The sequence below is a fragment of the Aythya ferina genome (genome assembly GCF_964211825.1).
Source record: "Aythya ferina genome assembly, chromosome: 18".
Classification (NCBI taxonomy): domain Eukaryota; kingdom Metazoa; phylum Chordata; class Aves; order Anseriformes; family Anatidae; genus Aythya; species Aythya ferina.
The window spans coordinates 816,790-1,060,582 of record NC_140317.1 but is presented as its reverse complement, the minus strand read 5'-3'; the positions used below and the strand labels follow the sequence as shown (position 1 = coordinate 1,060,582).

Here is a 243,793-nt window from a genome sequence, read left to right as displayed (position 1 = left end):
ATACAAAGCCTGTGGGCTACAGGGCATCAAGGATTGCTCTGTCTACGTTTATTACCCTGAAGCTAATCTGCAGCTGATTCTTAGTACAGAAACAAATGTAAATTTCTGTCTTCTCCCATAAGTTTTGGCATAAGCATCATGTCCTTGAAATTGCTTCATGCAGCCTGAAAGGCAGAGCCAGACAACTAACTAACAGTAGGTTGTGGCAGACTGGTCGTCCTGTGAGAAGTGCACAGAAGCATGGGATGGAGAGGCAGGCCTATGGGCATGTCACTGCACTCCTGCACGCCAGCAGGAGCTGATGTCCTGATTCTTTCTGCCTCTTTAATTGACCCTACCCATCACTTTCCCTCATTTTTTTTATAGGAGCCATGGCGTGTGTCAGGAGGGAAACTTTCAGAACTCTTTTTTTAAACTAATATGATGCTTAGGCAACTGTTAGTCTTTCACTGTCCTGCCTTGGTGACTGCAGGGTCCTCCATGGGGCCTTGAAGGACTTTCAGAGACGGAGCTGGCTTTGCCTGCTACTTGTGGGTTCGAGAATCCTGTTTTCCCAGGCCTGGGCTGCCCAGTTGCAGTTTCTGTCCCTTAGAGTTTTTTGTTTGTTTGTTTGTTTGTTTGTTTGTTTTTTTCTCAGTACTTCTCAGTCTTTCACTTCTACAAGGAACATCAGTGTTTCAATGGCAGAACAAATCCTTGCTGGCACCCCTTCTGTTCTGCAGAAAGGGCTGAACATAACATGGGAGCCAAAGGCAGCAGGAGGGAGTCCTTTCCTCTGTGCATGAGGAGTCATATCCTGTGTAGCTGAGAGACACAACTCCAAGCTCAAGTTGGTGGAGTGGAAAATAGGGTTGTTTTCTGTTCTGAGAGCTTCTCTGAAACCACAGAAATGGTGCACTACCATAAAAGTCCTTCCAGACCAAAAAAATGAGAGAGAACTAGAAAGAGTTGAAGGTGAGAGCTGCTGGCTTGCAGGCAGGGTCTGTCTGGGCAGGAACACCAATCCTGTGGTATGCAATTTTTGAGTGCTTGCTCTTCCAGGCCTTGTCCTGGAGCACAGCTCTGTTCCCCTCTGTTCTTCAGGGAACCAAGAGCTGTGCTGGTGCTCACAAGAGGAGGCTGAGCTGTTCAAGGAGCAGGTAGGGCACAGGCTCAGTCAGAGAAAGACAAAGCTGCACTGTCAAGAGCAGAGATATTGAGCAAAACTATTTGACCAGAAGAGATCACTGAAGGTGTGAACTCTTGGTACCTCTGGGAGGAGAGGTGGTGTTACAGAGGGTTAGCTAGCAGAAGCAGGTGTGCCTAGGCTGTTTGCTGGAGCAGTACCCTAGTGATGGTGGGAAGTGCTCAAGTTGGAGTGATCTCCTCTCACTCTCATCCTTCTCCTAAGCTGAATGCTCCTGTGCATGTGCTCGTACAGCACCCACCACAGTGGGCTCTGGAATCACACTTGGGCTAAGGTGTGGCCCTTAGCCTGCTGCCCTGAGCTCCAAGGGAGGTGTCCAAGCATCTGAACATGAGTGCCTACAGACAGTAGCTGCAGAATATACAGTGAAGGAAAGGGAATATGCTGGGGGACTTGAGACCCTTTCTCAGTGTATGTCCAGTACTACATCTGTATGAGATACAGTACAAACTCCTTTACCATGAGCTCATCATACCCAAATGCCCATTAGCCTGGAACGCAGTGCCTGGTCTGGAAAGGGGGAGCTCAAGTGTGGCAGAAGAAAGGTGAGGATGTGACTCCTTGCTCGTGGCTGCTCTGAGCACTGGGCTGAAGGACAAGGGTCCTTTTTGTGGGTCTCTCGTATGGGTTATCACCAGGACTATAGGTTTCGCTTGGCAGCTGAATTTGTTGGAGCTTGGTGCTATGAAGGTGAGTTTCTTGGGTTAGAAACTGGCTGGATAGCCGGGCCCAAAGAGTCGTGGTGAATGGAGCCAAGTCCAGTTGGAGGCCAGTCACTAGTGGCGTCCCCCAGGGCTCGGTGCTGGGGCCGGTCCTCTTTAATATCTTCATTGATGATCTGGACGAGGGCATCGAGTGCACCCTCAGTAAGTTCGCAGATGACACCAAGTTAGGTGCGTGTGTCGATCTGCTTGAGGGTAGGAAGGCTCTGCAGGAGGATCTGGATAGGCTGCACTGATGGGCTGAGGTCAACTGCATGAAGTTCAACAAGGCCAAGTGCCGGGTCCTGCACCTGGGGCACAATAACCCCAAGCAGAGCTGGGAGATGAGTGGTTGGAGAGCTGCCTGGCAGAGAAGGACCTGGGACTGATGGTTGATAGTCGGCTGAATATGAGCCAGCAGTGTGCTCAGGTGGCCAAGAAGGCCAACGGCAACCTGGCTTGCATAAGAAACAGTATGACCAGCAGGGCTAGGGAAGTGATCGTCCCCCTGTACTCGGCTCTGGTGAGGCCGCACCTCGAGTACTGTGTTCAGTTTTGGGCCCCTCACTACAAGAAGGACATTGAGATGCTTGAGCGGGTCCAGAGAAGGGCGACGAAGCTGGTGAGGGGCCTGGAGAACAAGTCCTACGAGGAGCGGCTGAGGGAGCTGGGCTTGTTCAGCCTGGAGAAGAGGAGGCTCAGGGGCGACCTTATCGCTCTCTATAGGTACCTCAAGGGAGGCTGTAGCGAGGTGGGGGTTGGTTTGTTCTCCCATGTGCCTGGTGACAGGACGAGGGGGAATGGGCTTAAGTTGAGCCAGGGGAGTTTTAGGTTAGATGTTAGGAAGAACTTCTTTACTGAAAGGGTTGTTAGGCATTGGAACAGGCTGCCCAGGGAAGTGGTGGAGTCACCATCCCTGGAAGTCTTCAAAAGACGTTTAGATGTAGAGCTTAGGGATATGGTTTAGTGGGGACTCCTAGCGTTAGGTCAGAGGTTGGACTCGATGATCTTGAGGTCTCTTCCAACCTAGAAATTCTGTGATTCTGTGATTCTTACCTTGGAGCCCTGGATGCCTCATGGATGGATGGATGGACAGGCAGTGGTAGAGTACAAGTCTGGCAGAGACCAAACTGTGAGCTTTACTCTGTGTGTGCCCACATTACACCCAGCCCCAGCTTGCTCATCCTTTAAAATATCAGTGGAAAAATCACATCTATTCAGAGCATCTGGCATCCGTAATGCCAGAGCTGATACCACCCCTGGCGGGGGCTGATGACAAAATATCTGAGGAATGAGAGGAGGCTTTCTTTGTCTGCCCAAGCCTAGATGTGTTCCTAGCTGCATGCAGAGCCAGTGGAGGAGCTGAGCTATGGAGTGTTACTTCAGCCACCTAGGTGAAGCTGGCTGTTTTTTTGATGACAAAGTACTGCCAGAACACTGCAGCATACTGCCATGTCTGTTAAGGCATAGCCAGGTTTTGAAGAGCTACAGAGACTGTGGCTTTAAATGTCAGCAAAGCTTGATGTTAGATTGTAGTCTGGGTTATGGGATGTCTTGTATGGAAAGGAACACTGGGAAGTCTCTAGTCTGACCTCTTGCTCAAAGCAGGAGCAGCTGTGGGTTAAGACCAGGTTACTCAGTATTTTAAACAGCTAGGTCTTGAAAAGCTCTAAGGGTGGAGACCATGCAACCTCTCTGGATGCATTAAAAAAAAAAAAAGAAAAAAAAAGAGAAAAAAAAAAGCTTTCCCAATAGAGCACCTTTTTCCCTTATATCCGGTCTTAACTTCTCTTTTCAACCAGAATTTCAACATGTGTTCTTCCACCATGAAGTAAGATGACTAAAATGAATGATCTGGCTCCATATTCTCAATAATCTCGTCTTTGGAAGGCTGCTGTTAGGTCCTCCTGAAGACTTTCTGCAGGCTGAACGAGCCCTGTTCCTTTAGCCTCTCCTCATATCATATGTGATGGCTGGTTACAGTGCCCTGACCATCTTGAACTTAGGTTCTTTTCCCCAAACTGCTCCCTGGCAAGTGAGTTCCCAGAACATGTCTTTTTTTGCATGGATTTTTTTTTTTTCCTTCCTTTCCTTCCTTCCTTTTTTCCAGAGCTTTGCACAAAGTCCTTGGTGAACTTCATACAGTGTTCCTGTCAGCCCATCCCTCCAGCTGGGTCCCTCTAGATGGCAGCCCTGACCTTGAGGGTGTCAGTTGCTCACCTCCCTGTGTTGTCAGCTGCAAACTATAATCAAATATGTTGTCTTTGTGAGGCCATTGATAAAGGTGTGAACAGGAAAGCTCCCAGGACTGACCCATGCAGTAACTGTGACCCATTATCAACTGCCCTCTGAATCTGCTTGTCCAGCCATTTTTTTTGCATCTACCCACCCAAACCATAGCCTCTTAGCTTGGACACAAGAATATTGTAGCGGATACTTTTGAAAGCTGAGGTTGGGCAGCCTCCACTGCTCTCCCCACATCCATAGATATGGTGGTCTTATTGTAAAAGGCCATCGTGATGGTCAGGCATGATTTACAGACATGTAAGCAACTGACCTTTCCAAGTCACCTTCTCTTTTATGTGCCCAGAAATGTGCTCCAAACACATTTCTGCGTCTTTTTCCCCCTTTTCATTTTTTTTTTCTTCTGCACTTAAGAAAGAAACCTGTTGGGAAAGCAAGGCCTTATCTTGACTTGTGTCTTGAGAGGATGCGGGAGCCACACTGGGCATCTGTCACAGGGCAAAATGCTAATAAGTTCTTATTTTTCTATACTGTCACATGTAATGCCAGTGTGAAAATACTATGTGTGCCTGCCATGATAGTAAAAAGATCTCAGTCCAAATTCAGTTTTGATCTTAAGCAGAACTGACTTGGATCAGATGGCCTGTGACAGGTGAATTCATCTGCTCCTTGTCTCTGAAACCACAAGAGCTGCAGCTGGCAAGTTTGCTTGTACCCAAAGCAGGCAAATGCAGCAGAGAGCATGAGGCTCCCTGGCCTGACCTGAGCAGCACCTGGACCTCAGGGTTCTTTTTGAAGACGTTTGTTTTGATCAGTATCTGTTGAACAGCCCTGCTCTCCACTGGTATCGTGCTTGAGCTTGAGCTGTGCCAGCAGTACAGATATGCTTTTGGATCTCATCTGCTACTGCTGCTGCTTCAGCCTGTGCCCTGTGCTTGGGCAGTGAGGACTACCTGTGTCACATGTTCACACAGAAGAGAATCACAGAATCATTAAGGTTAGAAAAGACCTCCAAACCATCTGGTACAACTATTCCCCTGCCACCAGCATTACCCACTAAACCATGTCCTTAAGCACCACATCCTTAAACACCCTCAGGGATGGTGACACCACCACCTCCCCGGGCAACCCATTCCAAGGCCTGAGTGCTCTTTGTGAGAAGAAATGTCTCCTAATTTCCAACCTGAACCTCTCCTGGTGCAACCTGAGGACATTCCCTCTAGTCCTATTGCTAGTTACCTGCAAGAAGAGGCCAACCCCCAGCTCCCCACACCTTCCTTTCGGGCAGTTGTAGAGAGCAATGAGGTCTCCCCTGAGCCTCCTCTGCTCCACACTAAACACTACTTCAAATGATGATTGTGTCTTTGTGTCTTTAACCACTTGTGACCAACCCCAACCAGAGCAGCCTGCTGTTCCCTAGATGGGCTTCCAGGGCAAGTGTTTCCCACAGTGCTGAGTTTACTGTCTGCCTCCATTACAAACTCCCTACTGGTGGAGTAATTCACGTGAGGGAGGAAAAATAGGTATTTTTGCTGTCTGGAAACAAAATAGTCCTTTTAGGCTCCAGATCCACATACTTCAGTCATCTTCCTTGACCATTAGATCCCCTTAAATGCTTCTTGATGGTGCCAGCACTCCTAAGCCACTCCAAAGCACAACCCAGCCAGCTTTACTCACAGGCAAGGAGCAAGGACGGTGAGAACGCACGGAAGGGGGCTGCAGAGCTCAGGACAGCTCTTCTGTGCCTGTCACAGTGGCTCCTTGCTTGGAAGCTGCCTTTGTGTACCAGGTCCCTCTCGCAGGGGGCTGTAATGCTTGGGCAGACAGGGAGAGAGCAAGGAGGTTGCAGCAGATGCAGCAGCCTTAAGTACAGTCTGGAGCAGAGTGTGCAGAGGGCTAAAAATGCTAGTGTGGGGCCAAGGGATGGGATGGACACCAGTGGGATGGATGGAAGATGGAGATGTGCAGCTGAGCTGGCACCTGGCCATGGGGCTGTCATTTTGCCACTATCTCCCCCACTGTGGCTGTTACATGTCCTCTGCCCCTCCAGGCTCTTCCCATCCCAAATGCTTTCCCTGACCGCCCCCCCCCTTCTGTAGAGCATTGTTGTCCTACTCATACAGGGGTTCAGCTGATGCTGCGCCAGCCTGCAGCAGTTCTTCGACCACCACATTTGTACTGGAGCAGGAGGAGTACAAGAAAGAAGTTCATTTACTTTGTGATGGAGCTGGCTGCTTGCATTGAGATTATAGAAATGGTGAGTTTCTTACGTATAAATCTAATCTGCAAAGGGCTTTTGGGAGTGCTTGCATGGTAAGTATTCAATACAATGTTTGTGAATCTTTTGGGTCTCCTTACTTCCTCCCTTCCTTTAAACATGCCCCTTGTGAATTCTTATTTACTTATGAGAAACATGCTCTGCCTTCTTAAAGAGATACTACTTTTATTTCTGTGTTCTGTCTTTCTTTCTTCCACATGATTCTGAACTGTCATTTCATTGTCTTATTTACCCCCACTGTCTTTTACCTTTGCATATTTGCTCCTTCTCAGGTTTTCCGATAAGTTTAACTCAAATGTTAAAAAGCCTCGTGTCTGCTTGGTTTAACTACCTTCTGGATAAAGAGAAGTCACTCTTATATTCCAAGAATTTACTAAAGAGTTTTGGCATTTTTTTTTCCCCAGCAAATATCTGGCTTGTTCAAAACACTGTTTATTGTAAATCTGGTGCTTTTGATTATCTTGCCAGTTACTCACAATAATCTTGCTTACTTGCTCATCCCAAGCTAATTATCTATAAAATGAACTCCAGTGCTTTAATTTTAGAATTCATTTCACTCTATATTCTTATTACTTGAATCATCTTGTTTTTAAATTTTTATTTTTTCATTTTTTAATTTGGCCCATGGGCATCCTTTCCATCCTGGAAGAGGAGTACATGTTTCCCAAGGCAACTGACACCTCTTTCAAGAACAAGCTCTATGACCAGCATCTGGGCAAGTCCAGCAATTTCCAGAAGCCCAAGCCTGCCAAAGGCAAGGTTGAGGACCACTTCTCCCTGGTACACTATGCTGGCACAGTGGAATATAACATCACTGGCTGGCTTGAGAAGAACAAGGACCCCCTGACTGAAACTGTCACTGGGTTATACCAGAAGTCTTCACTGAAAACATTGGCTTTACTGTCTGCCAACTATGCTGAACAGATGACTTCTGTCATAGACAAATGTTGAGTGATTTTGTGGCTCTTTTAAATATACATAACTAATACAGTTAAGTAAATAAAAATACCAGATCTACCCTTTCATTCATCTGTTCATTAGATCAAAAATGACCACTACTGGTGTTCCAGAGTATTGTTCATTTTTTTCCATCTTCATCTTATTTGCTAGCTCTTATGATTAGCTCCTGACCACCAAGGTTAATTTTAAGACAGGAGCAACATTTATCAATTGTATTCACTGTTAGAATCTATTTTCTTTACTGATGTTTATACAGGATTGTAGAATAGAATATTCACTAGAAAAGTAAGGATAAACTTCTGAATCTTCATTTTTCATTGGAATCAAATCATACTGAGGACATTTACAGTATGTTTTGAAGAGAAGATGCAAGATCTAATACAGAGACTGCAAACAATTTCTTTTTTTTTTTTCTCTTTTATTTTTTTTTTGTCAGGAAATCCTAAATAAGCAGATGTAGAACTTGCAAACAACTTATCCTGTTTTTGTGCATTGTATAATTCCTGATGAAACAAAGACTCCAGGTAATTCATAAAGTATAAATTAGAAAGACTAAGCTCCACACTGGAAAAATCAGTATACTCCCATGTTATTCTGTCACAGGCCTGATGTATCACCAGCTTGTTCTACACCAGCTGAGATGTAATGGTGTCCTGGAAGGCATTCAAACCTGCAGGAAAGGATTTCCTAATTAGAAAATATATTGGGATTTTAAAGAGAGATCTGTAATAACATCCTTTGTTTGCTTCAAGCCCCATTCATTTGAGTGAACAGTCTTCCTAAAAAGTCAATGATATGATATAACTCTTTAGGAAAACACTTTCAATATTTAACAATTATGGAAAGCATGAAGATATATCTAATAGCAGGGCCCATGCAAGCAGTGCCCACCCAAATGCCTTGTTGAAAACTGTATGCCAAGAGCTATTTTTACTTAATTTATATTCATGTGAATGTTTGGGCATTCTTTGCTTAAAATCTCAAATTTGACACAAGCACAGTTCAAAAAAAATATGGAGGATGGTCTATATCAAATCCTATATTTAAACATTACCTAATAGAAGTTTGAAGAATGTTGTTTAAATAATTTTAATGATAATAGTTTTACTGAAAGGAAATAATTGATACCACTTTTTTGATGAAATTACAAGCTTGATTGGCAAATGAATCTACATTAAAAAAACAGACCATCAGGACATCTAACTTAGTTCTTAGTTTTTACAAGGCTAACATTTCTACAGCACTTTAACCACATTGATTTATAGATTAAAAACAAAACAAAAACAACAAACAAAACCACTCAAAACACAATTTTAACTCAGGATCTGCTATGCAAGTAAGACATTTATAAAGGGTTGGTAAATTTAGGGCAACACAGCTGGGTGTCATCTTTTTGTTGTATATGAGCAAAAGCAAATGTAGCATCAGATCTCTAAGGACAAAAAAAGTACACCAAACTTCTAGCACCAGATGGGCTATCTTGGAAAGCAGGGACACTGGAAATGGCAGAGGTGGCATCTTGGAAACTAACTGAAGAAGATTTCTCAAGGCAGTGATGTGGCTAGGCAGATTTGTGCACGTGTAAACAGCAGCTTGCTGAAAAGAAAATAATGTAAAATGATCTCCCAACATAGGTTTAGAGAGTCCATTCCCAGATACTATGTCCAATTCTCATTTACATACTTCAGGAGGAATGTGCAAAGCTGGCTGTGGTTTAGAAAACAGCTACAGGATAAATGTGTACTCAAGTGCAGTGAGAGATTTAAATCAAACTATTTAACTCATTAAATTGTATGTTAATGGAATTTGTTAACAAACCTACAGAGAGGAATGTTTCTGAATAAGCAGAAAACTGTCATCCTGTTTTCGAAGAGACAGACTCAAAGCAGAAGCCCAAGCGTGGGTCATGAAAAAAGATTCTGTCAAGCTAGAAGTGAGGTATACCTTTCTTACAGTGAAGGTGAATAGTTTATTGGGGACAATTGCAAAGTCTGAAGTCTTCAAATAAGACTGAGATGCAATGAGAAAACATTCATTGTATTAAAAAATATGTCCAGCAATGACTGTTCTCTGTTCTTTGATTGCACGTGTTCTTCAAGGCAGGTCTGATAGGTGTCCTTTCCAGGACACATCTTTCCAGGGGATGTGAGATGATTGCCTAGGACAACTGATAACGTGCACAGGCTTTACACAGGCCATACCTCAGGAGACTTGAATTAAAAAGAATATTATACCAAAGATGTGTGTCTGCTGCAAGGTTTGGCTTTTCAATGTGTTTTCTTTCACAGTACTTGTAGATTGCTTGGCTTTTGGGGAGTCTGTCTTTTGCATCCAGTGCAACATCCATACATTCTCAAATGTTAAGCACTGGCTGTGGATGAAGCTATACTTCAAGATAAAACTCCTCTTAAAAAGTGTGGAAACTGAGAAGGAAATGGCCATGATGAAAGAAGAGTTCAATAAAACTGAAGAAGAATAGGCTAAATCGGAAACCAAGAAGAAAGAACGGAAAGAAAAAATGGTGACTGGAGTAGAAGAAAAAGGACCTGCAGCTGCATGTGCAGACTGTATGCAATTTAAAGCCATTTTTGACTCCACAAATTATATCAGTTTTGTTTGAGTGTTTAGGAAAAAGCTGAATGGAAATTCTCTTTCATATTTCAATTGCATAACAAGCAAATTATTCCTGCAAGTGTCAGTTCCAATGTGTGACAGTGATACGTATTTCTGTTTTCTCTAAAATGGAAAATGAAACTATGGCTGATGCTGAAGAAAGATGTGACCAGCTGACCAAAACAAATTTCCAGATGGAGGCAAGAATAACAGAGGTAATGGAAAAAATAGAGGATGAAGAGAGATAAATGATTATCTCACAGGCAGAAAGACAAAACTGGAGAACAAATGTTCTGAACTGAAGAAATTTATTGGTGATCTTGAGTTAACGTTGACCAAGGCTGAAAAGCAAAAGCTTGCCACAGAAAACAAGGTACTTTTTATTTCTGCTATTTGCATGTCTAATAATAGTTGCTCTTTCTATATTTAGGATGGAAAGGAGCAGTCTGCTTGAAGAATAACATGTTGTGCAAGGGAATATGTAAGCCTGGTGTTAAATTTGTCCACTTCAATTGTGCAGCAAAACTAACCTATAAGCATACAAAAATGCACTAAAATGAAAGTTCAGAATTGCTTTGTGACTTCAAAACAATTGATATATAAGCAAAGAGACTTTATAGTTTGACCACAGAATGCAATTAGTTGTCTCTTCAGAAGTCTCAAAACATGTTTATTGCTTTTGTGTCATCACTAGCCTGCATAAAAGCCAAAATTTTTAGTGACCTCTAAATATTTTGCCTTACAATAGGTTAAAATCTCACTGTAGAAATGACAGGTTTGGATGAAACTACTGTGAAATGACTAAAGAAGAAGACCCTGAAAGAAGCCCACCAGCAGGCACTGGATGACCTGTAAATTGAGGGGTAAAAAGTTCATATCGTCACTAAAGCCAGGATCAAGCTGGAGTGACAAATGTACCACATGAGAACGTTCAACACAAGGAGAAGGGGCAGATTCTTAAGTTGTTCCCTCAGCCATCTTTGTATTGTTTATGTTACAGGTTGAAGGGACTCTAGATAAGAAAAGAAGTTTGTATGGATCTTGAATGAGGAAATAGAATGCTTGAATGAGATTTAAACTAGCCCAGTAAATATTAGTAGATTTGGAGAATTATAACATTTAGTTCAAAAGATAAGGAAGTATGAGAAAAAAAGAATGCTAAATTTACTATTTGCTTTTAACTGGACATAATTTCTTTTTATTAAAAGAACATTTCCTTTACAGGAAAAACTTTGAATTTAGCCATATGCAAAACAAACAAACAAAACCAAAAACAAACAAAAAAAAAACAAAAACAAACAAACAAAAAAACAAAACAAAACAAGGAACAGCAGAATTCAGGTATTCAGTTGCAGAAGATCAGAGAATTACAGGCAAGAGACTTCATATAACTACTTCACCATTACTGTTTGTTTATTTGAATAGTAGTAACATGAATAATGTTTGGCCCCTGACTGAGTCACTGTAATTACCTTGATGTGTTGTAAGAATTTTCTCCATGCAAGAGAAAGTTGTTATCTATGGTTAGTATGGGCAGATCCATAGATCTCTTCCCATTGGTAATACTTTGCACGCAATAACAAAACTTTAAATTCAAAATGATTTTGGTTTGCTTATAGTTTCTAAAGCAACGGGCTAGGTATTATACTATGACAGTATTTTTATGAAGCATAATAATTTTTAAGCATTAAGCATTAATAAATTAAGCATTATTAGTTACCTTATTTACCCGGCATCGAGCCCACTTGAGGGAGCCTCCAGGACCCAGCAGCCCTCGCGAGGGAAGCTGACGAGGCGTAGGCGGAGCCAGCAGCGCCCCCGCCCCGGCCGTTCAAAAGCTGCCTCTAGGGAGCACGAGAGAAAACGGATCCTAGCCCAGGAGCTGGCTGGGTTCGTTGAGAGGGCTTTAAACTAGGTAAGAGATGGGACGGAGCTAAAACAAGGCTTGTTGGAGCTGTGCCAGGGGGAACAATGGCAAGGCCAGAGAAGAAGGCAATGGCCCAATTGAAGTGCATCTACATTAATGCACGCAGCATGGGTAACAAACAGGAGGAGCTGGAAGCCATCGTGCAGCAGGCAGGCTACGACTTGGTTGCCATCACGGAAATGTGGTGGGACCACTCTCATGACTGGAGTGCTGCAACGTCTGGCTATAGGCTATTCAGAAGAGACAGGCAGCACGAAAGGGGTGGTGTTGTGGATCTTTATATTAGAGAGTGTTTTTACACAAGAGTTATATAAAAAAGGATGGCCAGCAGGGCTAGGGAGGTAATCGTCCCCCTGCACTCAGCTCTGGTGAGGCTGCACCTCGAGTACTGTGTTCAGTTTTAGGTTGGATATGAGGAAGAACTTCTTTACTGAGAGGGTTGTTAGGCATTGGAACGGGCTGCCCAGGGAAGTGGTGGAGTCACCATCCCTGGAGGTCTTTAAAAAGACTTTTAGATGTAGTGCTTAGTGATATGGTTTAGTGGAGGACTTGTTGGAGTAGGTCATTTTGGAGGTCTCTTCCAACCTAGGTGATTCTGTGATCCTTGTTGATCTGTGATTTCTGAAACATCTTCATAGACAGCTAGGCCAAAGAACAGGGCATTGAGTGGGTTTATCATAACCCCTATCATGCACTAGGTTCTGGCAAAACTCAAACTATAAAATGGACTGTTAAAGACAACTCTAAGAGCAATGGGTGCTCAGACATTCAAACATTGGCATATACGTTCAGCAAAGGCCAGGTAGTTATTCAACTCTAGGGAAGATGCCAATTGAGCTGGTCCTGCCTAATCAAAATTGTTATGTACTGTAGAAGGGGATAAAGTCCCTGTAATGCAAGTAAAAAAACATGCTGGGAAAGACAGTATGGGTTATTTCTGCCTCGGGCAAAAGTAAACCCATCTGTGTACCTCAATGGGATTTGATATTGGTAAGAATAGCCGATGATTATAATTGTGTGATGTTAATTGTTATATTAAAATGTATGTCATCATTACTATGGTTATATGCCATGTCAATGGTATTACAATAAGAATTAAACAGATTAATAATGAATGAATTTTAATGGAACTGAGCAAAGTGCAGTAGTGATAGAGCTGGAGAAGTGCAGTGGTGATGGACCAGAAATAGCTTCAGTGTGCAACTATCCAGCACCACTCACCATCTCTCCAGCCCTGAAGGACTGTTATGACAGCTGGAGCCCAAAGTCACGGACTGAACAAACTCAACAGACACTTTAGAAGGATGGCCCATGGACTAAAGGAATGATATCTCTGTATATATCAAAAGACACGAAAGGCAGGTATTAATTAGGATGCATTGAAAACTGTGGAACCTGAACATCATGTAGATGGTATGTAATAAGGGGTAGATATTGTTCTAGTTTCAAGTAGGGTAGAGTTAATTCTCTTCCTAGTAGCTGTCATGGTGCTGTGTTTCAGATTTAGGAGGAGAATAATGCTGTTAATGCACTGATGTTTTAGTTGTTGCTGAGCAGTGCTTACACTAAGCCAAGAACTTTTCAGCTTCACATACTGCCCTTGAAGTGAGGAGGTTGAGGGTGCACAGGAAGCTGGGAGGGAACTCAACTAGGACAGCTGATGCCTATAGGGTTGTTCTATATGCCTAAGGGATGTTCTATAACATATGGCAGCATGCTGAACAATACAACTGGGGGAGGTTGGCTGGGGGGAATAATTCCTGGGGTCTGGTTTGCCATCAGTTAGCAGGTGGTGAGAAATTATGGTAATTAATTTAATTATTTTCCCTCCCTTTTCTGACTTACTAAACTGTTGTTATCTCAACCCGTAAGTTTTACCTTTCTTGTTTTCCTGATTCTCTCCTCCATCCCACTGGGGGTGGGGGAAGTGAGCAAAGGGATGTGTCACGCTTAGCTGCCTGTTGGCTTAAACCACAACACACATATACAGAACAAAATAGCTGAACAGACATTTCTCATTGGGAAACCACAAGCAGAATTATGGTGGCTGGTCCCACTGGGTAGAAAAGCTTCAAACTACTATTCAAATCTGGAGGATTTTGCTGCTAACATTACAGTTCCTTTGATAACTATTTCCAGTGTAACAAGCATATGAGACCATTAAAGTTCAAGTCCTCATCTGCTCAGAGCTGAAACACTGAGTAGCTCAGAAATGGGCTAACTTTATGAAGTGCTACACATAGAGTAGAAATACTAAACTTGTAATGCAACTGTATGTAGGCTGTAGGTTAACAGGCTGGACCAGTCTTGTTCTCCCATGCAGTGACATAGCAGTGAAACTAAGCATTAATATTGTAATTTTGTTTACATTGTATGTTTGACATATCATATCTGTTTGTACATTGATATATTTTCACCTTCATTTGACAAGGTAAGGAAATTCAAGCAAGAGTCATGGAAGAGGCCTGCCAAATATCTAAACTTAGAGGTCAAAATTGCTCAAACATGGTGATGACAGCGGTAAGACTTGAACCCGGATTTCTTCTTATGTTTAACTTACAAAGAAAATTACTCTCTTCTAAACACCAACATTTGGAACATCTTAAGTGGCATATATCTATTTTATTGATAGTGGTACAGAAGCAGAGTTGACAGAAAATGCTTGTGTCCATCAGCAAATGGAAGATTACTTCCTACCAGTATAAATCTAGCTCCTGCAAACCCACAACTGGAACGATACTTTGTGTAAGTTCCTTTTATCTGAGGGGATGCTCATAGAATTATAGAATCATAGAATCATTCAGGTTGGAAAAGACCTCTGAAATCATCTAGTCCAACATTTAACCTAGTACAGGTCCACCACTAAACCATGCTAATAAGTTTTACATCTACACATTTCTTGAAGACCTCCAGGGATGGCAGCCTGTTCCAATGCCATACAACCCTTTCAGTGAATAAATTTCTTCTAATATACAACCTAAACCTCCCCTGGTGCAATTTAAGGCCATTTCCTCTCATCTTATCACTTGGTGCTTGGGAGAAAATCCCAATCCTTACCTCGCTACAATCTCCTTTAAGGTAAATAAAAAATACAATATGGCCCACCATGAGCCTCCTTTTCTCCAGCCTAAACAACCCCAGTTCCCTCAGCCACTCCTCATAAACCTTGCTCTGTAGACCCTTCACCAGCTTCATTGCCCTTCTCTGGACAGGCTCCAGCACCTCAATGTCCTACAATGTCCTTGTAGTGAGGGGCCCAAAACTGAACACAGTACTCAAGGTGCGGCCTCACCAGAGCCGAGTGCAGAGGGACAACCACTTCCCTAGCCCTGCTGGCCATACTTTCTTATACAAGCCAGGATGCTGTTGGCCTTCTTAGCCACCTTAGCATACTGCTGGCTCATATTCATAGTTCTCCTTTTTGTGTTTATATATTTATACAAATATTTTCTGTTATCTTTAACAGCAGTTGCCATGTTGAGCTCCAGATGAGCTTTGGCCTTTCTAATTTTGTCCCTGCACAGCCTTGCAACATCCTTATAGACCTCCTTAGTGGCCCACCATCTTTTCCAAAGGTCATAAACCCTCTTTTTTTTCATAAGCTCTAGCCACAATTCTCTGTTCAGCCAGGCCAGTCTTCTTCTGCCCTGGCTTGGCTTTGGGAACATGGGGACACACCACTCCTGCGCCATTAAGATTTCCTTCCTGAGGAGTGCCAAGCCTTCCTGGACTCCTCTGCCCTTCAGAACTGCCTCCCAAGGGACTCTGCCAGCCAGTGTCCTGAACAGCTGAAATGAGTCCCTTTGTCTGACTTGATTCTTTCTGGGGTGCCATGTCACCGTAAGACTTGCTTTTCAAGACCCAGAATAGCATTCTAGGCAGAGGCATGGGGCACAGAATATGTCTTCAGCTATCTGGTGGTTATTTCCACCATTGTATACACATGGTGATTGATGTATCAGGTTTGTCGGAGTGTGATATAATCAATCTGTCAGGCATCCCTATATTTATATTTCAGACATCATCCTCCATATCAGGGGCTTTAACTGCTTGCTGTACATTTCACGATCATGAGTAACCTGTTCAATAGTGTCCATGGTCAATTCCACCCCTTTATCACAAACCCACCTATATGTTGCATCTCTTCCTTGGTGGCCTGAGGTGTCTTGGACCCATCAAACAATAAATAATTCATCCTTACATTGCCAGTCCAGATCTTGCTGAGCCACTTCAATCTTAGCAGCCTGATTCACCTGCTGGTTGTTTTGATGTTCTTCAGTGGCCTGACTCATGAGCGTGTACAAGGTGTACTTTTACAACCAGTTCTTTTGTCCCTCCTTGTCCACTACATCCATGCACCTTAGCAATGACTATGGTTGGCCCTGCCATCATAATCAATTATGCAAGTCACAGTATCATAAAATCATAGAAAGGTTTGTATGGTAAGGATTTAGTTCCAACAACCCTCTGTCCCCCTGTGAGATAACCTCAGGAGATAGTGAGTTGTATGCTTGTTGGGAGTAAGGGGTTAAAAGTGGAAGATTAGTGAGGAGGATGGGATCAAAATGGAAGACTGGTGAGGAGGATTGTAAATACACTCAAGTGACTCCCCAGCTGGGAATGTGTAAAGTCTAGTGAGTAGAAATGTAGAAAAGCGTATCAATTGTACCTACTTCTCTTTGTGCTCTGTGTGCTTGGCAATTACCATATCTGTGTATAGATAACATTGATGTTTGGTAGAGTCAGAGGCACCCTATTTTATGAGCTTGATCTCCTGCCCTTGGTACAGAGATCAAAGAAGCACAATGAAGAACACCGCATGGTGGAAAAAACTGCACCTGCTTGAACCCTTGATAAAAGCAGGTGTAAACAGAAGGCCAGTGATCTTGTAGTCTGGACTGAGCTTCACAGTACCTCTGTCCCCACTTGTGTGCTTCTGCCCGGGTGTTTCTTGGGGTCCCCCAGTTGATGAGGTAACAAGAATAAATCTACTCTGTGTTTTAGCTGCAAGTCTGTGGTTGTTCCTGCTGCCTGCCTGGGCTGACTCAAACAGTGCTCAATAACATCCGCACACACTGCTCCCTCAAAAAGGAAGTGCTTGTTCTTTCTTGGTCTTCTTCATGATGAGGTGAGTATCTTCAGCTTGTCTGAGAAACCTGTAACTTTGATAAAACTTCTCAGTCAGTCCAGCCATTCATTTCCTCCCAGACTGTCCCTGCATCATGACCCTTTCAAGACAGGCCTCCAGTTGGCAGTGACCGTCCACTGTTATGGGTCTGTGATTTTGGAAAATCAGGACTGAATCTGTCCCACCAGATGGGACAGATCTGGACATGTCACCCTTTCAGCTCTCAGGAGATTACTCATGTTTCAGCTACTGCTGTTTGGAAGCAAAACTTTCCCAGGAGACAGCCTGCGTCTTGTTCTCAGCTGATCACTGCAGTGTTTCAGGATGCAAATCAAAGTCCTGCTTTTGTTCTTAGGTCATGTTGATTAGCCTAGCGCACAGTGTCAAATGACTGGCTACACAGTACAATAACCGACTTCACAGAGCTATAGTAGAACAGCTGTAACTTGCTTAGGAGTAGCTGTGCAGCACCAACAGGAAATTGCTGACTCTTTACACAGTCTAGCAACCGTAATCAAGGGGCTGTCATTAACCATTCCAATGTATCTCAGTATCAGCTTGGATATGTCTTGTAAGTCTCTCAGCCTTCTTTTCTCCCTTTGGTTCCAAATTTGCTGATTGCTCTTGCCCCAGCTACATAGTCCATAATCTCCTGAGACCCTTTGCTATCTGCTCAAGCACAGTGGGCAGAGCACAGCATCCCTTGCAGTCCTAGGGGATGTGGGGATGTGGCTTTAGCTTTAGCACTATCCTTGCCCCACCAACTCCTTTCTGCCAGCAATAGAGCTCTCTCCCAGTTCAAAAAGTGGGGTTAACTTTATTTTGGTTTAATGCTTTGGCTCTGAGTCACCACAGGTTTTGCAGAATGGCAACTGGGAGACACCGGCTTTCCACTTGGTAGCCTTGAGTCACCAGGCTGATCATATCTGGACACTGGTGCCTGCACTGGCATAAAATGACGTACTTGTAGATCTGGTCTGGCTAAGTAGGAGCTGAGGGTCCTGGGAGCACAAGCACAGAACTGGGCTCATGGCCTGCTGGTGGCAATGTGGCTGTATGGAAAGTCTGTGGTCAGCTTTGTATAATGTCAACTTCATGCAATAAAAACAATGATTGAAAGTAAGGTGCAGCCACTGTCAGAAAACTTCACAGCTCAAGTTACTGCATGGAAGCTTGACCCATGCTGAACTGTGATGGTTCAGACCCACACAAATAGGAATACATCACTACTGGAAAGCCTCCAAGAAGCACACAAAGCTGTGTCTGACATCCCCACCATGCAGCCTGCCACCCTACCCCAACATGGAGATAGTTTTAACCAGTTGTTTGGGATCCTGGTTGAGTCTCCACCTGGTGACGTTACACTGTAGGAACCTGAGCTTCATCCTATGGCACCATGACAGGGGTGAAGCCTTTTTCTTTATTGCCAACCCGATCTTTAGGTTAGCAGTCCAGGACGGGCTGTTCACACCACACACACTTGTGATAGGCTGGGGAGAAGTTATGCTTCATGGTCATACTTGGCAAAGCCAGACTGCTGTGAGTTATAGGAGTCAGCTTAGCTGGTTAGGCTACTGGAAAAATAATTTACCTGTGAATGAATGGTTGTGCCTCTCATCTGTCAGATGAATCAACTCATGTCTTCACCTGTAGGAGTACAGGACATACCTGAGAATGTGGTCAGGAAACTGACTGTGACAAGGGGCAAGAGTGAGCATCAGATCCATCCCCTATGGGTGAAGGATTGCATTTAGTGGAAGCACTCTATAAACTACCTAACGCACATTCCCTCCCCTGACCACTTCTTCCTGACAGCTAACACTGCTGCTGTGCATCAGTCCAGCTGAATGTGAGTTCCTGAGGGAGATGGACTTGGCCAGCACAGGAAGACAGAAAACTTTTCTCTGGGGGTGTTTTTTCCCCAGACAGATCCATGTGCAGATCTGATTTTCATAAAGCATTGAAAATAAAATGAAGAAAAATGTGAATAATATGAAATGAAAATAATTAAGAATGAAAGAATTATATACCAGTAGAACAAAGAAGATGTTAAATGAAGGTGAATAAGCTGGGGAGGGAAGTTGCAATAGGTGGGAAGAGGAAAAGAGGCCTCAAACATCCATAATACCAGAGAACCACTCAGAAACAGACAGCTTCAGCAGACAAGAGATGAATATCGTCCTGGCTGCAAAGGATTTGTGTTTCACTTACACAAAGTTCCATGCCCCCTGTTCTCTCCCTAGCGCTCAGGGATGTGGTTGGAGATAAATCAGGCAGCGGAATGTCCTAAGCTCGGGGACAGGTGCACGCCCTCAGGGACAGCTTGCTGTAAGTGCAGCTGGGCAGTGCTGGTGGGACCGAGGTCCAGCCTCGTGTCCCCAGCAAATTCCCACAGCTCCCTCCTGGCCCCCATCTCCTGCACCCTCAGGCCCTGCAGCCTTGACAAGAGTCATTCGCAGAAGGGGCTTGCTCAGAGAGCTCTGGAGGTTGCCTGTGCCAGGAGGATCACTTTGTCATTTGTCTCCCTTCATCGGCAGTGTCAAAAGCTAAAAATAGCCGGCCCTTGCAAGACTCCTGCGTGAAGCCATGCCTGCTTGTGTAGATGATATGCTTCCACTAATAGCGCTTGAAGACATTCCTCAGCGGGTAGCTTGCCTTCTATATCTCACTGCGATGCGTTGCCATGTAGGAGCTGGACAACTGTGCTGTGTCCTAAGATGGCAGATGCTATTCTTATCCCAGAAAGGCCTGCTCCGGCACAGCTCCTTTGTCAGCTGAAATGTGAAAAATCAGAAACAGGCCTGAGTGTGCTCCCACTTGTAAGAGTATAAATCAAGAGTGACCCCTCTGAAGCCAGTGGAATGACAGTGAGTGAAACCAGTGCCTGGGTGCTCACTCTGCTCTCCTGGGACATGCTGTCCCATCGGGAACATGGCAGCTGCACGGGTGCTTCAGCGGTCTGGGGTGTGGGTAGGGACATCCCTTCCCTTGGACATCAACAAATGGAAGCAAAGCCTGCAGACCTGAAAGCTCACATTTTGCTCATCATCAAGATGACCCCAATTCATGAACCCCTTCCCTGGGTGAGGAAGGCAGAGCCAGGGCTTGTTCCAAGCTTCCTGCAGGGCCAGCAGCATTGCAGAAATTCACCTCCCCTCTCTCAGCATTATGGTGCAAGAATAGCACATGAACATACTCAGATCGAATATGAAATTGGGACCCCAGTACATTGTAATGTGAGTGGCTAGATGTGCCTTCATGCAGCTCTTGTCTCAGAACAAATTAATAACTGAAAAACAAGACAGAGAGGTAGTGAGAGTACTGAAGTGGGTTCAGAATTGGCTGGGGATTGCCGGGAGGAGTCTGGCAGGAAAAGACTGAGCTGGATGTGTGTGAAGAAAGCGGAATGAGTGAGAAGATGGTAGAGTATATGAGGACTGGAAGAAATGTCAACATCGACATCAGGTTTAGGGAAGAAGAGTCAGAAGAAATCTGTGGAAAAACTTGGTAAATGCTACAATCATAATCTGCACATATCCATCTAACTTGAAGTCCACATCAAAAGAGCTTTGTAAAGACTCACTTTAGTTTTGAATAAATTATTTAATTGTATTTGTTGTGTCAGTATGTTATTTTATTGTGAATGCTCATGGCACATCCAGGCTCATCACTCATACCCATACACCACACTGCAGTGCAGCCAGCACTTCTCAAACTTAGGAGCGCAGGCTATGTGGGGAGAATACAGTGAAAAGCCAAGTGCTTCCAGAGGGTTAAAGACTACAGTGACCACTGTTCCCAGATGGAATCTGGAAGCCCCCAAACACCACTGGCTCTTGGCCACTCCTGGCCTGCTCCCCAGGCAGGGAAGGTCCCAGGAGCTGCTTTTCTCTTTAGGGGCTAAGCATATGAGGCCCAAGTGGTCCAAGTTTTTGTGCTGCTCCTAGTACAATGGTCCACCTCACAGGTCACTGCATGAACGCAGCTTGTGGCTACCACCTGTGCATATTTGCTGTTGTTGTTGTTGTTTGGCTGGTTGTTTGTTATATTTTTTTTTTATCAGTTACAGAATATGTCAAGAAAAAAACAACAATCCCAGAGGTGGAAGAGGAGATGGGAGCAGAGGCTGAGCAACTCTGAGGAATGTCAGGAAGGAGGATGTAGGTACATAACAGGGAAAGGACTGACAGCCTCCACTATAAAGCCTGCTGGATTATCAGGATCAAAGTGGGACACTGGTGTGAGGGAAATGAAAAATGAATTTCTCACTGCTTTATAGAGAATAAGGGTCATTTTGCATTGGCACTCTATTTGTGGAGTCAGGCTGCTTGTCACCTGATAAGGGCTTGTACAAAGGTCTTGAGAAAAATATTGGTCACAGCCATAAAGAAATATCTCTCAGAGAAAAGCTTAAAATAAATGCAGCTGATGGGGTTATATAGATCTGGACTGCAGGAAATCTAGTGAGCGCAGCAGCAGTATTCCAGTTATAGCAGAGCAAATTGCTGAAAACATTTCTCTACAGACACCGTTCATCAGTAAAGCCATGTTCAGCTTCACACTGTTAGGAGCGCCGGGAGAGGAGTAAATCAACTAGCACCTGAGCCTTGCTGTTTGGGTTTCATGACAATACTCTTATACCTCCATCAGAGCAGACACCACTGCCACGCCATTCCAGAAGTTCCCTGAAGTAGCACAATATTGCTTGGAGAAATACAATTCAGCACACATTGAGGGTTTTGAATCAGGACACTAAGGGGCAAAATCCAGGCTTAGCAAATATATGAGACAGAGAGCAGTGCACAGTTTTGGGGTGGCTCTGCTCTTAGACGCTACAACCAAGATTACCTGGAAAGACTTCTCAGGGAGAAGCAGGCACTTTGAGGGACCTGAAAGACTTATTTGGAAGCAAGGCAACATACATCTGTATTGCTTGACAAAGCAGTAGTTGACTGAAGTTGGCACTGCACCTTGAGATTAAGTAGATTTGGCATATATTTTTTCAGGCCACAGTCCTCCCTGAGATGCAAAGTAATTTTCTCTTTTCCTTTGGGCTCAATGTTCAATTCTCCTTTGGGATGAACTCAAAACTTTTCAAGTACCTTGTGACAACCCACTTAGAGTAAAAGATCTGTCCCTAAAAGACTTCAGTGGGATGGGCACTCTCCTGTGGGATCTCCACAGGACAGGGAATGTAAGCACAGTTAGACCTCCCACATGCTGGTCTTCCACACTGGGCACCAGTACCCCGACACCCTGGCTGCTGGCTATGTGATGGCACATCACCATCACCGTCTGCTGCTGGAGCTGGTCTGATTTGGTCTTCAGAGGGAACAGGGACTTGTATGCTTCCCTCTGCATCTCAGATGGACGTAGAAAGCAATTAAAAAATATTTAGGCTGCCTACCCATGGATAAAATATGAGGCTGTTGACAAATTTCCTGGGGAAGCAAAAAGAACTTTTCTGCAACAGAGTAAGTTAGTATAGATAACACTGCTGGATTTTTTTTTTTTTTTCTGTGTATCCTACTGGTAACTGCCCTGCGGTGACTCTGCCAGTCAGAAGGTCCTATGGTGTGTCCCAACCTTGAAGACTCTAACGTTTAAAGGGAACAGGATTATATAAATTCCAGTACCAGTATATTTCCACTTAGAGCACTGAAACCTACTCAGAAGTGGGATTTGTTCATCTGTCACAGATGAGTGTCAGCATAGGAATATATCACTTCACGGATCCCTTTTTTAGGATACAGTTGTTGCTAGTGCTAATATTATGCACCTAATCCTGATTTTCCTTCCCTCCCCCTTTTGCCACTTGCTCTCTTTTTTCTCTGTCTTACCCAGAGGTCTCCTAGTCTGCCCACCCCACTCCCCTGCTCTGTAACAGGAGCCCCTCAGCTGCTTAGGTGGATGATAGAAAGGTCATCCTGAACGTCACCTCCTCGGCCAGCACCCACTACCCAGATATGTTCCACTAATGTTTGCTGGGAACACGAGAAGTATGAGTAATGCTGCAACTCTAATAGTCAAGAGCCGCTCATCTTCAAATAACAGATTTTACCTGTCTCTCCACTGCTCTGTTAGCTGTTTTGTGCCACTCCAGTCTCACTCACTGTCATTTTGCTGAAAGCCACATCTACATTAGCCTTGTATAGTCAGGCTAATATAGCCTATATGATGACTATACAGCCTGTAGCCAGGCTGTATAGTCATCAGTCATAAAAACCTTTTATGCAGCTGAAACCAAACATCAACATCTCTGTCCATACATTGTCTTTGAGCTGTGCATAGACCAAACCCTATAAAAATCTCTGAAAGGAGTACCAGGGTTAGGAGATAAGCATGCTACCAGATGGTGAATACAACCAGATGCTTAATACTGGCCACAAAGGACAAACAATGTTAGGAATGATTAGGATCAACTGAGAAAAAAGCAGAAATCATTTTCCTGGGCCAATAAACCACAGCCCACACTATCCACAATTCTGGCCTGTGCAATTAGAAAGATGATAAAATTGATGGGAGCCCTGGAGACAGGCTGTCCAGACTATGATGTTTCACTCTGGAAAAGGAACAGCCAGGTGGGAAGATGATATGTTTACATAAAATTATAAGTACATTAGAAAATGTGAAATTGGATTTTCACCAGTCCTATATACACTCATTCACAGAATGCCAGACAGAATGCTGCTCTAAGCTGATATGGCTGTCTATTTATTCTTAAATTTAAGAGACTGCTTCTGCATGATGCTGTCTTTCTGCTCTGGTTTTCCCATGACTGAGCAAGCCTTGCAGAGACACTCATTGTTATCAGATGGGACATATGGATGCTGTTTCACATCCTCTCAAACGGGCTGAGGCTTCTGTATAGCAGCCAACAAAACAAGTTATTTAGAAATAAGATTCTCTGGAGACGTAAGGAAAAGGAAGGAAGGAAGAAAGTAAAAGAAAAGCCTACTGTTTAAGAAAATCTTGCTGTAGTCATCAGTTTTATGAAGCAGGGGATAATAGTCACATAATGATACCAGCAAAGCTGTCTGTGGTGCCCTACTACAAGAATTAATACTGGAACAGTGGGTAGTGCTAAACAGCTGCTCCCAGAAACTACACTCACAGCTTTCCCCATCTACACTGCCAGCTGAAAGCCTGGAAAGCCAATAATCTTCCCACACTTCTCTGCTCCAGTTCAGCCACTTCCACTTCCTCTGCAGGAACAGGCTGGTGCTAATACCTCACATCTAAATTGATAAACAAAGATTACTCAAGTGCTGTTTTATCAGATAACAGGTAGCAATATGCAAGGGAGAAGACAACTTAAGACAACATTAGAAAAGGAAAAGACAGCTTGAGACAATGTCAGACAGCTTTTAATTAGGAAGCATCCTAGTGCTAAAGAATCTATCTAAGGGAGTTCTGTGAAACAAATGAAATTAAAGTGAAGCTGGTGTTTGTTCTGAATAGGTTTGCTGTGCAATCAGTTTCTTTCATACTGGTTACTAGTCAGGATGTTCTTCCTTTTGAGATTTTAAGAGAATATCTTTTAATTCCTATGAAAATAGGAGATGAGATGTAGCAGATGCACAAAAATCTTGGAATTTCTCAACATCAAGTCCCATTTGGTCCCTGTGAGAGGACTCTAACTTCAGAAGCAAGTCCAGACAAAGCTGCTTGCCACTGATTCTGTCACCTGTATGATGGCACCTAGAGACAGTTGGTAACATATCAAACATTGATGTATATATAAACATTGATAATATGTGTATAAATTCTATGTTGTGAGGCATGTTTTATGAGACTCTGGAGACCAGTCATCCAGCAAGCTGATTAGGCTGAAGCAGGGTAGAGTAATCATCAGTAAGTACCTAAAATGTTCAGTTGACTTAATTTCAACTTAGCTTTGTGATGTCTACATCACAGATGTCAAAAGTAGAATCCAGACTCTCCCAATCGAGAAACTCTCTCCCTGGCAGAAGCTGGTTGGAGATAACCTATTGAAGGTGTACAAGGAAATGTGACAGGACTGACCAAGCTGTGCAATGTCAATGAGAGCCACGGCTTTGCCTCATCCTCTTTCCTCTAATGCTCCTGTATGGATGTGTGCTCACTGTCTCCTTTCCCCAGAGTTCTGCAGACTGGTTGGTATTTCTGCGATGGAGGACAGGACACATCCTAGCATGGAGCATGTTGCTGAGTAAATGGTAAAATTCAGGGAACATTTCTTGGTGTTTTTACTGAGTTTGTTCCTGTTAAAAGATTTGCTGCTCAACTGGACATGAAGGATGGTGTGGGCAGGGCGTGGAAGGGTTTTAAAGAAATGACTAGAGCCATGTCTTGATGGCATCACTGCTTTTTCCAACACAAAAGTAACACTGGTGTCGCATATGAGACCTTTCTTCACATAGAACAGACAGGAGATGGGGACATAGGGAGATGTTTTCTACTGCCTTACTCCTGCAGCCAAAGAGGGAAGAGAATCCTTCTCCCAGTTGAACAACAGTGGTTGATAAATCATTCTAATTCATTCTTTCTCCTAGTGCCATAAGGTAAAAGGTTTTACACTGTGTTTCTGTAGAACCAATTGCAAGCCTCTGAGAGGCTGTGGAGGTTTTCTGAGATGATAAAGTAATCTACTTTGATCCCCTTGCCTCTGTGTTTGACTGCCTTCATATCAGATTATGTAACTCAACTGCATAGATCACATTACAGGTGGATAGTAGAACAGCAGTGAACTCAGTGGGTTTCCACATTTTTCAGTTAAATAGAGAATAGGAATATAGGAGGGAACTCCAAATCCCAATATCACTCTTGCTTCTGGAGATGATGATGCAAGACCTATAAGAAATGCACAAATATTCATCATGAAAGTTTTGCTTCTTTCATGTCCACTGTCCCTAGTGGGGGGCTGGGCAGAACCTCACTGATGTGACAATTTCCGAGTACTGCCTAATCTGAATTTAAAATTTTTGCTCAAATACAAGACAGAAGTTTTTAAGAAAAGTTGTCTTTGAAAGGTGGCTTGTTTTATATTTACATATCATCTGAAATTTACAGTGAGAGTTTAGATCTGCTGCCTTGCACAGAATCAGGTCAGTGTGATAAGAAGGTATCTGGATCAAACAAAGAAATCCATGCTGGGGTTAATCTTCCATACTTCAGTAAGTACTAGGTACTAGGTTTGCAATCTCCCTTCTATGGTCAATGGAGAGAAAAGAACTCCTCCAGAAGAAGCTAAGCTGAAGTAGGTTTCTTAACTGTCCTTTGGAGTTATCTGTTTTTCTCTTTTAACTATGAAGGTGGCCCAGGAGAGTATCTCAGAGCTAGTCATCACTCACTTTCATATGGTTACAGGTAGAAGAGGAATCCTATCACCCATGTGCACTCATCCACACGGATCTGCAGAGAGATGAAAGATTCATGCCCAATAGTTGACACCAGCAGAGCTGATGTTGACAAAGAGCTGAGGTTTTTTTTCAGACCTCAGGGAAAATCTTCATGACAAGACATGAAGCTGCAGATATCTGCCCAGCTTTGAGCTATTGTCCACTTGGATAAAGAGATAAAGACTGGATAAAGAGAGGGAACCGCTACATTAGAGCCACAGAAATACTGTTGTAAAGGGACATTTGGAGGGCTTTTATTCAGTCTCCCAATTCAAGATGTCTTGCTGATATCAGTCAGGTTAGCCATGGCTTTGATTAGCCACGCCTCAGGGACAGAGGCTCAGCCACCTCTCTTGGGTAGCCTGTGCCATTACAGCATTACCTAATAGTGAAGAATTTTCCTAATGACTTACTGGAGCTTCTCCAGATGTGATATGTGATCATCATCCCTTGTTACATTGTCTACTAATGAGAAAAGTTTGGAACATTGTACTTGTAACTTCCCCTCATGAAACTTAGACCTTTTTTCCTCAGATTAAATACCCTCAAAATCTCCTCACAGGACTAATTTTCTAGATCATCTTGGTAGCCTTCTGCTGCACCTTCTCCCATTAGTGTACAACCTTTTTGAACAGGAGAGCCCAGAAGTGGACAAACCATTTCAGATGACAACCCACCGGTACCAAGCAAGAGGGTTAATGGTTTCCTACAATCAGCTGAACATGCTTTTAACATCATCCAGTACTTTGTCATGTTTGCAGCAAGAGCACTCATTATTCTTCTGGGCATCCACCATAACTTCCAAGTCTTTTTTGACAAGGCTTCTGCTGAACTAGTCAGTTCCCAGCCTGTGCTGACACCTGGGGCTTATTCTTTTCCCAGACGTGAGCTTTGTACTTTTCTGCAATGATTTTCATAAGGTTTTTGTTGATCCAGTCTTAATGTTCTTTCTTAAAGTTTCATAATGTCCCTTTGGAATGAAGCTCTGTCATTTGTCATATCATCTACTCTGTCTTATTTAGTGTCATTCACAAATTTGGTGAAGTTGAATTTTGTGTCATCATGAGTGGGCTTCTTGAATTCCTCTCAGTCGAATATGTATTCTGCAGGGGAAAAAATCCTCAGGAAGACAGTGATCTGGTCTTTGTGAAATAGGCACGTGGGGAAAGTTGGTGGGAAAGAGGAGTCAAGTGAGACTGATTCAATAAGGTTAAAGTCAATGCAGCTAAAAAAAGCTGTAAATAGTTGAAGCTTGTGATACTGCAACGTTTTAATTTAGAAATTAAAATTTTACATATGTACCTGTCATACAGGTGTATTTGCATGTTTCCAGCTCGTAAGCTCAACTGCACTAAATGGGAGTGGAAGGGAGGTTCTCAGTAGCCAATGTTTGGCAGTATGTAGGTTCTTCCACATCCTCACTCCAGTCTAGTTGCCCATCTAAAAGGCATCTTCTCACTCTTTGTCTCTCAGCAGCCACTGAGCTCAGGAGAAGAAAATAACATATCTTAAGGGCTGGCAGAAAGTGAGGCAGCTGCCTGATCTCCATCTCAAGAGGGATCTATTTTCAGTACGCCTGAATCCTCTCTCCTCCATGGAAAATGTCAGCACACTAGTGCCTTGCCCACATCACGTTGCTGTGCAGAACAGTCTGAATCCAGAGATTGCTTTCAGGTTGCCTCTTCTCTTTTGACTGTGCTGTGGTTTGCTTCTGGTCGCAGAAGAGTCTTGCGCTGCAGAGATGGAAACAGGATTGACAGAAAATTAATGACTGGCAGGCAACTTTGCATTCTTCCTTTTGCATCATGACACTCACACAAGTGTTTTCTTATTCAGACAATTTAAAATGCTTGTTCTTCTAGAGGTGTTGTTAGAATAACCTTGAAATTTAGTTTGCGAAGCAATGCATTATTAATGCTGAATACTGTCAGGCCCCTGCACCCCTGCTGGTCTAAGCTACAAGGATTATCTTTGTATTATGGTGTAGCTGACAGAACAGTAAGCAGACACACCTGGTATCAGCTATAATGGCTGCTTCATGGTGAAGGTAGAACTATTTAATGTGAAATACATATGCTTTAGCTGAACTCAGTATGCAAAGAGTTCTCAGCATGAGAGCTACATCTCTGTACACAAGATCTTGGGGAATTTTCATAGGGTTATAGAATGGTTTGGGTTGGAAGGGACCTTAAGGATCACCCAGTTCCAATCCCTCTGCCATGTGGTGTTTTTACCTTGCTAGGCTGCTGAACTCCACCAGAACTGCTCTCTCAATCCCCCTCCTCAGAAAAGGATGGGAAGAAGAAAAGGACAAAAATAATTTAACTAAAGAGAAAAACAAACAAACAAAACTACAAACAAACCAAGAAAAGGCTGTGTGGAAGCACAGAGGAAAGAAATTACTCTCTACTTCCCACCAATGAGTGATGCTTGACCACATCCTCAAAGCTGGGCCTCAACTCATGTAGCCGTTGTTTGAGAGGACAGACATTTTCACAATGAGAGCCCACCCCTCCCCGCTCCTTCCTTTTTCCACCTTTCATTGCTGTGTGGCATCATATGGTAGGGAATATCCCTTTGGTTGGTGATGTTCCTTCCTCACCTCTTGTCCATCCCTAGCCTGCTGGCTTTTGGGGGGCTGGAGGGAGTCCTGATGCTGTGCCAACATTGCCAACATTGCCAACAGGCACAACACTGGTGTGATACCAATGCTGTTCGAGCTACATATGCAGAGCGCAACACAGTATGGGCTGCTGCAGGGAAAGTTAACTCCATCCCAGCCAGACCCAGTACAGGTGGCCATCCACTAGATCAGCTTGCCCAAGGCCTCATCCAATGTTGTCTTGAACACCTCCAGTGATGTAGCATCCACAACGTCTCTGACAGCCTGTTCCAGTGCCTTAACACCCTCTGAGCAAAGAATTTTCTCTAACATCTAACCTAAATCTCCCCTCTTTTCATTTAAAACCATTCCCCCTTAGAATCATAGAGTCATATAATACCCGGAGTTGGAAGGGACCCATAAGGATCATTAAGTCCAACTCCAGGCACCACACAGGTCTACCCAGAATTTTAGACCATGTCACTAAGTGCACAGTCCAAATGCTTCTTAAACTCCAACAGGCTTGGTGCAGTGACTACTTCCCTGGGGAGCCTGTTCCAGTGTGCAACCACCCTCTTGGTGAAGAATCTCTTCCTGATGTCTAGCCTAACCTCCCCTGCCTCAGCTTGACACAATTCCCTCGGGTCCTATTGCTGGTCACTAGAGAATAGATAGGCACCTGCCCCTCCACTCCCCCTTGTGAGGAAGCTGTAGACTGCAGTGAGGTCTCCTTTCAGCCTCCTCTTTTCGAGGCTGAACAGGCCAAGTGACCTCTGCCACTCCTCATACACCTTCTCCTCTAGTCCCTTCACCATCTTTGTGTAGCCCTTGTCCTATTATTACCTGTCTGAGAAAAATTTGCTCTCCATCTTTATTATAAGCCCTCTCTAAGTATGGAAAGGCTGCAATGAGGTCTCTCCAGAGCCTTCTCTTCTTTAGGCTGAACAGACCCAGCTCTCAGCCTTTCTTCATAGGAGAGGTACTCCAGCCCCTTGATCATCTTTGTGGCCCTCCTCTGGACCTGCTCTAACAGCCCCACATCCTTCTTGTGCTGGGGTCCCCAGACCTGATTGCCAGATTCCAAGTGGGGCCTCACAAGGGCAGAGCAGAGGGGGACAATCACCTCCCTCCCCTGCTGGCCACTCATCCTTTGATGCAGCCCAGGATGCTTCTGGGCTGCAAGAACACTCTGCTGGCATATGTCAAGCTTTTATTTCACCAGAACTCCCAAGTCCTTCTCTGCAGGTGTGGTCTCAGTGAGTTCTTCCAGTCTGTAGTCATGTCTGGGATTGCCCCAGCCCACATGCAACACCTTGCACTTGGACTTGTTGAACCTCATTCAGTTTAGTGGGCCCACTTCTCGGGCTTGTTCAGGTCCCTTTGGATGGCATTCCTTCCTTCTGTTGTGTCGACTGTACCACTCAGCTTGGTGTCATCTGCAAACTTACTGAGGGTTCACTCGATCCCACTATGTCATTGACAAAGATATTAAACAGTACCGGTCTCAAGACAGACCCCTGAGGGACACCACACATCACTGGCCTCCACCTGGACATGGAGCCATTGACCCACACTCTGGGTGTGGCCTTCAAGCCAATTCACTGAATGGTCCACCCTTCAAATCCATCTCCCTCTATCTGGAGATCACATGTGGGACCATGTAAAAGGCCTTACAGAAGTTCAGTAATATGACATCAATTTTGCTAGATTTCAGTAAACCTTCAGAGTCTTGATTGATATGAATCCCCTTTCAGGGTATGGCTCACTCCAAGATATTAAACAAAGCCCACATGACCATAACCACATTATGCTAAATTTGGCTTTATACTAGTACTGAGATATTAATGAAGTGTTATTAATGTGGATATACGTTAATGCTTGTGATAGGTACAAAAATCAGATTACGAATCTATGGTAAGAACAGTTTCTGCATCTCTGAGCAGATGTCAGTATACATAGCTGCACTGTAGATTTGTATATGCACACAGAAGTGTTCTGCTAAAGGAGGACCTCAAACACCTGATACAGAGTTAGGTGGGTAAGTAACTCCTGCAATTCTTCTATGCTCTGAGCAATCTGGTAGCATTGCCATTCCTTGTAGGATGAGACTGCCTGCAGTTTTCTGAGTTCTCCTTTGAAGGCTTATGTTTTTCATCTACAGGTAATCTTCAAGAACTCTTTTTATGCCATATGTGCCTGACAGTCAGTTGCTTTCCTTCCCTTGACCAGTGCCTACGGTTGGTTGAGCTCTGGACTTTTGAGGCAAATTCCCATTCTCCTCAACCAGAGATGGTGTCATTTACCCCTTTATGATAACAGGTTTCAAGACTCTTCATGAGATGTTGTCCTCTGTGTCAATGTACGTTGTGTAGAATAACCCAGACCTTCCAAACTCTTGTGTAAATACTGTATCATTCTGCTGTCTGCAAGGTTCCTTGGTAAAGAGATATTCTCTCTTGGAAGTTACCTCCTTAATAGCTCTAACACATGCTAAGGAAATTGTTTGACTTTGGCTTCTGTCAGTAAATCAAGCTCTTCATTACCAAAGGCATGGCTTCACTTAACTAAGTGGATGTTAAGTTGATCCTGTTGCTCCATCTGCACAGAACCAGTTCCTGCAGACAATTCTTAGGACTGTTTAAGAAATGGTAAAACACTGAAAACTTCAGCAAATACATAAAGACAAACAGGTTGGAAGTAAATTTGAAGAGCTATTGGGAATTCACCTTTGTCGATTCACCATCGGTGCACTCAGACAATGCAAACTATGATAATACCTTAACCAAAGAGTGGCTTCATTCCTGTTATCTTTAGATCAGAAAGGATGTGACTTCATCCTTTTAGGTGTGGTAGAACTATGCAGTAGTTTGCTTGAAAGATCCATACTTACATGACCAAAAGTTAGAGGAGGTACTGCTTGAAGATATTTTAGTACAAATATGTGAACTGACTGTCATTCAAAGATGTGTTCCCTTGTCTTCAAGAACTGATGTCTACATGAATGTTTATCTCCCTCTTCCTTGTCACTTCTACCTCAGAGTCCCAGAGGAGTCCTGAAGTCTTTCTGATTCTGCAGTTGCTCAGGCCCATTTAACATAAAGTGTTCTCTATACTATTTATGTATGTGCACAAATAGGTACTACTTAGTTAAAAAACAGGGGTCAATACTGGGTCCAACCATGCAGATGAAGGATGGAGTCTTTCACCTGGGGAGAAACATCCCCAGGCGAGTGTACATACTGGGGACTGAACAGCTGGAAAGTGGAAAGCAGCTTTGCAAAAAAGGACCTGGGAGTCTTGGTGGACAACCAGCTTGAGCATGAGCCAGCAACATGCCCTTTCCACAAAGAAGGAGGATGGTCATCTGGTTTGCATAAGAAGTGTCACAGAAGGTTGAGGGAGGTGATCCTTCCCCTCTACTCATCACTGGTGAGGCCACACCTGGACTGTTGTGTGCAGTTCTGGGCTCTCCACTACAAGAGACTACATGGACATACTGCAGAGAATCCAATTAAGGGCCAGAAAGATTATGAAGGTACTGGAGGATCTCAGCAATGAGGAAAGGCTGAGAGATGTGGACTGTTCAGCCTTGAAAAGAAAAGGCTTGGAGAGTATCTTACAATGTATAAATATATGAACAAAGGATGTAGAGAAGAGAAAACCAGGCTTTCTCCAGTGGTGCCCAGTGACAGGGACAATGGGGACAAAATGAAATGCGGGAGGCTCCATCTGAACATCAGGAGAATCTTTTTGATTGTTAGGGTGACTCAGCAATGGAACAGGTTTCCCGGAGAAGCTGTGGAGTCTCCATCCTTGGGGATATTCAAAAGCCATCTAGACAAGACTGTCTCCTTCATTTCCATGCCCTGGTTCATAACCATTTTCTGAGATTTGGACCACTATCACAAAAGGCTTTAGGTTTCTAAATATGCGTTATAGGGATGTAGGGACACCAAATTCAATGTACAAATCACTGCGGAGTGACTATCAACAACTGAATATGCGTGCATTTGCTAGCTGCTTCCTCCTCAAGCCAGGCCTTCCCTTGGCTGACTTCACACCTACAGCTGCCTGGCTGTGTGCCTCACTCCTGCCAGCTGGGTCCACAACTTGGGCAACCCAACAGGAAAAACACAGAAGAGCTGTACTGAAGAGACTGGATTTGTCATTGGCAACTGGAAATTCAACATTTTCTGTCCCCAGAATCAGGCATCTAGCCTAAGACACTCAGCTGCTCTCAAACAGATCCTGGAGACACAGGCACATCCTGAGGATGGACACTTTGTCCCAGCATGACAGCACTGCATAAAACAGGTTTGCTACCTACTGCTGAGAGCAGGGCCTCATAGGAAAGCAACAGCAGCTACTAGTACTTCACCTGCTGCTGCCACGGGATGCTGCCTTGACAGTGCAGATGTTACAGCTTTCCTGGAAATGGAAGACTGGAGCTCCCACCTCAACCTGAGGGGAGCAAGCCCCCAGCTCTCCCTGGGTGAGGCTTCTTAGCCATCTCTGCTCCTCCCAGACCTTGCTCTTTGCATGAGGTCTTCTGAACTCTGTGCTCTGAGCTGCCAAGACCCTCCTGTCCCCTCCTAGGCCATGACCTATAACCACTGTGTTGTTGGGCACCAATTGGAAACCCAGCACCCTGGCTTGGACTGGGTTTGGGCTCCAGGCTTGGGCTCAGATGCCCAAAATGTGAGTGCTACAGTGCAGAACCTTCCTTGGAAAAGGCCTTCATGCACAGAGCAGTGCCTGATGCTGGGTGTTCCATCAGATCCCATGAATCATTTTTCTAACCTTGTCCCATATTACCCACTGACATCTTTTAATGACCAAAGTGCCAATGACCAGGAGAAAAGTTTGTTGAAATCTGACAATGCTGAAATCTTTAAAGCAGCTTACATGACAACGCCAATTTCCTATATCAGTCACTTTCCAGGACTTCCAGCAAATCTCTCTTTCCCACACTATCAGCACTCAAGGGGCATGTCTGCCAACACCAGTACTCTAGTATAGGTAACACTTTTTTTTTGGACTGTGTGAATGTGTGGAAGCCATATATAATGAGATGGGAATGCTGGACTAAGGATGTATCAGGCACAGAGCATCTGGGACTGCATGCTGAGGTGAAATATGTGTGTATGTGTCTAATTATTTCTATAGGTGTGACTGACTAGAGGGATTTTTCTGTCAATTGTAGGTAGGAAAAAAGCTGTGGAGGCCTTTTGCTAGATCAGAGTTATTTTTCCTTGGGTTATAGGCAGGTAACACCTGGATAAGCTTAAAGGTTTTTGGCAAAAGAATGGAGCATCTCTTGCTCACTGGCACTGACCTAATTGCACCAGAAGTCTCAGGAGGCTGTAACTTCTCCTACAGTACAAGTTGGTGCATAAAGTCACAAAAACATTTCTTGGATAGTCTCTCAAATTTTACAATCTGAAGCATGTACAGAGGCACAAATGCACACGACCCAGTGTGTGTTCTTCCTGATACTTCTGAAGCTGCCTCACATCTCTCTCAGAGACACTAGCCTAAAAACCTGATTAGGACCAAGTCTCTCACTACTGTGGCTTGTGGCTGAACATGCTGCCGTATTTTTAACCCTTGTAACCAGTTCTATGCCTGCACTTCTGCCTTCAGGATTTTACCATCACAACTGCCAAAGCTTTTGAAAATGCTAATTTATCTTTTAACATCCTGTTTTATCTATTGTATTGCTGGGTTAGCTGCAGCACACACATACCAAGCAATCCTCTCTGGGTCATACACTGAGTCGGTGGGAAAGTCAGCAATAAGTCCTGCATCCAAGTTCTCTAAGTGCTTTGACTAGTCCAGATTCCCTCCTTAACACCCTTGTCAGATTGTTTATAGAAGATGTATTCATATAGTCAGTAAGACATCAAAATATTCTAATTATATCTAGTCATGTCAAATGACAATTATGCCCTTAGTTCAGTTTGCCAGACAATGCTTTACCAAAGAAGGTTTGCCAAAAATTTTTTGACCGAAGAAAGAGTAGGCATCTGTAGCATCTGCAAATGAGATCGTATATAATCTCCCTGCAGCAAGTCTGCCCTGTCTTCGCGGAAAGCTTGAAGGTAAGTGTATGGGGTCTGCAGGCTTGAAGGAAGGAGATGGTGCCCTTATGTACCACAGCATTCTTTGTGCCTCCAGTGCTCATTTCCATGAGTGGACTCATTTTCTCAGCTCAAGTTTTAAATCTGCTTTCAAGACATCTGCACATTTTCACTCTGGAATTATGTGCAGCATCAAGCAGGGAATTGCCTTTTGTGTTTTGCAGTACTGACCAGCTGCCAGGGTGCAAGACACCCACCTGGTGTTACAAGAGGTAAGAATTTGATTTATTAATTCTTAGAGGGCAGAGAAAGATCTTTTTGGGTGGGATTTCTGTATGGCTGCATGAATGGTCACTGTTTCACCCTATATTCAAAACCAGAATGATTACAGTAGGCAGGTGGTGGGGTACCCACAGCTGGTAAGGTTTTCAAGTGGCCATGTTTGAATCCTCTGGCAACTGATGTAAGACCAGAAAATTCCCATGGGGGTATTCTTCACCTTACTTAACTGACCAAACAGGGAGTGAGGCGTGCTGGCTTCACATCATTTTTGTGGCAGCAATAGAACAGTACCAAGATGAACAAAGGTGGAAAAAGTGCAAAACTGTACATCCTACCTCAGAAAGTATGAATTAATACATCATCTGAGCATACAGAGATTCTAACCATCTTTGCAAAATGCAAGGCTCTCTCAGGTACCCATTTTCTTTATCCAGACAAAAAAAAAAAAAAAAAAGAAAAAAAAAAAAGAAGAAAAAAGAGACTTCTTAACTGTTGAACAGATGAAATAAATTTCACTAATGTAGCTAGAGAATTTTCAATTGCAGTTGGCTAGTTGGCTAACTTAGCTATCCACATCTTTAACAAGGCATCTAAAGACATACTTTTATTTTCTAAAATTTGGAGAACTCACCTGCTCCTGGATGTTTTTTTAAGGAAGTGTTTATTTTGGGAGCTTCATACAAGCATAGCAATTCCAATTTCAGTGCTTGAATTTTGTTTCACTCAAGTCAGAACTTTGGGGCTGGGATTATTTAGATATTGTACTTAAGAATGACAAATGTATAAACAAATTAAATTATGGCAGAATATTAAAATATACAAGACTTGCCTTTTTCTTCTGTTGGCAACTTCAGTAGCAAAACTCATTAATTTCCCATGGCCTTCCTTTTACCATCCTAGTTAATAAGCAAATGCCCCATTGGTTCAATATTTTCCAGGACCGTAGGTCTCCTATACTGCAGCTTTTCAGAAAAGTTTATTCACATTTACTCTTTTCAACAAAATGTTCCACCTGTATTTTTACTTCTGATAGTGATGTCATTAAAACTTGCTAAGTAGCTTCCGTAGTTCTTACAGACATGATATTCTTAAAACGCCAAACTTTCAGTTGTGAAAGGTGATTAAATATTGCTCTACTAGAAGTCTGAAGACCTAAGCTACATCAATTATATCCTCATTTTCTAAGTAACCTAAAGATTAGGATCTTCAGTTAGGTCATTATAGTTGTTCCAAATATTAGATTGTGATGAGAAAACAAAGAACAGGATATAAAAGATTTCCCAATCTTACAGAATAGACATAAATAATCAATGCCATATTACTTCTAGCCATTAGAGTCTTCTGCTGACGTGTCTTCAGTAAAGCACAGACATGGCCTCTGCAGATGCGGAGATGGCTGTTTTTGGGGAGGCGGCTCCCTACCTCCGAAAGTCAGAAAAGGAAAGAATTGAGGCCCAGAACAAACCTTTTGATGCCAAGTCATCCGTCTTTGTGGCCCATCCCAAGGAATCCTTTGTAAAAGGGACAATCCAGAGCAGGGAAACAGGGAAGGTCACTGTGAAAACTGAAGGTGGAGAGGTAAGAGAAAATGAAACTTCAGATCAACATTTGATTCACACTGAGCTTCTAGCTGACATATGCAGACATATTCTTTCATTTCCTTGGCAGACTCTGACCGTGAAGGATGACCAAATCTTCTCCATGAACCCTCCCAAGTATGATAAAATTGAGGACATGGCCATGATGACCCACCTCCACGAACCCGCTGTGCTGTACAACCTCAAAGAGCGTTATGCAGCCTGGATGATCTACGTAAGTACCAGCAGCTCTCTTCCTTTGGGTAGCTGGAAGGCCTGCTGTGCCAGGCTGAACAGAAGCCCATGTGCTGTCTCCCTTCCTTGCAGACCTACTCGGGTCTCTTCTGTGTCACCGTCAACCCCTACAAGTGGCTGCCGGTGTACAACCCGGAGGTGGTGTTGGCCTACCGAGGCAAAAAGCGCCAGGAGGCCCCTCCACACATCTTCTCCATCTCTGACAATGCCTATCAGTTCATGCTGACTGGTGAGTGCTTGATCTCATTCAAAGCAATCTGAACCAAAAAGCCTCGTGGCTCTTACTGGAGCACAGGACAAGGCAGCTACAAATACCATGGAGCTAAGTGAGAGAAACTGAAAACTGCAAGCCAAACTGTACCAGAAACATGCATAAATTCAGCACTGTGTACTATTGTACCCTATTCTACACTTTCCCACCACAGACATAATACTGAGCTCATAATATCCTTCCCCCCCCTCCTTTTTTTTTTTTCTGTTTTTTTTTTTTTTTTTTTTTTTCAATGAGAGAACGGAAAGCATACAATCTTTGTATGCATACCATACAATATGGTATGTATGATTGTATGATACCATACAATCTTTCCTTTGAGCACAGGTAGTCAGTTTGATTTGATTCCTTGATGAGAACTGTGTGAAGGGCAAGTGCATATAGACTTTGTCTGAGGACCATGTACATCTGAGAGTTGTATGGGTCCAGCAGAGCTTATACTTACTACTGTTAGAAGGAAATTCAGTACTGTCTTCTAGAAGTTACTGCTTGGACTTTCTGGAGAAGCTCCAACTTACATTTACAGATTTACTTTTCAGTCAACTAACTCAGTTCTATTCAGAACAATGGCTAAAAACTTTCATTCTACCTCTTTCACAGACCGCGAGAATCAGTCAATCCTGATCACGTAAGTACACTTCCTGCTCAGGTCCCTGCAGGGCTACCCGGTCCCAGGAGACCTGCTTCCTGACCACACTCTCCCTGCTTCTCTATTTCATTTGGCAGTGGAGAATCTGGTGCAGGGAAGACTGTGAACACAAAGCGTGTCATCCAGTACTTTGCAACAATTGCAGCTAGTGGGGAGAAGAAGAAGGAGGAGCAGTCTGGCAAAATGCAGGTAAAATTATAGATAGGGGCTCAAATCAATGCTTTTCTCTGTTCCTCATTTTTGAAAAGTAATAACTAGGAATAATTATTGTCCTGTAGGGAACACTTGAGGATCAAATCATCAGCGCCAACCCACTGCTGGAGGCATTTGGAAATGCCAAGACTGTGAGGAATGACAACTCCTCGCGCTTTGTGAGTTGTAGCTTTGGACAAAATCCCTCCTAACAGTAGTGATGAGCCTAGCGACATTCTTACATAAAGAGATGTCAAAAGAATCCATCCAGGCTGAAGTGTTTCTTTTCCCCCTCAACAGGGCAAATTCATCAGAATCCACTTTGGGGCCACAGGCAAACTGGCTTCTGCTGACATTGAAACTTGTAAGTGACATCCTGGCACGATGACATCCCTTCCTAAATTCCTACTTCTTTGTGCTGTCTTGTGCCTATTACTTTCTACCTTCCTTACCAGATCTGCTGGAGAAGTCCAGAGTCACTTTCCAGCTCAAGGCAGAAAGAAGCTACCACATTTTTTATCAGGTCACCTCCAACAAGAAGCCAGAGCTAATTGGTAGGAGGCATCACTGAGCTTTTTTGGAGAAAGATCACTGAGCAACAATGAATTACACTATAGAAACAATGAAATTTAACCCATCATTATTTGTTTTCAGAAATGCTCCTTATCACCACCAACCCATATGACTACCCTTTTGTGAGTCAAGGTGAGATCACTGTTCCCAGCATTGATGACAAGGAGGAGTTGATGGCTACAGATGTAAGTAATTTATGAAACTGGTAAGCTGGTACAGGTCGTACATCATATAACAGGCAAATATTCCACTTTACTGATTCTATTACCAGAGTGCCATTGACATCTTGGGCTTCACTGCTGATGAGAAGACTGCCATCTACAAGCTGACAGGGGCTGTTATGCACTATGGCAACTTGAAGTTCAAGCAGAAACAGCGAGAGGAGCAGGCAGAGCCAGATGGCACAGAAGGTATTGTCAAACTCAGAAATTATAACTCTGAGCCACTCTGTATGTGAAAGACACAGAGTGATCTAAAATTAGATTTTAGGATTTCAAGGAAAACAGCAAGTAAGAAAAAAAAATCTTACTTCTCACAGTACATCATTTTCTCTGATGTATAATCTCTGGATTTATGTATCCTATAAAATGAAAAATTTTCAGTTTAAACTGCCTTCTAAACTGTGCCAGGAAGCTAGTAGCTGTGGATGCCTTTACTGTAACATTATTAGTCATATTTTTATTGAGAATGCCTTGCACTCATTGTGAAACAATAAAGATATTCAGCTCTAACAGGATGGAGGGCCATATTTTCATTCACCCTCACCTGTCTGATGTCCAGGGAACTCTGATGACAGAGGTGGATTTGATTCCTCTCTGTCAGAGCAAGAGCTAGAACCCATGCCTCCAGTTTTCTGAGCCTTCTCGTTTTAAAGAACTAGGCAGAAGTTGGGAAGTGCCATAGTCATGTCTGAAAAAGGATGAAAACCGATGAATTTTACAGAAGATCAGAAGTAGAAACCAAAGCTCAGAAAGGGTTGTAGATGCTGAATCCTAAAGAGTACAGATAAATCCTCTGTGTTCCACTCTAAATATTTGGGTGTTTTTTATCACCTTCTGAGTATAGCTCATTATCTTACTGAGGTCACTGCAACTTCTGAGCTACACACATACTAGAAATATTCAGATTAACAAGCTGCAGGCTTCAATTTTGTGCTAGGAATTTTTTGAAAAAAACTTCATTGCCTTTTGCATTCTTCAATGAAGACCTTCAAATGTAAGTTTTTCAGAAAAGTTCAACATGCATAATTATGACTTTGATGCTACACAGATTATATCTGTGACATTCTTTCAACATATTTCAAAGCATGGAAACCTGAACACTGCAGCCCTTAGAGATGCAAAATCTATATGACACAAAATTCTTCTTCTTTTTTTTTTTTTTTTTTTTTTCCTATCTATCTGCCATTTAGTTGCTGACAAGGCTGCCTATCTGATGGGCCTGAATTCAGCTGACATGCTGAAGGCATTGTGTTACCCTCGAGTCAAAGTTGGGAATGAATATGTGACCAAGGGTCAAACCGTGCAGCAGGTGAGAAACATGGTAACCCGGAACCATGCTTTGAATTAATATGCATTTGATTCTCCTCTGCTCTGTGTTGTAACTTCAGGCATTTACTTTTGTTTTAGGTTCACAATGCTGTAGGTGCTCTGGCAAAGGCTGTCTATGAGAGGATGTTCTTGTGGATGGTTATTCGTATCAACCAGCAGCTGGATACAAAGCAGCCCAGGCAGTACTTCATTGGTGTCTTGGACATTGCTGGCTTTGAGATCTTTGATGTGAGTAACAAAGATTTGGTAAGAGCTGCTTAGAGAGCTGCTTAGAAATGACAGCTGGGTGTTCTGACAACTCTCAGACATATTTTTAAAGAACACATATGATCAACACTTTCAACACTTTTTTTTTTTTTTTTTTTGTAGCTAATTGCTTTTTTTTTTTTTTTTTTTTTTGCCATGAAGTAAGAAATGACATTTGAAAGGACTTTTCTTATAACAATAGCCTCATTTTCAAGACGTGCAAGCTCAAAAGAGCAGAAAGGTCCAAGCAGAAAAATTTCTTAGTTTAAAAGATCAAGTTAAAGACTGTATAAAGCACATACATCATAATAGGCCTAACTTTGTATTTTTTTTTTCTGTAATTTGTTCTAAGATAATATAGGAAATACATTCTATTTTCACAGTTTTATCAAGGAGAAAAATATGATCATGAACAATGAATGTCATGCATTTCTCTATTTTGTTATGTAGATATAAAGCTGACTGAAGAAATGCTCAGTCACTATGAAACCAGAGTAACTGCATTCCTTATTTTTAAAGGGTAAAGTTTTGCAGTTACTTCTGCATCTTGCAGATATGGATCTTTCTCATTCTATTTCCAGTTCAACAGCTTTGAGCAGCTGTGCATCAACTTCACCAATGAGAAACTGCAGCAGTTCTTCAACCACCACATGTTTGTACTGGAGCAGGAGGAGTACAAGAAGGAAGGGATTGAATGGACATTCATTGACTTTGGGATGGACCTGGCTGCCTGCATTGAGCTCATTGAGAAGGTATGGGCATGGGAATATTATAATTACTTGGTCTAATTTTTCAAAGGGATCATTCATGTTCATGTCCAAATATTCAACTTTTGTTATTCAAGAATACTTAGCTGTTTAGTTTATTTTATCTGTCAAATGAGACTTTAAGGTGGTGTGGTGATGTCACAGAGCAGATTTGAACTGGTATTTTCTGAAGTGCAAAAAGATTGTTAAACTCCCAATAAAACTTTTCTTTTTTCTTTCTTTTTTTTTTTTTTTTTTTTTTTTTCCAAAACAGATAGAAACAGTTTCCAGTTAAAACTCTGCAGCTCACCTTTCAGCTCCAACTGACTTGTGCTCCTACAGCAAAATAGATATATCACTCGTAAAATAAACATAGAAGATGGAAATGCATCACTGATTACAAACAGTCACACTTAATGGGCATCCTTTGACTTAGAATAAGGAGGTATTCATATTGAGCATGGAATTTAACATTCATTGGCTGTCAGGATGATAAGAAATTATAATAATAGAACTGTGAGATCATTTAATCTAACTCCCTTAGTCAAAGCATCGTTAACTGGACAGGTTTCTCAGGACCATGTAAAGCTCGGTTTAGAATATTTCAGATGATACCGTAAGAATAGATACTCTGGGAAATCTGTTCCAACTGTTGACCACTCTCACAGTAAAAAAAAGCATTTATTACATTTAAATGGAATTTCCTGTAATTTGATTTGTGCCTGTGGCACCTTGTACTGTCACTGAGAACCACTGAAAAGAGACTGGCTTCATCTTCCTTCCCACCTCCCATTAAGTGTTTATACACGTTAGTAAGATCCTCCTGAGCTTTCTTTTCTCATGGCTGAACAGTCTCAGCTCTCTCAGCCTCTGTTTGTATGTCAGATATTCCAGTCTAAATATATTAGTGGCCCTTCAATGTGCTTACTCTAGTATGTCTATGCTTTTCTAGTACTTGGGAGCCCAGAACTGGACAAAGCACTTCAGATGTTTCTCAGCAGAGCTGAGTAGAGAGGAAGGATCACCTCCACCGACCTGCTGATAATATTCTTCTTAATGCAACACAGAATAGGTGCCTGTCCGTTCTGTAGGGGTGTACTGTATACTCATTTTGGTTCAATTACTTTTATGACATCTGTATATGTTTGTGTTCCTCTGAATAAGAAGGTAGTGTCCTGGTTATATAAAGAAACTTTTCAACACAAACTAAAGGAACTTCAATTTATCATTATGAATCATTTGGTGTAAAAAAGCCCACATAACTATCAATATGTTTAATTACATTTTCTAGCATAAAATGTGACTGAAAAACAACTTTTTCTGATGAACACTTATGTCTGTGTTCTGCTACTCTGACTAGATAAAGACCATAATTGCCCATAAAACTAAATAGCAATTTGTCTCTCCTGTGTGTTTCTTCCAGCCCATGGGCATCTTCTCCATCCTGGAAGAGGAGTGCATGTTCCCCAAAGCAACTGACACCTCTTTCAAGAACAAGCTCTATGACCAGCATCTGGGCAAGTCCAGCAATTTCCAGAAGCCCAAGCCTACCAAAGGCAAGGTTGAGGCCCACTTCTCCCTGATACACTATGCTGGCACAGTGGACTACAACATCACTGGCTGGCTTGAGAAGAACAAGGACCCCCTGAATGAAACTGTTATTGGGTTATACCAGAAGTCTTCACTGAAAACACTGGCCTTACTCTTTGCTAACTATGGTGGAGCAGAAGCAGGTCAGATCTATGAAAGTCATATTTTCACTGATGTACAGCTTAGAAAAAGGAATTGTAAGAGGCAATAACAAAAATATAAAATCTCTTTTATATATTTTTAATTTTTGCAGAGGCTAGTGCTGGTGCTGGCAAGAAAGGTGGCAAGAAGAAAGGTTCTTCATTCCAGACGGTCTCTGCTCTTTTCCGGGTGCAGTACAAAGTTCAATATTTTTTTCCTAATATAAGGCGGAAATTCATCACTTAAAATAACCTGTCTTTTTTGGCTTAGTTGTGTAAAAAAAAAAAAAAAAAAAAAGATGTTCTTGGGCCAGAGGAGCAAACCTACTGTAACTTATTTATGCTCTTTTCTATTGAATGCACAACATATGGCTGTGTCCACTTCTCCAGAAAACTTCTAAAATATACCTAGAAGACACAAATTTCCTTTAGATGTCCACCTCTGCTTCAGAACCTTTTATTACCCTTTAACAACATTGTTTCTGCCCAGAGGCCTGGAGGTGAGCTGGTTGCTCCGTTTGTATCTCTAGTATTCTTTCCATGATTCATGCATCAGTTATGATTGAAATAAACCTTGGGATATGATTTTTTAAGATGTGAGATACCTGGCAGTTTTTTCTCATAGCCAAGCTTTGCTGCCTGGCTGTTCTATACACTTCTGTCAGGTAATATGCTGAGTCTCTCCTGAGGCTATTTATTATGATATTCACTTATTATGATATTCACTTAGGGTTCTCTTCTTGATCCAGCCTAATTCGTCCTACATATCTGTTGTCATATGATTCTTGATTACCTGACATAGCCTCTAGCCAGTTCTCTGAAACATGACATGGACTTTGTGTATACAACCTAGGATAAATAATCATAGATCTAGGCTATGTTTGCAAGACTTTTGCCTTGCAAGTGGGAAATTATTGCCAGCACATATCATTCAAAAATAATGTAATAAGCCCGTGTTTAAGCTCGTAATACTTTAAGAAGTAAGAGTTGATCCTTGCTGCATTTAGGTTGCATTGCTCTTAGGTCTTCAGACTTTCTTAAAGTTTAGACGTGCTAAGGTTTGGACTACTTAATTTAGGTAGTCCGAAATGTCCTCTGGGGTTACCTACTCTAATCATAGACAATAATTATTTATTTATAAATAATTATACAGATATTAGTTACAGACCAGCCCTGGGATTCATCTTACCTTATTCTCATTTCACCTTACCTTACAAACAAAACATGAAACTGAGACACAAAATTCAGCCTGTTCCTTTTGCTTTTAGTGGAGAAAATAGGAAGGTTCTATGTAGTGTGAACCATATGACTCATCTTAAATGTCTACTGTAGTATGCTTCAAACTGCATCAGAGGAGTATCAGTATATCTCTCCTGGAATGTATAATGGAAGATGGATATAATTTCTAATGAAGGTATTTCACTAGAGTCAGTGAAATGTCATAAAACTGTATGTTTAAGAGTACAGAGTTCCTACAGACTAAACAGACAAACTTAATACCTTACGTTAATAGTAACAAAGGTACATGGAAAGTCAGAAAACTGGTGCAAGTGGCTTCAGTTCAGGATTCTGCAAGCTAATACTTGATAACACATTATTTCAGTACAGATTGCTTGATGCTTATAGTGGAAATTACATTTGCTGATATAAACTTTTGTTAATGACTCTCCCAGGAAAATCTAAACAAGCTGATGACAAATCTGAGAAGCACCCACCCCCATTTTGTACGCTGCATCATTCCAAATGAAACAAAAACACCTGGTAAGAGACTCACATACAGGAAGTCTTCAATATGGTGCTGATCTTCCCTGATGTATTACAGAATACAACATTCATTTGTGCTCTGAATTGTTAGGTGCCATGGAACATGAGCTGGTGCTGCATCAGCTTCGGTGTAACGGTGTGCTGGAAGGGATCAGAATTTGCAGGAAAGGATTTCCCAACAGAGTCCTGTATGCAGATTTTAAACAGAGGTCAGACTGCTTCCCCTTCCTGAATCATTTTGGCCATCTTAAGTAGCTTATGAAATTTAAAATTCACCTCTGGTGAATAGAACCTTCTCTAACATTTACATTTAGCAGTGGAGTTATGTTCTCTTTTTTTGTAGTGTATCAGTCAATTAGTCTCAACAGACCTCCTTATATTACCATTTTCTCCCCCAGATACAAAGTATTAAATGCAAGTGCTATTCCAGAGGGACAGTTCATTGACAGCAAGAAGGCTTGTGAGAAACTTCTTGGATCAATTGATATAGACCACACACAATATAAGTTTGGTCACACCAAGGTACCAAAACTGTTTATTTCAAGTACTGCATGTTTTTGTTTTGTATAGCTTAAGAGAGATATTTTAGAAAGCACGTGAAATCATCAAACACTGACGTGTTTAAAACACATCGACTAAATACTTTTTGACTCACCACTTCAATAAAACAGTGAAATTCATTGTCATAGGATGATTCTAATTCAGGGTTCCTAATTGAAGACAAAGTTGTAGAATAGAAGAATCAAGGATTAATAAAAACAAATGAATAAGATCTGGCTATTATAGTTCTTCAACTGCAGTAATATGACTGTAATAACCAGACCAGGATTCTTGAAGATATAATATAATGGATATAATGGATATAATATATCCATCACTGCCTACATTCTTTGTGGTTTTGCTTTTTCTCTAACTTCCCATATAATCTGCCACGGCAGACAGGATATGGGCTACTGTGAACAGCAAGCACATAGACTGTACCTATTTTTATGTTCTTCCCTAAGGTGTTCTTCAAAGCCGGGCTGATAGGCCTTTTGGAAGAGATGAGGGATGAGAAGCTGGCACAGCTCATTACTCGCACACAGGCCAGGTGCAGGGGCTTCCTAATGAGAGTGGAGTACCAGAAAATGGTGGAGAGGAGGTAAACATTTATTTAAATCAAGTTCAATGTATTTGGTATATTTTGTCATCTGTGCCTAAATTTTTAATATTTATTTCACTTACCATTCAGAGAGTCCATCTTCTGCATCCAGTACAACATTCGTGCATTCATGAATGTCAAGCACTGGCCCTGGATGAAGTTGTTCTTCAAAATCAAGCCCTTGCTGAAGAGTGCAGAATCTGAGAAGGAGATGGCCAACATGAAACAAGAGTTTGAGAAAACCAAGGAAGAACTTGCAAAGTCTGAGGCAAAGAGGAAGGAGCTCGAGGAGAAAATGGTGAAGCTTGTGCAGGAGAAAAATGATCTGCAGCTTCAAGTGCAGGCTGTGAGTAGGACTAGTGTGTCTCATTCTAACTTAACTGGGGCTACAAGGCTGATGTTTACAATTAAATTTTCAAAAAACACAAAACAAGTAAAAGTTAAATCAATTACTTTGTACTTCATTAAATGATGCTTTTAAAAACATAACTAGATACTGTCAGAAAGTTCAAGTAAGGGTATTCCATGATTGTATGTATATCATGTGTGAGACTTATCAAACAATCATAGAATCATAGCATATCCTGAGTTGAAAGGATCCACAAGGATCACAGAATCACCTAGGTTGGAAGAGACCTCCAAGATCACCTAGTCCAACCTCTGGCCTAACACTAAAAAGTTCTTCACTAAACCATATCACTAAGTTCAACATCTAAAAGTCTTTTAAAGACCTTCAAGGATGGTGACTCAGCCACTTCCCTGGGCAGCCCATTCCAATGCCTAACAACTCTATCAGTAAAGAAGTTCTTCTTAATATCCAACCTAAACCTCCCCTGATGAAACTTTAGCCCATTCCCCCTCGTCCTATCACCAGGCACGTGGGAGAATAGACTAATCCCCACCTCACTACAGCCTCCTTTAATGTATCTATAGAGCGTCATAAGGTTGCCCCTAAGCCTCCTCTTCTCCAGGCTGAACAAGCCCAGCTCCCTCAGCCGCTCCTCGTAAGCCGTTCTCCAGACCCCTCACCAGCTTTGTAACCCTTCTCTGGACTCGCTCGAGCACCTCCATGTCCTTCTTGTAGCAAGGGACCCAAAACTGAACACAGTACTCGAGGTGAGGCCTCACCAGAGCCGAGTACAGGGGGACAGTCACTTCCCTAGCCCTGCTGGCCACGCTGCTTCTTATACAAGCCAGGATGCTGTTGACCTTCTTGGCCACCTGAGCACACTGCTGGCTCATATTCAGCCAACTATCAGCCAAGGTCCTATCTACTATCAACTCCCAGGTCATTTTCTGCCAGTCAGCTTTCCAACCACTCATCTCCCAGCCTGTAGTGCTGCTTGGGGTTGTTGCACCCCAGATGTGCCCAGCACCGGCACTTGGCCTTGTTGAATTTCATATAGTTGATCTTCAAGTCCAACTGCTGGCTACACAAAGGATCACCCAAAAATAAAAGCCTATGTATGAGAGCATTGTCCAAGCACTTCTTGAACTCTAGCAGGCTCAGTGCTGTGCCCACTTCCCTGGGGAGCCTGTTCCAGTGCCTGACCGCTCTCTTGGAAAAGATTCTTTTCCTAATACTCAGTCTGCACCACCCTGGAATCAGGTTAATGCCATTCCCTCAGGTCTAATTGCTGGTCACCAAGGAAAAGAGATCAGCACCTCCCCTGCTGTTTCCTCTTGTGAGGAAGCTGCAAAAGGTTGCATCGAGAAAGATTTTGGTCTGCTACTTAAAACTCCTACAAGCACATACTTTCTGTTGGAACATAAAACAGATATTTAACCATAAAATAACTATTAAGATTCTAATTTTTTTAAGCTGAGAACCACAATATCACCCCAAAAGTCATATCCTGAAAAGAGTCCATTTTCACGATCAGGAAGCTGACGCTTTAGCTGATGCTGAGGAAAGGTGTGACCAGCTCATCAAAACCAAAATCCAGCTGGAAGCCAAAGTAAAGGAGGTGACTGAAAGGGCTGAGGATGAGGAGGAAATTAATGCTGAGCTGACAGCCAAGAAGAGGAAACTAGAGGATGAATGTTCAGAGCTGAAGAAAGACATTGATGACCTGGAGTTAACCTTGGCCAAGGTTGAGAAGGAAAAACATGCTACCGAAAACAAGGTAAGACTCAGAAGACATCACTCACACTCGAGAAAGAATTGTAGTCTGTTATACAGCATGAAGTTTTAAACTACATTTTTTATCTACGCTTGCTCCCTTCTTGTCAAAGGTGAAAAACCTCACAGAGGAGATGGCAGCTCTGGATGAGACCATTGTGAAGCTGACAAAAGAGAAGAAAGCCCTCCAAGAGGCCCACCAGCAGACACTGGATGACCTGCAGGCCGAAGAGGACAAAGTCAATACATTGACCAAAGCTAAAACCAAGCTGGAGCAGCAAGTGGATGATGTAAGCACATGTGCCTCCAGTGAGACAGGACAGGTATGGAGTTCAACCTGCCTGGCATTATTGGTGTTGTTGTGTTTAGCTGGAAGGGTCCCTGGAGCAAGAGAAGAAACTGCGCATGGACCTTGAAAGGGCTAAGAGGAAACTTGAGGGAGACCTGAAGCTGGCCCATGATAGCATAATGGATTTGGAAAATGATAAGCAGCAGCTGGATGAGAAACTGAAGAAGTAAGTGTGGCTGTGGAACACCTGAGTGCAGGTCAGGTGCGTTTATTAGGTAGTTTTATTCAGATGTTAAGAGTGTGATACTGTATGCTTTGTGCAAAGGAAAGACTTTGAAATCAGCCAGATCCAGAGCAAAATTGAAGATGAGCAACTTCTTGGCATGCAATTGCAGAAGAAGATCAAGGAGCTGCAGGCAAGTCTCTGGTCCTTCCCCTCCACCCTTCAGAAGGACATCAGTACAAGGAGGGCATGGGTGTGAAGGGTCTTGCATTTTCCCCAGGCCCGTATCGAGGAACTGGAGGAGGAAATTGAGGCAGAGCGAACCTCTCGGGCAAAAGCAGAGAAGCACCGTGCTGACCTCTCCAGGGAGCTGGAGGAGATCAGCGAGCGCCTGGAAGAAGCAGGTGGGGCTACAGCAGCTCAGGTTGAGATGAACAAGAAGCGTGAGGCAGAATTTCAGAAGATGCGCCGCGACCTCGAAGAGGCCACGCTGCAACACGAAGCCACAGCTGCCACCCTGCGGAAGAAGCACGCAGACAGCACAGCTGAGCTTGGGGAGCAGATCGACAACCTGCAACGAGTCAAGCAGAAGCTGGAGAAGGAGAAGAGTGAGCTGAAGATGGAGATAGATGACTTGGCCAGTAACATGGAGTCTGTCTCCAAAGCCAAGGTACTGAAATACTTTAATTAGTACTTTGTAAACTATGTAATACTTATTTTTATTTTTATACTTAAACATCACTGGGTTACAATACAACTTTTTTCTTCTAATCTAATATATACATCCTGGGTTTATGTGTATTGTCCATATATATGTAAACTTCATCTCCTGGCTACATTTTCTTGCTGTAAATATGGCAGAGTCCAGGTATTAACACATTTTTAAATGTATGTTTTCCAACTAGGCAAACCTGGAGAAGATGTGCCGCACTCTGGAAGACCAACTAAGTGAATTTAAAACAAAGGAAGAGCAGAATCAACGCATGATCAGTGATCTCAGTGCTCAAAGAGCTCGTCTACAGACAGAATCTGGTAAGGCAACAAATCTTTAGTTTGGAAATGGAAGAATCCTTTACATGTCTTTATTTCATTTCAAATTTATTTAATTTGGCCATTAAAAAATTTCTAAATACAAACTTTTCCAGGTGAATATGCACGCCAGGTTGAGGAGAAAGATGCTTTAATTTCTCAGCTTTCTAGAGGGAAACAGGCCTTCACCCAACAGATTGAGGAACTGAAGCGACAACTAGAGGAAGAGATAAAGGTGAAGACACTTCATGTATATTTATTTTATAAAGTTTATATATCATTGCTGTGTCAGTGCACACTCCTGGCTTCCTGCACTATATCAGTCTTCGGCTTGATATTTCCGTACACTGTGTAGATTACTATTTTCCTGGAAGATATTCCAGTGTTTAAATACCAGTATGAATATATTTCCCAGAATACAGTTACTCCTAATTGCAATACTTTTAACTCCAGGCCAAGAATGCCCTGGCCCATGGCTTGCAGTCTGCTCGCCACGACTGTGACTTGCTCCGGGAACAATATGAGGAGGAGCAGGAAGCCAAGGGTGAGCTGCAGCGTGCCCTGTCCAAAGCCAACAGCGAAGTGGCCCAGTGGAGAACCAAATATGAGACGGACGCTATTCAGCGCACAGAAGAGCTGGAGGAGGCCAAGTATGTGGTGACAGGATGCAAACAAGCAGGAGGGGCAATGAAAATTCAGAAGGGACCTTGGAAACAAAGACCAAGATATACAAAGAAATAAGTCATGGGGTTGCTTTAGGGAAGGATGACAGATGTGGTAAACTTTATCTACGGACCTTGTGGATTGGAGTCCACAGACTGCAAAATGACTAAGTGTGCAATTGTAAAGAGCATACTCATTCCTCTTTGATCACTAACTATGAGCTTTTTATCACCTCCCAGGAAGAAGCTGGCACAGCGCCTGCAGGATGCAGAGGAACACGTTGAAGCTGTCAACGCCAAATGTGCTTCCCTGGAAAAGACAAAGCAGAGGCTGCAGAACGAGGTGGAAGACCTGATGATTGACGTGGAGCGAGCAAATGCTGCCTGCGCAGCTCTGGACAAGAAGCAGAAGAACTTTGACAAGGTATTCTGGCCTCTGGCCCTGTGCTTCCTGGGCAGGGCATCTCCTCACAATCATCACATCCATACTCACACCCTGTTGCTCCTCAGATCCTGGCAGAGTGGAAGCAGAAGTACGAGGAAACACAGGCTGAGCTGGAAGCTTCCCAGAAGGAGTCTCGCTCTCTCAGCACGGAGCTGTTTAAGATGAAGAATGCCTATGAGGAGTCCCTGGACCACCTGGAAACGCTGAAGCGTGAGAACAAGAACTTGCAGCGTAAGTCCCTAGCCCTCTGCTGCTGGCCAGGCTTTCCCCCAAGCTTGTCTACCCACCACTCCACACGGGTGAGTGCCCGCAGTGATGAGAAGAGACCTGTCAGCCTGGTGCGTCAGGGCCTTTCCCTTTATGCCCTATGTCTGACCATGCCTTGTTTCACCCTTCCCTACAGAGGAGATTTCTGACCTCACGGAGCAGATTGCAGAGGGAGGAAAGGCGATCCACGAGCTGGAGAAAGTCAAGAAGCAGATTGAGCAGGAGAAATCTGAAATCCAGGCTGCCTTGGAGGAAGCTGAAGTATGTGCCCATAGTCACTGCTGTCCACACTAGAAACGTTAGCAGTGGGGAAATGTGGCTAAGTAGTGCATGGTCCCCCTTCTGTTCTAGCTGTGGAGCACATCCACACCAGGTTCTCTGAAAAATTCTGTAATTATCAAGCAAACAAGAAGTAGCTCTACCCATGTTATACATGTTTGTGACCATTTGTCCAGGCCTCCCTAGAACATGAAGAGGGGAAAATCCTGCGCCTCCAGCTGGAGCTCAACCAGGTCAAGTCTGAGATTGACAGGAAGATCGCAGAGAAAGATGAGGAAATTGACCAGCTGAAGAGAAATCACCTCAGAATTGTGGAGTCCTTGCAGAGCAGTCTGGATGCTGAGATCAGGAGCAGGAATGAAGCCCTGCGGCTGAAGAAGAAGATGGAGGGAGACCTGAATGAAATGGAGATCCAGCTGAGCCATGCCAACCGTGTGGCTGCAGAGGCACAAAAGAACCTGAGAAACACACAGGCAGTGCTCAAGGTCAATTCAGCAAAGCTACACATACAAGAAAGGCTTCTCTAACATTTTTGGCACCCTAGTGTGCTATGCTGCCTTGTCACTTCTCTTGCCTCTTTTACAGGATACCCAGATACATTTGGATGATGCACTCAGGACGCAGGAAGACCTGAAGGAGCAGGTGGCCATGGTGGAGCGCAGAGCAAACCTCTTGCAGGCTGAGATTGAGGAGCTGCGGGCAGCCCTGGAGCAGACAGAGCGGTCAAGGAAAGTGGCTGAGCAGGAGCTTCTGGATGCAAGCGAGCGTGTGCAGCTCCTCCATACCCAGGTAAGGGCTTGTTGCCCAAACCAGTTGTGTAGACACTTAGCACAGATGACTGTTATAGTAGTAGAGAGTGACGCAGGACAATGGTCTACAATGGCCTCTATACTGCTGTCCACAATGGAAACAGGGTCACAGCCCATCACCTAAGTGCACCACTGATATTTGGTAAACAATTCTCTAATAAAGAATTCCAAACACAGAATTTAAAGGTTGAAGAGAAAAGAGTTGGCTCAGGCTGTAGCTTTGGTATTTTAGGCCTCAGAATACAAGTCTTACAATCTCTGTTTGCACAGAACACCAGCTTGATCAACACCAAGAAGAAGCTGGAAACAGACATTGCCCAAATTCAGAGTGAAATGGAAGACACCATCCAGGAAGCCCGCAATGCTGAAGAGAAGGCCAAGAAGGCCATCACAGATGTGAGTTGGGGAACTCTCTCACTGAGGGTGATGGATGCATTCTTCCCAAAATATCTTTGGCCCCACCCTGGCTTTGCTGCTTTGCCTCTCCAGGCGGCCATGATGGCAGAAGAGCTGAAGAAGGAGCAGGACACCAGTGCCCACCTAGAGAGAATGAAGAAGAACCTGGACGTGACGGTGAAAGACCTGCAGCACCGTCTGGATGAGGCTGAGCAGCTGGCACTGAAGGGAGGCAAGAAGCAAATCCAGAAGCTGGAGGCCAGGGTGCGTAGGGCTGGTATTTGTGCACAAGGGAGCATGTCATGAAGGGAGCCACCTGGAAAGCTCCAAACATGAGCTTCTCATTGCAGGTGCGGGAGCTGGAAGGGGAGGTAGATGCTGAGCAGAAGCGCAGTGCTGAAGCCGTGAAGGGTGTGCGCAAGTACGAGAGGAGGGTGAAGGAGCTGACCTACCAGGTAAGGCAAGAGGCATCTTTGTGCTGACACACCCTTCTCATGGAAAGCCAAAGCATTTTTCCATGAACTCCAAGAACACATGTTTTCTGGTGGTGTGGGGAAACCAACTCTCTCTCTTTCCTTCTTACCAACCACTGTAGTCTGAGGAAGACCGCAAGAACATTCTCAGGCTCCAGGATCTGGTGGACAAGCTGCAGATGAAGGTGAAATCCTACAAGAGACAATCTGAGGAGGCTGTAAGTATTACTCTGAGTGATGGTAAGAGGATTAATTAAGGAAAAGCATATGGGAAACCTGGGAAGTCTACAGGTCAATAATGAAGGACTCCAAATATTCTCTGACATGTTTATATTTTTTTTGTAGTGTATAAGTACTAAAGGAATCAGATCAAATGAGGGAAATAAAAGGGCAAATGTATGCAGTATTTCTGGGGGCATTGAACAGATGTTATTTCTAAGAAAGAATTCTTACTAATAATACTACATGTACATTGATTAAAAATTTTCACAAAAAAAAATTATAAATAAGTATTTTTATGAAAGACACCTGGAACACTTTGCAATTCAGACATGTTTTTGTAATTATGTGGAAGGAAATGAACAGCCAAAACAGAACAACCACTAACCTGTGCTCCTCACCACCAACTCCCTCTCCCCACATAGGAGGAGCTGTCCAATGTCAACCTCTCCAAATTCCGCAAGATCCAGCACGAGCTTGAGGAAGCCGAGGAGCGGGCTGATATTGCAGAGTCTCAGGTCAACAAACTACGAGCGAAGAGCAGGGAGTTTCATAGGAGGATAGAAGAGGAAGAGTGAAGATGTCACGTGGCAGCAAAATGGCCTGAGGGGTGCACAAAATGTGAACCCTCTGTTGCTTTGTTTTGCAATGTATTTGTAACCATGTCAATGTCTAGAGAATAAAGACCGTAGATTAATTTGCACAGACACTATGAACAGTGGCTTCTTTGTTTTCTCTTCCTGAATAAGCTTAGGATTTTGGTGAATCAGCTACAGATGCTTTCAAGCTTCTAGCACTGCTCTTGCCCTCACATATTCTTGATGCTTCTCCTACCGTCCTTTCAGCACAGCTTACAGCCCACGTGAGTTGCAAGAGGGAGCAAAAAAAAAATCCCTTTCCTCTTTGCTCTGCCTGCTTTTGTTTCTGATCTTGGCAATCACAAATCCTAACCACCAGACTCTGAGTAAGCTATCAGATGTCACAGTGCATCACACTACAATGGGACAGACATTTCCTCAGCAGAGACAATTTTCAGCAGACACTGAAATTGTCACACTGTAATGACTCTTCCACGGTGCCTCTAAATTGTGCAATTTCTCTTACTCTAGATTTGCTCAGCTGCTGTCACCACCTGCTCATAGTTTCTCTGCAGTGTGGCAAAATGCTGAGCCCTGCCAGGGGCCAATCGGGTGGAAGGAGGCCTCCTCAGGGCTGATTTCCCTTACACTGTGTGGCAAGAATGCTCCTCCTCAGCATGTCACCTCAAAGGTCAGGCCGTGTGTGGCAAATCCACAGGCAAGGGAAAAGAAGAAAGCTGATGGCTGTAATTTTTCTTCCATTCAGACCCTGATCTGAATAGAAGAGGACCACTGGGCATGTACAGCTGCACGTACAGTCTCATGTGCTCTATCAGCCGTCTCAGCTGGAGCATTCTGAAGCGTTAGGCCTTGGCTGAAAAGGCACATGGAGGCTGCGATGGTACGTTAAAGGCATGCACACAGATGTCTGCCTAAACCAATGCTTTCACACAACTGACAGCTCTGTACTTCCCAGCAAATTCTGTCCCTTGTTTTCAGGAAGACCACACAACCCTGGAGGATTCTGTCAGAAGGCTCTGCAGGGCTGTACTGTGAATCAAAGACAGGTTAGTGGTAACTGAGGACTACTAAGTTAATTTGGTGATCCTTTAAGGAGTAGAAATTTGCACAATTGCACCCGCTGTTGCCACACTGCCCCTGTCTGAAGTGTTCGCAGCCCATTACCTTGACTGACTCCCGACTGCAGGAGCCCTTGGTGTGGACTGATGTAGAGTGGATGAGAAAGACATTAGCAGCAACTGAAGAGTGAGGTTCAGCTGACACTAAAGGGAAGCAAGAAGCCGATGCAGGAGCAGAGGACAGTGTATGTGTTGATGTTTCGCGAGGGTCCATGTGTTTCCACCTCTGTCTACTGTACAAGGGCTGCTGCTCAAAAGCAGAGGTGGATCCTCCATGGATCACTAAGCCTAAAAGGTGAGAAAGGATGGGGGTGAGGCTGGTGCTGTGGGCTGAAGGGATGGAAGCTGTGCAGAAAACGATTGTGCCCAAGCGGATAGCCCCTGAATGCTTTCAACCCTGATTGGCTTACAATATTTACAATGGAGAGCTTGCCACTGGAGCTCCTTAAGGGTGATGGGAAGTGATAAGGACTGAGACTGGCCTCTTGGTCCAAGCTTTAGAAGTCCATACAGGGGGTTCTGCCTCCAAGCAGGCACTCACACCACTGGGAAGTTTCAACCGACAGCTGTACGTCTGTGACAGCATTATCCAATGGATGGACGAATATCCACCCAACCTGGCTCCCAGGTGCAGCCTCACCAACACACCAGCTCTTGCAAGGAAGCCCAGCTTGCTTCCAGTGTCACTAGGGAGGACTGGTGAGCAGAACCTCTGCCACTGCTGTCACTACTGTCTGAGAGAGCAAGGGGAGATGGTTCTTTAGGTTTTCAGTCATTAGGACCTTAAGAAAGCTACCCAACACTTTGCAGAGTTGCCAGACTAGTTCTCCCTTCTCAAGGCGCTGCATAATTTTTCCCCGTGGCTTCCTAGCAGACTCCAATCTTTTTCATGCCTCCTCATCCTCTGCTGTCTTGCTCTGTGCCTGAGAGTGCCTGGCTCTGCCATCATGGATGGGGTCTCTGTGGTGAGCCTGGACTGTCCAAACCCATCTCAGCTCAGTGCTCCTCTTGTGTGGCTCTAGAATCCCTGTCCACACACACCTGCAGGCTTCTCCAAAGCTTCAGGTAGGGATGGGTAGAGTCTAGATGGCACACAACATCACATGAGCATTTCTGTTAGCTGTAATGGCAGGGCTAATCTGTACAAGCATAAAATTCTGAGACTCTTTGAAATCCTACTTTTCAGACCCTGCACTCTCCTTTGCTTTGCATTGGCTCCACTGTGGGAGCTCAAGGATGTGTCATGACATCAGAACAAAACAAGGTAGCCAGCAAAAGCCAGCCATAGGGAAGACAGCAGCCAAGAAGAAGAGTGAGCCGACTGATGACTCCTGGACACACTGGTAAGTGTGGCATCTGGAAAAGTTTCTTTGATGACTTGTACAAAAGAAAATGTTACAAGAGGTACTGATAGGAAAGGGCGAGCGATTCACTGAAGATGAAGCAACTCTCAGTTCACAACTGTGTCTGTTCTCTTCTGAGCTACCGTAACCTTCACTTACACAAAGTTCCATGCCCCCTGTTCTCTCCCTAGCGCTCAGGGATGTGGTTGGAGATAAATCAGGCAGCGGAATGTCCTAAGCTCGGGGACAGGTGCACGCCCTCAGGGACAGCTTGCTGTAAGTGCAGCTGGGCAGTGCTGGTGGGACCGAGGTCCAGCCTCGTGTCCCCAGCAAATTCCCACAGCTCCCTCCTGGCCCCCATCTCCTGCACCCTCAGGCCCTGCAGCCTTGACAAGAGTCATTCGCAGAAGGGGCTTGCTCAGAGAGCTCTGGAGGTTGCCTGAGCCAGGAGGATCACTTTGTCATTTGTCTCCCTTCATCGGCAGTGTCAAAAGCTAAAAATAGCCGGCCCTTGCAAGACTCCTGCGTGAAGCCATGCCTGCTTGTGTAGATGATATGCTTCCACTAATAGCGCTTGAAGACATTCCTCAGCGGGTAGCTTGCCTTCTATATCTCACTGCGATGCGTTGCCATGTAGGAGCTGGACAACTGTGCTGTGTCCTAAGATGGCAGATGCTATTCTTATCCCAGAAAGGCCTGCTCCGGCACAGCTCCTTTGTCAGCTGAAATGTGAAAAATCAGAAACAGGCCTGAGTGTGCTCCCACTTGTAAGAGTATAAATCAAGAGTGACCCCTCTGAAGCCAGTGGAATGACAGTGAGTGAAACCAGTGCCTGGGTGCTCACTCTGCTCTCCTGGGACATGCTGTCCCATCGGGAACATGGCAGCTGCACGGGTGCTTCAGCGGTCTGTTTGGGGTGTGGGTAGGGACATCCCTTCCCTTGGACATCAACAAATGAAAAGACGGTATGTAGCCCTGAAAGCGTACAATTTTACAACTGCCTCCCTCTGTGGCGAGGATGAAGCCAGAGGCAGGGCTTACTCCAACCTTCAGAAGCTTCCAGAAAGACTCTTCCCCTTGCTCAGACTGTGCTTTTGCAGCACTCACTGAGGGAAAGTAGCAGGGCTGCTCAACGGAGATCCTTCAAGGAATCCCATTGCAGTATGGGGACTGCAGAAGAACCTCTGGCCAAGTCAGTGGCCATAACATGCTGGTTATGGAGGCCCCACTCTGCCTGCAGCCTGCCTTCACTAGCTCTTTGGAGAGCTCAGGAAAGGAGGCATCCCAGTACAGTACAGTCGCCACGGGAAATCAATTAGAGGAAGTCAAGGCAGACATCAGTTGGGAGGGTGGCTGTGCCTGTCCCATTGCCATCTGGCCTGTTGCATGAAGGACACAGGCCCCATCAGCTTTCCCCTCAGCACTGGACTCCAGCAGCCTCCTGTCAGTCACAGGGAACTCAGACAGGCAACACCTGACCTCACCTATTTGTGCTCAGAGCAGAATTTGTGCTGAAGGCACGAATTGCCAGCGGGTGGCAGCATGGAGCCTCAGAGGTGGTCCTTCCACTGGGTGCCTTCCCTGCTATAAAACAGCAGCTAGGACTCGCTTAAAATGGCATGCATTTAAAGCTGGTGAAACTTGCTGACCTACGTGTTATTGCCAAACCCAACCAAATGGGATGAAATTTAACTAGTTAGGTCAACTTATCTAGTGTCTATCTATATTCTGCGTTCACTGGAACAGGTCAAAGGCAGGTGGAATGGGCCAAAGAAGGCCTAGAAATTTGTGGCTCATTAATGCTGATACAAAGGACCCTGGGCTGGCAGTAGCAGCCACTGGTCGCTGTGCAGGGCCTCGTTTGCATTGGGCCCTCTGCTGAGAAAGCCTCCATGTAAGTGCTCTGAAGTGTGTGACTGTCAAAAGGCCAACACAAAGCACCAATAGACCTGCCAACTCCAACACACACACCTGATAGCACAGTCTGAGGGCTGTGACTGTTGCACCTCTTTTGACAGCTGTGTTCTGGCTGGACCTTTAGAGTGCAGGCACCAGGGGAGGCTCAGGACTCTGGAGTGCCCCACTCATCTTAGGATGGACATGAGGATCTTACCTCCACAGGTGAGGATCTCTTAGACTCTTAGGCCACAAAGGGCAACAGAGAAAGCCCTTTGCAGCCTGAAGGGTAAGCAATCCAGGGGAGTTTTAGGTTAGATGTTAGGAAGAACTTCTTTACTGAAAGGGTTGTTAGGCATTGGAACAGGCTGCCCAGGGAAGTGGTGGAGTCACCATCCCTGGAAGCCTTCAGAAGACGTTTAGATGTAGAGCTTAGGGATATGGTTTAGTGGGGACTGTTAGCGTTAGGTCAGAGGTTGGACTCGATGATCTTGAGGTCTCTTCCAACCTAGAAATTCTGTGTGATTCTGTGTGATTCTGTGTGAATAATAAGCCAAGTGTTTCCCACGGTCTACCTTTAAGCTGACTCTAGGATCAAAATACACATCATCAAAGTAATTGTCCCGGTAGAAGTAAGTGACTGTGAACTCAACCAAAGCTGACCTGGACCTTCACTGTTCACACACAAAAGCAGAACAGGGCCCCAGCGGGAAAAGACATCCTGTCTCTCATCTCCCTCTTCTTCATCTTGCAGAGGAAGCCCAGTGAGGGGGGTTGAGAAGAATCGCGTATGAGGTTCCCCTTGCCCTCTGAGACCTGTGAGCAGGACCAGCTCCCTGGGAGACAGAGATGCTGTGAGAGGTAGGGTCAATCACTAACAGACACTGGAACCACAGGCTGTCTCTCCTCTAGCAAGTGGAACAATAGGAGAACATCAGTGGGGCAGAAACAGGTGCTGAGGACCTGACACCTAGGCTCAATGGGTTCCAGGGGCAGGGGTGGGGGTTCCAAGACCCGAATGCCAGTTTGAGGTGGGAGCATGGCAGAGGTGCCTGTCTTATTTAGGTGAGCTGTGCTTTGTGGTTTTGGCTGTGTGGATTCCTTCTCCAAGGAGGAGTTTTTTTGTCTCTGGCCCAGAATGGGACAGAAACAGGAGACCTGGTTACCTAGCATTTGGAGAAGACTTAGGTTTTAAATGATTTTTTGCCTCACTCTTCACCAGCAAATGACTAATATAGAGTATTAATATATAGTAACCGCACTGCTCAAATTGCAGAAGGCAAAAGACAGGGACTGGGAGAATGAAGACCTGCTCACTGAAGGAGATTACGTCTGACAGCATCTAAGGAACCTGAAGGTACACAAGTCCATGGGACCTTGTGATGTGCATACAAGGGTCCTGAGGGACTGGACAGATGAAGTTGCTAAGCATATTCATCATATTCAAGAAGTAATAGCAGCCTGTTGAAGTTGCCACTGACTGAAAAAGGGGAAACATAACTCCCTTTTTTAAAAAAGGGAATAAAGGAAGACCTGGGGAACTACAGGCTAGTCAGTTTCACCTTTGTGCCCAGTAACATCATGGAGCAAATCCTCCTGGAAACTGTGCTAAAGCACATGGAAAACAGAGAGGAGAGTGGTGACAGCCAATGTCACTTCACTAAGGGAAAATCATGCCTGACAAATTTGGTAGCTTTCTACAATGGAGTTATAGTATTCGTGAATAAGGCAAGAGCAAGTGATATCATCTACCTGGATTTGCTCAAGGCATTTGACACTGTCCTGCATGACATCCTTACTTCTAAATTGGAGAGACATGGGTTTGATGGATGGAGCACTCAGTGGGTAAGAAATTGGCTGGACGGTTGCACATAGAGAGTTTCAGTCAACCGTTTGTTGGCAGGTGGAGGGAGACCTGTGACAAGTGGCATTCTTTAGGTGTCTGTATTGAGACCAGCATTATTTAACATCTTTGTTGGTGACATAGACAGGGGGTCACCCTCAGCAAGTGACAGTGAGAACACCATCAGCAAGTCTGCTGATGACACCAAGTTGTGTGGTGTGGCTGACATGCTCGATGGCAATGATACCATACAGAGGGTCCGTGACAGGTGGGCTTTTGAAAACCTCATGAAGTTCAAGATGCCCGTGTAAAGTCCTGTACCTGGATCAGGACAAACCCAGGAACAAAAAGAGACTGAATGGAGAATGGATTGAGAGCAGCCCTGAGGTGAAAAACTTGAGGGTGTTGGTGGATGAAAAACTATACCCAAACTGGCAATATGTGCTTGCAGCCCAGAAAGCCAACCATATCCTGGGCTGCATCAAAGGAAGGGTTCAAGCGAAGTTATTCTCCCCCTCCAACTGCTCTCATGAGACTCCAGCTGGAGTATTGCACTCAGCTCTGGGACCCCCAAGAAAAGAAGGACATGGAGCTGTGGGAGCAAGTCCAGAGGAGGGCCATGAGGATGATCAGAGGACTGGAGCACCTCTTGTACAAAGACAGTCTGAGAGAGCTGGAGTTGTTCATCCTGGAGAAGAGAAGTCTTTAGGGAGACCTTATAGCATCCTTCCTGTACTGAAAGGAGGACTACAGAACAGATCTGGTCAGGGATTCTTTATCATGGAGTGTAGTGATAGGACAAGGGGCACTAGCTTTATTCTACAAGAGGAGAGATTTAGATTAGATATTAGGAAAACATTCTTCCCAGTGAGTAAAGTGAAGCACTGGAACAGGTTGCCCACAGAACCTGTGGATGACCCATATTTGGAGGTGTTCAAGGCCAGGTTTGATGGGGCTTTCAGCAATCTGATCTAGTGGGTTGCATCCAGGCTTATTGGGGCTGTGTGGGGATGGGTTGAACTAAGATGGTTTTTAAGGTCCCTTTCATCCCAAACTGTTCTATGATTTTATGATTACCTGATGTTATTACCTCAGATGGCTGTTACACTGTATACCTCAAGAAGAGTTTTAGAGCTTCTGTGAGAGGGGCATCTGAGCACTTTGGCAGGACAAAATGCAATCAGAACAGTTGGCTCTTCAAACTGGAGAAATTGTCTAAAATTTTAGGAAGGAAATTTACTAAATGGAAACAAATTGCTTTTGGGAGGACAACAGCAGACAGAGACATACATGCATTATTTCAGCTGAGCCAGGGAGAAAAGGAAGTGAGGGCAGAAGCTTATACACATCTATGAATGTCAAACAGTTGCAAAAATAGTATATCTCATTATATTAGTCTTTTAATTATATTAGTCTATCATATTAGTTATTATATTAGTCTAAGTACTGTTTCTATGGTGCTAGAAGTAAATGTTTGCTTTCCTCAGCAATGGGTTATCTTAGTGATTGTATATGATGCATTGCAAGAGCACTTTTGTAAAACTTTTCTGAGAGAGAAAATCTTTCCACCTTGTAGGGAGGAGAGGAGCTAGAATGACAAATATAAAGAGAACATGTATGAAGAGTTATAGACAGATGTTCATTGTTAAGAAATGAGAGATATGAAGACTGGGTATGGAAGTATGAAAATAATTTTCTCACATGGAAAAAAATATTTTTTTAAGGGACATAGGTGGTTCTATGGCCAAGACCATAACTTTTGTATTTGTAGTAAAGAGTATGTGGAGTAAAGATTTAGGAAACATTTGAATAAGCAATACTGTATATTAGTACAGAATATATTAACATGGTCTTCCATAATCTCCTTTAGCCTATGCTTTAAAGGATTAGACAAGCATCTCTCAAGGACTGTATAGATAACAAATGGTATATTATGAACTTTTATAGAAAAATAACAAGTAATTCAATAGCTTTCTTGCAACTGAAACTGTGATGATCCTCTTGTCTATTTTTATGCTTATATTTCATAGTTACTACTCCTGTCTAGAAGAATTGCTATAATTTCTGAGAAGGTGCATATGTCTGACTTTGCCTTGCAATACCCATCAAAATTTTGTAGAAGTGTTAATTTCTGAAATATTAATTTTATCTATAAAAAGCTTCTTTTTCCAGATAGAAAGAATTAACATTTTTGGGTTCTGTTTACTTGCTTACCTGAATAGTAAGGATAGTTTGGGGAGTACACTCTGAGGTATATAAAAACATCAACTTTCAAAATCAATAACTTAATCATTTACATTTAATTTAATAAAGACTGTAAATGTCCTTGAAAATGAGAACTCTTTGTTCTTTTTATGGACCTGTTAGGCTAATGTGTTTTTGGTTTTGTTTTCTTTCTTTCTTTTTTTTTTTCTTATCTTTTCAGAATATTTTATCTAGTAAAAATGAATCTCTGTAGTGGTGCCATATGTCAGTGTGCTAGTCTAAACAACAAACATCACATATAGATAGAACATGAGGGAAAAAAATCATATTCTCATGTTTTGTTTTTTGATGAACTAACAGTACTATTTGTGTAGGGGAGGCCATAAATTATGATAAATTATCAGGGTCCAAATAGCATACCAAGGCGAGGGAAACCAAGGGTTCCTTCCTCTTAGATACTTACTGCCATAACTGCAGAAGGATAGCCTTTTGTGTTGACATGCTATTTATGGAGTTGGGCTGCCTGTCAGTTGACAGCTGTTAACTGATGATGGGGAGAACACGGCTCCAAAATGGCCATAAAGGATGATCTCTGAGAGAAAGTTTAAAATAGATATAGTGCATATGTTCTGGCAGAGCTTCTGCCCCACTGCAGAGGACCTCTGATCTGTGAACTCCTGGGCTAGAAGGACGTGTTCCTCCTGAGTATGTAAGCACTATTCCAATAACAGTATTGAAACAGTATTGAAAGTTCTCTGTTTTTGAGGAAGAAACTTCCTGACAATTTGAGAAAAAAAAAAAATCAATTCAACAGCAGAATTCTCCTTGCATTTACCAACAAATACAACATGCACTCAGGAAAAAGGCCTACAAAAAGAAGTTGTTTCTTTCTCCCATTTCCCTTGAATTCAGAACTGTGCTTCTAAAAGTAGAGTTTCAAGAAAGATAGGACTATGAAAAACATATATACATGTATGTCAAGGTACTAAGAGGAAAAATCCAAGCTTAGCAAATACATGAGACAGAATGCAGTGCAGTGTTTTGGGATGGCTCTGCTCTTAGATCCTACAACCAAGAAGACTATCTGGAAAGACTTCTCAGGGAGAAGCAGGCACTTTGAGGGACCTGAAAGACTTATTTGGAAGCAAGGCAACATACACCTGTATTGCTTGACAAAGCAGTAGTTGACTGAAGTTGGCACTGCACCTTGAGATGAAGCAGATTTGGCATATATTTTTTCAGGCCACTATATGTTGCCTTACGCAAGATGCCTCTCCTTTCTGTGATTTGCTTATAAAGACAGAAAGTTGGGCTACATGGACTTTTGATATCATTAGTATCACTTATTTTATGTTGCCTGCAGGGGTTAATGTCATGCTCCTTCCCTTCTTTCCTTCCCCTTCCTTCCTCCTCTCTGATTCCTGCCACTTGCTGTTTCCATCACTTTTCTATCAAGTAGTCTCCCAGCCTGTGAACACCACTAACCTGCTCTGTAACAGGAGCCCCTCAGCTGCTTTGCTGATTTATGGAACGGGCACCCTGAATATAATTTTCTTTTCCAGAAAGTGCTGCCCAGATCTCTTCCACTAAAGTTAGCTGTGCAGACAAGAGGAATTTGAATAACAGTGCACCTGCAGTGTGTATCTGAAAGCTCTATTTCTAAGCCCATTCTCTAATCACTGGCTGTGTAGTTTACTTGCCTTTAATGTTTGGTTAACTCATTCTAGGAGTTTCCAAGAGTAGCACTCTGTCAGAAGCTACTTACCAACAAATCTGTCACCAGTGTGCCTCCTATGACAGACACATTCATCTTCCTTGACATGCAGTGAAGGTAAATCACAACTGCATTAGGAACTGCAGAAATTAGTTTCTAAGTAGAGCACAAGGGTGAGGGGATAACAAAGACATCACCATTCCTTCATAACCAGCCTGTGACTTCAGCCTGTCTTCACAACTGCTCATGTGTAAACAGAAATTTATGATTGTATTCACCATGGTAAAGAATGGGCAACACAGACTACTTTCAACATTTGGTTTTAAGTCTCATTCATTATGATCCTAAGTAACTCTTTGTGGGAAAGTATTTATTGCTTCCAGCAATTCTCTTACCCCATTTCTTCAGATGCATTTACCAGAAATGTTAGTTTAATGGCACATTTCCTACCCAGGCAACATCAAAAATATGGGCTAAGCATAATCTGCAGGGAACACTGAAAGCATGCAATTTAGGAGTTCTACACTGAATTGATAAATATCCTTTTAATATGGAAAATGTGCTCTTACCATCTCCAGGGTTGCGTCAAACCACAGGCAAGTGTAGGGATGAGACGTTTCTCTACAGGGCAGTGCTCTGACATTTCTGCTTGTCCTGTGCTAACATTCCTGTAAGATCTCATTTTACACTGAGGGCAGCAGAAATGCTGCTAGAGCAGAGCTTGGGCATTCTGTCATAACGTTCAGCAGGAGCTACAGAGCCAACTGATGTGTCTAGGAAAATCCTAGCATAATGACAGCATGCCCAACAACAACACTTGCAAGCTGGAAATCCTGCAAAGAGTTGTTGTTGTTGTTGTTGTTGTTGTTATTATTATTATTATTATTATTATTATTATTATTATTATTATTAAATCATGACCAAGACAGGGAACTTGTTAAGGAGTTGATTGGTGACAGCCAACATGGCTTCACTAAGGGCAGATCATGCCTGACAAATTTGGTGGCCTTCTACGATGGGATTAGAGCATTGGTGAATAGGGGAAGAGCAACTGATATCATATACCTGGATTTGTGCAAAGCATTTGACTCTGTCCTCCATGATATATTTGTAAGTTGGAGAGACATGGATTTGATGGATGGACCACTTGGTGGCTAAGCAATTGGCTGGATGATTACACTCAAAGAGTTGCAATCAACAGCTCAATGTCCAGGTGGAGATCTGTAATGACTTGTGCTCCTCAGAGGTCAGTATTGGGACTGGCATGATCTTAGTGACATGGACAGTGGGATTGAGTGCATTCTCAGCAACTTTGCCAATGACACCAAGTTATCTGGTGTAGCTGACATGCTGGAGGGAAGGGACACCATCAAGAGGGACCTGGGCAGGCTTGAGAGGTGGGCTGGTGTGAACCTCAAGAGGTTTAACAAGGCCAAGTGCAAGGTCCTGCATCTGGGCTGGAGATGCAGGACCCAAACACAAATGCAGGCTAGACAGAGAATGAACTGAAAGCAGCTTTGATGAGAAGGACCTGGGTGTGCTAGTTGATGAGAAGCTCAACATGAGCTCGCAGTGGGTGCTTGCAGCCCAGAAAGCCAACCATATCCTGGACTGCATCAAAGGACGCATGGCCAGCAGGGTGAAGGAGGTGATTTTCTCCATCTACTCTGTTCTTGTGAGACCCCACCTGGAGCACTGCGTTCAGCTTTGGAGCCCCCAGCACAAAAAGGACATGGGCATATTAGAACAAGTCCAGAAGAGGGTCACAAAGATGATCAAGGGGCTGGAGTACCTCTCCCGTGAAGAGAGGCTGAGAGAGCTGGGGTTGTTCTGTGTGGAGAAGAGAAGGCTCTTGGGAGACCTTAGGCTTTCCAGTACCTAAAGGGGGCTACAGGAAAGCTGGGCAGGGACTCTTTGTCAGTGAGTGTAGTGATATAGGTCAAGGAGAAATGACTTTAAACTAAAAGAGGCTAGGTTTAGATTAGATATAAGGAAGAAGTTCTTTACTGTGAGGGTGATAGGGCACTGGAACAGGTTGCCCAGAGAAGTTGTGGATGCCCCATGCCTGCAGGTGTTCAAGACTGAGCTGGATGAGGACCTGGGCAACCTGATCTAGTGGGTGGCAGCCCTGCCCTTGGCAGGGGGCTTGGAACTAGATGATCTTTAAGGTCCCTTCCAACACAAACCATTCTATGATTCTATGAACTTCAGAGTCCATTCTGGCTTCAGAAGCTTTTGAGGAACAATCCCAGATCAGCTGGGGAGAGTTACTTAAAATGCTAAATAAGCTGAATCAGGGATATGAAGCCTGGTTCAGGCTGAAGAAAGATTCAAAGGCATACAGTCTTGGGCAAAACCAGTGGCAGGATTTACATCAGCAGTCACATCCTAAAAGCAATGGATAAAGCTTCCTTTGCACTAAATGAGGAGCAGAAACTCAACTTTTCTGGTAGGTGAATTTTGGATGAAAAGACAAAGAAAGGAGGGGAAGAACTTGGAGGAAGTACCACAAGAAGGCTGACCCTATACAGAATGATATTGCCAATTTACCAGGGTAGTTTTTGGCTCCAAAAAGAGGGCAGGAGTCAAAAGGCTGCTGTTAGCTTTAGTAGCTGCAACACACCTGATGGATCAAGGATAAAGAAGAGTAAACCTGTGAAAATCCTGCCCAAGTTCAGCCCAGATGAGGACAAAATATCATGCTAATTTATCTGCATCATTCTTCCAGGTTTGTAAGCAGACACCCGGTTGACCTGACCTCTTCCTGAGTGCTCCTCACATGAAATAAGCCAGACATCCTCACTCATGGTAGAGAGCAGGCTGAAAATCTTCTGCTCTGCCATCTGCCTGAAGTAAGTGAGCTGGAATAATGTGGTGGCATTGTGAAGAGACAAGTACCTCAGGATGCATGGAGAGGTGTTATTTTGTGGGGGTTCATCAGTTTCTTTCACCCACACCCATTCAGTAGCAGAGACTTTTTCCTTTCTGGTTACTCCATGGGTCTTGCTCAAGTCAGAAGACCTTGAAGGAGCAACTTGGTCATCAGTGCTGAAGGGATTAATTGAAGCAGCTAGCTAGAGCTGCCAGCAGGGCATAAGCAACTGTAGGATGTGGATGTAAAGAAGGAAGACCTAGCTGGAGAAATTGGTGGAGGAAGAACTAAATGGATGGAAGAGCTCCTGGGAAAGAAGCAGCTAATGAGAATGGCCAAGGCAGCAGGAATGTAGAGCCCCTCCTTTCTCCCCTAGCACAGTCCTCAAATATGATGTACGTGACCCATATGCCCACACAGCCCCACTGCACACACAGCAACCTCTACACAATAATGCAGAAACTTAAGAGACAGGCTGAAAGTGATGGGTGCTGTTCTCATCCAGGTCTTCTCCACTCAGACGGTGGTGAGGCATTGGAACAGGTTGCCCAGAGAGGTTGTGGATGTCCCATCCCTGGAGGTGTTCAAGCCCAGGTTGGATGAGGCCCTGAGCAACCAGATCTAATAGGTGGCATCCCTGCCCTTGACAAGGGGTGTTGGAACTAGATGATCTTTAACATCCTTTCCAATCTAAGCCATTCTATGATTTTATGATTTTTTGCTAAATTCAAAGAAGGCCTTCTTGCATCCAGTGGGACATGTGCACAGTGGGTGGCAGAAAGGCCAGAAGAGAAGAGAGACAGAGTAAGTTTTTGGACACCTGTGTTTATGAAACAGATGTCTAGTCCTCTTCAGTACACCTAAGAGCATGGAAGACTTCCACACTGTACTCAGAGATTTTTCAGCGCCAAACAAGTTCACCACCCAGAACCATTCAAGTTTGGAAACACCTCAGGAAATCACTTCACATGATATAGGCAATCATGAATCCAGCTAGTGCTAGAGCTAGCTACCCAGGAAAATGGTAAGCATGAGACAGGAGGAATACCTCTCAGTGCACTTGCCTCTGTGGAAACTAGGACCAAGATTTCAGAGGCAAGTTAAGGGTGCTGAGCATGCACATCCCTTCTGTGCTGAGAAGAGTGATGAACACAGACTGACTTCCTGGGCAAATGCTTTATCCATGGGGCTAACAGGCAGAAGGTAGTTAATGTTGGGACTGACTTTTATAGACAAGGGATTCTCTGCTCTACTCTGAACTCATTATCCTTTGTGCTGGCTTTCACCCTTCCCACTTTGCAGGCATTCTCAAAAATAGCAGGAGGCTAATGCTAGAAGCTGAACCTAAACTCTAGAGTGCCATACATCTTGTGAGGCAATTTACTCTTTAGTTGGTACTGGGATGATTCAAAATCTCTGACAACCCAGGCTGTCTGTGTGTGGACTCAGTGGAGGCAGAAGCCTTGGGCTGACCACTCAGATGCTGTAGAAGAGGGAACTGTGATTCTTACAAACAATAAAACAATAGTTGACAGGTGCTCGATCTCCACATGTTAACAGAGTGGGAATAACATCAGACACCATTCCGTATTTCTGAGTGCACATCTCCTAGTAATACAGTCACTATCTTAGAACAGTTCTACTTGAAATCTTTTTGATAAGGGTATTTTGTGTGTGTGTGTGTGTGTATGTGTTATTTTGTTTTCCTGGAACAAGTGTAACTGGAACAAATGTAATTTTCTTCATAGTAGCTCATATGATGTTGTGTTTGGGATTTGTGGTGACAGACACTGTTGATAACAAACTGATGTTACAGCTCTTGCTGAACAGTGCCTGCACAGAGTCAAGGTCTTCCCTGTTCCTCACCATGCCCTGCCAGGTTGGAATGCACAGGAAGTTGGGACGAAACAGTCAGGACAACTGATCCCAACTGACCAAAAGGACATTCCATATCATATGATATCATATTCAGCAATAAAAGATGGGGGAAAGAAGGAGGAAAGGGGTAGGTTTGGAGTTATGGCATTTGTCTTCCCAAGTAACTGCTATACGTGATGGAGTCACAGAATCACAGAATCACAGAATCACCTCAAGAAACCTCAAGATCACCTAGGCCAACCTCTGACCTAACACTAACAAGTCCTCCACTAAACCATATCACTAAGTTCAACATCTAAACGTCTTTTAAAGACCTCCAGGGATGGTGACTCAACCACTTCCCTGGGCAGCCCATTCCAATGCCTAACAACCCTCTCAGTAAAGAAGTTCTTCTTAATATCCTACCTAAACCTCCCCTGATGCAACTTTAGCCCATTCCCCCTTGTCCTGTCACCAGGCACATGGGAGAATAGACCAACCCCCACCTCGCTGCAGCCTCCTTTAAGGTACCTGTAGAGAGCGATAAGGTCACGCCTGAGCCTCCTTTTCTCCAGGCTGAACAATCCCAGCTCCCTCAGCCGCTCCTCGTAAGACTTGTTCTCCAGACCCCTCACCAGCCTTGATGCCGTTCTGTGGACTCTCTTGAGCACCTCCATGTCCTTCTTGTAGCAAGGGGCCCAAAACTGAACACAGTACTCGAGGTGCGGCCTCACCAGAGCCGAGTACAGGGGGACGATCACTTCCCTAGCCCTGCTGGCCACACTGCTTCTTATACAAGCCAGGATGCTGTTGACCTTCTTGGCCACCTGAGCACACTGCTGGCTCATATTCAGCCAACTATCAACCAATACTCCCAGGTCATTTTCTGCCAGGCAGCTTTCCAACCACTCATCTCCCAGCCTGTAGCTCTGCTTGGGGTTATTGAGCCCCAAGTCCTGCTTTACTGGAAGTGGCTAAACATCTGCCTAATGATGGGAGGTAGTGAATGAATACCTTATTTGTCTTTTAACTTGCATGTGCAGTTTTTACTTTATCTGTTAAACTGTCTTGCTCTCAACACACATTTATCTTTCCAGTTTTCTCCCCCATCCCACTGGGGGAGTGAACAATCAACTGTGTGGCAATTAGCTGCCTACCAGGGTTTAAGTACAATAGTGAAGTAGCATAGGGGCTGCAAGGTGCTGTGGGAATAACAGCCTAAGGGATGCAATAACAACTGCTCAAACCCCTGTTAGGAACTGGAGGACAGCTGGGTTGCTTCTTGCTTGTGGCATAGCTGTGCTGATTGTGTGGATCTTTTCAGCTTTTCTTCCTATATTTGTTCTTATGAATGAGATATAGTGAAGGCTGCTGAGGGAGTTTGTGATCTACCACCCCTTGGAAGTGCAGATACTGAGCTAAGAAAAGCACTCATCCAGCTGTGTGGAACTGTGACAATCTAGTTGTACTACCTCAGAAAGTGGAAGCTCATTACACTGTTGCTATACAGAACCTGCATGTCTTTACTCTCACAAAGGCAGTACTTGGTCAAACTGGAGCTGTGTCAAGGCAGACACTTGCACTCCCATGGGATGTTTCCAATTGGAGCAGAAGCCAAGGACCTCTGAGCATTTTCTGTCTTTTAAAGTCTGACTAGCAGGAGATGAAAGGGGATCTATATTTAAAGAGTCATTAAAGGCTTTGCATAGGAGGCTTGCAGATCACTTGCAAGTGAGAAGACCAAGAAATTAATACCATTCACTAGTACAGGTGGGGTACCATGGTCACAGCTGCAGTCTGTGACCCTTAGGCACTCTTTGGCTCTCCTACTTCTCCTACATCAAGCTCCATTTGGACAAGAGCAAAATTTGTCACATCTCTTGCCAGGGAGAACTGCTGGTGACACGACTTTGAAGGGACAGGGTGAAATCAGTGCCATCTTCAGATTTCCTGTTAATTTCTGAAGTGAATGAATTCCCTCTGTCTTTGAAGTCAGGTGAAATATTTATACCCCTGGTGCTGATCAAGAAAAGCTTCATTAAAGAGTGTGGGAGACCCTGTGGGTCTCTCAGTGCAAAGGAAGAAACTAGTTATCTATTGAAAAGCATCCTCCATTTCTTGGGGAGACTTCATGGATCAGGATGTCCCTTTTTCCAGTCCTTGACTGGATGCCCACCTGGCTTGAATATATCTCCTCAAAATGTCCACTATGCAGATACTTTAGGATGGCTGCATGGCTAAAGAAATTTTGTGAAAGCACAGACTGCGTGATGGTGACCTTGATGCTGTGCTCCTTCAAAGACTTAGATGAGACCTCATCAATAGCTTCTTTTTTTTCTACTGGAATTAACCAGCTGCTAAGTTTAAATCTTACATCAAACATGCTGACTCCTAAGAAGACACCTTCTTGAACTTTTCTTGTTGATTCCCACATGGTCCATCTGGGTTGACTTTGCTTGCTTCTCTCTGAGCAGAAAAGAAGACCAATGGGTCTGAAGAGAAGGCCAGGCCAGTGACTTGCAGCCATGCATCTTCTCCTGTCATTGAAACTAGCCAGGCGGTCCTGCTCAGATTGGTTCAGGGTAGAAGGAGAAGAGGACCGAAACAGAAATCTATAGATGGTTTCATGATAAAGACATGGAGATACTGGATGTGGAATTTCCTTCTACAGATTACAAAACAGATTACAAGCTTAATGCTGTTGTTCTAAGAAGCAGAGCTGAAAGTAGTTTGCATTGGGCCACAAGCTCAGAAGTCTTTGATGTTGCTCCACCTTCGTGCTTAACCAGAGCTCATGAGTGCCTGTATCTTCTCAGCTCATACTCATTGAACACAAGGCAAGGCAATTCATATCATAGACAAAAGCTGGTGTTTCTAGAATAGCACAGTTGTGTTTGGTAAGGCCTCTGAGTGCCTGTGAGGAATGAGTTATTTTGGTGCTGAAAAATAACTGTTGTTAAAGATGTGTTTGGCTGTTTCTGCTGGATTTTAGCATGAAAAATGGGCCGAACAAAGTAGTTTCAATGAGAATTAGACCAATATTTGCTTTTTTATTTTTTTTTCCCTGCTGTGTGAATTTTCCTTTGCTTTTCAAGGAATTAGAGTTGCAAATTACTCTGTGCTCTAGGAAGAGCTGTGATGCAGTAGTGAAGGACTCATGGCCACAGTGAATGCCTTCTAGAGGAAATTCCCAGTACTGCATAGTGTACAGCCATTACAGCATCAGAAATCTGCTGTCCTGTGAAAATAGGATATGAGCAAGTGAGGGGCCCTGGAGCCAGTCAAACTTTGTGTGGCCGTAGTGAGGCTCTTGCTGCTGCCATGCTGGGTGGACTGTGACAAACTTGGGTTGTGTCTGAAATACAAGTGCCAAGGAACTACATGACAGGGAGAAAGGATGATCAGTGGCAGGTCCTTCATCTTCTGAAAGCCTGCACATGCCTGAGCTGCTGGATTGGGGTTGTGTTGCTCAAAATACTGAGGTATTGAGGGCTGGAGCACCCAGTGCAAGAGGTCAAGTGCACCTTGTGTGAACTTGACTGCCTGATGGGACAGGGTTTGAAGGTTCACAAGGAGACAAGAGAATGTGTTCAGAGAAGTGTTCTCCAGGTCTAGCTCTTACCTATTGAATAAATAAATAAATAAATAAATATATATATATAATATATATATATATAATAATATATATATATTATATATATAATATAATATATATTTTATATACATATAAAATGAAATTACAGATCAGAGAAGTACAAAAATAGATCTGTGCATGTCTATAGGTGCCATTTTTGAAGCTTAGCAAAACATTGCCTTGGGTTTGCTGAGCAGAAATTCTCTGAAGAAGGAGTTAAAAATAATAAAATACTTTCAAAGCCAACTAAAAGACAACATATATTCTGTTGATTTGTGTTTTTATTTGTCATTTAGCAATTACACAAACCTCCATTGTAATTGCTGCCTCTTTCAGCAGATCCCTCCCTTCCCAAAGACAGGTAATCTCTTGGCTGAGCTACACTTGAACAGAGGAAATGGTCGAGTTTTTTGTGGCCTATCTCACCAAAACCTGTGGAGATAAACTCATGTGATGTCTAGATACAGTAATTCAGATTACTGTGTAATTCCTATGCAAGAAGCTAGAATGCCTAATAGGTCTTGTCAGAAATTTGTCACTTGCGTAGGACTGATTATCTCTATAAATGAAAATAAATCTGAAGCCCATGGTGTGTAGACCAATGTTTTTTACCCCTATGGCTAAGATTTTTAAATCTATGGAAGGAAATTCTTCAAGATAGTTTGCCTGCCAGTATAATATAATATGATCTTTATCTTCCAGAAAGAACAACTGGAGGATACAGTAAAAAACAAAACAACAACAACAGAAAACCAATAGTTTTGGTATGGTTTCTCCTGAGAGTTCTCCTGAGCTTCCCACATTGTCCTCACACTCTTTTTCTATTTTCTGTCAATGCCCTTATCAGTTTCCGCTACCTCCAATTCTAGTTCAAAGGACAAGGGTTTTTCCATTTGAAACTGCTCTGCCAGCTAATTAACTATTTTTTGTGATCAACATTGACATAGATCTCAGTGCTGCAGTTCACAATTTTCCTTTCACACCATTGTTTATATCACTTATTAAAAACTTCAGGGGAGAAGCTGCAGATTTATACTTTATTTAGTTGGTATGGAATGGAAAGTAGACATTTGCTAAAAAGAAGAGACACAAGTGTTAGGCTGTGCTGATACAGCCAGACAATTCTGGTGGTCACTCACAAGCACTGAGTGCTGGATGCAAGACTGATGATATCACTTTTCTTAATGCCAGAGTTTGCACTCAGGACTAGATTTATTTAGCATTGAAGATGCTGTCTTAATAGTTAAATCTCCTTATCTACATACTTCAAAGGTCATACATCTGACCTTCAAAGAACCCAGCAAGTTTGAGAAGTATGACTTCCCTTTACAAATACAAATGAAGGACTGTCACCTTTTCCTGTGTCTATTATTCTTACTCGATATTACAGTGGTTCTGATTTGCCAAGTACAAACATCAGACTTCATTGTAGTTCCCTTGATTTCCCTATGAGCCCTTTTAATACCATAGGATTACACTCATCACCTGGCAGTCCTGTGATATCCAAATGGATTTTAAAGTAGGAGCTTCCACACCAAGTTTGGAAACATAACTTCATCTTTGAATTCCTCTAGATCTTTGGACATCTGCATCTGAGGAATAAGAAGGAAGGTCTTTGCAATGAAACTGCTAACCTGATGACAAGAGTGTGAGGGGTGAGTGAAGTTGGCTTCATCACAGGAAGAGGAATCACAGAATCACAGAATCACAGAATTTCTAGGTTGGAAAAGACCTCAAGATCATCGAGTCCAACCTCTGACCTAACACTAACAGTCCCGACTAAACCATATCCCTAAGCTCTACATCTAAACGTCTTTTAAAGACTTCCAGGGATGGTGACTCCACCACTTCCCTGGGCAGCCTGTTCCAATGCCTAACAACCCTTTCAGTAAAGAAGTTCTTCCTAAGATCCAACCTAAAACTCCCCTGGCGCAACTTAAGCCCATTCCCCCTCGTCCTGTCACCAGGCACATGGGAGAATAGACCAACCCCCACCTCGCTACAGCCTCCTTTAAGGTACCTGTAGAGAGCGATAAGGTCACGCCTGAGCCTCCTTTTCTCCAGGCTGAACGATCCCAGCTCCCTCAGCTGCTCCTCGTAGGACTTGTTGAAGGAGCTGCAAATAGAAGAAACTGCAAATACAATTTCCCCGAGGGAGAAGGGGAACATGGTCAGAATCATGGAGATATGGTGGTATAGTGTACACTATTGGAACATGGTCATGGGAGAGTACAGGCTATTTAGGAGGAATAGGCAGGGAAAATGAGGAAGGGGATTTATGCTTTATCTTAAGATACTCCTTGTTTATGCAGTGTTTCAAAGTTAAACTGTAGATGTGCATCAAGATGAGATAAAAATGAGTCATCTTGTAATGGGGTCTGTTATATACCACCTGATCAAGACAAAGTATTGGAAAAGGATGTCTGCAAACAACTAGCAGAAGTCTCCTCTTCCTTAGGCAGGATTTCAGCCATGTGGACATCTGCAGGGAGGGCAACAGCACTGGGTAAGCAAAGCTGGCAGTTCTAAGACTGTTCTAATGATAATAACCTAATGTAAATGATGGAGGGGCAATGCTGAGTTCTGGAAGCAGGGATAAACTACTGATGAATATGATCCCAGATGGCATTTCAGGCTGCAGCAAACACGTACTGACTTTGTGAAGGATCTAGTGGAAAGCTGGGGAGGTAAGCAGCAGAATTTAGTACTCTAGATTTCATAAGACTAGAATTCATCTTATTCACAAAATCACTAGTTAGAATATACTTGGAAGCAGCTGTGCTTGGGAGAGATGGCGAGTGTTGAAAAGAAAGCTAATGAGACCTCAGGAACACACCACCTTGTTCTCTGCAAAAAGACTAAGAATTTCATCCTAGCTTTGAACTTGCTGATGAACTAAGCTAAAAAGTATTCAAGAGGTGGAGACAAAGACTGCCAATAAAATAGTAATAAAAAAGCATTGCTTAGGTACTTAAAGACGTTAAGCATTAGAATTCTGCAGGAATGATGCACAAGGAAGCTCAGGGAAAATGTGTGTCTACCAATGAATGTGAGAGACGACCTAGCAGCAAGATGGTTTAGTGGGTAATATTGGTGGTAGGGGGATGGTTGGACTAGATTATCTTGGAGGTCTTTTACAACCTTAATGATTCCATGATTCTATGATTCTATGATACAGAAAGCACTTAAGTGTGCAGCACCTTTTCTGCATCAGTCTTCATAGACAAAGCTTCCACCCAGGCAACCACATCTTCCAAAAGTGTTTGAGAAGGTAAGGGATAACCAGCAGTGGGGAAGTCCGAGCTTACTACGTAGTGAAGCTGGAATTATTAAAAGAAGTTGGATGTATTCATATCTATAGGGCTGGGTGCAACTCATCAAAAAAAAATACAGAAGGAGTTCACCAGTGTAATTGTAATGCTTTTGTTCATTCTTTTTGAAAAACGATGACACAGAGGGAAGGTCCCATATGACTGGAAAAAAAATAGTATTATGTGGCTCTTTAAAAAAGACAAGAAGAACCAGTGAAACTATGATCTACTCAGTCTCACTTTCATTATTTGAAAGATCCAAAAATACACCCTCTTCATATTTATTCCTAAGCATTCTGGGAAGACCTTATATTGGTCTCCCAACAGGGGCCTACAAGGAAGATGGAGAGGGACTCTTTACTAGGAAATGTAGTGATATAGTACAAGGATTAACGGCTTTAAACTAAGAGGGAAAATTTAGAGTAGATGTTAGAAAGAAATTCCTCATGATGAGGGTGGTGAGGCACTGGAACAGGTTGCCCAGAGAAGCTGTGGATGTCCCATCCCTGGAAGAGTTCAAAGCCAGGTTGGATGGAGCATGAGCAGTCTGTTCTAGTGGGAGGTGTCTCTGCCCATGACAGGGGGTCGGAACTAGATGGTCTTTAAGTTCTCTTCCAACCCAAACCATTCTATGATTCTATGATTCTATGACTCTATGTGAAGGTTAAGAAGGTAACTGAGAATAGCTGTGTATTAGAATAGGGCAGGAAGTGCTCCAGGCACTGGAACTGAAGTTTCCCTGCAACTTGCAGAGAGGACCGTGGTGGAGCAGGCTGTGTCTCCTGCAGCTCATGGGTGCCATGGTGGAGCATATCTCCACACTGCAGCCCATGGAGAGGAGACCATGCAGGAGAAGGGGATCTGGGAAGAGCTGCTGCATATGGGGAACACATGTTGAAGCAGTTTGCCCCTGACGGAAGGACCCTGTGCTATAGACTTATATTGGAGCAGTTCTTGAAGTGCTGCTGGCTTTTGAAAGCCCATGATGGATCAGTAAGGGAAGGACGGCATCCCATGGGAGGGACCCCACATTGGAGCAGGGGCAGAGAGAGACTGTGAAGGAGCACCAGAGATAAAATATCATGGACTGACCACACCCCCCATTCCCCGTTGCCCTATGCTGCTTGGGTGGAGGAGCTGGAAGAGGATGGATGGGAGGAAAGTGTTTTTAGTTTGTTTTTTGTTTGTTTGTTTCTCACTGCTCTTGCTTGTTAGTAATAGTTAACTAACTTTGTTAATCTTCCTACCCTGAGTCTTTTTTGCCAATGACGATAATTGTAGAGTGATCTCCCTGTCTTTATCTCAACCCTTGAGCCCTTTTCATCATAGTTTTTCCCCCTTCCCTTTGAGAAGAGGGAGTGAGAAAGTGATTGTGGTGGAGTTCAGCTGCCCAGCAATGTAAAACCACTGCAATAACATAAAGAAGGATGTGTTTACATATGGGCGATCTGAAGAAGTGTAAGTGAAGACACTCTTTCCTAAAACTAGATAAATTATTCTCCTGGATTACCTACAAACCTTTTCCCATACCGTCAGGATTAAGCCAGACTGTTGCCATCTCTATAACTCTGGTATAGATAGTATTGTGCTGTTGGACTTTTTTTCTGTGGTCTTGAACATGCAAATATGCACATTTTCATGGGAGGCAGTGAAGGACTGAGGATTTATCAGAATGCACAGTAGTTGGAGCTTTGTGCTGAGTTCATACATGTGCTTGTGTGTACAAACATGGCTGTGTGGGAGATACTGTTTTGGGGAGTAACAGGTAGAGAAAGGCTTTGTGGATCTATGCAATTTCTGGTTTGACAAGAGGGGACTGGTTATTTATGTAGATGATAATAGGAGTATATATATAGCAGATGCAAGCAAAAGGTGTAAGAGAGTGAACAATGAGAAAGCAAAATTTCTCAGGGAATCTCTTTTTTAATGATGTACACAAAAGCATATATTATCTATACTTGTAAAAGTATATATTTTAAATTCAGTAAATAAAAAAACAGCTCAGGAATGTGTTCAAGAGCTCCATTTCAAAACAGAGTCTACTGTTACTTGGAACAGCTTCCTGGGCTGAGGCTTCCACCTTACTGTATTTCAAATTCTCTCAGCTATTGAAACTGTCCTATACAGAAACTGCAGCTGTAGTAATTTTTGACTTCCTGCTTTTTAGAACATAGTACTGCAAAGTATCTCTTAGAAAAATACTTACAGTTTTTTGACCTACTTTTCCTGTTACTCTCAATGCATCTGTTCCTGAAGTGTCATAGACATATTATTATCTCCACAGAATCACTGAAAAGTTGTGGTATAAACATACCAAGCAAACTGCCATGGGTCAAGCAGCAAACCATGGAGAAAGCCAGCAATAGAAACACTAAGTTCCTGCATCCAAGTTCTCTAAGTGCCTTGAGTAGTCTAGATTCTCTCCTTAACACACTTGATAAATTATTTATAGATGTATTCACATAGTCAGTAAGATATAAAAACATTCTAATTATATCATTCAAATCAAATGACAATTATGCCCGTAGTTTGCCAGACAATGCTTTGCCAAATAAGTTTTGCCAGAAATGTTTTGACCGAAGAAAGGGGGAGCATCTGCAGCATCTGCAGATGAGACACTATAAAATCTCTCACAGACAAGTCTGACCTGTCTCCACAGAAAGCTTCAAGGTAAGTGCACGCGTTTTGTGAGCTTGGAAAAAGAGGACAATGTCCTTTCAATATTCCATTCAGTTTCTCCTGCCTCTGGCAAACATTTGTGTGAGGCGCTGTACATGCGAACAAAAATGTTAAATAGAATTTCAATGCATGTCTATAACTTCAATCTATAATTTGTGTCTAAAACTCCTTGCCAAAATAAGAAACACCTGCCATTCCTATTTTACAGGATTGGACAGTTTCCAAGATACAAGCTATTCTCAAAGGGGAATGTACTGAATATTGAAATTCTACAGTACAGACTGAGACAGGATTTTTTCACAACTGCATGATTTTTTTATTGTAAATCCTCCTATATTTCTGTAAACTCTTGCTTAGGATAGACTGTTGAAACAGGGAATATCTAAAAAGTGAAGTTGCTTTTCATTTATAGCACATATTTCTAACAAGAAAGTGTTGTCTTGAAGATTCATCTCTTCTAATTAAGTACCAGAACAGATAGTGATTTTCTCTGTAGGTTTTTTTTTTTGAAGAACTCAAAATAGGTCAAAATTCACCAACCTGAGTTACCAAATTGTAGACAGTATTGAAGATATTCTATTTATTGCTAGGAGACTAAAGTCTCACTCGAGTGGGACTTAAGTACCTTTAAGTTCAAATCAAAGTAGATTTAAGAGGTTGTTGTACTAACTAAAGAGCAAGGAGTTTTCTCACTGACACAGATTCTATTTTTCCCACTGAGCGACAACCTTTTTTTCCCCACCAGTGTCCTCTGCTGACGTTCCTTTAGTAAACGTGCAGAAATGGCCTCTGCAGACTCAGAAATGGCTGTTTTTGGGGAGGCGGCTCCCTACCTCCGAAAGTCAGAAAAGGAAAGAATTGAGGCCCAGAACAAACCTTTTGATGCCAAGTCATCCGTCTTTGTGGCCCATCCCAAGGAATCCTTTGTAAAAGGGACAATCCAGAGCAGGGAAACAGGGAAGGTCACTGTGAAAACTGAAGGTGGAGAGGTAAGAGAAAATGAAACTTCAGATCAACATTTGATTCACACTGAGCTTCTAGCTGACATATGCAGACATATTCTTTCATTTCCTTGGCAGACTCTGACCGTGAAGGATGACCAAATCTTCTCCATGAACCCTCCCAAGTATGATAAAATTGAGGACATGGCCATGATGACCCACCTCCACGAACCCGCTGTGCTGTACAACCTCAAAGAGCGTTATGCAGCCTGGATGATCTACGTAAGTACCAGCAGCTCTCTTCCTTTGGGTAGCTGGAAGGCCTGCTGTGCCAGGCTGAACAGAAGCCCATGTGCTGTCTCCCTTCCTTGCAGACCTACTCGGGTCTCTTCTGTGTCACCGTCAACCCCTACAAGTGGCTGCCAGTGTACAACCCGGAGGTGGTGTTGGCCTACCGAGGCAAAAAGCGCCAGGAGGCCCCTCCACACATCTTCTCCATCTCTGACAATGCCTATCAGTTCATGCTGACTGGTGAGTGCTTGATCTCCTTTGACTTGCTCTTTCAATGATGTCTCAGTAGATGGAAATATAGGAATTATCTCTGGAAATCCTGTACAACACTTAAAATACCATATGTGAAATTAATGGAAGACTAAAGTGCTTGACTTTAACAATGTGTGTATGCTGTGTTCCCATTACAGTCAATAGAGACCTGGACCATGTAATGAATGTCATTCAGAAGGAGTAAATTAATCGGCAAGAAGACACCTAGTGTTTGGTCTAGACTTTACTGACTGTAGACCTATTGCTCATTATAGTTAAAAGTAAGCATCAGACAAGTAATGCTTTCAGAAAAACAATGTCAAAAGAAAACAAAAAGAATTAGTGTTCAAACAGAATAGATTTAAAAATAAAATAAATCTCTGTCTTCTTCTCTTATTTCCACCTCTTATTTTCTTTTCCCAGTATGTATATTGAAGTCAGTGATGTGCAGGATTTATATCTTATTTTCCTGTTCTTTTGTTGCAAACTGGAAAACAAATTATGAACAGCAAGATTAAAAATAAACTGTCTACCTATTAACTCAGAAATATATAATTTATGTACATATAGGAGTAAAAATAAAAGAGATGAAAAGTAGTGAAAAAACTTGGTTAGGTTTTACTGTTGTTTGTGAGGTCTCCAGATTTCCTCAGGAAGATTTTAGCTCCAGAAGAATTTAAATGTAATCAACCCTCAGTCTAAGTAATTTTGTCACATGTACTTATCTAATAAGAGAGAAATCAGATGGAAAGAGGATATCTTGAAAGGCTAAACAATATAAAAGTTACTCTGAAGTGGTGTCTTTACTGATCTTGTTTAGAATGCATGTAGTACTGCTGTATAGCGTTGCTACTTATCAGCTGGAATTCTCAGGGTTCTTCACTGCCTTCTGTCCTTACACCCTCTGGTGGAAACTGCAGTTCATATTTGTCTCATAGCTTTTGTGTTCTTTCTAATTCATGAACACCAGGAAAATCATTCTTAATTTCTGTCTTTTCACAGACCGTGAGAATCAGTCAATCCTGATCACGTAAGTACACTTCCTGCTCAGGTCCCTGCAGGGCTACCCGGTCCCAGGAGACCTGCTTCCTGACCACACTCTCCCTGCTTCTCTATTTCATTTGGCAGTGGAGAATCTGGTGCAGGGAAGACTGTGAACACAAAGCGTGTCATCCAGTACTTTGCAACAATTGCAGCTAGTGGGGAGAAGAAGAAGGAGGAGCAGTCTGGCAAAATGCAGGTAAAATTATAGATAGGGGCTCAAATCAATGCTTTTCTCTGTTCCTCATTTTTGAAAAGTAATAACTAGGAATAATTATTGTCCTGTAGGGAACACTTGAGGATCAAATCATCAGCGCCAACCCACTGCTGGAGGCATTTGGAAATGCCAAGACTGTGAGGAATGACAACTCCTCGCGCTTTGTGAGTTGTAGCTTTGGACAAAATCCCTTAGAATCCCAGCATGGTTGAGGTTGCAAGGGACCTCTGGAGGTCCAGGAGGCTTTTGAATATTTTTGAGGAGGGAGACTCCAGAACCTCTCTGGTAACCTGTCCAAATGCTCAGTCACCTACATAGTAAAGATGGAACCTCTTATGCTCAATTTTTTACTCATTATTTATTTATTTATTATTTATTACTTATTTACTATTGCATTTTGTCCTGTCATTAAGCAACACTGAAAAGAGCCCGACTTCTTTTCACTTTGCATTAAGGTGTTAATAGAGATTGATAAGATACCCCTGAGCCTTTTCTTTTCTAAACTAAGTAGGCCCAATTCTCTCTGCCATTCCTCACAGGAATGGTGCTCCAGTCCCTTAAAAATTTTGTAAAACTCTACCTTTCTTGTACAGGAGCAATGAAATACATCCAGGCTGAAATGGTTCTTTTTTTCTTTAACAGGGCAAATTCATCAGAATCCACTTTGGGGCCACAGGCAAACTGGCTTCTGCTGACATTGAAACTTGTAAGTGACATCCTGGCATGATCACATCCCTTCCTAAATTCCTACCTCTGTGTGCTGTCTCATTCCTAGCTCTTTCTTCCTGCTTTGCCAGATCTGCTGGAGAAGTCCAGAGTCACTTTCCAGCTCAAGGCAGAAAGAAGCTACCACATATTTTATCAGATCATGTCCAACAAGAAGCCAGAGCTAATTGGTAGGAAGATTACCTATATTTTTGCAGGAAGATCACTAAAAAACAACTCATCTTGTCTCCCAGATGACTGAAGTAAGCTTGTTTTTCCCTATTTCCTGCTTTCAGACATGCTCCTCATTACCACTAACCCATATGACTACCACTATGTGAGTCAAGGTGAGATCACTGTTCCCAGCATTGATGACCAGGAGGAACTGATGGCTACAGATGTAAGTAACATAAAAAACAGGTCGTGTTGTGGACAAGAGCCCTGGTGTACATGCACTTATTTTACTGTTTATATTACCAGAGTGCCATTGACATCTTGGGCTTCACTGCTGATGAAAAGACTGCCATCTACAAGTTGACGGGAGCTGTCATGCACTATGGCAACTTGAAGTTCAAGCAGAAACAGCGAGAGGAGCAGGCAGAGCCAGATGGCACAGAAGGTATCAGCAGATTCAACAAATTTTCCAAAAGATATTGTCATTGTCACTAAAAGAGGGCCTTAGGCAGATTTCAGGCTTTTAGTATGCAAAAGTAGAAACTAAAAAAAATCAATTATGTTCAATAGTTGTGTAACAGTTGAGACACCTACCTCATCTATCATCATACCTGCATTTTAATTTTGTGAGTACTTTAATAAAATAAAAGATCTGGTGCTCACTGCCTGGAAGCCAGGAGCCATGGATGTCAATTTCTGTAACATCATTAGTCATACTTTTTTCTTTTTTTTTGAATACACCTAGCAATCATTGCTATATTGTGGTACAGTGAAGTGATCCAGCTCTAACAAGGTGGGAGAATATGTTCCCATTCACCCTCACCTACTAGGAAAGAACGCTGATGTGATTTGTGTAGTTGATTCCTCTTAGGTACAGGAAGAGCTAAAATCCATTCCTTCAACTCCCTGAGTGATAATTCCTCTTGCTTCAGGACTAGAAAGCATGAAGCACCATAGTCATGTCTGAAAAAGGATGAAAGCAGTGAGTTAACCTTAATAACATTTGTAGAAACCAAAGCTCAAAATAGTTGTATACTCTCCATCCTAATGACAAAGACAATAGCTTCATGGCTTTGACAGATATTTTTGTGTACTCCTTAAAGTGAACACTGTTGTTATTTTTGAGACGATACCCCAAGAACAAAATTTTAGGCACTGTCCATCATCTATTTTTCCTCTCACTCTTTCTTTGCGTTTAGTTGCTGACAAGGCTGCATACCTGATGGGTCTGAACTCAGCAGACCTGCTCAAAGCACTCTGTTACCCCCGAGTTAAGGTTGGAAATGAATATGTGACCAAGGGTCAAACTGTGCAGCAGGTAAGAAGTGTGGTAATACATAACCATGTTTTGAATTAAGGTCCCTTTAATCCTCCTCTGTTCTATACTCCAAGCCTCTCTTTTTGCTTTAGGTGCAAAATTCAGTTGGTGCTCTAGCAAAGGCTGTCTATGAGAAGATGTTCTTGTGGATGGTTATTCGTATCAACCAGCAGCTGGATACAAAGCAGCCCCGGCAGTACTTCATTGGTGTCTTGGACATTGCTGGCTTTGAGATCTTTGATGTAAGGATGTTTTTCTAGCAGTTTCTTAATAGGACAGTTGAGAGTAAAGGGACTTCTGAGCCACAACTGAGAAAAGTTATTATCCTCCTACAATTACTCGCTGAAGTGAAATTCTCACCCCTTCCTCCCCCAGTAACCTTCTAATTACACTGAATTTGCTAAATTTGCTAAATGCAAAGTTTTTCCAACAAGAGAACAAAGGGAAACCAAACAGGAGGAGACCTTGTACTTAAACTATCACCCATAAAGAACACTTTGTATCCCTTCTTTTTTTTTTTTGCATTTGACAGTTCAACAGCTTTGAGCAGCTGTGCATCAACTTCACCAATGAGAAACTGCAGCAGTTCTTCAACCACCACATGTTTGTGCTGGAGCAGGAGGAATACAAGAAGGAAGGGATTGAATGGACATTCATTGACTTTGGGATGGACCTGGCTGCCTGTATTGAGCTGATTGAGAAGGTATCCTTCCTGCTCATGTGCATTAATGCTGGATCTTCCACGTTTTGTTTTGTTTTGTTTTGTTTTGTTTTTCAAATACATACCCTGTGGAAGTGGCAATAGGGTAGAAGTGTTTTTAAAGACCCCATTGAGATTTCAGAACTTTTCCTGAAAGTACTTCCAGATTACAAAATAAAGTTAAATAAATACGGTCGTGTAGCTACCAGTAAAGACATTCTATGGGGAATGTGGTATTTAGCAATCTTGTATTTACCATTTTTTCTGTAAGCAAAGACGTTTACAAAAATGCTGAAAAAAAGACAAGCCTTGCTTAATTTTCTCTGATTAAGGTCATGAAAAGCATAGAATCAACCTTCTCTGTTGACTCTACCCTCTTTTTAATCAAATGATGTCTTCTCTTCTCTTTCTTCCTCCTCTTTGTTGTAAAATGTTCCAGCCCATGGGCATCTTTTCCATTCTGGAAGAGGAGTGCATGTTCCCCAAGGCAACTGACACCTCTTTCAAGAACAAGCTCTATGACCAGCATCTGGGCAAGTCCAGCAATTTCCAGAAGCCCAAGCCTGCCAAAGGCAAGGCTGAGGCCCACTTCTCCCTGGTGCACTATGCTGGCACAGTGGACTACAACATCACTGGCTGGCTTGAGAAGAACAAGGACCCCCTGAATGAAACCGTCATTGGATTGTACCAGAAATCATCAGTGAAGACACTGGCCTTACTCTTTGCTAACTATGGTGGAGCAGATGCAGGTCAGTTCTGTAAATTCTGTATTTTAGTCACATTCAAAGGGAATTAAAGCAGAAAATACTAAACATTTAATGCTATTTATGTTCTGCACTCTCCATTATGTGGCATCCATATTTAACAGTATTTTTCTTTCATTTGCAGAGGCTGGTGGTGGTGGTAAGAAGGGTGGCAAGAAGAAGGGTTCTTCCTTCCAGACTGTTTCAGCTCTATTCCGGGTATAGTACTTTTTTCCTTATCTGTTTGTAATATGAAGAAAGGGAGAAAGGTAATATTAAATATGAAATGGCTACTTTTGTATTACTGTGAAGTTGATAACATTATTTGGAAATCTCATGACCTGTGTTTTAAGATCATTTTCTAATTTATCTTAAATCAATTGTGAATATGTTCTTCTCTAGAATAAGTATTCAGGTTTTAATTATAAAGAAAAATGATATATATATATTTTTAATATTTATTAATGTTTGGAATCATAGAATCATAGAATCATAGAATATCCTGAGTTGGAAGGGACCCTTAAGGATCATCAAGTCCAACTCTTGACACCGCACAGGTCTACCCAAAAGTTCAGACCATGTGCCTAAGTTCACAGTCCAATCTCTTCTTAAATTCAGACAGGCTCGGTGCAGTGACAACTTTCCTGGGGAGCCTGTTCCAGTGTGCAACCACCCTCTCTGTGAAGAACCCCCTCCTGACGTCCAGCCTAAATTTCCCCTGCCTCAGCTTAACCCCGTTCCCACGGGTCCTGTCACTATTGTTAATGGAGAAAAGGTCTCCTGCCTCTCGACAACCCCTTACGAGGAAGTTGTAGACTGTGATGAGGTCTCCCCTCAGCCTCCTCTTCTCCAGGCTGAACAGGCCCAGTGACCTCAGCCGTTCCTCGTACGTCTTCCCCTCAAGGCCTTTCACCATCTTCATAGCCCTCCTCTGGACACTTTCCAACAGTTTCATGTCCTTTTTATACTGTGGTGCCCAGAACTGCACACAGTACTCGAGGTGAGGCCGCACCAGCGCAGAGTAGAGCGGGACAATCACCTCCCTTGACCTACTAGCGATGCCGTGCTTGATGCACCCCAGGACACGATTGGCTCTCCTGGCTGCCAGGGCACATTGCTGGCTCATATTCAACTTGCTGTCTACCACGACCCCCAGATCCCTCTCTTCTAGGCTGCTCTCCAGCGTCTCATCGCCCAGTCTGTACATGCAGCCAGGGTTTCCCCGTCCCAGGTGCAGGACCCGGCACTTGCTCTTATTGAACTTCATGCGGTTGGTGATCGCCCAGCTCTCCAACCTGTCCAGATCCCTCTGTAAGGCCTTTACGCCCTCATTTGAGTCCACAACTCCTCCAAGTTTGGTGTCATCAGCAAACTTGCTCAAAATACCCTCTATTCCTACATCCAGATCGTTTATAAAAGTATTGAAAAGTACCGGCCCTAAAATGGAGCCTTGAGGGACCCCACTGGTGACCGCCCGCCAGCCTGACGCAGCCCCATTTACCATAACCCTTTAGGCCCTGCCCGTTATCCAATTGCTCACCCATCGTATGATGTTTTTATTTAGCTGAGAAGATAATAATAGATCTTTAGTTTTCTACCTTTTTTGGGTCAGTCTTCAGCTATAATTTTAGTATCCTTGCATTCCTATGAGCCTGGTATTTTGGTGAATTAAATGTCTCCTTAGAAGTATTCTCCAATAAGTTACTTGACTTATTTAAAAACCAAGCCAAACCATAACAAAACAGATTTTTACTCAAATAGATTCACTTTAGTAGGTAGAACATGAAAGACCTTTAAGCTACTTATTTTAGCATGGTGTTTCAGTCTTTAATAATCATATTCAATATCTACAAATAAAATAAATCTTTGATTTCTGTGGCTTTACCTAAGTGTTCTGAAACCTAGCTAATCTTGATAAGTTATAAACTTATTGCCATGTGTTTGATGCATTGAACACCAGACATTCAAACACACATTACTTACTGATCCCTCTAGGAGAACTTAAACAAGCTCATGACCAATCTACGGAGTACTCACCCACATTTTGTCCGCTGCATCATCCCAAATGAAACGAAAACACCTGGTAAGAAGCTCAAGTAAAAATAGATTTTCCTCTGAAATAGCTATTCTTCTCTGTGCTAAAAAATGGTATTCACTTGTGCAATTAATTTTTAGGTGCCATGGAGCATGAACTAGTACTGCACCAACTGCGGTGTAACGGTGTGCTGGAAGGGATCAGAATTTGCAGAAAAGGTTTCCCCAGCAGAGTCCTCTATGCAGACTTTAAACAGAGGTAAGAAGGCTCATTTTTCCTACTAATTTTATCTGTGCTGAGCACCTTGTACATCCAACCAATTAAAACTTACACTATGCAGTTCTTTATTTTTTTCAACAAGGAGACTAATGGAATGGATGTGTTTCCATAAACATCAGCTTTACTAGTATACATGCATACATGCTGTTTCATCCAAATGAAGGAGTGACAGCTCATTAGCATTAAAACAGTTTCTATAAAACTATCATTTCTTCCACAAAAATATCAAGGCATTCAATAAAAACAGTAGTCTGCTTGTTGAATACATCCTTATCTGTTTTTAATGCAGATACAAGGTGCTTAATGCCAGTGCCATCCCAGAGGGACAGTTCATTGATAGCAAGAAAGCTTCTGAGAAACTCCTTGCATCTATTGATGTGGATCACACCCAGTACAAATTTGGTCACACCAAGGTACAAACTCTTCCTGACTCAATCACTATGTGCCTATGCTTTGTTCTACCTGGCAGTGATGTGTTGCAACATTCCCTTTCTCAAGGTGTTCTTCAAAGCTGGGCTGCTGGGACTCCTGGAGGAGATGAGGGATGAGAAGCTGGCACAGCTCATCACTCGCACACAGGCCAGGTGCAGGGGCTTCCTGATGAGAGTGGAGTACCAGAGAATGGTGGAGAGGAGGTAGACATTGCTCATCTTCAGTTAGAGTCATTTTCCTGTGTGGGGAAAGTGTCATCAATCATCACATTCAAAATAATCTATGTACATTTTAATTACTCTTCAGGGAGTCCATCTTCTGCATCCAGTACAACATTCGTGCATTCATGAATGTCAAACACTGGCCCTGGATGAAGCTGTTCTTCAAAATCAAGCCCTTGCTGAAGAGTGCAGAATCTGAGAAGGAGATGGCCAACATGAAGGAAGAATTTGAGAAAACCAAGGAAGAACTTGCAAAGTCTGAGGCAAAGAGGAAGGAGTTGGAAGAGAAAATGGTGAAGCTTGTGCAGGAGAAAAATGATCTGCAGCTCCAAGTGCAGGCTGTGAGTTTATCAGCATTCGTTTATCGTTGAGAAAATGATTTTGTACATTCAGATTGTTCTTTACCAAGCAAAAGGTCAGATTATAGAAGAGCAAAATTCAGAAATGCAAAGTTGAAGAATCAGGTGTCTGCAAGTTATATAGTAAGCACCGCCAAAAGTCAGTGCAAAGAGAGGGAACATCAAATTGGAGTCAGTGCTTTTGCTTTCAGATGAATAAGACATCTACAGCTAGGGAACATGAAATACTCAGAGCAGAGTTATGCCTGAACCCTAAATTCCCCTGAGCAGGTGATTTCCCCTGGAAGCGTTCAAGGCCAGGTTGGCTTTGCGCAGCCTGGTCTAGGGGAAGGTGTCCCTTCCCATAGCAGGGGGTTGGAACTGGATGATATTTAAAGTCCTTTTCAACCCAAAATATTCTATGATTCTATGAGTTCTGCAGGGGCAAAACTATCTCCATAGCACCAAGGTGCAAAAGAATTCATTCTGGAGGGTAAATGCAAGCCAGAGTTTAAACTAGTGTAAATTCAGTTGCAGGAAAATACATCCACCATTTGCTTAATAACTAAAGGTTATCATTTACTCAGAAAGTGGGAAATACAAAAATTTTTCTAGGTTGAGAAGATATAGAAACACAGTTCCTGTTTCTGAAAAATAGTCACACCAAGCAGGGGTGTTTCTTCTTCCCTCCACTGTTAATTAAACAAAAGAGCTCTTTATGCTTTAGACTTAACTATTATGAATCAATTTCATAAATTAAATTTATAATGAAAAATAGATATATCTTTTGAACATTGCAGTGTTTTCAACTCTAACTTGGATTTTCTGGTATGGGTTGTATGGTAACTTATTTTGAACAGCACCCTGTAGACACACAACACTTCACAAAATAGAATGTTACTTAAAAATAATCACAAAAGTACTTGGTATTCAAGTATCACTTTAAAAATCATCTTAAATTACTCATTAGATCACACAGACTAGAAACTAAAAACAATAGACAGTACTTAATTACCCAGTTACTTGAGCATTCCATAGAAAACGGGAAACCTTTGTTACCTCTTTTATCCAGTATGTGAAGAAAAATAAATATCCCATTGTATTTTCTTATATTTTCCTATCATACTTATTTAGGAAAAAGCACATTCATGATATCAAAAAGCCCACCAGAGTAAGAAGATATAATGATTACCTGGTATTGGCATGTGTGAAACCATATATACTGAGGGAAGGTGAGAAATAGGTAGATGATATGCAATGGTGAGAGACCACTTGCAAAAGGAGCAGTCTTTATTATCTAAAATATTAAATTTAGAGAAAGAACCATCTTCATCCATTAAACTGTTCCTGAGACTATCAAAGCCCATATAATAAGGTGTTCAGCAGGATTCAGTTACAAAAGGGAAGGTATTGAATACTGCATTTCTGTAGAAAAATGTCTGTAACCCCTTTCTGTTCTTGGTAGGTGACAGTAAATTTCACACACCTATTACATTCAAGACATTTAGGAGAGGAAAAACAAAATTAGGAAGCCATATTATTTCCAGAGAGAAACAGTATAGCCCTTCCCAGAAAAAAAATCCTCTCAAGGTTAATGAGTTGCTTGATTGAAGGAAAATTTCAGTCTGCATTTTAACACATACTTTGAAAACTTCATAATATAAACCAAGAAAATCTGTCTCTTCCCATCAGGAAGCAGACAGCTTGGCTGATGCTGAGGAAAGGTGTGACCAGCTCATCAAAACCAAAATCCAGCTGGAAGCCAAAGTAAAGGAGGTGACTGAAAGGGCTGAGGATGAGGAGGAAATTAATGCTGAGCTGACAGCCAAGAAGAGGAAACTAGAGGATGAATGTTCAGAGCTGAAGAAAGACATTGATGACCTGGAGTTAACCTTGGCCAAGGTTGAGAAGGAAAAACATGCTACCGAAAACAAGGTAAGACTCAGAAGACATCACTCACACTCGAGAAAGAATTGTAGTCTGTTATACAGCATGAAGTTTTAAACTACATTTTTTATCTACGCTTGCTCCCTTCTTGTCAAAGGTGAAAAACCTCACAGAGGAGATGGCAGCTCTGGATGAGACCATTGTGAAGCTGACAAAAGAGAAGAAAGCCCTCCAAGAGGCCCACCAGCAGACACTGGATGACCTGCAGGCCGAAGAGGACAAAGTCAATACATTGACCAAAGCTAAAACCAAGCTGGAGCAGCAAGTGGATGATGTAAGCACATGTGCCTCCAGTGAGACAGGACAGGTATGGAGTTCAACCTGCCTGGCATTATTGGTGTTGTTGTGTTTAGCTGGAAGGGTCCCTGGAGCAAGAGAAGAAACTGCGCATGGACCTTGAAAGGGCTAAGAGGAAACTTGAGGGAGACCTGAAGCTGGCCCATGATAGCATAATGGATTTGGAAAATGATAAGCAGCAGCTGGATGAGAAACTGAAGAAGTAAGTGTGGCTGTGGAACACCTGAGTGCAGGTCAGGTGCATTTATTAGGTAGTTTTATTCAGATGTTAAGAGTGTGATACTGTATGCTTTGTGCAAAGGAAAGACTTTGAAATCAGCCAGATCCAGAGCAAAATTGAAGATGAGCAAGCCCTGGGTATGCAATTGCAGAAGAAGATCAAGGAGCTGCAGGCAAGTCTCTGGTCCTTCCCCTCCACCCTTCAGAAGGACATCAGTACAAGGAGGGCATGGGTGTGAAGGGTCTTGCATTTTCCCCAGGCCCGTATCGAGGAACTGGAGGAGGAAATTGAGGCAGAGCGAACCTCTCGGGCAAAAGCAGAGAAGCACCGTGCTGACCTCTCCAGGGAGCTGGAGGAGATCAGCGAGCGCCTGGAAGAAGCAGGTGGGGCTACGGCAGCTCAGATCGATATGAACAAGAAGCGTGAGGCAGAATTTCAGAAGATGCGCCGCGACCTCGAAGAGGCCACACTGCAGCACGAAGCCACAGCTGCCACCCTGCGGAAGAAGCACGCAGACAGCACAGCTGAGCTTGGTGAGCAGATCGACAACCTGCAACGAGTCAAGCAGAAGCTGGAGAAGGAGAAGAGTGAGCTGAAGATGGAGATAGATGACTTGGCCAGTAACATGGAGTCTGTCTCCAAAGCCAAGGTACAGAATTTCTGTAGGCATACTGACCTATGATACATGACCTGATTTTTTACTTTTCAGATTGCATTTTGCTGTCATACCCAGCAGTGTTGCTATTATTTGTAAGAACTGCATGCCAGAATGTAGCAATAGTTCTCTTTTCTTTACATGTTTTTTGCACCTAGGCAAACCTGGAGAAGATGTGCCGCACGCTGGAAGATCAGCTGAGTGAGATCAAGACAAAGGAGGAGGAGCATCAGCGCATGATTAATGACCTTAACACTCAAAGAGCTCGTCTTCAGACAGAAGCAGGTGAAGTAACCCCCACACTCCTATGGAATGTGAATAAATAAACAAATAAATAAAAATGAAACCAATGCTGCAAAGAAAAAGACATTTTATTCAGATTGGCCTATCCTCTCTAAGCTGTTATGCAGTGATATTAAGACACCTTGTTTTAGTGTTGCTTTTTAAATTATAGTCTATATGTAAACGTTCTCAGGGGAATATTCACGCCAGGTGGAAGAAAAAGATGCTTTAATATCTCAGCTATCAAGAGGCAAGCAGGCATTTACTCAACAGATTGAAGAACTAAAGAGACATCTAGAGGAAGAAATAAAGGTAGATACTTGCTGTAGTAAGGTAGATTTTTGATCCAGATCATGGTGGTTTTGTTTGTTTGTTTGTTTGATTTAGATATTTCTTGATCTTACAAAGAAACAGGATATCATGTTAATTTTCCAGATTACAAACTAGCTGGACAATCTTGACACTTTCCTCTCTAGTATGGGAAGAAAGGAAAGGAAGGCATAATGTCCAGCCTGGATACTGAGAAAGAAGGAACATCATTAGGACTTCACTAGGATTAACAATGATGTATAAGCAAGGCTGAGACATAGCTATGAAAACTGAGTTTCTAATCCTGTTTTTCTCAAATGCAGTATGATATTTATAACAGATTTTAAAGGATTCAATAATTCCCAGCACTATATTTGTCATTTGGAATTTACTCATCATATCTAGTGATGTAATATTCGAAATTCTGATAAATGAACCCTTAAGATCCTTTTCAATCTATATTTTACAAGTACCTTTTCTCATTGGGATGACTTTGACTTTTGAATTCAAACTGCATTCAGTAATTTTCCATTTATTACAATTACACTGTATCACAGGTATTCATTGTCCCAATCCAATTATCTTCACAGGCTAAGAATGCCCTGGCCCATGCCTTGCAATCTGCTCGTCACGACTGTGACTTGCTCCGGGAACAATATGAAGAGGAGCAGGAAGCCAAGGGTGAGCTGCAGCGTGCCCTGTCCAAAGCCAACAGTGAAGTGGCCCAGTGGAGAACCAAATATGAGACGGACGCTATTCAGCGCACAGAAGAGCTGGAGGAGGCCAAGTATGTGGTGACAGGATGCAAACAAGCAGGAGGGGCAATGAAAATTCAGAAGGGACCTTGGAAACAAAGACCAAGATATACAAAGAAATAAGTCATGGGGTTGCTTTAGGGAAGGATGACAGATGTGGTAAACTTTATCTACGGACCTTGTGGATTGGAGTCCACAGACTGCAAAATGACTAAGTGTGCAATTGTAAAGAACATACTCATTCCTCTTTGATCACTAACTATGAGCTTTTTATCACCTCCCAGGAAGAAGCTGGCACAGCGCCTGCAGGATGCAGAGGAACACGTTGAAGCTGTCAACGCCAAATGTGCTTCCCTGGAAAAGACAAAGCAGAGGCTGCAGAACGAGGTGGAAGACCTGATGATTGACGTGGAGCGAGCAAATGCTGCCTGCGCAGCTCTGGACAAGAAGCAGAAGAACTTTGACAAGGTATTCTGGCCTCTGGCCCTGTGCTTCCTGGGCAGGGCATCTCCTCACAATCATCACATCCATACTCACACCCTGTTGCTCCTCAGATCCTGGCAGAGTGGAAGCAGAAGTACGAGGAAACACAGGCTGAGCTGGAAGCTTCCCAGAAGGAGTCTCGCTCTCTCAGCACGGAGCTGTTTAAGATGAAGAATGCCTATGAGGAGTCCCTGGACCACCTGGAAACGCTGAAGCGTGAGAACAAGAACTTGCAGCGTAAGTCCCTAGCCCTCTGCTGCTGGCCAGGCTTTCCCCCAAGCTTGTCTACCCACCACTCCACACGGGTGAGTGCCCGCAGTGATGAGAAGAGACCTGTCAGCCTGGTGCGTCAGGGCCTTTCCCTTTATGCCCTATGTCTGACCATGCCTTGTTTCACCCTTCCCTACAGAGGAGATTTCTGACCTCACGGAGCAGATTGCAGAGGGAGGAAAGGCGATCCACGAGCTGGAGAAAGTCAAGAAGCAGATTGAGCAGGAGAAATCTGAAATCCAGGCTGCCTTGGAGGAAGCTGAAGTATGTGCCCATAGTCACTGCTGTCCACACTAGAAACGTTAGCAGTGGGGAAGTGTGGCTAAGTAGTGCATGGTCCCCCTTCTGTTCTAGCTGTGGAGCACATCCACACCAGGTTCTCTGAAAAATTCTGTAATTATCAAGCAAACAAGAAGTAGCTCTACCCATGTTATACATGTTTGTGACCATTTGTCCAGGCCTCCCTAGAACATGAAGAGGGGAAAATCCTGCGCCTCCAGCTGGAGCTCAACCAGGTCAAGTCTGAGATTGACAGGAAGATCGCAGAGAAAGATGAGGAAATTGACCAGCTGAAGAGAAATCACCTCAGAATTGTGGAGTCTTTGCAGAGCAGTCTGGATGCTGAGATCAGGAGCAGGAACGAAGCCCTGCGGCTGAAGAAGAAGATGGAGGGAGACCTGAATGAAATGGAGATCCAGCTGAGCCATGCCAACCGTGTGGCTGCAGAGGCACAAAAGAACCTGAGAAACACACAGGCAGTGCTCAAGGTCAATTCAGCAAAGCTACACATACAAGAAAGGCTTCTCTAACATTTTTGGCACCCTAGTGTGCTATGCTGCCTTGTCACTTCTCTTGCCTCTTTTACAGGATACCCAGATACATTTGGATGATGCACTCAGGACGCAGGAAGACCTGAAGGAGCAGGTGGCCATGGTGGAGCGCAGAGCAAACCTCTTGCAGGCTGAGATTGAGGAGCTGCGGGCAGCCCTGGAGCAGACAGAGCGGTCAAGGAAAGTGGCTGAGCAGGAGCTTCTGGATGCAAGCGAGCGTGTGCAGCTCCTCCATACCCAGGTAAGGGCTTGTTGCCCAAACCAGTTGTGTAGACACTTAGCACAGATGACTGTTATAGTAGTAGAGAGTGACGCAGGACAATGGTCTACAATGGCCTCTATACTGCTGTCCACAATGGAAACAGGGTCACAGCCCATCACCTAAGTGCACCACTGATATTTGGTAAACAATTCTCTAATAAAGAATTCCAAACACAGAATTTAAAGGTTGAAGAGAAAAGAGTTGGCTCAGGCTGTAGCTTTGGTATTTTAGGCCTCAGAATACAAGTCTTACAATCTCTGTTTGCACAGAACACCAGCTTGATCAACACCAAGAAGAAGCTGGAAACAGACATTGCCCAAATTCAGAGTGAAATGGAAGACACCATCCAGGAAGCCCGCAATGCTGAAGAGAAGGCCAAGAAGGCCATCACAGATGTGAGTTGGGGAACTCTCTCACTGAGGGTGATGGATGCATTCTTCCCAAAATATCTTTGGCCCCACCCTGGCTTTGCTGCTTTGCCTCTCCAGGCGGCCATGATGGCAGAAGAGCTGAAGAAGGAGCAGGACACCAGTGCCCACCTAGAGAGAATGAAGAAGAACCTGGACGTGACGGTGAAAGACCTGCAGCACCGTCTGGATGAGGCTGAGCAGCTGGCACTGAAGGGAGGCAAGAAGCAAATCCAGAAGCTGGAGGCCAGGGTGCGTAGGGCTGGTATTTGTGCACAAGGGAGCATGTCATGAAGGGAGCCACCTGGAAAGCTCCAAACATGAGCTTCTCATTGCAGGTGCGGGAGCTGGAAGGGGAGGTAGATGCTGAGCAGAAGCGCAGTGCTGAAGCCGTGAAGGGTGTGCGCAAGTACGAGAGGAGGGTGAAGGAGCTGACCTACCAGGTAAGGCAAGAGGCATCTTTGTGCTGACACACCCTTCTCATGGAAAGCCAAAGCATTTTTCCATGAACTCCAAGAACACATGTTTTCTGGTGGTGTGGGGAAACCAACTCTCTCTCTTTCCTTCTTACCAACCACTGTAGTCTGAGGAAGACCGCAAGAACATTCTCAGGCTCCAGGATCTGGTGGACAAGCTGCAGATGAAGGTGAAATCCTACAAGAGACAAGCTGAGGAGGCTGTAAGTATTGCTTGGAGAATGGCCATGCGCACCCTTCCATCGGAGCAGCACACTCATTGAGATGAGCACGAATACAAGGAAAGAGGCATGAAAGTAACTCCAAAGACATAACAGTCTTGACCATGTGGTTCTTTCCCGTGTCAGCAGGCCTCGCCTTCTTCTGGGCATGCTGCACTCAGGGATGAACCAAGGGTTATCCTGCCACCTGTTTGATTCAGGAAGTCAGACCGAAATTCCCAAGGGCCTCGTCCATTGACTGAGAAGCTCATGAATCTCTGACGCTGGTAACAGCACAGGGTTTCTGAGTCTTTCTCAACCTAATAAACCACATGGAAAATTGGGCACCGAGTAGTGGGAGAATAAGCACACAAAATGAGAAGACCACGTGACAAAATTGCTCCTCAAGAGTGACACGATACCGGTGCAGTTTGTCACAGTGAGGTCCTCAATAAGGGAGGATGATGAGGTCTTTGAGAGGGTTCTGGGTCAGCAGTGGTAGATAGGAGACGGGAGGCCTGTGCTTCACCACAGCCCTTCGAGGCCCAGGCACATGAGGAGTGAAACCCCTGCCCCAGGCTCCTCACCACCAAGTCCCTCTCCCCACACAGGAGGAGCTGTCCAATGTCAACCTCTCCAAATTCCGCAAGATCCAGCACGAGCTTGAGGAAGCCGAGGAGCGGGCTGACATTGCAGAGTCACAGGTCAACAAGCTCCGAGCAAAGAGCCGGGAGTTTCACGGCAAGAAGATAGAAGAGGAAGAGTGAAGATGTCACGTGGCAGCAAAGTGGCCTGAGGGGTGCACAAAATGTGAACCCTCTGTTGCTTTGTTTTGCAATGTATTTGTAACCATGTCAATGTCTAGAGAATAAAGACCGTAGATTAATTTGCACAGACACTATGAACAGTGGCTTCTTTGTTTTCTCTTCCTGAATAAGCTTAGGATTTTGGTGAATCAGCTACAGATGCTTTCAAGCTTCTAGCACTGCTCTTGCCCTCACATATTCTTGATGCTTCTCCTACCGTCCTTTCAGCACAGCTTACAGCCCACGTGAGTTGCAAGAGGGAGCGATCCCTTTCCTCTTTGCTCTGCCTGCTTTTGTTTCTGATCTTGGCAATCACAAATCCTAACCACCAGACTCTGAGTAAGCTATCAGATGTCACAGTGCATCACACTACAATGGGACAGACATTTCCTCAGCAGAGACAATTTTCAGCAGACACTGAAATTGTCACACTGTAATGACTCTTCCACGGTGCCTCTAAATTGTGCAATTTCTCTTACTCTAGATTTGCTCAGCTGCTGTCACCACCTGCTCATAGTTTCTCTGCAGTGTGGCAAAATGCTGAGCCCTGCCAGGGGCCAATCGGGTGGAAGGAGGCCTCCTCAGGGCTGATTTCCCTTACACTGTGTGGCAAGAATGCTCCTCCTCAGCATGTCACCTCAAAGGTCAGGCCGTGTGTGGCAAATCCACAGGCAAGGGAAAAGAAGAAAGCTGATGGCTGTATTCCTCCATTATTTCCTCAGATACCTGAAGCTCCCCTTCAGCCTAAATACATGCTAAGCTGGCAATGTTTTGGTCAATGTGAGTCAGAAGGGAAGGGGGAAATTGGCAAATAATTTTTCTTCCATTCAGACCCTGATCTGAATAGAAGAGGACCACTGGGCATGTACAGCTGCACGTACAGTCTCATGTGCTCTATCAGCCGTCTCAGCTGGAGCATTCTGAAGCATTAGGCCTTGGCTGAAAAGGCACATGGAGGTTGCGATGGTACGTTAAAGGCATGCACACAGATGTCTGCCTTTCACACAACTGACAGCTCTGTACTTCCCAGCAAATTCTGTCCCTTGTTTTCAGGAAGACCACACAACCCTGGAGGATTCTGTCAGAAGGCTCTGCAGGGCTGTACTGTGAATCAAAGACAGGTTAGTGGTAACTGAGGACTACTAAGTTAATTTGGTGATCCTTTAAGGAGTAGAAATTTGCACAATTGCACCCGCTGTTGCCACACTGCCCCTGTCTGAAGTGTTCGCAGCCCATTACCTTGACTGACTCCCGACTGCAGGAGCCCTTGGTGTGGACTGATGTAGAGTGGATGAGAAAGACATTAGCAGCAACTGAAGAGTGAGGTTCAGCTGACACTAAAGGGAAGCAAGAAGCCGATGCAGGAGCAGAGGACAGTGTATGTGTTGATGTTTCGCGAGGGTCCATGTGTTTCCACCTCTGTCTACTGTACAAGGGCTGCTGCTCAAAAGCAGAGGTGGATCCTCCATGGATCACTAAGCCTAAAAGGTGAGAAAGGATGGGGGTGAGGCTGGTGCTGTGGGCTGAAGGGATGGAAGCTGTGCAGAAAACGATTGTGCCCAAGCGGATAGCCCCTGAATGCTTTCAACCCTGATTGGCTTACAATATTTACAATGGAGAGCTTGCCACTGGAGCTCCTTAAGGGTGATGGGAAGTGATAAGGACTGAGACTGGCCTCTTGGTCCAAGCTTTAGAAGTCCATACAGGGGGTTCTGCCTCCAAGCAGGCACTCACACCACTGGGAAGTTTCAACCGACAGCTGTACGTCTGTGACAGCATTATCCAATGGATGGACGAATATCCACCCAACCTGGCTCCCAGGTGCAGCCTCACCAACACACCAGCTCTTGCAAGGAAGCCCAGCTTGCTTCCAGTGTCACTAGGGAGGACTGGTGAGCAGAACCTCTGCCACTGCTGTCACTACTGTCTGAGAGAGCAAGGGGAGATGGTTCTTTAGGTTTTCAGTCATTAGGACCTTAAGAAAGCTACCCAACACTTTGCAGAGTTGCCAGACTAGTTCTCCCTTCTCAAGGCGCTGCATAATTTTTCCCCGTGGCTTCCTAGCAGACTCCAATCTTTTTCATGCCTCCTCATCCTCTGCTGTCTTGCTCTGTGCCTGAGAGTGCCTGGCTCTGCCATCATGGATGGGGTCTCTGTGGTGAGCCTGGACTGTCCAAACCCATCTCAGCTCAGTGCTCCTCTTGTGTGGCTCTAGAATCCCTGTCCACACACACCTGCAGGCTTCTCCAAAGCTTCAGGTAGGGATGGGTAGAGTCTAGATGGCACACAACATCACATGAGCATTTCTGTTAGCTGTAATGGCAGGGCTAATCTGTACAAGCATAAAATTCTGAGACTCTTTGAAATCCTACTTTTCAGACCCTGCACTCTCCTTTGCTTTGCATTGGCTCCACTGTGGGAGCTCAAGGATGTGTCATGACATCAGAACAAAACAAGGTAGCCAGCAAAAGCCAGCCATAGGGAAGACAGCAGCCAAGAAGAAGAGTGAGCCGACTGATGACTCCTGGACACACTGGTAAGTGTGGCATCTGGAAAAGTTTCTTTGATGACTTGTACAAAAGAAAATGTTACAAGAGGTACTGATAGGAAAGGGCGAGCGATTCACTGAAGATGAAGCAACTCTCAGTTCACAACTGTGTCTGTTCTCTTCTGAGCTACCGTAACCTTCACTTACACAAAGTTCCATGCCCCCTGTTCTCTCCCTAGCGCTCAGGGATGTGGTTGGAGATAAATCAGGCAGCGGAATGTCCTAAGCTCGGGGACAGGTGCACGCCCTCAGGGACAGCTTGCTGTAAGTGCAGCTGGGCAGTGCTGGTGGGACCGAGGTCCAGCCTCGTGTCCCCAGCAAATTCCCACAGCTCCCTCCTGGCCCCCATCTCCTGCACCCTCAGGCCCTGCAGCCTTGACAAGAGTCATTCGCAGAAGGGGCTTGCTCAGAGAGCTCTGGAGGTTGCCTGTGCCAGGAGGATCACTTTGTCATTTGTCTCCCTTCATCGGCAGTGTCAAAAGCTAAAAATAGCCGGCCCTTGCAAGACTCCTGCGTGAAGCCATGCCTGCTTGTGTAGATGATATGCTTCCACTAATAGCGCTTGAAGACATTCCTCAGCGGGTAGCTTGCCTTCTATATCTCACTGCGATGCGTTGCCATGTAGGAGCTGGACAACTGTGCTGTGTCCTAAGATGGCAGATGCTATTCTTATCCCAGAAAGGCCTGCTCCGGCACAGCTCCTTTGTCAGCTGAAATGTGAAAAATCAGAAACAGGCCTGAGTGTGCTCCCACTTGTAAGAGTATAAATCAAGAGTGACCCCTCTGAAGCCAGTGGAATGACAGTGAGTGAAACCAGTGCCTGGGTGCTCACTCTGCTCTCCTGGGACATGCTGTCCCATCGGGAACATGGCAGCTGCACGGGTGCTTCAGCGGTCTGTTTGGGGTGTGGGTAGGGACATCCCTTCCCTTGGACATCAACAAATGAAAAGACGGTATGTAGCCCTGAAAGCGTACAATTTTACAACTGCCTCCCTCTGTGGCGAGGATGAAGCCAGAGGCAGGGCTTACTCCAACCTTCAGAAGCTTCCAGAAAGACTCTTCCCCTTGCTCAGACTGTGCTTTTGCAGCACTCACTGAGGGAAAGTAGCAGGGCTGCTCAACGGAGATCCTTCAAGGAATCCCATTGCAGTATGGGGACTGCAGAAGAACCTCTGGCCAAGTCAGTGGCCATAACATGCTGGTTATGGAGGCCCCACTCTGCCTGCAGCCTGCCTTCACTAGCTCTTTGGAGAGCTCAGGAAAGGAGGCATCCCAGTACAGCACAGTCGCCACGGGAAATCAATTAGAGGAAGTCAAGGCAGACATCAGTTGGGAGGGTGGCTGTGCCTGTCCCATTGCCATCTGGCCTGTTGCATGAAGGACACAGGCCCCATCAGCTTTCCCCTCAGCACTGGACTCCAGCAGCCTCCTGTCAGTCACAGGGAACTCAGACAGGCAACACCTGACCTCATCTATTTGTGCTCAGAGCAGAATTTGTGCTGAAGGCACGAATTGCCAGCGGGTGGCAGCATGGAGCCTCAGAGGTGGTCCTTCCACTGGGTGCCTTCCCTGCTATAAAACAGCAGCTAGGACTCGCTTAAAATGGCATGCATTTAAAGCTGGTGAAACTTGCTGACCTACGTGTTATTGCCAAACCCAACCAAATGGGATGAAATTTAACTAGTTAGGTCAACTTATCTAGTGTCTATCTATATTCTGCGTTCACTGGAACAGGTCAAAGGCAGGTGGAATGGGCCAAAGAAGGCCTAGAAATTTGTGGCTCATTAATGCTGATACAAAGGACCCTGGGCTGGCAGTAGCAGCCACTGGTCGCTGTGCAGGGCCTCGTTTGCATTGGGCCCTCTGCTGAGAAAGCCTCCATGTAAGTGCTCTGAAGTGTGTGACTGTCAAAAGGCCAACACAAAGCACCAATAGACCTGCCAACTCCAACACACACACCTGATAGCACAGTCTGAGGGCTGTGACTGTTGCACCTCTTTTGACAGCTGTGTTCTGGCTGGACCTTTAGAGTGCAGGCACCAGGGGAGGCTCAGGACTCTGGAGTGCCCCACTCATCTTAGGATGGACATGAGGATCTTACCTCCACAGGTGAGGATCTCTTAGACTCTTAGGCCACAAAGGGCAACAGAGAAAGCCCTTTGCAGCCTGAAGGGTAAGCAATCCAGGGGAGTTTTAGGTTAGATGTTAGGAAGAACTTCTTTACTGAAAGGGTTGTTAGGCATTGGAACAGGCTGCCCAGGGAAGTGGTGGAGTCACCATCCCTGGAAGCCTTCAGAAGACGTTTAGATGTAGAGCTTAGGGATATGGTTTAGTGGGGACTGTTAGCGTTAGGTCAGAGGTTGGACTCGATGATCTTGAGGTCTCTTCCAACCTAGAAATTCTGTGTGATTCTGTGTGATTCTGTGTGAATAATAAGCCAAGTGTTTCCCACGGTCTACCTTTAAGCTGACTCTAGGATCAAAATACACATCATCAAAGTAATTGTCCCGGTAGAAGTAAGTGACTGTGAACTCAACCAAAGCTGACCTGGACCTTCACTGTTCACACACAAAAGCAGAACAGGGCCCCAGCGGGAAAAGACATCCTGTCTCTCATCTCCCTCTTCTTCATCTTGCAGAGGAAGCCCAGTGAGGGGGGTTGAGAAGAATCGCGTATGAGGTTCCCCTTGCCCTCTGAGACCTGTGAGCAGGACCAGCTCCCTGGGAGACAGAGATGCTGTGAGAGGTAGGGTCAATCACTAACAGACACTGGAACCACAGGCTGTCTCTCCTCTAGCAAGTGGAACAATAGGAGAACATCAGTGGGGCAGAAACAGGTGCTGAGGACCTGACACCTAGGCTCAATGGGTTCCAGGGACAGGGGTGGGGGTTCCAAGACCCGAATGCCAGTTTGAGGTGGGAGCATGGCAGAGGTGCCTGTCTTATTTAGGTGAGCTGTGCTTTGTGGTTTTGGCTGTGTGGATTCCTTCTCCAAGGAGGAGTTTTTATGTCTCTGGCCCAGAATGGGACAGAAACAGGAGACCTGGTTACCTAGCATTTGGAGAAGACTTAGGTTTTAAATGATTTTTTGCCTCACTCTTCACCAGCAAATGACTAATATAGAGTATTAATATATAGTAACCGCACTGCTCAAATTGCAGAAGGCAAAAGACAGGGACTGGGAGAATGAAGACCTGCTCACTGAAGGAGATTACGTCTGACAGCATCTAAGGAACCTGAAGGTACACAAGTCCATGGGACCTTGTGATGTGCATACAAGGGTCCTGAGGGACTGGACAGATGAAGTTGCTAAGCATATTCATCATATTCAAGAAGTAATAGCAGCCTGTTGAAGTTGCCACTGACTGAAAAAGGGGAAACATAACTCCCTTTTTTAAAAAAGGGAATAAAGGAAGACCTGGGGAACTACAGGCTAGTCAGTTTCACCTTTGTGCCCAGTAACATCATGGAGCAAATCCTCCTTGAAACAACATGAGCTGCCATTTTCACCATACATTAATGATCTTGTTTACCTGTTTGATTACCTAAGATGGTTATTATAGTGCAGACTTTGTTAAGGGGTTGTGAACTTGTGTGAGAGGGGCATCTAAGCACTCTGGTAGAACAAAATGGTATCAGAATTAAAAGTAGCTCTGGTAAACTGTAGAATTTTTCCAAATTAAGAAGGAAATCTAATGAAGAGCAAAAAAGCACTTTGGAAGACGAGGCAGAGAAATGCATGTTTTATGGCTGCCAAACTATACGGGAAAGGAAGTGAAAATTGTAATATATCACAAGTTGGCATTTTATGACAGCTATAAAAAAGGGACATTTTGATATTTTTGAACATGTTCCTAGCTTTTTTCCTAGCATTTTTTTACATGTATTGGTGTTTGGGTGTTGTTATTAGAAACTGAGAAAGTTTCTACAATAGGAAACAATTCATATTTCAGCGTGTTGGATTGACATTTATGTGACATAATTGATAATTATGTGATTATATGAGAAAAACACTAGCTTTACATTGAAAAATATATTTTGAACAAAATAGAATCACAATAGCATTTACCTTAAATAAGAAATACCTTAAAAATATAATCTGCCTTACTTGAAAATTATCATATTTGGTAATAACTTAAACTCACATTACTCTTATATGATGTTTTATGTATTTTTTTTTAAATTTTATTTATTATTCTTGGGATCCTTAACATGCTCTATTTTTCAGTTTGAACTAAGCATCTCAGTCAAGGTGTGCTGTTCCTAAAGCCATCTTTAGATATATTATTCTTTTCCTATATATGGTTGTAGGACTAGGTGATCTTAAAAGCTCCCTCCCTTCAAACCCAAACCATTTGACAATTCTGTTATTTGTGATATTCTCCTGTGCTTGAATTACAGTGGTGGTTAATTAATGATCCAATTTATTACATTATTAGGGCAAAGGTAGAACACCAGGAAGAAACTAAGGATTTCTTTTTCTTGAATTGTGATTATCTGCTACGTGTCAAGGGTTGCTTTGCAATGATGCACTATTTTTAAAATCAAGCTGTCTGTCATCTGATCAGTACTAGTGCAAAGGTCCTGAGAAAAACCTTGGTCTGTAATGGCCATAAAGAAAGATCTCTCAGAGAAAAGCTTAAAATAGATGGAGCTGATGGGCTTATATAGAGCTTGTGTCATATATGGACTGCAGGAGATCTCCTGAGTGCAAAAGCAGCGTTCCGGTGATAGCAGAGCAAATGCTTGAAAATATTCCCCTTCAGACACTGTCAGTAAAGCCACATTTAACAGGTCACACTGTAAGCTCCTGTTAGGAACCTGAGGAGAGGAGGAAACCAACTAGCACCTGAGTCTTACTGTTAAGGTTTCACAACAGTGCTTTTACACCTCAAGCAGAGCAGGCACTACAACCACTTCATGCCAGTAGTTTCCTGAGGTCAGCACAGTACTTCTTGGAGAAATATAACGCAGTACACAAGGAGGGTTTGGAACTGAGGTACTAAGAGATAAAATGGAGGCTTAGCAAATATATGAGGCAGAGAGCAATGCAAGGTCATGGGACGGCTCTGAGGCCCTACAAGGCATCCTGCTCATAAATTATACTGGTCAACTGGAGGGGCTTGCCATGGATCTGAAGACATCGATTTGGAAGGGAACTGATATACACCTGTGCTGCCTAGCAAAGCAGTGAACAAGTGAAGTGTTCATTGCAACTTTAGCTGATTAGGTTAGTATTCAATTAAGCTAATGTTACATGAACACCAATACAATCTTTCATCTGTGAGAAGTATTGTGCTATGGATAAGTCTCCAAATTGAAAACAAGTTTTGAGAACCCTCTTTTTTTCAATGTAATTAATGAATATAGGAATAAGCAGTAGAAATCATCTCATGTGATAACAATACTGCATACTATTTCTGCTGTCATGAATACCTTGTTTAATGGTTTTTATGTTCAAAAGCCTTTCATTTTTTATAAAGAAAGCAGGTCATTTTTGGGGGTATATTCATAACATCCACTTACAGCAACAAGATGTTAGTTGTAAAAAATCTAAACAAGACTCCATAGTGTAACCTCTCTCTCTGCTTCTCTTACAGGTAACTTTCAGTTGACAAACAAACCAATTAATCAAGTGTCTGGTAATTTTAGTTTTTTTTTATTGCTATCCTCATTTTTGCTCCTTTCATTCCATTTTCCAACTTCTTTTGCCTTTTCCTTCCTTTTCCGTTGTCATCAGAGCCTGTCCACCCCAATCACCTGCTCTGTAACTGGAGCTGTTTGGCTGCTATGGCATCTGATGGAAAGGGCATTCTGAATGTCACCTTCTCGGCCAAGACCCACTGCCCAGATATCTTTCACTGACATTTGCTGTGGAGATAGGAGAAGTTTAAGTAACCATAGAAATTTGATGCATAATCAAGAGCTGTTCCTCTTCAAAATTAAGTTCCATGTCCTCCCTGTCTCTAGCTAATTTTGCCCTCTATCTTCCCTTTTCTTTGTAAGACTATTTTACACTGTTGGCAGCTACTTAGGTGTTATTAGAGGAAAGTAAAGAGATTCCTGGTTTTAAAGTCTACTGTCGAAACTTCTCAAATTGAAGTCACTTCCCTTTCCCCTGCTGTGAGGTCAAATAACAACTGTATCAAGCATTGCAGAAATTAGTCTCTTAACAAAGGAACAGGATTAGAAGATAGTAAAGCCATCTCAGCCCATTCCCATCTAACCTGAGGTACAAAGAAGTTCTCAACAGCAACAGATACAAAGGTTAGCTCACTTAACCCTAGGATGTATTTTGTCTTTGCCATAGCCAAGCCAATACCTGGCCCAAGGTGCCCTTCACATGACCAGATTAGTTATCCTTTCATTTGTTGAGCTCATCACTGGGTATTCTCTATAAATCTCTCCAGCTTCTTTCCTGCTCTATCCTTTCTAGCACTGCTTATCTGGAATGATAGTTAAAATCCCTGAAGGACGTCTTATCCAGATAAACCACAAACAATTACCCAGACTAGATAAGCTAAGTCATGAAAAGAGAAAGCCTTCATCATATTCCATTTAATTTGACACAGCACCCACCTTTCAATAGAATAAAGAGAACTTTTTATGTGGAAAGTGTCCTTACCATCTCCAGGCTCCAGAGTCCAGTGCCCAGCCACATCTTAGCAGAAGTGTTGGGATGAGAAGCTTTGCACCAGAGAATTAGTGTTCCGGCATTTCTCCTTGTCTCATGCCAGCATTCCTGAGAGGTCTTATTTTACTCTGGGGTATGAGGCTACACATTTGTTGTCAGTCTGTTCATTAAGGATCCACAGGCACAAAGGTCCCTCTTGGCATGTTCTATAAATATTAACAGCATAGTTGAGAACAGCATTTGCAAGCTGCAAATCCCATCAGGAATTTTCTTTAAGATTACTGTAAAAACTAACAGCAAACAGTAAAAAAAAACACTGAGCATCTTTCATTATTAACAGGAAACATGGGTGTTTTAGCCTTGCATTCTGTGAGCACTTCATCATTATGAGACAACCTATTTTGTTGCACGTTGACAGTTTCTTTAGCAGAAGACTTGCCGTATCCCATCACTCTCATCCCCAAGATTTACTCTGTGGGTGTTAAGTCGATTTCCTAAATCTATGTGTTAAACAACAGTTTTGGGCCCCTTGCTACAAGAAGGACATCGAGGTGCTTGAGCGGGTGCAGAGAAGGGCGACGAAGCTGGTGAGGGGCCTACGAGGAGCGGCTGAGGGAGCTGGGCTTGTTCAGCCTGGAGAAAAGGAGGCTCAGGGGTGACCTTATTGCTCTTTACAGATACCTTAAAGGAGGCTGTAGCGAGGTGGGGGTTGGTCTGTTCTCCCACGTGCCTGGTGACAGGACGAGGGGGAATGGGCTTAAGTTGCGCCAGGGGAGTTTTAGGTTGGATCTTAGGATCAAGGTGGATGACAGCTTTCCATACACACTCTGTACAGATATAATGCAGTTGGTGTAAATACAAGACCACAGAGATGGTGACAGCCCCGTAGGGAAGTATTGTGGACTGCATGTGCTCTGCAGAAAGCTTCTGGTATTAAACCTCTTGGGGAGGGAGTCTCAGAGGAACATACAAATGACAAAATGTTATGCAGAAAGCCAGTGGAAAATGACATTCCACAGAGAGACAGACTAGGCTTTGAGGAAAAGATCGGCTCCAGGGCAGGTGTGTTGTGCAGTGGAGCAGGGAATCAAGGCCACTCAAGGGAGCCGTCAGGACATGGCAGCCATCACGAGAGAGGCTGACGAGGCACAAGAAGAACCAGCAGCAGCAGCAGTGGCTGCGAGCCTTTTAAATTGGGCTTCGCCGCCATTTTGCAGTCACTCACCGAGGCAGCAGCCCCCCCGACTTTATAAAAGCAGTCCCTAGGGAGCACTGCAAACAGGCCTGCCTTGGTGTTTAGTGCAGGCAGTTGAAGTGGAGGATCCTCTCCTTCCCTTCTCTCCCCTCCTTTGGGAACTCTGCCTCTTACAACTTATAATTTCAAGAGAGGAAGCTACTGTAGAGAGTAATAGTGAGCCTGCTGGTTTGCCAGCGCTGCACCCTGGCAGAAGGCTATTGCCAAGAAAAGTGTGGAGACCCAGACAGAGACTCCACACAAATGTACAAGGAAGGCTGTTGCCAAGAAAAGTGTGGAGACCCAGACAGAGGTCCTATGCAAACATGCGAATGCGCAGGTCTCTGGCTGGAGTGAGTGCTACAGCCTGACAGGGTGACAGAAAACACCTGTGTCAGATGCAGCCAGGTGAATGATTTACTCGGCCTAGTGGTGACCTGAAGGAAGAGGTGGAGAGGCTGAGGATCATTAGGGAGTGTGAGAGGGAGATAGGTTGGTGGAGCCAGTCCCTAGCAGCCTTGAGGCTTAGGCAGCCAGCAGAGGTTCTGCAAGAAGCACATCACCACCTACCACCTTGTGAGCGGGTAATAGGAAGGGACCAGCAGGCAGACAGAGTTTCTGCTGCAGTGAACCCTCTCTCCTCTCCTCCCCTCTCCTCCCCTCCCCTCCCCTTAAAAATGATGGTGATGAACTGGGGGACAGGAGGCAATGGCAAAAGGTCCCTGCTTGGTGTTACAAGTGTAGCAGGTGCACCTGCCCAGTGGTTCCCCTGCCTCCCCAGCTGCCCCTGCAGAACAGATACACTGCTCTGTGAGGACAACTAGACACTGGTGAGGGTGATGATTCTTCCTACTTGGATGTACCAAAGTCTAATCAGACTACCCACTGCATTAAAACCTTCTCAGTAAAGAATAAAAGATGGGTCATTGTCATTGGTGACTTACTGCTGAAGGGAGCAGAAGGTCTGATATGCAGACCAGACCTGCTATACAGGGAGATCTGCTGCCTCCTGGGGTCCCAGGTTAAAGATGTAAAAAGGTTATAGCCTCGTTCGCTTATATGGCCCTTGGATTATTATCCTCTTTTGTTGTTTCAGGCAGTGATAAAATAGGAAGAACTTCTCTAAGGACTATGAAGAAGGACTTCAGAGCCTTGGGGCGACTGGTCGAGGGTTCAGGAGCACAAGTCATGTTCTCCTCTATCCCTCCAGTTATAGCAAATAATGATGGACTGGAAATGATGAGCCAGCGGAATAATACTTGGCTTTGAGCCTGGTGTCACTAGTGGGGGTTTGGATTTTTTGACCTTGCCTTGATTTACATGAGACCAGGCCTGCTGACAACAGACAGGAATAGCTTATTCCACTGGCAGAAAAGGGTTTTAGGACGGGAGTTGGCAAGGTTCACTGAGAGAGCTTTAAACTAGGTATGAAGGGGAGTGGGAGTGAAACCAGGAAGAAGTTACTAGAAAGGAGCATGAATGTAACATGCCAGTTCTTGCAGATGAGAAATATTCTAGCAAGACCTTGCAGTCTTATATCTTGGTGAAGGAAGAGGATGGCATAAGATTTTGCAGGAAGGACACAAGGGTTGGTGAGAGGTTCGTTACTGTGGAAACACCTGAGTATGGTCAAGAGAGTATTAGGGCTTCTCCCTCCCAAAAGGTGGCCCAGCTGAGGTGCATTTATACTAATGCACGCAGTATGGGTAACAAACAGAAGCTGGAAGCCACCGTACTAGTAGGAAACTATGATGTAGTTGCCATCACTGAAATCTGGTGGGATGATTCCCATGGCTGGCTACAGACAGTTCAGAAGGGATAGATGACGAAGGAGAGGAGAAGGAGTTAACCCTCTATGTTAGGAAGTGGGTAGATTGTGAAGAGCTATATCTGAGAAACAGCCATGACCAGGTTGATTGCTTGTCGGTGAAAATTAAGGATTGGTTCAGTAAAGTACATCTAGTGGTTGGTGTCTGCTGCAGGCCACCTGATTGGGGGAGTCTGTTGACGAGGCCTTCTTGCTTCAGCTGCAAGAACTGTTGTGCTCACAAGCTGTTGTCCTGATGGGGGTCTCAACCAGCTGGATATTTGCTGGGGTAGCGGCACGGTGGGTTCCAGACAATTCAGGAGATTCCTGGAGTCTGTTGAGGATAACTTCCTGTTCCAGGTAATAGACAGACTTACCTGAGGTGAAGCCTTACTAGACTTGGCACTCACCAATGCAGAAGAGAGCATTAGAGAGGTTAAGATTGGAGTCTGCCTGGGCTGTAGCGACCGTGCCCTGGTGAAGTTTGTGATCTTAAGGAATATGGGTCTGGCAAAAAGTAGAGTCAGAACCCTGAACTTCAGGAGAGCAAAATTCTATCTGCTCAAGGAATTACTGTCTGGGATCCTCTGGAAAACTGTCCTTAAGGGCATAGGAATGGAACAGAGCTGGCAGCTCTTTAAGGACACCCTTCTGAGAGCACAAGAGCTCTCCATCCCCCAGCAGAAGAAATTGAGCAGAGGAGGCAGGAGACTGGAATGGCCGAGCAAGGACCTGCAGCTTAAACTGAGGGAAAAGAGAGAAATGTACAGGAAGTGGAATCACGGTTGTGTAGCCTGGGAGAAATACAGGGGTGTTGTCCTGGTGTGTAGGGGCAGATCAGGAAAGCCAAAGCACAGATGGAGTTGAGCTTGGCAAGGGATGTGAAGAATAACAAGAAGGGGTTCTGCAGATACATAGGCAGGAGGAGACAGGCCAAGGAGAGTGTGCCCTCTCTGATAAACGAAACGGGAGAACTGGTGTCCTCAGACATGGAAAAAGCTGAGGTACTCAATAAGTGCTTTGCCCCAGTCTTCGCGGATGGTCAAGTTTCCTATGTCTGTCAGGACCCTGAACCTCGAGGAGAGGGCGAGAGGACCAGATTCCGTCCCACTGTGACAGTGGAAAAAGTCTGGGACCACCTAATGAAATTAGATGTGTATAAGTACATGGGGCCAGATGGTACACATCCCAGGATGCAGAAAGATGGCTGATGTGGTTGTCAAGCTGCTCTCCATCATATTTGAAAAATCATGGCTGTCAGGTGAAGTCTCCAGTGACTGGAAAAGGGGAAACATTACTCCCATTTTTAAGAAAGGGAGAAAGGAAGTCCTGGGGAACTACCTCACCTCTGTGCCTGGCAAGATCATGGAGCAGATCCTCCTGGAAGACATCTTAAGGCATGTATGAGATAAATAGGTTGTCTGAGGCAGCCATCATGGCTTCACCAGAGGCAGATGTTGCTTAATCAATCTGGTGGCCTTCTATGATGGAGTGACCGCATTGGTGGACAAAGGAAGGGTGATCGATATCATCTACCTGGACTTGAGCACAGCCTTTGATATGGTCCCTCACCACATTCTTCTCTCTAAATTGGAGAGATATGGATTTGAAGGATGGACTGTTAGGTGGATAAAGAATTGGTTGGCTGGTTGCAGCCAAAGGGTTGTGGTCAATGGTTCTATGTCTGGGTGGAGGCTGGTCACAAGTGGTGTCCCTCACGGGTCGCTCTTGGTACCAGTGCTCTTCAACATCTTTATCAGTGACATAGACAATGGAATTGAGTGCCCTCAGTAAGTTTGCAGATGACACCATGCTGAGTTGTGCAGTTGGTATAATAGAGGGAAGGGATGCCATCTAGAGGGACCTGGACAGTCTGGAGAAGTGGGCCCATGAAAACCTAATGAGGTTCAACAAGGACAAGTGCAAGGTGTTGCATTTTGGCTGGGCTGCATTAAAAAAGGGGTGGCCAGCAGGGAAAGGGAGGTGATTGTCCCTCTTTGCTCTTGTGAGACCCCACCTGGAATACTGCATGCAGGCCTGGGGTCCCCAGCATAAGAAGGATGTGGAGCTCTTGGAACAGGTTCAGAGGAGAGCCACTAAGATGGTCAGAGGGCTGGAGCACCTCTCCTGTGCAGAAAGGTTGAGGGAACTGGGCTCGTTTAGCTTGGAGAAGGCTCTGAGGAGACTTCATTGCAGCCTTATCTCTTTTCTCTGAATCAGTGAGATCAATCCTCTTATCAGTGTAATCAAGTAAGGTGCCAAGACAACTTCTTACCATTTGCAACTGCACGGACTGCACTTCATTCCCTCATGTTGTTCATACAGAATGCACTGCACACAGGTAAGAAGTCAGGAAGGAGAGCCAGGAGACCTGCATGGTTAAACAGGAAATTACTGGGCAAACTCAAGTGGAAGAGGAGAGTCTGTAGATGGTCAGCCTCACCTCCATCCCTAGTAAGGTGATGGAACAAATTATCCTTGGTGTTGTTTCTAGTCATATCAAGCATGAAAGGGTCATTAGGGGTAGTCAACATGGCTTCAGCAAGGGGAAGTCATGCTTGACCAACCTGATAGCCTTTTTTGAGGATATATCTGGGTGGATAGATGATGGCAAGGCAGTGGACGTGGTGTATCTTGATTTCAGTAAAGCCTTTGCCACCAAAGGTGGCAAAGGTTCCAGGGTGACAGAACACTGGAGCAGGTTGCCCGGGGGGGTTGTGGAGTCTCCTTCACTGGAAACATTCAAAACCCGCTTGGACGCATTCCTGTGTGACATGATTTAGGTGTTCTTGCTCTGGCAGGGGGACTGGACTAGATGATCTTTCAAGGTCCCTTTCAAAATCCCTAACATTCTGTGATTCTCTGTAATTCTGTGATTCTGTGAAGTGTGTGACTGCAGTACTCTTACAAATCAGCATGAAAGGGGACAGGATTTCATCGCAATTGTCATCTCCAAAGGACACTGCTCTTCTTGATATTTTTGCTTGTTGGTTCTGAAAGAGAATTGTTAAAGAGAAAAATGTTACTGAGAACCCTCCACTCCATTCTGAAATTAATGGTGCTGTAACCAATTTCCCTCTTGGATTTCTACAGTTGCTACAGCTGGGATTAGCTCAAGCCCTTTCCATTCCCCCAGTTTTTGCTGCATCACCTTCTAGGATGCAACACACTCATATTCCACAACCTGTCACTGATGGGATTTCCTTTACACAGCACTCACAGTGTTGTGTACCAGCCCTTCCCTTGTCCATGCTCAGGGTGGGACAGGCACATAGGCACTGTGTCTCTCCCAGCTGCACCAGTGCTCAGTTCATGCAGGGCCATGGTTTGTCACTAGAGCAGCACATCCACAGAGGCATTCCTGGTCCTTCTTGTGGCCCTGAGACCCTCACAAATCATGGTCAGGACATCAGACTCCCTGATTACTGGGTGAGGAGTAGCTGAAGTGACCTGTACAGGAGGGGCACTGCTTCCTGAGTAAGCACCTGAGCCTGTTCTTCAGGCCCAGGACAAGTGGACCACAAGAGAAGGTTTCCTACCTAACAGAAGCTGAGCTGCTCTGAGCTTTCTACAGCCTCTCAGGGCTCAATAGCAGGGTTTGTTAGCTGTGTCCTGTGAGAATTGTAGGCTTCATGCTGACAGGAAAATGAGTAGGTTACTTGGAGTAATGAAGGCTAACATGCATTTTATCTTCATCAGATGGCAGTAGGAATGTAGTTGTCTATACCTAATTTAACTGCAATGCATCTTGTTACCTACTCTGAATCTCATTCTACCTGCATCTTTCCGATGCCATGCTACTGTATAAAGAGTAAAATCTTGGAAGGCTAGATCCATATTCATCATCTAAGTACCACCAGTTTATATTGGAATCTGCTATGCTTTATTGTCATGAATGAATTATCTTAAAAACTGCAGTCAGCAAGGAATAAGTGCCGTAGCATCCAGTCTTCAGGAAAAGTTGCATGACAGAAATCAGGAGTCACAATTTTTTAGTACAAGGAACAATACTTAAATTTAGAAGTTTCTAACTTTTGGACATCCCTTTATGACTGAGATGAATCTGTAAACTTGGACTTCCTAATCTACTTCCCATTGAACTGTGTATAAAGCAAATCTCCACAAGGCATCTCAGAAATTCTTGGGCCTGAACTGGGAAACCTAGTGAAAAAGAGGAAGCTAATGAGACCACCAAAGGAATTAGATGATGATATAGAAGGTATTATTTGCTCAGAATTTCACTGCTGCGCTATTATGAAATAAGAAATGCAACCTGACAATTTATTCTCTACTGTACAGGAATTCACTAGCTGCCACAGAGCAACCTGTTTATAGTAAGTTTTAACTTGGTGAAGATGCAAAGATCTTCCAATCTGAATGTAAGATATCAGCAGTGTTCCTCTACAATCACTTCTTTCAAGTTGTAAAGTAGAATAGAAGGGTCCTATATAATGATGTGGGGCTTGTGATCACTCTTTTCCTGGGTTTATTTTGCGCAGGAGACTGACACATGAACAGGGGCCATGGAATTTCTTCTACTGATGATCTTATTGAAGCTAGTTGATAGTAGTATTGAAAACAGCATCACACTGCAGACAGTGAAATTTCATTCCATTGGAATATAATAAAGTCAAGTTTCCTTTTTCACAAGGCAAATCTAAAAGCAAAATTCATTGCAAGATTCTGCCTGGCTGTAGGCTGAAGATCTGTGTCTATGTGCATATTTTCACTTCAACTGATATGTTGCTAAGTATTCTCTGTCTCTGCTAACCTTAGAGCTTGATTGAGTAGAAGTCATATCTTAAGGGCTGGCAGAGATTGAGGCAGCTGCCTGATCTCTTCCTTAAGACAGTTCTATTTTCAGCATGCCTGAGTCTCTTTTCCTCCATGGGAAATGTCAGCACTACACTACCTCACCCATGACATATTACTTTGCAGGACATTCTGTTTCCAGGGGCTGCTCTAATTCCTCCTCTTCTCTTTTTAACCTATGCTGTGCTCTGTGTTTTGCATCCAGCTGAAGTAAAGTCCAGTCCTGCAGAGGCAGGAATGAGACTAGGAGAAAGTTAGTGTCTGGCAGGATTTCTTTCTCCCTTCCCTTCCCTTCCCTTCCCTTCCCTTCCCTTCCCTTCCCTTCCCTTCCCTTCCCTTCCCTTCCCTTCCCTTCCCTTCCCTTCCCTTCCCTTCCCTTCCCTTCCCTTCCCTTCCCTTCCCTTCCCTTCCCTTCCCTTCCCTTCCCTTCCCTTCCCTTCCCTTCCCTTCCCTTCCCTTCCCTTCCCTTCCCTTCCCTTCCCTTCCCTTCCCTTCCCTTCCCTTCCCTTCCCTTCCCTTCCCTTCCCTTCCCTTCCCTTCCCTTCCCTTCCCTTCCCTTCCCTTCCCTTCCCTTCCCTTCCCTTCCCTTCCCTTCCCTTCCCTTCCCCCAGTTCCTTTTACCAAGAACTGTCATTCAAATAGCTTCCCTTCATGAGGCTACCGTAAAAATTTATGAAACATTGAGAGGCAAATGCTGTGTAGCTCAGAAGGATTTTGTAAATGCTGATATGAGTGGCTAGATGATTAAACACTGCTATTCTTTCTGCAGGAGTTTCCTGTCCTACGGAACAGGGTCTTGAAAAGATAGGCTGCCTGCAAACTTTCATTAATTATCATTACTATTTAGAAGGAAACATTAAAGTATATATTTACAAATATTAATCATACAGACGTTCTCACAGGCATAGAAGCAGTGACCTTATAGATTTTTCCTCTTAGCCTCTTTTAGCCATATTTTCTTCTGATTTCTTTTCCTTTTCCAACACCTTCAAATCTAAATGGAAACACCTTCTAATCCAAATGGAAAGGTCTTTCCTTTCTAAACCTGCACTGGGAATTCGTGTTCATCTTGTGATCAATGTCAGACACCCTGTAACATCTGCCATTGCAATCAATCATTTTTTTCTTTCTTAAAATATAAGTCTTTTAATACCATATGTGGGAAACTATGGAATTCTTGGTAGATGAGGATTGGAAAATGTATTATTTTTTCGTACATGGTAGAAATTTTTAATTACCATTCACTAAAGCAGGACTTACAGAATTAACACTGGAATTCATTTTATTTGAACTTGGTGGTTTAATGCCAAGCATTGAAAAGTTGATTGTTCAATCCTTTTAACACCTGTGTTCTAGATGGGCCCAATAAATGATCTATCTATCTCCTTGATAACACAACCCAACAAACCAAAATCTGGGCATGTGCATTAAGTGTGGTTGTTAAGGACAGCTTAAAGACAGGCATGTTTTTGAAGAATTGTTGTTATTAATTTTTTTGGAAACAAACAAACATAGAAGTATACAAGCATATGATTAATTTTGCGAACTTTCAGGAATTTCACTAAATGTGATTCTATACCAAACTTTTAGCTAAACTCTCTTTTAAACTCTCAGTTATAAAGCAAAGCTTACATTCCACTTATTACTGTAACTGCACTGTGATCAACTTACTTTAGATGCACTTAGTAATTCCAGTAGTATTAGAGAACAGTAAAAAGAGATCATTTGAAAGTAAAGCTCCCATTTTACAATACCTTTTTCCTATTTCAGCAATAATATATAATTTTATGCATTCTGAAAATAAATAAATTGCATTTTATCCAATTGATTCCAAAGACTTCTGTTTTTTTCAGGGTCTATGGAAGATCATAAACACTTCACTCCAATAACTCTAGAAATCTGCTAATAAAAGTAACCCATTACCTGGATGTACATATCTAAACCAGCCCAGCTCTCATGCATGTTTTCCAGTGCTCTCATGTATGCAAGGTTCCTTTGTCTTTTAATGAGGTGATTGTAGACCTGGCTTGCCTGGGACAGTGGAGTTCACAACCTGTAGTCCCAGAGCAAGAACGTGAAATATTCACTTTTTTTAAATTTTTTTTTAATGGGGGTTGTCAGGAACACAGTATTTCTATTTAAAAAATTACGAAAACACAGATGAAAGGGCTGAACAATTTGCTCATATGTATTTATAATGTTAAATGCTTTTATACCACCCTGTAGTTGGTTAGTTCTTAGTTTTGTGGTGAAGTTATAGCCATCCAACTCAGTGTATGTACAACTTCTAGATCTCACCATAAGCTTAAACTGCTAATCAAATGGATTTTTTTTTTTTTTTTTTTGGTTGCAAATTATTAGTTGCAAATTTAGGTGCACACGATGTGAAATTTATACACTGAGCAAAATAGCAATTGTAATCCATGAGATCTCTGCTCACAAACAACTTCCATACCTGGAAATTCACATTTGTACAACGGTTATTCTAATACTGCTCAAGACCTTCCTGCTGACACTTTCCTGAGTGAGAAGGATCCTTCTACATGCCTCCTTTCTTCCCCAGTAATACTTACTAGACATTTTAGTGCAAGAAATTACATAAGAAAACTCATTTCAGCTGAGATGTCCTCCTCTGGCATACAGATAACCATTTTTAATTATAATTCTTTTGCTTCTTCTGTCTCCCATTTAGGTAAAACATGAACAATCCTGATCTCTTCATTCTATTTTAGTAAAAAATTCTTAGTGGAGTCCTCATAGCCATACTTCACACAGAAGAAGATTAAGCTTTCTGATGAAGAAGAAGCCCTAGTTCTTCTTTTCAAAAAATTTAGGAACCAAGCTGCATGCCTGCAAATTCTTATCTGTTTGGGAATGTTGATATACTATCTTAATTTAAGGCAAGCCTTTCTGAAATTCTTCTGCAAACTGAGGTAGGATGTGTTAATAATGGCATTAAATGGTCCAGGCTGCAGTTCTTACAGTAACAATCTGTCTCTCCAGGAGCACACTGAAGGTTTTAGGTCTGCTTACACTGAGCTCCAGGAGAAAGAGCCAAACAGCCTTAGCACTTCCAGTCTGAAAGCCTGGATTTTTAAACATGTCTGTACATTCTCTGTGTGGGCTATCCTGTTTACCCAAATAGGCCATGTTCCTTGCATGGTCCTTCCTTTTAGCCCTGTAGAGGTTCTAGTGCTAGTTATCTTACACTGTCTTTTGTACTTCAAAGCCCTGTTGACAGCTGTTCCAAAAACTCATTTTGCTGACTGTGTTATTCATACAATGGGAGAGGTATTGTGGAGATGGACAAGTAAGGAATCTCTTTCCATTTTAGGGTATATCTCACATAAGAGATAGTACCATTGCTTGCAACTAGAAGCACTTTCATAAAATTCTTTGGGTTTCTAAATGTGCCTTATAGGGATGTAGGGACACTAAATTCAATGTACAAATCACTGCTGAGTGGCTATCAACAACTGAAGATGTGTACATTTGCTAGCTGCTTCCTCTTCAAGCCAGGCCTTCCCTTGGCTGACTTCACACCTACTGCTGCCTGACTGTGTGCCTCACTCCTGCCAGCTGGGTCCACAACTTGGGCAACCCAACAGGAAAAACACAGAAGAGCTGTACTGAAGAGACTGGATTTGTCATTGGCAACTGGAAATTCAACATTTTCTGTCCCCAGAATCAGGCATCTAGCCTAAGACACTCAGCTGCTCTCAAACAGATCCTGGAGACACAGGCATATCCTGAGGATGGACACTTTGTCCCAGCATGACAGCACTGCATAAAACAGGTTTGCTACCTACTGCTGAGAGCAGGGCCTCATAGGAAAGCAACAGCAGCTACCAGTACTTCACCTGCTGCTGCCACGGGATGCTGCCTTGACAGTGCAGATGTTACAGCTTCCCTTGAAATGGAAGACTGGAGCTCCCACATCAACCTGAGGGAAGAAAATCCCTAGATCTCCCATCCTGGGAGAGCCCTCAGTCACCTCTGCTTCAGACCTTGTTCATTGTGCATGGTGTTCTGAACACTGTGCTCTGAGCTGCCAAGACCCTCCTGTCCCCTCCATGGCTAGGACCTATAACCAATGTGTTGTTGGGCACTGTGTGGCAACCCCGTGCCCCATTGACTCCACTATGGAAGTCTCTCAGAGCAATCCCTGCTGGCCCCAATCTTGGGAGAAAATTTGCACTTGGTCCTGCCAGAGGCAGGTGCCAGTCACCCTCAATGTCCAGTTCCTAAAGAGACAAGACTTCAGATGTATCCCTGTGCATGCCGTTTCACACCAGCTTACTCTGAGATCATCCTGGACAGGGTGTCACAATCATCCTCCCTATCCTGGATGAGTTCTGGGTTTGGGCTCCAGGCACCAAAAAAACAGGTGCTGCAGTGCAAGAGGCTCCTTGGAATAAGTTCATCATGCACAAGGCAGTGCCTGGTTCTAGATATTACATCAGATTCTATGCATCACTTTTCTAACTTTGTCCCTGTGTTTTCCACTGACCTCTTTTAATAACCAGAATGCCAACGACCAGGAGAAGAACATGTTTAGGCCTGAGACAATTCAAAACAGCTCAAGCAACAGCTGTTACATATTTCTTGTGGCTGAACCCTATAAATCAGGAATTTCATCTTTCTTTGTTCAGTAGAATATACTTTTTACTTTTACATTCATTTAGAGATGCTGTGATTTTTAGCTGTTAAAATTAGAAGACACCTTCTGATCTTCTGTTCTCATGTTATATAATAACTGCTACAATTCTCAACTCCTTTTTCATTACTAGGGACATAGATAATGTCTTTAGATATCTCACTTTTCAGAGAAATACAGCATCTTTATATATCCATCTGCATCTGTTTCCATGTTCAGACCTTGGAAATCATCTCAAAAGCTCTACACAAACTGTATTACAAGAGTTAATATAGTGTCCACAAAGTAATCTGAGCTATGGTAAGTTTTTGGCTTCCTGTTTTCAGGAAAAATACCTCGTTTCAGTAGTAATGAGTTTTATGAATTTTAGTTTCTGGCATAGTTACCTGTTGTTTTTCAAGTACTTCTATAAACCTCATAGCATCATATGGAGAAGATAAATGCTATTGCCTACATTGTATAGTTTGAATTGTTGCAGCACTATGTACCAAACAATGTCTTGGATGGATCAGATTGTCACCAGGAAATATGTCATCAGAATCCATAAGTCCTGTATTCAAGTTCCCCAAGTGCCTTAACTGATCAAGATTCCCTCCTTAATTCTCTTGTCAAATTATTTATAGTAGATATAGCCACATAGTTGGTAAGATATAAAAAATTTCTAATTATATCTGGTCAAATCAAATGACAATTATGTCTTTAGGTAAGTTTGCCAAACAATGCTTTGCCAAAGAAGGTTGGCCAAAAATGCTTTGACCGAAGAAAGAGGAAGAATCTAGAGCATCTGCATACCGGACCCTATAAAATCTCCTTGGGACTACTTCGCCCTGCCCTCACTGAAAGTTTCAAGGTAAGTGTCAGGGTTCTGTAGGACTGCAGAGACTGAGCAGTATCTCTTTATCTTGCATGTCTCATTGCATTTGGATTGCTTCTGATAACCATTTCCAGAAGGGGTTGCTTCTGTCAGCTGGAATTTTCAATCAATTTTCCATGGTATATTTCCAATTTAAAATTTCTCTCTGAAGTACAGTGGAACATAAGAAGTTACCAACTTGTTAATATGCTAGCAACCTATGACTAAGAACCTGTGAAGTCATGACATGCAACATCCTTACAGTGCCAAAATGTTCGGCTAATTAGCTTGACATAATTTTGCTATATTCACTCCCCATTTTCTACTTTCAAACCCAACACCAACAAGAAAAAAGACAGATTTGCTTTAGGTTTGTTTTTTCAATATACCAATTTTATAATGGCAACTAAACCACGTGCACTAATTGAAAAATCAATATTAAAAATTCTGTTCATGCTTAGAGGACTCAAGATATTTAGAAGCTGTCTCAGCCTTAAGTAGGATGCTGGTACTTAGATGTTCACATCAAAACTAGCTCTCATAAGCTGTTATTGAAATAAAAATGTTATTGAAATATTAATAGTTTAAATACCAGAAAGGTAGAAACTTTATGAGATTTCATCACTAGCACAGAAAACTATAGTCTAACTGATGGAAACTGTCTTCTTCTCCCCTCAGAGTCTTCTACTGACGTGCCTTCAATAACGTGCAGCCATGACCTCTCCAGATGCTGAGATGGCTGTCTTTGGGGAGGCAGCTCCCTACCTCCGAAAGTCAGAGAAGGAAAGGATTGAGGCCCAGAACAAGCCTTTTGATGCCAAGTCATCAGTCTTTGTGGCTCATCCTAAGGAATCCTTTGTAAAAGGGACAATCCAGAGCAGGGAATCAGGGAAGGTCACTGTCCAGACTGAAGCAGGAGAAGTGAGTGAAAAGCAACATTTGAGAACATCAAGTAATTAATTTCCATTCTAAGCTCTTAGCTAACATATATTAGTCTTTCTTCCTTGGCAGACTCTGACCGTGAAGGAAGATCAAATCTTCGCCATGAACCCTCCCAAGTATGATAAAATTGAGGACATGGCCATGATGACCCACCTCCACGAGCCCGCTGTGCTGTACAACCTCAAAGAGCGTTATGCAGCCTGGATGATCTATGTAAGTACCAGCAGCTCTCTTCCTTTGGGTAGCTGGAAGGCCTGCTGTGCCAGGCTGAGCAGAAGCCAACGTGCTGTCTCCCTTCCTCGCAGACCTACTCAGGTCTCTTCTGTGTCACTGTCAACCCCTACAAGTGGCTGCCGGTGTACAACCCGGAGGTGGTGTTGGCCTACCGAGGCAAAAAGCGCCAGGAGGCCCCTCCACACATCTTCTCCATCTCTGACAACGCCTATCAGTTTATGTTAAATGGTGAGTACTTGATCTCCCTCCAAATTATATTGTAGTAAGAAGTTCAGAACAAAAAAAAATATATATTTTTCCTGCAGATATATGTAAAATATTTCAACATATGAAGTTGTGTATGTATCATGTATGTAAGTTTAGTGAACTTGAATACCCATCTTTAAATGAGATCAATGGCACAGAGACCATACTGGGAGTGTTGTAGAGGGAAGTCTAGATATTTAGATTTGTAATTGCAGAGTAAAAAGTTTGATGGAAAACTGAACAAACAATGCTACAGCAGTGTTAGGGAGGTATCTTTACATAAAGTATAGAATCAAACATTACTAACATACTATCCATGTCAGGAAGTAAGAAAGTATCACTATAAATTGAAGTTCCAAATCCAAGTAAGTATACTATCAATGCTTTTTACTGCCTTAAAACCCCAAGTGGTAACGGTGATTGCCAGAGATGAAGGCAGTATTAGGGCCTGTAGTATTAAGAGGCAGAAGACAAATGGAAAATGGAAGATTGGTAGAATGATTGGCTAAGAAATGGCTTTTACCTCTTAAGATCTCAGGCTTACAATGGGTAATTCTTTGGTTCAGTGCACAGTAGGGCAGAAGGAAACAAAATGAACAGTAGGAATCATTTGGAAAAGAGCCAAAACAGCAGTAGTACCATGAGGTTCTGTGAAAAAGTGGAACATTCAGATCTCGAATAAAGTAGACAGTTCTAATTTTTCCATGTTAGAAAATGATATAGTAGAACTGGAGAAGGTTAACAAAAGAATGCTCAAAGACATGAAATAAATGAAATAAATTCTTTAAGAATAACAAGTAAGTAGATAAGGACATTGAAGACGGCAAAGAGAAAATGGAGGGTACATATGACAGAAATTTGTAAAATCAATAGTTGTATAGAAAGTAGGATAAGGATTTACTCTTCTGTTCTGTCTTGTAGTAAAGCAACTACAAAGCATCAAAACAAACTATCAGTTGAGATGTTTAGAAAAAGGCAAAGGGAATAAAAAATCACATAAAATATACTTAAGTTCTGGAAATTCTTTTTCAAAGAAAACATATGCCCTAAAGGTCTATGTTAATGAATAAAGTAAGAAGACGAATTCATGCAATGTCCATTTTAAACCATTACATAAAATTTTACCAAACATGGCTCAAGAAATCCTTAAACTCAGGAGGGCCTTTGGTCTGATCTGGGAAGGAGTTTGAGTTCCCAGAAAGTTTCTATTCATTTTAATTTACATTTTTTCAATCACTTTAATCATATTAACATTATCTATCTATATATTGTTTCGGTTTTTCTCATATACATAAACATCAATCATGATTTAAACAGAATCCTCTTAAAAAGAAGCCAGCATTTTTTATCCCAAACCCCTATCTCTATCAGTCCAAATCAGACATCATATTTTAATGGGGAGAACTTCAAAAAATCCTGAAAGTGCTAAATTTAAGTGGTAAGGTTAAGTGTTAATTTCCCAGGCCTTTTATCTGGGAATTGATTATCTAGTGTTCCTGCACCCTAAGGAAGCTCCAGTTACTTTCTCTCATAGATCTTGATTTCATTATAATTCAGAAGCACTGAGAAAACTCTCTGTCTTTTTGCAGACCGTGAAAATCAGTCCATCCTGATCACGTAAGTACACTTCTTGCTCAGTTCCCCACGGGGCTGCCCTGTTCCAGGGGACCTGCTGCCTGACTACACTCTTTCTGCTTCACTGTTTCATTTGGCAGGGGAGAATCTGGTGCAGGGAAGACTGTGAACACAAAGCGTGTCATCCAGTACTTTGCAACAATTGCAGCTAGTGGGGAGAAAAAGAAAGAGGAGCCTGGCAAAATGCAGGTACTGGCATACACTGGCAGTATACTGGCTTGAAACAATGTTTTCCTCTGTTACTCATTTTTGAAAAGTATAACTAAGTTTAACTAATAGTTATTATTATTCTGTAGGGAACTCTTGAGGATCAAATCATCAGCGCCAATCCACTGCTGGAGGCATTTGGAAATGCCAAGACTGTGAGGAACGACAACTCCTCGCGCTTTGTGAGTTGTAGCTTTGGACAAAATCCCTCCCTCCCATTACAAGACAAGTGATGCACCTAGTGGTATTCCACATAAGGAACTGTCAAAAGTATCCATCCAGGCTGAAGTGTTTCTTTTCCCCCTCAACAGGGCAAATTCATCAGAATTCACTTTGGGGCCACAGGCAAACTGGCTTCTGCTGACATTGAAACTTGTAAGTGACATCCTGGCATGATCACATCCCTTCCTAAATTCCTACCTCTGTGTGCTGTCTCATTCCTAGCTCTTTCTTCCTGCTTTGCCAGATCTGCTGGAGAAGTCCAGAGTCACTTTCCAGCTCAAGGCAGAAAGAAGCTACCACATATTTTATCAGGTTACCTCCAACAAGAAGCCAGAGCTGATTGGTAGGAAGGATCAATATATCTTTTTGGGGAAGATTGCTGAGCAGCTGTTCCCTCTACTATCTAGCTGAAAGAACTAAGCCTGTGTCCTTCTTCTTCCTGCTTTCAGACATGCTTCTCATTACCACCAACCCATATGATTTCCACTTTGTGAGTCAAGGTGAGGTCACTGTTCCCAGTATTGATGACCAGGAGGAGCTCATGGCTACAGATGTAAGTACTATAATGAAAATATTTTTAATTGTTAAATCTACTAGGCAATACCTTTACTTCACTGCTTTTACTACAGAGTGCCATTGACATCCTGGGCTTCACTGCTGATGAAAAGACTGCCATCTACAAGCTGACAGGGGCTGTCATGCACTATGGCAACTTGAAGTTCAAGCAGAAACAGCGAGAGGAGCAGGCAGAGCCAGATGGCACAGAAGGTCCCTAAGAACTGTTCTCCTAATTAAAAAAAAAAAAAAAAAAAAAAGGAAAGATACCTTTTTAAGAAGGAAAGATGCCTTTTAGTCAGGAGAAAAGCTATAACTCAATGAAGTGAAAAGTAAGGAATGCTTCATTTAGTGTCCATGAAACTGTGAAGCATATTCTTTGATCTCTGAACTATTTTATCGAATGACACTCCTTCCTTTCCATGGGCTAGGTTAATGCATTTTTACATTTTCCATTTAGCATACAGAGCTTTTTGACAAGTCTTTTCAAAATGCAGCTTTCATGTGTTCATAGAGGGGCTCTAGAATCATGCATCTATTGGCACACAGACTGTGGCCTATTCAAATATAAGTGCTCTTTTACAGTTTGACTAAACTGCCAAGTTGTATTCTTCATGTAGTTTTAAAGTTACAATTATCTGAAGTTTATAAGTTTATTAGTTTATAGTTATTTTAGTTTATAATCTTTGTGAAAATATTCAAGGATAATTTTTTTTACCAATAACTACTTTCAAAAGATACCATTAGCTTTCACGGCTTTCCTTCATGGGGTATATACTCCCTGTGATATTAGATGAAAAGATTTGCAGTTCAAGAATTTTAAACATTGGAGTAATTTCTGAGAGACTTCCCCATTTATAAAATTCCAGACATTATTAAATGATTTTTTTTTCTACATCTCCTGTCTTTTAGTTGCTGACAAGGCTGCCTACTTGATGGGCCTGAACTCAGCTGACTTGCTCAAAGCCCTGTGCTACCCCCGAGTCAAAGTTGGAAATGAATACGTGACCAAGGGTCAAACTGTGGAGCAGGTAAAACTATTGGTTATAGCTCAGAACATCTCTTTAGAGAGTTAATCTTTTTAAAACATTCTCTGTAAAGTAACATTTCCCCTTTGCTTTAGGTTCACAATGCTGTAGGTGCTCTAGCAAAGGCTGTCTATGAGAGGATGTTCTTGTGGATGGTTGTTCGCATCAACCAACAGCTGGATACAAAGCAACCCAGACAGTACTTCATTGGTGTCCTGGACATCGCTGGCTTTGAGATCTTTGATGTAAGGAACAAGAATCTCACAGCAGCTTCATAGTGGGGAAAATGTGTGTTAGCAAAATTCTAAAAGATTTTTTAAAAACAGTCAGAGACATAATACACTTGTGTTCTTTCTTTTTTAAAAAATACTATGATCAAGAGGTCTCACAGTTAAAGAAATTTTCAAACTTTTTGAAGAATTGGATCTTAATAGGAAAGCAACTACTAACTCAGCATGCAAGAATATTAAGCTTAAATAAAAAAGAAAAAGGAAAGAAATCTGTGACAAATTTACATGGGCCACAGGTGAGGAAATTATTGAAAGAGATTAGGAAATGCTTATGTAGTTACTGAAAGAACTACAAAAGCTTCCATACCAGAGGATGGAAACATCTACAGCCACCAAGTCAAGAGCATAAAAATATTTCAATAGCAAACTGAGACAGTCTTCATGATTGTCATGAGTAGAGTCTACTAATAAATTTGTTTTGATTGGAGAAATTGTTCTGAAAATGATTTACCAAAATATGCCTTAGAATTAAGAGATTCCAAAGAGATAAGGGATAATTATCATTGTTAAAGAATACATGTTGTATTCATAAAAGAAGGATAACAGAGAAAATATATGTTAATTATATATTAGAAGTCTCTTTTTATCTTCAGAATTAAAGTACAGTCCCACTGAAGGGTTATTGGGAGAACAAACAGGAAGGGGAACTTGTATTTGTATGAAGAGACATATGATGATGAATTAGAATTCCACAGGAAAAAGTCTTGTGACTGCTGCACCTTGAAAATGTTATATCCTTTTTTTTTGCATTTGGCAGTTCAACAGTTTTGAGCAGCTGTGCATCAACTTCACCAATGAGAAACTGCAGCAGTTCTTCAACCACCACATGTTTGTGCTGGAGCAGGAGGAATACAAGAAGGAAGGGATTGAATGGACATTCATTGACTTTGGGATGGACCTGGCTGCCTGTATTGAGCTGATTGAGAAGGTATCCTTCCTGCTCATGTGCATTAATGCTGGATCTTCCACGTTTTGTTTTGTTTTGTTTTGTTTTGTTTTTCAAATAAATACCCTGTGAAAGTGGCAATAGGGTAGAAGTGTTTTTAAAGACCCCATTGAGATTTCAGAACTTTTCCTGAAAGTACTTCCAGATTACAAAATAAAGTTAAATAAATACGGTCGTGTAGCTACCAGTAAAGACATTCTATGGGGAATGTGGTATTTAGCAATCTTGTATTTACCATTTTTTCTGTAAGCAAAGACGTTTACAAAAATGCTGAAAAAAAGACAAGCCTTGCTTAATTTTCTCTGATTAAGGTCATGAAAAGCATAGAATCAACCTTCTCTGTTGACTCTACCCTCTTTTTAGTCAAATGATGTCTTCTCTTCTCTTTCTTCCTCCTCTTTGTTGTAAAATGTTCCAGCCCATGGGCATCTTTTCCATTCTGGAAGAGGAGTGCATGTTCCCCAAGGCAACTGACACCTCTTTCAAGAACAAGCTCTATGACCAGCATCTGGGCAAGTCCAGCAATTTCCAGAAGCCCAAGCCTGCCAAAGGCAAGGTTGAGGCCCACTTCTCCCTGATACACTATGCTGGCACAGTGGACTACAACATCACTGGCTGGCTTGAGAAGAACAAGGACCCCCTGAATGAAACCGTCATTGGGTTGTACCAGAAATCATCAGTGAAGACACTGGCCTTACTCTTTGCTAACTATGGTGGAGCAGATGCAGGTCAGCTCTGTGAAATTCTTTTCAGCATGGGACAATTCTGAAGGGAAATAAAAAAGGAAAAAAATCTTTAAAGCCTTTTTTCTATTCTATAATTTGTAATACTCAACGTCAATATTTTCATAGTTTTCATTTTCTTTAATTTTCAGAGTCTGGTGGCAAAAAAGGCGGCAAGAAGAAGGGTTCCTCTTTCCAGACTGTCTCAGCTCTTTTCCGTGTAAGTACAGGTCTCTTCACTTTGTCTTTTTTTACTTGAAGAAAGAGAACTTAAAATGTGAAAAGTGAAGTTATACCCTCTTGAAGTGCTACAGCTGAAGAGATCCAGATCCACTTACTACTATAGATTCATTTATTTCCATTTAAATGATGAAGTGATTTTATTTTTTTTTTTTCCATTGTGGAATAATTTTCTGTCATTAAGATAACAAAATGGACTGAAAACTCTTTCAAAATATTTGTTGTGCAGTTCTTCTTTCATACATCTTTATTTGTAGGTTAATTTTGAAGTTGTGACATTGCATCTTCTTCCAGCAATTGCACAAAATTCAGAATGTTTTCCCAAATGGGAGTTTTAGATTTTTGAATATTTTCAGCACTGCTACCATGCAACATTTGTGAGTAATGGAATAGTTTTGAAAAACAGAGATGGTAATTTTAAGTTTGGCAGAGGGTAACTTTAAGTTTATTGCATATAAAAGCCTAACCAATATATTGATGCAGGAGAGCAGGCACAGGAGATTGTTCAAATGTGTTCAGAGCAATGAGCCTTACGGTATCAAATGAGGTATATCTCAGGTTTTGTAATAAATAAATTACGATGACAAAATAACAAAATTATTCATTTTAGTAGCAATGCCCAATAGTCAAAGACTAATGAAAGCTTTTGTGCATGAATATGGAAATTTTACAATCTATGATTAACTGCTTTCCATAGTTGAAATACCGGCAACTTCAGGGATGCAGATTCCTCATTTGTTGATTTAAACTTTACCTTGAAATTTCACAGGAGAATTTAAACAAGTTGATGACAAATCTACGTAGCACTCACCCCCATTTTGTACGCTGCATCATCCCAAATGAAACAAAAACACCTGGTAGGTGGATCCAACAGGGTGAAAACTTGAGCCACAGAAGCTCTTCTCCTTAGTAGCAAACAATAGGGTACTAACTAGTGGTGGTGTTTTTTAGGTGCTATGGAACATGAACTGGTGCTACACCAGCTGCGGTGTAATGGAGTGTTGGAAGGGATCAGGATTTGCAGGAAAGGATTCCCCAGCAGAGTCCTATATGCTGACTTCAAACAGAGGTAAGAGTAAAGGAGGAGCTGTTGACTTCCTCAATTGTAGAGAAGCCTTTAGAGACATCTTGACAGATTAGAATGCTGGACAATCAACAACCATATGAAATTTAACAAATTCAAGTGCCAGATTCTGCACCTGGGAAGGGAAAATCCTGGATATATGTACACACTGGTGGGGACAAGAGGCTGTAGAGCAGTCCCACTGAAAGGCATCTGGTGGTTTTGGCCAATGGCAAGTTGAATATGGTTCAATAGTGTGCCCTGGCATCCAGAAGGGCCAAATATCCTGGGGTGCCTCAGGCATGGTGTTGATAACCAGTCGAGGGAAGAGATTGTCCCACTCTACTCTGTGCTGAGGCAGCCTCACCTTGACTACTGTGTGCAGTTTTACGCATCACTATATAAGAAGGATATAAAACTGTTAGTGTCCAAAGGAGAGCTACAAATGTGGTGAAGGGTTTAGAGGGGAAGACATATGAGGAGCAGCTGAGGTCCCTCGGTTCATTCAGCCTGGAGAAGAGGAGACTAAACGGGGGACATCATTGCAGTCTGCAGCTTCCTTGTGAGGGGAATAGGGGAGTAGAGGGGCAGGTGCTGATCTCTTCTCTCTGGTAACAGCAACTGCATGGAGCTTTGACGGGAAGGTCAGGCTGTGTGTTCTTCCCATCGGTTCTTCCCATCGAGTGTCATCAGGCACTGGAACAGGCTCCCTAGGGGACTGGTCAGAGCACCAAGCCTGACGAATTCAATAAATATATGCACAATGATCTCAGACATAGAGTTTGATTTTTAGATAGTTCTGTGTGGAGCCAGGATTTGGACTCAATGATTCTTATGGGTCCCTTCCAGCTTGGAGTATTCTTGTTTGGTCTGGTCTGGTCTGCCTTACTGCCCAGTCTTTTCCTGTTCCATGCCTTCTATATCCCAAACTACTTTAAGTGCCATATTTAATACACCATTTAGTGCATACACTCTGTAATCAAATTTAACTATCACATTAGAGTAGTGTACTACTGGAAAATGATGAGGTAACTAAAAATAAGGTTTCCTTCACAAATCCGCTTCAAAATTTGAACAAAAATACATTTTTCTACCTAGTATGCACAGAGTGCCTCTAAAAGGATTTTTGATCTTCTATTGCTGGAAATGAGATTACTCCAGTTATATGGTCAGCTGTTGCTGAAAACTATCTGATGAGAGCTGTTACTAAGAATAGCCAGAGTATCCTAACATGCCTAAATATTACAATAAAGTACTGATAGGAAATTTAAACATGTTTCAGTATCAGTTCATGATGAGAAGTGCCACTATCAGTTAATGGATAAGAATCAGGATTCCCTTGGACTCTGAATTAACAGTATGGAAATGTCACTTACACTGTCCTGAAAGGGTGGATTTTCCCTAATACTCAACTGGAGAGTCAGCTATCGCTGAGAAGGCTGTGGGGTTTATTTGCAGTAGTGGTATTGACAATAGGTATTTCTTCATGTTGTGTTTTCTCCTACAGATACAGAGTGCTTAACATAAGCGCTATCCCAGAGGGACAGTTCATGGACAGCAAGAAGGCTTCAGAGAAGCTCCTTGGGTCCATCGATGTGGACCACACCCAGTACAGATTTGGTCACACCAAGGTAGAAACAAATCCTGAGCTCGAAGACTATGTACCTCTGCTACACATGACCTGAGACTGATGTGCTACAATGCTTCCTTTTTTTTTTTCAGGTGTTCTTCAAAGCTGGGCTAATAGGTCTTCTGGAGGAGATGAGAGATGAGAAGCTGGCAGAGATTATGACTAGGACACAGGCCAGATGCAGGGGCTTCCTGATGAGAGTGGAGTATCGGAAAATGGTGGAGAGGAGGTAGACATTTATCACAAATGTACCTTATTCACATGGTACTTCACTAAATTCGACATTGGAACAGGCTGCCCAGGGAAGTGGTGGAGTCACCATCCCTGGAGGTCTTTAAAAGACGTTTAGATGTAGAGCTTAGGGATATGGTTGAGTGGGGACTGTTAGCATTAGGTCAGAGGTTGGACTCGATGATCTTGAGGTCTCTTCCAACCTAGAAATTCTGTGATTCTGTAAATGGGTGTTAAATTAAAAATTTTGGTATGTTATTAACATAGGGGAATTTGTTACAGGGATGCCATCTTCTGCATCCAGTACAATGTTCGTGCATTCATGAATGTCAAGCACTGGCCCTGGATGAAGCTGTTCTTCAAAATCAAGCCATTGCTGAAGAGTGCAGAATCTGAGAAGGAGATGGCCAACATGAAACAAGAGTTTGAGAAAACCAAGGAAGAACTGGCAAAGTCTGAGGCAAAGAGGAAGGAGCTGGAGGAGAAAATGGTGACCCTGCTGCAAGAAAAAAATGACCTTCAGCTCCAAGTGCAGGCAGTGAGTGTCACCATTTATTTGTCCTCTTTTTTTTTTTTTAGATCTTCTTTTTGTTTGTTTGTTTGTTTTTCCAAGCAGAGACTTACGGGAAGCTGACTAAATTGCAATAGAAAAAAAGTCACACACTGAAAGTTACTCTAAAGTTGAGTAACTATGAACACTGCCAGGGGCTCAGCAAGTTACCTGTCAGTGAGGATAAGCGTAAGTGCCAAATGAGACTCAGCAGCCCTGCTGTCCTGCGGAAAGAGCCAAGTAGTGACTTTGTAAAGGCAACCCTGAGAAGGACCCAGTTTTCCTGAACACAGATACACTATAAGGCTAGATTACCTTCACATGCACAGATCCTTGGTGTTCAGCTTCAGTCAGGAACAGGCAGTTTCTTAACTCCAAGAAAAACACTACTTTCTTCACTGTATTATTCCCACAAATGGAAAAACCTTGGCTACCCAAATATGATGACGATCATGGTGAGTCAATTATAAACTAGAGGCTATTGAATACTGAGTCTGTGAGGGAAAACTGTTCCACATCTATGGCCTTGCTGAGAGTTGTCACTTTTCTGTGATGCTCAAGCGTGTATGAGGTATTCTCATAGCTACCACTTCTGCAAGCCATTTTAAAGAAAGAAAGAAAGAAAGAAAGAAAGAAAAAAAGGAATTAACATTAGTGTCAGATGGCCTCCACATTTTAACATGTGCCTACTTACAGACACACAACAGAAACTTCAAAACGTTATAACCCACAAAAATCTCTGTCTCCCCATCAGGAAGCAGACAGCTTGGCTGATGCCGAGGAAAGGTGTGACCAGCTCATCAAAACCAAAATCCAACTGGAAGCCAAAATTAAGGAGGTGACAGAACGGGCTGAGGATGAGGAAGAAATCAATGCTGAGCTGACAGCCAAGAAGAGGAAACTGGAGGATGAATGTTCAGAGCTGAAGAAAGATATTGATGACCTGGAGTTAACCTTGGCTAAAGTTGAGAAGGAAAAACATGCCACTGAAAACAAGGTACACACATGGAGAGTCACACAAAGGGAGAAGGGACCTCCCATATTAGGCTGGCATCCCTAGAAAGGGGCTAGGTTTGTAAGTTGACAAGAACATCGCAGCTGGACAGCTGTGAAGCTCAAATAAAAATCAAGCTCCTGGCTAAGCACATAAATGTAAGCTCCTGGCTAAGCACACAAATGAAAATGCCCCTACACAAGCTGTCAAGTCTTATACACGGTATTCTGGTGCTTGCTTACAACGTGCAGGTGAAAAACCTCACAGAGGAGATGGCAGCCCTGGATGAGACCATTGCCAAACTGACAAAAGAGAAGAAAGCCCTCCAAGAGGCCCACCAGCAGACACTAGATGACCTGCAGGTTGAGGAGGACAAGGTCAATACACTGACGAAAGCAAAAACCAAGCTGGAGCAGCAAGTGGATGATGTAAGCACAAACGTTACAGGATACTTCTGGAGATAAATGTGGCTGGCAGAATACTGATGCTCTTTTTCTGTTTAGCTGGAAGGGTCCCTGGAGCAAGAGAAGAAACTGCGCATGGACCTTGAAAGGGCTAAGAGGAAACTTGAGGGAGACCTGAAGCTGTCCCAAGATACCATAATGGATTTGGAAAATGATAAGCAGCAGCTGGATGAGAAACTGAAGAAGTAAGTGTGGTTGTGGGACACCTGAGTGCAGGTCAGGTGCATTTATTAGGTAGTTTTATTTGGATGTTAACGCTGTATTTCTGTATACTTTGTGCAAAGGAAAGACTTTGAAATCAGCCAGATCCAGAGCAAAATTGAAGATGAGCAAGCCCTGGGTATGCAATTGCAGAAGAAGATCAAGGAGCTGCAGGCAAGTCTCTGGTCCTTCCCCTCCACCCTTCAGGAGGACATCAGTACAAGGAGGGCATGGGTGTGAAGGGTCTTGCATTTTCCCCAGGCCCGTATCGAGGAACTGGAGGAGGAAATTGAGGCAGAGCGAACCTCTCGGGCAAAAGCAGAGAAGCACCGTGCTGACCTCTCCAGGGAGCTGGAGGAGATCAGCGAGCGCCTGGAAGAAGCAGGTGGGGCTACAGCAGCTCAGGTTGAGATGAACAAGAAGCGTGAGGCAGAATTTCAGAAGATGCGCCGCGACCTCGAAGAGGCCACGCTGCAGCACGAAGCCACAGCTGCCGCCCTGCGGAAGAAGCACGCAGACAGCACAGCTGAGCTTGGGGAGCAGATCGACAACTTGCAACGAGTCAAGCAGAAGCTGGAGAAGGAGAAGAGTGAGCTGAAGATGGAGATAGATGACTTGGCCAGTAACATGGAGTCTGTCTCCAAAGCCAAGGTAAAGAATTGCAGTAGAATTCACAGGGCCAAGGTACAGCACATAGCCTGAATCTACTAGTCACACTCTCCTATAGGAATCCTGCTGTGAGAATTAGACAGAGTCCAGGAGTTCATTTCCTCTCCTTCCTTGTTTTTGATACCTAGTCAAATCTGGAGAAGATGTGCCGCACTCTGGAAGACCAGCTGAGTGAGATTAAAACTAAGGAAGAGCAGAATCAGCGCATGATCAATGACCTCAATACTCAGAGAGCTCGTCTGCAGACAGAAACAGGTGAGACGTCCTCAGTCCTGAGGTGCAATGGCAGAACCTGCAAATCAGGAGGATACGCCATGGTGCAAAGCAAGAATTGGGCTAACTGCTCAAAGCAACCCCAGATTACAGGGCCAGATTACAGTGTTCTCCAGGGCTAAGTATTGGGGACGGCGTTGTTTAACATTTTGATCAACAGTCTTGGTTGAGGGGACTGAGTGCACGCTCAGTTATTTTGCAGACAGCACCAAGTTGGACAGGAATGTTGATCTGCTTGAGGATAGGAAGGCTCTGCAGAGCGATCTGGGTAGGCTAGATCAATGGGCTGCAACCAATTGTGTGGTATTCAACAAAGCTACGTGCCGGGTGCTGCATTTGGGTCACAACTACCAAGTGCAGCAATATAGGCTTGGGGAAGAGTGTCTGGAAAGCTGCTCAGCAGAAAAGGATCTGGGGGTGCTTGTCCACAGCTGGCTTACCATGAGCCAGCAGTGTGCCCAGATGGGCACCAATGTCATCCTGCCCTGTATCAGAAACAGTGTGGCCAGCAGGTCTAGGGAAGCAATTGTCCCTGTGTATTTGGCACTGGTGAGACCACACCTCAGATACTGTGTTCAGATTTGGGCCACTCGCTACAAAGAACATACTGAGCTCCTGGAAAATGTTTAGGGAAGAGCAAAGAAGCTGGTGAAGGGACTGGAAAACAAGACATGCAAGACATGTGAGGAGCAGCTGAGGGAACTGGGTTTGGTTAGTCTTGAGAAAAGAGGGATGAGGGGAGACCTCACGGCTTTCTACAACTACCTGAAAGTTGGTTGTAGCAACGTGGGTGCTGGTTTCTTTCCTCAGATGACAAGTGACAGGACATGAGGAAATAGCATCAAGTTGCATCAGGGGAGGTTTAGATTAGAAGACAGGAGGAATTTCTTTGTGGAAGGAGTGGTTAGGCACTGGAACAGGCTGCCTAGGGAAGTAGTAGAGTCTCCATTCCTGGAGGTGTTCAAGAGATGAATGGATGTGATGCTCAGAAAAATGTTTAGTAGTGAACTTGGTAGTATAGTGTTACAGCATGGTTGGACTTGCTGATCTGTTGGGTCTTTCTAAATGATTCTATGATTCTACTGTTAGTGTAACTTTATTTATTTGTGTATTTTCACTTGCCAGGTGAATATTCACGCCAGGTGGAAGAAAAGGATGCTTTGATTTCTCAGCTGTCTAGGGGCAAGCAGGGATTTACCCAACAGATTGAGGAACTGAAGAGACATCTAGAGGAAGAAATAAAGGTCTGGAAGTACCCTACTTCCTGCAAGCCACATCACCCAGAAATGCATGAGTTATACTCATCACAACATACAGAGAAGGAACCATAGTGATTTGGATGCTAGAGGAAGTCATCCACAAGCCCTTAATGAGATTCTGATGCCCTCCAAGACAGTATGGACACAGATCTGTAGGCACATTTACAGAAACAAGAGATCAGTGTCCCCTGGCCACCTTTCACTAACGCATCCTAATCCTCTAGCACTCGTTTATGAGGGATGCATCATCTCCCAGCTATACGTTTTTCTCATCAGAGTTTACCCGCCCTTTCCCTGGGGCAGTTCTCCTGTGCATGACAATTTAATCGTCAAGATTCATCTCAAGATGTGTGTCCAGGTTGCTAATCCCAGTGTCCCCACAGGCCAAGAATGCCCTAGCCCATGCCTTGCAATCTGCTCGCCACGACTGTGACTTGCTCCGGGAACAATATGAGGAGGAGCAGGAAGCCAAGGGTGAGCTGCAGCGTGCCCTGTCCAAAGCCAACAGTGAAGTAGCCCAGTGGAGAACCAAATATGAGACGGACGCTATTCAGCGCACGGAGGAGCTGGAGGAGGCCAAGTATGTGGGAAGTGGGATGTTGATTGGGTAGAGAAGACTGAGACTGGTAAGGGTATTTGGAAGGAGTCTTTGAAGATGGGTCAAGATAGGAATGGGATGAAGGCACCAATATACTCTCTTTGTGGTAGAGGGCAGAGAGGGAGAAAGATGAAAAGCGTGCTGTGGAAAAAGTTCAGACTGGAAGGACAACCTTACCCTTAGGGAGTTAGAAGAGCTAAGGCAGTCTGAATACTCAGTTGGTGCTAGGGCAGAGATGCGATAGGCCCTTTAGGTGGCATGCTGCCTTGGACAGAATAAATACTGTGGACAGCTCAAGGCACTAAGTCCCCTAAGCAGGCAAGTGCCCTCTTGTGAATCTTACAAAATTGGCTACCCTTTACTCTCTAACCTGAAGCTGTGATCATCTCCTCCCAGGAAGAAGCTGGCACAGCGCCTGCAGGATGCAGAGGAACACGTTGAAGCTGTCAACGCCAAATGTGCTTCCCTGGAAAAGACAAAGCAGAGGCTGCAGAACGAGGTGGAAGACCTGATGATTGATGTGGAGCGAACGAATGCTGCCTGCGCAGCTCTGGACAAGAAGCAGAAGAACTTTGACAAGGTATTCTGGCCTCTGGCCCTGTGCTTCCTGGGCAGGGCATCTCCTCACAATCATCACATCCATACTCACACCCTGTTGCTCCTCAGATCCTGGCAGAGTGGAAGCAGAAGTACGAGGAAACACAGGCTGAGCTGGAAGCTTCCCAGAAGGAGTCTCGCTCTCTCAGCACGGAGCTGTTTAAGATGAAGAATGCCTATGAGGAGTCCCTGGACCACCTGGAAACGCTGAAGCGTGAGAACAAGAACTTGCAGCGTAAGTCCCTAGCCCTCTGCTGCTGGCCAGGCTTTCCCCCAAGCTTGTCTACCCACCACTCCACACGGGTGAGTGCCCGCAGTGATGAGAAGAGACCTGTCAGCCTGGTGCGTCAGGGCCTTTCCCTTTATGCCCTATGTCTGACCATGCCTTGTTTCACCCTTCCCTACAGAGGAGATTTCTGACCTCACGGAGCAGATTGCAGAGGGAGGAAAGGCGATCCACGAGCTGGAGAAAGTCAAGAAGCAGATTGAGCAGGAGAAATCTGAAATCCAAGCATCCCTGGAGGAAGCTGAGGTACACAGTGCTAATGAATGGTGTCCAGACTGAAAGAATGGGAGCAGAAATCTGCAGATGTGGCAAGAAAGACAAACTGTATTTCATGCGGTATTGTATTAGAGATTACTTAGAAAGCAAGCCATAGTTTACTCACAGTTCCTACTAACTTGTCCAGGCCTCCCTAGAACACGAAGAGGGGAAAATCCTGCGCCTCCAGCTGGAGCTCAACCAGGTCAAGTCTGAGATTGACAGGAAGATCGCAGAGAAAGATGAGGAAATCGACCAGCTGAAGAGAAATCACCTCAGAATTGTGGAGTCCATGCAAAGCACCCTGGATGCTGAGATCAGGAGCAGGAACGAAGCCCTGCGGCTGAAGAAGAAGATGGAGGGAGACCTGAATGAAATGGAGATCCAGCTGAGCCATGCCAACCGTGTGGCTGCAGAGGCACAAAAGAACCTGAGAAACACACAGGCAGTGCTAAAGGTATAAAGCAAAGTATGTGCACGTAGGCATCTATCTTGCCTCATGTTACACCAACATTGTAATTGTACAAATAATTTATTAAAAGAGCAGGAAATGTCTCTGATGTCTCTGTCCAACAGTGCTGCAGTGATCAGCCACCTCATAATCTCTCTTTCCTCTCTTACAGGATACTCAAATACACTTGGACGATGCTCTCAGGACGCAGGAAGACCTGAAGGAACAGGTGGCCATGGTGGAGCGCAGAGCAAACCTCTTACAGGCTGAAGTTGAGGAGCTGCGGGCAGCCCTGGAGCAGACAGAGCGGTCAAGGAAAGTGGCTGAGCAGGAGCTTCTGGATGCAAGCGAGCGTGTGCAGCTCCTCCATACCCAGGTCAGATACTTTGCTGGATATGAATCCCGCCCACAGGAGATAACATAGAACGAGATTGCTATGTGTCTTGCTTGTTGCTATGCATCTTGCTGTGTACGTATTTGAAGAGCAAAGCTGTGACATGACCAGTCCAGCCAGGCACCCATGTCTGGTTTGCCGCTAGGGCTCTAAAGAGGACCTTTGAATTAAATACTTTCATAAACGTTACTCTCACTCTCAACTCTTGATGTGGAGGTGTTAGATCTGACAGTACAAATCCTATCCTTCCTGTTACACAGAACACCAGCTTGATCAACACCAAGAAGAAGCTGGAAACAGACATCGTGCAAATTCAGGGTGAAATGGAGGAGACAATCCAGGAAGCCCGCAATGCTGAAGAGAAGGCCAAGAAGGCCATCACAGATGTGAGTTGGGGAACTCTGTCACTGAGGATGGTGGATGTATCCTCCCCCAAAATATCTTTGGCCCCACCCTGGCTTTGCTGCTTTGCCTCTCCAGGCAGCCATGATGGCAGAGGAGCTGAAGAAGGAGCAGGACACCAGTGCCCACCTAGAGAGAATGAAGAAGAACCTGGACGTGACGGTGAAAGACCTGCAGCACCGTCTGGATGAGGCTGAGCAGCTGGCACTGAAGGGAGGCAAGAAGCAACTCCAGAAGCTGGAGGCCAGGGTGCGTAGGGCTGGTATTTGTGCACAAGGGAGCATGTCATGAAGGGAGCCACCTGGAAAGCTCCAAACATGAGCTTCTCATTGCAGGTGCGGGAGCTGGAAGGGGAGGTAGATGCTGAGCAGAAGCGCAGTGCTGAAGCCGTGAAGGGTGTGCGCAAGTACGAGAGGAGGGTGAAGGAGCTGACCTACCAGGTAAGGCAAGAGGCATCTTTGTGCTGACACACCCTTCTCACGGAAAGCCAAAGCATTTTTCCATGAACTCCAAGAACACATGTTTTCTGGTGGTGTGGGGAAACCAACTCTCTCTCTTTCCTTCTTACCAACCACTGTAGTCTGAGGAAGACCGCAAGAACATTCTCAGGCTCCAGGATCTGGTGGACAAGCTGCAGATGAAGGTGAAATCCTACAAGAGACAAGCTGAGGAGGCTGTAAGTATTGCTTGGAGAATGGCCATGCGCACCCTTCCATCGGAGCAGCACACTCATTGAGATGAGCACGAATACAAGGAAAGAGGCATGAAAGTAACTCCAAAGACATAACAGTCTTGACCATGTGGTTCTTTCCCGTGTCAGCAGGCCTCGCCTTCTTCTGGGCATGCTGCACTCAGGGATGAACCAAGGGTTATCCTGCCACCTGTTTGATTCAGGAAGTCAGACCAAAATTCCCAAGGGCCTCGTCCATTGACTGAGAAGCTCATGAATCTCTGACGCTGGTAACAGCACAGGGTTTCTGAGTCTTTCTCAACCTAATAAACCACATGGAAAATTGGGCACCGAGTAGTGGGAGAATAAGCACACAAAATGAGAAGACCACGTGACAAAATTGCTCCTCAAGAGTGACACGATACCGGTGCAGTTTGTCACAGTGAGGTCCTCAATAAGGGAGGATGATGAGGTCTTTGAGAGGGTTCTGGGTCAGCAGTGGTAGATGGGAGACGGGAGGCCTGTGCTTCACCACAGCCCTTCGAGGCCCAGGCACATGAGGAGTGAAACCCCTGCCCCAGGCTCCTCACCACCAAGTCCCTCTCCCCACACAGGAGGAGCTGTCCAATGTCAACCTCTCCAAATTCCGCAAGATCCAGCACGAGCTTGAGGAAGCCGAGGAGCGGGCTGACATTGCAGAGTCACAGGTCAACAAGCTCCGAGCAAAGAGCCGGGAGTTTCACGGCAAGAAGATAGAAGAGGAAGAGTGAAGATGTCACGTGGCAGCAAAGTGGCCTGAGGGGTGCACAAAATGTGAACCCTCTGTCACTTTTTCCATAACTGGGATTTGTAGCCCCCTGCATACATAGGGAATAAAGTCTGTAGATTACTTCACATGGTCACCATGAGCATTAGCTCTCATCTGCTTCTCTTTTTACTGGTTAGGTCTCTGTCATCATTTGTTTTTGGGCACAGCTTTGGTTATAGCCTCTGTATACCAACATCACGGTACAGCTTTCTGTCACCTGCTTCCCAATGGCTCATCCCTTCTATATCACTTAGTGACTGGGGCAAGATTGCAAGTGGCAATTCAAAGGCAGAGAAATCACAATAGTTGTTCCTCTATACTAGGAACTAATAGGAAGTGGCATTACGAGGTGTGCTACTCGTAATGCCACTCTCACCAGGTTCAGATCCGTCCCACGCACTGCTGCTCTGCTGACGAAACTCTGATGGAGAAGGTGTGTGGCAAATAAGAAGCATCTAAGGAAAACACCACCGACAGAGACTCTGACCATGCTCAAAGCTTTGGAATAGGAGCCTATAGAGGTAAAGCCCGAGTTTACCTAATGTGCAAGGCAGACAGCAGTGCAGGGTCATAGGATGGCTCTGTTCCAATACCCTCCAGGCATTCTGCAAGATAATGGCTAACTGGAGGCATTTCTCAGGGGGCTGAAGAACCTGATCTGGGCAGCAGGCGACATACATAGTGCTAGACATAGCGATAGCTAGCGATAGACATAGTGATGCTTGGCAAAGCAGTGATAAAAGTGCAGTGGCTTTTGCACCTTGAACTGGAAAGGACACAGGATACATTTTCCTCTATGCGACCTGCTTGGAGCTCAAACAATGTCGCCACCACTCTCAGGATAAACTCATGCCTTCCCAAATACAACCCACATGGATATAAAGATCAGTTCCTAGCAGACTTTAGTAGCATGAGCAGGGAATCTCAACAGGACAGGGTGTGCAAGCACCGTTAGATCCTCTAGCTGCTAGTCTCCCCCACTGGGCACCAGCACCCTAGCACCCTTATGGCTGGCTGCCTGGTGGGAAGTCATTCACTGTTTCCTGCTGGAGCTGGACTGCTTTACACAGATGATTTACCATTCAAGTGGGCAGGGGCTTGTACCCATCCTCATGGACCAGAGATGGATCGCATGCAGTAAGCTAAAGGAGCTTGCCCAAGTCAACTCTACTGTCTTGACATGAGCCAGCAGTGCGTGCCTGCAGCCCAGAAGCATGCTGTGTGCATCAACAGAAGAGTGGCCAGCAGGCTGAGGGAGGGAATTGTCCCCGTCCACTCTGCCCTTGTGAGGCCCCACTTGGAGTACTGTGTCCAGGTCTGGGGCTCCCAGCACAAGAAGGCTGTTAATCTGTTAGAACAGGTCCAGAGAAGGGCCACGAAGATGATCAAGGGGCTGGAACACCTCTCCTATGAAGAAACGCTGAGAGAGCTGGGGCTGTTCAGCCTGGAGAAGAGAAGGCTCTGGGGTGACCTCATTGCAGCTTTTCAGTACTTAAAGGGGACTTATGAAAAAGATGGAGAGTGACTCTGCACAAGTCAGACAATGACAGAACAAGGGAGACTGTTTTTAAACTAAAGAGCGGGGATTTAGATCAGAGGTTAGGAAGAAATTCTTTGCTCAGAGGGTGGTGAGTCACTGGAACAGGTTTCCCAGAGAGGTTGTGGATGCCCCATTGCTGGAGGTGTTTGAGACCAGGTTGGATGAGCAACCTGATCTAGTGGACAGGGTCACTGCCTATGGCAGGGGGGTTGGAACTAGGTGATCTTTGAGGTCCCTTCCAACCTGAGACATTCTATGATTCTATGGTTCTAAAAAGAGCTGTGTAAAACATCTTTGAAAAATATCTGGCCACAGCAAAAGTATACTCTGCAGTGTACCTATACCGCAGCCCTTTCTGGTACTTGGCAGATGCTCTCTAGAATCACATAGATGCTTTAAGCACTGAAGTTAAAGGTGTCAGTATTGCACCCTTCCTTAGCAGTCCAGCAGTCAGACAGAAAACTCAAGCCTGTATACAGCCACAGTGGCTGAGAATCTTTCTGATCACCACTCTTTTTCAGGAGTAAGATTTTTTTTTTCTTACTACTATTTTTTTTACTATTTTTTTTCCTTACTATTTTTTTTTCTTACTAATTAATTTATGACCTGCCTCCACCCCTCCTCTTACCACAGAGGCCTCTTCCCCTCCCCACCTCCTCTGTAACAGGAGCCTTCCATTTGCTTTGATGGGTAATGGAAAGAAAGGCTATTCAGAAGGTCACCTTCTCAGCCAAGACCTGCTACCCAACTACGATAGCTTCCAGTGACATTAGCTGAGAGCAAAAGAAGTGTCTGAGTGTGTAGCTTGGACACTCATTCAAGTGCAACCCATCTTCAAATGACAGGTCTGTTCTACCAGCCTCTCTGCTTACCTGTCTGATCAGGCAATCTGTTCCTTCTCCACTGAGATGCTCAGTGGTTTTCAGGTGGCAGGAAGCCATGGTAAGAAGGTCATTGCTGGAAAGAGAAGACACAAACAATACAAAGAGCTGCAAATCAAACTCCCTAAAGGAAAGATGCATTCACTTCCCTTTTGCCTTCTTGCAGCAAAGACCTGCAGAAATTGGTCTCTGGGTGGAGGAGCAGGATTAAGAGGTGGCAAAAGGCCATCCCTGTCTCTTCAGGGCTAGCGCGATACAGCTTTTGTCTTAACCAAATAACCCACAAATTGAATAGACATTAACCTACATGGCATAGAGATGTTATGCTAGGAGTGGAGCAAACACTCCTTGTATTTAATTTAACGTGACTCGATGCCCATCAGCAGAACAGACTTCTTAATGAGAAATGTGGCCATAGCATACTCAGGCTGCAAGGCTCAGCCATGTCTTAGCAGAGGGACAGCAAAGAGGACTTTTCCTCCAAAGGATTAGAGTGCCAGCGTTTCTGTTCAGCTATGTCAAGCATTTCTGAGAGCTCTCCTTTTACACAGAGGACAGCAGAAACATTGCTGAACACATGGGCATTCCCTGTCACATGGCCCATTGGGTCCGGTGACATCTCTCTCAGCACGCCTAATGAAATTATTGCAGCATAACTGACAACACCATTTTAAAGCTGCACTTCTTGCCACAGATGTTTTCAAACTCCGCTTGTCTCTGCTAATACTGGAAATGCTTTTGCTTCATTGCTAAGACCCTTGGCTTTTTGATAAGCAAACACAATCCCAACCCATTATGTGAATGGAAGTTTATAACGGATTTATTTTTTCACATATAAAGTGTTGTATAACCCCACCCATAAAAGACACCATCTTATTAGCCCCGTGGCAGAAAATTCACTGTGTGGAAAATTTTGTGTGGAAGGAAGGAGGGAGGGAGGGAAGGAAGGAAGGGAAGAAAGAAGGAAGGAGGGAGGGAGGGAGGGAGGGAAGGAAGGAAGGAAGGAAGGAAGGAAGGAAGGAAGGAAGGAAGGAAGGAAGGAAGGAAGGAAGGAAGGAAGGAAGGAAGGAAGGAAGGAAGGAAGGAAGGAAATGTGGATGCTTTGTTGACACACTGACCTCTTACCGCTGCTGTAGCTGCCACTTCAGCAACCAGCATTCTCCATCAAGTCTGTTTTGCTACATGGTAGCCTGAGGCCACTCTTCCATGTCGCAATATCCACAGGCAATTCACAGGGCACACTGATCTCTACAAGCATGTTCTGCTAATCCCAGCAGCATGGCTGATAACAACACTAGCATGCTGCAAATCCAACTGGGATTGCTTTTTCCAGTCTACCCGGTCTGCAGACTCTATCCCATGTTTCTGGGATTAGCAGAAGAGTAGTAGGTTTAACAGCATTCCACATAAGCATTTAAGAAACCACTGAGAAAGAGTTTGACTCCATTCTGGCCTCTGCAGTTTCTGGGGGTGGCTGATTCTTTTATCTGAGACGTGTTAAGGACTGAACTTAACAGGATGTGTAATAGATAAGTGAAACAATGGCTCCAGCAGCATCTGGGGTTCCCAGCCCAGATTGGCTGGGAACAGGTTCTGTGAGGCCCAGGACAGGTAAATGCTTTCTGCCAAGAATCAAAAGGTTAAGCTGAGACCTCGTATGAAGCAGGACTGAGGTCTAAAAGAATGTCAGCAGGCTGGTATGAATCAGTATCCCTCCTGCAGCATGCAGGACCAAGAGACACCTTCCTGGTCATCGACAGTCACAGGTTTCACTGTCAAAAGGAAGCACTGCATGACAAAAGAAATCAATGGGCAGGCCGGAAACATGGTTGAATTGTGTTTTGTAGTTTGCTGTTCCTGGGAACATGTCCAACAAAGTGACCAGCGTGCCAGAGTGGGAAGGAAATGTTACTCTTGTGTGCGGGTTTGTTGGCTTCTTTCAACCACACCCGTTCAGTAGCACAGACCTCTTCCTCTCTGGTTGCTCCATGGGTCTTGCCACAGTCAGTAGACTTTGAAGAAGCAACTCAGTCATCAGTGCTAAAGGGATTAATTGGAGCAGCTAGCTAGAGCTGCCAGCAGGGCATAAGCAGCTGGGGGACGTGGATGTCAAGAAGGAAGGCATAGCTGGAGGGATTGGTGGAGGAAAGAGTAAATAGCTGGAGGAGCTCCTGGGAAAGAAGCAGCTAATGAGAATGGCCAGGTTAGCAGGCGCAACTAGTTGATGTCAGTTTAGGCCATGCTGTCCAGTGTGGCTCAAGACAGCTGTGCAACCTCCATGAGCTGTGGCAAGATGTTCTATGGGAGGATGAAGAGACAGATAAAACTTCATGGAAGAAGAGGACTTTATGTTATCACCTGGCACTTCAGGATGGCTTAGGAAAGGTGGAATGGCTTATTGTATCATGTCCCCTTGAATACATCTCCTCAAAATATTTGTGAAGTCCATCGTTCAACTGCTTCATTATGGCCGCATGGTTAAAGGAATCTAATATCAGTAACAAAGGTACCTGCTGCTATAGTGAAGCATTGAGCACAGACTGTGTGGTGGTCACCTTGATGCTGTGCTCCTTCAGAGTCTTAGAGGGGAGCTCACCAACAGCTTCTTTTCTCTACTGGAATTCACCAGCTGCTAAGGTTAAATCTTACATCAAACATATTGACTCCTAAGAAGATGCCTTCTTGAACTTTCCTTGTTGATTTCCACATGGTCCAACTGGGTTGACTTTGCTTGCTTCTTTCCTGGCAGAAAAGAAGACCAATGGGTCTGAAGAGGAGGCCAGGCCAGTGACTTGCAGCCATGCATCTTCTGTCGTTGCAGCTAGCTAGGAGGTCCTGCTCAGATTGGTCCAGGGTAGAAGGAGCAGAGGACCTAAGCAGAAGACAGTGAGTGTGGAATTTCCTTCTAACTAGGCAGGTTGCAAGGTTGATGCTGCTGCTCTAAAAAGCAGAGCTGAGAGTGTGGTTGGCGTTGGGCCACAAACGCAACAGTCCTTGACAGTGCTCCATGCTTGTACTTCACTGGTGCTCACGAGTGTCTGCCTCAGTTCATGCTCACTGAACACAAGGCAAGGAAACTCATATCATAAGGACCTGCAGAAAGTGAGGTGGAATCTATTTCCAGCATGTGTGAATGCCCTCTCCTCTCTGGGGAATGCCAGCACAACGCCCACACAGTACTGCTGTGCAGGAATGTCTGTTTTCAGAGATTTCTCTCGTTCTGTCTCTTCTGGCTGTGCTGTGCTTTGCTTCTAGTCCCAGTGGGCTCCAGGCTCTGTAGCAATGAAAACAGAAATGACAGAAAGTTGGTGGCTGACCGGACCCTTTTGAACTGACAGAAAAGTAAGGAGGTGCATCTGGCACCACTTACCCCCTCAGAGGTGGGAGTAGCACTACGTGATGGAGAGGCTGTGTAGTTTTTGGCTAAGCTCACTGTACGAAAGTATTTTCAGCATGAAGACCAAACCACCATATGCAACAATCTGGAGAATTTTGCTTGGAGTATTTTTCATTCCAAGTCTGAAGGAAAGTCAGCTCCTTACCTCTCCCCTCAACTCCACCCATGGTCAGTTGGGCTCACAGTATTTATACAGGAATTGTCTTGGAATTATTGTCATCCTCTAACTTCTGCATGTGACTGGAAGTCAGAGATTGCCCAGAGAAGCTGGATTTCAGGTACACCCCTGAAGCGCGTTTCCCACTGACTGGCTCTGGTCTCCTCCATGGCAGAGTGCAATGTGTTTCCATCAGCGTCTCCATGACCTGTGCAGGGAGCCCCCAGGGATTGCTCTGGGCTTGAGCTCCTGGCTGGGGCCCTGGGCACCCAAAAGATGGGTGCTGCAGTGCCAGAGCCCTCCTTGGAACAAGTTCTTCAAGCACAGGACAGTGCCTGGTGCTGGCTATTGGATCATTTTTCTAACCTCGTCCCTGTGGCATTCACTGAGCTTCATGCACAGAGCTTTTAATAACCAAAATGCCAGTAACCAGAAGAAGAGCATGTTTAGATCTGACAGCATTTAAAGCAGCTCAAGTGACAGTGCCCTTTTCCTAGAACTAGATCAGTCACTCTCCAGGACTACCAGCAAATTATCTGGTGAAAAAGATTTTTTTTCTACTATACTTCCCCACACCTTTGCTGCAGCTTTGCTTTTCCTGCTCTTCTGCCTTATCTGTCACGTGCTGAATACCGCTTCACTCCTAGTCAGCTCTTTCCATGTCCTTCAGAAAGCTCAGAGGAACTGTGGCTATGTGTTAGGTTCAGGCAGCCATGAAGCTCTTTACATATTTTACTTAATTCATTAATTGCTCTTGTGTTAAATTCGGTCATAAATAAATAAATGTCCTTTGTTTTCTAAATAATTGTTGTGAAGAAGTGTTGCAGCCATGCACCTTTCTGAAAAGCATCAGCATTTTACAGGACTGCCAGACTGCCTACCACCTCACATGCTCTGATACAGGCAGCATTGTGTTGATAGCATTTTTTTTTTTTTTTTTTTTTTTGGCTGGAATGAATGTGTAAGTGTGCAAGATATTTGGGATAGGATGGGAATGCTGGACTGGTAATGTGTCAGATCACATAGGATCTCAGACTGTATGTATGTGATTGTGTGCAGAGTTGTGGTTGGGTGGAGGGGTTTGTTTTTTTTTGCTGTTGTAGGTAGTGAAAGCCTACATGGGCCACCATGGATTTCTTGGAATGGCTGAGGATATTGCTTGATGGATGTTGTCAATGGGTACAAACAAATATGGGACATAGGCATAAGGCTTTTGAAAATGATTCTTTGCATGTTTGTTTTTTTCATGTTTTGTCACATCTGTGTTATATCACTTTCCCCTTTAAAAAAGTGCAATTATTTAAAAGTTACATATTTCTCCATACTTAACTCTATAATTACACATCTTTTTCTGTATCTTTCTGTAGGACAGAGAGACAAAAATGCATTTGTTTTCTTTTTCTCGAGCTGCATCTCAAGATGTTTTGCCACATATTGTCACAGATTCCAGGAATGTCATATGTCAGTTTAGATAAACACATTGTGTTTCTCATTTGAAGTACCACTTGAAGATAGTAAATAAATTCAGTTAACAGGAACAATTTAGCCGTTTTCTACATACTGCTTTAGTGCTCTTAATATGTTTCTACTTTAGCCTCTGAACAGAACGTGTAAAAGATAGATGTTATCTGTATGGTGCAACTGAAAGAGTTGCAGCACAGGCATGGAAAAAATCTGCTTTGGGCCAAGGAGGAAAGCACTGGACATGTAGCAACAGAGTCTATAAGTCCTACATCCAAGTTCTCCAAGTGCCTTGACTAATCGAGATTCTCTTCTTAAGTCTCTTGTCAAATTATTTATAGTAGACACATTCACATCGTTGGTAAGATAAAAAACATTTCTAAATATATCTAGTCAAATCAAATGACAATTATACCCTTAGTTAAGTTTGCCAGACAATGCTTTGCCAAATAATGCTTGCCAAAAAATATTTTGACCGAAGAAAGAGGAGGAATCCAGGGCATCTGCATACCAGACTCTATAAAAGTGTGTTTGGAGCTCTCTGCTCTGTCTTCAAGGAAAGCTTCAAGGTAAGTATGCTGGGTCTAATAATTTGTTGAAATTACGTATCCCAAGTTGTATATTTAGCAGTATTTTTACTGCTGAAGCTGGTTTTGAATTTTTTCCAAATTCTTTCAAGGTATTTGTATATTCCATATCAGTATTAAAAAAAAAAAAAAAAAAAAAAAAAAAAAGGATAGCAATAAGAATGTTCCTTCAATGTATTTTGTACTTTAAAATATGACCTTGTACAATTTGTAGAACCTGGAAAGGTATTGTACTAGGTATTGTACTATCTGTACAATGTCACCAATGTCACAAGACAAAAATAATACTAATTTTTAAAAGCTTATTCCCTACTGTTAAAGGGTGGAAAAAATTTTCTCTTATGGGTTTAAATTATTAGACAGGAGGAAATTTAATTTTTCTAGGTGTTAGGAATTCTAGCATGTGCATAACATTAAAACATCAGGAATGGTATCCTTGCAAGCACAGAATGTTACTGATGCTATGTTTATTTTGTCCTGCAGGGTCCTCTACCAATCTGTCTTTAGTGAAGTACAGACATGACTTCTCCAGATGCTGAGATGGCTGCCTTTGGGGAGGCAGCTCCCTACCTCCGAAAGTCAGAAAAGGAAAGAATTGAGGCCCAGAACAAGCCTTTTGATGCCAAATCCTCAGTCTTTGTGGTACATCCAAAGGAATCTTTTGTGAAAGGAACTATCCAAAGCAGGGAATCTGGGAAGGTCACTGTTAAGTCCGAAGCAGGAGAAGTAAGTTAAAAGCAAGGGTTAAAAACTTAAAGTAATTACTGCTCTCAGCCCTTAGCTGACATACTTGGATCTCTTTTTTTTCCTCTGCCAGACTCTGACTGTGAAGGAAGATCAAATCTTCGCCATGAACCCTCCCAAGTATGATAAAATTGAGGACATGGCCATGATGACCCACCTCCACGAACCCGCTGTGCTGTACAACCTCAAAGAGCGTTATGCAGCCTGGATGATCTATGTAAGTACCAGCAGCTCTCTTCCTTTGGGTAGCTGGAAGGCCTGCTGTGCCAGGCTGAGCAGAAGCCAACGTGCTGTCTCCCTTCCTCTCAGACCTACTCGGGTCTCTTCTGTGTCACTGTCAACCCCTACAAGTGGCTGCCGGTGTACAACCCGGAGGTGGTGTTGGCCTACCGAGGCAAAAAGCGCCAGGAGGCCCCTCCACACATCTTCTCCATCTCTGACAACGCCTATCAGTTCATGTTGACTGGTGAGTCGCTTGGTTTACTTCAGACTCATTTGGCTGCAAATATTCTCAGAGACAGAAGTCTTTTCACTGCATAGTAGTTCAGTTTAAAGATGTTGGGAGGGTGTATATCCTCTTGTCACTGAAAATATTTTCCTTTACTGGACATCATCGGTGATTGTCTTTAATAATCTGGGTTAGAATTTATTGCCCAAGATACTTGGGAGGATAAACTTTCGAATTTCTGTTTTGCTCTTAGTTGAGAGGATTATTTGAATGGCTGGCTCTTCAGGACTGAAAATCAGGAGGATAGAGTTCTGTGATGGTTTTGGTGTCAAGGAATAGCAAATTCAAAATCAAAGGCAATGCTTCCTGTAATGCATTTATGAAATTTCAGGAACCACTCTTATTCAGGTGTTAGAGTGAACTCTATGGAGAAAATTGATACTTCCTCTCCCATTGCAGAAACCCATTCCTTTTCTTCCATTCAGTAGTATAAACTGAAAGAATAAGAAGGGTCGCGAACAGACTACTTCAAACTTTTTTAGCATTCTCTAAATCTCCAAACATTAAAGAAAGAACAGATTACTTAGAAAAATATTAACCAAATTAATTTACTAACCTGATTTCCTTTTATGATAAGATCACCCGTATGGTGGACCAAGGGAAACCAGCTGATGTGATTTTTTTGGACTTCAGCAAGGCTTTTGACACGGTTTCCCATAGGATCCTACTGGACAAAATGTCCACCATACAGCTAAATAAAAACATCATACGATGGGTGAGCAATTGGATAACGGGCAGGGCCCAAAGGGTTATGGTAAATGGGGCTGCGTCAGGCTGGCGGGCGGTCACCAGTGGGGTCCCTCAAGGCTCCATTTTAGGGCCGGTACTTTTCAATGTTTTTATGAACGATCTGGATGTAGGAATAGAAGGTATTTTGAGCAAGTTTGCTGATGACACCAAACTTGGAGGAGTTGTGGACTCGAATGAGGGTGGAAAGGCCTTGCAGAGGGATCTGGATAGGTTGGAGAGCTGGGCGATCACCAACCGCATGAAGTTCAATAAGAGCAAGTGCCGGGTCCTGCACCTGGGACGGGGAAACCCTGGCTGCACGTACAGACTGGGCGATGAGACGCTGGAGAGCAGCCTAGAAGAGAGGGATCTGGGGGTCGTGGTAGACAGCAAGTTGAATATGAGCCAGCAGTGTGCCCTGGCAGCCAGGAGGGCCAACCGTGTCCTGGGGTGCATCAAGCACGGCATCGCTAGTAGGTCAAGGGAGGTGATTGTCCCGCTCTACTCTGCGCTGGTGCGGCCTCACCTCAAGTACTGTGTGCAGTTCTGGACACCACAGTATAAAAAGGACATGAAACTGTTGGAAAGTGTCCAGAGGAGGGCTACGAAGATGGTGAAAGGCCTGGAGGGGAAGACGTACGAAGAACGGCTGAGGTCACTGGGCCTGTTCAGCCTGGAGAAGAGGAGGCTGAGGGGAGACCTCATCACAGTCTACAACTTCCTCGTAAGGGGGTGTCGAGAGGCAGGAGACCTTTTCTCCATTAACACCAGTGACAGGACCCGCGGGAACGGGGTTAAGCTGAGGCAGGGGAAATTTAGGCTTGACATCAGGAGGGGGTTCTTCACAGAGAGGGTGGTTGCACACTGGAACAGGCTCCCCAGGGAAGTGGTCACTGCACCGAGCCTGTCTGAATTTAAGAAGAGATTGGACTGTGAACTTAGTCACATGGTCTGAACTTTTGGGTAGATCTGTGCAGTGTCAAGAGTTGGACTTGATGATCCTTAAGGGTCCCTTCCAACTCAGGATATTCTATGATTCTATGAATTTAAGTAAGAGCCTACCAATAAGCTTGATTTTTGTAATAGGCAAATAGGCAGGAAATTCTAAACAAAGCAATTACTGGGCATGTACCAAGAAGAAACTGATGCATTTATTTTAAAGTGAATTCATGTCTCACAAAACCACTGTGTTTTTTTTTTTTTTTTTTTTTTTTTTTTTTTTTAACAAAACAGAGCAGGTGTAAGTAGCCTATCTGAATTTAACACAGATCTCCAGCTGACTCTATAAAGCAGCTGTTCACGGTCAGCATAAATTTTTATGCTTACTTTCACTTACATTCTATAGCAGCTATAAAATTGAGAATGTTCAACCAGATCTGGTTAAGAAAAAGAAACACATGTTTAAAATGTTTTGTTCCATTTTCACAGTGCAAAGTGTATAGCAGTGAAGTTCTAGTGGGATCTGTTCTGGAAGTTCTGTTGTCCAACATTTATTTAAATGATCTAGAAATGTGGAAACATCTAAGATGACAAGCTTTCTGATTTGACTAGGTCCTTCATCTTCTGTAAAGATGAAGTCCAACAGTAAAGAATTTCAGAAAAACTATATGAGATTCAATGATCAAGTTATCATTCAGGGATACAGCAAGAAAGTATGGTCAACAAGAATGTAAAATAATAGACATAGCAAAACAACCAATATTAAAGGTGTATAAAAGTGGGATTGTTGCTGACAACTACTACTTCTGTTTTAATATAACTTTGAAAGTTTTCACTCAGTGATCAATTATATATAAAATAACAAACTGAAAGGATTAAAGACCAAAACAGAAAACATCATTATGTCACAATGGTTACCCAAAGAATGTCTGCACATTGTGTACTGTATGTATTTCTGTCTTCCTTATCCAAACAAGAATACAGTAGAAATTGAATAGGTCAAAAAAAAAAAAAAAAAAAAAAAGGCATGGCAAGACATTTGCTCAGGTAATTCTAGACAGATGATTTGTGCTATTTCTCTACAAAATTATGTACAGCATAGAGCAGACAAATAGATGAGGAATCAGTACAGTAAAAACTAAGCTCACCACAGAACAATTTTATTTTTTTCCTTTGAACAGTAAGTGGATCAGAAATGGAGCAGACATGATACTAAAAATTAAAACAACATGAAAGCAACTGAGGAAGGGTTCAAGCTCAGGCAAATTCAGATGAAGCTCTTACAGAGAAATCTAGGTGTGGAAGTACTAAAATATCAACATTCCATTCAATACTTTGGGAGAGTATCCTAGGGAAAGATAAATAAATGATTAAGATGTTTTTGTGATTTTTTTTTATGTGACACTCAATAGGACACTGACAGGAAAAAAAAAATGGTGGGACCTTTCAATTGACTGGGATGGTCGTTCCTGTATTATTCAGTTTATGAGAAGTGCTTGTACTGGTTCATTTTAGCCTACACATCAAAGTTCAAACTTAATCAGTAAGTCTATCAAAATATTCCTTAGATTGAACTCCTTTTCCTAAAGACAAGTGAGCAGCTTGACATAATCAGAATATCCAGACAAAAAAGCATGTATACTACATATTACATGGATTTCAATGATGACACGTCAGATTCCATTTAGTACTACTGGGAACTTCAATGAATTCAGAAGGAATTAAGAGTGAAGAACTGCAGGTTTGGAAGAAGTTAGCTCTATACTGATTATGCAACTTTTAAAAGTCCCCCCAAAACTTTAATCTAGGATACTCACGATGAATACAAATAATGTCTTTGCTTCTGCCTCTTTCACAGACCGCGAGAATCAGTCCATCCTGATCACGTATGTACACTTCTTGCTCAGTTCTCCGTGGGGCTGCCCTGTACCAGGAGACCTGCTGCCTGACCACACACTCTCTGCTTCACTGTTTCATTTGGCAGTGGAGAATCTGGTGCAGGGAAGACTGTGAACACAAAGCGTGTCATCCAGTACTTTGCAACAATTGCAGCTAGTGGGGAGAAGAAGAAGGAGGATCAGTCTGGCAAAATGCAGGTAAAATAGGGGCTCAAATCAATGCTTTTCTCTGTTCCTCATTTTTGAAAAGTTATAACTAGGAATTATTATTGTCCTGTAGGGAACACTTGAGGATCAAATCATCAGTGCCAACCCACTGCTGGAGGCATTTGGAAATGCCAAGACTGTGAGGAATGACAACTCCTCGCGCTTTGTGAGTTGATGCTTCATACAAAATCCCTCCCTCCCATTACAAGACAAGTGATGCACCTAGTGGTATTACACGTTAAGAAGATGTCAATAGAATCCATCCAGGCTGAAGTGTTTCTTTTCCCCCTCAACAGGGCAAATTCATCAGAATCCATTTTGGGGCCACAGGCAAACTGGCTTCTGCTGACATTGAAACTTGTAAGTGACATCCTGGCATGATCACATCCCTTCCTAAATTCCTACCTCTGTGTGCTGTCTCATTCCTAGCTCTTTCTTCCTGCTTTGCCAGATCTGCTGGAGAAGTCCAGAGTTACTTTCCAGCTCAAGGCAGAAAGAAGCTACCACATATTTTATCAGATCACCTCCAACAAGAAGCCAGAGCTGATTGGTAGGAAGGATCAATATATCTTTTTGGGGAAGATTGCTGAGCAGCTGTTCCCTCTACTATCTAGCTGAAAGAACTAAGCCTGTGTCCTTCTTCTTCCTGCTTTCAGACATGCTTCTCATTACCACCAACCCATATGATTTCCACTTTGTGAGTCAAGGTGAGGTCACTGTTCCCAGTATTGATGACCAGGAGGAGCTCATGGCTACAGATGTGAGTAACATAGAAAAAAGATATCAGCTGTATATATCTTGCAGGGTGACTTACTCAAGACATATTTAATTTGACTGTTTCTACTACAGAGTGCCATTGACATCCTGGGTTTCACTGCTGATGAAAAGACTGCCATCTACAAGCTGACAGGGGCTGTCATGCACTATGGCAACTTGAAGTTCAAGCAGAAACAGCGAGAGGAGCAGGCAGAGCCAGATGGCACAGAAGGTACCAGAAAATTCAGCTAGTGAAAAATTAGGAAAAGCATCCTTGTTTGTTAGCTGTCTAATTGCAGAGGTGCATCCCCAGTCATGGGAAGTACCATTCTCTTATCCAACAGATACTTCTCCAAAGTACCCAGCCTGAAAATTGGTACTTTAGCACAGGGTCTCTCTCACTCAGTTAAACATTCGACCACTATGTCACCATGATGTACTAACAGATTTTTCACCAAATATACCATGTATTCTTTGCTGTGCAGAAATTCAGTTGTCACAGAACAGGAGAGGAAACAGGCTTTTGGAGTGCTTCTGGGAGCTTCTGGATCAAGCTGTTCCTACTCAAGCCATGCCTGTTCTTGCTTTCAAAAAAGTCCAGCATTTGTTTCCATAATCCTTCTTCCTTTCTAGACCTTCTCAGTAAAACCGGACCAATACTTTGCCATTTCTAGAAAAGTGAATATCAGAGCTGCTCACACTGACCAAATTCTAGCCATTGTCCAATGATAAATGCTTTTATCTCTCTCTCTTCCTCTTTAGTGGCTGACAAGGCTGCCTACCTGATGGGCCTGAACTCAGCTGACCTGCTCAAAGCCCTGTGTTACCCTCGAGTGAAGGTTGGGAATGAATTTGTGACAAAAGGTCAAACTGTCGAACAGGTAAATAAAGATGGCTTCAAAAAAGAACGAGCACTCTTCTGCTGCCCTCGAAGGTATGTCCAGTACTTTTTTCTCTGTTCTAGGTGAACAATGCAGTGGGTGCCTTGGCAAAAGCTGTCTATGAGAAGATGTTCTTGTGGATGGTTGTTCGCATCAACCAACAGCTGGATACCAAGCAACCCAGACAGTACTTCATTGGTGTCCTGGACATTGCCGGTTTTGAGATCTTTGATGTGAGTAACGAAGATCTGGCATCATAGTTATGGAAGGGACAGGAAGAGATCATGAGGTCTCAGAAACAGATTTCTTTTTGGAATAGTCAAGGAAAAGGAAGTGCTGTGGGAAACCCCACAGCATGTTTCCTGTGTTGTGAATGCAGTCCTGATACTAGGGCTTCTGTGTGATATCAAAGAAACTCCTGGAGTCTTGATTTGAGGGCAGAGAAATTCCTGGGTGGGACACTGAACAAGTGTCCATTCTGGAGGAGGTGAGAGAGCTGAGACACCTCCATGGTGCAGCAGCTAAGCTTATTGAAGGATCTGCTTTTGCGTAGCACAGTAAAAAGGAACTTTTCCCTGTAGACTGATTTGAATAACAATAATAAGAAGAAAGTCCTGCAAAGACACCTTATTTGTTTGTTTGTTTGTTTGTTTGTTTTACAATAGAAGTCCTGCTAAGGAAATGTATGCCGTTACATAATGGTTATGTGTAGTGTTTCTGGCAGAGTCCTTTGGGAGGCGGTTCTGAAGGGCAGAGGAGTCCAGGAAGGCTGGGCACTCTTCAAAAAGGAATCTTAATGGTGCAGGAGTGGTCTGTCCCCACGTGCCCAAAGACGAGCCGGCATGGAGGAAGACCGGCCTGGCTGAACAGAGAACTGTGGCTTGAGCTTAGGAGAAAAAAGAGGGTTTATAATCTTCGGAAAAGAGGGTGGTCCACTCAGGAGGACTATAAGGATGTTGCGAGGTTGTGCAGGGACAAAATTAGAAAGGCCAAAGCTCATCTGGAGCTCAATCTGGCTACTGTCATTAGAGACAACAAAAAATGTTTTTACAAATACATCAACGCAAAACGGAGGACTAAGGAGAATCTCCATCCTTTACTGGATGTGGGTGAAAACTTAGTGACAAAAGATGAGGAAAAGGCTGAGGAGCTTAATGCCTTCTTTGCCTCAGTCTCTAGCGGCAAAACCAGTTGTTCTCTGGATACCCAGTACCCTGAGCTTTGGAAGGGGATGGGGAGCAGAATGTGGCCCTCACTATCCATGAAGAAATGGATACTCACTATCCATGGTTAGCGACCTGCTACGGCACTTGGATATACACAAGTCGATGGGGCCAGGTGGGATCCACCCGAGGATACTGAGAGAACTGGCGGAGGAGCTGGCCAAGCTGCTTTCCATCATTTCCATCAACAATCCTGGCTATCGGGGGAGGTCCCAGTCAAGTGGCGGCTACCAAATGTGACACCCATCTACAAGAAGGGCCAGAGGGTAGACCCGGGGAACTACAGGCCTGTCAGTTTGACCTCAGTGCCAGGGAAGCTCATGGAGCAGATTATCTTGAGTGTCATCACCTGGCACTTGCAGGGCAACCAGGCAATCAGGCCCAGTCAGCATGGGATTATGAAAGGCAGGTCCTGCTTGACGAACCTGATCTTCTATGACAAACTGACACGCTTCGTGGATGAGGGAAAGGCTGTGGATGTGGTCTACCTTGATTTCAGTAAGGCTTTTGACACTGTTTCTCACAGCATTCTCCTCAAGAAACTGGCTGCTCATGGTTTGGACTGGCTTATGCTTCGTTGGGTTAAAAACTGGCTGGATAGCCGGGCCCAAAGAGTTGTGGTGAATGGAGTCAAATCCAGTTGGAGGCCGGTCACTAGTGGCGTTCCCCAGGGCTCGGTACTTCAGCCGGTCCACTTTAATATCTTTATCGATGATATGGATGAGGGGATCAAGTGCACCCTCAGTAAGTTTGCAGATGACACCAAGTTAGGTGCGTGTGTCGATCTGCTTGAGGGTAGGAAGGCTCTGCAGGAGGATCTGGATAGGCTGGACTGATGGGCTGAGGCCAGCTGTATGAAGTTCAAAGTGGCCAAGTGCCGGGTCCTGCACCTGGGGTGCAACAACCCCAAGCAGCACTACAGGTTGGGAGATGAGTGGTTGGAAAGCTTCCTGGTAGAGAAGGACTTGGGAGTATTGGTTGATAGTTGGCTGAACATGAGCCAGCAGTGTGCTCAGGTGGCCAAGAAGGCCAACAGCATCCTGGCTTGTATAAGAAGCAGTGTGACCAGCAGGTCTAGAGAAGTGATTGTCCCCCTGTACTCGTCTCTGGTGAGGCCGCACCTCGAGTACTGTGTTCAGTTTTGGGCCCCTTGCTACAAGAAAGACATGGAGGTGCTCAAGAGAGTCCAGAGAAGGGTGACAAAGCTGATGAGGGGTCTGGAGAACTAGTCTTATGAGCAGCAGCTGAGGGAGCTGGGCTTGTTCAGCCTGGAGAAGAGGAGCCTCAGGGGCGACCTTATTGCTCTCTATAGGTACCTTAAAGAAGGCTGTAGCGAGGTGGGGGTTGGTCTATTCTCCCATGTGCCTGGTGACAGGACGAGGGGGAATGGGCTAAAGTGGCACCAAGGGTGTTTTAGGTTGTGTATTAGGAAGAACTTCTTTACCGAAAGGGTTGTTAGGCATTGGAATGGGCTGCCCAGGGAAGTGGTTGAGTCACCGTCCATGGAAGCCTTTAAAAAACGTTTAGATGATATGGTTTAAATGACGCTTAGTGATATGGTTTAGTGGAGGACTTGTTAGTGTTAGGCCAGAGGTTGGACTAGGTGATCTTGAGGTCTCTTCCAACCTAGACAATTCTGTGATTCTGTACTGGGGAACTTCAAAAAGAATCAGTAGAACACTAACAAAACCCTGTGGTCATTGCTGCCCCTTGAGAACCTATGCAACTTTCCTTGCTTTGAACAGTTCAACAGCTTTGAGCAACTGTGCATCAATTTCACCAATGAGAAACTGCAGCAGTTCTTCAACCATCACATGTTCGTGCTGGAGCAGGAGGAGTATAAAAAGGAAGGAATCGAATGGGAATTCATTGACTTTGGGATGGACCTGGCTGCCTGCATTGAACTCATTGAAAAGGTACCTTTTCCACTCAAGTGTATGATATATTTTGGAATTTTGAGATGTTTCTGAGCCCGATTCAGATGGGAAAGAACTTGGGACCAGACAGTCAGTTTCAGTCAAACAAAGCATTTTGCAGTGAAATTTATCTTAGTGTGGAGCAGAGAAATTAGGAAGGCTAGATATAAATCTTTGTCTCCAGTCCTGCACCACCCTGTCTTCGGGTGTGGAAAAGGTAGACCATACTCCCACCAAAAGAATTCTTTGAAACAAGCTGGAGTCTGTCTCCTTTCCTTTTTCTCCTGAAAATTCAAAGCAGAACTCCACACACCATTTTGGGAAATAAGTGTTGCTTAGTCTGATTTCCCAAGACAACAGGCCTCTTGTAGCTATCTTCCCAATTATATTTCCGTCCAACCCTTCTCCCTCTGCCCATTCTAAACTGAAGTGGAGAGATATTCTTTCCAGTTTAGTGAAGACGGGCTGCTGGAAGACAAGGGCAGGCACAAATAAGCTTCCTGGCTGAGAACAACTCCCAGCCAACTTAGGCTCTTATCCAGACTGAGATGCTACCCACAACATACAGGTACTGCTGAACCTCACAGCATATCTCCACACTGATATAGATCTTTCTCTATTACCTCTTTTGCTGTCTTCCAGCCCATGGGCATCTTCTCCATCCTGGAAGAGGAGTGCATGTTCCCCAAAGCAACTGACACCTCTTTCAAGAACAAGCTCTATGACCAGCATCTGGGCAAGTCCAGCAATTTCCAGAAGCCCAAGCCTGCCAAAGGCAAGGCTGAGGCCCACTTCTCCCTGGTGCACTATGCTGGCACAGTGGACTACAACATCACTGGCTGGCTTGAGAAGAACAAGGACCCCCTGAATGAAACTGTCATTGGGTTGTACCAGAAATCATCAGTGAAGACACTGGCCTTACTCTTTGCTAACTATGGTGGAGCAGATGCAGGTCAGTTCTGTAAATTCTGTATTTTAGTCACATTCAAAGGGAATTAAAGCAGAAAATACTAAACATTTAATGCTATTTATGTTCTGCACTCTCCATTATGTGGCATCCATATTTAACAGTATTTTTCTTTCATTTGCAGAGGCTGGTGGTGGTGGTAAGAAGGGTGGCAAGAAGAAGGGTTCTTCTTTCCAGACAGTCTCAGCACTTTTCAGGGTAAGAGAAAAATACCTTACCTCACTATTGAAAACTAACAATGAAATGAAAGAGTAGTAAAAATGAAACAGTAGTGCTGTGACAAAACTGACTCTGTAATTCACTGAGCAGACTGATTTATATTTATTCAACAAAGTTTATACTTGCATTACCATGGTAATATCCAATCGATCAGAAAACTGTAAGTTTCAGTTTTTACACATATTTTATATAACATGCGTTACTCATATGCTAAATTTTACCCTATTATATCCCAGGAAAATTTGAACAAGCTGATGACAAATTTACGCAGCACTCACCCCCATTTTGTCCGTTGCATCATCCCAAATGAAACAAAAACTCCAGGTAAAGGGATCCAACAGTGGAAAAATTTGAGCCACAGAAGCTCTCTTCTGTGTCTCAAGTAGTAATCACAGTGTTTGTTAGGTGCCATGGAACATGAACTGGTGCTGCACCAGCTGCGGTGTAATGGTGTGTTAGAAGGAATCAGGATTTGCAGGAAAGGATTCCCCAGCAGAGTCCTGTATGCTGACTTCAAACAGAGGTAAGAGTGCTCCACCTGTTAATTCAGACCAATTGGAACAGCCTAAGGAATCTAACATACTCGAAACATTATACTTCAAAATGGAGCAAAGTAGAATCATAGAATTTTTTTACTGTGAATTTCTGAATGATATCACAATCTTGAGGAATAGGATTCTCTCAGATTTTGAATTAACAGTATGGAAATGTCACTTACACTGTCGTGAAAGAGTGGGCTGTCCCTAGTACATATTACCCAACTGGCCAGTCCGATGTAGCTGAGAAGGCTGTGGGATTCACAGTAGTGGTATTGGCAATAGCTGTTTCTTCATGTTTTCTCCTACAGATACAGAGTGCTTAATGCCAGTGCTATTCCAGAGGGACAGTTCATGGACAGCAAGAAGGCTTCAGAGAAGCTCCTTGGGTCCATCGATGTGGACCACACCCAGTACAGATTTGGTCACACCAAGGTAGAAACAAATCCTGAGCTCGAAGACTATGTACCTCTGCTACACATGACCTGAGACTGATGTGCTACAATGCTTCCTTTTTTTTTTCAGGTGTTCTTCAAAGCCGGGCTAATAGGTCTTCTGGAGGAGATGAGAGATGAGAAGCTGGCAGAGATTATGACCATGACGCAGGCCAGATGCAGGGGCTTCCTGATGAGAGTGGAGTATCGGAAAATGGTGGAGAGGAGGTAGACATTTATCACAAATGTACCTTATTCACAGGATACTGTATTGGGTTTATGTGACAAGGTTTTAGTAGTGGGTGGCTGTATGGGTTGACTCTGTGAGTAGAATCCAGAAGCTGTCCCATATTAGATTCCATGCTGAAGTAGGGGCAGAAAGAGACTGTGAAGGAGTAGTGGAGATGAAGCACTAGGGACTGACCGCTATTCCCTTTTCATGTGCGCCGCTCAGGGAAGGAAGTAGAAAATAGTGGATTGGTGGAAGATGATTGTATTTGCTTTTAGTTTCTCACTGCTGTTGTCTGTTTGTAATAGGTAATCAATGGGATTAATCTCTCAATCCTGAGTCTGTTAGGCCTATGGCAACAATTTTTTGAGTGATCTCCCTGTTCTTATCAAAACCCTTGGGCCCTTTTCATTGTATTTTCTCGCCTTCCCTTTTGAGGAGGGGGTGTGAGAGACTGGTGTGCTGCAGTGTGGTGTAAAAACACCACAGATACTTTAGTAAATGAGTCTAAATTCACAGCCTTTGGCTATGTTATTAACATAGGGATTTTATTTCAGGGACTCAATCTTTTGTATCCAGTACAATGTTCGCGCATTCATGAATGTCAAGCACTGGCCCTGGATGAAGCTGTTCTTCAAAATCAAGCCATTGCTGAAGAGTGCAGAATCTGAGAAGGAGATGGCCAACATGAAACAAGAGTTTGAGAAAACCAAGGAAGAACTGGCAAAGTCTGAGGCAAAGAGGAAGGAGCTGGAGGAGAAAATGGTGGCCCTGCTGCAAGAAAAAAATGACCTTCAGCTCCAAGTGCAGGCAGTGAGTGTCACCATTTATTTGTCCTCTTTTTTTTTTTTTTAGATCTTCTTTTTGTTTGTTTGTTTGTTTTTCCAAGCAGAGACTTACGGGAAGCTGACTAAATTGCAATAGAAAAAAAGTCACACACTGAAAGTTACTCTAAAGTTGAGTAACTATGAACACTGCCAGGGGCTCAGCAAGTTACCTGTCAGTGAGGATAAGCGTAAGTGCCAAATGAGACTCAGCAGCCCTGCTGTCCTGCGGAAAGAGCCAAGTAGTGACTTTGTAAAGGCAACCCTGAGAAGGACCCAGTTTTCCTGAACACAGATACACTATAAGGCTAGATTACCTTCACATGCACAGATCCTTGGTGTTCAGCTTCAGTCAGGAACAGGCAGTTTCTTAACTCCAAGAAAAACACTACTTTCTTCACTGTATTATTCCCACAAATGGAAAAACCTTGGCTACCCAAATATGATGACGATCATGGTGAGTCAATTATAAACTAGAGGCTATTGAATACTGAGTCTGTGAGGGAAAACTGTTCCACATCTATGGCCTTGCTGAGAGTTGTCACTTTTCTGTGATGCTCAAGCGTGTATGAGGTATTCTCATAGCTACCACTTCTGCAAGCCATTTTAAAGAAAGAAAGAAAGAAAGAAAGAAAGAAAAAAAGGAATTAACATTAGTGTCAGATGGCCTCCACATTTTAACATGTGCCTACTTACAGACACACAACAGAAACTTCAAAACGTTATAACCCACAAAAATCTCTGTCTCCCCATCAGGAAGCAGACAGCTTGGCTGATGCCGAGGAAAGGTGTGACCAGCTCATCAAAACCAAAATCCAACTGGAAGCCAAAATTAAGGAGGTGACAGAACGGGCTGAGGATGAGGAAGAAATCAATGCTGAGCTGACAGCCAAGAAGAGGAAACTGGAGGATGAATGTTCAGAGCTGAAGAAAGATATTGATGACCTGGAGTTAACCTTGGCTAAAGTTGAGAAGGAAAAACATGCCACTGAAAACAAGGTACACACATGGAGAGTCACACAAAGGGAGAAGGGACCTCCCATATTAGGCTGGCATCCCTAGAAAGGGGCTAGGTTTGTAAGTTGACAAGAACATCGCAGCTGGACAGCTGTGAAGCTCAAATAAAAATCAAGCTCCTGGCTAAGCACATAAATGTAAGCTCCTGGCTAAGCACACAAATGAAAATGCCCCTACACAAGCTGTCAAGTCTTATACACGGTATTCTGGTGCTTGCTTACAACGTGCAGGTGAAAAACCTCACAGAGGAGATGGCAGCCCTGGATGAGACCATTGCCAAACTGACAAAAGAGAAGAAAGCCCTCCAAGAGGCCCACCAGCAGACACTGGATGACCTGCAGGTTGAGGAGGACAAGGTCAATACACTGACGAAAGCAAAAACCAAGCTGGAGCAGCAAGTGGATGATGTAAGCACAAACGTTACAGGATACTTCTGGAGATAAATGTGGCTGGCAGAATACTGATGCTCTTTTTCTGTTTAGCTGGAAGGGTCCCTGGAGCAAGAGAAGAAACTGCGCATGGACCTTGAAAGGGCTAAGAGGAAACTTGAGGGAGACCTGAAGCTGTCCCAAGATACCATAATGGATTTGGAAAATGATAAGCAGCAGCTGGATGAGAAACTGAAGAAGTAAGTGTGGTTGTGGGACACCTGAGTGCAGGTCAGGTGCATTTATTAGGTAGTTTTATTTGGATGTTAACGCTGTATTTCTGTATACTTTGTGCAAAGGAAAGACTTTGAAATCAGCCAGATCCAGAGCAAAATTGAAGATGAGCAAGCCCTGGGTATGCAATTGCAGAAGAAGATCAAGGAGCTGCAGGCAAGTCTCTGGTCCTTCCCCTCCACCCTTCAGGAGGACATCAGTACAAGGAGGGCATGGGTGTGAAGGGTCTTGCATTTTCCCCAGGCCCGTATCGAGGAACTGGAGGAGGAAATTGAGGCAGAGCGAACCTCTCGGGCAAAAGCAGAGAAGCACCGTGCTGACCTCTCCAGGGAGCTGGAGGAGATCAGCGAGCGCCTGGAAGAAGCAGGTGGGGCTACAGCAGCTCAGGTTGAGATGAACAAGAAGCGTGAGGCAGAATTTCAGAAGATGCGCCGCGACCTCGAAGAGGCCACGCTGCAGCACGAAGCCACAGCTGCCGCCCTGCGGAAGAAGCACGCAGACAGCACAGCTGAGCTTGGGGAGCAGATCGACAACTTGCAACGAGTCAAGCAGAAGCTGGAGAAGGAGAAGAGTGAGCTGAAGATGGAGATAGATGACTTGGCCAGTAACATGGAGTCTGTCTCCAAAGCCAAGGTAAAGAATTGCAGTAGAATTCACAGGGCCAAGGTACAGCACATAGCCTGAATCTACTAGTCACACTCTCCTATAGGAATCCTGCTGTGAGAATTAGACAGAGTCCAGGAGTTCATTTCCTCTCCTTCCTTGTTTTTGATACCTAGTCAAATCTGGAGAAGATGTGCCGCACTCTGGAAGACCAGCTGAGTGAGATTAAAACTAAGGAAGAGCAGAATCAGCGCATGATCAATGACCTCAATACTCAGAGAGCTCGTCTGCAGACAGAAACAGGTGAGACGTCCTCAGTCCTGAGGTGCAATGGCAGAACCTGCAAATCAGGAGGATACGCCATGGTGCAAAGCAAGAATTGGGCTAACTGCTCAAAGCAACCCCAGATTACAGGGCCAGATTACAGTGTTCTCCAGGGCTAAGTATTGGGGACGGCGTTGTTTAACATTTTGATCAACAGTCTTGGTTGAGGGGACTGAGTGCACGCTCAGTTATTTTGCAGACAGCACCAAGTTGGACAGGAATGTTGATCTGCTTGAGGATAGGAAGGCTCTGCAGAGCGATCTGGGTAGGCTAGATCAATGGGCTGCAACCAATTGTGTGGTATTCAACAAAGCTACGTGCCGGGTGCTGCATTTGGGTCACAACTACCAAGTGCAGCAATATAGGCTTGGGGAAGAGTGTCTGGAAAGCTGCTCAGCAGAAAAGGATCTGGGGGTGCTTGTCCACAGCTGGCTTACCATGAGCCAGCAGTGTGCCCAGATGGGCACCAATGTCATCCTGCCCTGTATCAGAAACAGTGTGGCCAGCAGGTCTAGGGAAGCAATTGTCCCTGTGTATTTGGCACTGGTGAGACCACACCTCAGATACTGTGTTCAGATTTGGGCCACTCGCTACAAAGAACATACTGAGCTCCTGGAAAATGTTTAGGGAAGAGCAAAGAAGCTGGTGAAGGGACTGGAAAACAAGACATGCAAGACATGTGAGGAGCAGCTGAGGGAACTGGGTTTGGTTAGTCTTGAGAAAAGAGGGATGAGGGGAGACCTCACGGCTTTCTACAACTACCTGAAAGTTGGTTGTAGCAACGTGGGTGCTGGTTTCTTTCCTCAGATGACAAGTGACAGGACATGAGGAAATAGCATCAAGTTGCATCAGGGGAGGTTTAGATTAGAAGACAGGAGGAATTTCTTTGTGGAAGGAGTGGTTAGGCACTGGAACAGGCTGCCTAGGGAAGTAGTAGAGTCTCCATTCCTGGAGGTGTTCAAGAGATGAATGGATGTGATGCTCAGAAAAATGTTTAGTGGTGAACTTGGTAGTATAGTGTTACAGCATGGTTGGACTTGCTGATCTGTTGGGTCTTTCTAAATGATTCTATGATTCTACTGTTAGTGTAACTTTATTTATTTGTGTATTTTCACTTGCCAGGTGAATATTCACGCCAGGTGGAAGAAAAGGATGCTTTGATTTCTCAGCTGTCTAGGGGCAAGCAGGGATTTACCCAACAGATTGAGGAACTGAAGAGACATCTAGAGGAAGAAATAAAGGTCTGGAAGTACCCTACTTCCTGCAAGCCACATCACCCAGAAATGCATGAGTTATACTCATCACAACATACAGAGAAGGAACCATAGTGATTTGGATGCTAGAGGAAGTCATCCACAAGCCCTTAATGAGATTCTGATGCCCTCCAAGACAGTATGGACACAGATCTGTAGGCACATTTACAGAAACAAGAGATCAGTGTCCCCTGGCCACCTTTCACTAACGCATCCTAATCCTCTAGCACTCGTTTATGAGGGATGCATCATCTCCCAGCTATACGTTTTTCTCATCAGAGTTTACCCGCCCTTTCCCTGGGGCAGTTCTCCTGTGCATGACAATTTAATCGTCAAGATTCATCTCAAGATGTGTGTCCAGGTTGCTAATCCCAGTGTCCCCACAGGCCAAGAATGCCCTAGCCCATGCCTTGCAATCTGCTCGCCACGACTGTGACTTGCTCCGGGAACAATATGAGGAGGAGCAGGAAGCCAAGGGTGAGCTGCAGCGTGCCCTGTCCAAAGCCAACAGTGAAGTAGCCCAGTGGAGAACCAAATATGAGACGGACGCTATTCAGCGCACGGAGGAGCTGGAGGAGGCCAAGTATGTGGGAAGTGGGATGTTGATTGGGTAGAGAAGACTGAGACTGGTAAGGGTATTTGGAAGGAGTCTTTGAAGATGGGTCAAGATAGGAATGGGATGAAGGCACCAATATACTCTCTTTGTGGTAGAGGGCAGAGAGGGAGAAAGATGAAAAGCGTGCTGTGGAAAAAGTTCAGACTGGAAGGACAACCTTACCCTTAGGGAGTTAGAAGAGCTAAGGCAGTCTGAATACTCAGTTGGTGCTAGGGCAGAGATGCGATAGGCCCTTTAGGTGGCATGCTGCCTTGGACAGAATAAATACTGTGGACAGCTCAAGGCACTAAGTCCCCTAAGCAGGCAAGTGCCCTCTTGTGAATCTTACAAAATTGGCTACCCTTTACTCTCTAACCTGAAGCTGTGATCATCTCCTCCCAGGAAGAAGCTGGCACAGCGCCTGCAGGATGCAGAGGAACACGTTGAAGCTGTCAACGCCAAATGTGCTTCCCTGGAAAAGACAAAGCAGAGGCTGCAGAACGAGGTGGAAGACCTGATGATTGATGTGGAGCGAACGAATGCTGCCTGCGCAGCTCTGGACAAGAAGCAGAAGAACTTTGACAAGGTATTCTGGCCTCTGGCCCTGTGCTTCCTGGGCAGGGCATCTCCTCACAATCATCACATCCATACTCACACCCTGTTGCTCCTCAGATCCTGGCAGAGTGGAAGCAGAAGTACGAGGAAACACAGGCTGAGCTGGAAGCTTCCCAGAAGGAGTCTCGCTCTCTCAGCACGGAGCTGTTTAAGATGAAGAATGCCTATGAGGAGTCCCTGGACCACCTGGAAACGCTGAAGCGTGAGAACAAGAACTTGCAGCGTAAGTCCCTAGCCCTCTGCTGCTGGCCAGGCTTTCCCCCAAGCTTGTCTACCCACCACTCCACACGGGTGAGTGCCCGCAGTGATGAGAAGAGACCTGTCAGCCTGGTGCGTCAGGGCCTTTCCCTTTATGCCCTATGTCTGACCATGCCTTGTTTCACCCTTCCCTACAGAGGAGATTTCTGACCTCACGGAGCAGATTGCAGAGGGAGGAAAGGCGATCCACGAGCTGGAGAAAGTCAAGAAGCAGATTGAGCAGGAGAAATCTGAAATCCAAGCATCCCTGGAGGAAGCTGAGGTACACAGTGCTAATGAATGGTGTCCAGACTGAAAGAATGGGAGCAGAAATCTGCAGATGTGGCAAGAAAGACAAACTGTATTTCATGCGGTATTGTATTAGAGATTACTTAGAAAGCAAGCCATAGTTTACTCACAGTTCCTACTAACTTGTCCAGGCCTCCCTAGAACACGAAGAGGGGAAAATCCTGCGCCTCCAGCTGGAGCTCAACCAGGTCAAGTCTGAGATTGACAGGAAGATCGCAGAGAAAGATGAGGAAATCGACCAGCTGAAGAGAAATCACCTCAGAATTGTGGAGTCCATGCAAAGCACCCTGGATGCTGAGATCAGGAGCAGGAACGAAGCCCTGCGGCTGAAGAAGAAGATGGAGGGAGACCTGAATGAAATGGAGATCCAGCTGAGCCATGCCAACCGTGTGGCTGCAGAGGCACAAAAGAACCTGAGAAACACACAGGCAGTGCTAAAGGTATAAAGCAAAGTATGTGCACGTAGGCATCTATCTTGCCTCATGTTACACCAACATTGTAATTGTACAAATAATTTATTAAAAGAGCAGGAAATGTCTCTGATGTCTCTGTCCAACAGTGCTGCAGTGATCAGCCACCTCATAATCTCTCTTTCCTCTCTTACAGGATACTCAAATACACTTGGACGATGCTCTCAGGACGCAGGAAGACCTGAAGGAACAGGTGGCCATGGTGGAGCGCAGAGCAAACCTCTTACAGGCTGAAGTTGAGGAGCTGCGGGCAGCCCTGGAGCAGACAGAGCGGTCAAGGAAAGTGGCTGAGCAGGAGCTTCTGGATGCAAGCGAGCGTGTGCAGCTCCTCCATACCCAGGTCAGATACTTTGCTGGATATGAATCCCGCCCACAGGAGATAACATAGAACGAGATTGCTATGTGTCTTGCTTGTTGCTATGCATCTTGCTGTGTACGTATTTGAAGAGCAAAGCTGTGACATGACCAGTCCAGCCAGGCACCCATGTCTGGTTTGCCGCTAGGGCTCTAAAGAGGACCTTTGAATTAAATACTTTCATAAACGTTACTCTCACTCTCAACTCTTGATGTGGAGGTGTTAGATCTGACAGTACAAATCCTATCCTTCCTGTTACACAGAACACCAGCTTGATCAACACCAAGAAGAAGCTGGAAACAGACATCGTGCAAATTCAGGGTGAAATGGAGGAGACAATCCAGGAAGCCCGCAATGCTGAAGAGAAGGCCAAGAAGGCCATCACAGATGTGAGTTGGGGAACTCTGTCACTGAGGATGGTGGATGTATCCTCCCCCAAAATATCTTTGGCCCCACCCTGGCTTTGCTGCTTTGCCTCTCCAGGCAGCCATGATGGCAGAGGAGCTGAAGAAGGAGCAGGACACCAGTGCCCACCTAGAGAGAATGAAGAAGAACCTGGACGTGACGGTGAAAGACCTGCAGCACCGTCTGGATGAGGCTGAGCAGCTGGCACTGAAGGGAGGCAAGAAGCAACTCCAGAAGCTGGAGGCCAGGGTGCGTAGGGCTGGTATTTGTGCACAAGGGAGCATGTCATGAAGGGAGCCACCTGGAAAGCTCCAAACATGAGCTTCTCATTGCAGGTGCGGGAGCTGGAAGGGGAGGTAGATGCTGAGCAGAAGCGCAGTGCTGAAGCCGTGAAGGGTGTGCGCAAGTACGAGAGGAGGGTGAAGGAGCTGACCTACCAGGTAAGGCAAGAGGCATCTTTGTGCTGACACACCCTTCTCACGGAAAGCCAAAGCATTTTTCCATGAACTCCAAGAACACATGTTTTCTGGTGGTGTGGGGAAACCAACTCTCTCTCTTTCCTTCTTACCAACCACTGTAGTCTGAGGAAGACCGCAAGAACATTCTCAGGCTCCAGGATCTGGTGGACAAGCTGCAGATGAAGGTGAAATCCTACAAGAGACAAGCTGAGGAGGCTGTAAGTATTGCTTGGAGAATGGCCATGCGCACCCTTCCGTCGGAGCAGCACACTCATTGAGATGAGCACGAATACAAGGAAAGAGGCATGAAAGTAACTCCAAAGACATAACAGTCTTGACCATGTGGTTCTTTCCCGTGTCAGCAGGCCTCGCCTTCTTCTGGGCATGCTGCACTCAGGGATGAACCAAGGGTTATCCTGCCACCTGTTTGATTCAGGAAGTCAGACCAAAATTCCCAAGGGCCTCGTCCATTGACTGAGAAGCTCATGAATCTCTGACGCTGGTAACAGCACAGGGTTTCTGAGTCTTTCTCAACCTAATAAACCACATGGAAAATTGGGCACCGAGTAGTGGGAGAATAAGCACACAAAATGAGAAGACCACGTGACAAAATTGCTCCTCAAGAGTGACACGATACCGGTGCAGTTTGTCACAGTGAGGTCCTCAATAAGGGAGGATGATGAGGTCTTTGAGAGGGTTCTGGGTCAGCAGTGGTAGATAGGAGACGGGAGGCCTGTGCTTCACCACAGCCCTTCGAGGCCCAGGCACATGAGGAGTGAAACCCCTGCCCCAGGCTCCTCACCACCAAGTCCCTCTCCCCACACAGGAGGAGCTGTCCAATGTCAACCTCTCCAAATTCCGCAAGATCCAGCACGAGCTTGAGGAAGCCGAGGAGCGGGCTGACATTGCAGAGTCACAGGTCAACAAGCTCCGAGCAAAGAGCCGGGAGTTTCACGGCAAGAAGATAGAAGAGGAAGAGTGAAGATGTCACGTGGCAGCAAAGTGGCCTGAGGGGTGCACAAAATGTGAACCCTCTGTCACTTTTTCCATAACTGGGATTTGTAGCCCCCTGCATACATAGGGAATAAAGTCTGTAGATTACTTCACATGGTCACCATGAGCATTAGCTCTCATCTGCTTCTCTTTTTACTGGTTAGGTCTCTGTCATCATTTGTTTTTGGGCACAGCTTTGGTTATAGCCTCTGTATACCAACATCACGGTACAGCTTTCTGTCACCTGCTTCCCAATGGCTCATCCCTTCTATATCACTTAGTGACTGGGGCAAGATTGCAAGTGGCAATTCAAAGGCAGAGAAATCACAATAGTTGTTCCTCTATACTAGGAACTAATAGGAAGTGGCATTACGAGGTGTGCTACTCGTAATGCCACTCTCACCAGGTTCAGATCCGTCCCACGCACTGCTGCTCTGCTGACGAAACTCTGATGGAGAAGGTGTGTGGCAAATAAGAAGCATCTAAGGAAAACACCACCGACAGAGACTCTGACCATGCTCAAAGCTTTGGAATAGGAGCCTATAGAGGTAAAGCCCGAGTTTACCTAATGTGCAAGGCAGACAGCAGTGCAGGGTCATAGGATGGCTCTGTTCCAATACCCTCCAGGCATTCTGCAAGATAATGGCTAACTGGAGGCATTTCTCAGGGGGCTGAAGAACCTGATCTGGGCAGCAGGCGACATACATAGTGCTAGACATAGCGATAGCTAGCGATAGACATAGTGATGCTTGGCAAAGCAGTGATAAAAGTGCAGTGGCTTTTGCACCTTGAACTGGAAAGGACACAGGATACATTTTCCTCTATGCGACCTGCTTGGAGCTCAAACAATGTCGCCACCACTCTCAGGATAAACTCATGCCTTCCCAAATACAACCCACATGGATATAAAGATCAGTTCCTAGCAGACTTTAGTAGCATGAGCAGGGAATCTCAACAGGACAGGGTGTGCAAGCACCGTTAGATCCTCTAGCTGCTAGTCTCCCCCACTGGGCACCAGCACCCTAGCACCCTTATGGCTGGCTGCCTGGTGGGAAGTCATTCACTGTTTCCTGCTGGAGCTGGACTGCTTTACACAGATGATTTACCATTCAAGTGGGCAGGGGCTTGTACCCATCCTCATGGACCAGAGATGGATCGCATGCAGTAAGCTAAAGGAGCTTGCCCAAGTCAACTCTACTGTCTTGACATGAGCCAGCAGTGCGTGCCTGCAGCCCAGAAGCATGCTGTGTGCATCAACAGAAGAGTGGCCAGCAGGCTGAGGGAGGGAATTGTCCCCGTCCACTCTGCCCTTGTGAGGCCCCACTTGGAGTACTGTGTCCAGGTCTGGGGCTCCCAGCACAAGAAGGCTGTTAATCTGTTAGAACAGGTCCAGAGAAGGGCCACGAAGATGATCAAGGGGCTGGAACACCTCTCCTATGAAGAAACGCTGAGAGAGCTGGGGCTGTTCAGCCTGGAGAAGAGAAGGCTCTGGGGTGACCTCATTGCAGCTTTTCAGTACTTAAAGGGGACTTATGAAAAAGATGGAGAGTGACTCTGCACAAGTCAGACAATGACAGAACAAGGGAGACTGTTTTTAAACTAAAGAGCGGGGATTTAGATCAGAGGTTAGGAAGAAATTCTTTGCTCAGAGGGTGGTGAGTCACTGGAACAGGTTTCCCAGAGAGGTTGTGGATGCCCCATTGCTGGAGGTGTTTGAGACCAGGTTGGATGAGCAACCTGATCTAGTGGACAGGGTCACTGCCTATGGCAGGGGGGTTGGAACTAGGTGATCTTTGAGGTCCCTTCCAACCTGAGACATTCTATGATTCTATGGTTCTAAAAAGAGCTGTGTAAAACATCTTTGAAAAATATCTGGCCACAGCAAAAGTATACTCTGCAGTGTACCTATACCGCAGCCCTTTCTGGTACTTGGCAGATGCTCTCTAGAATCACATAGATGCTTTAAGCACTGAAGTTAAAGGTGTCAGTATTGCACCCTTCCTTAGCAGTCCAGCAGTCAGACAGAAAACTCAAGCCTGTATACAGCCACAGTGGCTGAGAATCTTTCTGATCACCACTCTTTTTCAGGAGTAAGATTTTTTTTTTTCTTACTACTATTTTTTTTACTATTTTTTTTCCTTACTATTTTTTTTTCTTACTAATTAATTTATGACCTGCCTCCACCCCTCCTCTTACCACAGAGGCCTCTTCCCCTCCCCACCTCCTCTGTAACAGGAGCCTTCCATTTGCTTTGATGGGTAATGGAAAGAAAGGCTATTCAGAAGGTCACCTTCTCAGCCAAGACCTGCTACCCAACTACGATAGCTTCCAGTGACATTAGCTGAGAGCAAAAGAAGTGTCTGAGTGTGTAGCTTGGACACTCATTCAAGTGCAACCCATCTTCAAATGACAGGTCTGTTCTACCAGCCTCTCTGCTTACCTGTCTGATCAGGCAATCTGTTCCTTCTCCACTGAGATGCTCAGTGGTTTTCAGGTGGCAGGAAGCCATGGTAAGAAGGTCATTGCTGGAAAGAGAAGACACAAACAATACAAAGAGCTGCAAATCAAACTCCCTAAAGGAAAGATGCATTCACTTCCCTTTTGCCTTCTTGCAGCAAAGACCTGCAGAAATTGGTCTCTGGGTGGAGGAGCAGGATTAAGAGGTGGCAAAAGGCCATCCCTGTCTCTTCAGGGCTAGCGCGATACAGCTTTTGTCTTAACCAAATAACCCACAAATTGAATAGACATTAACCTACATGGCATAGAGATGTTATGCTAGGAGTGGAGCAAACACTCCTTGTATTTAATTTAACGTGACTCGATGCCCATCAGCAGAACAGACTTCTTAATGAGAAATGTGGCCATAGCATACTCAGGCTGCAAGGCTCAGCCATGTCTTAGCAGAGGGACAGCAAAGAGGACTTTTCCTCCAAAGGATTAGAGTGCCAGCGTTTCTGTTCAGCTATGTCAAGCATTTCTGAGAGCTCTCCTTTTACACAGAGGACAGCAGAAACATTGCTGAACACATGGGCATTCCCTGTCACATGGCCCATTGGGTCCGGTGACATCTCTCTCAGCACGCCTAATGAAATTATTGCAGCATAACTGACAACACCATTTTAAAGCTGCACTTCTTGCCACAGATGTTTTCAAACTCCGCTTGTCTCTGCTAATACTGGAAATGCTTTTGCTTCATTGCTAAGACCCTTGGCTTTTTGATAAGCAAACACAATCCCAACCCATTATGTGAATGGAAGTTTATAACGGATTTATTTTTTCACATATAAAGTGTTGTATAACCCCACCCATAAAAGACACCATCTTATTAGCCCCGTGGCAGAAAATTCACTGTGTGGAAAATTTTGTGTGGAAGGAAGGAGGGAGGGAGGGAAGGAAGGAAGGGAAGAAAGAAGGAAGGAGGGAGGGAGGGAGGGAGGGAAGGAAGGAAGGAAGGAAGGAAGGAAGGAAGGAAGGAAGGAAGGAAGGAAGGAAGGAAGGAAGGAAGGAAGGAAGGAAGGAAGGAAGGAAGGAAGGAAGGAAATGTGGATGCTTTGTTGACACACTGACCTCTTACCGCTGCTGTAGCTGCCACTTCAGCAACCAGCATTCTCCATCAAGTCTGTTTTGCTACATGGTAGCCTGAGGCCACTCTTCCATGTCGCAATATCCACAGGCAATTCACAGGGCACACTGATCTCTACAAGCATGTTCTGCTAATCCCAGCAGCATGGCTGATAACAACACTAGCATGCTGCAAATCCAACTGGGATTGCTTTTTCCAGTCTACCCGGTCTGCAGACTCTATCCCATGTTTCTGGGATTAGCAGAAGAGTAGTAGGTTTAACAGCATTCCACATAAGCATTTAAGAAACCACTGAGAAAGAGTTTGACTCCATTCTGGCCTCTGCAGTTTCTGGGGGTGGCTGATTCTTTTATCTGAGACGTGTTAAGGACTGAACTTAACAGGATGTGTAATAGATAAGTGAAACAATGGCTCCAGCAGCATCTGGGGTTCCCAGCCCAGATTGGCTGGGAACAGGTTCTGTGAGGCCCAGGACAGGTAAATGCTTTCTGCCAAGAATCAAAAGGTTAAGCTGAGACCTCGTATGAAGCAGGACTGAGGTCTAAAAGAATGTCAGCAGGCTGGTATGAATCAGTATCCCTCCTGCAGCATGCAGGACCAAGAGACACCTTCCTGGTCATCGACAGTCACAGGTTTCACTGTCAAAAGGAAGCACTGCATGACAAAAGAAATCAATGGGCAGGCCGGAAACATGGTTGAATTGTGTTTTGTAGTTTGCTGTTCCTGGGAACATGTCCAACAAAGTGACCAGCGTGCCAGAGTGGGAAGGAAATGTTACTCTTGTGTGCGGGTTTGTTGGCTTCTTTCAACCACACCCGTTCAGTAGCACAGACCTCTTCCTCTCTGGTTGCTCCATGGGTCTTGCCACAGTCAGTAGACTTTGAAGAAGCAACTCAGTCATCAGTGCTAAAGGGATTAATTGGAGCAGCTAGCTAGAGCTGCCAGCAGGGCATAAGCAGCTGGGGGACGTGGATGTCAAGAAGGAAGGCATAGCTGGAGGGATTGGTGGAGGAAAGAGTAAATAGCTGGAGGAGCTCCTGGGAAAGAAGCAGCTAATGAGAATGGCCAGGTTAGCAGGCGCAACTAGTTGATGTCAGTTTAGGCCATGCTGTCCAGTGTGGCTCAAGACAGCTGTGCAACCTCCATGAGCTGTGGCAAGATGTTCTATGGGAGGATGAAGAGACAGATAAAACTTCATGGAAGAAGAGGACTTTATGTTATCACCTGGCACTTCAGGATGGCTTAGGAAAGGTGGAATGGCTTATTGTATCATGTCCCCTTGAATACATCTCCTCAAAATATTTGTGAAGTCCATCGTTCAACTGCTTCATTATGGCCGCATGGTTAAAGGAATCTAATATCAGTAACAAAGGTACCTGCTGCTATAGTGAAGCATTGAGCACAGACTGTGTGGTGGTCACCTTGATGCTGTGCTCCTTCAGAGTCTTAGAGGGGAGCTCACCAACAGCTTCTTTTCTCTACTGGAATTCACCAGCTGCTAAGGTTAAATCTTACATCAAACATATTGACTCCTAAGAAGATGCCTTCTTGAACTTTCCTTGTTGATTTCCACATGGTCCAACTGGGTTGACTTTGCTTGCTTCTTTCCTGGCAGAAAAGAAGACCAATGGGTCTGAAGAGGAGGCCAGGCCAGTGACTTGCAGCCATGCATCTTCTGTCGTTGCAGCTAGCTAGGAGGTCCTGCTCAGATTGGTCCAGGGTAGAAGGAGCAGAGGACCTAAGCAGAAGACAGTGAGTGTGGAATTTCCTTCTAACTAGGCAGGTTGCAAGGTTGATGCTGCTGCTCTAAAAAGCAGAGCTGAGAGTGTGGTTGGCGTTGGGCCACAAACGCAACAGTCCTTGACAGTGCTCCATGCTTGTACTTCACTGGTGCTCACGAGTGTCTGCCTCAGTTCATGCTCACTGAACACAAGGCAAGGAAACTCATATCATAAGGACCTGCAGAAAGTGAGGTGGAATCTATTTCCAGCATGTGTGAATGCCCTCTCCTCTCTGGGGAATGCCAGCACAACGCCCACACAGTACTGCTGTGCAGGAATGTCTGTTTTCAGAGATTTCTCTCGTTCTGTCTCTTCTGGCTGTGCTGTGCTTTGCTTCTAGTCCCAGTGGGCTCCAGGCTCTGTAGCAATGAAAACAGAAATGACAGAAAGTTGGTGGCTGACCGGACCCTTTTGAACTGACAGAAAAGTAAGGAGGTGCATCTGGCACCACTTACCCCCTCAGAGGTGGGAGTAGCACTACGTGATGGAGAGGCTGTGTAGTTTTTGGCTAAGCTCACTGTACGAAAGTATTTTCAGCATGAAGACCAAACCACCATATGCAACAATCTGGAGAATTTTGCTTGGAGTATTTTTCATTCCAAGTCTGAAGGAAAGTCAGCTCCTTACCTCTCCCCTCAACTCCACCCATGGTCAGTTGGGCTCACAGTATTTATACAGGAATTGTCTTGGAATTATTGTCATCCTCTAACTTCTGCATGTGAATGGAAGTCAGAGATTGCCCAGAGAAGCTGGATTTCAGGTACACCCCTGAAGCGCGTTTCCCACTGACTGGCTCTGGTCTCCTCCATGGCAGAGTGCAATGTGTTTCCATCAGCGTCTCCATGACCTGTGCAGGGAGCCCCCAGGGATTGCTCTGGGCTTGAGCTCCTGGCTGGGGCCCTGGGCACCCAAAAGATGGGTGCTGCAGTGCCAGAGCCCTCCTTGGAACAAGTTCTTCAAGCACAGGACAGTGCCTGGTGCTGGCTATTGGATCATTTTTCTAACCTCGTCCCTGTGGCATTCACTGAGCTTCATGCACAGAGCTTTTAATAACCAAAATGCCAGTAACCAGAAGAAGAGCATGTTTAGATCTGACAGCATTTAAAGCAGCTCAAGTGACAGTGCCCTTTTCCTAGAACTAGATCAGTCACTCTCCAGGACTACCAGCAAATTATCTGGTGAAAAAGATTTTTTTTCTACTATACTTCCCCACACCTTTGCTGCAGCTTTGCTTTTCCTGCTCTTCTGCCTTATCTGTCACGTGCTGAATACCGCTTCACTCCTAGTCAGCTCTTTCCATGTCCTTCAGAAAGCTCAGAGGAACTGTGGCTATGTGTTAGGTTCAGGCAGCCATGAAGCTCTTTACATATTTTACTTAATTCATTAATTGCTCTTGTGTTAAATTCGGTCATAAATAAATAAATGTCCTTTGTTTTCTAAATAATTGTTGTGAAGAAGTGTTGCAGCCATGCACCTTTCTGAAAAGCATCAGCATTTTACAGGACTGCCAGACTGCCTACCACCTCACATGCTCTGATACAGGCAGCATTGTGTTGATAGCATTTTTTTTTTTTTTTTTTTTTTTTGGCTGGAATGAATGTGTAAGTGTGCAAGATATTTGGGATAGGATGGGAATGCTGGACTGGTAATGTGTCAGATCACATAGGATCTCAGACTGTATGTATGTGATTGTGTGCAGAGTTGTGGTTGGGTGGAGGGGTTTGTTTTTTTTTGCTGTTGTAGGTAGTGAAAGCCTACATGGGCCACCATGGATTTCTTGGAATGGCTGAGGATATTGCTTGATGGATGTTGTCAATGGGTACAAACAAATATGGGACATAGGCATAAGGTTTTCAAGGCATGTGAACAATTCTTTTTAAATGAGCAGAAATGAAGTATATCACTGCATTTACGGAATATGCATATGTTTGTTGTTAGAGTTTTTTAATGGTCTATGTTACTTTTGCATTTTCCTCTCTCACGTCCTTTAGCATATCTTCAATAAAAGTGGAGAAACGTAAATAACTGACTATTAATGACTTCCCTATTAATAGAAGTTGCCATACAAATGTTAATAATTTATTTCAAATCAATTCTGTAAAAGCAGCTGTGAATGTTCTAGAACCAGAACTCTTTTGATATAAATTATTTTTCTTTTTCATCATTTTCTTTTTTTTTTTGTGTACATTGTACTGCAATTATTTATATTTGTTTTTGCTTAGACTATGTGAGTCTTTAGTATCATTTATGACTTACTACAAGAATAGCAAATGTTCCATTTGACTGTGGTTTTTGAGTATTTCAATTTTTGCACAACACCAAGTGGAGATTTACTCAAAGTGATACTTAACTTATTTTTATTGCTAAAGAGTCAGCTCTCGTGCTCTAAGCAGAAATTACATGCCCCAAATTGTATTTGCATACTGACTTGTTATTTTTTATGTTTTCTCTGTATCTAGTACTATTATGGTGGAATATCCTATTCCAGGAAATGTGTCTGTTTTTCCTCTTTTCCATATAACATACAATGAATTAGTGAATGGCATCCATAATTTGTCTATTGTAGAATTGTCTTTTCTGTTGCTGTAAGGGCTTTCCTTAAATTTGCATGACTGTGTATAGAAGATATGTTGTACTATTCCCATTTTACTTCTGAAATATTTGCAGTACAAAAAAGCCAAACAACCTGGCCTAGGTCATCAACAGAGACCTGCAGAGAGAGTGAAGGATCCTATAAAATCTAATATAAGTTCTTTAAGTTCTTTGACTCATCAAGAGTCCCTTACTAACAGCCCTGTCAGATTATTTATAGTAGATATATCCACAGGAATGGTAAGATAAAACATTTCTAAATATATCTTGTCAAATCAATTATGCTGTTAGTTACATTTGCCAGACAATGTTTTGCCAAAGAAGGTTTGCCAATTATATTTGACTGAAGGAAAAGGAAACATCCAGAGCATCTGCATACCAGACTCTATAAAAGTCTCTATGGAGTGCTGTGCCCAGTCTCGACAGAAAGTTTCAAGGTAAGTGTATGGCTCCTGTGAAATTCTGGACAAAGCCTATACTTCTTTATTCCATTTAACTTCCTGTAAGTCTTGGATACCTTGCTATGAGATACCATCTCTATTACTAGTGATTTTACCATAGGTTTGAAGCTTTTTTTCTCATCCGTTCATTCATTAGCTTTGGATATATTTTATCTGTGCAACACAAAAAGAGTTGAAATGTTTTGAAACAGCAGTGACTATCTTCCAGACTTTGCCATCAGAATTATCAACAAAATTTATCTGCTTTTAAAAACCAGGGAGTAATCAAACAACTTCAGATTTTGAGGAAACAGAGTAGGCAATCATGATATTTTTGGCTCTAATAGTGCAAGACGAATTGTCCATAGCAAATAAATTTTACACTGAAAAGCCACTATTTGCTATCAGACAAGGAAGTCTTTCAAAGACTTTGAGCTACTGCCTAAACCAACATCATAGACTTATTTCTTCTACAGTATCTGCAATAGCAAAATCCAAATTCATTATAATCTATGAAGAAAAATAACTCTATGTAAATGAACTACGATACCACAGCACTCTAAAACTGTTCTTTACTTTCTTTCATAGCTAGATGTTTAAGGGCTTAATTTTTTAATTTCTGAAAAGAATACGGGTGTTCTTAAACAAGAAAGGGAAGTTTAAATCTAACTATTGAGTTGTTTATACCTACTAAAATATTTGAAGGGATGGAAGTGTGAAAGATTTTCTTTCTTCTACAGAATGCTGTTTACTCACATACTCAATATATCTTCTTTTCTACAGAGTACTCTTCTGCCTGCCTCCTGTGTAAGTGCAGACATGGCTTCTCCAGATGCTGAGATGGCTGCCTTTGGGGAGGCAGCTCCCTACCTCCGAAAGTCAGAAAAGGAAAGAATTGAGGCCCAGAACAAGCCTTTCGATGCCAAGACATCAGTCTTTGTGGTACATCCAAAGGAATCTTTTGTAAAAGGAACAATCCAGAGCAAAGAATCAGGGAAAGTCACTGTCAAGACTGAAGGTGGAGAGGTGAGTGAAAAACAAGGCTGAAAGACACCATTTGATTCCCACTCTGGGCTGTAAGCTGACATACACTGATCTTTCATTTTCTTGGCAGACTCTGACCGTGAAGGAAGATCAAATCTTCTCCATGAACCCTCCCAAGTATGATAAAATTGAGGACATGGCCATGATGACCCACCTCCACGAACCTGCTGTGCTGTACAACCTCAAAGAGCGTTATGCAGCCTGGATGATCTACGTAAGTACCAGCAGCTCTCTTCCTTTGGGTAGCTGGAAGGCCTGCTGTGCCAGGCTGAGTAGAAGCCAACGTGCTGTCTCCCTTCCTCGCAGACCTACTCAGGTCTCTTCTGTGTCACTGTCAACCCCTACAAGTGGCTGCCGGTGTACAACCCAGAGGTGGTGTTGGCCTACCGAGGCAAAAAGCGCCAGGAGGCCCCTCCACACATCTTCTCCATCTCTGACAACGCCTATCAGTTCATGCTGACTGGTGAGAAAATGGCAATTTCTTTATGGAAATTTTTTGTTCTTTGTTGTTGTGGCTGTTTGTTTGTTGCTGTTTTGTTTTTGTTTGTTTTGTTTAGATTTTTTTTTTTTTTTAATCAGTCAGGGTAGAGAAGTAAACCTCTGCATGAATCTTTAATTAATTGTTATTTTAACATTTGTTGGTATTGTGCTTGGGACACAATACTCTCCTAACTTTTTTCTGAAGTCTAATTGATAGCATGTAATCAAGGCCACTGAAAAAAATAACACTGAAGACCAAGTAATGAGACAAATTGGGTCAGATAAAACAAATATTGTCCTCTATTCATTATCTGAATCTCATTTGCTTGTAGTATGGCATGACCCACAAATATGTTCTGACAATTTAAGCAATCTTTCTAAATAGTGTATTATAGATTAAGTTGTTGGTTTTTTTGGCCTCATGAAAACATAGATTAAAAAACCCAAACGCTCATTTCAAGTATTATTCTGATATTTATAGCTTATTGGGAAAGAACAGGAGCCAGGATCTCAGCAAAGTTGCACTTTCCAGAAACAATGATAAAGGTGTCTACAACTTCCTCGTAAGGGGGTGTCGAGAGGCAGGAGACCTTTTCTCCATTAACACCAGTGACAGGACCCGCGGGAACGGGGTTAAGCTGAGGCAGGGGAAATTTAGGCTGGACATCAGGAGGGGGTTCTTCACAGAGAGGGTGGTTGCACACTGGAACAGGCTCCCCAGGGAAGTGGTCACTGCACCGAGCCTGTCTGAATTTAAGAAGAGATTGGACTGTGCACTTAGTCACATGGTCTGAACTTTTGGGTAGATCTGTGCGGTGTCAAGAGTTGGACTTGATGATCCTTAAGGGTCCCTTCCAACTCAGGATATTCTATGATTCTATGATTCTATGATTCTAGGTGTTCATTTCCAATTAGCTGTTAGCTAATACTCCCATATCATGGATTTGGTTCTTCTCATGCATGAAGCTAACTTGACCAGAATGGACTAGAATCCTTGCAGTGAAACTGCAGTTCTCTGAAGAGAATCAAAGATTCATGAATCCACAGTAGTTTTATAAACTACTTTTAAAGAGGGATGTAACTAAACATCACAAAATAATAATTCTGACTGTACTAAATAAATCCCCTGAATAATGGGGGGGGGGGGGGGGGGGGGGAAAGAAAGATTTTTTTCCTCTCCTTTTCCACTTTTTAGCATTGTAACATGAATGACAAGTAATTCATCAATTGAATTCATGAATGGAATTCATGAATGACATGTAATTTAGCATTTTATTTCACACATGCTTTCTTCATTCTTCCTACTGGTTAGTGTCTTTAAAATAAGACTTGCAAAGACAGAAATAAACCAAGAATGAACAGAAATAATCTGAAACAAACAAACAAAAAAAAAACAGCCAAAATTATATAGAAATATTCTTCCCCCCTTTGGAAAGAATTAATTCCTTTGAATTCACCACTGAAAACAAAAAAGAAAATGAAAGGAAAGGAAAGGAAAGGAAAGGAAAGGAAAGGAAAGGAAAGGAAAGGAAAGGAAAGGAAAGGAAAGGAAAGGAAAGGAAAGGAAAGGAAAGGAAAGGAAAGGAAAGGAAAGGAAAGGGAAGGGAAGGGAAGGGAAGGGAAGGGAAGGGAAGGGAAGGGAAGGGAAGGGAAGGGAAGGGAAGGGAAGGGAAGGGAAGGGAAGGGAAGGGAAGGGAAGGGAAGGGAAGGGAAGGGAAGGGAAGGGAAGGGAAGGGAAGGGAAGGGAAGGGAAGGGAAGGGAAGGGAAGGGAAGGGAAGGGAAGGGAAGGGAAGGGAAGGGAAGGGAAGGGAAGGGAAGGGAAGGGAAGGGAAGGGAAGGGAAGGGAAGGGAAGGGTAAAGAGAAGAAAAGAGAAGAAAAGAGAAGAAAAGAGAAGAAAAGAGAAGAAAAGAGAAGAAAAGAGAAGAGAAGAAAAGAGAAGAGAAGAAAAGAGAAGAGAAGAAAAGAGAAGAGAAGAAAAGAAAAGAGAAGAAAAGAAAAGAGAAGAAAAGAAAAGAAAAGAGAAGAAAAGAAAAGAAAAGAAAAGAAAAGAAAAGAAAAGAAAAGAAAAGAAAAGAAAAGAAAAGAAAAGAAAAGAAAAGAAAAGTATAATTAAATCTCTACACTTTTAGAACTTAGAGGTTACTGAGGAAAGAGAAAAATGAAAAAAAAAAAAAAGGATTTTGGTAAGAGGGGAAACAGAATTCTTTTGATGCAGACATTTATTGACTTGAATTGCTTGGTACATGAAAGGGGAAGCTAATTTTGTTAAAGAGATGTGGAAAGAAATTTGAGAATCTTAGATTCTTACACTAAGGACTCCCTGGTGTATAAGCCTATAGTCATACTTTCTGGGAACTTCAAATGACACACAAATACTAGGTGATGTCTTTAAATTCTACAGGGAGTTGTTTCATACTAATATTTTGTTCCAATGTCTATAATACAGACTTCTCTGAGGAACAGAATTTCCTTAAGGGAACCTAACAGGAATACTTACAGCACTATTTATGTCATACTCAATCTAATATAAGAAAAAGTAAAATTTAGAAGAAGATATACCCAGTTTCACTGCCTCAAAAGAGAGTTTAAATGAATACCTAGGAGTTGAAAAAAGCATTGTAAAATTCAACAATGGAGAACAGAAGGTATTTATCTCCCTCAAGCTTCCTGTACATAGTACCTTAGATATCGAAGAGTACTATTTATATTTGTCTTACACTGTGAGTTCTGTATTACTAACAACATCTTTATTTCTGCCTCTTTCACAGACCGTGAGAATCAGTCCATCCTGATCACGTATGTACACACCTGCTAAGGTCAGTTTTGGGGCTGCCCTGTGCCAGGGGACATGCTGCCTGACCACACCCTCTTTGCTTCTCTGTTTGCTTTGACAGTGGAGAATCTGGTGCAGGGAAGACTGTGAACACAAAGCGTGTCATCCAGTACTTTGCAACAATTGCAGCTAGTGGGGAGAAGAAGAAGGAGGATCAGCCTGGAAAAATGCAGGTGAGTCAGGAAGAAAGACTGAACAATCAGCCTATAATTGCAAGTGAAACAAAACACTGAATATTTATTGTCCTGTAGGGAACGCTTGAGGATCAAATCATCAGTGCCAACCCACTGCTGGAGGCATTTGGAAATGCCAAGACTGTGAGGAATGACAACTCCTCGCGCTTTGTGAGTTGATGCTTCATACAAAATCCCTCCCTCCCATTACAAGACAAGTGATGCACCTAGTGGTATTACACGTTAAGAAGATGTCAATAGAATCCATCCAGGCTGAAGTGTTTCTTTTCCCCCTCAACAGGGCAAATTCATCAGAATCCATTTTGGGGCCACAGGCAAACTGGCTTCTGCTGACATTGAAACTTGTAAGTGACATCCTGGCATGATCACATCCCTTCCTAAATTCCTACCTCTGTGTGCTGTCTCATTCCTAGCTCTTTCTTCCTGCTTTGCCAGATCTGCTGGAGAAGTCCAGAGTCACTTTCCAGCTCAAGGCAGAAAGAAGCTACCACATATTTTATCAGATCATGTCCAACAAGAAGCCAGAGCTGATTGGTAGGAAGGATCAATATATCTTTTTGGGGAAGATTGCTGAGCAGCTGTTCCCTCTACTACCTAGCTGAAAGAATTAAGCCTGTGTCCTTCTTCTTCCTGCTTTCAGACATGCTTCTCATTACCACCAACCCATATGATTTCCACTATGTGAGTCAAGGTGAGGTCACTGTTCCCAGTATTGATGACCAGGAGGAGCTCATGGCTACAGATGTGAGTAACACAGAAAAAAGATATCAGCTGTATGTCTTGCAGGGTGACTTACTCAAGACATATTTAATTTGACTGTTTCTACTACAGAGTGCCATTGACATCCTGGGTTTCACTGCTGATGAAAAGACTGCCATCTACAAGCTGACAGGGGCTGTCATGCACTATGGCAACTTGAAGTTCAAGCAGAAACAGCGAGAGGAGCAGGCAGAGCCAGATGGCACAGAAGGTACCAGAAAATTCAGCTAGTGAAAAATTAGGAAAAGCATCCTTGTTTGTTAGCTGTCTAATTGCAGAGGTGCATCCCCAGTCATGGGAAGTACCATTCTCTTATCCAACAGATACTTCTCCAAAGTACCCAGCCTGAAAATTGGTACTTTAGCACAGGGTCTCTCTCACTCAGTTAAACATTCGACCACTATGTCACCATGATGTACTAACAGATTTTTCACCAAATATACCATGTATTCTTTGCTGTGCAGAAATTCAGTTGTCACAGAACAGGAGAGGAAACAGGCTTTTGGAGTGCTTCTGGGAGCTTCTGGATCAAGCTGTTCCTACTCAAGCCATGCCTGTTCTTGCTTTCAAAAAAGTCCAGCATTTGTTTCCATAATCCTTCTTCCTTTCTAGACCTTCTCAGTAAAACCGGACCAATACTTTGCCATTTCTAGAAAAGTGAATATCAGAGCTGCTCACACTGACCAAATTCTTGCCATTGTCCAATGATAAATGCTTTTATCTCTCTCTCTTCCTCTTTAGTGGCTGACAAGGCTGCCTACCTGATGGGCCTGAACTCAGCTGACCTGCTCAAAGCCCTGTGTTACCCTCGAGTGAAGGTTGGGAATGAATTTGTGACAAAAGGTCAAACTGTCGAACAGGTAAATAAAGATGGCTTCAAAAAAGAACGAGCACTCTTCTGCTGCCCTCGAAGGTATGTCCAGTACTTTTTTCTCTGTTCTAGGTGAACAATGCAGTGGGTGCCTTGGCAAAAGCTGTCTTTGAAAAGATGTTCTTGTGGATGGTTATTCGCATCAACCAACAGCTGGATACCAAGCAACCCAGACAGTACTTCATTGGTGTCCTGGACATTGCCGGTTTTGAGATCTTTGATGTGAGTAACGAAGATCTGGCATCATAGTTATGGAAGGGACAGGAAGAGATCATGAGGTCTCAGAAACAGATTTCTTTTTGGAATAGTCAAGGAAAAGGAAGTGCTGTGGGAAACCCCACAGCATGTTTCCTGTGTTGTGAATGCAGTCCTGATACTAGGGCTTCTGTGTGATATCAAAGAAACTCCTGGAGTCTTGATTTGAGGGCAGAGAAATTCCTGGGTGGGACACTGAACAAGTGTCCATTCTGGAGGAGGTGAGAGAGCTGAGACACCTCCATGGTGCAGCAGCTAAGCTTATTGAAGGATCTGCTTTTGCGTAGCACAGTAAAAAGGAACTTTTCCCTGTAGACTGATTTGAATAACAATAATAAGAAGAAAGTCCTGCAAAGACACCTTATTTGTTTGTTTGTTTGTTTGTTTGTTTTACAATAGAAGTCCTGCTAAGGAAATGTATGCCGTTACATAATGGTTATGTGTAGTGTTTCTGGCAGAGTCCTTTGGGAGGCGGTTCTGAAGGGCAGAGGAGTCCAGGAAGGCTGGGCACTCTTCAAAAAGGAATCTTAATGGTGCAGGAGTGGTCTGTCCCCACGTGCCCAAAGACGAGCCGGCATGGAGGAAGACCGGCCTGGCTGAACAGAGAACTGTGGCTTGAGCTTAGGAGAAAAAAGAGGGTTTATAATCTTCGGAAAAGAGGGTGGTCCACTCAGGAGGACTATAAGGATGTTGCGAGGTTGTGCAGGGACAAAATTAGAAAGGCCAAAGCTCATCTGGAGCTCAATCTGGCTACTGTCATTAGAGACAACAAAAAATGTTTTTACAAATACATCAACGCAAAACGGAGGACTAAGGAGAATCTCCATCCTTTACTGGATGTGGGTGAAAACTTAGTGACAAAAGATGAGGAAAAGGCTGAGGAGCTTAATGCCTTCTTTGCCTCAGTCTCTAGCGGCAAAACCAGTTGTTCTCTGGATACCCAGTACCCTGAGCTTTGGAAGGGGATGGGGAGCAGAATGTGGCCCTCACTATCCATGAAGAAATGGATACTCACTATCCATGGTTAGCGACCTGCTACGGCACTTGGATATACACAAGTCGATGGGGCCAGGTGGGATCCACCCGAGGATACTGAGAGAACTGGCGGAGGAGCTGGCCAAGCTGCTTTCCATCATTTCCATCAACAATCCTGGCTATCGGGGGAGGTCCCAGTCAAGTGGCGGCTACCAAATGTGACACCCATCTACAAGAAGGGCCAGAGGGTAGACCCGGGGAACTACAGGCCTGTCAGTTTGACCTCAGTGCCAGGGAAGCTCATGGAGCAGATTATCTTGAGTGTCATCACCTGGCACTTGCAGGGCAACCAGGCAATCAGGCCCAGTCAGCATGGGATTATGAAAGGCAGGTCCTGCTTGACGAACCTGATCTTCTATGACAAACTGACACGCTTCGTGGATGAGGGAAAGGCTGTGGATGTGGTCTACCTTGATTTCAGTAAGGCTTTTGACACTGTTTCTCACAGCATTCTCCTCAAGAAACTGGCTGCTCATGGTTTGGACTGGCTTATGCTTCGTTGGGTTAAAAACTGGCTGGATAGCCGGGCCCAAAGAGTTGTGGTGAATGGAGTCAAATCCAGTTGGAGGCCGGTCACTAGTGGCGTTCCCCAGGGCTCGGTACTTCAGCCGGTCCACTTTAATATCTTTATCGATGATATGGATGAGGGGATCAAGTGCACCCTCAGTAAGTTTGCAGATGACACCAAGTTAGGTGCGTGTGTCGATCTGCTTGAGGGTAGGAAGGCTCTGCAGGAGGATCTGGATAGGCTGGACTGATGGGCTGAGGCCAGCTGTATGAAGTTCAAAGTGGCCAAGTGCCGGGTCCTGCACCTGGGGTGCAACAACCCCAAGCAGCACTACAGGTTGGGAGATGAGTGGTTGGAAAGCTTCCTGGTAGAGAAGGACTTGGGAGTATTGGTTGATAGTTGGCTGAACATGAGCCAGCAGTGTGCTCAGGTGGCCAAGAAGGCCAACAGCATCCTGGCTTGTATAAGAAGCAGTGTGACCAGCAGGTCTAGAGAAGTGATTGTCCCCCTGTACTCGTCTCTGGTGAGGCCGCACCTCGAGTACTGTGTTCAGTTTTGGGCCCCTTGCTACAAGAAAGACATGGAGGTGCTCAAGAGAGTCCAGAGAAGGGTGACAAAGCTGATGAGGGGTCTGGAGAACTAGTCTTATGAGCAGCAGCTGAGGGAGCTGGGCTTGTTCAGCCTGGAGAAGAGGAGCCTCAGGGGCGACCTTATTGCTCTCTATAGGTACCTTAAAGAAGGCTGTAGCGAGGTGGGGGTTGGTCTATTCTCCCATGTGCCTGGTGACAGGACGAGGGGGAATGGGCTAAAGTGGCACCAAGGGTGTTTTAGGTTGTGTATTAGGAAGAACTTCTTTACCGAAAGGGTTGTTAGGCCCATTGGAATGGGCTGCCCAGGAAGTGGTTGAGTCACCGTCCATGGAAGCCTTTAAAAGACGTTTAGGTGATATGGTTTAAATGACGCTTAGTGATATGGTTTAGTGGAGGACTTGTTAGTGTTAGGCCAGAGGTTGGACTAGGTGATCTTGAGGTCTCTTCCAACCTAGACAATTCTGTGATTCTGTACTGGGGAACTTCAAAAAGAATCAGTAGAACACTAACAAAACCCTGTGGTCATTGCTGCCCCTTGAGAACCTATGCAACTTTCCTTGCTTTGAACAGTTCAACAGCTTTGAGCAACTGTGCATCAATTTCACCAATGAGAAACTGCAGCAGTTCTTCAACCATCACATGTTCGTGCTGGAGCAGGAGGAGTATAAAAAGGAAGGAATCGAATGGGAATTCATTGACTTTGGGATGGACCTGGCTGCCTGCATTGAACTCATTGAAAAGGTACCTTTTCCACTCAAGTGTATGATATATTTTGGAATTTTGAGATGTTTCTGAGCCCGATTCAGATGGGAAAGAACTTGGGACCAGACAGTCAGTTTCAGTCAAACAAAGCATTTTGCAGTGAAATTTATCTTAGTGTGGAGCAGAGAAATTAGGAAGGCTAGATATAAATCTTTGTCTCCAGTCCTGCACCACCCTGTCTTCGGGTGTGGAAAAGGTAGACCATACTCCCACCAAAAGAATTCTTTGAAACAAGCTGGAGTCTGTCTCCTTTCCTTTTTCTCCTGAAAATTCAAAGCAGAACTCCACACACCATTTTGGGAAATAAGTGTTGCTTAGTCTGATTTCCCAAGACAACAGGCCTCTTGTAGCTATCTTCCCAATTATATTTCCGTCCAACCCTTCTCCCTCTGCCCATTCTAAACTGAAGTGGAGAGATATTCTTTCCAGTTTAGTGAAGACGGGCTGCTGGAAGACAAGGGCAGGCACAAATAAGCTTCCTGGCTGAGAACCACTCCCAGCCAACTTAGACTCTTATCCAGACTGAGATGCTACCCACAACATACAGGTACTGCTGAACCTCACAGCATATCTCCACACTGATATAGATCTTTCTCTATTACCTCTTTTGCTGTCTTCCAGCCCATGGGCATCTTCTCCATCCTGGAAGAGGAGTGCATGTTCCCCAAAGCAACTGACACCTCTTTCAAGAACAAGCTCTATGACCAGCATCTGGGGAAGTCCAATAATTTCCAGAAGCCCAAGCCTGCCAAAGGCAAGGCCGAGGCCCACTTTTCACTTGTGCACTATGCTGGCACAGTGGACTACAACATCTCTGGCTGGCTTGAGAAGAACAAGGACCCCCTGAATGAAACTGTCATTGGGTTGTACCAGAAATCATCTCTGAAGACACTGGCCTTACTCTTTGCAGCCTATGGTGGTGAAGCTGGTAATCTCTCTACAGTTCATGTTTCATACTTTCATACTGAATATTGATGAACCTCTAAGGCAATATTCTGATTCTGACTTCAGATTAATTTTTATTTTTATTTTTTTTCCAATTTTGAAGAGGCTGCTGGTGGTGGTGGCAAGAAGGGTGGCAAGAAGAAGGGTTCTTCTTTCCAGACAGTCTCAGCTCTTTTCCGTGTAAGTACAGTATTTGTTCTCTGTCCGAAGAAAGAAAGCAATCTCATTATGAATCTGAAAGGTCTTTTTCAGTTTTGGTCTTGTCATGTTTGGCACTTCAGAAGCAAAACCTTAAAATGCCACGAAACCTCTACTATAATGTATGTCTGGTCTTCCTTTCATTTCTGGAGACAGAATGCTATGGTCACCCTCCTGGAACTCCTTAAGTAATTTCTTTAGTCCTTTTTCTCCAAAAAAAAGCTATTTATATTGCATCCTTCATTCTTTTCTTCTAACTGTCTGCCTTCATTTTTCTCTTATCTGCTCTTGGTTCTATAAAATTTGGAAAAGGGTGAAGTTCACCTACTTAGACTGAGAATGAATAATGAATGGGAGGAACTTCTTCAGTATCTCTGTAAGCATCAGAGAACTTTCCCACACTTATTTTTATTATATTATAAAATAAAAGATAATACATCAAGCATCAAAGGAAAAACTAAAAAAAAAAAAAAACTAAAAAATAAAAACAACAAAAAAAAGACAAGATTGTAAGATTCTAGGGCAATTATTAATTTCAATGGAAAAGTGAGTGGATTTTAAATTGCTTTCTAGTTAATGCATTCTGTGGGCAGATTTCAGTTATTTTCAAGGTTTCAACTTGGCTCAGGTTGATATATTTAGTGAGACTGAACTACTCCTAACACCATTATTTATTTAGGTCCCACAACTATTCATTTCCAATTAAAACAAACAAACAAACAAAACCTATTTATCCAAACAAACTAGCCCTGAATGATGTCCCTCGGGGGTCTGGAATGGGACCAGTGCCATTTAATGTCTTTTAGTAAAGACATAATGGAACTGAATGCACCCTCAGTGAGTTTGCAGATGACACCAAGCTGAGTGGTAGAGCTGACACAATAGAAAGAAGGGATGCTATTCAGAAGGATCTGGACAGGTTTGATAAGGGGGTCCACATTAACCTCATGAATTTTAAGAAGGATAGGTGAAAGGTCCTGTAACTGTGTCGAGGTAATCCCAAACATAAATACTGGCTGTGCTATGAGTGGACTGAGAGCAGCCCTGCAGAGGAGGACTAGGGGGTAATCATGGATAAAAAACTGAATATGAACCAGCAGTTGTGCTTTCAGTGCAGAAAGTTGATCATATCCTGGGCTGCATCAAAAGAAGTGTGCTCAGCAGTTCAGGGAATGTGATTCTCCCCCTGTATTCCACCCTTCTCAGACACCACCTGGAATACTGCATCCAGCTCTGGGTCCCCAGACACAGGAAAGATATGGACATGTTATAGCTACACCAGACGAGGGCCACAGAAATTGTTAGAGGCCTGCAACACTTCTGTGAATAGAAGATGAGAGGGTTGGGGTTGTTTTGCCTAGAGAAGAGAGGGCTTCAGGTACGCATTATTGCAGCCATTCAATAATTAATGTGAGCATATAAGATAGATGGAGGGAGAATTTTTACAAGGGCATGTAGAGGACAAGGAGTAATGGTTTTAAACAAAAAGAAAGATTTAGATTAAATGTAAGAAAGCAATTCTTTACTATGAATCATGGAATCATTGAATTATAGAATCATAGTATCATGATATAAAGCCAAGATGCCATTGACCTTCTTGGTCACCTGGGCTCACTGCAAGCTCATGTTCAGGTGAGCACCGACAAACACCCCTAGATCCTTTTCTTCTGCACAGCTTTCGAGCCACTCTCCCCTCGAGCCTGTAGCACTGCATGGGGTTGTTGCAACCAAAGTACAGGACTCAGCACTAAGCTAAGTTGAACCTCATCCCATTGGCCTCTGCCCATTGATCCAACCTGTCCAGGTCCCTCTGCATGGCCTTCCTACCCTCTGGCTGACTGACACTTCGTCCCAGCTTGGTGTTGTCTGCAAACTTACTGAGGGTGCACTCAATTCCCTCATCCAAATCATCAATATAGATGTTAAAGAGGATGGGCCTCAACACTGACCCCTGGGGAACACCACTGATGACCGGTCGCCAGCTGGATTTCACTCTGTTCACCACTATTCTTTGGGCCTGGCCATCCAGACAGTTTTTAGCCCAGCAAGAGATGTAGCTGTCCTAGCCCTCGACTCTCGACTTCCAGTTTCTCCAAGAGTATTTATTATTATTATTATTAGTAGTAGTATTAGTATTAGTATTAGTATTAGTATTAGTATTTCAAATATTTTATTCTTCACAAGTTGCATGGGGGTGGTGGGGCACTGCAACTGGTTGCCCAGAGAAGTTGTGGATACCTGACCCCTGGAATTGTTCACAGAAAGGTTGAATGGGGCTTTCAGCAGCCTGATCTAGTGAGAGATATCCCTGCCATGACAGGGGGTTGGAACTAGATAATCTTTAAGGTCCGTTCCAACCCAAAGCATTCAATGAATATTCTATGAAATCAGCTACCAAAACAAATAATAGTTAGGCTGAGCAAAGAGCCCTGATCATCAGTATCTATAAATTAAAATGTTCAATTATCTTTTGCAAGATATACTATCTGGAAGGAAAACTGTAAGATGGCAGCTGTGTACTTATATGAGGAGATTAAGAAAAAAATAATATTAAAAAATAATATTAATTATTATTCAATGAAGAAACTTTGAAACCAATAAAGCTGGGAGCTTTCAATTTCTGACTTTCCCTTTGGGAGTTCTATAAGGTGTTGTAGAGAAGACAGGTCTGCATCCAGAAACACTCAGTTTGATAAATACACTATTAAGCATGCAGCACTTACAATTAATAATAATTCATCTTATGATCTCACAGGAGAATTTAAACAAGCTAATGGCTAACCTGAGAAGCACTCACCCCCATTTTGTACGCTGCATCATTCCAAATGAAACAAAAACACCAGGTGAGGGGAACCCAACAGCAGGAAAATTTGAGCCAAAGGAGTTCTTCTCCTGTGTGTCAAACAGTAATTATGGTGTTTGTTAGGTGCCATGGAACATGAACTGGTGCTACACCAGCTGCGGTGTAATGGTGTGCTAGAAGGGATCAGGATTTGCAGGAAAGGATTCCCCAGCAGAGTCCTGTATGCTGATTTCAAACAGAGGTAAGAGTGCTCCACCTTTCTGCTCATTTGGACCAAGATACCCTAATGTATATGAAACAGTACACTTTATGTTGGTACTAAGTAGTAATATAGAAATGTTTCACTATCTGTTCATGATGATGTGATGATATTGCTGAGGTTTAGGTTTATCTTGAACTCTGAAATTACAGTAAAAGAAATCTCCATATCCTGTTCTGGAAACATGAACTACCTTCAGGAATTAGACTAATTCAGTAAGGCTGTGGTTTTCGATTGCAGTGGTGGTTTAAACCATGGTTATTTCTTCATGTTCTTGAGGATTATGATTCTCCCAGATTTTGAATTAACAGTATGGAAACGTCACTTACACTGTCCTGAAAGGGTGGGCTGTCCCTAGTACATATGGCCAGTCCGATGTAGCTGAGAAGGCTGTGGGGTTTATTTGCAGTGGTGGTATTGGCAATAGTTGTTTCTTCATGTTCTGTTTTCTCCTACAGGTATAGAGTGCTTAATGCCAGTGCTATTCCAGAGGGACAGTTCATGGACAGCAAGAAGGCTTCAGAGAAGCTCCTTGGGTCCATCGATGTGGACCACACTCAGTACAGATTTGGTCACACCAAGGTAGAAACAAGTCCTGTGCTCAAAGACTATGTACCTCCGCTACACATGACTGAGGTTTTAGAGATTGCTCCGGGCCAGGTCTAGGTAGGATAATAAGGGTCAGGCACTACCCAGTAATTCCTGGATGGATCCATAGCAATGAAAAAGGTCTAACATCAGTCTGCAGGTCATATTACAGTTGACATATTACAGGTTACCACAGCCAGGCAGAGGCATGGGTGAGTCTATGGCTGAATGGGAAACAAGTAGTTCTACAACATGGTTCAGGCAGGGACTGAAGGCGCCTAGAGCTGAGTTTTCAAGAAGTTCCTAGGCCCATGGGAATAGATTTGGGAGGAGAGCTTACATGAGGCTGGTCAAGGCCATTAAGGTCTCTTCCAGAATAAGGAATGCGTCTGTACCTCTGTTCTATCTAACCTGACAGTGATAGGTTGACAATTTCCTTTCTTAAGGTATTCTTCAAAGCTGGGTTGCTGGGACTCCTGGAGGAGATGAGAGATGATAAGCTGGCAGAAATCATCACACGCACGCAGGCCAGGTGCAGAGGTTTCCTAATGAGAGTGGAATATCGTAGAATGGTGGAAAGGAGGTAAATATTCCCATCTATTTAGTTTACTCTATTTAGTTTACTATTATTACTGTTAATAAATAACATGTAAAGAAATTCACGGTGGGGGTGACAGAGCAATGGAACAGGCTGCCCAGGGAGGCTGTGGAGTCTCCTTCTCTGCAGATATTCAAGGCTCATCTGGACTTCTACCTGGGCAATCTGCTCTAGGGAACCTGCTTTGGCAGGGGGGTTGAACCCAATGATCTCTTGAGGTCCCTTCCAATCCCTACAATTCCATGATATTGTGATTCTGTAAAATTAATTGAGTCTAAATTTGTAACACCCAAGGCATGTAATACCTATGCAAATTTTATATCAGGGAGTCCATCTTCTGCATCCAGTACAACGTTCGTGCATTCATGAATGTCAAGCACTGGCCCTGGATGAAGCTGTTCTTCAAAATCAAGCCATTGCTGAAGAGTGCAGAATCTGAGAAGGAGATGGCCAACATGAAAGAAGAGTTTGAGAAAACCAAGGAAGAGCTTGAAAAGTCTGAGGCAAAGAGGAAAGAACTGGAGGAGAAAATGGTGGCCCTGCTGCAAGAAAAAAATGACCTTCAGCTCCAAGTGCAGGCAGTGAGTGTCACTGTTTATTTGTTCCTGAGAAAAAACGTTATACAGACAGATATCATTTTTCACCCAAGAAGAGACTTACAGGAAGCTGACTAAATTACAATTGAAAAAAGTCACACATTCAAAGTTACTCTAAAGTTGAGTAACTGTGAACACTGTCAGGGGCACAACAAGTTCTCTGTCAGTCAGTGAGGATAACTTTAAGTGTTATAGGAGACTCAGCAGCCCTGCTGTCCTCAGAAAAGAGCCAAGTAGTGCTAGCCAACAGGTAATATGCAGCAGACACCTTTGTCTGACTTGAAAGGGAGGCATCTCCATGTGTTCAACTTTCAAAGCTGTCTGCCCATGTAACAGTCTAAAGGCAACACTTAGAAGGACCCACTTCACCTAAACACAGATACACTATAAGGCTAGATTACCTTCACACACACAGATCCTTGGTCTTCAACTTCAGTCAGGAACAAGCAGTTTCTTAACTCCAAGAAAAACACTACTTTCTTCACTGTATTATTCCCACAAATGGAAAAATCTTGGCTACCCAAATATGATGATGATCATGATGACTAAATTTAAAAAAAAAAGTAATAACTATTAAATACTAGGTCTTTGAGAGAAAAAGAAAACACAACAGAAATTTCAAAACGTTATAACCCTCAAAAATCTCTGTCTCCCCATCAGGAAGCAGACAGCTTGGCTGATGCCGAGGAAAGGTGTGACCAGCTCATCAAAACCAAAATCCAACTGGAAGCCAAAATTAAGGAGGTGACAGAACGGGCTGAGGATGAGGAAGAAATCAATGCTGAGCTGACAGCCAAGAAGAGGAAACTGGAGGATGAATGTTCAGAGCTGAAGAAAGATATTGATGACCTGGAGTTAACCTTGGCTAAAGTTGAGAAGGAAAAACATGCCACTGAAAACAAGGTACACACATGGAGAGTCACACAAAGGGAGAAGGGATAGATACCTCCCATATTAGGCTGGCATCCCCCTAGTTTGGGTTAACCTTCCTGGTTCTCTCCCTCCAAGATTCTTGCACACCCCCATCCTCCTTACTGGCAGTGAAGTATGAGAAGCTAAAAAGTCCTTGACTTGGTGCAAACACTGCCCAGAAACAACATAAACCAGTGTGTTATCAACATTATTCTCATCCTAGATCTGAAATACAACACCATAAGAGCTAGGAAATGAACGCTCTCCTGGCTGAAACCAGGACACTGCACCAGCAGTCAAGTTTTTGACTGAATATTAAATATTTTGTCCACTATATAGGTGAAAAACCTCACAGAGGAGATGGCATCCCTGGATGAGACCATTGCCAAACTGACAAAAGAGAAGAAAGCCCTCCAAGAGGCCCACCAGCAGACACTGGATGACCTGCAGGCCGAAGAGGACAAAGTCAATACATTGACCAAAGCTAAAACCAAGCTGGAGCAGCAAGTGGATGATGTAAGCACATGTGCCTCCAGCGAGACAGGACAGGTATGGAGTTCAACCTGCCTGGCATTAATGGTGTTGTTGTGTTTAGCTGGAAGGGTCCCTGGAGCAAGAGAAGAAACTGCGCATGGACCTTGAAAGGGCTAAGAGGAAACTTGAGGGAGACCTGAAGCTGTCCCATGATAGCATACTGGATTTGGAAAATGATAAGCAGCAGCTGGATGAGAAACTGAAGAAGTAAGTGTGGTTGTGAGACACCTGAGTGTGGGTCAGGTGCATTTATTAGGTAGTTTTATTTGGATGTTAACGCTGTGTTTCTGTATGCTTTGTGCAAAGGAAAGACTTTGAAATCAGCCAGATCCAGAGCAAAATTGAAGATGAGCAAGCCCTGGGTATGCAATTGCAGAAGAAGATCAAGGAGCTGCAGGCAAGACTCTGGTCCTTCCCTTCAGCCCTTCAGAAGGACATCTGAGGGCACGGGTATGAGGGGTCTTGCATTTTCCCCAGGCCCGTATCGAGGAACTGGAGGAGGAAATTGAGGCAGAGCGAACCTCTCGGGCAAAAGCAGAGAAGCACCGTGCTGACCTCTCCAGGGAGCTGGAGGAGATCAGCGAGCGCCTGGAAGAAGCAGGTGGGGCTACAGCAGCTCAGGTTGAGATGAACAAGAAGCGTGAGGCAGAATTTCAGAAGATGCGCCGCGACCTCGAAGAGGCCACGCTGCAGCACGAAGCCACAGCTGCCGCCCTGCGGAAGAAGCACGCAGACAGCACAGCTGAGCTTGGGGAGCAGATCGACAACCTGCAACGAGTCAAGCAGAAGCTGGAGAAGGAGAAGAGTGAGCTGAAGATGGAGATAGATGACTTGGCCAGTAACATGGAGTCTGTCTCCAAAGCCAAGGTAAAGAATTGCAGTAGAATTCACAGGGCCAAGGTACAGCACATAGCCTGAATCTACTAGTCACACTCTCCTATAGGAATCCTGCTGTGAGAATTAGACAGAGTCCAGGAGTTCATTTCCTCTCCTTCCTTGTTTTTGATACCTAGTCAAATCTGGAGAAGATGTGCCGCACTCTGGAAGACCAGCTGAGTGAGATTAAAACTAAGGAGGAGCAGAATCAGCGCATGATCAATGACCTCAATACTCAGAGAGCTCGTCTGCAGACAGAAACAGGTGAGACATCCTCAGTCCTGAGGTGCAATGGCAGAACCTGCAAATCAGGAGGATACGCCATGGTGCAAAGCAAGAATTGGGCTAACGGCTCAAAGCAACCAGGGCCAGATTACAGTGTTCTCCAGGGCTAAGTATTGGGGACGGCTTTGTTTAACATTTTGATCAACAGTCTTGGTTGAGGGGACTGAGTGCATGCTCAGTTATTTTGCAGACAGCACCAAGTTGGACAGGAATGTTGATCTGCTTGAGGATAGGAAGGCTCTGCAGAGCGATCTGGGTAGGCTAGATCAATGGGCTGCAACCAATTGTGTGGTATTCAACAAAGCTACGTGCCGGGTGCTGCATTTGGGTCACAACTACCAAGTGCAGCAATATAGGCTTGGGGAAGAGTGTCTGGAAAGCTGCTCAGCAGAAAAGGATCTGGGGATGCTTGTCCACAGCTGGCTTACCATGAGCCAGCAGTGTGCCCAGATGGGCACCAATGTCATCCTGCCCTGTATCAGAAACAGTGTGGCCAGCAGGTCTAGGGAAGCAATTGTCCCTGTGTATTTGGCACTGGTGAGACCACACCTCAGATACTGTGTTCAGATTTGGGCCACTCGCTACAAAGAACATACTGAGCTCCTGGAAAATGTTTAGGGAAGAGCAAAGAAGCTGGTGAAGGGACTGGAAAACAAGACATGCAAGACATGTGAGGAGCAGCTGAGGGAACTGGGTTTGGTTAGTCTTGAGAAAAGAGGGATGAGGGGAGACCTCACGGCTTTCTACAACTACCTGAAAGTTGGTTGTAGCAACGTGGGTGCTGGTTTCTTTCCTCAGATGACAAGTGACAGGACATGAGGAAATAGCATCAAGTTGCATCAGGGGAGGTTTAGATTAGAAGACAGGAGGAATTTCTTTGTGGAAGGAGTGGTTAGGCACTGGAACAGGCTGCCTAGGGAAGTAGTAGAGTCTCCATTCCTGGAGGTGTTCAAGAGATGAATGGATGTGATGCTCAGAAAAATGTTTAGTGGTGAACTTGGTAGTATAGTGTTACAGCATGGTTGGACTTGCTGATCTGTTGGGTCTTTCTAAATGATTCTATGATTCTACTGTTAGTGTAACTTTATTTATTTGTGTATTTTCACTTGCCAGGTGAATATTCACGCCAGGTGGAAGAAAAGGATGCTTTGATTTCTCAGCTGTCTAGGGGCAAGCAGGGATTTACCCAACAGATTGAGGAACTGAAGAGACATCTAGAGGAAGAAATAAAGGTCTGGAAGTACCCTACTTCCTGCAAGCCACATCACCCAGAAATGCATGAGTTATACTCATCACAACATACAGAGAAGGAACCATAGTGATTTGGATGCTAGAGGAAGTCATCCACAAGCCCTTAATGAGATTCTGATGCCCTCCAAGACAGTATGGACACAGATCTGTAGGCACATTTACAGAAACAAGAGATCAGTGTCCCCTGGCCACCTTTCACTAACGCATCCTAATCCTCTAGCACTCGTTTATGAGGGATGCATCATCTCCCAGCTATACGTTTTTCTCATCAGAGTTTACCCGCCCTTTCCCTGGGGCAGTTCTCCTGTGCATGACAATTTAATCGTCAAGATTCATCTCAAGATGTGCGTCCAGGTTGCTAATCCCAGTGTCCCCACAGGCCAAGAATGCCCTAGCCCACGCTGTGCAATCTGCTCGCCACGACTGTGACTTGCTCCGGGAACAATATGAGGAGGAGCAGGAAGCCAAGGGTGAGCTGCAGCGTGCCCTGTCCAAAGCCAACAGTGAAGTAGCCCAGTGGAGAACCAAATATGAGACGGACGCTATTCAGCGCACGGAGGAGCTGGAGGAGGCCAAGTATGTGGGAAGTGGGATGTTGATTGGGTAGAGAAGACTGAGACTGGTAAGGGTATTTGGAAGGAGTCTTTGAAGATGGGTCAAGATAGGAATGGGATGAAGGCACCAATATACTCTCTTTGTGGTAGAGGGCAGAGAGGGAGAAAGATGAAAAGCGTGCTGTGGAAAAAGTTCAGACTGGAAGGACAACCTTACCCTTAGGGAGTTAGAAGAGCTAAGGCAGTCTGAATACTCAGTTGGTGCTAGGGCAGAGATGCGATAGGCCCTTTAGGTGGCATGCTGCCTTGGACAGAATAAATACTGTGGACAGCTCAAGGCACTAAGTCCCCTAAGCAGGCAAGTGCCCTCTTGTGAATCTTACAAAATTGGCTACCCTTTACTCTCTAACCTGAAGCTGTGATCATCTCCTCCCAGGAAGAAGCTGGCACAGCGCCTGCAGGATGCAGAGGAACACGTTGAAGCTGTCAACGCCAAATGTGCTTCCCTGGAAAAGACAAAGCAGAGGCTGCAGAACGAGGTGGAAGACCTGATGATTGATGTGGAGCGAACGAATGCTGCCTGCGCAGCTCTGGACAAGAAGCAGAAGAACTTTGACAAGGTATTCTGGCCTCTGGCCCTGTGCTTCCTGGGCAGGGCATCTCCTCACAATCATCACATCCATACTCACACCCTGTTGCTCCTCAGATCCTGGCAGAGTGGAAGCAGAAGTACGAGGAAACACAGGCTGAGCTGGAAGCTTCCCAGAAGGAGTCTCGCTCTCTCAGCACGGAGCTGTTTAAGATGAAGAATGCCTATGAGGAGTCCCTGGACCACCTGGAAACGCTGAAGCGTGAGAACAAGAACTTGCAGCGTAAGTCCCTAGCCCTCTGCTGCTGGCCAGGCTTTCCCCCAAGCTTGTCTACCCACCACTCCACACGGGTGAGTGCCCGCAGTGATGAGAAGAGACCTGTCAGCCTGGTGCGTCAGGGCCTTTCCCTTTATGCCCTATGTCTGACCATGCCTTGTTTCACCCTTCCCTACAGAGGAGATTTCTGACCTCACGGAGCAGATTGCAGAGGGAGGAAAGGCGATCCACGAGCTGGAGAAAGTCAAGAAGCAGATTGAGCAGGAGAAATCTGAAATCCAAGCATCCCTGGAGGAAGCTGAGGTACACAGTGCTAATGAATGGTGTCCAGACTGAAAGAATGGGAGCAGAAATCTGCAGATGTGGCAAGAAAGACAAACTGTATTTCATGCGGTATTGTATTAGAGATTACTTAGAAAGCAAGCCATAGTTTACTCACAGTTCCTACTAACTTGTCCAGGCCTCCCTAGAACACGAAGAGGGGAAAATCCTGCGCCTCCAGCTGGAGCTCAACCAGGTCAAGTCTGAGATTGACAGGAAGATCGCAGAGAAAGATGAGGAAATCGACCAGCTGAAGAGAAATCACCTCAGAATTGTGGAGTCCATGCAAAGCACCCTGGATGCTGAGATCAGGAGCAGGAACGAAGCCCTGCGGCTGAAGAAGAAGATGGAGGGAGACCTGAATGAAATGGAGATCCAGCTGAGCCATGCCAACCGTGTGGCTGCAGAGGCACAAAAGAACCTGAGAAACACACAGGCAGTGCTAAAGGTATAAAGCAAAGTATGTGCACGTAGGCATCTATCTTGCCTCATGTTACACCAACATTGTAATTGTACAAATAATTTATTAAAAGAGCAGGAAATGTCTCTGATGTCTCTGTCCAACAGTGCTGCAGTGATCAGCCACCTCATAATCTCTCTTTCCTCTCTTACAGGATACTCAAATACACTTGGACGATGCTCTCAGGACGCAGGAAGACCTGAAGGAACAGGTGGCCATGGTGGAGCGCAGAGCAAACCTCTTACAGGCTGAAGTTGAGGAGCTGCGGGCAGCCCTGGAGCAGACAGAGCGGTCAAGGAAAGTGGCTGAGCAGGAGCTTCTGGATGCAAGCGAGCGTGTGCAGCTCCTCCATACCCAGGTCAGATACTTTGCTGGATATGAATCCCGCCCACAGGAGATAACATAGAACGAGATTGCTATGTGTCTTGCTTGTTGCTATGCATCTTGCTGTGTACGTATTTGAAGAGCAAAGCTGTGACATGACCAGTCCAGCCAGGCACCCATGTCTGGTTTGCCGCTAGGGCTCTAAAGAGGACCTTTGAATTAAATACTTTCATAAACGTTACTCTCACTCTCAACTCTTGATGTGGAGGTGTTAGATCTGACAGTACAAATCCTATCCTTCCTGTTACACAGAACACCAGCTTGATCAACACCAAGAAGAAGCTGGAAACAGACATCGTGCAAATTCAGGGTGAAATGGAGGAGACAATCCAGGAAGCCCGCAATGCTGAAGAGAAGGCCAAGAAGGCCATCACAGATGTGAGTTGGGGAACTCTGTCACTGAGGATGGTGGATGTATCCTCCCCCAAAATATCTTTGGCCCCACCCTGGCTTTGCTGCTTTGCCTCTCCAGGCAGCCATGATGGCAGAGGAGCTGAAGAAGGAGCAGGACACCAGTGCCCACCTAGAGAGAATGAAGAAGAACCTGGACGTGACGGTGAAAGACCTGCAGCACCGTCTGGATGAGGCTGAGCAGCTGGCACTGAAGGGAGGCAAGAAGCAACTCCAGAAGCTGGAGGCCAGGGTGCGTAGGGCTGGTATTTGTGCACAAGGGAGCATGTCATGAAGGGAGCCACCTGGAAAGCTCCAAACATGAGCTTCTCATTGCAGGTGCGGGAGCTGGAAGGGGAGGTAGATGCTGAGCAGAAGCGCAGTGCTGAAGCCGTGAAGGGTGTGCGCAAGTACGAGAGGAGGGTGAAGGAGCTGACCTACCAGGTAAGGCAAGAGGCATCTTTGTGCTGACACACCCTTCTCACGGAAAGCCAAAGCATTTTTCCATGAACTCCAAGAACACGTGTTTTCTGGTGGTGTGGGGAAACCAACTCTCTCTCTTTCCTTCTTACCAACCACTGTAGTCTGAGGAAGACCGCAAGAACATTCTCAGGCTCCAGGATCTGGTGGACAAGCTGCAGATGAAGGTGAAATCCTACAAGAGACAAGCTGAGGAGGCTGTAAGTATTGCTTGGAGAATGGCCATGCGCACCCTTCCGTCGGAGCAGCACACTCATTGAGATGAGCACGAATACAAGGAAAGAGGCATGAAAGTAACTCCAAAGACATAACAGTCTTGACCATGTGGTTCTTTCCCGTGTCAGCAGGCCTCGCCTTCTTCTGGGCATGCTGCACTCAGGGATGAACCAAGGGTTATCCTGCCACCTGTTTGATTCAGGAAGTCAGACCAAAATTCCCAAGGGCCTCGTCCATTGACTGAGAAGCTCATGAATCTCTGACGCTGGTAACAGCACAGGGTTTCTGAGTCTTTCTCAACCTAATAAACCACATGGAAAATTGGGCACCGAGTAGTGGGAGAATAAGCACACAAAATGAGAAGACCACGTGACAAAATTGCTCCTCAAGAGTGACACGATACCGGTGCAGTTTGTCACAGTGAGGTCCTCAATAAGGGAGGATGATGAGGTCTTTGAGAGGGTTCTGGGTCAGCAGTGGTAGATAGGAGACGGGAGGCCTGTGCTTCACCACAGCCCTTCGAGGCCCAGGCACATGAGGAGTGAAACCCCTGCCCCAGGCTCCTCACCACCAAGTCCCTCTCCCCACACAGGAGGAGCTGTCCAATGTCAACCTCTCCAAATTCCGCAAGATCCAGCACGAGCTTGAGGAAGCCGAGGAGCGGGCTGACATTGCAGAGTCACAGGTCAACAAGCTCCGAGCAAAGAGCCGGGAGTTTCACGGCAAGAAGATAGAAGAGGAAGAGTGAAGATGTCACGTGGCAGCAAAGTGGCCTGAGGGGTGCACAAAATGTGAACCCTCTGTCACTTTTTCCATAACTGGGATTTGTAGCCCCCTGCATACATAGGGAATAAAGTCTGTAGATTACTTCACATGGTCACCATGAGCATTAGCTCTCATCTGCTTCTCTTTTTACTGGTTAGGTCTCTGTCATCATTTGTTTTTGGGCACAGCTTTGGTTATAGCCTCTGTATACCAACATCACGGTACAGCTTTCTGTCACCTGCTTCCCAATGGCTCATCCCTTCTATATCACTTAGTGACTGGGGCAAGATTGCAAGTGGCAATTCAAAGGCAGAGAAATCACAATAGTAGTTCCTGATAGTTACTCCTTCCAGTTCGGCCTACTTACGGTTTAGTCCCAAACCTCTGGTGTTATGTTTGCCCATACAGCACCTCAATTGCCTTCCAGTTTTGCAGCAAGCAACATAACAGTTAACCTAGACAATGTCAGGTTTGAACTGCTCTTTTAGCTGGCCACTTTGGAAGGCAGATTTGTGGAGGGCTGATAATTGACAGAGTTTATGTTTTGTTGGGAAGCTGATATAAGGTGTTCTTTAGCCTCCAGTATGTTTGCTTCATTAATATGGTCAGATGGAGTTGGGGGACTGTAAAGACTGTTGTGCCCTTCCAAAGAGATGAACCCTGTTAAGTTCAAGTCCATCTTATATCGGGATCAGCACAGAACCCTTTGAAAGGGTAGATAAGCATGTGGATGGGTAGACCCATCCAATAAAACCCATGGGGATTCCCCTTTCAGCAAGATCTCCCAACAAAGGCTTTGACAGAGAGAGATAGCCATGGGATAAGAAGGAACCTTCTAACCTGTCTAAATAATCCCCAAAGACATAGAATGAAGGAAGAGTTCTCTGTGAGTGGTCTGTGCTGCCGAAGCTATCCATAAAGCAACATGAAGGGGTGCTGAGCAGGAAGGTGTGCAATGCTTCCTGATGAAATAATACCATTCCAAGCAGTTAGGGCAATGACTGTTGCCTAAGAACCCAGAGAAGGCTTTAATGGCACCAAACAGACAGACATTTAAAAATAGCGTACAAAATTCAGTACACTTAAAAAGAGGCACTTAGGGGAACATAACGCAGTGTCACATACAGAAGGGTGGACACTAAGCTGACAATTACTGGTCAGGAGTAAGGTCTTCCACATGTTCTGGATAACTGCATGACAACATCAGCTCACAGCTCAGCAGTCATAGCAAAAGACAAAATAAAAAGAGGCAAACTGATTTTGCAAGGAATTATGAGTGGGCACAACAGAGACAACGATCACTCCACTGCATTGTGATCAGAAGTATGATGACATTTTGAATACCATTCACGGTCTGATTCCTCCCATTTTTAAAAGGGCGCAGAGGGAACAGAAAACATTCCAAAGGCGGTGAAGACAACCAGATGCAAGGAACCGCTTCTATAGGAGGACCAATTAAGCAAACCCAGAGATTTAAAATCGGCAAGCAGACAACCAAGTGAGATACAAAACAGATGTACAAAGACGGCACCATGTAGAGAGACCTGAGAAGGATCAACATTTTATCTCACTCTGGAATTAAATATAATAACAGAGCATGGAGTGCTGACCATGGTGGAGAGTGTGTATGTCTCTTTGTAGGAATGTGTGTGGAAATCAGATGAAACTACCTGAAGGTAAGGTATTCTACAGTACAAAGATGTGTGGGTTCTTCACACAGTATGTGTATTGTGGGATTATTCTGGGTTGTGCCTGCGTGCACGAAAGGAGGGGTCTGGGGTGCCTGCGAGCACAGTGGGAGGGGTCCTGGGTTCCTGGGTGGGACGCTTTGACACTATATAAGATAATGTTACGCAGTAATAAATTGGCTTACGGCACAGAAAGCTGGTCGTTGTGTCCGTTTGTCCCGGGGCTTTCGGTCGGGTTATCCTACATATGGTGACCCCGACGTGATACGAACCCCGACGTGCAACTGGTTGGAGCGAGTTAGGCGCGGTTCATACGTGCTAGGTACGCGGGTGACCATGGGGCCTGGAGTCGATGAGGTGGTGAGTACTTTAAAATCCTTGGCCAAGGAAGTAGGAATAACTTTACAAAAGAAGGACATTCGGTCCCTCTTGTTTTGGGCGACACGCCGGAATCTGGCGGGGTCTCCTGTCCATTGCCTGAGACAGGCTACTTTAGAAGCAGTGGGACGGGATTTATGTGACAGCGCTTGCATCGGGAACAAAGAGGCGCAGACTTTATTACCGACCTATGGGTCGGTGCGAGCGGTTTTGGAAAAGGTAGCCAACGAGGCATGCCTGTGGGCTACTGTGCACCGTATGCTTTTGTCCAATGGGGACAGTGAGAATAAGCAGGCTCCTATGGAGCTGCCGATAAAAAACAATCTAAAGGAAGGGTCAGGGCAGGAGAAGGAGGAGGCTCGATCGGGGGATGAAAATAATGTGGAGCAGGAGAAAGAAGAGGGTGGGAAACCTTTTGTGGCCCCCCTGCGAGTTCGGTTGGATCGTGAAAGAATAGCAACATATAGTGCTCCTCAGGTGGAAGGGAGCACCATACATACTTCATCGGATGGGTCCTTTTGGGGGGTAAATAAGAAGGGCTCCCTTATTCTGTTCCCTGCCGGGGGTCCTGAAGGGGCAGGGGTGGCATCCAGGCAGGTGCCGGAGTTTTCAGGTTCCCTCTGGCCGCCGCTGTATGCAGCCTCCAGGGCGGGAGGGGGGGGAAGCGCGGGTGGAGCTTTTTTCGAAGAAGCCCCTACCATCGTCTGTGCGTCGCGTTCCCATTCCGTCGGGTGCTGCGTCCCAAAAGAGAGAACGAGTGGATAGTGAGAGTTCAACAGATGAGGAGTCTCAGGATCCTAGACAGGCTACCCCACGGCAGCTGATGCACATCCGCGAGGAGGTGCAAAAGGCAAGAGAAAAATGGACTATTAGCGCGCGAGAATGTCTTCTCTCGGGTTGTGAAATAACGCCAAGTCCTGTGCGGATAGGGTGCTATCCTGTTTTCGCGGGGTCTCAAGGACATCAGTGGCAGCCAGTAGATTATAAGATGCTGCAACAGTTAAAAAAGGCTGTACATGATGGGGGATTCTCTAGCCCACAGACACAGGTTTTGTTGGATGTGGTGGCCTTCCAAGGGCCCCTGATGTTTGATTGGCAGCAGGTTGCCCGAGCCTGCCTGACGGCAGCGCAGGTACCCATGTTTGAGTCTTTGCTAGAAGAGGAAGGTGAAGTGTTAATGGCGCGTGCATGGGTGAATCCCCAGGATCCTTTACATGGTATGCCTGGGGAAGCATTGTTGGGACGGGGGAGGTGGATTACTCCGCAGGAACAGCTGTTGCTGCCGCAGCCTGTGCTGATTGCCGCTGCTGATTTGGGCCGTAGAGCATTAGAGCAGATGAATGCTGTAGTCAGCCAGACTCCCAGTTATCTCCATATTCGGCAAAAACCTGAGGAACACTTTGGGCACTTTGCAGATAGAGTGCAGACAGCTGTGGCGAGCAGTAATTTACCACCGGAAGCGCAAGATGTTGTTTTGAGAGAATGCTTAAGAACGGGAGCTCTACCTGAGTTCAAGGCCGCTCTTGCAGCGCTTCCAGCTTCTGCAAGCGCAGGCGAGCTGATTGCTCGCAGATGTGCGTTTGGCAAGGCTCAGGAGATGCAGCCTCTTGCTGCTGCTCTCAGTGAGCAGATGGTTGGGGTCACATCTGCCCTCCAGGTGTTTGCTCTCCAGATTCATCCTGGAGGTTGTTTTCGTTGTGGACAGCGTGGTCACGTAGCTCATGATTGTTCCAAGAAAAGGGAACCTGTGATCGAAAACAGCCGTGTCCGTTGTTGGGTGTGTGGGCGATCTGGCCACCGTGCTCACGAGTGTTCACAACGAAAAGGGGAGGTAAAAGAGGAAAAGAGGGAGGGGCTGTCCGAAAACACTAGCACTGGGACGAAAAGGGACCCGCTGTCTCGGCCGCAAGTGTGGGTCCCAACCCCCATCGAGCAGGGGTGGACAAGTCCGCCGTCCAGTCTCAGGCCGGAAAACGATTGCATACCTTTGCATTCCGATGACACCAAGCGTTTTGCTCTAACCATTCCATCGTTGAACAATATGCAGCCAGCAGCCCGGTATGAATGGGTTGTCTTCCCTCAAGCGACTCCTGCTTGTCCTCGCCTTGTGCCCTGCAGTGTATGGGGGCTACTGGCAGGAGTATACTGTGGGCTACCGGACTGCTCCGCTGTTTCCAACGCCATACGCTTACAGCCTACGGTCTGCTGAGCCAGTACTCAATGGGACACTTCGTGGGTTGTTCCCGCCTGTTACTTGCCAGGGAAGGAAGCTGACTACCATCCGTATCAATGCCACCGTGCAGGCAGGTATCAATCTGACACATGAAATACACTTGTCATCGGACGGCACCACGCATGCGACGGAGGACGGAAAAGAAACCGTTCTACCAGTGGCACAATTGTGTGGCTCCATTGACGTTTGGGACAATGGGACAATAGCGGATGTGACCGTTCCGCTGTGGACAGTTAAGACCATGGTGTGCAATCAGTCGGTGGCCTGGTTGTGGGTGGGGCCACCAGGCCAAGCTCCTGCACTGGTGGGCTTTTTCCCTGGGGATGCTTGGACTGTAAATAGCCGTGTGACAGACCTTTATCAATTGGTCCGCGTCGCGCATGTTTTGAACTCTGTTCATTGGTGTTTACCTAACCCCTATTGGTTGCTCTGTTCTCAGGAACGTGCTTGGAAGGTGATTCCAGCTAACACGACACTTGGTTTGTGCTCTATGGGTCTGCTATTGTGGCCGCATCGCACTGCTAGCAGCCCTCGAGCAACCCGAGGAGTCTGTAAAATTCCGGTGTTGTTAAAAATGAGAGATAAAAGGTCAGTTCAGTACACACAGCAAGCAAGGAGCAATCAAGAGGAAAATTTAATGATAGGGTTAATTAGAGATTTCGCAAAAATGCAGAATGTGAGTCAAGTGACCACTTGTTTACCTATACCTAAATCCACAGGTGATTCTATACCCTGGGGTATAATCACATCACCGATACCCCAGATTGAGAAAAACAAAACAATCCAATGTAAATCGGAAAAAGTCATAGAGACAGAAAGGCTGGAAGGGTTTTATAGAGAGTGTCAGATTCGCCTTTATTCTGGGTGTCAAAAGGAACATGAGTATAACCAATCGGAATATAGCCAGCCAGACTAGTAGGAAAAAGATCTTAGTGAATTGTAAATCTTCGACTATACGAAGCATGGGACATTTTGTGTGGGCTGCCAGTGATGGAACTTGGATGACTCATTTAAGTTTGGATGGCCCAGTAAAACAAATTACTTTAGGATTGCCCACCCTTTGCCCGCTTTGGAAAAAATCTCCTCTCATAGAGAGAAGGACAAAAAGAGAAGTAAGTGAAGAAGTTGATGAGTGGCAGGAACCGTCCACTGGGATAAAAATAGGGTGGGTAGTAGAATCGTTGTTTGCCCTGATAGCCTCCTACCACAACAGGGAGCTGATATACAATTTGATGGGGCAAGTACATAGACTGGCCAACATAACCAAAAGGGAGTTTAAGGAATTAAATATACAGTTACAAGCCACAACAAGAATGACCCTGCAGAATAGATTGGCCCTGGATATGCTTCTGTTAAAGGAACATGGCGTCTGTGGATACCTTAAAGATAAGGTTGACCATTGTTGTATACACATTCCGAATGTAACTGCCAATGTAGAACATGACATATCCCAAATAGCCCAGGTAGAAGACAAAATAAAAGAAGGGCAGTGTGACGCAGAACAGAATTGGCTGGGGGCAACTCTCAAGGGGTTAGGCTTTCAGCTAGAAGGATGGCTTAAATCGCTCTTACAAACAATATTGCTACTGGTAATAGTATTCATTGTGATAGGGCTAGTATATGTATGTATTAAAGCAAAAATAGCTAGAAGCAGTATAATGAATTGCAGCATGCTGACCATTCTCACCAAAAATCATGAAGGGTTCCCGTTGCCACCGCTTGCTCCTGGGACGGATACTCATCCCTAAGTAATTATGATTAAATCACGCTTAGTGTAACGGGTTAAAGGGGGTACATTACTGCATAAAGAGGGGGGAGGTGTGGGATTATTCTGGGTTGTGCCTGCATGCACGAAAGGAGGGGTCTGGGGTGCCTGCGAGCACAGTGGGAGGGGTCCTGGGTTCCTGGGTGGGACGCTTTGACACTATATAAGATAATGTTACGAAGTAATAAATTGGCTTACGGCACAGAACGCTGGTCGTTGTGTCCGTTTGTCCCGGGGCTTTCGGTCAGGTTATCCTACATGTATAACCTATGAAACTCTCAGTTGTCCATGTATGCTGAAGGATTACATTGATTCAAAACAAACTTGTACATGCTAACAAAGTAGGACTTTAGCAGTAGTTACCAACTACACAGAAACCCTATCCATGTTACATTGGCTTAGAGCTATACAGGAAGACAGAGAGCACTCAAGGTGTAACAGCAGACATATTTTATCTTTTCTTGTAGACTCTACATAACTGCAGCAGAGCACAAACCTGTATGGGGGAAAGGGAGGGAGCATCCTCCACTCCAATTCTATCTGAGCTGCAGAAAATGAAGCTGCCAGTGAGAACAAGACCACCAAAGCAGAAAACCTAAGGGGCAGAGGGTGAACATGTGGTTTGGGAATTAAAAAGGGTTTTTCGGTTTGGTCTCATGTGTTTACATACCTGTGCTCTGCATAGCTAGTCCTCTGGATGTCCAGCACCTGGTTTAGGGCATGCCTTAAATGCCATAGTGAATTTGGGCTGTAGCTTTGACTGCAGTTGCCTTGGGCCTGGATTGTCTAGGAGGATAATGCAGTGACAGCCAACCATCATCTGCTTGGAGGTCAGTCATGACATGCAGACCATGGCTATGTCAAGTCCTGAGGTCACTGGTCTCCTAAAACTTTGTCTCCTTTTTCATCTACAGAATTTTCAAAGGTGAGCATGCTAGTGGAGCTCTTGAGGTCTCCTAGAAATTGCTGAGGGCTAACAGTGGGTCCTCAGTATGTATGTAGAAACCACTGTGAGAGCATGGGGTTTGCTTCCAAAGCAATACTCAGTCTGCTGGAAACTTTCAGCAAACAGATACATGTCTGTATGGCTAAGGCAGAATTATCCTAAGTGTTATCCATCTCCAAGATGTAAACTCACCAACATACTTTCTTCACAACATATACTCCTTTTTATCCTCTGCACTCATTCTCCACCACAGACCAGGACAGACTCGGTTTTCTGATACATTCTTTGCCATCTTTGCAATAAAGGCAACTGTATCCTGAGCTGTATAAAAAGAAATTTTGCAGCCCAGAAAGCCAACTGTATCCTGGACTACACCAAAAGAAGCTTGGCCGGAAGGTCGAGGGAGGTGATTCTCCCCCTCTGCTCATCTCTCATGAGACCCCACCTGGAGTACTGCATTCAGCTCTGGGGCCCCCAGCACAAGAAGGAAATGGAAGTATTTAAACAAGTCCAGAGGAGGGCCAAAAGGATGATCAATATTCTGGAGCACCTTTCTTATGAAAGCAGGCTGAGGGAGAGCATACTTAAGAAAGGGATAAAATCTGCTGCACAACAGCAGCTGGGTAAGGGAGGAGTGAGAAACAACTCTGCAGACACCAAGGTCAGTGAAGAAGGAGGGGAGAAGGTGCTCCAGGCATTGGGACAGAAGTTCCCCTGCAGCCTGTGGAGAGGCTGATGGTGGAGCAGGCTGTCCCTCTGCAGTCCATGGGGTACCACAGTGGAGTGTATCTTCATGCTGCAACCTATGACAGGTGGGTTGGAGTTACATGATCTTTAAGGTCCCTTCCAACTCAAACCATTCTATGATTCTATGATTCTATTAGCAGACAAGGTTTTTGTTTTGAATAAAAAATGCCATGCTGGCATTTCTGAAGACATAAAATTTGGTATAATCGGTATAATTTGAAGAAAAGCTTTAGGTCAGTCCAAAATGATTTTTTCAGGTACTAAACTGAAACATTTATTAATTGATGTTGATATAATATACAATATACAATACTATTTTTTGTCTGCTTTCCATTTGTCCAGTGACCGGAAAAATTATTGTGGTGGAATCAGATGAGCAGACTTGATAGCATTCATATCCAAAGCCATGGTATTATTTTATAAGGAGATTTTACACACCAAAGACTTGACAAAAATTTCTTTGTCATGTCAAAAGTATCAAAGACTTTACATGTTTGATTTGACACTTCCTTTGAATACAAGATGATTACTCTATAATAGAAATTTAAGTTTTCTGACTGACTATTTTTAAAAGTAAAATATTAAACTACATCAATGGTTAACATGTTGTACATGTTCAATGATATTGATATTTAATAGCAACTGTTTGACCTGTGTGTGCCACCAGGATGCATATGTCCAGCCAAAGGTCAAAAAATAAACATCATGTCCTAAATATTTTTTTAGATCTTGTGAATCTGGAATTGCTTCTTACTTATTTCAGTTAAATACCTCATTAATTCATGGAAATTAAATTATATTTCATTTCCCATATGTTTGTAGTTCAATACCATACCTTCAATATCAGAATCAGTCTGTATAAACACCCTGTGGAGTCAGACTGCCTATTTATCTAGTAGTAGTGCAAATGTCATTGACCTTTAAAAAAAAATAAAAATGGTCCATAATTAGCATAAAGAAACATCTCTGAGAGAAATTTCATACAAGTTCAGCTAGTTACTCCAGTAGAGCTGCATGGATTGCAAAGTCTCACAGAGCTATGATAACTTGTTCTACAGAAAGAAGCTTCTTCTCAGTGAATTCTGACAAGCCAAATTTATCAGTTCAGTTCTTCACAAGTCTGTCTGAACCCTGAAAGAAATTACCAGCTGAGAAAGATGATGTATTTTTCATGAAAGAGAGAAAGGAAGAAGTCCGTTAAAGCGTTTTATTCTACTCATCTGGGTAGCCCTTTGGAAAACAAGTGTACTGATGGGAATATATGATTCCACATATAGAAAGACCCGAGACTCAGGGTACTAGTAGGTGAAGTCCAAGGTTAACGTATACTCTTTGGCAGAGAGAGCACTCTGCAGAGCATTAAGACCCTCATTCTGTGGCAGATTTGCCCAGAAGCCGCTAGGGGTCACCCTGCTCCAGGAGGACATAGACCAGCTGGCGAAATCCCTGAGGGAGCAGCAAAGCATCACTGAGTTGACAGCATGGATGAAGAAGTCAAAGGTTACACCTGCATGCTTGTCAAAGCAGTGATTAAGTGTAATGGCCTTTATAGCTTTAGAAGGATAGGAAATATTCACTCAGAGTTCAGGCAAATTACAGTTTAGTTGTACTTTCCATTTATAGTGTCTGCGAGTCACACATCAGAGTAATGATAATCTCATGACACCTCTCCAATTTTGTGACAGATGGAGGGTCAGCTAAGGAACATGGCACCTAACATCTTTTCCTGAGTCATTTGCATCCTAATGTTAGTATCATACTATTAACCCTAATTTCCCTTACATCCACCTGCTTGTCCTTCTCTGACTTTCGGCCACCTGTTTTTCCTCTGCTTTCTGCACTTACTCAGAGAGTTCTAGGCCTTTTCACTGCTCTCAGCCATTCTGTAACTGGAGTCACTTGGCTGCTTAAATGTGTGAAGGAAAAGGTATTCTGAATGTCACCATCTTCATCTAAGAGTCACTTAGTATTTGCTGTGGAAATAGGACATGACTGAACTGTAAACTCTGATAGTATAGTACTGCTTGTTTTCAGTCACAAGCTGCATATTTAACCACCTCTTTTATGTCTAGTGACTGTTTCAGGACATTTTCAATTGACTAAGTTGCTTTTAGTCTATGTGAGAAACACAGAGTTATTACTGGAAAGAGAAGTCTTCAAGTGCATGCAAGTCCATTATCTAAATTCCCTATGTCAGGACATGGAATATTTGCTTCTCCTTTTATGCTGTAAGGCTGAATTACAAATGCACAAAGTGTTGCAAATACTTATTCTTGAAGAGCAGGATTAGGAAAGAGGATGGCCGTATCTGCTGCTGACTTATCTGAACTGCAGCACAAGCTAGTCATCATCTATAATATTCTAAGGAGATTTACATTTAGCTCCAGGCATTGCACCTTTCATTGATATATGTAGGTGAACTATTAGTTCCTAATATCCTAATTCCTGGAGAGTTAGTCCACATGTCACATTAACAATTGTGATTAATGATTTATCTAAAGAAATTAGTTCAAATTCTATCTTTTCAACTCCTTTCCTCTTCATCACATGAAGTCTTTATCAAGAACATTCGAATAGATCTTCTGTGAATACTTTTAGAAGGCAAGACAACGTATGAATCTCCATATTTAACAGACGTGTTCTACAGGGAATACAGAAAGCATTCTCTGTAATTAATTTAATGTGATCTAATACTTATCAAATCTAATAAATAAAGTGTATCCTTACCATTTCCAGGTCCTGTTCACAGCAACATGTTAGTCGAAGTGTAGCAATGAGGAGATTTGCTCTGAAGGATTAGTGTTCTGGCATTTCTGCTTATCATCTGCCAACATTCCTGGGAGTTCTCCTTTTACCCAGGGAACAGCAGAATGAGACTATGTTTTAGACATCATACCATATACTCTGATAGTTTACAGGCCACATTGATGTTCCCAAGCACATGCCCTTCTAATTGATAGTATGGCTGACAACAGAATTCACAAGTTGTACATCACAGAATAAATGCGTTTTTTGTTGTTGTTGTTGTTGTTGTTTTGTTTTGTTTTTTTGTTGTTGTTTTTTAAAAGGAGTGTACAAATCACCTAAAGAAAATGTATATTCTACCTCAAACCTTTTTTTTTGTTTGTTTTCTTTTGTTTTTAATATTAATTTTTTTTAAATGGAGATGATAATAGATTTCATTTTGTGGGTGAACTACCAGGTGCAGGAAGAACCAGTACTCAGCTGACTGATCTCTGAAATTTAATTCTGTTGTTTATCGGGAGTTGTGTTAAACTCGTTGTCCCATGTCAGCGATAAATATCAACAAAATTTCTGAAACACTTTTTTCAATACAATTTGTCAATAGTCTTAAAGCCAGCATTGAGAAATAGTAATTTCTAACTAGCCTGACAAGTCTGTTTTATAAATGGGATACTGTCACTTCGTTAATTTTTCTGCAGTCTGCTCAAAAGCTTTGCATCCCATACTTCTCAGATACTATAATTAGTGAGGAGCATTATATAAGTAGACATAAAGTTTAGTTGCAACATTTTGTATAGAGCTGCTCTCAAAATCACCTCAACGGAGTACACTCAAATGTCTTAAATGAGAATATCATTAACTTCTTACAGTTAGACCTAGCATAAGAAATGCCATATTTTGATCCTTTGAAAAGAACTTATGGATTGTCTTGCTGTTTTGTTTTTCTCTGAATTATAAATTTTTGCTGGCTTCCTTTGAACTGTTGGCAAACAGGTCTAGTGATATCTACAGCCTTCTTACTGCCTACATTTTTTACCCATGCCACAGTAAGCTGTTAAATTACTCATCCATAAAAGCTGTATGATGTAGCTATGAGGATTTTTAATCTCATCAATAATATTATTTATTATTTCAACCTCCCCTTCATGTCTCAAAGCTTTAAGTTTTCCCTTGAAATGGATGCATTCACATTTTTAAAATATAGTGTATTTTTACCCTATAAGTTTCACTTTTTGAAACTTATTGATCTTGGGCACATATTGGTCCAGATCAATTGTGTATTTTCTGTCATTACATAGCATTTGAACATATACAATAACTTGATGTACATAAGACTTAGGATTGGTTTCTCATAAATTCCATAAACTCCTATTGAGGTTTGTGGGTCTCTTTGACCTTTCCTCTTTTTGACTATACGGCTAATCAAATAGCAAAAATTCATTGGTGAACATAAAACAAAGAACAACCTCATATCACATTGTCTGCCTTCTTAGCTATTCTGCAGGTTATTGGATTAACTATTTGGGAAGGGCAACAGTACAGTTCCCCATCAGTAACTGGATACTCTCCTTTTCAAAAAGGAGTGTTCCAACTTCAGTACTACTTGAGCCATAGTTAATGGGATTTTTAACCTTTCTTATTTCAGTGTCTATTAGAGGAAGTTTTATGAGCGTATATCCTGCTTTCGGATATGTCCTTCTCTGTACAAAGACTTGGGCTCCTGATCCCTTTGTTAACAAAATATCTTGATACTGCCCTAGCTTTCAGGATGGATTTTAGATCATTCTTCTGAAAGACAGATCAGTACTTTTAGGAACCTTTCTTTACCAGTGGGCTAGCTAACTTATATGACAATCAAAGATATAGATGTACAGCTTATGAGCTTGCTTCAAAAATTGGTGGAGTGCCATTATTCCTGTATAATGGTCTTTAATTGGAATAGAAATATATGTAGAAACTGTTGTACTTATTTTTTTCCTTCTCCTCCCCCTTTTATATTCTTTTTAACAATCCTCTTATTAAGATTGTTGTATTTAAGAGAATTAAGGTTATTTTCCACTCTTTATAAAGATGAGGCTACTAATAGAAGAGTGTGAGACTCACTGCTACTCCAGTGTTGCTGTGCCCCTCTCTCTATAGCCTTCTAGCAGACCTTAACCTGACTGCAAGTGTAATAACCTCTACTAGAGATATTTTGGCAGTCTTAGACTACAAGTGAATGACAAGTATGTTTGGAAAGCACCACAGTCAGACTGGCTTGTAAGACACAAACCTTAGCATTTCTCATCTATTTTAAACACATTAAGCCAGTGTTGACACGTAGGAAGCTTGTTGGAAAGCAAATCAGTCACAGTAGAAGAGAGAGGAACATATCAAAATACATAGGACTCAAGAAGGCAAACAGTTTTGCCTAACGGAAAGTAAAACAGAGTAGAAAGGTGAGGAGCCCTTCAAAACAGGTAGGACAAGGAGGCAAAATAGCCTGTTCAGGAACCTCTAACTTCTTTTTGAGTAGAATCTAACCTATCATAAAAGGAGGAAACCATGTTTCCCAGTTTCTTGTGAGGAAACTATAGGCAGCAATGAGGTAACCTTTCAGTGTCATTGTCTCTAGACTGAACAATGAGAGTGACCTCAGCCACTACTCATACACCTTCCCCTCCAGCCCTTTCACCATCTGTGTAGCCCTCCTTCGGGTGCTCTGTAATAGTTTCGTATCCTTAATATAGTGCAGTGCCTAAAACTGTACACAGTACTCAAGTTGGGGATGCACTAGCCTGGAGTGGGACAATCACTTCCCTCAGCCAGCTAGTTATGCTGTGCTTGATGCACCCCAGGATACGGCTGGCCCTGTTGGCTGCCAGGGCACACTGTTGACTCATATCCAATTTGCTGTCAGCCAAACACCCAGATTTCTTTCCGTGGGGTTGCTCTCCAGCCTCTCGTCCCCCAGTCTGTACGTACATCCAGGATTGTCCTGTCCCAGGTGCAGAATCCAACACTTGCTCTTTACAATTTCATACCAGTGTTGATTGACAAGCCCTCTCAGCTGTCACAATTTCTCTTTAAGGCCTCTCTACCCTTGAGGGAGTCAACAGTTCCTCCTAATTTAGTGTCATCTGAAAACTTGGTATGCATTCGTGTCCTGCATCCAGGTAGTTTATGAAAACATTAAAGAGAACTGGCCCTAAAATGGAGCCCTGTAGAACCCCACTTGTGACTGACTGGCTGCCAACCTGACGTAACCCATGTGCATCTGCTTTCAGGTATTTATGGACATTGATAAGATCCCTCCTGAGCCTTTTCTTCTCCAGGCTGAAGAGGCCCATAAGTGCTTCACTTCTTCTCATAAGTGCTCCACTCATCTTGGTGGCCCTCTGCTGGACTCTTGCTCTATGTCCATGTCTGTCTTGTTCTGGGGGTCCAGAAATGGACACTGTACTCCAGGTGTGGTCTCACCAATGATGAGTAGATGTGAAGGATCACCTTTCTTGACCTGCTGGTGATACTTTGCCTAATGCAGCCAAGTATGCTATTAGATTTCTTAGCAGCAAGGGCACATAGCTGCTGCTATGTGCCCTTGGCGGCACTTCGCGCGGGCAGGGCGAGCGGGGGGCCCATCGTCGCTCTGTTGCAGCTGCCTCTCCCTTCGGTGCTTGTAACCTGCTTGCGTAGAACCTGACCATGGTATCAACCAGGCAGAAAACCGTGGCCTCCGCATCTCGTGTGGCATCTCCAGCCACAGTCACCAGTGTGGCTACTCAGACGGAGGGCTCGGGGAAACACGCAGCCATCCAGGTCCTGCACTGCAGAGTGTGCCCCAGCCTTCTGTCGGTCTCCGACAGCAGTGGTGGTATACCTCACGAGCCTGCCACAGCACAGGCGTCTCCTGTTATGCAGAAGACTGAGGTTCCCTCCTCCTGCCAGGCAGTGGGAGGAGACCTAGATCAAGGGGGGGAATGGAGGCAGGTGCCTATTCGGGGTGGTAGGCGAGCCCTCTCTCTGCCCACCTCACCTTCTCATCTACCCTTAAATAATCGATATGAAGGACTAGAACAAGACAATCTGAATGACAAAGTAGATAAAAACCCATCCCAGTTGGAGGGGGTGCCGAAGACAAGGCGACCTACACATCGCATTGCCACATCATCCTTCAAAAAAGAAAGAAGGGCTATTGTTATGGGGGGCTCCCTTCTGAAAGGGACAGAGGGACCGATATGCCGACCGGACCCAACCCGCAGAGAAGTCTGTTGCCTCCCTGGGGCTCGGGTGAGAGACTTTGCCAAGAAAGTCAAGCACCTGGTACAGCCCACTGACTACTACCCGCTACTGGTCTTTCAGGCTGGTAGCGATGAAGTAGCAACGAGAAGTCCGAAGGCGATCAAAAGAGACTTTAGGGATTTGGGGCGACTACTTAGAGGATCAGGGGCGCAGGTTGTGTTTGCCTCTGTCCTTCCGATAGGGGGGATCGAAGCTGAAAGGCGTGCTGTTCACATAAACTCGTGGCTTTGAGACTGGTGTGACCGGCAGAATTTTGGGTTCTTTGATCACGGGAAGGTCTATGCTACACTGGGCCTGATGGCACCGGATGGGATGCGCCTCTCTCGGAGAGGGGTAAGGATCTTTGGTCAGGAGTTGGCAGGGCTGATAGATAGGGCTTTAAACTAGAGTCAAAGGGGGAAGGGGCTAAAACCAGGCACGCCGGTGAAGACCTAAGGGATGGTACGCTAGAATCAGAGGGGCTGTGTGCCAGTGAGGTCCTTCGGTCAGATCCACAAGGTGCTGAGTGTAAGGAGACGCACCTGAAGTGCTTCTACACGAACTCACGCAGTATGAGGAATAAAATGGATGAGCTAGAAGTCCTGGCCCAGTCCCACAACTACGACATCATCAGCATAAGCGAAACCTGGTGGGATGAGTCCTGTGACTGGGGTGTTGCGATAGATGGTTACAGGCTCTTCAGGAGGGACAGGCAGGGTAGGCGAGGTGGTGGGGTGGCGATGTATGTGAAGCAGGGGCTGGACTGTGTGGAACTTCAGGTCAGCAATGGCAAAGTTGAAATGCCTCTGGGTAAGGATCAAGGGACGAACGAATAAAGGGGATGTCGTTGTGGGAGTCTATTACAGACCGCCTGGCCAGGACGATAGCGCCGATAAATTATTCTTTACAGAACTAAGAGAGGCCTCGAGATTAACTCCCCTTGTCCTTATGGGGGACTTCAACTTGCCAGACATTAACTGGGAGTGCCACACGGATGACACGAGCAAGTCCAGGAGGTTCATGAAGCACCTAGATGATAACTTCTTGGTGCAGGTGCTAACGGAGCCAACTAGGAGAGGTGCCCTCCTAGACCTGTTGCTAGAAAACAGAGAGGGTCTGGTGGGAGATGTGGTGATTGGTGGCCACCTCGGTCATAGCGACCATGAAGTGGTTGAGTTCAAAATTTACGGTGACAGAAGGAAAAGTGCCACCAAAACCTCATCCCTAGATATGGGGAAAGCGGACTTCAGGCTGCTCAGGGAACTAGTCAGCAAGGTCCCCTGGGAAACTGCTCTTGAAGGCCTCGATGTCCACCAGTGCTGGTCACTCTTTAAGCGATGCCTCCTAGAAGCACAAGATCAGGCAATTCCTAAATATCGCAAGTCAGGCAGGCGGGGCAGGAGGCTGGCGTGGCTGACCAGGAACATTCTAATGGAGATTAGGCGGAAACAGAGAGTGTTTCGCTACTGGAAGGAGGGCCAGGTGTCATGGAAAGAATACAGGGATGCTGTTCGTGTTTGTAGGGAGAAAGTTCGTGTGGCCAAAGCACACCTAGAGTTGAAGCTGGCTGTGTCTGTGAGAGAAAATAAAAAGGATTTTTTTAGATATGTGAATGGAAAAAGGAGAACTAAAGAATACATAGGACCGCTCCTTGATAGGGAAGGTCTCCTCACAGACAATGACATAGGCAAAGCAGAGATGCTTAACGCCTTCTTTGCCTCTGTCTTCAATGCCGATGATGGGCTTCGGGACCCAGGGTGCCCTGAGCTGGAGGACCGGGACGGTGGGGATGACAAACTCCCAACCAACCCTGAACGTGTGCAGGATTTGCTACTCCACCTGGATCCCTACAAGTCCATGGGTCCGGATGGGATTCATCCCCGGGTGCTGAAAGAGCTGGCAGACGTCATCGCGGAACCTCTCTCAATTATTTTTCAACGATCCTGGGAATTTTGAGAGGTCCCGGTAGACTGGAAGCTGGCAAATGTTGTGCCGATTTTCAAGAAGAGTCAGAAAGAAGACCCTAGCAATTACAGGCCTGTCAGTCTCACGTCAGTGCCTGGTAAAATCATGGAGAAGATGGTTCTCGAACTTATTGAGGCACACCTGGGGGACAAAGCAGTCATTGGTCCCAGACAGCATGGGTTTGTGAAGGGTAGGTCCTGCCTAACTAACCTGATTTCCTTTTATGATAAGATCACCCGTATGGTGGACCAAGGGAAACCAGCTGATGTGATTTTTTTGGACTTCAGCAAGGCTTTTGACACGGTTTCCCATAGGATCCTACTGGACAAAATGTCCACCATACAGCTAAATAAAAACATCATACGATGGGTGAGCAATTGGATAACGGGCAGGGCCCAAAGGGTTATGGTAAATGGGGCTGCGTCAGGCTGGCGGGCGGTCACCAGTGGGGTCCCTCAAGGCTCCATTTTAGGGCCGGTACTTTTCAATGTTTTTATGAACGATCTGGATGTAGGAATAGAAGGTATTTTGAGCAAGTTTGCTGATGACACCAAACTTGGAGGAGTTGTGGACTCGAATGAGGGTGGAAAGGCCTTGCAGAGGGATCTGGATAGGTTGGAGAGCTGGGCGATCACCAACCGCATGAAGTTCAATAAGAGCAAGTGCCGGGTCCTGCACCTGGGACGGGGAAACCCTGGCTGCACGTACAGACTGGGCGATGAGATGCTGGAGAGCAGCCTAGAAGAGAGGGATCTGGGGGTCGTGGTAGACAGCAAGTTGAATATGAGCCAGCAGTGTGCCCTGGCAGCCAGGAGGGCCAACCGTGTCCTGGGGTGCATCAAGCACGGCATCGCTAGTAGGTCAAGGGAGGTGATTGTCCCGCTCTACTCTGCGCTGGTGCGGCCTCACCTCAAGTACTGTGTGCAGTTCTGGACACCACAGTATAAAAAGGACATGAAACTGTTGGAAAGTGTCCAGAGGAGGGCTACGAAGATGGTGAAAGGCCTGGAGGGGAAGACGTACGAAGAACGGCTGAGGTCACTGGGCCTGTTCAGCCTGGAGAAGAGGAGGCTGAGGGGAGACCTCATCACAGTCTACAACTTCCTCGTAAGGGGGTGTCGAGAGGCAGGAGACCTTTTCTCCATTAACACCAGTGACAGGACCCGCGGGAACGGGGTTAAGCTGAGGCAGGGGAAATTTAGGCTTGACATCAGGAAGAGGTTCTTCACAGAGAGGGTGGTTGCACACTGGAACAGGCTCCCCAGGGAAGTGGTCACTGCACCGAGCCTGTCTGAATTTAAGAAGAGATTGGACTGTGAACTTAGTCACATAGTCTGAACTTTTGGGTAGACCTGTGCGGTGTCAAGAGTTGGACTTGATGATCCTTAAGGGTCCCTTCCAACTCAGGATATTCTATGATAGCTGGCTCATGTTAAGCTTGGTGCCCCTCAGGACTCCCTGGTCCTTTTTTTGCAGAGCTGCTTTCCTGCTGTGTGGCCTCCAGCATATCCTGATGCCTGGGGTTATTCCTGAGCTGATGCAGAACTTCTCATTTTCCTCTTGTTGAATTTCATGAGATTTTTGTCAGTTCATGTATGTTTGTGGCCATGGGGGTCAACAAGCCCCATGGTTGGTGATAACATCAGACTCTTAATGATGAGGCCATCAGGAATGTAAAGAGTTTAGAGGGAACAAAGAAGGGTGATTCAGGAGGCGTTAAGGCATGGAAGTTGCTGGGTGTTTGCCCTTGCTGGGCAAAGTTGTTTGACCAATGAATAGTTTGTGGAAAAGTACTGCTGTGGGGCAAATGGTATAAGAAGGGTGATGAAGTTATGCCCTCAGGGTAGGAGATGAAATTATGCCCTCAATAAGAGAGAGTTGAAGTTATGTAATCAATAAAGAAGTAGCAGTTACTGATCCTAATAGAACCCTGGTATCTGTGTGGTCATTATGCCACAAGCTCACCCCTCCAGACTTTCAAAGTCTCTCACTGTCTGCGTGCACGGCCCTCTGGTGAGTCACACACTCCCCCCAGTTTTGTGTCATTCACAATTTTACTGAGGGTGCACTCTACCCCATAGTCCAGATTGCAAATGAAGATGTTAAAATTTTACTTCATTGAAGCCCATACTTCAACAGCTTCTCTATTAAGATCTTATGTGGTTGCCATGGTAAGGGGCGTAGCCAATTAACTGTTATGGGTCTGGTCGGATTCATGGTACTGAACTATCATGGTCACAGATTCACCAACAACATAGCACGCCCTCACTCTAGTCATGTTCAATGAGACCTATCATGGCTAGGAACAATGCAATTAAGTGTAATACAGGTACACAGCCTGACTATTAATGTGTTAAAAGGCATAGAGCCTCTAGAGATTTCTAAGTTTCTGTGGAGACACATGGTATAACCAAGTGTTCAAATCTTACCCCATGGCGTCCCAGTGGGGGGAGGGGAAGAGAGGCTCAGTCCATTGACTGATCCCAGAAGTCAGAAGATATCATTCGTGATGGTATCTTCTCTAACGTCCCCTTTCTCTTAAACCAATTTTTATTATTTTCTATCTTTTAGGTGGAGATTGAGTGATTCTAGTCAATCATATCTTGGTTATGATTCTTTTCTCACTTTTGATTAAAGATATAGGCTCTGAGAAATTCAGAATGTGTACTAAGTGAGGGGTGGTTGCACCTTGGAGGTGGGTAGCTTTTGGGATGGAGGTGTGTTTTGGTATTATAATGATATTTTAATTATCCAAAGTTCACTAGAGTGCAGCATTTTGTCAAAAACAGGACAGGTCTTTGGCTCAGGGTAGTAAATGTGCAGCTTATTGGTCTCAGTGTGCAAAAGAACAATCAAGTCCCAATCTTTCCACAGAGCCTAGCCACCATGTCTCCACTCTGCTCTACGCTGTGCACTGTTCCTTAGAGTCAGCACACCAGCTTCCCCTAGTGCAATAGAATCTGAAGTTAGAAGCCTAGGGAACACTTAGGTAGTGCAGCTACACTCCACCCTGAAAGCTTCTTCAATGCTATACGTTTTCTTTAAAATGTGAATGTTAGTTTAATTTTCCTAGTTACTTTAGGCAATTATTCCACAGTAGTACAGTGTCAAAGGCCTTAAAGAAGCCCAGGAAGACAACATACACGACTCCCCCCTCATCCATCAGGCCAGAGATTTCATTATAGAAACTTATCATGTTGTTCAGGCATGACTTCCCCTTGGTGAATCCATACTGACTACTCCTGATGATTTTCTTCTCCTTCATGTGCCTGTAAATGGTTTCCAGAATTAGCTACTTCATCACCTTCCCAGGGACTGAAGCAAGGCTGACTGGCTCTCTGGGTCCTCCTTGTTAACCTTTTTGAAGATAGAGGTGACATTTTCTTCCCTCTAGTCATCAGGCACTTTTCCCAGGTGCCACAATCAAGCAAAGATTATAGAGAATGACCTTAAAATCACAGCTGCTGCTCCCTCAACACTTGTGAGTGCATGTCATCATGGCCCATAGACTTGCATACATCCAGTTTGCTCAAGTATTCCCTGACCAGATTCTCTTCCACCAAAGATTCATCTTCCTTGCTACTACCATTCAGCCTGTCCTCTGGGACCCGGAATTCCTGAAAGCTGATCCTGGACAGAGGTTCTTCACTGAGGGGGTGGTTGCACACTGGAACAGGCTCCCCAGGGAAGTAGTCACTGCACCAAGCCTGTTGGAGTTCAAGAAGCATTTGGACTGTGCACTTAGTGACATGGTCTAAACTTTTGGGTAGACCTGTGCAGTGCCAAGAGTTGGACTTGATGATCCTTACGGGTCCCTTCCAACTCAGGATATTCTATGATTCTATGATTCTATGATCTTGGTGGCAAGTCAGGCATTCATAACCATGGCATTTTCACTGTAATTAATGACTTTCCTGTAAAAATTCTGGTACAAAGGTTTAAAATTGGAGTTTGATCTGAATGATTTAAGACTTGGATCAATCTGACATCTGATGATTGTTCTAACTTGCTGCTAGAAGAACAGAGTCTTCATTCAACATTCAATAATTTCCTTACAGAACATTGTCCTCAGAACAGGATCCTCAATAACCAATTCTCAGAAGCACAGGTACAGGTAGAACCTTTATATTTTGGCTGCAGCCATGCTCCATTGTCTGTCCTGATTGACAACATATTCATGAATACTAATGCAGTTCAGGAAAAGTGGCTTCTGCCCATGAAAAGTCTATGGTTTTAGGAGCTGTTCAGAATATCTGCATTTCATTCTCCAAGGTGTATCATGTTTGCCATGCCAGAATGAAGCCTTCACTTTCAAAAGGAGTCATGTGGCTCTTGCTGATTATATTTAATAATCACTGTTGATCATTTGGCTTCATAATTTAGCAATTCAATTGATGATTCTTCTCAGGCACATGGAAATTTTGGTGTTTCATTTAAACTAAAATCTGAGGTAATTTACTATCTCCCCCAAAAAAGAGTAGTGTGTTCTCACATGCAGACTAGGACAGCAGGCTATTAATATATACCCCTGCCCACTTCTCTTTCTCCTCTCTGTGGTCCCAGGGTGAGGGGACACCCATTGTCAGTGTGAAAAAGGGTACTTACTGTTATCAAGACCCAAGTGCTGAGTCACCAAGAGGGTATGGGTAGCACCAATGCATAGGGTAGTTAAGCCCATTAGCATTATCAATAACCAGGTGCTGGGATGACAGGAGATGGTGACATTTTTCCTGTAACAGGGAAGCATAACAGCACAGGGAGCACTGTCTATAAAATCAGGCAGCCACAAGCCCTAACTTGGACATACATCAGACCTGCAGCTGGATGGCAAAACCTGTGGTCAGAGAATCATAGAATGATAACTTCTTTACTAAACGGGTTGTGAGGCATTAGAACAGGCTGCCCAGGGAAGTGGTGGAGTCACCATCCCTGGAAGTCTTCAAAAGACATTTAGATGTAGAGCTTAGGGATATGGTTTAGTGGGGACTGCTAGCGTTAGGTCAGAGGTTGGACTCGATGATCTTGAGGTCTCTTCCAACCTAGAAATTCTGTGATTCTGTGATTCTGTGATTTGGGTTGGAAGAGACCTTAAAGATCATCTAGTTCCAATCCCCCTGCCATGGGCAGGGACACCTCCCACCAGACCGGGTTGCTACAAGACCCATCCAACCTGCCCTTGAACACTTCCAGGGATAGGGCATCCACTTCTCTGGGCAACATGTTCCAGTGCCTCACCACTCTCATAGGAAATAATTTCTTCCTTATATCTGATCTATATCTCCCCTCTTTTTTTAGTGATTACTCTTTGTTTTATCACTCCCTGATAAAGAGTCCCTCCCCAGATTTCCTATAGGCCCCATTTAGGTACTGGAAGGTGGCTATAAGATCTCCCTGGACTCTCTTCTCCAGGCTGAACAACCCCAAGTCTCTCAGCCTGTCTTCATAGGAGAGGTCCTTCAGCCTCTTTGTGGCCCTCCTCTGGACTCATTCTAATAATTCTGTGTCCTTCTTGTGCTGGGGACTCCAGAGATGAACACAGTATACCAGCTGGGATTCTTTGGGTGATCCCATTGGGGCCAGGCATGCCTACACTATCGTCTTCTTCCAAGGACTGACCAAGTGACTAATATCCATTTATGTAAAAACTGTGTTTGGATAATGATTGCATCACATGCTGGTTGATCAGAATTTGACCCAATCTGCAGAGATTCTGTCCAGGTAACTGAAAAGCCTGTGTACCGATGATGATTGTTGTTATTTATTATTATTATTATTATTATTATTATTATTATTATTATTATTATTATTATTTCTGTAATAATAAATCTCTAATTAAAACCACAGCTCTGTGGCCAGTCCTCAGTCTTCCAAGGATGCCCAAAGAATCTGCCTGTACTCTATAGTGGTGTGTGACAAAAGTTTTCACAAATTTTGCCTGTACAGTTACACTATTAGGCATGCTAGTAGTTGAGTGTGATCATGAACATATCTAACTGAGATAATTGTAGCTGTCAAAGCACCAAAGCCATCTTAATATAACATTTCTTTTTCATTTAAGTCTTCAACACCCAAATGAGGCATAAACTTATGCAATATGTTTTCATGTTACAGAGGAATCCATCCACTCAAAAGACACCAATGGACACCAGAAATTTTTGGGCACCAGATGATATAATTCTCAAGGAAAGATGATTCTCCGCCATCACAAGATTCTTACTCAGTACAGATACTGCTTTGTGAAGGGCATGTAAACAAAACCAGAGGGAGGACAAAGCCAAAAGGGCCAATGATGATCATGAAGTGTCTAAGCTTAGAGCTGAGCAGAGAAACAAACTCTGGTCCTGTAATAGACTCCTGTGAAAGCAGGAGGCAACTGAAGTGTGGAGAAAAGCAGAAGGAGCCAATTCTGGGTGAGAATGGGTGTCAGAGCTCTCTGAGAAAAGACATGAACAGCATGTCCCAGTGGATAGCTCACAGAAACTCTTTTCTCAAGCTAATCCAGGAACTAGTTCTGATTTTAGCTGCCTGTTCTTGCAGGCTGGACTTAGCTGTTCACAGTTTATCTATGGTTTGGAGCAGTGCCTGAGCTGTTCAAAAATGTACCTCTTCCATACAGTGTGACAGATTGCTTAGGATGCCAGGGGGTAGCTAGATGTCACAGGACCCCAAACAGGAGTCTTTCCACCTGCCTGAAGCACTGTCTATTGGTGAGAAGGTAACTGGCCTTTGCATTTTCCCATTGATTTAGTTCCATGGGCAAAAGAGAGCTCACACTTTCTTACACTAGACATTTCCTGAGACAGGCATCTAGATAAACTGGTGACCCAGAGGAGGAAAGACGAAGTATTCTTTGAGTATGTACTTGTTAATAAAACAAATCATTTGAGGCTGAACTGCACTTCCAGAGTGAGAATAACTATTCCTAGGCTTTCCTTGTGGTTCCAAAGACCTCTGATGGATATTTTACCATGAGTTTAGTAATAACATTCATGGGTATAGTTTCTTCAGATTTGGGTTCCTTAAAACTATTATTGAAAGTGTTTTAAAACACTGTTTTCACTTTTTCCACTCTTTACATACTGAGAATGAATGAAAAATTAGGTTTAGAACTTTTTATTTATAAATTGGACCGAGATGGTCTGAAGCTGTTAGCTGTCCTGATATACAACTCTGTAAGAGTTGTTGCATTCTGCTCTTGGCAAGTTACCAGGTTCCAAAACCTTCTCTTTGGATAGGCAGCTGAGGGAGCTGCCAGGACTCTGCAGCCCTCATGAGGTCAGCTTATGAGGTGTGGGCAGAGCCAACAGCCACCATGCTGTACAAAGGCAGCCCCCAGGGAGCTTGAGCAACCAGGAGCACGGCAAACAGGGTGGGCAGTCATGGCATGGCACAGCAGTCAGGGCAGAGAAGTCAGGGCATAGCACAACAGTCAGGGTGTGGCACAGATGTCAGGGCAGGGCATGGCAGTTTGCACAGGCAGGTTGAGCAGGGAGGGTGGAGGATCCCTTGCCACTCTGGAGACAAGCTCACCTACCAGCTACCTCCCAGACAGCAACCCAGACATGGTCACTGTCAGGCAGCAAGTGCTCTCTGAAGTGTTTGTCAAAAAGGCTGTGGTGACCCAGACTGAGTGTCTGCCCAAAGATGTGGCTGTTCAGGTCTTCGGCTGCAGAGAGTGCATGAGCCTGTCACTTTAAATGGATATTTTGCAGAGATACTGACTGCGTGACGTGCAAGGAGGTGGAGGATCTGATCAGCCTGGTGGCAGAGCTTGAGGAGGTGGAGAGATTAAGGACCATCAGGGAGTGTGAGCAGGAGTTAGACTGGCAGAGTCACTCCCTGTCATGCCTGAGAGAAGGGCACCAGAAAAACACACCCCAAATAGTGATGGACCCAGTGCCCTGGTGCTTTCAGGCAGAGGGAGGGGACCTGGAAGATGGAGAGGAATGGAAACAGGTTCCTGCTCAGTGTTGCAGGAGAGCACCCTCCCTACCCACCTCACCTCCCCAGGTGTCCTTACACAATAGGTTTGAGGCCCTGGAGCTCGAGGGACAGGGTGGTGAGTATGTCGGGGAAAGTGCACACAGGAGGTTGTCTAGGGCAAGGAAATTGAATCCACGCCTCAAGACTTCCTCTAACAGGAAGGAAAGAAGGCTAATGGTCATAGGGCCATTTCAGTTCCCTTCAGAGGGGAACAGAGGGCCCCATATGTCAGACAGACCCATAGGGAAGTCTGCCGCCTAGCTGGGGCTTTGGTCAAGGACATTACCAGGAAACTTCCTGACCTCTTTCGCCCCTTCAGTTATTACCCCTTAGTCATAATTCAGGCTGGCAGTGATGAAATTGCTGAGAGAAGCCTGAAGGCTATAAAAAGGGACTAAAGGGGATTGGGGCAGTTACTGGGTGTAGTGGGTGTGCAAGTGGTGTTTTCTTCTATCCCTTCAGTGGTAGGGAGGAATATTGAGTGGACCTGGAAGGCCCAGCTAATTAATACATGGCTGAGAGGATGGTGCCTTCATAGGAATTTTTTATTTTATTTTATTTTATTTTTTATTTTTAGGTCACAGCTGAGGTTTACTTGGCACTTAATCTGATGGCTGTTGACGAGGACCCATCATCAATCCTGTACCAAAGAGGGAAATGGACTCTAGCCCAGGAACTGGCAGGACTTATTGAGAGGGCTTTAAACTGGGTATGAAGGGGGGTGGAGGGGAAATAAGACTTGACAGAGATGAGCCTGGAGGAGCAGTCCCAGCGTTGAGGGTGATGGCATGACTCAAGTTCATCTACACCAATGCACTCAGCATGCACAACAAACAGGAGGAGCTGAAAGCAATTGTGCAGCAGACAAACTAGCAGACATCAAGCTGGGGGGAAGCATCGATCTGCCAGAGGGTAAGAAGGTCCCGCAGAGGGACCTGGACAGGTAGAATCAACGGGCAGAGGCCAAGGGGATGAGGTTCAACTTAGCTAAGTGCCGGGTCCTGTACTTTGGTCACAACAACCCCATGCAACACTACAAGCTTGAAGGGAGAGTGGCTTGAAAGCTGTGCAGAAGAAAAGGATCTTGAAAAGAAGAAAAGGGGTGTTGGTCAGTGCTCACCTGAACATGAGCTGGCAGTGAGCCCAGGTGGCCAAGAATGCTAGCAGCATCCTGGCTTGTATCAGGAATAGTGTAGCCAGCAGGACCAGGGAGGTGATTGCTCCCCTGTACTCAGTTCTGGTGAGGCCACACCTTGAGTACTGTGTTCAGCTTTGGGCCCCTCAGTACAAGAAGGACATCGAGGCCCTGGAACATGTCAAGAGAAGGAAAACAAGATAAAATTGTTCCTCGCTCTGCCACACATGAAGTGTGCAATTCTTCAAATGGACAAAGCTGGGATACGGGCCCTACTTGTGAAAATTCCTGTTCTATACTGGGCTCAGGAATCCAATAGCAAACCCTTCTCTAAAGACCCTAAAGCAGACAGTTATTTTTATGGATGTTAGCATGCTTGCTCCTTGGGGTTGGGTTTCAGCAGGAAGAAGCTAGACTTTCGCTGACTTGTTAAGATATGAGGGCGAGCTTTGAGCTCTCTGAGTGAGTGAAACATTTGGCTCTGGCAGCTGCAAAGGGAATATTATCTGAGCCAAATATAAAAACTCATGGATTTACATTTGCTTTGGCTATCCTAAGTTAATTTTAAGAAATGATTCTCCTTGAACACTCATGTATACACCCATCTATACACTTACACCTGCATGTACCACCACACCAATTATGATGCTCTAACATTTTCCTCCAGAGTTGGTCTTGTCTTTGTTGTGTAGAGCCTGAAATGTTCCTGGGAAGAAATCTCTACATGTTGTACAGAGTAGCTAATTCTTCCATAAACGTTTCTGAACACGACTGTCATTATACTTTTGTGTGTGTGTGTGTGTTTCATCACATTCACAGATCTCTTTATTAAGAAAATAAGTTCTTATGTGCAGGAGACTAAAAACTTCCTTCAGCTGACCAGGTAAAAGAATGACTGGGAGATAATTTCTCCAGCACTTGTTTTGCATTGAGATGTGGATTAATTTTGGCAGCAGGAGTGAGGTGGTAGATATGGTCCCCCCCACACACACACTGTCTTCTGTGGAGTACTGCTGGAGGGAGGTCTCATCTATGGCATCAGTGTTACTGATGAAAGCAGCAGCATCGTATTTTAGGGAAAAAAATGCATACCACTAATAAACGGTGGCAGCATTTTCTTTGTCCCTCCTATCTTTAATACCAAAGGGTTTACAAGCCTTAATTTAGCAAAACTACCTGGGAACTTTAATTTTGCAGTGCAACATATCACTTATCAATGTGGTGCATGTTCAGAAATGCTTTGTTATCCTTCAGCATTACCAGCCTGTCCTCAGGTCTTTTGGGAAAGGATAATTTGAGTGCAATTGTGGTTTGGGTTAGTCATCCCTACAGGAGTATCAAGTAAGGAAGAACAAGTCCATGTCATTGTCCAAGAGAGAAACAGTATGGATAGTCCGCACAACTATGCTAGCTGAGTTCCCAGTATTTGTCTACAAAGATTCAGTCTTCTGAAAAGGGGAAGATGGTAACCTCTTTTCCTCTAGAGTCTATAAACTCTGTGAAGTTGTCCTGACAGTCAGCATTGTGGAAAACACTGTCTATAACCTGTTACCCTGATTTATGTGATCAAAATCAAATATCAAGAACTATAAACATTGTTTCTGGGATGTCAGAGAAGCCTTTCTACCCACTAAATCAAGGATAAACCCTTTGCAGGCCAACAAAGAAAGCTTAGCTTGCATTGCAGCAGAAAGATTTGCAAACCATTATTTATCTGGAAGAGCCCAGTGCCACCAAGACAGAACTCCCAAAAATATGGGGGGAAAAAAACAAAAACAAAAACAAAACAGGAACCAGTTTTCTTCCCATCCCAAATCTTTTCTTCACACATGAGTTATGGAGAGCAGAACAGCAAATATCCCCAAGCTAGCATCTCTGTACTATTCCTTGGGACAGAATTCCCAGGGATTAATTCTTCAGAGTAAGCAACCAAGAGATAAAAATGTACTTCAAAATATATATAACAATCAGAGACAACCAATGACATGTAGGCCATCTAATTGGAAGCAGGGATATCCTGGTCAATGAATGTCTTAGAAGTGCAGAGACTGGTAAAGCTAAAGGCATCAGATATAAAAAATCACCATCAAGGTGAATTGCACCTGAAGAAAGAAAAGTAGGGGCTGCTCAGACAAGCAATTCTGGTATGCTTCTGTACCCAACATCCACAGCAACATGCTAAAGTTCACCTTGCTTGAGTGAGAGAGTTACACTAGGTGATTTCCACAGGTATCTTCCAATCTCAACTTTTCTGAGATTCTACATGGAATAAAAAATGGTCCAAAAAATTGGACAAGCAAAATGAATACTTGAAAGAATCAAAGACCAGGAACTGGTGTGAAAGTTAAAGGTTCAGAAAGGTATACTAGTAATAGCAACGTTGATAGCCCATTTCCTCTTCAAAGTAGCAAAGGACATAGACTAAAAGATGTCTATGTTCCCTGTTGTAATTAGAATTACATCATAATAATTGTTGAAAAGGGAAATATTTTACTTAATTTTTGCAAAGAAATGGAGATCAGTCATGACCAGCCAGACATGCCTCATGCTGGCATCTAGGAATTTCTACTGTTCTGAAAAGAAAATATTTGAGAATTTAATGAAGTTTTTGCTTGAGTTGTTTCTGTGACTCAGAAGAATTCTTGACCAGAAAAGAGTACTTCTTCGTTATGTATGTATCTTTTATAAGTCAAATAACTACTTACTAACTACTTAGGTATCTTCTCCACCTGTACTTATACCTGGGGGAACGGTGTATCTAAACATGTCTTAGTTTGTCTTGTCTAAATTTAGCATGATTTTGATCGTGGGGTGGTCTGGATGGTCTACATGATAGTGGACCTCCTGGTGCTTGATAGGATGAGCCTTTCTCAAAGGGGGAAAATAATTTTTGATTATGACTTAGTAAGGCCCATTGAAAGAGCTTTAAACTAGACTTGAAGAGGTTAAAAGGATAAAATCAGGCTTGACAGTGATAAGCTATGGGATGGCATGCCAAGGGTTGAAGAATCATAGAATATCCTGAGTTGGAAGGGGCCCATAAGGATCATCGAGTCCAACTCCTGGCACCACACAGGTCTACCCAAAATGTTTAGACCATGTCACTAAGTGCACAGTCCAAATGCTTCTTAAACTCCAACAGGCTTGGTGCAGTGACTACTTCCCTGGGGAGCCTGTTCCAGTGTGCGACCACCCTCTCAGTGAAGAACCTCTTCCTGATGTCTAGCCTAAACCTCCCCTGCCTCAACTTGACACCATTCCTGTAGGTCCTATCACTGGTGACTAAGGAGAATAGATCAGTGCCTGCCCCTCCACTCAATTTTACATCCTTTTTGTACTGTGGTGACCAGAACTTCACACAGTACTCAAGGTGAGGCTGCACCAGCGCAGAGTAGAGCGGGACAATCACCTCCCTCGACCGACTAGCAATGCTGTGCTTGATGCATCCCAGGATATGGTTGGCCCTGCTGTCTGCCAGGGCATGCTGCTGGCTCATATTCAACTTGCTGTCAACCACAACCCCCAGATCCCTCTCTGCAGAGTTGCCCTTCATCATCTCGTCACCCAGTCTGTATGTATAGCCAGGGTTGCCCCATCCCAGGTGTAGGATCTGGCACTTGCCTTTGTTAAAGTTCATGCGGTTGGTGATCGCCCAGCTCTCCAGTCTGTCCATATCTCTCTGCAAGGCCTTTTGCACCCTCAACAGAGTCCACAACTCCTTCAAGTTTAGTGTCATCGGCAAATTTGCTCAAAACACATTCTAGTCCTATATCCAAATCGTTTATAAAGACATTGAAGAGGACTAGCCCTAAAATGGAGCCTTGGGGGACCCCACCAGTGACCATCCACCAGCTTGATGTGGCCACATTTACCACAACCATTTGAGCCCTGCCCATCAGCCAATTGTTCACCCATCGGATGATGTTTTTGTTTAGCTATATGCTGGATATTTTGTCCAGTATGATCCTATGGGAGACTGTGTCAAAGAATGGTTTGTTAGTTAGGTCATTCTGTCATCTCCATGAGGTACAGGATACACTAGAGAATATTTGAAATGTGCATGGGTGAAGTGGTGATTGGCTGCCATCTTGGCCACTGTGGCCAAGAAGTAGATGAGTTTAAACACTTTCCTGGGAAGAGAAAAAATGCCAGCAAAACTTCAGTCCTGGATATGGAGGGATCAGACTGCTCAGGGAACTAGTAAGTAAGATCCCCGGGAAACTGCTTTTGAAGGTATTGGGTGCCATTAGTGCTGGTCACTTTTAAGAGCTATATCTTTAGAACACAGGAGCAGATGATTCCAAAACTTCAGAATTCAAGCAGGCAGGGAAGAAGGCTGCCTTGGCTGAGCAGGGATCTTCTAAAGCTTAGGTGGAAAAGGAAAGTGTATGGACATTGGAAGCAAAGTCAGGTAACAAGGGAGGACTACAGACATGCTGTTTGCCAGCATTGGGAGAAAATTGATGTCGCCAAGGCTCAATTAGAGTTGAAGTTGGCCAGTACAACAAAAAGGTCTTTTTAAATTATGTTAACAACAAAAAGAAGACCAGAGATAATAATGATCTATTACTTGATGAAGTTGGTCACCTCACAAATACAGAAGTAGATAAAGCAGGAATGGTTGATGCCTTCTTTGCTTCTGTCTGTAACACAGATGATGATGGGCCCTAGGACTCCTGGAGCCCTGAGTTAGAGGACCATGACAGCGGAAATGACGAACTCTCAGCCAACTATGAACTTGTGTGGTATTTGCTGCTCCATCTGAATGCACTTATGCCTATGGAGCCCCATGATTCATCTGACCACAAGACCTCTCTCCATTATTTTGCAATCATCTTGGGAATTTGGAGAGGTCCCTGTCAACTGGAAGCTGGCAAAGTTGTCCCAGTTTTCAAGAAGAGCAAGAAATAAGACCTTGGTAGTTACAGGCCTGTCAGTCTCAACTCAGTACCTGGTAAATTATGCAGAAGATAATTCCGGGAGTTACTGAAAAACACTTGAAAGGCAATGCAGTCATTGGTCATAGCCAACATTAGTTCATGGGGGGGAAAGTCCTAACAAACTCAATGTCGTTTTATGACAAGATTACCATCTCTTTGACGAAGGGAAGCCAGCAGACAGGGTCTTTTCAATTTCAGAAAAGCTTTCAATATGAGTTTCTCACAGTATCCTTCTGGACAAAATATCCAGCATACAGCTAGACAAGTACACAGTATAATGGGTAAACAATTAGCTGACAGGTTGGCCTCAAGAAGTTGTGGTAAATGGGGTTACATCAGGTTGGCAGCCAGTCAGTCACAAGTGGGGTTCTACAGGGCTCCATTTTAGGGCCAGTTCTCTTTAATGTTTTCATAAACTACCTGGATGCAGGACACGAATGCATACCAAGTTTTCAGATGACACTAAATTAGGAGGAACTGTTGACTCCCTCAAGGGTAGAGAGGCCTTAAAGAGAAATTGTGACAGCTGAGAGGGCTTGTCAATCAACACTGGTATGAAATTGTAAAGAGCAAGTGTTGGATTCTGCACCTGGGACAGGACAATCCTGGATGTACGTACAGACTGGGGGACGAGAGGCTGGAGAGCAACCCCACGGAAAGAAATCTGGGTGTTTGGCTGACAGCAAATTGAATATGAGTCAACAGTGTGCCCTGGCAGCCAACAGGGCCAGCCGTATCCTGGGGTGCATCAAGCACAGTATAACTAGCTGGCTGAGGGAAGTGATTGTCCCACTCCAGGCTAGTGCATCCCCAACTTGAGTACTGTGTACAGTTTTAGGCACTGCACTATATTAAGGATACGAAACTATTACAGAGCACCCAAAGGAGGGCATTCAAGGCCTTGCTGAATGCGGCTCTGGGCAGCCTGCTCTAGTGGCTGGCAATCCTGCCCAGAGTAGGGGGGTTGAAACTAGATGATCTTCAAGGACCTTTATAACCCAGGCTATTCTATGATTCTATGACCTGCTGGTCACTCATCTTTTGATGCAGCCCAGGACACAGCTGGCCTTCTGGGCTGCAAGCATGCACTGCCGACTCATGTCGAGCTTTTCATACATCAGAAATCCAAAATCCTTCTCTGCAAGGCTGATCTCAATGAGTTCTTCTTCTAGTCTGTACTTACATCTGGGATTGCCCCAGCCTAGGTACAGCACCCTGCATTTAAACTTGTTGAACCTCATCAGGTTCATGTGGGCCCACTTCTCAAGCCTGTCCAGGTGCCTTTGGATGGCATCCATTCCTTTTATTGTATCATCAGCACCACTCAGCTTGATGTCATCTGCAAACTTGTTGAGGGTGCACTCGATCCCACTGTCTATGTCATTGATGAAAATATTAAACAGTAGAAGTCCCAGGACGGACCATTGTGGTACACCACTTCTCATCGTTCTCATCCCACTTGGACATACATCCATTGATCACCATTTTCTGGGTGTGACCTTGAAGCCAACTCCTTATCAACTGAATGGTCCACCCATAAGATCCATATCTCTCCAATTTGGAGACCAGGATGCCGTGTGGCACTGTGTCAAAAGCCTTGCAGAAGTCCAGGTAGATGACATCAATAAGTCTTCCTTAGTCAACTGATGCAGTCACTCCATCGTAGAAAGCTACCACATTTTTCAGGCACAATTTACCCTTGGTGAAGCCATGCTGGCTGTCTTGGATCACCTTCTTGTATTGCATGTGCCTCAACACTGCTTCCAGGAGGATCTTTTCCATAATCTTGCCAGGAACAGAGGTGAGGCTCACCAGTCTGTAGTTCCCTGGGTCCTCCTTTCTACCCTTTTTTAAAAAGGGACCGATGTTTCCCTTTTTCCAGTCACCAGGGACTTCACCTGACTGCCAGGACTTTTCAAATAGTTTGGAGAGAGGCTTGGCAAATACATCAGCCAATTCCTTCAGGACCCTGGAATACATGCCATCAGGCCCCGTAGACTCATATGTGTTTATTTTCATCGGGTGGTCTTGAACCTGCTATTCACTTACAGTGGGCGGGACTTTGCTCCCCCAGCCTTCCTCTATGGCTTTAGGGAAATGAAAGACATGGGAAGCCTGACTATCAGTGAAGACTGAGGCAAAGAAGTTGTTGAGTACTTCAGCCTTCTCCAAGTCTGTCAGTGCCAATTCACGCTTCTCATCCATCAGAGGGGGTACACTCTCATTGGCCTTTCTTCTTCTGAGCAATGTACCTAGAATCCCTTCCTGTTATTCTTTGCATCCCTTGCCAAGCTCTGTTCCGTCTGTGCCTTGGCTTTTCTTATCCCATCCCTGTACATCTGAACTACATCCCTGTAATCTTCGCAGGCCACATGACCCTGCTTCCACTGCCTGTGCATTTCTTTCTTGCACCTCAGTTTGACCAGCAGGTTCTTGCTCAGCCATCCTGGTTGTCTGTCCTCCTTGCCTGCTTTTTTATGTAGAGGGATGGAGTATTCTTGTACTCTAAGGAAAACATGCTTAAAGAGTCTCCAGCTCTGCTCAGCTCCTTTGTCCCTAAGGACAGTGTTCCAGGGGATCTCAGCTACTAGGTCTTTAAACAGCTTGAACTTTCTTCTTCAGAAGTTCAGGGCCCGGACTTTGCTCTTTGCCAGGTCTGTATTCCTTGAGATCTCAAACTCAATCAGAGTGTGGTCACTGTGGCCCAGACTGCCTCCAATCTTGATGTTTTTAATGAGCTCTTCCATGTTGGTGAGCACCAGGTAAAGTAAAGCTTCTGCTCTGGTTGGTTTGTCTAGTACCTGGACCTGGAAGTTATCCTCAGTGTACTCTAAGAATCTTCTGGATTGCTCACAACCTGCTGTGTAGTTTTCTCAGTAGACATCCAGGTGGTTGAAGTCCCCTATCAGGATAAGAGCGTGTGAGTGTGATGCTTCTTGTAGCTGAAGCAAGAATGCCTCATCTACAGGCTGCCCTTGATCAGGCGGCCTGTAGTAGACCCTGAACACAAGCTGTTCTTTATTGGTGCGGTCCTTAACTCTCACCCATAAACTCTCAACCTGTCTGTGGTTGTTTCTCAGAGACATTTCTTCACAATTTCTTCACAGACAATCTCTTCCCTAGTGTAGAGGGCAATACCCCCTCTATTCCTTGTCTGTCTATCTCTTCTGAAGAGCTTATAGCCATCTATTCCAATGTTCCAGTTATATGATCCACCCCACCACGTGTCTGTGATAGCAATCAGATCATATTTATCTAATTGCACCATGGTTTTGGGCTAATAAACTGTTGTTAGGAAAATGAAAAAGCCTAGTATGCTGAGAATGGCAATAAACAGGCAAGATAGTCTGTGAACAGACGAAGGGGAACTTAGGGTTATTAAGTGATGAGGGGAAGGAGGAGGCAGAACTGGTGGGCCTGAGTAGGACAGACAGAGCCACTGGTCCTGATGCTTGAAATGGACCTATGGACAGAGTAAAAGGTTGATTAATTTTGTTCACAGAGGATCTTGGCATAGTGTAACAGCCTCTTCCTCTTGTTATGAGGATGAGGCATGCATCACCCCCTTCTCACTGTGATATTTCTTCAGAATTGCCGGAGACTAACTCTTCTTACAGCATGGCACACCTGCCACAGCACTGGCCTTAGCTTGTGAGTTGTGGAGAAGAGTGCAGACTTCTTCCATCCAGTGCTAAAGCTTCGCTTTAGGCATTTGAGGAAGGGAACTAAATTTTTTAAGAAACTGCCCAGACTGAAGATTTGTCTGCCATGGAGTTAGTTGCATAGGCAGGAAGAAGATAGTGGGCTTGTTTGGCATTCTCATTCAGAACATGCAATTCACTATGAAATGATGCTTGGTTTCTATAGAAGTCACTTTTTATATATGTACATTAACAGATATAAAAGATCTCCATCCACTGTTGATAGCTGCTATACCTCTTGCATTCTTAACTTTTGTTTAAGTCCATGAATGGTTGTGTTAAAGATTTTCCTTACTGTGTAAAAACCTTAAATTAAACTTGGAGTAGCTTCTGTATATCCTTTCTCTTAATCTTATTGAATGAGTCATCATCATTTAATATGAGATGATTATCTTGCACTCAGACACTTAAGAAAAACATCCTTAAAGAGTCTCCAGCTCTGCTCAGCTCCTTTGTCCCTAAGGACAGTGTTCCAGGGGATCTCAGCTACTAGGTCTTTAAACAGCTTGAACTTTCTTCTTTAGAAAAAAGGTTCTTCAGGACAAGGTCCTGACTTTGCCAGGTCTGTATTTTTCAAGATCGCAAACTCAACCAGGGCATGGTCACTGCGGCTCAGGCTGCCTCCAGTCTTGACCTCTTTAATGAGCTCTTCCATGTTGGTGAGCACCAGGTAAAGTAAAGCTTCTGCTCTGGTTGGTTTGTCTAGTACCTGGACCTGGAAGTTATCCTCAAAACACTCCAGGAATCTTCTGGATTGCTCACAGCCTGCTGTGTAGTTTTCCCAGCAGACATCCGGGTAGTTGACACCCCCCATCAGGATAAAAGTATGTGAGTGCTGAAAGAATGCCTCATCTACAGGCTGCCCTTGATCAGGCGGCCTGTGGTAGACCCGAACCACAAGCTGTCCTTTATTGGTGCGGTCCTTAACTCTCACCCATAAGCCCTCAACATGTCCGTGGATGTTTCTCAAAGGCAACTCTTCCCAATCAATTCCTTCCATAGTGTAGAGGACAACACCCCTTCCCTTCCTTCCTTGTCTATCCCTTCTGAAGAGTTTGTAGCTCTCTATTCAAATGTTCCAATTATGTGATCCATCCCAACATGTTTTGGTGATAGCAATCAGGTCATATTTGTCTAATTGCACCATGGTTTCCAGTTCCTCTTGCTTGTTTCCCATGCCGCATACATTGGTTATAACACATCTAGTTTAAAGCCCTCCTGATAAGCCCAGCCAGCTTACTGCCCAGAACTCTCTTGCCCCTCCTGGACAGCTGTGCTCCATCCTGTGTCAGCATGCCTGGTCCTTCAAAAGCACTTCCATGGTCATAGAACCCAAAACCTTGGGCATGGCCCCAGACACTCAGCTAATCATTCACTTGGCTTGTTCATCTCCTTCTTCCTGGGTCCCAGTCACCAACTGGCAGGACAGAGGAGAACACTACTTACACTCCCAACACCTTTGACATCTTTCCAAGGGACATAAAATCCTTCTTGATATTGATCCTACTTGAAAAAGTAGGAAGGGATTGATTTTGATATTGATATTGATTTTGATATTGATCCTACTTGAAAAAGTAGGAAGGCATGGTAGTCTTTGGGACCCACCAGACTCAGTAGCCTCTTTGTAATATCATGAATATTGGCCCCAGGCAGGCAGCAAACCTCTCTGGAGAGATTTTCCAGATGGCAAATGAGAGCCTCAGTGCCTCTCAGAGGAGTCTCCAATGACTAACACCCTTCGTGACTTCTTTGTGGCACTGTTGCTTTTTTTGGGGGAAGACTGAGCCAACTTTATGTGGTCATCCTTTCTGAGTTCCCTGTGGTTGGTCTTTCTGAGGTCTTCACTAGTTCTCCCAGAGTCTCCTCTCTCCTGCCTTAGAACCTCGTATCTATTGTGCAGGGGCACTTCAGGGGCGCAGGGAGACTCCTCTTCCATCTGCGATCAGAGACAAGGGTCCAGTCTCCCTCGTCCTATGAGTCTTTCAAATGTGCTTGTTTTGGGCTGCAAGCTTGTTTCCCTAACTCTTGCCTGGACGTAAGGCAGGGCTGTTGCTCGGACCGTGCCAGCATGTAATACCATTTGTCAATCTCCTGCTCAGATTTCTCAGTGCTACACTGCCTGGTGAGCTCCTCGCAAATGAGCCACCTGTTTAAAGAGCTCATCCAGCTGGGCACACTTACACCTATAACACCCTCTTCTGCCTTCACACCCTAGGAGGACCTCCCTAGATGAAACTAGGATTGGAGCTCCCCAGAACTGAGGGTCTGGGCCTCTCTTTCAATCCTCGGGATGTCTGTTTGAGTGGAGGCATCTGCCTGGGGAGGCTGCAGCCCACCCCTCTGGGTTTCAGCCACAGGCCGGCAGGCTCGGTGGATGGACACCATTCTTCCCAGAACATATACGTGACTAACCTTGCTCGACCTCTCTGCTTGCCCTGCCTGCATGAACTGCTGTGCGAATTGCCCTGACTGACAGACCATGCCCCATTTGCCCATGGTGTTCACCATGCTCCCCAGGGGCTGCATTTGTATGGCAGGGGGTGGGCTTCTGGCTCTGCCTGTGCCTCAACAGCTGCTCTTGCAAGGGCTGCTGGGTCACAGTGGATCCTTCAGGCACCTTGAATGGCCTCAATGCAGGAAAAAACCCTGCCCACCTTGATCCCCTGCTCCACTGCAGAATGTGTCTGCACTGGAGCTGATCACCTCAGTGACTCTTTCCATGGGGTTTCTCTCCAGCCTCTCATCCATCACCCAGTCTGTACATTCCAGAGCTCCCAGGATATAGTTGGCCCTTTTGGCTGCCAGAGCATGCTGTTCGCTCATACTCAACTGGCCATTAACAACAACAACAAAAAAACAGATTCCTCCTGCTTTGACTAAAAGATTGAGAAGTGTCTATCTCTGGAGGTATTTAAAATTTACTAGAGCTTCCTTCTCTATTTGGCTCTGCTTTGAGCAGAAGAGTTGTAATAGATAATTCTCTGATGTCCCTCATAACCTCAAGAATTATATGATTCTATGATTCTACATTGTTTTCTTTCACCTAATATTACAGAGGGCAACAAGTTCAACCATGTGAAGTGTTACTGGGCACTAGTGATAATATTTGGTATCTGGAAACCAGTCCTGTGTAGTACCAGAAGTACTGAAAGTAGTTGGAGCCATCACACTTTCTTCCATTAACACAGAGTAACAGGAAAGAGATAATGTGAAGTCTTAAGTTTATGGTCCATAATTTTTTGTTTATTTTTTTGTTTAAACTGTTGAAAAGGTTGAGGTCTATTCCTGTTTGCTGAAGGTCAAAGACTCTAATCATACCTTGAGGGATTTATAATTAGCCATAATCAATTCCATTTATGCTGGATGATATAAAAAAGAATAGGAAATGGATAACATGTATTTATTTTACAGCAATCATAAAATATTTTAATGTTTTTATTTATTTATTAATAAGCATCTGTCATACACTGTTTTTGCACAAAAAATTGATATTGTAGGCATTTTTATATAGTAAAACTCTGCAGACTTTTAAAATAAAAATATCTATCAGATTTTCTGTTTTAAATGACACATTCAAGAAACACATAAAATTCCAACACATTGCACTGTGCAGAACTCCACTAAACACCCAGTATAGTCTGGTGGATTATCAGGATCAAAATGGAACATTAATAGAGGTGGAATGGAAAATTAATTTATCCCCACCTAGTGATTTGCTGCCATACATGGAGGACAGGAGTCACTTTGCTTTGACACACTATTTCTGGAGGCAGGCTGCCTGTCAGCTGGTAAGTGCTGATGCAAAGGTAACTGATCTTGGGAAAAACATGGGTCCATAAATGGCATAAAGGAACATCTCAGAGAGAAAGTTTAAAATAGATGCATCTGATACCTTGTTTATACTGCATAGACATTCAAGTTACAAAGAAAGTATTTTTCCTTGAGAGACTTCTTCAGTTCTGTAAGACTTCTTAGTGAAACTGTGTTAGTAATCTGATGCACAGATTAGCACATCTGATGCACCCAGTGTTTCTCAGTCCTGAATTGTAATTTAAGACTTGGTAATGGCAGCTTTTTCTTTATGATTTATTTATTTTATATATATATATATATATTTGTTTTGTTTTGTTTTGTTTTGTTTTGTTTTGTTTTGTTTTCATTGAGGGGAATGCTCACCTTGGCACATGCTGCTGGAGCTCCTTCAAAATCAAGAGAGTAAGTAGCATGAACAGATAGATATTAGTTAAGCAGTGATGAGTGGAAATTTGAAAACTCTGCAAGGAAAGTATAATTAAGAGGAAAGAATGCAGGTGAACCTCTGGGAAAAGACTGAAAGAAAGATCTACCAGCCCTGAACATATTTTGTGTTTTTCTATCCACCTTACCATGCCCGTTGCCTGAGTACCTGAATGCCTGTCTCACTGAGTGGAGAGAATGCATTGGTAAAGACATCTGGTTCCTGAATCTCTGCTTTATCCTGGCGTTGCAGAAGGGACAGGCAGTCAGGCTGTATCTGGTGCCTCCTCACACCTTAAGTACCTATGCGACATGGGACTAAAATAAATGGTTAAAAATAAAGGAAGAGAAAGTAGGGGTACAGATGGGAGCTGGAAGGACATATAGCGCTTAGGACAGTCTTTAGAGAGATAAGAGAATGAGAGAATCTGTGCATACTATTTTGGCCTGAAGGAGTGTATACTGTGCAGAAATGGCTTGGGGAATTTTGGATGGGATGGAAAACACTGTCAGATCACTAAATGAATTGATTTAGGAATAAAGAAATACATACCTTTAAGTAAGTTGAGCATTACAGCTGATGCTGAGCAATAAAGGCTTTCTCATGCAACTTCAGCCTAGCTTTCCTCTTACTCATCAGAATATTTTACTCTTCATTTGGTGCAATTTATTGTTTACCCTCAATTTGGATAGTTTGCGTTCGGCCTTGTGGAATTGCATCTGTTGTCTGTGGTGATGATTTAAGTTTATTTTTTATTGTCCCTTTTTCAGTTTCAGCACTGCCTTCTAGCATGTTTGCAGCCAGCTAGGACCACCAGAAAAATGACTATGAAAACTCTGTGATTTATCACCCATGTGTTAATGGCAGTGCTCATCTCAGAGTCATTGCCATGCAATGCAGTACGTTCTTCTAATTTGACACTGACCTGTTGATGACAACTCTTTCAGAAACATTTTACCATTTTTACCTCAAAGTTTATTTCCCCAATTTATGACTGTTAAGAAAATTACAAGACTTCTCAAAGCTTTTGCTAAAATTATTTACTGATTTTCTTGTATCTTGAGAGCCTTTTAACTTGTCACAAAACACTTAGGCATGGTTTATTTTTGACAGATCATTATGGGCTATTACTCAATAAGCAAGTAGGCAAACATTGTCACCAGTCAATCATGTTATTATTGGACTTATTGGAACCTAGAATTAACTGGATCCTGTAATTTCACAAATGGAGAAAGACCCAGGAATAAACCTTTCAGTTTCAACAAAGAGCTGATGAAAACAGTAGAAGGGCAAGATGTTCTACAGACTGAATGACAGTGTAGCAAAACCAGGTTTGAGAATATTTCAATTCAATGAAATGTTGCAAGGTCTGAGAATATTTACATATATATCAAAATATCAGATCATGTTATAAAAGCAATTTTGGGGTGTCCTTTCAAATAGGAATGTGATACTTAAGCTGGGGATAATGACAAATGCTATTAAGTATGCAAGGAATCCTTCCCAGAGGGCAGGGGGACAATGACATGAAATGTCTGACTAAGCACTTTTTGGCCAGTGAAAAGCCAAGAGACGGAATAAAAAATCACAAAGACTTAGTCTCTGTTCTTCTCCATCAGGTGATAAAGGAGCACATGGAATAACAGATGCAAAGAGATGTGTAGGAAAAGTTGAGAAGGGTTTGGAAGAAGTCAGAATTTTAAATTCTAAAACAATTTTAAAGAATAAAAATTTGCTGAGATGACAGTACTTCAGAATGCCTTCCAAGGATGAAACCTACGTTAGGTAATTTCTTATTGATTGATTGATTGATTTCCATAGCTGTAGACAATAAATATATGGATATTTAAAAGAATAGGAACTAAAACCAAAGTCCCTCTTCCCTATTTTGAGTGCCTCTGAATTCTTCATATCTGGCCTGTGACTTCTTCATGCCTGTGGCTCCAGGTGAAAGACAGCAACTACTATCAGTGTGCCGCTTCTGCTGCCTGTGCTGAACTCCAAAACATGGATCTGATCCCTTCCAAACTGAGAGGCTACATGTATGTATGCTATTTTGTGCTCATGTGCTCTGATGAATCTATCAAACCAGGAGTCATACTATAATAGAATCATAGAATCATTAAGGTTGGAAGACACCTTCACAATATCACCCACTAAACCATGTTCCTTAGCACCAGGTCCAACCTTTCCTTGAACACCCCCAGGGATGGTGATGCCACCACTTCCCTGGCTACACACACAGAATCACAGAATCACAGAATCACAGAATTTTCTAGGTTGGAAGAGACCTCAAGGTCATCGAGTCCAACCTCCAACCTAACGCTAACAGCCCTCCACTAAACCATATCCCTAAGCTGTACATCTAAGCGTCTTTTGAAGACTTCCAGGGATGGTGACTCCACCACTTCCCTGGGCAGCCTGTTCCAATGCCTCACAACCCTTTCTGTAAAGAAGTTCTTTCTAACATCTAACCTAAAACTCCCCTGGCTCAACTTAAGCCCATTCCCCCTCGTCCTGTCACCACGCACGTGGGAGAACAGGCCAACCCCCACCTCTCTACAGCCTCCTTTAAGGTATCTGTAAAGAGCAATAAGGTCACCCCTGAGCCTCCTCTTCTCCAGGCTGAACAAGCCCAGCTCCCTCAGCCGCTCCTCGTAGGACTTGTTCTCCAGGCCCCTCACCAGCTTCGTCGCCCTTCTCTGCACCCGCTCAAGCACCTCGATGTCCTTCTTGTAGCGAGGGGCCCAAAACTGAACACAGTACTCGAGGTGCGGCCTCACCAGAGCTGAGTACAGGGGGACGATCACCTCCCTAGCCCTGCTGGTCACGCTGTTCCTAATACAAGCCAGGATGCCGTTGGCCTTCTTGGCCACCTGAGCACACTGCTGGCTCATATTCAGCCGACTGTCCACCATCACTCCCAGGTCCTTCTCTGCCTGGCAGCTTTCCAACCATTCCTCTCCCAGCCTGTAGCTCTGCTTGGGGTTATTGCGCCCCAGGTGCAGGACCCGGCACTTGGCCTTGTTAAACTTCATGCAGTTGACCTCAGCCCATCGGTCCAGCCTATCCAGATCCTCCTGCAGAGCTTTCCTACCCTCAAGCAGATCGACACACGCACCTAACTTGGTGTCATCTGCGAACTTACTGAGGGTGCACTCGATGCCCTCGTCCAGATCATCGATGAAGATATTAAAGAGGACCGGCCCCAGCACCGAGCCCTGGGGGACGCCACTAGTGACTGGCCTCCAACTGGACTTGGCTCCATTCACCACGACTCTTTGGGCCCGGCTATCCAGCCAGTTTCTAACCCAACGAAGCGTGCGCCAGTCCAAGCCAAGAGCAGCCAGTTTCTTGAGGAGAATGCTGTGTGCACACACACAAATGCAATAGCTGTACTGAAGAATGGGGAAAAATAAATTAATCCTCAACAGTGATCTCCATAAAACCGGTGTTTATGTAACAATTCAGAAAGATTTGCTTAACTGGAGCAAGTGCAGGTTGCAGTTATTAAAGTGGTCATGAGAATAGATTAACTAGTTTATGATGAGTGATTGGAAAGGCTTGGCTTGTTCAGTGTAGCAAGGTGAAGCTGATACAAGGTAGACTGATTCATATAACTACTGAGAAGAAAAAACAAAGAGGAAGAAGATGTCTTTAAGCTGAGGGAAAATGTTGGCAGTAGAATTAATGAATGAATTATGTAAATTAGCCATAAGTGAATTTATTCTGAGAATTAGAGATACATTTCTGATCCTCAAACATATGCTGGATATATATGCCAAGAGTTTTAAAGGTAAACAAATAAACTTTAATAGAAACATAGAACTGGAAAACACCATCAAATTCTGTTTACTGTAGTGGTAAGCATCATATCAAAAATTCTCCATACCTGTTTCTCCATTCCTTCATTATAACTGTTAGTAATCTGGGACTTGATGAGATTGTGTGACATGTTGATTGACAGAGACACAGAAACTCTGACTGGGATGGACCCTAGTTTTGAGTTCCTGTCCATCTGCTTTTCAAATGACAACATTCTTACATCTAATTTTAAGCTCAATTTCTTTTTGGTCCCAGTTAGACTGTAAGGAGTGTGGTGTCCTGCAAAACTTCTCAGAATTTTTCACAGTGTCATGAATAACAAATGAATGGCAGGGGTAGTTGGTAAATTTCTCTGCATGGCCAGATTTATAGACCACAAACTGTATTATTGTTATGTAGACAAATAAACATGCCAAAATGACGTCTCAGCAATAGCTGCAATAGCTGAGTGTGTAAATAACACAAATCATTTAACAAAAGCTTTCACAACATGTCAAACATTTCCCACCCCTTAGGGAGACAACTGCTAGGTGAAGATGCCTTCTAAATGCTGAATTTATAAATGGGTTGGCAATATTGTACTGACTGCCAATAACTTTTCCTCTGTTCTTAAATGGCTGATGTGATGACCTCTTTCTATAATTACCATGGCACATCATTACACTTTTGACCTTCTATATTTTTTGTTTGTTTGTTTTAAATAATAAGTCAATACATAGAGCTTTCCTTTTCTTTATTTGTTATATTAGCAGGAGATTACTGCCGCCTCTATTCTCTGGCACCCACCTGCATTCTGTTCTGGATGAGCTGCTTGATGGAGGTTATGCAATATCATACTACAGAAATACTTCATTCATGCCACATTTTACTCACTGATCATCACTACAAGTGGAATCACATTCTGCCTGTACATGCCTACCACTCTGTTGGCCTGTATCAGCAGAGCCCCGAATACACTGCAGAAGCCAAACTTCCTTGTTATGCAGATAATCCACTGTTTAGTAGACCCCATGCCATGCCGGCTGTTCACAAACAATCCAAGCAGCCATTCAATGTGCAGATTATTTCATGTCAGCAAGTCCTTTGCTGCAGGACTGCCTCTGCCAGGACTGCCTCATGGACAACTCAACTGAGGACATGACAACAGTTTCCCTGGTGAAAGTAGACTGATGAAAGCCCAGCACCTTCCCTTAAACCAAATGCAGACTATATTGAACCACAACAGCATTGTCCTATCATGGCAGCTGACCAGAAATTTTCTGCAGAATGGAAAATACTGTCAAACTGACAGAGGGTCAGTCATGCTCTCATACTCTGGAGAAGGTGTGTGACATGAGCTACACCCCACCGGAGCAACAGTGCAGTTTTAAGACTCCCCTCCAGCACAGTTTTCCCTTCCATCTGTACCTACCCCTTAAGCAGAAGCAGATCTGCTTGGCACTGCTCTGCTCCTATGCTGGGTGAGCTGTGCTGCCTGTGACCAGCTGAGACAGTGAGGTCCCAGGCTTTCCAACTCCTTCCTATTCAATGCATCTGGGGTGACAGCAGAAGAGAGCACAGAATGCTAGCTCAGGAAAGCCTGGTTCTTTCCTTCACACTGATGTATGATGTAGGGATGGCTTTCCCAAACCACACCGCACTCACTGTCTCCTTTTCCTAAAAGCTTTGGGAACTGCTTTTGGTAATGGAGGGAGGGCAGGACACATCAAAACACACAGCACATTGCTGCATGAAATCCTCTGTGATCAAATTCATGAAACTCCCTGTCAACTTTGCTGAGTTAGTGCCTGTTACAATCTTTGACATCCAAGGGGGGGTGGGAGGTGGGGGGGGGGAGGGGGGGGGAAGGTGGGAGATGACAAAGAAGCTGCTACAAAGATTTATTGGGGCACTCATGTTGTGACCAACCCATGATGATCCTCATTCCCTACGGAACTCTGATGCCATGTAAGAGACCCCCTTCCAGGTAAACTCCATGGAGACATAGACAAGGAGGACATTTCTTCCACCTCACTTCAGTTGCCAAAGAAGGAACTGACTCCACGCCACCATGCA

The 243,793-nt window shown here is 44.1% G+C and overlaps 5 protein-coding genes and 3 long non-coding RNA genes across 9 annotated transcripts; 5 read left to right on the top strand and 3 right to left on the bottom strand.

Annotated features, from left to right (window-relative positions):
• Positions 1-3,911: 3,911 nt before the first annotated feature.
• LOC311421050 lies at positions 3,912-11,820 on the bottom strand. The gene is made up of 2 exons (XR_014684677.1): positions 11,703-11,820; positions 3,912-8,039 (listed from the first exon to the last, which is right to left on the bottom strand). It is a non-coding gene; the product is annotated as an uncharacterized lncRNA (long non-coding RNA).
• Positions 11,821-17,496: 5,676 nt separating this feature from the next.
• Positions 17,497-122,967, bottom strand: LOC311421049. Its single transcript, XR_014684676.1, has 11 exons — positions 122,880-122,967; positions 111,376-111,460; positions 110,743-110,838; positions 105,418-105,632; positions 87,518-87,725; positions 86,779-86,821; positions 79,236-79,334; positions 46,159-46,275; positions 45,916-46,037; positions 44,945-45,120; positions 17,497-28,150 (listed from the first exon to the last, which is right to left on the bottom strand). It is a non-coding gene; the product is annotated as an uncharacterized lncRNA (long non-coding RNA).
• LOC311421043 (myosin heavy chain, skeletal muscle, adult-like) lies at positions 35,345-53,993 on the top strand. 2 transcript variants are annotated; one of them, XM_084492567.1, is made up of 38 exons: positions 35,346-36,959; positions 37,050-37,193; positions 37,286-37,442; positions 38,085-38,112; positions 38,211-38,322; positions 38,412-38,504; positions 38,626-38,689; positions 38,781-38,879; positions 38,980-39,083; positions 39,170-39,308; positions 40,310-40,428; positions 40,527-40,676; positions 41,276-41,446; positions 42,864-43,173; positions 43,284-43,360; positions 44,844-44,931; positions 45,026-45,143; positions 45,333-45,456; positions 45,939-46,075; positions 46,166-46,421; positions 47,959-48,201; positions 48,311-48,487; positions 48,567-48,712; positions 48,812-48,902; positions 48,990-49,379; positions 49,615-49,741; positions 49,855-49,973; positions 50,192-50,388; positions 50,641-50,824; positions 50,911-51,076; positions 51,249-51,373; positions 51,568-51,876; positions 51,977-52,180; positions 52,471-52,596; positions 52,690-52,860; positions 52,947-53,051; positions 53,192-53,287; positions 53,714-53,993. In XM_084492567.1, exons 1-38 carry the CDS (start codon positions 36,753-36,755, stop codon positions 53,864-53,866), a joined length of 5,826 nt encoding a protein of 1,941 aa, XP_084348693.1. In that variant the 5' UTR covers positions 35,346-36,752; the 3' UTR covers positions 53,867-53,993. The 2 variants fall into 2 exon arrangements, with proteins under 2 accessions (XP_084348692.1, XP_084348693.1); XM_084492566.1 differs by having other exon boundaries at positions 35,345-37,193.
• On the top strand, positions 78,402-96,344 carry LOC311421048 (myosin heavy chain, skeletal muscle, adult-like). The gene is made up of 38 exons (XM_084492572.1): positions 78,402-79,348; positions 79,439-79,582; positions 79,675-79,831; positions 80,846-80,873; positions 80,972-81,083; positions 81,173-81,265; positions 81,744-81,807; positions 81,899-81,997; positions 82,103-82,206; positions 82,287-82,425; positions 83,180-83,298; positions 83,391-83,540; positions 83,831-84,001; positions 84,438-84,747; positions 84,887-84,960; positions 86,737-86,824; positions 86,917-87,034; positions 87,345-87,468; positions 87,554-87,690; positions 87,794-88,049; positions 89,739-89,981; positions 90,091-90,267; positions 90,347-90,492; positions 90,592-90,682; positions 90,770-91,159; positions 91,324-91,450; positions 91,641-91,759; positions 92,347-92,543; positions 92,796-92,979; positions 93,066-93,231; positions 93,404-93,528; positions 93,723-94,031; positions 94,132-94,335; positions 94,626-94,751; positions 94,845-95,015; positions 95,102-95,206; positions 95,347-95,442; positions 96,051-96,344. The coding sequence occupies exons 1-38, from the start codon at positions 79,142-79,144 to the stop codon at positions 96,204-96,206; spliced, it is 5,826 nt and encodes a 1,941-aa protein (XP_084348698.1). The 5' UTR covers positions 78,402-79,141; the 3' UTR covers positions 96,207-96,344.
• Positions 119,489-137,951, top strand: LOC311421047 (myosin heavy chain, skeletal muscle, adult-like). The gene is made up of 38 exons (XM_084492571.1): positions 119,489-119,710; positions 119,801-119,944; positions 120,037-120,193; positions 121,801-121,828; positions 121,927-122,035; positions 122,143-122,235; positions 122,365-122,428; positions 122,520-122,618; positions 122,725-122,828; positions 122,905-123,043; positions 123,743-123,861; positions 123,954-124,103; positions 124,906-125,076; positions 125,513-125,822; positions 125,969-126,036; positions 126,826-126,913; positions 127,008-127,125; positions 128,627-128,750; positions 128,842-128,978; positions 129,263-129,518; positions 130,285-130,527; positions 130,776-130,952; positions 131,028-131,173; positions 131,273-131,363; positions 131,451-131,840; positions 131,987-132,113; positions 133,257-133,375; positions 133,774-133,970; positions 134,385-134,568; positions 134,655-134,820; positions 134,993-135,117; positions 135,275-135,583; positions 135,750-135,953; positions 136,232-136,357; positions 136,452-136,622; positions 136,709-136,813; positions 136,954-137,049; positions 137,658-137,951. The coding sequence occupies exons 1-38, from the start codon at positions 119,504-119,506 to the stop codon at positions 137,811-137,813; spliced, it is 5,817 nt and encodes a 1,938-aa protein (XP_084348697.1). The 5' UTR covers positions 119,489-119,503; the 3' UTR covers positions 137,814-137,951.
• Positions 137,952-146,393: 8,442 nt separating this feature from the next.
• LOC311421045 (myosin heavy chain, skeletal muscle, adult-like) lies at positions 146,394-167,307 on the top strand (the record flags this gene model as incomplete). The annotated part of the gene is made up of 38 exons (XM_084492569.1): positions 146,394-146,600; positions 146,692-146,835; positions 146,928-147,084; positions 150,653-150,680; positions 150,779-150,890; positions 150,973-151,065; positions 151,196-151,259; positions 151,351-151,449; positions 151,556-151,659; positions 151,749-151,887; positions 152,418-152,536; positions 152,620-152,769; positions 155,505-155,675; positions 156,318-156,627; positions 156,767-156,840; positions 157,098-157,185; positions 157,267-157,384; positions 157,709-157,832; positions 157,923-158,059; positions 158,618-158,873; positions 159,641-159,883; positions 160,132-160,308; positions 160,384-160,529; positions 160,629-160,719; positions 160,807-161,196; positions 161,343-161,469; positions 162,613-162,731; positions 163,130-163,326; positions 163,741-163,924; positions 164,011-164,176; positions 164,349-164,473; positions 164,631-164,939; positions 165,106-165,309; positions 165,588-165,713; positions 165,808-165,978; positions 166,065-166,169; positions 166,310-166,405; positions 167,014-167,307. The coding sequence occupies 38 exons, from the start codon at positions 146,394-146,396 to the stop codon at positions 167,167-167,169; spliced, it is 5,826 nt and encodes a 1,941-aa protein (XP_084348695.1). The 3' UTR covers positions 167,170-167,307.
• On the bottom strand, positions 150,763-172,995 carry LOC311421051. Its single transcript, XR_014684678.1, has 3 exons — positions 170,748-172,995; positions 169,621-169,705; positions 150,763-150,846 (listed from the first exon to the last, which is right to left on the bottom strand). It is a non-coding gene; the product is annotated as an uncharacterized lncRNA (long non-coding RNA).
• A 3,385-nt stretch (positions 172,996-176,380) lies between these two features.
• LOC311421046 (myosin heavy chain, skeletal muscle, adult) lies at positions 176,381-199,311 on the top strand. Its single transcript, XM_084492570.1, has 38 exons — positions 176,381-176,602; positions 176,691-176,834; positions 176,927-177,083; positions 179,871-179,898; positions 179,997-180,108; positions 180,187-180,279; positions 180,410-180,473; positions 180,565-180,663; positions 180,770-180,873; positions 180,961-181,099; positions 181,630-181,748; positions 181,832-181,981; positions 184,718-184,888; positions 185,531-185,837; positions 185,958-186,034; positions 188,808-188,895; positions 188,979-189,096; positions 189,573-189,696; positions 190,149-190,285; positions 190,626-190,881; positions 191,557-191,799; positions 192,148-192,324; positions 192,404-192,549; positions 192,649-192,739; positions 192,820-193,209; positions 193,356-193,482; positions 194,617-194,735; positions 195,134-195,330; positions 195,745-195,928; positions 196,015-196,180; positions 196,353-196,477; positions 196,635-196,943; positions 197,110-197,313; positions 197,592-197,717; positions 197,812-197,982; positions 198,069-198,173; positions 198,314-198,409; positions 199,018-199,311. Exons 1-38 carry the CDS (start codon positions 176,396-176,398, stop codon positions 199,171-199,173), a joined length of 5,826 nt encoding a protein of 1,941 aa, XP_084348696.1. The 5' UTR covers positions 176,381-176,395; the 3' UTR covers positions 199,174-199,311.
• The last annotated feature ends 44,482 nt before the right edge of the window (positions 199,312-243,793 follow it).

Bases quoted from the DNA above. Each gene is read 5' to 3' on its own strand.
- LOC311421043 (XM_084492566.1), top strand. From the start codon at position 36,753: ATGGCCTCTGCAGATGCGGAGATGGCTGTTTTTGGGGAGGCGGCTCCC. The intron at 51,374-51,567 runs GTATGTGCCCAT...CCATTTGTCCAG, and splicing joins CTGCCTTGGAGGAAGCTGAA to GCCTCCCTAGAACATGAAGA. The intron at 52,861-52,946 runs GTGCGTAGGGCT...TTCTCATTGCAG, and splicing joins TCCAGAAGCTGGAGGCCAGG to GTGCGGGAGCTGGAAGGGGA.
- LOC311421048 (XM_084492572.1), top strand. From the start codon at position 79,142: ATGGCCTCTGCAGACTCAGAAATGGCTGTTTTTGGGGAGGCGGCTCCC. The intron at 91,451-91,640 runs GTGAAGTAACCC...AAACGTTCTCAG, and splicing joins TCGTCTTCAGACAGAAGCAG to GGGAATATTCACGCCAGGTG. The intron at 94,032-94,131 runs GTCAATTCAGCA...CCTCTTTTACAG, and splicing joins ACACACAGGCAGTGCTCAAG to GATACCCAGATACATTTGGA.
- LOC311421047 (XM_084492571.1), top strand. From the start codon at position 119,504: ATGACCTCTCCAGATGCTGAGATGGCTGTCTTTGGGGAGGCAGCTCCC. The intron at 122,429-122,519 runs GTAAGTGACATC...CTGCTTTGCCAG, and splicing joins TTCTGCTGACATTGAAACTT to ATCTGCTGGAGAAGTCCAGA. The intron at 135,118-135,274 runs GTACACAGTGCT...TAACTTGTCCAG, and splicing joins CATCCCTGGAGGAAGCTGAG to GCCTCCCTAGAACACGAAGA.
- LOC311421046 (XM_084492570.1), top strand. From the start codon at position 176,396: ATGGCTTCTCCAGATGCTGAGATGGCTGCCTTTGGGGAGGCAGCTCCC. The intron at 190,882-191,556 runs GTGAGTGTCACT...TCTCCCCATCAG, and splicing joins TTCAGCTCCAAGTGCAGGCA to GAAGCAGACAGCTTGGCTGA. The intron at 191,800-192,147 runs GTACACACATGG...TCCACTATATAG, and splicing joins AACATGCCACTGAAAACAAG to GTGAAAAACCTCACAGAGGA.